This window comes from Elephas maximus, chromosome 10 (genome assembly GCF_024166365.1).
Source record: "Elephas maximus indicus isolate mEleMax1 chromosome 10, mEleMax1 primary haplotype, whole genome shotgun sequence".
Classification (NCBI taxonomy): Eukaryota; Metazoa; Chordata; class Mammalia; order Proboscidea; family Elephantidae; genus Elephas; species Elephas maximus.
Genome location: NC_064828.1, coordinates 76,969,381 through 77,245,387, shown reverse-complemented (window position 1 = coordinate 77,245,387; position 276,007 = coordinate 76,969,381). Strand labels below are relative to the sequence as shown.

At 45.5% G+C, this 276,007-nt stretch overlaps 3 protein-coding genes across 12 annotated transcripts; 1 reads left to right on the top strand and 2 right to left on the bottom strand.

Moving 5' to 3' along the window:
• Positions 1 to 1,298: 1,298 nt before the first annotated feature.
• CHURC1 (churchill domain containing 1) lies at positions 1,299 to 25,241 on the bottom strand. Its single transcript, XM_049898253.1, has 4 exons — positions 25,103 to 25,241; positions 9,579 to 9,714; positions 7,505 to 7,575; positions 1,299 to 3,030 (listed from the first exon to the last, which is right to left on the bottom strand). The coding sequence occupies exons 1-4, from the start codon at positions 25,220 to 25,222 to the stop codon at positions 2,938 to 2,940; spliced, it is 420 nt and encodes a 139-aa protein (XP_049754210.1). The 5' UTR covers positions 25,223 to 25,241; the 3' UTR covers positions 1,299 to 2,937.
• Positions 25,242 to 59,913: 34,672 nt separating this feature from the next.
• SPTB (spectrin beta, erythrocytic) lies at positions 59,914 to 196,611 on the top strand. The gene is made up of 36 exons (XM_049898202.1): positions 59,914 to 60,065; positions 118,962 to 119,151; positions 138,048 to 138,199; positions 139,414 to 139,587; positions 140,588 to 140,679; positions 141,111 to 141,191; positions 141,528 to 141,643; positions 142,075 to 142,187; positions 142,974 to 143,161; positions 145,258 to 145,375; positions 146,230 to 146,388; positions 147,312 to 147,614; positions 148,286 to 148,436; positions 149,066 to 149,936; positions 151,595 to 151,732; positions 156,291 to 157,047; positions 157,591 to 157,793; positions 157,883 to 157,973; positions 159,230 to 159,376; positions 160,830 to 161,093; positions 161,485 to 161,691; positions 162,171 to 162,260; positions 166,280 to 166,561; positions 167,201 to 167,331; positions 168,341 to 168,545; positions 169,030 to 169,404; positions 170,939 to 171,183; positions 173,005 to 173,143; positions 173,615 to 173,699; positions 174,418 to 174,614; positions 174,918 to 174,967; positions 175,532 to 175,610; positions 189,391 to 189,653; positions 194,394 to 194,567; positions 195,180 to 195,222; positions 195,402 to 196,611. The coding sequence occupies exons 2-36, from the start codon at positions 119,013 to 119,015 to the stop codon at positions 195,567 to 195,569; spliced, it is 6,990 nt and encodes a 2,329-aa protein (XP_049754159.1). The 5' UTR covers positions 59,914 to 60,065; positions 118,962 to 119,012; the 3' UTR covers positions 195,570 to 196,611.
• PLEKHG3 (pleckstrin homology and RhoGEF domain containing G3) lies at positions 196,224 to 247,571 on the bottom strand. 10 transcript variants are annotated; one of them, XM_049898211.1, is made up of 19 exons: positions 247,306 to 247,571; positions 222,283 to 222,390; positions 216,924 to 217,304; positions 216,026 to 216,123; positions 214,732 to 214,801; positions 214,338 to 214,384; positions 214,084 to 214,234; positions 213,838 to 213,969; positions 213,406 to 213,588; positions 213,137 to 213,229; positions 212,747 to 212,833; positions 212,463 to 212,496; positions 212,004 to 212,102; positions 207,556 to 207,594; positions 207,167 to 207,189; positions 206,331 to 206,681; positions 205,716 to 205,829; positions 202,444 to 203,860; positions 196,224 to 201,950 (listed from the first exon to the last, which is right to left on the bottom strand). In XM_049898211.1, the coding sequence occupies exons 3-19, from the start codon at positions 217,263 to 217,265 to the stop codon at positions 201,226 to 201,228; spliced, it is 4,005 nt and encodes a 1,334-aa protein (XP_049754168.1). In that variant the 5' UTR covers positions 217,266 to 217,304; positions 222,283 to 222,390; positions 247,306 to 247,571; the 3' UTR covers positions 196,224 to 201,225. The 10 variants fall into 10 exon arrangements, with proteins under 10 accessions (XP_049754168.1, XP_049754162.1, XP_049754164.1 ...); XM_049898205.1 differs by lacking the exon at positions 247,306 to 247,571 and adding an exon at positions 231,179 to 231,836; XM_049898207.1 differs by lacking the exon at positions 247,306 to 247,571 and adding an exon at positions 231,179 to 231,836 and having other exon boundaries at positions 206,418 to 206,681.
• Positions 247,572 to 276,007: the final 28,436 nt, after the last annotated feature.

Below are 276,007 nucleotides of genomic sequence, written 5' to 3'. Positions count from 1 at the left end.
TGCCAGGTTCCTCTATATTTGAACAATAAGGATTAAGTGGAACTGGGTTCAACAAGTTTTTCTTCTATTAGATCCACAGAAGAATTCTACAAGATGGCAAAGCATCACAACACACAGTATGATGCTGGCTTAATAGTAATGAAATATGAATGTAACACCGTATGTTAAAAATTTCTGAAATACATGGTCCTACACAAATAGATCATCATTATATATTCTGCAGTAGACGAGGATGTCAGTAGGGGCATATAAACGGATACTCTTGAGCTCCAAATGGCTAAGTTGGCAGCATTAGCAAACTCTAAGAAGGGACAATTCAGAGGCTATAATGGGCTTAGTACTGCTATTTAAAGTAATGAAGCATTTTCTCTGCTTTCTGGATTCATTTTGCCAAATGATTTCCTCAGCAGGTCAGATATAGATTTGCAACAGAGTGGAAAACATTTTCCAGGAATAAAACATCTGATCCCTAAGAAGCAGCTGACTTAACTTTCCTGAATAAATCTTGGTCTCACGCACCTAGATTCCTCTGTGTTGTCACTGATATTCTCAATCTCTTCCTAACCTTGCCACACCCTTATACTTAATGTTTACCAAACACTATTGAGAGGGAGTCACTGTACTAGCTGTGTGACCTTGAGAAAGTTACTTAACTTCAGGCCTTAGTTTCTTTGGCTCTAAAATCGGTAACAATAGTACTACCTGCCTCACGGAGTTGTTAATGAGGATTAAACGCACAAAGTGCTTAAAAAGGCCTAGGCACAGAGGAAGCACTCAAACCTCAGCTATGACTATAATCACTGCTGTTATAAAACAAAGTTTCTCCCTGGGCAATGAACACTTTGCTCACTTTTTCTTCTTATAAGTAAACTGTTAGTTCAGAAAAAATTTCTTTGGGTATGAATAGGAAACAAACATGTTTCTAATGCCTGGCCCTTTAAGATTTGGTTTCGGACGGAGAACTAAGTCAAACAATGGCACTGTATCTAGTACTTTATATGCTTTCCAAAGCACTTTACATTTAATTCATTTGTATCTCCTAACAATACTGTGAAAAAAGCACAGTATCAATTTTTACTAACCAAGTATTACAAAAATGTAACAAAGAAGTCCAGAGTAATGCATTCCTAATGATTATATTGCTACCAAATGGCAGAGGCCCAAATGCTAGGGTTTGTGGGCCCCAAGCCAGTGGTCTTTCAAGTATGCAAAGTAAGATATTCTAAGATCTCTTTGGAGTAACTGAGACCATTTTTATAATTAATTATCAACTAAAATACACACTTTATTGAGATTGCCTTAATTTTTTTCTTTTTTTTTTAACCCAATGTCCTTTTTCTGGTCCAGGATCACTAAGGATACCACATTACATTTAGTTGTCACGTCTCCTTAGGGTCCTCTTGGCTGTGACTGCTTCTTGGACTTTGTTTTTGATAACTTTGACAGTTTTAAAGAGTGCTGGTTGGCCTTTTTTTAAATTGTGCTTTAAGTGAAAGTTTAAAATTTAAGTCAGTTCTCATACAAAAACATTGTTATATGATCCTAGCTGCTCTCCCCACAATGTGATAGCACACTCCTTCTCTCCACCCTATATGTCCTGTGTCCATTCTGTCAGCTCCTGTCCCCCTCTGCCTTCTCATCTCGCCTCCAGAAGGGAGCTGCCCACAGTCTCATGTGTCTACTTGAGCTAAGATGCATTCTCCTCACCACTGTCATTTTATGTCTTATAGTCCAGTCTAATCTTTGTCTGAAGAGTTGGCCTCAGGAATGGTTTTAGTTTGGGGCTAATTGAGAGTCCGGGGGCCATTACCTCTGGGGTCCCTCCAGTCTCCGTCAGACCACCAAGTCTGGTCTTTTTACTGGAATTTGAGGTCTGCACCCCACTTTTCTCCTGCTCCATCTGGGATCCTCTGTTGTATGCCCTGTCAGGGCAGTCATTGGTGGTAGCTGGGCACCATCTAGTTCTTCCAGTCTCAGGCTGATGGAGTCTCTGGTTTATGTGGCCCTTTCATGGTTGGCCATTTTGCAGACTGTCCCTCAGTTGAGATTTGGGTGGTGTTATTCTCATGATTAGACGGGGACTATGAGTTTTTGGAAGACTGCTGAGGTAAAGTGCCATTGTCATCACATCATACATACTAGTATCACACATACATATCACACACACTATCAACATGACTTACTGCTGATGCTATTAATCTTGATCACCTGGCTGAGGTAGTGTTTGTCAGGTTCCCACTGTACAGTTACTCTCCCCACTCCCCTTCCATGCTCTTTGGAAGGAATACTAGGTGCAACCCACACTTAAGGGTTGAGGAGTTATGCTCTACTTCCTTTAGCACAGTTTCTACACAAATTTTGAATTTTTCTGTCCAGGAGATGTCTCTTCTCCACTTATTTATTTATTCTATCATTTATTTATATCAGTATGGTCTCTGGATATTTATACTTTGGGTTACAATCCAACACTACTTTACTTATTTTGCTATATACATTGTTCCATCTATTGCTATTGGGAGCTTTAGTTGTTTAGCTGATCCTCTGTCTCTTTGACATACCTCCAGTCATTGTGACTTTTTTTTTTTTTTGAGCACTTCATTACTTTATGCTCCATGCTCACCTTGTATATTTCAGCCCCAGTCCTAGAATCTGGGCACTACATCTGTTCCCATACTAGTCATTTTTCGCCATCTAACTGCTAATAATGATGCTTCACTCTGGTTGCACTGATGTGAACTGGGAACTCGAGCAGAAGAACTCAGTTCTGGAGAGCAGCAACTCCCTAAATTACTTTTTCTTTCAAAGAATAGATAAATCTAAACTGATAAAATATGCAAAGAATTTTCACTACAAACTAAGTCTGCCGTATTATAAACCAACTGTTTGCTGTATTATAAACCAATTTTACGTGGTTACAACAGAACTGCAGGAGCCTTCTTAGAACAACAGAGTCATCTGTCGGGGGTCATCAGGAAGAATACTGATAGTATCTTCGGCTTTGCCACACAACAGACACAGCATGGTATACTCCTGGAACAAGATAAAGTGTATAATTACGTTGAGGAACAGGGAGAAAGGTATTTCATAATTTATTGTTTGGTAAAGCTGTTTTCTGCAAATGGCCACGGACATTCTTTCTGTGCATTAGACCAATTTCTTCAACACCTATCACAAGGTCTTAGGTTTATTCTGTGTATCCTAGAGCCTTTTGTTTATATAAACTGAATGCACACTGATGCTCTGTTTACCATGAATATAAGAATGTCATCATCTTGGAAATGGACGGCTATCTCTTGGATTTAAAAAAAACACATATTTGACTTAGAGCTGCTATTTAGAGTAACAAAGTTATTTGGGTGTGGGCTCATGAGGATAAATTCCTGTTCTTAAAGCTGTTACTTTTTAGGGTGTTTAACACTAATATGCAATAGAAATAATTTTAAAAACAAAACACAGGGAAAATTCTCAAGCCCAAAAGGCTATTCTTATCTACTCTAGGAAAAGAAACAGTTTTGTTAAATCCACTATGTCATGTCTCATATTTAGATTTAAGCAGCTGGTTGTCTGGAATTTGATCCATTTAAGGAGTTTTGTATTTCTTGGGATTAACAAATATCCAGACTAGTGATAGAAGAAATTTTAATTTAGGCAAAGAACCCTGGGGCAAAGTCCTGTTCTTACAGAATATGTAATGTAGTCATAAACTATACAGACATATTTCTTTTAAACCCTTTGTTTAAAAGTGGGTTATCTTCTTTAGGAAAACAAAAATCTATGCGAAGTCTATTAGTATTTCATAAGTAAACTGACATTCAGATTGCTTGCTGTCTGATAGTTTGTGTTTCTCAGGTCTGGGCAGTCACTGGAGGGGTCATGGAGGTAAACAATGACTATGGTACAGACTCACAACCAGGTAACTGCCTTTCCACCTCCCGCTAGTGACTTCAGCAGGGGAGCTTAATTGAGGCAGTGGAAAGACAGCTTCTTAAAGCCCACACTTAATTTTAAAGTCTGCTCTATATACACAGTAGAAGTAAATGAAGGCTAGAGCTCAGAGAACAAATATCAGCCTCATGAATTAAAAAATAAAATAAAAATCTAGCCTTTCCAAGATCTTTTACTGCTGTTAAATACTTCTACTGCCTTCACCCGTCACACATTTCTAGCAGAACAGAAAGGAAGAAGAAAAAGTACAGTAGTCAAGAGGGAAAATGTGTGAAGCTAGACAAATGCCTGATTTCAACAAATTCTATCAATTGACAAGATTTTACTGAGTGCCTACATGCTCTGCAATGTGCTAGGCGCAGTGGAAGAAAAGGACAGGTCCCTGACTTTTATGAAATTTAAAATCTAACTTGAGAGGGGGAAAAATAATCAGAAAAGAATATTAAATCAGTGAAACTGATTATACCTGTAATCTTATATTTATAGGTGGGTGTCTAGGCTGGGTTCCCTAGAGAAGCAAATTTCATTGTAAATCAATTATCTGGAATTCAAAAGTCGCTCCCCACAGAAGCAATGTTATACAGGGCAGTGAGGTTCCCAGGCAAATCCACAAAGCCTTTAAATTCATATTGTACAAGTACTGCAGAATCTAACCATACATAGCAGTGTTTCTGTGGGAAAGTATGTCTGGAATTCTAAATTGAGATGCCAAGGACACATCTCCCTGTGCTGCCAAAGCCCACCAAGTAGGGATAAGTATTCTGCCCCTCCCCTATCACTCATGGGGACCCTCAAGGACTAGCTGGCCAAGGACTAGGGATAGAGATTTAAGAAAGGGATGAAGAACTCCTAGGGTACAGTGGGTAGAATCACCTTTGGGGAAGACCAGGTACTTTGTTTTATTCTGAGGGCCCCTCAGAATTTCCTCTATTAACCAAAAACCAAACCAAACCCAGGGCCGTCGAGTTGATTCTGACTCATAGTGACCCTACAGGACAGAGTAGAACTGCTCCATAGGGTTTCCAAGGAACAGCTGGTAGATTTGAACTGCTTGAAGGTACAGAAAGGGGGCAATTTAAGTCAAGGAAAAAGCACGAAGTAGAAAACAGTAAACATATCACATTTGAGTCAGGGAAATACAGTTGCACTTGGAGGCTTTTTAGCAGGGGAGTGATAGGATGGAGTATTTTAGGAAGATGAATTCAATGCCAATGTATAAAAGCATAGTTTGGGGGTTGCTGCCATGATTTAGACTTGAGTAGGTAAGGGCCTAGACATGAGTTGTGGCAACCAAACCCAGTGCCGTTGAGTCGATTCCGACTCATAGCGACCCTATAGGACAGAGTAGAACTGCCCCATAGAGTTTCCAAGGAGCGCACGGCGGATGTGAACTGCTGACCTCTTGGTTAGCAGCCGTAGCACTTAACCACTAAGCCACCAGGGTTTCCGTAGTGGCAACAGAGCTAAAAAACAGCAAGAGAAACAGAGGAAGAAACGAAGGCAGGTGGGGTGTCAGAGTTGGAGAACAAGAGTTGGAAGATATTTAACAGGTTTCAGGTGAGATTCTGAGTGTGCATTTGCTCACTTAATAAGGGAGTACAGAGAAGGTTCCAGACCAGAGATAAAGCCTCAGGGGGAAAATGAGGGAAAAACAACAAAGGAAACCAGACAGAGAAAAAGAAGCTGTGCCAGCCCATGAAGAACCCTGGAATGAGGAGCTTGGATATTATGTATGTAGCTAAAGGTGAGCTATGGAAAGGCCAAAGTGGTGGCCTGAAAGCATCATTTTAAGAAAAATAACCTGATGACAGAATATAGAATTGAAGGGGGAGGGGGTGGGTGGATGTTGGGGGTGAGAAGACAGCAGGTAAGAGAATTTCACACTCTCTGGGCATGCCACTTTGCTCTACCTTCCTCCTCCAACTGCAGAGTAATTTCTGGGGCAACTTTGAAAATGGCTATGCTTAGTCACGATGGAACATCTTTGGTCTCATGGCAGTGATTTACAATGGCTCAGTTAGGCCATAAACAGGCAATCCAATATCCAGTCAATGGCTCTAAAAAGTCCACAGGAGCTTCAGGAGCTTCTCGAAAATGGCTTTAAGACCTCCTTTCCTGCCATTAAATGAGAGAGCTGCTCCTTTAAGCCTCTGAATTGCTCACTCCCCTGTTTGGTCACTACTTATTCATTGAGACCTTGAGTTTGCCCTAGATTTTATATTTATATATACATATATCGTATTCTTATTGCTGCATAACTTTTGAATGTTGAGGAGATATGGCCAAGGTGTTGTTCAGAAGATTAACCACAACATATTAGACCAGATTCTCACAGGTGACTAAGTGTTTTGTCCCATGCTAAACTAAGAATGAATGTGAGTGGTTATACCACTTTATAAGATTCTATAATGGAAGATTATCTTTTTTTTTCCTAATTAAAGTACTGGCTATGTTTGAAGGGCTTAAAAAGAATCCCCTTGCCTGTTAAAGCTGTAGCCTGATATTTATATCCTATGGCTGAATATGCAGTTCACACTAAACAAGTAACTCAACTGTGAGACAGATGCAGATTCTAGTTGGTCCTTGTGGGTTCCAGTTTGTCCTTGGCGCTCTCCTACTGTCTAGCTTTTCTTCCTGACCATCAGACTTGTAAACCTTCAACTTCAGAGCTACACAAGCCTTCCAGAAAATTCTTCACATGCTTTCACAATTAAGTACCAATCCTTCGAATAAATCCCTTATCCTCTATCCTCATAGTAGTTCAAGTTCCTTCCTCCAACCTCAACACATCCATCTTGTCATTTTACTTAACAAGTAACATTACCACAATTGAGACTCCAGAGTTGCTCAACTCTACATGCCTACTAGGGAAAACAAAGATAACCTCCTTCTCACAATTTTGATGTCTAGCAAGTATGGTATTAGTGGACAGGCCAACACTTAATGCCAACAATTATGCAATCTCGTAACTGGGCAGAGAAAAAAGAGGCACAATAGGAACCTCATAAGAAGTCATACTGTGCTGTTCTTTACAAAGAAAAATGACAGGACTGAGATCTCATTTGTGAGGCATGCACTTTGATTTGTGACTCTTAGAAAGGATAACAAGCATCCACAGGATAACAGAGATCCACACAAATTAAAAATTTCTCTCTTGACTTACATAGGCAGAAGAGGGACAGTTTCCTTTAATATTTGCTAGTACCTCATTTATGAAAGCTATACATAGGTTTTCAAGGCTACTTTTATTACCATCCCAATCACACACCCATTTTTTTTTTAATATATATTTTATTGTGCTTTAGGTGAAAGTTTACAGATTGTTAATTTCTCATTCAAAAATTTATATACATATTGTTTTGTGACATTAGCTGCAATCCCCACAATGTGACAGCACACTCCCCCTTTCTGTCCCAGGTTCCTGTGGCCATTTGACCTGTCCCCATCCCTTCCTGCTTTCTCCTCCTGCCTCTAGACAGGAGCTGCCCATTTGGTCTCATACATCTGATTGAACTATGAAGCACGCTTCTCATGCACACACCCATATTTATACATTTACCTGAAATTCATCCATGATACTGAATGTATACTCATGCCTGGCAACTACATGATGACAATTCTTACACAGATCTGCCAAAACAAAGAGAGACTTACATAATCAAGTTTTGAAAGGTCTCTTAGAACAGTAAAGTTTCTGTTCTCAGCATGGTAGTATTTAAAAAGAATCTTAACTCTATTTGTCATATTTAACACAGCAGGAAATCTATTATAATATCTACCTTGATAAGAAATCCAGAATCTGTCACATAGCAACATTACATAACTAAGGGGCTGAGCTCAGAGACTTAGTATGCATATAATTCACATTGAAAGCTCTCTAAGGTAATTAATTAACATATACTTAAGGGTGTTTTTTAAACTAGCTGGACCTATCTAACTATGAAAAGTTTCTAGTCTCAGAAAAGAAAGGAAAAAAATCTTTTAATTTAGAACATTTTTTCAATTGTTTGGAGCCCTGGTGGCACAGTATTTAAGAGCTATGGCTACTAACCAAAAGGTCAACAGTTTGAATCCACTTGCTACTCCTTGCAAACCCTTTGGGGTAGTTCTACTCTGTCCTGTAGGGTTGCTATGAATAGGAATCAACCAAATGGCAAAGGGGTTTTTTTGTTGTTGTTAAATTGTTTGACTCTTGTAAAGGCTTGGTGTCTTTCATGTCTCTCTTTCAAAATATCATTATATTTATTCCTCATATATTCAGAATATACCTAAGAACAAGGAGACATGCAAAAAGGGGATATGGACAGTCTAAAGACTTGTCACAGTATCTGGGCACAGAAATTTTTGGTGCCAGCCTTTGAATGGGTTTATTTTTATTATACATGTAATTCTAACTTGTTTATGTATTTGGTTTCCCATTACTGAGGATGAGTAGCAGCATAAAAACAGTAGTATTGCTGGAATTAAGCATATTTACAGCAGTAAATTTAAGAGACAATAGACTGACAGGAAGATAGGAGACAAAAAAGTTATAAAAGCAGAAACAACTAAATATATGTGTGTGTGTGTGTTTTGTTGTTATCATGTGCTGTCAAGTTGATTTCAATGCATAGCACCCTATGTGACAGAGTAGAACTACCCCATAGGATTCCCAGGCTGTAATCTTTAAGGAAGTAGATCACTAGGTCTTTTCTTCCTTGGAGTGGCTGGTGGGTTCAAACCAGGCCTTTGAATGGGTTTGCTCCAGTTTGAACCCCTGCAGAGAATTTGCATTTCCACCCTAGACATACTGAATCAGAATCTGCAGTTGAACAAAATCCCCAGGTGATTCTTACGTATAAATATTTTGAGAACCACTGCTCTACTAGTGGTTCTCAGAACTGGTCCCTAACCAGCAGCATTAGCATCACCTGGGAACTTGTTAGAACTGCACATTCTCAGCTGGGGTTCGAACCAGACCAAGCATGTCAGAACTACTGACCTTTGGATAACAGCCAAGTGCTTAACTATTGTACCACCAGGGCTCCTTTTATATACATAAATATAAATATATATATGGCATTCTGGGGTCATCTAGTATAGAAGCAAGAATCCCTAATGGACCATAAACCAAAACCAAACAAAACCCATTGCCACTGAGTCGATACCAACTCACAGTGACACTGTAAGGACAGAGTATAACTGCCTTGTAGGGTTTCCAAGCCTGTAAACCTTACAGAAGCAAACTGCCACATCTTGCTCCTGAGAAGTGGCTAATGGGTTTGAACCACCGACCTTTTTTAGCAAATGAGCACTTTAACCACTATCCCACCAGGGCTCCTTTAATGGACCCTAAGGTCACCTAAAGACAGTCTCTACATTTTGTTTAAGAAGGCATAAAGGCCTAAAAAAATTTCCCTGAAAAATAATGTAATACAAAATTGGTGCTGGAAGCATTAAACTTTAGTTATGTGCAAGTCATTTAGCAATATCTGATGATGCTAGATAAAATGTGGCATTAACTCTTAAAAATATAATTAGTAACTAAATGTTGCAAATATGTTGAAATAGGCCTCAGAATACTTTGTATAATGTATCTACTTTCAGAAGATGATACCTACTAACAGACTGTCATAAAAAAAAAACCTACTTACGATCATAGGTAACTATTTCTTCTCCATCTTCCTCTTTGAAGGATTTGTTTGTGATCAGCATAAAATCTCGTTTACTGCACACTGCACAACCTGTAAAGTTCAGCAAGAAAGATCCATTCTCCAAGCAGGTGTTACCCTAAAATATTAGAAATAGGAATTTTATTTTCTTATATCTCAAATAAACCAAAACCAAACCAAACCCAGTGCTGTGGAGTCAATTCCGACTCGTAGCAACCCTATGGGACACAGTAGAACTGCCCCACAGAGTTTCCAAGGAGCGCCTGGCAGATTCGAACTGTCAACCCTTATGGTTGGCAGCTTTGGCACTTAACTGCTAGGCCACCAGGGTTTCCTATAACTCAAATACTAATCTATAATTCAAGATCTTTGGTGAAAATGATTAATAAATTTCTAAAGACAAAAATATGGCCAGAATTTACATATTTGAAGGCTATACCAACTAATTTTTGGAATTACTGACTTTCCTAAAGAAGTATTATTTGTAACAAATAAAACTGAAGCCCAGTGTTAGATCTTCAAGTCTCTGAGGACTGCAACTATGTTTGAGAACCAAATGCAAACAGATATTTAGAAATAACTTAGTAAAATCTTAATAACATAAAATGTGAAAAGGAAAAACTAAGAGAAATTGAACAGCCAACAATATTAAGTGGGGAATCATAAAAAACTAGAATTAAAATTCAATCAAAACGGAATCACTAAGCCAAATGATAAAGACGATCGTACACACTGATGCTCAGCTGTTGGAAGTTTTCTTCCAAGCCTTAATAAGCCACAAAATACAGAAACTTAAAAAAAAAATCTCAGTTCTAAAGACGTCAGTCCTCAAGGATGTGTGATTCAGGCAGAGAAGGCGAGTTCCATAATTCATCAGACTGACACCCCAGACATTCAAGAAAGGATTTCACTTCATCTCTAAGAAACTGTAACCAACATAGGCACTTGGCTAAAAGGAAGTCTTTGGCAAAGGCTTACTAATAATTAAAAGTACACACCGAGAACCAGAAGTCATAAATAATCCAACCCCATTTTCTGGCCAACAAACTTAGGTCTTTTAAAATAGTTAACTTGACTGAAAATCATTGAAATCAACATTTCTCCAATTATGTATGTGACACTGCACGAGGCAGAGTGAAGGCTCCAAGGATGAACAAAATATATTTCTATCTTCAAGGAGCTTATGTAGCACAGGGGAATCAGGACCTACCACAAATGATCCCACAGTGGAGCCTTCCTGGCACCACAATTAATCTCCCCCTTTTGAGTTACTCTTTTGTGCTCTGCATTACGGAAGAGATTAACTCTGGTTGGTGGGATGGGGGCACAGGATATTACTGTACAGTCTGTAGAAATTTAATCACAGGCACAGTGACTTACCTACTAAAAGAAAAAAAAGTCCCCAAAGTATAAATTTCCAGCTATTAATAGGAACTGCTTTGATTATAAAAAAAAGAACAAAAAAAACTTTACTTAGGCATAATTTACATACTATAAAATCCAGATTTTAAGTGTACAGGTCAATGACTTTTAACTAAAGTATGTCCATGTCACTGCTACTCCAATCAAGATACAGAATGTTTCTACCTCCCAAAAGTTCCAGCACGTTTTGCAGTCTATCTCCACCCCCCACTGCACCCCAAGCAACCATGATCTGATTTCTACCTCTATAGTTTTGCCTGTTTGAGAATTTCATACAAATATAATTATACAGTATTCTCTTTTGTGTTTGACTTCTTTTGCTCAATATGCCTGTGTTAGTCATCCATGTTGTCATGTGTACGGGTAGTTTGTTGATTTTTATTGCCAAGCAGTATTCCATTGTATCAACACTCTACAGTTTATATATTCATCTATTGATGGACATTTGACTTGTTTTCAGTTTTTGGCTATTACGAATAAAGCTGCTATGAAGATTCATGTGCAAGTCTGTGTGGACATATATTTTCATTTTTCTCAGGTAAATACCTAGAAGTGGAATTGCTGAGCAATATGATAAATGTATATTTAGCATCACTACCAAATGGTTTTCCCAACTCTTTCACTCTACATTTCCACATGCTCTGTATAAGTTCCAGTTGCTCCACGTCCTCACAAACACAAGGCATCATAAGTCTTTTTATTTTAGCCATTCTATTTAGCACATTGCATTAGCCATTCTTATGGTTTTAATTTGCTTTTCTCTGATGACTAATGATGTCGAGCATATTTTCATGAAACTTACTGGCCATTCACATGTATCTTCTTTTATAAAGTGTCTATTGTAAGAGTTCTTTATATATCTGGATAGAAGTCCTTTGTCAGACATATGTGTTAGGAATATTTTCTTCTAGTTGGTGGTTTGCCTTTGAGGGTGTCTTTTGAAGAGCAAACAGTTTTAGTTTTTATAAAGTGTAATTTATGTACTTTTTCTTTTACAGTTTGTGCGTTTTGTGTCTTAGGACATCGCTTCCTACCCTAAGGTTGCAAAGATTTTCTCCTAGAAGTTTTATAGTTTTAGCTTACATGTTTACATCTATGATCCATGTTGAATTAATTTTTATATATTGTATGAGTTAAGGATTAGCATTCATTTATTTACAGATATCCAGTTATTCCAGCAACATTTGCTGAAAAGATTATCTTTCTCCATTGAATTACATCAGTAGTAGGAAATCAAATAATTTCTTTGCAGGAAATCAAAATGCTATATACATAAATACATACATATAGTCATTTGAAGTATATATGTCATGGATTGAATTCTGTCCCCCAAAAATGTCTGTCAACTTGGCTAGGCCATGATTCCCAGTATTGTGATTGTCCACCATTTTGTCATTTGATGTGTGTCCGTAAATCCTATCTCTATGATGTTGATGAGGTGGGATTAGCGGCAGTTATGTTAATGAAGGCAGACTCAATCTATAAGATTAGCGTATGTCTTAATCTCTTTTGAGATTTAAAAGAGAGAAGTGAGCAGAGAGACAGGGGGACCTCATACCACCAAGAAAGTAGTGCCAGGAGTGGAGCGTGTCCTTCGGACCCAGGGTCCCTGCACTGAGAAGCTCCTCAACTGGAGAAATCGATGACAAGGACCTTCTTCCAGAGTGACAGAGAAAGAAAGCCTTCCCCTGCAGCTGGTGCCCTGAATTTGGACTTCTAGCCTATAGGCTGAAAGAGAATAAACTTCTGTTTGTTAAAGCCATCCACCATGGTATTTCTGTTACAGCAGCATTAGGTAACTAAGACAATATATACAGGCATACTTCTGGACTATTCTATTCCCTTGATGTATATGTCAACCTTTGTACTAATACATTTTTCTTTATTACTGCACTTCTACAGTAAGTCTTGAAACCAGGTAGTTTAAGTCCTATAAATTGTTCTTTTTCAAAATTGTTTTGCCTAGTGTAGGTCCTTTGAATTTCCATATAAATTTTAGAATCAACCTGCAAGCTTTTACAAAAAAGCCTACTGGGATTTTGATTGGGACTCCCTTGATCTATAGATCAATTTGAGGAGAATGGACATCTTAATACCACCAAATCTGCCAATCTATGAACATGGCATGTGTCCACATTTACTCAAATATTCACTTTCTCTCAGTGATGTTTTACAGTTTTCAGTGAAGCTGTCTTGCAAATCTTTTGTTAACTTTATTCATAAGCATTTGTTTTATGCTACAGGAACTCATTGCCACTGAGCTGACTGACTCATAGTGACCCTACAGGACAGAGTAGAACTGCCCCATAGGGTTTCCAAGGAGTGGCTGATGGATTTGAACTGCTGACCTTTCAGTTAGCAGCTAAGCTCTTCACCACTGTGCCCTCAGGGCTTCATTTTATGCTACAAATGGTATTTTTTTTTTTTTAATTTCATTTTTTGTTTGTTGCCTACACTTTAATTTTGATTAAATTTAATACTGGATGTCTTGGTCATCTAGTGGTGCTATAACAGAAATACCATGAGTGGATGGCTTTAACAAAGAGAAGTTTATTCTCTTACAGTCTAGTAGGCCATCAGTCCTCCTTTGGTCTGGGAGCATCTCAGCACAGGAACCTCAAGTCCAAAGGACACACTCTGCTCCCAGCACTGCTTTCTTAGTGGTATGAGGTCCCCATGTCTCTCTCCTCACTTCTCCCTTTTATGTCTCAAAAGAGATTGGCTTATGATACTAATCTTATAGAGCTCATCAACATAACTGCCACTAATCCATCTTATTACATCATAGCGATAGGATTTACAACATATACGGAAATCACAGCAGATGATAAAACAATAGACAATCATAAAATACTGGCAATCATGACCAAGCCAAGTCGACAGGTATTTTTTGGGGGATACAATTCAATCCATGACACTGGCCTAAAACAAAAAGGTAAAAAGTAGAAAATAATGATATATCAGAAAGAATAATTCTAGAGTCATAAAATAATTTAAAGCCAAGGACTCCAGAAAATTAAGGAACACAAAACAGTCTCAAAAGAATAAAGGTCTAAATACCAATTGCAATAACCAAAACTCTTAGCTGGACTGCACCCATAAATACAGGCACCTTATACAACATGGCCTATCTTCTGTAATCTGACCTTGTAAGTAGATGAAATGTAAACTCTAAGAAAACAAGAGATCAAAAAGATCTACAGTCTATCTGTTTTGTGGTAAGAAAGAAAATACTTGCAACGGCAGAATGCAAGTACCACATATAAGAAACTGATGTAGTTCTTTATAACAGTCTTGGTCATTTGAATGTAGGGAGGGTAACCTTCATCAGTGAGGCATGGCTATTTTATCAGAGACAGCCTGACTATTAACAACCAAATTTGGGAAAGTAAGTTAAAGCATACAATATTAAAAGAAGCCTTGGGGTTCTTCCCTAGTGCGAGAAAAAAGAATGCTATTCAAATCAGTTTGTTGTACTGTGGGGGCTTGCATGTTGCTGTGATGCTGGAAGCTATGCCACTGATATTCAAATACCAGCAGGGTCACCCATGACAGACAGGTTTCAGCTGAGCTTCCAGACTAAAACAGACTAGAAAGAAGGACTTGGCGGTTTACTTCAGGAAAGAATTAGCCAGTGAAAACCTTATGAAGAGCAGAGGAACGCTGTCAGATATATGCTGGAAGATGAGACCCTCAGGTTGGAATGTACTCAAAAGACGACTGGGAAAGGGCTGCCTCCTCAAAGTAGAGTCGACCTTAATGACATGGATGGAGTCATTTTCGGGACCTTCATTTGCTAATGTGGCACAACTCAAATGAGAAGAAATGGCTGCAAATATCCATTAATAATTGGAACCCAGAATGTATGAAGTATGAGTCTAGGAAAATAGGAAATTGTCAAAAATGAAATGGAATGCATCAACATCGATATGGTAGGCATTAGTAGGCTGAGATGGACTGGTATTGGCCATTCTGAATGGGACAATCATATGGTCTACTATGCTGGGAATGACAACTTGAAGACGAAAGGCATTGCATTCATCATCAAAAAGAACATTTCAAAGTCCATCCTGAAGTACAACGCTGTCAGTGATAGGATACTATCCACACGCCTACGAGGAAGACCAGTTAATTCAGCTGTCATTCAAATTTATGCACCAACCACTAAGGCCAAAGATGAAGAAATTGAAGATTTTTACCAACTTCTACAGTCTGAAACTGATTAAACATACAGTCAGGATGCACTGATGATAGGAATGTAAAAGTTAACAAAGAAGAAGGACTGGTAGTTGGAAAATACAGCACTCGTCGTAGAAACGATGCGGAGTTTGCATGATAGAATTTTGCAAGACCAACGACTTCTTCACTGCAAATACTTTTTCAATAACATAAACGGCGACTATACACGTGGACCTCCCTGGATAGAATACACAGGAATCAAATAGACCACATCTGCGGAAAGACACAATGGAAAAGCTGAATACTATTAGTCAGAACAAGGCCAGGGGCCAACTATGGAACAGAGCATCAATTGCTCATATACAAGTTCAAGCTGAAGCTGAAGAAAATTAGAACAAGTCAACGAGAGCCAAAGTACAACCTTGAGTATATCCCCCTCGAATTTGGAGACTATCTCAAGAACAGATTTGATGCGTTGAACACTAATGACTGAAGACCAGATGAGTTGTGGAATGATATCCAGGGCATTATACATGAAGAAAGCAAGAAGTCATTAAAAAGACAGGAAAGAAAGAAAAGACCAAAATGGATTGTCAGGAGACTCTGAAACTCGCTTTTGAATGTTGAGTAGCTAAAGCAAATGGGAGAAATGATGATGTAAAAGAGGTGAACAGAAGATTTCAAAAGGCAGCTCAAGAAGACAAAGTAAAGTATTATAATGAAATGTGAAAACACCTAGAGTTAGGAAACTAAAAGGGAAGAACACTCCCAGCATTTCTAAAGCTGAAAGAACTGAAGAAAAAATTCAAACCTCGAGCTTCAATACTGAAGGATTCTACAGGGAAAATACTGAATGATGCAGGAAGCATCAAAAGAAGATGGAAGGAACACCGAGTCATTATACCAAAAAGAACTGGTTGATGTTCAACCATTTCCGGAGGTAGCTTATGATCAGGAACCGATGGTACTGAAGGAAGAGGTCCAAGCTGCACTGAAGGCACTGGCAAAAAACAAGGCTTCAGGAACTGATGGAATACCAAACGAGATGTTTCAACAAATGAATGCAGTGCTGGATGTACTTACTTGTCTATGCCAAGAAATGTGGAAGACAGTAACCTGGACAACTGACTGGAAGAGATCCGTATTCATGCTTATTCCAAAGAAAGGCGATCCAACAGAACAAGGAAACCGTGGAACAATATCGTTAGTATTATATGCAAATAAAATTTTGCTGAAGATCATTGAAAAGTGGCTGCAGCAGTACAGGGAACTGCCAGAAATTCAAGCCAGCTTCAGAAGAGGACGTGGAATGAGGGATATCACTGCTTATGTCAGATGGATCTAGGCTGAAAGCAGAGAACACCAGAAAGATGTTTACCTGTGTTTTATTGACTATGCAAAGGCATTCAACTGTGTGGATCATAACAAATTATGGATAACATTGCAAAGAATGCAAAGTCTAGAACACATGATTGTGCTCATGAGGAACCTGTACATACATCAGGTATTCCCTTGAAAAGAACAAGGGAATACTGTGTGGTTAAAGGTTAGGAAAAGTGTGCATCAGGGTTGTATCATTTCACCATACTTATCCAATCTGTGTACTGAACAAATAATCCGAGAAGCTTGACTATATGAAGATGAATGGGACATCAGGATTAGAGGAAGACTCATTAACAACTTGAGTTACGCAGGTGACACAACCTTGCTTGCTCAAAGTGAATAGGACTTGAAGCACTTACTGATGAAGACCAAAGACTACAGCCTTCAGTATGGATTACATTTCAACATAAAGAAAACAAAAATCCTCACAATTGGACCAATAAGCAACATCATGATAAACGAAGAAATGGTCAAAGTTGTCAAGGATTTCATTTTACTTGGATCCACTATCAACACCCATGGAAGCAGCAGTCAAGAAATCAAATGAATCCTCCAGAAAACTACTGAAACTAATAGAAAAGTTTGGAAGAGTCTCAGGTTATAAAATAAACATACAAAAATCACTTGGATTCCTCTACATCAACAAAAAGAACACCGAAGAGGAAATAACCAAATCGATACCATTCACAGTAGCCCCCAAGAAGATAAAATACTTAGGAATAAATCTTACCAAGGATGTAAAAGACCTATACAAAGAAAACTATAAAACTCTGCTACAAGAAATTCAAAAGGACATACTTAAGTGGAAGAACATACTCTGCTCATGGATAGGAAGACTTAACATAGTAAAAATATCTATTCTACCAAAAGCCATCTATACATATAACGCACTTCCAATCCAAATACCAATGTCATATTTTAAGGGGATAGAGAAACAAATCACTAATTTCATATGGAAGGGAAAGAACCCCCGGATAAGCAAAGCATTACTAAAAAAGAAGAAGAAAGTGGGAGGCCTCACTCTACCTCATTTCAGAACCTATTATACAGCTACAGTAGTCAAAACAGCCTGGTACTGGTACAACAACAGGCACATAGACTAATGGAACAGAATTGAGAACCCAGATATAAATCCATCCATGTATGAGCAGCTGATATTTGACAAAGGACCAGTGTCAGTCAATTGGGGAAATGATAGTCTTTTTAACAAATGGTGCTGGCATAACTGGATATCCATTTGCAAAAGAATGAAACAGGACCCATACCTCACACCATGCACAAAAACTAACTCCAAGTGGATCAAAGACATAAACATAAAGACTAAAACGATAAAGATCATGGAAGAAAAAATAGGGACAACCCTAGGAGCCCTAATACAGGGCATAAACAGAATACAAAACATTACCAAAAATGATGAAGAGAAACCCAATAACTGGGAGCTCCTAAAAATCAAACACCTATGCTCATCTAAAGACTTCACCAAGAGTAAAAAGACCACCTACAGACTGGGAAAGAATATTCAGCTATGACATCTCAGACCAGCACCTGATCTCTAAAATCTACATGATTCTGTCAAAACTCAACCACAAAAAGACAAGCAACCCAATCAAGAAGTGGGCAAAGGATATGAACACACATTTCACTAAAGAAGATATTCAGGCAGCCAACAGATACATGAGAAAATGCTCTCGATCATTAGCCATTAGAGAAATGCAAATTAAAACTACGATGAGATTCCATCTCACACCAACTAGACTGGCATTAATCCAAAAAACACAAAATAATAAATGTTGGAGAGGCTGCGGAGAGATTGGAACTCTCATACACTGCTGGTGGGAATGTAAAATGGTACAACCACTTTGGAAATCCATCTGGCGTTATCTTAAACAGTTAGAAATAGAACTACCATACAACCCAGAAATCCCACTCCTCAGAATATACCCTAGAGATACAAGAGCCTTCACACAAACAGACATATGCACACCCATGTTTATTGCAGCTCTGTTTACAATAGGAAAAAGCTGGAAGCAACCAAGATGTCCGTCAACGGATGAATGGGTAAATAAATTGTGGTATATTCACAAAATGGAATACTACGCATCGATAAAGAACAGTGACGAATCTCTGAGACATTTCATAACATGGAGGAATCTGGAAGACGTTATGCTGAGCAAAATGAGTCAGAGGCAAAAGGACAAATATTGTTTAAGACCACTATTATAAGATCTTGAGAAATAGAAAAAACGGAGAAGAACACATACTTTTGTGGTTACAAAGGGGGGAGGGAGGGAGGGAGGGAGGGAAAGGGTTTTTTATTGATCAATCAGTAGATAAGAACTGCTTTGGGTGAAGGGAAAGACAACACACAATACAAGGAAGGTCAGCCTAATTGGACTGGACTAAAAGCAAAGAGGTTTCCGGGATAAAATGAAAGCTTCAAAGGTCAGCGGAGCAGGGGCTGGGGTCTGGGGAACATGGTTTGAGGAGACTTCTAAGTCAATGGGCAAAATAATTCTATTATGAAAACATTCTGCATCCCACTTTGAATTGTGGCGCCTGGGGTCCTAAATGCCAACAAGTGGCCATCTAAGATACATCAATTGGTCTCAACCCACCTGGAGTAAAGGCAAAGGAAGAACACCAAGGTCACACGACAACTAAGAACCCAAGAGACAGAAAGGGCCACATGAACCAGAGACCTACATTATCCTGAGACCAGAAGAACTAGCTGGTGCCTGGCCACAATCGATGTCTGCCCTGCTAGGGAGCACAACAGACAACTCCTGAGGGAGCAGGAGGCCAATGGGATACAGACCCCAAATTCTCATAAAAAGACCATACCTAATGATATGAATGCGACTAAAGGAATCCCAGAGACAATGCTCCCCAGAACTTCTGATGGCACAGGACAGGAACAATCCCCGAAGACAACTCATCAGGCAGGAAAAGGACTGGTCAGCGGGGGGGAGAGAGATGCTGATGAAGAGTGAGCCAATTAAATTAGGTGGACACTGGAGAGTGTGTTGGCAACTCTTGACTGGAGGGGGGATGGGAAGATAGAGAGAGAGGGAAGATGGCAAAATTGGCACGAAACGAGAGACTGAAAGGGCTGACTCAATAGGGGGAGAGCAAGTGGGAGAAGGGAGTATGATGTATGTAAACCTACATGTGACAGACTGATTGGAATGGTAAATGTTCACTTGAAGCTTAATAAAAATTAATTAAAAAAAAAAAGAAATCAAATGAAACACCAAAGACACCAGGTAATTGTGAGCCCAAGAGAGAAAGGGCCACATAAATCAATGACTACATCAGCCTGAGACCAGAAGAAAGAGATGGTGCCCAGCTACAACCGATGAATGCCCTGACAGTGAACACAACAGAGAATCCCTCATGGAGCAGGAAAGCAGTGGGATGCAGACCTCAAATTCTCATTAAAAGACCAGACTTAATGGTCTGACTGAGGCTAGAGGGACCCCAGGTGTCATGGTCCCCAGACCTTCTGTTGGCCCAAGACTGGAACCATTCCCAAAGCCAACTCTGCAGACAGGGATTGGACTGGACTATGGGATAGAAAATGATGCTGGTGGGGAGTAAGCTACTTGGCTCAAGTGGACGCATGAGACTATGTGGGCAGCTCCTGTCTGGAGGGGAGATGAGAAGGTAGAGGGGGAGAGAAACTGGCTAAATGGACACAGGGAGAGCAACTAGGAGTACCTAGGAAGGTGTATATCAATTTTTGTATGAAAGACTTCATTTGTAAACTTCTACTTAAAGCACACACACACACACAAAAATCAAGACACACTGTATTGGGCAAATCTGCTGCAAAAGACCTCTTTAAAGCATTAAAAAGCAAAGACGTTACCTTGAAGACTAAGGTACACCTGACCCAAGCCTTGGTGTTTTCAATCACCTCATATGCAGGCGAAAGCTGGACAATGAATAAGGAAGGCTGAAGAAGAATTGATGCCTTTGAATTATGGTGTTGGTGAAGATTACTGAATATACTATGAACTGCCAAAAGAACAAACAAATCTGTCTTGGAAGATGTACACTCAGAACGCTCCCTAGAATCAAGAATTGAGAGACTTTCTCTCACATACTTTGAACATGCTATCTGGAGGGACGAGTCTCTGGAAAAGGATATCATGTTTGGTAAAGTAGAGGGTCAGCAAAAAAGGGTAAGGCTGTCAATGAGATGGACTGACACAGTGGCCACAACAATCGGCTCAAGCCTAACAACTGTGAGGATGGCACAGGACCAGGGCAGTGTTTCGTTCTGTTGTATACAGGATCACTATGGATGGGAATGGATTCGACAGCACCTGATAACAGCAATTCAAATTAATAATTACAATAATAATAAAAAAACAAAAGCTTAGAAAATGTGATTCAGATAAATCCTGGTTGAGGAGCTATAAAGGCAAGCAAGAAGTATGCAAGAAGTGGCCGAATACCATGATGAAAATTAGAATATATAACAGTACGTTATGATACAATCTTAGAAAATGGCAATTATTTTGACAAGGATTGGACTAAAAAATTTTTCACAGAAAACTATTATTTCAGACAGTACAAGTTAATAGTATATATGTTTTATCTGGGAATGTCTAAAATAAAAAATGGAGAATACAGTTTTAAAGCACCCATTTATACATAACTGTTTTACTAGCTATACAGCAGAATCAGCATTTAATTAAATATAGTGTAATGCTACCTACCAGGCAACAATTCAAGTACATGAACTTTGGTAGCCTAGTTTTAAATGATGTAAAGTATTTAATTTTTAATGTAAACTTATCACTAATTCATACTGATCTTTTCCCCTCTGATTAAATTAATGATGTACTTCTGCATTGCTGTCGTATTACTGAGAAGTTTAAAGCCAAAACTTGAAATATAGGTTTCATTTCCAGGTTTGGTTTGAAAGATATTTTATTACAATTTGGGGCCTGTTCAGCAATTTTAGAAAATGCAACAGAGTTCTAATTCCAACTGGCTTGTTAAACACCTTTCTGAAAGAAAGAAATTTGTTCAAAGTTCAGTTAAAAAAAAAAAAAGAAGGAAGGAAAAAATTAGTTTGGTTCATTTCCAACTTGATTCGCACTTGAGTTCAAGTCCTCAGTGTAACATTATAAGTAGCCCAGAGTCCCGTTACAAATTCCACACTGTGTATTTCTAGTCTGTAAAAAGCATTTTCCACGAATCTTTAGATAATTTTCTATAACTAAAAGATAAACAGTTAAATATTACCTACTTATTTTGTACTTGCAGAGCCCTGGTAGCTCAGTGGTTAAGCATTAGGCTGCTAAACAAAAGGTTGGCAGTCCTTGAATCCACCAGGTACTCCTTGGAAACCCTATGGGGCAATTCTACTCTGTCCTATAGGGTCGCTATGAGTTGGAATCGACTCAGCAGCAGTGGGTTTTTGGATTCTGCACTTGCAGCTTCCCAATAAGCTAACCCATTATTTTTCTCGGTCAAGTTTTTTGAATGTGTGGATACTTACTGCCTCCATCTTATTATCCTTTACCTTGCTAAACTTGGCCAAACTGGCTTCTGCTCTAACTGCTCTTACAAATATCTCATGACTTCAAAGAATCCCAGATTTGGAAGGACACTTGAGATTCTAAGTGGTCAGTTAATTTCTTCCGAACAACAACAGGAAGATAGCTCAGTTTTTTTCAGTGGGACTGCCCCACAGAGTTTCCAAGGGGCACCTGGTGGATTCAAACTGCCGATCTTTTGGTTTGCAGCTGTAGCACTTAACCACTATGCCCCCAGGGTTTCCTTAGTTCCTTTAAGGGTCACCTATCCCATTTCTGAATACCTTTTAGAAAGTTCTTTATCCTGACTCAAAATGTACAATAACATAACATCCACCCACTAATTACTTCTAAATCCACCTTCTGAATTTCCAAAGAAAAGTTTAATTCTTCTTCGTGACAACCCTTTAATTATTTTACAACATAATAAAATCTGAGAAAAGTGTGCTTCTAGGCACTTTCCTGGTTTTCCAATCACCTCAATATGTTTTTCTACTCTTTAGTTCTTACAGTTTCCTTTATTTTCTTTCCTAAATTAATTCATTCTTAGAAACACAATTCTTAATTCTGGCTGGTTCTCTACTTCCCCAGCGGGCAAATCCTTTCAATTTTGACATTTTTATTTGACAGACTCATTTGTTAACACCAGTCTGAATCTCACATCCAAACTGCAATTTAGTATCTTAATTTGACTTCTTAGATGCTATATTCTGTACCTCAAATGAAACACTATGAAAACAATCTGAAAACTTGGGCCCAAATTTTGATTCTTTCTCCCATATGCCTCCAATTTCTATAATGATACTTCCAATTTTCCAGTTGCCTAAATTGAAAACCTTAAGATCATCTAAAGTTTTTCCTTATTGTTTTCCTCCTACATTAAATTGGTTGAGTCATTTTAATTCTTTCTTTGAAGTGAGGTCTTCATTACCTTATGTCTACACTACTGTTACCATGGCTTCCCTAAATGTTCAGTGTGTTTCTAGGCTCTCCTTTTTATAATTGCCCCTATCCCCAGTGTCTATAGCATAAAATTTAAAAGTCTCAATCTCATTTTTAAGTCTTTGAACTAGCTCCACTCTCAAGAATCTAATCTGCTCTCTTCAAAACTTCTTCCTCACGGTCCCTGAATTGTGCAATGTTCATTATCAGATTCACAAAAATACCTTTTTAATTAAAAAAAAAAAAAAAAAGAATACAGAAAGGTGCATGAAACATAAATGCACAGCATATTATAAACTCAACACCTGTGGATTACTGCCTGCACCACAGAAGCCCTCCCCCCATGTGAGCCTTCTCGATCATTCCCTTGATCATTATTGCCCCTTAGCAGTAACCACGATTACTTTATAACTGTTTGCTTTCTTTAGAGTTTTACCACCTAGTTATCAGAAAGCAAGTTGCCATCAATTTTGACTCACGGTGACTCCATGTGTATATATCCTTAAATAATGTATTTTAGTTTTGCCTGCTTTGAATTATACTTTATGTATTCTTTCATCAACATTGTATTTCTACAGCTTATTCAGGTTGTTGTGTAACTTTAGGTTGTTCATTTTCATTGTTCTAATTCAGGGTTTCTCAACCTTGGCACTGTTGACATTTTGAGTTGGATAATTCTTTGTTGTAGGGGGCTGTCCTGTACACTGTAGGATCTTTAGCAACATCCCTAACCTCTAGTCGCTAGATGCCAGCAGTACTCCACCCCCAAAATGTGACAACCAAAAATGTCTCCAGACATTGCTAAATGTCCCCTGGAAGGCAAAAGCACCCCCAGTTGAGAGCCATGGTCTAATTCACTTTCATTGCTCATTCATTCAGTGTTCTATTCTATAAACATATCGCTGTTATTTCTCCAGTCTACTACAACTAATGCCTTTTGAACACTTATACATGTCTCCCGGGGCAGATGTCCATGAATTTCTTTAGAAGGGGAACTGCTGGGTCACTCAATATGCACATCTTTAACTTCATTTGATAATGCTAAACCTTTTTCCAAAGTGGCTGGACTATATGAGAGTTCCTGCTGTTGTATCGTTCTGAAAAGACTTTGGTATTACTCACAAAAATCTAAGATACAGAAGCAACTAGGTATTTTCTACCTCCCAACCAATGCAAGAATCCTCGTTATTATTTTCCACAGCCTCGACACATCCTTTCCTTCTCTTCTACCCTAATCACAACTATTAAGTCTTAATCGAAGTCCACCTTCAATTAGGTGGATAAAAGCGCTACCTCCGACTGCTCTCCCCTTTCTCTAAACTTGATGAGCATTTATGTGGCACTCATTTTTTGATTAATCACACGCTTTCCCCCAACTCTTACACAGGGCAGGTCTTGCCTTTCTTTTATCTCCTTTGGTGTCCCTTTCTGGCCTAACAAAGAAATCTAGCTACAGACATATAAATGCTGGATAAGTATACACTGAATGAATGAGAAAGACAAGTTTTGCAACCTCCTGAGTCTAAAAGGAATAAAAAAGTTACAAGGTGGACTGCTGGGTGAAGTAACAGCTGGAAATCTTAATTCTCGTCCTGCCTTCAGACTAACTAGAATGTGAACTAAAGTCATTTCTGCTCCTCTGAGCGTTTCTTCATCTACAAAATTAGATTAGAACAGATTTTAACTCAGAGGTCCCTTCCAGGACTAGAATTCGGTAAGAAAACTGAACTTCGTCAAACCGAGCTCGAGAATGAGCCCAGGATGGGTGAGCGTCCCTCTGTTGTCCGCTAGAGCTCAAAAGAAGGGGGTGTCAGCTAAAATCAATCACCAATGCGGGGACCAGAGAGAAGAGACGGCCACAGGCCGTCCCGTGTCACGGGCCTGAAGAAAGCTACCGGGTCACTGGCCCGGGCACTGCGGCTCAGTGTGCCCCGCGCCTGCCTTTCAGGGAAGGCTGGCGGGGGTACGAGAAGCCTCAAGGGCCAGCCATGGGCCGCGGGGGCGGGAAGTTCTCGACGTCCACTCGCTCACCCGGTTGGGATACTCCTTCTCCACACAGTCGCCACACATCGCGACGCCGCTAACACGGAAGGTCCTCCAGCGTCTCCGTGAAGACGAAACCTCGCGAGAGCTAGGAGAAGATTGTCGCATGCGCTCCAAGCAGTCGACCTTGAGGGGGTTGGTCCCGGGAACGGAGTCGAAGTCTCCGCCCTTAGCAACTGTTGTTAGGGCAGGGCCTGGTCTCCCGGGCAACAACGGTGGGCTCAGGGTACCAAAACCAAGCCAAACCCTTTGCCGTAGAGTCGATTCCGATTCATAGTAGGATGTCGGATATTTGGGAGAGCCGACTAGCTGAGGGGACGGGAAGGGGACGTGATCTTGGACTGAGCAAAGTTCTAATAGGTGCCTTTCTGGTCTTAGGTTGACAGACAAATCACAATACACAGGAAAGAGAATTGTCTTTTTCTGCCTCGGCTTACTCCATATATCACACTGACCTAATAATTTAAATACTTTCCTGCACCATTTCTTAGGGAAGCGAGAGTGGTAAGAGATGAATAAGCAACAACTGAAGTGTTTGGGAAAGAGGCATTTAGAGATCTGCTGAAAATCTCAAAAGAACACTTAAAATGTTAATAATAAATGACCATCTCAGAGTCATTTGGAGAAAGAACATAGCTTTGGAAAACATGTTTCTATCTCCGTGACACAGAAGCACCTCAGAGGCAGGCAGGCACTATAACAAAACAAAACAAAACTGTCGTCGAGTTGATTTTGACTCGTAGCAACCCCATAGTATTTCCAAGGCTGTAAATCTCTTCTTTTGCGAGCCGCTGGTGGTTACGAACAGCCAAACCTTCGGTTAGCAGTCCATCGCTTTAATCAATGTGCCACTATGTAAACAGAAAACGTCCAGGTCAATTATCCCGGCATCACTTCTCAATGATTGATTTCAAAGAGAGCAGCGGTGCTTCAATGATAGAATTCTTGCCTTCCATGATGGGAGACTTGATTTGATTCCCTGTCAATGCACCTCAAGAGCAGCCACTACCTGTTTGTCAGTAGGGGCTTGCGTGTTGCTATGATGCTGAACAAGGTTTCAGCGGAGCTTCCAGACTAAGATGGACTAGGAAGAAAGTCCTGGCAATCTACTTCTGAAAATTAGCCAATGAAAGTCCCACGAATCACAGCCATGGTGGGGATAGTGCAGGACTGGGCAGCATTTTGTTCCGTTGGGCATGGGGTCCCCATGAGTCGGGGCAAATCCCATGGCAGCTAACAGCAACAATACCAATTTCGAGATTTTAAAATACTTTCCATTGGTACCTTGGCTCTTCTTTTCCCTCTTTATTATTCACAATGACATAATTAACCTGAATACTAATCTCCAAAATCCACTTTGCACTTCTGAACAACCTGTCCTCATCATATCCAGCTATTCCAACAGAGATATTTAATGAGAATAGCAGTATCCTTCCTTAACCCTGCTTTATTGCAGTCAGGTCAGTGAAGATATGGGGGAGCATATGAAACTCTGGCATCCAGATTCTTTAAAGAAGAGATTAATAACCATTTCAAAGCAAACTAGTTTAATTGGGTTTGCTAATATGGTGATTATATCTCCACTGTCAGATTGGAATTGTAACATTTAGCATTTTGGTCTCTGGGAATGGTCTGCAGCTGTTACTAGAAATCAGAGGCATGCTAAGAGCATGAGCTAGTGCCCTCAGAGTTCATTTTACTTGGAATAATCATAACACTTCCCATACCTATGACATTTTCAAGCTTTCAAAGTGTCCTCATTTCAGTTTCTAATTTTATCCTTATTATAACCCTAAACAATGAGAAAGAAAAGTGTGTCTTCTCTTTTCAGATGAGACAATCAAGGAAATAAGGTTAGCAGCTGAGCACATTAACCATGTGCACCATCCAGGAACACCAGTGTAGCTACTAGAAAATTTTAAATTACATATATGGCTCAGATTATATTTCTATTGGATATTGCATGTCTGTACAATTCTCCCTTGTGATCCATTTTTAAATACTTCCTCTCTTTTTAAAGTCTAATGCCAAGTTTTATTTTTCTTAACCATGGTATCTATTTTACTCAATTCTGTAGACATTTGTTGAGTACCTTCAGTGCTTAGGGAACTGCGGGCAACAGGAAGATGAAAAAGACATTTTCCTTCCTTTCCTACCTTACATTAGCTCACAGTAGAGCCCGAGAGATAAAATGAGCACAAACTCCTAAAATTACTGACAATTTGTGGTATTAAAGCACAAAATGGAGAGAATACTTCCAGGTGAGGGGTTGGGAAAGGGAAATTTGGACCTGGAAAGATGTAGAGGAATTAAAAAATCAGAGATTTTTAGTATGGGAATTTCAAGTGGACCATGCCAAGGAGTTTGGATTTTATTCTGTAGGTTCTAGGAAGTCAGTGAAGGTTTGAGCAGGAGAGTGGTATCAGAGTTGTGGTTTAGGAGGATCATTTATCAGCCTTTTGTTGGGACTGATCAGAGCCAGTCAACTCATGGGATCAGAGCAAGAAGAAATTGAAGATGTAAAAGGCAGACACTAACAGGTACCACAAGGGGGAGATGTATAGCTTTCTGCCTCACAACTAATACAGACCATGTATAACAAAAAAATTTAAAATAAAATAAAAATTACAGTGCAGTCTCAAATCTCAAACAGCATGTCCTTTTGTACATCTATTTTATGTTCTGAGGCATGAAAGGCAATCTACATATTTGTGAGGGTCTTTTTTTTTTAACTTTCCCAGAGTGATATCATATTTTTTTTTATTAAAATAAGCAAGTAAATAAAAAATTCCTCTTATTCATAGGCATAAGAGTTCACAACTACCACAAAAGTTCAACAGCTACTGGTTATCTATCCAGTGAAGTCCACCATTCAAATCTGGCCACACAGAGGGGAGAAAGCAAGTGAGCCTGGAGAAAGGGAGTGAACAACACTAGAAATTAGTGTGATTGTAGTAACAGAAATATGAAAGTATCTCAGGTTGAAAGATGGAAGAAGGGGAAATAGATGTTACTATTAGCACTCAGAAGGAATGAACATAAAATAATTTTTAAGAACCTAAAATACTACTACTACTAATTCTCTTTGCTTTTATAAGGAATTATATAAAATAAAAAATGCAAAAAACTAATGCTAATAATAATTCTCATTTCTTTTCTCTTATAAGGAATTATATAAAGTTTCCAGATACCATTTTAGGATTACCTTCTAACAGAATTTTCATCGTGTGATGTCAACGACGTGTATCAAATATAGCCATATGTTGCAGTTCATGCATGAGATTGCCTCTTGGTAAAAAGAATCAATTGAGGAAAATCTAAACGTTAAATGGCCCTACTTGTTGCCTCAATTACATGCTCTAAACTACATTCCTTTAAAAGTGCCATTTGAATCCCCTTTTAACACCCTCTTTCTTTTATACCTTTTCTCTTTTATGATGCCTAGTCATGGGCTAGTCCTTTGTTTAAAGGGATGAGGAAGCACCCAGAAGCCTTTATGGTGCCACTGTCAGGCCAATTTCACTGGTGGAGGAAAGCTCATCTCTAAGTAGGCTTGGTGAAGGTGTGTGTTATTCTTTCCATTGTCTCAAGGAAAGTGTGAAATAAGAGTCTTTGGTTGTCTTTACCTGGTATCACCTGCCTGTGTTGAATGAGTTAGCATGATTCTAGGTGAACACAGTGAACAGAGGCTAGCCTGGCCTGAGGGCAGTTACCAGAGCATCGAAAGTTTCAGGGTCAGCAGCTTTTATTAGTTTGGTGGCTGAGTTGGACTTTCTTCCCTTTTAGGGAGGGCAATTAACAACAGCAAGGACAATAACGACAGAGTTTCCCTAGCCCACTTTGGGCTACTTCCCTTCTTCAGATTATAACCTAAGAAAGTTTCCTCTTCAGATTATAAGCATCAGCTTTTCAAACACATGGCATTTAAAAGCAAGGGACTGAGATATCCTTTAAATTTTGAACTGAAACCATTCCCAGAGGTCACCTTTCAGCTCAATAACAGATTGGCTCATAAAATAAACAATATCACCCATAAGTACAGTGTCCCTTAAAAAAAAAAAATGAGGTCAAACACTCAAAACGTACCCTAAAGCAAAGATGAGAAGATCAGGGAGGGCAGAGAAGCTAGATTAATGGAAACGGAACAACCAGAACAGAAATAAGGAGAACGTGGACACAGTGTGGAAAATGTAACCAACATCACTGACCAATATGTGCAGAAATTGTTAAGTGGGAGCCTAATTTGCTGTGTAAACTTTCACCAAAAACACAATAAAATATTTAGAAATAAATAAATAAAAGCAAGGGAATCGCCACTGTTTCCCTTTCAATCCTTTTCCTCAGCGCTCCTCACTTTCTTCTCAGATACAGATGATTTGTTCCATATAAAAACTTCGCAATATATGCCAAAATCTGATGTAGCAGCCTTTGGAGGAGTATTATCTCGCAAATTTTACATAGATTGAATGGATTTACTAATGAAAATATAACTGGGTTTTAGGTATGCTTTCATTTTATTGTGTGTATGTTTGTTCTTTTCTAATACATACCCCAAGGATATAGTCAGACTCAGAGCAGACTTTTGTTTTATACTCTGTGTATTGACTTTGAGAGATTAAGGCATTTGGAATTTTTAGAGGAACTGAGGGAGAGAGGAAAAGGAAGTCAAGAGGCTCCTGTTTTGTCTTGCAGAATGGCCCAGCAGAGGGAGGGTTTACTTTAAGGTTATTCAGGTACAAAATTCATAGGAATCAAGAAGCTTGGGTAATTTTTTTTTTTAATAATTTTTATTGAGCTTTCAGTGAACGTTTACAAATCAAGTCAGTCTGTCACATACAAGCTTATATACACCTTACTCCATACTCCCACTTAATCTCCCCCTAATGAGTCAACCCTTCCAGTCTCTCCTTTCTTGACAATTTCGCCAGTTTCTAACCCTCTCTACCCTCCTATCTCCCCTCCAGACAGGAGATGCCAACACAGTTTCAAGTGTCCACCTGATACACTCTTCATCACCTTCTCTCTCCAACCCATTGTCCAGTCCCTTCCATGTCTGATGAGTTGTCTCTGGGAATGGTTCCTGTCCTGGGCCAACAGAAGGTTTGGGGACCATGACCACCGGGATTCCTCTAGTCTCAGTCAGACCATTAAGTCTGGTCTTTTTATGAGAATTTGGGGTCTGCATCCCACTGCTCTCCTGCTCCCTCAAGGGTTCTCTGTTGTGCTCCCTGTCAGGGCAGTCATCGGTTGTGGCCGGGCATCATCTAGTTCTTCTGGTCTCAGGATGATGTAAGTCTCTGGTTCATGTGGCCCTTTCTGTCTCTTGGGCTCATAGTTATTGTGTGACCTTGGTGTTCTTCATTCTCCTTTGATCCAGGTGGGTTGAGACCAATTGATGCATCTTAGATGGCTGCATGTTAGCATTTAAGACCCCAGATGCCTCATTTCAAAGTGGGATGCAGAATGTTTTCATAATAGAATTATTTTGCCAATTGACTTAGAAGTCCCCTTAAGCCATAGTCCCCAAATCGAAGCTTGGGTAATTTTGAAAAGACTAATTTTGACTTGGAATGGGAAAAGGCTGCATGGAAGCTGCAAGCAGTATTGGGGAAATAATATGGTGATTTAAAGTTAAATTTTTTTATTCCTATCCTAGCTGCATCTTAATAACAGTAGGACCATGAACAAGTCTCTTGTTGGCTGAGCTTCTATCTCTTCATTTGTAAAGTGACATTAAATAATAAATATACTTACCTCACAAGGTAGTTATGGAGATCAAATGAGATAATCCATTTGGAACTGTTTTCTAAAATGACATATAAATGTTTTAGATGTATGAATTTATATATATGACTCAAGAGTGTTCAGAAAAATAACTTGTACCTTTAGCCTGAGGTGGTGGAAGGGAGGATAAGAAGTTAGGAAAAGGGACTGGTAATGACTAAAGCCTGCCTTTTGTGTGAATCCATGTCTAGCCAAGTTGGGTAATATGGGACTGTATTGTCGTTAGGTGCCATCTAGTCGATTCCCACTCATAGTGACCGTATATGTACAACAGAAGGAAATTCTGCCTGGTTCTGTGCCGTCCTCACAATCATTGCTATGTTTGAGCCCATTGCTACAGCCGCTGTGTCAGTCTATCTCATTGAAGATCTTCCTCTTTTTTGTTGAGTCTCTACTTGAGACTGTATACTTTTAACTGATTTGTACACTGTGGTTTTGTGCACTTGAAAAAACCAAGGGAGCGTGTTGGGTTGAAGAGGACGCTGTGGGGAAAGAATTGTGTTAGGGAGGGAAATCACAGAAGACAGAGTAAACAGTCAGGCTCCTTCAGGAAACAGACCTGGAAAGTTATCTAAAGGTACAGAAGGGCTGGGAGTTTTCTGTGTAAACGCTACCTTGAGCTCATACCTAATGACAGATTCCCAACCCTACTTGTGGCTCCTTGTACTTCTTTCTGTTTTAACATCTTTTTTGAGAACTAATGAGAAAGAAGATAGAACTAATGAGAAAGAAGGTTTGAGAGAAGTGAGGTATATTTATTTATTTTGTTGTCGTTATTGTCGAAAATATACACAGTAAAACATATACCAACTCAACAGTTTCTACACGTACAATTCAGTGACATTGATTACATTCTTTGAGTTGTGCGATCGTTCTCATCCACCTTGTCTGAATTGTTCCTCCCCCATTAACATAAACTTAAGGGCCCTTAAGCTTCCTATCTAATTTTCGAGTTGCTATTATCAATTTGATTCCATATAGATAGTTCTTAAAAAAGCACAACGTTCAATTTGATTCCATATAGATAGTTCTTAAAAAAGCACAACGTTCAAGGCAGAATTTTTTTTTTTTTTTACTATTAAGCTAAAATTTTGTTTGGTTTTAAGAAGACTTCAGGGGATATTTTTATGATTTAAGGTTTAAAGATTACCTCAGGGCAATAGCTTCAAGAGTTCCTCTAGCTTCCATGGCTCCAGAAAGTCTGGAGATGAAATTCTGTTCTGCATTTTCTCCCTTCTGATCAGGATTCTTCTATAGAATCTTTAATCAAAATGTTCATGATGGTGGCTGGGCACCATCCAGTTCTTTTGGTCTCATGGCAAAGGAGGGAGTTGTTCGTGGAGGCAATTAGCCATACATTTGAGGTGTATTTTTAAGCAGCTAGGGGCATGGTGGTTCAGTGGTAGAATTTTCGCCTTCCAGGTCGGAGAACTGGGATTCCTGGCTGGTGCACTTCATGCACAGCCACCACCTATCAGTCAGTGGAGGCTTGCGTGTTGCTCTGATGCTGAACAGACTAAGATGCACTAGAAAGAAAGTCCTGGCGATCTACTTCAGAAAATCAACCAATGAAAACCTTTTTATCACAATGAAGCAATCTGCAATTGATCATGGGGATGGCACAGGACCAGACAGTGTTTTGTTCTTTTTGCATGGAGTCGCCATGAGTCAGAAGCCTACTCATTGACAACTAACAACAACATGGTAGACAGTGACAAGAATGTAACTCCACAGTTATGATAAATGACATCATGTCACTACTTTAAAACATTCATATTTCCCTATACCTTCAGGATAAATACCAAATCTTATTACAACTGTCAAACCTTTTAAAATTGGGTCTTATTCTACTTCTTTAGCCTCAGTTCCTGCTACTCCACACCTCCTGCCATCCTTTCCTTATCACCACACAATTGCTATTTCTAGTTTCACCAACTTCACACAGCCCTGTTGTTGTTAGGTGCCGTCTAGTCCCTAAGTACAACAGAACGAAACACTGCCGGGTCCTGCACCATCCTCACAATCATTGTAGAGCTTAATCCCATTGTCGCAGCCACTGTGTCAATCCATCTCATTGAGAGTCTTCCTCTTTTTCGCTAACCCTCTACTTTGCCAAGCATAATGTCCTTCTCCAGGGACTGGTCCCTCCTGATTACATGTCCAAAGTATATGAGATGTAGTCTCACCATATTTGCTTCTAAGAAGCATTCTGGCTGTACTTCTTCCAAGACAGATTTGTTCTTTCTTTTGGCAGTCCGTGGTACATTCAATATTATTCACCAACACCGTAATTCAAAGGCACCAATTCTTCAGTCTTCCTTATTCATTGTCCAGCTTTCACATGCATATGAGGCACTTGAAAACACTGAGGTGTGGGTCAGATGCACCTTAGTCCTCAAGGTGACATCTTTGCTCTTAACACTTTAAAGAGTTCTTTTGCAGCTGATTTGCCCAATGCAATGCGTTGTTTGATTTCTTGACTCCTGTTTCCATGGGCATTGATTGTGGATCCAAGTAAAATGAAATCCTTGACAACTTCAATCTTTTCTTCATCTGTCATGATGTTGCTTACTGGTCCAGTTGTGAGGATTTTGGTTCTCTTTATGCTGAGGTGTAATCCACACTGAAGGCTGTGTTCTTTGATCTTCACCAGTAAGCGCTTCAAATCCTCTTCATTTTCAGCAAGCAAGCTTGTGTCATCTGCATAACACAGGTTGTTAATGAGTCTTCCTCCAATCCCGATGCTCCATTCATCTTCGTATAGTCCAGCTTCTTGGATTATTAACTCAGTTTACAGATGGAATAAGTATGGTGAAAGGATATAACCCTAACGCACACCTTTCCTGACTTTTAACCACGCACTATCCCCTTGTTCTGTTTGAATGACTGCCTCTTGACCTATGTAAAGGTTCCTCATGAGCACAATTAAGTGTTCGGAAATTTCTATTCTTTGCAATGTTATCCATAATTTGTTATGATCCACACAGTCAAATGCCTTTGCACAGTCAATAAAACACAAGTGAACATCTTTCTGTCATTCTCTGCTTTCAGCCATGATCCATCGGACATCAGCAATGATATCCCTCATTCCATGTCCTCATCTGAATCTGGTTTAAATTTCTGGCAGTTCCCTGTTGATGTACTGCTGAGGCTGCTTTTGGATGGTCTTCAGCAAAATTTTGTTTGCATGTAATATTTATGATATTGTTAGATAATTTGTGCATTCTGTCAGTTCACCTTTCTTTGGAATAGGCATTAATATGAATCTCTTTTGGGCAGTTGGCCAGGTACCTGTCTTCTAAATTTCTTGGCATAGATGACTGAGCACTTTCAGTGCTGTATCCATTTATTGAAACATTTCAACTGATATTTCGTCAATTCCTGGAGCCTCGTTTTTCACCAATGCCTTCAGGGCAGCTTGGACCTCTTCTTTCAGTACCATTGGTTCCTGATTATACGCTACCTCCTGAAATGATTGAACGTCAACCAATTCTTTTTGGTATAGTGACTCTGTGTATTCCTTCCATCTTCTTTTGATGCTTCCTGTGTCATTTAATATTTTCCCCGTGGAATCCTTCACTATTGCAACTCTAGGCTTGAATTTTTTCTTCAGTTCTTTCAGCTTGAGAAATGCAGAGGATGTTCTTCCCTTTTGGTTTTCTAAGTCTAGATCTTTGAATATGTCATTATAATACTTTACTTTGTCTTCTTGAGCCACCCTTTGAAACCTTCTGTGAGCTCTTTCCTTCATTATTTCTTCCATTTGCTTTCGCTACTTGACATTCAAGATCGAGTTTCAGAGTCTCTTCTGACACCCGTTTTGGTCTTTTTTTTCTTTCCTGTCTTTTTAATGACTTCTTGCTTTGTTCATGTATGGTGTCCTTGATATCATTCCACAACTCATCTGGTTTTTGGTCTTTAGTGTAAAATGTGTCAAATTTATTCTTGAGATGGTCTCTACATTCAGGTGGAATATAGTCAAGGTCATACTTTGACTCTCATGGACTTTTTCTAATTTTCTTCAGTTTCAACTTGAACTTGCTTATGAGCAATTGATGGTCTGTTCCACAGTTGGCCCCTGGCCTTGTTCTGACTGATGCTATTGAGCTTTTCCACCATCTCTTTCCACAGATGTAGTTGATTCGATTCCTGTGTATTCCATCTGGCGAAGTCCACATGTACAGTCAAAATTTATGTTGTTGAAAAAAGGTATTTGCAATGAAGAAGTCATTAGTCTTGCAAAATTCTATCCTGTGATCTGATCTCAGGCATTGTTTCTATCACCAAGGCCATGTTTTCCAACTACTGATCCTTCTTTGTTTCCAACTTCTGCATTCCAATCACCAGTTATTATCAATGCATCCTGATTGCATGTTCAATCAATTTCAGACTGCAGCAGCTGATAAAAATCTTCTATTTCTTCATCTTTGGCCTTACTGGTTGGTGTGAAAATTTGAATAATAATCGTATTAACTAGTCTTCCTTTTGGCATATGGATATTATCCTATCACTGACAGCACTGTATTTCAGTATAGATCTTGAAATGTTCTTTTTGAGGATGAATGCAACGCCGCTCCTCTTCAAGCTTTCATTCCCAGCATAGTAGACCTAAGCACACCAAATCCTTCCAAGTCTTCTACTTTGCTTTGTGTGTGCTGTTTCCTCTGCCCAGAGCTGCCCTTTCTCTGCCTGTTGAGCTCATAGTCTGCCTTTCAGACAACGCTCAAACATCACCTCCTCCATGAAGGCCTGAAATTGGTTTCCCGTTCCAAGCACTTTATTCATTCCCCTATTACGCTATGCACAGGCGCTACTTGACTGTGTACTCCTTGAGAATGGTGCTTGTTTTCCAGCTCTTAGTATCGAACCTGACACACAGTGGGTGCTGAGTAAATGTTTTCTGACTGATTATAAAAGTTGAACACACTGTTTCACCCATCCCCCCTCCTTACCCCTAAATCCACGGTCAAAAGCAGCCTCCATTCCTCCTGTTCTCCATTAGACATTTGTCTGAAGACAGTCCTTCACCCAGTTCACTCCAAGTCATTGCTTTCAAAGATTTTAAAATTTGAGAAGTGTTGGTTAAGATATAATCCCTGCTAATCAAAAGGTCACTGGGCTGAGTTAATCAAAAGGTCAGCGGTCCAAACCCACCAGCCGCTCTGCAGAAGAAAGATGTGACAGTCTACTTCTGTGAAGATTTACAGCCTTGGAAACCCTATGGGGCAGTTCTAGTCTATTCTATAGGGTCACTATGAATCAGAATCAACTCAGCAGTGGGTTTAACGGATTGCTTAAGAAAATATTTTTAGATCCAATATAACCCTGGTGGCATAGTGGTTAAGAGCTACAGCTGCTAACCAAAAGGTCAGCAGTTCAAACCCACCAAGCGCTCCTTGGGAACCTTATGGGGCAGTCTACTCTGTCCTTTAGGGTCGTTAGGAGTCGCAATCAACTCCACAACAGGTTTTTTTTTTTTTTGGTATCCTTTTCTACATAACTCACCCAGAATTTATTGCTCTGTCATATCTTTCCGTGGTGGCCACCAGAAGGAATATTCTGCTGAAGACATGTATGACTCAACAAGGAGAGCTTCGCTCCCTAATATCACTTGATTTAACACTTCATTGTTTTCCAGGAAATGATCTGTAAACTTAGAGGTTAGTTTGTCACCTCATTCCTGAAAGTTTAGCAACACCTTCCTGACTTCACTTGGTTCTATATACTATCTTGTGTTTTTCTTTTACAGATAATTGGATCTATAATGGTTTATTGATTTGGGCTGAAGCAGGGTTGGTGACCTTCTATCAATGTAGTTCCTTAGTTCTTCCTAACTAGTTCAGCTAAAAATGGAAATGTTTACATCAGAAAACATGGAAATAAAAATAGAAATATACCTGAAAGAAGTATATTCAATTCACTATATGATTCAATTCACTTCATGTTTAGAGTACCTGCTCCGTGCCTGCCTTCAAGTAGCTCACAGTCTGGTGTGAAGGAAAAGCCAGTGATTACATTATAGTGTAATAACTGCTCTTAGGGATGTTATGAGGAACCCTGCTGCCACAGTGGTTAAGCGCTCAGCTGCTAACCTAAGAGTTCAAACCTTCTACCCACTCTGTGGGAGAAAGATGCGACAGTCTGCCTCCATAAAGATTTATGGCCTTGAAAACCCTATGGGGCAGTTCTACTCTGTCCTATAGGATTGCTATGAATCAGAATTGACTTGATCACAATGAGAATGGGAGGGCTGCTATTGGGGGCCAAAGAAAGGGCAGGTATCTCAGTCTGAGAGAAGTTAGAGAAAGAAGGGGGACCCAACGTTAGCAAAGATTTTCTGAAAGAGTTGATACTCTAACAGATTCTTAAGAATGGGCAGACATCAGGGGATATTGGGCAGGATGTCCCCCAGACAGGGGGAACAGCATGTGCAAAAGTACAAAGACGTGGGAAAACAAATTTGGCTGGTACATAGGGTATGTATTATAGATCTAAGTAATATCAGGTTCTTTCATAAGGATAAAATTTTGACTCCCAAGTCAGGGGAGGCTTACTTCATAATTATGCCTAGGCCCAACCCTAGTGTACATTATCATGTAATGAATTTTAAAACTGCTTAGGCTTCTTCCTTCTATATATCAGTATCACAGTTTCCTCTAAAGTGTTTGTGTGGAGACATACCTATGTAAGTGCACATACCAACTCCATCACTTACGAGCTCTGAAATATCGGGCAAGGTATTTCATTTCTCTGTGCCTTTTTTCCTCATTTGCAAAATGGGAATTGTTGTTAGTTGCCTTTAAGTCGATTTTGACTCCTGGCGATCCAATGTGTGCAGAGTACAACTGCTCCACAGAGTTTTCAAGGCTGAGAACTTTTGGAAGCAGATCACCAGGCCTACCTTCCAAGGCACTTTTGGGTGGGTTTAAACCACCAACCTTTTGACTATTAGTAATTTAACTGTTTGTACCACCCATGGGCCCCTGAAAATGGGAATATACCTGTCTTATGGAGTTGCCGTGAGAGTTAAAAGAGATAATCCACATAGCCCCAGGTCTGATATATGCTAAGTGTTCCATAAATGTTAGATATGATGACGAAGATAATGCTGCTGTTGCTGCTGATGATGATGATGATGAAGATGATTCCAGAGCCTAGTGAAGATATAAGAATAAGTGGGTGGTAATCAAGGTGTGGTAATCAATCACAGCCCCAGAGAATCCCAGAGCTAGAAGTACTCTCAAGAAATTATCAAATGTACTTCTGTAAAAATGGTATTGGTCAGTAGAGTCTGACCTTCTAACTTTACAAGGGGTAAGGAGACTCAGGATCAACAGCCCAATGTTGACTCCTATGAGGTAGAAGTTAAACATGCCTTCTCTCTCCACCTAGCTTATCAGCCAGGAAAGACCAATTGCTAGAAAAAGACATTATGTTTGGTCAGAGAATACAAGGGAAACTCTCAATGAGATTGGATTCACAAAATAGTCACAACAATGGCCTCAAATATATCAACTATCATGAGGATGGTACAGGACCTGGAAATGTTTCATTCTATTATACGTAAGGGCATCATGAGTCGGAGTCAATTTGACAGCAACTAACAACAACGACCTATCAGTACATTGAACAAAATGGTTTTCCTTACAGGAGCTTTTCAACATCCTCTCACATCTCCATTTGATTTTGACTCGATGCTCTTTTGTGGCGTTGTTATCTTGATTATTTACTCCCAAGAGATGATTCTGTCCTAATTATCTTGTTCCCACATGTCTTTCATTTTTTTCAGTTTGTGTTTTAGTTTATTTTCAGAGCCTAAGCTATTATGACTGCCTGGTATCTTTTTCTGTTCTTAAGCCTTCTTCCTTCTCCTCCTATGGTTACAAGTTACTTAGCAGGATAATGCCGAACTAGGCCTAGATGTTAATTAAGCAAAATAAGTCAAGCAAATCAAAACTTTCAAATATTTGGTTTCAGGTTAGCTAGCCACAGCAGCAATTTCTTAGATGCGGTTTTATTTTTATGTGAGTTACATAAGTCCTCTGTTTAGGGAATGTCAGCTTTCTTCAGTATGGTATTGAAATAGAGCAATGGAAGGTGGGTGCTGTGAAGATAGAGATCAAGAACACTAACAGGTAACAAGGCAGAATCATGTGCCAGGGGTCACAATCCAGCTATCCTCCAAAACTTGAGGCAATCTTTTTTTTTGTTGTTGTTGTTTTGTCCTTTAGATGAAGGTTTACAGAACAAACTAGCTTCTCATTAAACAGTATACATACAGTTTTATGACATTGGTTAACAACCTCACGACACGTCAACACTCTCCATTCTTGACCTTGGGTTCTCTATTACCAGCTTTCCTGTCCCCTCCTGCTTTCTAGTCCTTGCCCCTGGGGTGTTGTGCCCCTTTAGTCTTGTTTTGTTTTATGGGCCTGTCTAATCTTTGAATGAAGGGTAAATTGAGGAAATCTTTTGATGTCTTATCTGTTTATAGGGACACAGAGATTTTTGTCTTCCTGCCAGAAGAATAATTTGGGAGGAGTTTACTGCTTTTTGAAACTTCATGATCTTAAATGAGAAGACTTTTTCATTTCATTATCAACTCTCCACAGAATTCCTAAATCTACATTTCTAGCCACAACCTCCTACTGAGCTCCAGTCTAAAATTTCCTGCTGGACATTTCCAAATGGATGTCTCAAACTCATCATGCCTGGAGCAGGGCTCACCTTTTCCCCAAGAAGCTAACCCCTCCCTCAATACACCCACATTTATCAATGATACCATCATTTTCTCAGTTACTCAGGTTCAAAATCTTGAGTCATTCTTGACTGTTCCCTCTCTCAATCTTGCCTTTGCAAACTCTCTCAGGTCCATCTCCTCACATCCCTTTCTACTGCCATTACTATAGCTCAGAATCTTTTTGTTTTTATTGTGCTTTAAGTGAAAGTTTACAAATCAAGTCAATCTCTCATACAAAAATTTATATACACCTTGCTATGTACTCCTAGTTGCTCTCCCTCTAATGAGACAGCACACTCCTTCCTTCTACCCTGTATTCCCCATGTCTATTTAGCTAGCTTCTGTCCCCTGCGGTCTTCTCATCTTTCCTCCAGACAGGAGCTGTCCACATAGTCTCATGTGTCTGCTTCAGCCAAGCATCTCACTCCTCACCAGTATCATTTTCTATCTTATAGTCCAGTCTAGTCTCTGTCTGAAGAGTTGGCTTTGGGAATGGTGCCTTTCTTGGGCTAACAGAAGGTCTGGGAACCATGACCTCTAGAGTCCTTCTAGTCTCAGTCAGACCATCAAGTCTGGTCTTTTTATGAGAATTTGATGTCTGCATCCCACTATTCTCCTGCTCCATCAAGGATTCTCTGTTGTGTTCCCTGTCAGAGCAGTCATCGGTTGTAGCCAGGCACCATCTAGTTCTTCTGGTCTCAGGCTGATGGGGTCTCTGATTTATGTGGCCCTTTCTGTCTCTTGGGCTTGTAATTAGCTTCTGTCCTTGGTTTTCTTCATTCTCCTTTCATCCAGGTGGGTTGAGACCAATTGATGCATCTCAGATGGCCACTTCCTAGAGTTTAAGACCCCAGACACCACTCACCAAAGTGGGATGCAGAATGTTTTCTTAATAGATTTTATTATGCCAATTGACCTACATGTCCCCTGAAACCATGGTCCCCAGACCCCCGCCCCTGCTACTGTGGCCTTCAAAGTGTTCTGTTTATTCAGAAAACTTCTTTGCTTTTGGTTTAGTCCAATTATGTATAGCTCAGAATCATATCTTCTCTCTCCTGGGCATTTCCAACACTTTTGTAACTAGTTTGTCTCCTTACTCTTTCTTCTCCTTTCAACACATGCAACACTTTAGTAGGAATATTAATCTTCCCAAATAATTTTGTTGTAGGTATCATTTCCCACTCAAAACTCTTCAATTAGATTCCTATAACCCAAAAGATAAATTAAAATTTCTTAATCTGGCATTTAATATCCTCCATTATCTGGTCTTTGCTTTCTTCCATTCCTATCTCACACAAATCCTCTACACTAATTCTCTTCTCCTGTTACAGTTGTATTCTGACTGCTCCACAAATATAACACATCCTTAGGGCCAACGGAAACACTGGTGGCACAGTGGTTAAGAGCTACAGCTGCTAACCAAAAGGTTGGTAGTTCGAATCCAACAGGTGCTCCTTGGAAACCCTGTGGGGCAGTTCTACTCTGTCCTATAGGGTTGCTATGAGTTGAAATCAACCTGATGGCAATGGGTTTGGTATGGTTTTGGTTTTAGAGCCAACAGTAACAAATCCAGAGGGCACTGTTCACAGAGAATGTAATGTGAGTGGTGACCCCTGAAGTAGCTCAATGGCTGTACTTTATTCCTGTTTCCATTTCAATGCTTTTGTTTTTGTAACCTATAGGGTCACTATGAGTTGGAATTGACTAGACAGCAATGGGTTTTTTTTTTTTTTTTGCTTCTTGATAATCCCCTGGAGAATGCTCTCCTTTTGCCTATGACCTTATTCTTCCTTCAAGGCCCAACTCAAGTTCTACCAGCTCCCTGAGCTCCCCACCAACTGCCCGAGCCCATTGATAATCCCTTCCTTAATTTCTAGACCGTGGGTTTGCATATAGGGTGACCATAAAATTTATCCTCCAAATCGTGTCTTTTGAGAGTTAAAGGGGACACTATTACTTTGGAATGACAGGCATAAACTAGGACTGCCCAGAAGAAGCTGGGGCAAGTAGTCACCTTGCTTATATATTATTCATTTAGCACTCAGTATGTGTTATCTGGTAGTTTTGTTTGTTTATTTGTTTAGAGGTACATATATATTTCAATGTACATGTCTTATCTCCCCAACATAAAGTGAGTCCTCTATGTACAAATCATGTGTGCTCCCTCTTTGTTCACCTGGTTCCTGGCAAGTGTCTTACATATAATATGTAATGGTGATGTCTTTATTGTTTGGGAATGAAACTTAGACTGGGAATGAAATTTCAAAAAGCCGTAAATTCCTAATTATCTTGTTCCCACGTGTCTTTCATTTTTCGGTTTTTAGTTGTAAGACCTCTCAAGTCTTGACAACAGTACATGTTCATTAATCTTTGATTGTGTTCTGAAAGAATAAGTTTCGAGTGTTTCAATAAGGCTGATCACCTAAATACAATTATGTGAAATAACACAAGCTGCTTCTAAAGGTTAATTACAGTTGAAGGCATAACTATAAGCTCTAAGAATTACATGTATATGTGGTTATAAAGCACATAGTTTTCTAATGTTTAATCAGATGCTGACTCTATCTGTTTACATAAAATGAAACGTATTTTACTTCCCAGAGTGAATCATAAATTTTCAAATTACTCAAAGTACTCTCCTTCTGCTGAATTATAAGCAAGAAGCTTAGTAGGGCAAGGGAGGAAGAAAATTCAGATAGGAAAAGAACTGATAAAGACTGAACAGTTAGTCACCAATAGGTGATTAAAATGAACCTAATCTCTTTGTGTAGTTGGGACTCTTTTCTGTCCAGACAGAAGTCATATGTATCTATAGCCTGGGCAGACATTTTGGTTAGGAGAAGACATCTCTAAAATACAGATGAATTTTCTTTTTAAGAATTTTCTAAAGTTTCCGATAAACCACAGATACAATCATTTAAGGTAGTTCCTGATGCTGCTTCCAAACCTCTACCTTGTCCCCACTTACCCTAAGAGTCTTGCTTTGGGCTGAATTGAAGAACCAAATAATGCAATCATAGATACTGTGTATAAGGAACTCACCATCAGTCCCACACACCTTCCTCTCCCCTCCTCCTTTCAGTATTAAGAGGCCTTTGCTGTTTTCATAGGGGATTTTTACTCAGATGCTCATGATCATATTTCCCAAGTGACCCCTTCTTTCTCATGTTAACACTTCTGGGTGATGCCACAGTTTTGTTTAAGAGTTCATTTTTAAGAGGAATGATATCTCTTCTAACAAAGTCAATCTCATGGACACTAGATACATTAGCTTTTCCTGGTGAACTTTGGAAAAAGGAAATGGAATGTAAACTTTTGGTTTATTATTAAAAACCTGCTTCTTGGTTGGTTTTCTGCAAAAGCTGTCTCTTCCTTGCTGATTATTAATGATTTTTCTCTTTCTCCTTTCCTTTCTATTCCCTTTGGGATTCATTTTCCCCCAGTAACTTAATTTAGTTAATGTTCTAATTAGTGCAACTTCCACTCCAGCAGATTTCCTGGGCTTTCACATCAGTGCTTTTCCATATAATAAACCCCATTAACAAGGCTTTGATCATTCACCGAAAAAGGAAGCAGTTGTTTAATGCAATGGGCTCTACCTCATTTGCGCCCTATCTTTTGGTCCAACTTTCTTGGCTATACTGGAAGACAACGCCATCAGCAGAGAATTGGAGCTGAACTGTGGCATCAAAGCTGATGGCTGAATGGACTCATTTCTGGAAGATGAGGCCCCCTCAGATTGGAAGGCACTGAAAATGCAACTGGGGAAGAGGTGCCTCCTCAAACTAGAGTCGACTTTGATGACGTGGATGGAGTTAAGCTTTTGAGACCTTCATTTGCTGATATGGCATGACTCAAAATGAGAAGAAACAGCTGCAAACATTCATTAATAATTGGAACATGGAATGTATAAAGTGTGAATCTAGGAAAATTGGAAGTCATCAAAAATGAAATGAAATGCGTAGAGATCAATATCCTAGGAACTAGTGAGCTGAAATGGACTGGTACTGGCCATTATGAATTGGAAAATCATATGGTCTACTATGCTGGGAATAACAACTTGAAAAGGAATGGCATTGCATTCATCGTCAAAAGGAACGTTTCAAGATCTACCCTGAAGTACAATGCTGTCAGTGATAGGATGATATCCATATGCCAATAAGGAAGACCAGTTAATGCGACTATTATTCCAATTTATGAATCAATCACTAGTGCCAAATATGAAGAAAATGAAGATTTTTTTCAACTTCTGGAATATGAAATCGATGAAACATACAATCAAGATGCATTGATAATTATTGCTAATTGGAATTTGAAAGCTGGAAACAAAGAAGGATCAGTAGTTGGAATATATGGTCTTGATGATAGAAACAACACCAGAGATTGCACAGCAGGATTTTGCAAGGCCAATGACTTATTCATTGGAAATACCTTTTTTTCAACAACACAAACAGCAGCTATACAAGTGAACCTCACCAAATGGAATACACAGGATTCAAAATGACTACACCTGTGGAAAGAGGCAATGGAAAAGCTCAATATTATCAGTCAAAACAAGGTCAGGGCCAACTGCAGAACAGACCGTGAGTTGCTCACATGCAAGTTCAAGTTGAAGCTGAAGAAAAGTAAAATAAATCCACAGGAGCCGAAATATGACCTTGGATATATCCCATCTGAATTTAGAGAACACCTCAAGAATAAATTTGACACATTGAACACTAACAACCAAAGACCGGATGAGTTGTGAAATGACATCCAGAACATCATACATGAAGAAAGCAAGAGGTCATTAAAAAGACAGGAAAGAAAGAAAAGACCAAAATGGATGTCAGAAGAGACTCTGAAACTTGCTCTTGAACATCGAGTAGCTGAAGCAAATGGAAGAAATGATGAAGTAAAAGGGTCAAACAGAAGATTTCAAAGGGTGGCTTGAGAACACAAAGTAAAGTGTTGTAATGACACATGCAAAGATCTGGAGTTAGAAAACCGAAAGGGAAGAACACTCTCAGCATTTATCAAGCTGAAAGAACTGAAGAAAAAATTCAAACCTTGAGTTGAAATATTGAAGGATTCCATGGGCGAAAAACTCAAGAAGCATCAAAAAAGATAGAAGGAATACCGAGTCACCATACCAAAAAGAATTGGTTGACATTCAGTCATTTCAGGAGGTAGCATATGATCAAAAACCTATGGTACTGAAGCAAGAGGTCCAAGCTGCACTGAAGGCATTGGGGAAAAAGAAGGCTCCAGAAATTGATGGAATACCAACTGAGACGTTTTAACAAAGGGATGCAACACTGGAGGTGCTCACGACTATGTCAAGACATTTGGAAGACAGCTACCTGGTCATCCAATGGGAAAAGATCCATATTTGTGCCCATTCCAAAAAAAGGTATCCAACAGAAGGCAGAAATAATCAAAAAGAATATCGTTAATATTACACACAAGTAAAATTTTGCTGAAGATAATTCCAAAGCAGCTGTAGCACTACATAAACAGGGAACTGCCAGAAATCCAAGCTAGATTTAGAAGAGGAGGCAGAACAAGGAATATCATTGCTGATGTCAGATGGATCTTGGCTGAAAGCAGAGAATACCAGTTTTATTGACTACAAAGGCATTTGACTGTGTGGATCATAACAAATTATGGATAACCATTGTGAAGAATGGGAATTTCAGAACATTTAATTATGCTCATGAGGAAGTTGTACATAGATCAAATTCAAACAGAACAAGGGGATACAGAGTGGTTTAAAGTCAGGAAAGGTGTGCATCAGGGTTTAATCTTTCACCATACTTATTCAATCTATATGCTGAGCAAATAATCTGAGAAGCTGGATTACATAAAGAAGAACGGGGCATCAGGATTGGAGGAAGACTCATTAACAACCTACATTATGCAGATGACACAACCTTGCTTGCTGAAAGTGAAGAGGACTTGAAGCACTTACTAATGAAGATCAAAGACCACAGCCTTCAGTATGAATTACACCTCAACATAAAGAAAACAAAATCCTCACAACTGAACCAATGAGCAACATCTTGGTAAACGGAGTGTCTTAGTTATCTAGCGCTGCTATAACAGAAATACCACAAGTGGATGGCTTCAAACAGAAGTTTATTCTCTCACAGCCTAGGAGGCTACAAGTCCAAATTCAGGCTGTCAGCTCCAGGGGAAGGCTTTCTCTGTCAGCTCTGGAGGAAGGCCTTTGTCTTCGTAGAGAAGTTTCTCCAAGCAGGAACTTGCGGTCCAAAGGACATGCTCTACTCCTGGCACTGTTTTCTTGGTGGTAAGAGGTCCCCCCCGTCTCTCTGCTTGCTTCTCTCTTTTATATCTCAAAAGAGAGTGGCTTAAGACACAGTCTAATCTTGTAGATCTCATCAATATAACTGCCACTAATCCATCTCATTAACGTTACAGTGATAGGATTTACAACACATAAGAAAATCACATCAGATGACAAAATGGTGGACAATTATACAATACTGGGAATCATGATCTAGCCAAGTTTACAGATATTTTTGAGGGGCAAAATTCAATCCATAACATGGAGAAAAGATGGAATTTGTCAATGATTTCATTTTACTGGGATCCACAATCAACATCCATGGAAGCAGGAGTCAAGAAATCAAATGACAAATGGCACTCGGGAAATATGCTGCAAAAGAACTCTTTAAAATGATAAAAAGCAAAGACGTCACCTTGAAGACTAAGGTCCTCCTGACCTAAGCCATGGTATTTTCAATTGCCTCGTCTGCATGCGAAAGCTGGACAATGAATAAGGAAAACCGAAAAAGAATTGATGCATTTGGATTATGGTGTTGGCAAAGAATATTGAATATACCATGGACTGCCAGAAGAACGAACAAATCTGTCTTGGAAGAAGTACAGCCAGAATGCTCCTTAGAAGCAAGAATGGCGAAACTTTGTTTCACGTACTTTATTTTTTATAATATAAAGTTTGTTTTTTAATTTTTTTTATTGTACTTTAGATAAAGGTTTGCAGAGCAAATTAGTTTCTCATTAAACAATACACATATTGCTTTGTGACATTGGTTGCCAACTGAATGACATGTCAACACTCTCCCCTTCTCCACCTCAGGTTCCCCATTACAAACTTTCCTGTCCCCTCCTACCTTCTGGTGCTTATGCCTGGGCTGGTGTGCCAGTTTGGTCTTGTTTTGTTTTATGGGCCTGTGTAATCTTTGGCTGAAGGGTGAACCTCAGAAGTAACTTCATTACTGAGCTATAAGTGTCTCCAGGGGCCATATTCTCAGGGTTTTTCCAGGCTCTGTCAGACCAGCAAGTCTGGTCTTTTTGTGTGCGTGTGAGTGAGTTAAAATTTTGTTGTACATTTTTCTCCAGCTCTGTCTGGGACCCTCTATTGTGATCCCTGTCAGAGCAGTCAGTGGTAGTAATTGAGCTCCATCTAGTTATGCTAAACTCAGTCTGGTGGAGGCCATGGTAGTTGCGGTCCATTAGTCCTTTGGACTAATCTTTTCGTTGTGTTTTTGGTATTCTTCATTCTTCCTTGCTCCAGATGGGGTGAGACCAGTGGAGTATCTTAGATGGCCATGTTTTGTCCTTTGAACATGTTATCAGGAAGGACCCGTCCCTGGAGAAGGACATTATGTGTGGTAAAGTAGAGGGTCAGCAAAAAAGAGGAAGACCCTCAACAAGATGTATTGACACAGTGGCTACAACAATGGGATCAAGCACAGCAATGATTGTGAGGATGGTGCAGGACCAGGTGGTGTTTTGTTCTGTTGTACATACGGTCACTATGAGTCGAAATCTACTTGACGGCACCAAACAACAACACTGTCTATACCATCACTGTAGATAAAAAAGTATTTTAATTCCTGTCGTGGATTGAATTGTGTTCTCCAAGAACTTGGCTAGACCGTGATTCCCAATATTGTATGGTTGTCCTCCATTTTGTGATGTGATGTAATTTTCCTAGGTATTGTAAATCCTAATCTCTGCCTTCAGTTAATGAGGAAAATTAGGTTTTGTTAAAGAGTATTAGGGTAGGATGCAACACCCTTACATAGGTCACAACCCCGATCCATGTAAAGGGACTTTCCTCGGGCTGTGGTCTACACTACCTTTTATCTTATAAGAGATAAAAGGAGAGAGAAGTGAGCTAAGAGACAGAGACCTCAGACCACCAAGAAACAAGAGCTGGGAGCAGAGTACGTTCTTTGGACCTGGGGTCCTTGCACTGAGAAAATCCTAGACCGGGGAAGATCAATGACAAGGACCTTCCCTTAGAGCTGTCAGAGAGAGAAAGCATTCCCCTGGAGCTGGCACCCTGAATTCAGACTTCTAGCCTCCTAGACTATGAGACAATAAAATTTTGTTTGTTAAAGCCATCCACTTGTGGTATTTCTATCACAGAAGCACTATATAACTAGGCCAATATCCAAAGAAGACACCATTCCTTAGAATTTTTTTTAGCGTCATTTCTCCAGTAGGGATGTAGTTTTGTTCTGATGCACTCATTCTTTCCCTTCCAATCCCCCAATGCTTCCCCAGGCATGACTAGGAGTTTAGTATAATCTAGGCTATCAAAAAGTAAGTAAACCACAACAGACTATTTGATCTAATATTCTAAGCAGTAGTTCTCAACCTTGACTTCATATTGGTACCAACTGGGGAGCTTTAAAAAAATTAGCCCTTAGGTCTCATCCCCAGAGATGTTGATTTAATTGATCTGGGATGCAGTACAGGCAGTGGGGATTTCTGAAAGCTCAACCTCAGCCAACGTTGAGGACCACCACTTTAATTAACAGGACTAACTAATGCAATCAGCTTCAATCAATAAAGCTGAAAGAAACAGTGCTCTCTTCATGGAGTCATAATACTGTCATAAGACAGTAGAGGGCAGAGTTGACTTAAATTTATATAGAGATAACCTGTTTTAGATAGGAAATGGCAAGTAGTTAAAAATGTAACCTTAACTTTGCACTTTGTGGTTGTCTTTTGCCTCAAAGCATTCATTTACTGCTAAAGCCAAATTACTTTTTGTATATTGGAAACTACTGGGAAGTCTCTTGGTTGTGCCTGATCAATAGGGTGGTTATATAATTTATTGTCTAAACCAGCACATTTTTGAGAGTGCAAGGGAACACTAGTAATGATTATGACAGGAAAACAGGTGTAAATCAGGATCGTTTTAGGCAAACAAGGACATATAGCTGCCCTATGATCACGATACCTTCTTGTGGGATCCAGGAGAAGGGATAGAATGTGTAACATGGCTGTATTAATTAAAGCAACGAGTAGTTACTATGTACTTATGCTGATTATTAGAATATTCTGTATTGTTTTTGTGTATATATTGTTCAACATCATACCAGGCACTGCAGGAGATAGGAAAGAAACTTAGACATGCTTTTAAGTATCAAGCATTATACAATCTAGTTGGGAATAGAAGACTAATAAATGAAGCTGCTGTGGTAAATAAAATACAAAGCCTCCACAAAAATCCTTTCAGGAAACAGAGTATAATGAATACAACAAACAATAATAAGTCAATTAATAAAAAATGCTGCCGTAAATATATATAGGCTGACCTTGACTTTCCACCATTGTCCTTACATACTTCTAGTACATCCAGTAGGCAAAGAACAGTTGACTTCTTGAGTGGTTCTGGGTCTGAACCTTGGAAATTCTCTTCCTTGTAAGCACAGCTCCTTTCACAGATGTCCTGTCTATCTCCTGGATAGTTAACCTATTCCCTACAACCCCTAAATCGAATAAAAGAATTTTAGTGTGGGAGCCATGGCAGCAATTGGTGAAAAACAAACAATATGGAACTAACAATTTAAGTCAGCAACAGATCTCTCAAGTAGAGTGTATCAGAAGCTCAGCCAGTGTAGACTCAGATCTCTTCATCCACCTTGAGGTCTTCCTGCTGCAACTGTGCTCCAAGCTCTTGGAATGACAACAATTGTAGAGCGGACCTATGTTTAATTTACAGTCTCCCACAAGATTTTTTTCTTTCCTGCCAATTTTCAACTTTGGCCAAAATTGTCATTCATCATTTTGTACTTAGGAAGCTTTCCCCTCCCCGCTTTGCTGACTTATCTTGCATATTCCTACGTGATTTAATCTATCTTCTGGTAATTGGTTCTACGTTTTTCTTACATTTGTTTTGAGTGATAAGGAATTATCACGATTGAATGGGTAACTTTGTTGTTGTTGTTAGGTTCCAGTCAGTTTCAAATTACAGCAACCTCATGTAACAGAGTAGAACGGCCACATTGGTTTTCTTGGCTGTAGTCTTTATGGAAGCAGGTCCAGGTCTTTCTCCCCTGGAGCAGCTAAGTGGGTTTGAACTACCAACCTTTTGGTTAGCAGCTGACTGCTTAACGATTTGTACAACCAGGCAACTCAAATAACTAAAGCACGGTAATAAAAAAAGTTAAGTTATGAGATAAATCCTGTCATTAGGTGGTGGTAGTCGTTGTTAGGCACCACCAAGTTGGTTCTGACTCATAGCCACCCTATGTACAACAGAACGAAACACTGCCCAGCCCTGAGCCATCCTCACAATCGTTGTTATGCTTGAGTCCATTGTTGCAGCCACTGTGTCAGTCCATCCCATTAACAGTCTTCCTCGTTTTCACTGATCCTCTACCAAGCATGATGCCCTTCTCCAGGGAAGAGTTCTTCCTGATAACATATCCAAAGTATGTGAGACAAAGTCTCTCCACCCTTGCTTCTAAGGAGCATTCTGGCTGTACTTCTTCCAAGACAGATTTGTTTGTTCTTCTAGCAGTCCATTATATATTCAATATTCTCTGCCAACCCTGTAATTCAAAGGCATCAATTCTTCTTCGGTCTTCCTTACTCACTGTCCAGCTTTCGCATGCATATGAAACAATTGAAAATGCTATGGATTGGGTCAGTCTCACCTTAGTCCTCATAGTGACATCTTTGCTTTTTAACACTTCAAAGAGGTCTTCTGCAGCAGATTTGCCCAACGCGATGCTTCGTTTGATTTCTTGACTGGTACTTCTATGGGTGTTGATTGTAGATCCAAGTAAAATGAAATCCTTGACAACTTCAATCTTTTGTTCATTTATCATGATGTTGCTTATTGATCCAGTTGCGAGGATTTTTGTTGAGGTGCAATCCATACTGAAGACTATAGTCTTTGATCTTCATCAGTAAGTGCTTCAAGTTCTTTTCGATTTCAGCAATAAAGGTTGTATCATCTGTGTATCACAGGTTGTTAACAAGTCTTCCTCTAATCCTGATGCTGTATTCTTCTTCATATAGCTCAGCTTCTCAGATTATTTGCTCAGCATACAAACTGAATAAGTATGTATTCCTAATTTTAAACCACTCAGCATCCCCTTGTTTTGTTTGAATGACTGCTTCTTGATCTATGTACAGGTTCCTCATGAACACAATTAAGTGTTCTGGAATTCCCATTCTTCACAGTGTTGTTTATAATTTGTTATGATCCACACTGTCGAATGCCTTTGCATAGCCAATAAAACACAGGTAAACATCTTTCTGGTATTCTCTGCTTTCAGCCAAGTACCACTAAGTAGTACTGACATTTTCTTGCTTCCAATAGCCAAAAGACTATGCCTTAAAAGCTAAGTCCTCCAGAGTCACTTGCATTTTAAGATTTGTTGTTAGTTATGAAATGAGTTAACAGATTCCTTAATAGTCCTTGGAATGAGGGCAAGGATATCTCAAGTACCTTTAATCATACTGGACAAGCTCCTACTTATCTATTTCTGGAGGTATTTGGTGGAGATGAGGGGTGGGGATGCAGAAATAGGTTTAGGCATTAGTCAGGGTCAACAATAGAATACTGATGCTCACACATAACTTTGAAACTCTCCCAAAAGAAGGGTCTATAGCTTTCACTTGGTTCATTTTCTACTATGGAAGGTCCAGAACTGGATGCTTAATTAAATGTATTTTAATGATTAAAATGATGAACAAGCAGCACAGAGCTGTTACTCTGCACATGCTCAGCATAATTTGGGGCTAAATTCTTCTTAATCATTGACGTAAAGTATTAAGCTACAATATAGGTCATCTACATTAAATATCATGGAATCTATTAATTTAAAAATCATAAGCTATGGCTTCCTAAATAAACAACTCTTTAATAAGCAAGGGGTTTTGAGTTTTATGTAATTTTGGGAAAATTATTTAAACTGTATGCTTCTTAGTTTCTTAATCTAATAATAAGGACGATGATAGCAATTTACTTCAAAAATTGAATAAAAATGATTACAAGGCATTTGGCAAACAGATCTTTTTAATTTTAATTTTACTGTGATAAAGACACATGTAACAAAAATCTGTCATTTTAACCATTAAGAGTATAGTTCAGTGACATAAATTAGTTTCACCATGATGTGCTACCATGACCACTATCCATTTCCAGAAGTTTCACACCCCAAACAGAAACTCGGTACCGCTTCAGCAATAATCCCCATTCCCGTCTCCCTCCAGCTCTCGGAACCTCTAGTAAATTTATGCCTCTACGCATTTGCCTATTCTGGATATTTTACGCAAGTGGGATCATAAAACTTGTCTTTTTGTGTCTGACTTATTGCACTTGGCACAGTTTCCAAGGCTTAGCCATGTCCTAGCGCGTATTAGAACTTCATTTCTCTTTATGGATGAATAATATTCCATTGTATGCATATACCACATTTTGTTTATCCATTCTTCTGCTGATGGACACTTGGGTTTTTTCCTAAATAACCTTCTAAAAGTAGAATTTGATTCTAACTCAAAAAGAAAGACCAGACTTGCTGGCCTGAAAGAGATTGGAGAAACCCTGAGAGTATGCCCCCTGGACACCCTTTCAGCTCAGTAATGAGGTCATTCCTGAGGTTTGCCCTGCAGCCAAAGATTGAACAAGCCCATGGAACAAAACAAGACTAATGGGGCACACCAGTCCTGGGGCAGGGACTGGAAGGCACCAGCCCTGGGGCAGGGACAGGTGGAAACAGGAAAGCTGGTAATAGGGAATCCAGGGCTGAGAAGAGAGAGTGTTGACATGTCGTGGGGTTGTTAACCAAAGTCATAGAACAACGTGTGTAGTAACTAATGAGAAACTAGTTTGTTTTGTAAACCTTCATTTAAAATACAATTTTAAAAAATTGAAAAAAAAAGTAGAATTTGACATACATGAAAGAAAATGAGGAAAAATGATGTTTCTGATAAGAACTGGCTATCTTATAAAATACATTATGTTTGAATTGAACCATGGTTTTTTGTATACTTTAAAGCATTGAAAAAATATTCAAACAGAAGTCAGGCAGCTGCAGAAATATCCTACAGAACAGAAAATGAAACGAATTTGCAGAAGTAATGGAGTCTTTTATTGCAATATCTTTCCAAACTTTATTGAACAATTCCCAAAGGTCTTGGTTAATATTATGAAAAAAATTTTTTGTGAGTTTGGAAACTGCTCATCAACAATAAAAGCAATTAACAAGGTAATTTATGCTGGCAATAATTATCATATATATACTAACTGTTGCTCTGGTTGAATTGTTAGAACTCTAGATGTCATTGCTGATTCACAATCTTGATTTTTAAATGGTCTTTTCTCCCCTTGATTTGAGTTCCTGGCTTGATAAATACAAATCAAGGTAGAGAACAAAAGCTTTGTGTTTAGCTGCTCTCGATTATCATTATACAAAACATCCACTTTGTGGAGGACTCAAAATAGAGTGTTAATCCCCAAACAATGTCAACCTACTACTTGTAGTGCTTTTTGATCCACCTTTCTATGTGCTTAATTTTACCTGCTTAAGGTTGTGGCATAACGGAAGTAGGAACAGGAACAAGGTCACTGCTCAAAGATAAGATCTGAAAACGGCAGCAAGAGGGAAGGTGGAGTAGAGCAAACAGGGACAAAGACCCCTGTATCTGTATCATCACTATTGTGTCTAGTGTATCTTGCTGTAGGAGATATTGGCAGATGGCAGGCTCCTATCCTTGGAGGTGAACTGGGGGTGGGTATGGGCATAAACCAAAATCAAACCCATTGCTGTTGAGTTAATGCCGACTCATGGTGGCTCGCTGAGTTACAGAGTAGAACTGAGCTCTGTAGCATTTTCTTGGCTGTAATCTTTACAGAAGCAGATCACCAGGCCTTTCTTCCTCAGCACTACTGGGGAGATTTGAACCACCAACCTTAAGATTAGTAGCTGAGCACAAACTGTTCTACCCAAAGACCTGGTGTGAACTTAAAACCTACTTCATTGGCTCTATCTCCCACTCATCAACTCATCTATTTCATACAATCAATGCCCATGGAAGCAGCAGTCAAAGGAATCAAATGATGCGTTGGATTGAGTAAATCTGCTGCAAAAAAACCTCTTTAAAGTGTCAAAAAGCAGAGATGTCACTTTGAAGACTAAGGCGCGCCTGACCTAAGCCATGGTATTTTTGATTGCCTCATACGCATGCAAAAGCTGGACAATGAATAAGGAAGACTGAATAGGAATTGACGCACTTAAATTGTGGTGTTGGCAAAGAATATTGAATATACCATGCACTGCCAGGAGAATGAACAAATCTGACTTGGACGAAGTACAGCCAGAATGCTCCTTAGAAGCAAGGATGGCGGGAGTTTGTCTCACGTACTTTGGACATGCTATCAGGAAGGACCAGTCCCTGGAGAAGGACATCATGCTTGGTAAAGTCGAGGGTTAGTGAAAAAGAGGAAGACTGTCAATGCGATGGATTGACACAGATGCTGCATCAGTGGGCTCAAGCAGAACAACAACTGCGAGGACGGTGCAGAGCCGAGCAGTTTTGTTCTCTTGTACATTGGGTTGCTTTGAGTTGGAACTGACTGGACGGCACCAAACAACAACAGTGATGTGTTTCAGGGAATGTGAATTCATTTAAATAACCTTATTGGAACATAAATAGAAAAGTGAATCTTCTGAAAAAAAATCACAAATATGTATTTCTAAGCCAAATAGAAATGACTTTGAATTACCTACTATTTTGATTTATCTCCAAGATTGCAACACTCTTTTAATCTCCATGATCTATTTATTCCTTCATTCACTATTCACTCATTCATTCACCAGGCATTTATTGAGTTCATCTTATGTGTCAAGTCCTGTGCTAAGTGCTAGGAAACTAAAAACTACATTCTGAAAGCAATGGGGAGCCAATACCAAAACAAAAACAAAACAAAAAACAAACCCAGGTGAGTTCAGCATTATTTGGTTTGATATTTCTCTTTTTAAGAGGCTTTTCTCATACATTACTTTCATTTTTAATTCCAAATGATTTATTTCAAACAAATAACTTCAGCTCTGTGATTCAGTAAAAAAAGTTTTCAGGATTAATTTAACTCAAGGCACAGCCAGTTAGTGTATTTCAGTTTTGTGTTTATGATTTATTCCACTCAAATTCTGGGCTTTTATAAATAAATCATGGATTCTAAACCACATGTAAAATTATAAACTATATTTTAAAACCTTCATCCTGCTCTATACTTTGTAGGCTTTTATAATCAGAAGACTCATGTTTTTCTTCAACTCTGATTTCTTTGTATTATTATTTCCTTCCATTCTCTCTTCCTCTTTTTTTTTTCTTCCTTTTGTAACTTCTATTAGATATTGGACCTTGAGGATTGCATCTCCTTGGCTCTCAACTGTTTTCACAGACTTCCCATCTCTTTGTCTTTTGTCCTGTGTTCACGCAGAATTTCTTTGGTTCCTGCTTCTGCTAAGCTGCTCTCCAACTTTGTTCTCCTCATCAGCTAATGGATTTTCAGTTTCAGAAATCAATTTTTAATTTCAAAGTTTTCTCATTGATCATTTTGTCATGGACATAATATCTTGCTGAATAAAATTAATTAAATTTATTTTAAATTTATCTTCTCTTTCATTGATTAACTTAGTTTCCTCTGATGTTACTTCTTTCTGTTAGCTGAGCTTGATGCTTCTCTTTCATGGTACTGATTCCTCTCAAAATGTTTGGGTCTGTTGATTGTCTGCTTATCTTTTTTTTTTTTTTTTAATTGTACTTTACAGGAAGGTTTACAGAGCGAATTAGTTTCTCATTAAACAATACACATATTGTTTTGTGACATTGGTTGCCAATCTGATGACATGTCAACACTCTCCCTTTCTCCATCTTGGGTTCCCCAGTACCAGCTTTCCTGTCCCCTCCTGCCTTCTGGTTCTTGCCCCTGGGCTGGTGTGCCCATTTAGTCTCGTTCTGTTTTATGGGCCTGTCTAATCTTTGGATGAAGGGTGAACCTCAGGAGTGACTTGAGTACTGAGTTAAAAAAGTGTCCAGGGGCCATACTCTCAGGGTTTCCCCAGTCTCTGTCAGATCCGTAAGTCTGTTATTGTTTTGTTTTTTTCGGTGAATCAGAATTTTGTTCTGCAATTTTCTCCAGCTCTGTCTGGGACCCTCTATTGTGATCCCTGTCAGAGCAGTTGGTAGTGGCAGCTGGGCACCATCTGGTTGTGCTGGACTCAGTCTGGTGGAGGCTGTGATAGTTGTGATCCATTAGTCCTTTGGACTAATCTTTCCCTTATGTCTTTGGTTTTCTTCATTCCTCCTTGCTCCAGATGGGGTGAGACCAGTGGAGTACTCAGATGGCTGCTCACAATCTTTAAGATGCCAGACTCTACTTACCAAAGTAGGATGTAGGAAATTTTCTTTATAAACTGTGTTATGCCAGTTGAGCTAGATGTCTGCTCATCTTTTATTTGTGAATGCATTTGCCTGCCTGTCCTGTTTATCATACGTTGCCTGTCTTCAGGGACTGTGAAGAAGGAGCAGAACATGCTGTCTGGAGAGACTGGAGGTTCCCTGTCATTTCTGGGGGTAAGTAGATACTGTGTTCTGCTCTGTTCCTTTGGTCCCAGGATCCCCACTAACTTTTTTTATCCCACAGGCAAATACCACAGCTGCCTGATATGTAATGCAAGCAGGGAAGGGGACACTCCTCATTGAATTATCCTGTCCTAGGGCCTCCTCCTCTTGTATTCTTTGACCCCGGCTTGGAACAACCCTAAACCATTCCTTCTCCTGGACTTGTTTTGGGATGTAATCACCTCTGATTTTTTATCTCTCTAGATTAGATCCTGCTTCTTTTCTATATTTCAGGATCTCCTAAAAATTCCTAAAACACTAATCGTCCTTTTCTTAGTGCCCTGTTTGTTGGGTTTCTCTTCCTTTTAAGATATGTCTTATGAGATTTGAGGTAGAAGAGAAGGTAAATGCATGTGCTTAATCTATCATCTTGATCCAATTTCTGTTGCTTTCTTTATTGTCTCGGCCGATTACCAAATAATACATGCTCATGAAAATTTCAGAGAATATAGAGATAGAAAGTGTAAGTTTGCGGGTGTGTGTGTCAGATGCCTCTAGTATCCCGATTTATATCCTCTTGGTCTTGCTTGTGATTTAGCTGGAGCTGCACAGACAGTTCTGTGAAGACTCCACTCACTTCCTGGCTGAGAGCATCCAGTCTCAAGCGCACACCTTCCCTTCTGGCCCCAGAACTATTCCAAAGCTTCAGGCTGTCTACTGGGAGCACTCTGAACAGCTTGGAAGTGTGGCGAGTCAACATGGATGAGATCAATGGGGGGGCAACCCTTTGACTAATGGGATGGGGGCCAGTTTCCCATCCTTCAGATAGAGAATTCCAGGAGGCATTCTGTGCTCTTCTCAGGAGCTCTCTGCAGAATTGATTCGTATTGCCCTTAAGGATGACTCTATAATGAACCCTTTTATTAACTCTAAGGAGCATTGGTGGTGCAACAATTAAGCACTCTACTGTTAACAGAAAGGTTAGAGGTTCAAACCCACCCAGCATCTCCACAGGACAAAGACCTGGCAATCTGCTCCTGCAAAGATTATAGCATAGAAAACCCTGTGGGGCAATTCTACTCTGTCACATGGGGTCACTACGAGTCGAAAATCAACTCAATGGCACCTGACAACAACATATCAGCTTTGCTTTTTTCCCTGCCTGACTCTACCTAATTCCTCTTTCCTGCTCCTTGCAATCTGCCATGTTTTTATTTTTCTTTTTGACAATGCCCTTTTCCTCTGTACTTTTAAACTTCCTTTCTCTCTCAGTTCTGATTTATCATTTTACTGTAACTCTATTAACTGTAAAGCATTTGGGAATGCTGTCAGGATAACATGCTCTGTAGCAAATGAGGTTTATTGAATTATTTAGCTTTTAGCTGAAGTGGAGATAACTAAAGCAGCTGAGCTGGTTTGCAAAATCTTGGAGTAATCCGTCCACTGATTTGGAGCTTTTTCATTGTATTGATTTTTTTTCTTATGGTTGCAAATTATAAATTTTCAGGCTACAAAGAAAAAAATGCATGTAACTATTCAGTTCAGTGCCACAAACCTATAGCTAAAGAATTATCTGCTTCATGTAGTATGTAATTATGTAGTTGCAGAGCTGAAATTCTAGGGAGCCATGAATTTATTTAATGTTTATTCACACAAGGTTTTTAAAAAGCATAAATACATTATTTCCCTCCATTTTTTTTTCTTTCAAAAATAGATCAAGGATTCGTACTTGAGGTACGTGATAGTCTCAGCTTTTGAAGTTGGCTTGTTTTTTTGAGATTTCCTTGTCATAATTAGGTTCTTAAATTAATATTTTTTTAATGAAAAAGATCTTTCTGTTTCTAACTCAGTAATAGACAAATGAATTCTTAGATGTTACCAGAAGTGGGTGGGAGGGAATCACTGCTAATCCAGTGATGTTCATGAACATTCTTATATCATTTTCCCGGTATTACCAATGTCATTTGGGAAATGAAACCATAATAAGGGCCCAAACAAGAGCAGGGTAAGTGGTGAGTCCTGTGGCTTTGTAATACCTATAGAGTTTGCCCCACTTAGCACATTTCAGTGTTTAAATGCCCACTCTTAAGAGGTGTGACTGCAGCAGGAAGTGAAAAGTCTTTACATATGTTCAATATATAAACTAAGCACGCACATCTGGCAATGAAACACCCTTTTCCTGGTGAATCCTGGAAAACAGCATAATTATACTCCCAAGCAAATAACTCAAGAATAAGACTGTTTCATTGTTAAGAATACCAAGCAGCCTCAGTCCAAGTTAAAACTCCTTTCTGCAGCCACGCGCTTTTAATCTCCACAGCCATCGCCATAATACCTGAGGTTATCTGGACTGAAGACTAGTGAGAAACCGTCCCAGGCGCGACGGGTGGAGAAAAATGATGAAAGCTACAGCAAGGAGTACCACCAAGCCTTGTTGAGCAATGACCTTGTATCGAAAGAGTCAAGAAAATGGACTGCCTCACAAGTTGCCCATGATCCTTCTGTGAGTCTCTCCCGAGGTGACTCGGAGATGCCTTGCCTTTCCTCTTTGACAGTCTCGGTTCTAGTGTTTCCTCTGGCCTGTTGCAGTTTATGCTGAGAAAGCCCCGAGTCTCTCGGAGACCCCGGCCGGCGAGGAGGTGCCCGTGGGCCGGTGTGGCAGCTTGCCTGTTGATTACCATCCCTGCAATATGCGAGCGTCGTGGGACTGCAGGCTGCGCGCCGCCAGCGTTGCCCTGTCGGCTCCGACTACACCAGGTTTGCAGACAGAAACAGCAACGCCAAATAGGCGGGCTGGGGGCGGGGGCCTCCGGGCCAGCGCCTACCCCGCCGCGCTCTCCGCGTTCGCTCTCACCAGCCCCGGAGCGAGCTCTCCAACACCTTTGCCCCCAGAGAAATCTGTCCCTCCGAAACCCGCTGCGGCGGAGGCGCACTGCCCGAACGCCGGCCTCGCCCACCCTACGAACTAAGCGTGTGTTCTAATATATTTAAAAAATCGGACTGTATACAGTGGGGACGCAGGGAGCAAAAGGCCGGAGGGCTCATTTGGGGGCAAGGCTTGCCGCTTCGGGTGCACGAATTAGGCCCCAAGCTGCAGTCAAAACCCTTTTCCCGCCGCAGGGGGCTCCGGGCGGCGAGGGGTTGGGGTGGGGGCGGTCAGGCGACAGGGCACTGCGGGCGGCCCGGGCTTCTAGCTCCCAGGGCCCAGACGGCGGGTGGTGAGGTGCAGCCGGGCGTCGGGACCCGGGCGGAGGCCGGGCAGGTGCCCTGAGCGCGCGGAGGCTGATTGGCAGGTGCGGGAGTGGGTGGGGGAGGCGGGGGCTGGGCCTCCACGCTGCGGGAGGCTGCAGCCCCGCCTCCCCGCCCCCGCCGCGGGACTATCTGGTCCCGGCAGCAGCGATGTCCCCCGGCAGGAATGTCCCTCCTCAGATAATGTTATTTATATCTCTGGGCGGGTCCGCGGCTCGGCAGCACCAGGCGCCCGGCGGCTGCTGTGCCAGGAGCCCCGCGCTGCCCTGCTCCCCCTGCGCCGCCGCCGCCTCCGCCCCCGGGGTCGGGGTGGCAGCCGCTTCAGCCCCAGGGCAGGTGAGTCCCGAGAGGGCCTGGCGGTCGGAGGGGGCTGGGTGTGGGTGCGCGGGGCTGGGGCGCGCGGCGCGAGCGCAGAGCAGGCGCTGGGCCCAGGGGGCGCGTGACGCGCGGGGCCCTGGGGACGGGTGGGGGCTGAGCCCGGAGTGCCGGGCGTATGGGGATGCGGGGCTCGGGAGGCCCTGGCGGCTGCGGCAAGCGGCAGCGATCACGACGGGGCGCGGGAAGCCGCGCGGGTTTCGGAGGCACCTGGCGAGCTGGGCGCTAGCTTTGGAGAGCTGGATCCTGGAGAGACGCCCAGGGGAGCGGAGAGGGAGGGGTCTGGGTCTGGTTCTGGGCCGCCTTTTCCAGGACTTCGGCTTGGGGGCAGAAGGGGTTCTTCCTCGAGCCTGCCAGACCTCCGCGCTGCCTTCTCTGCCTCCCGCTGCCGGGCTTCTCAGTCCTGGGGCCGCTGAGATCCTCTTCTGGAGAACTTGGCTGCGCTCTCTCTGAGCCGCCCAGTGCCCAGGCAGGGGGAGGACAGAGCAGCGGAGGGGGCCCAGCCCCCGGGCGTCGGGAACCACGCGGGGAGAGTGGCCTGGTGCAGTCGCAGGGAGGAAAGATCGCAGTGCCCCAAGCCGAAGAGTTATGCTCCTCCTCCAAGTTGCTACTGTCCACTCCACCCTCAAACGCTTCACAGTTCCTCCTCCTGCAAGCAACTTGACCCTGAGAAATAGCAGAAAAGTGGGAGAAATAGCAGAAGCTTTAAAACCCTAAGTTCGACCAACTCACACAGACTTCCGAGGGTGGGGAGGTAGCTGGGTGTATTGTTTCTGTGACCACGAGCCTCAGGTAGGGCCTTGATTTATAGCCTATTAATATCCAAACCACTGTTCTCAGTGAGCAATTAGAGGCCCCAGGAGTTAATAACACACTTTAGTTAATTCGCTGAAAAGAAGCCAGTGTTTTTGTAAATTTAAATTTTAGATGCATCAGGTTTTATGTTGGGAGGGGGATATAGTGGCTGTCACCTCAGGTACAGGCAGCCAGGCAAACCCATGCCTTCAGGTAGTCATGATCTGTTCTTTGATTTCTGAGGAAGGTGACTCAGGTGGCTCCTGAATGAGAGGAGTCTACAAAGTGCATTGGTTAAACATTGGGCTGCTAACCAAAAGGTGGGCAGTTCAAATCCACCAGCTGCTCCTTGGAAACCCTATGGGACAGTTCTCCTCTGTCCCATAGGGTCACTGTGAATCAGAATCTACTTGACAGCAACAGGTTTGGTTTTTTGGTTTTTAAACTGTCCACTAAGATCCCAACCCTAGTTTCGGATGGTTCTGAATTTTTATCCTAGAATTTCCTCCTTGACCACCACTCACCCTATGACCCAGAACAGGTAATTTCCTATTTAGGATTCTAATTTTACTCTTTTGCTGTAAGCCCTGGGTTCCAGAAGGCCTTTGAAAACTCTTCTTTGCAAATGCAAAATGTTTGTTAATGTGTGCTGAATGCCCATCCTTGGCTAGCTAGGAAAACAATATTAAGCTGACATTGAAGAAAAACCCACCAGCCTTGAAACCAAGTGGCTCCCCAGAGGTGGGTCATTTTATACCGGATTCTATCAAATTCTAGAGTAAAACACAATTGAATGACATAAACCCTTAGCTTTTGGTCTTAGCATTATCTATCAGTGGCTCAGTCGCAATGATTAGGGGATGAGCCAGTTTTATTATCCCGAGTTCTAAAAAGACTCGGAGTACGCACGAGGAATTGAAAGCACCCCAAAACTCCCAGGCATCCAGGACGGGTCTTGTAGCACAGGCATATCAAGTTTTCCTGACTGGCTTGCCCAGAAGAGAGCTAGGATACCACCTTTTGCTCCAGTGGTTGCTTCTTCCAAGTGTTCTGAAGGTGTCCTCTAAGCAGAGTGGCTGCTAGTTTAAAGGCATGACAGGAGGAAGATTCCCACCTGGGACCTTATTCCACAAACTGAAGATCGCTATTTTAGGCCAAGTAGGTGTATGTGAAACAAAGTTTTAAACTGAAGTCAAAGACTGAGAGTTGGCCACAGTCCTAGAAACTGACTGGTTTTGGTAAATAACAATAACTTTTATTTATTCTATCTTTTATGTACCAATGCCTAGCTTAGTGCCTGACTAGTAGTGGACACTCCGTTAATCTTTGTTGAATGAATAAGGGAATGACTGAATGAATGGTCAGAATTTTCTTTGTATTATGCTATGTAATTATCACAGTAACTCTGCACAACAAAAACAAACAACCCATTGTGGTCCAGTCAATTCCAACTCTTAGCAACCCTATAGGACAGAGTAGAACTGCCGCACAGGGTTTCCAAAGAGCAGCTGGTAGATTCAAACTGCTAACCTTGTTGTTAGCAGCCAAACGCTTAACCATTGGGCCTCCAGGGCTCCAACTCTGCATAGTAGCTCATATTATCTGCATTTTACAGGTGAGGAAACAGGCAAGTTATTTTAATCTCCCTGAACCTAACATCACACAGCTAATGAGAGGTGGGGGCCAGGATTCAAACTCAGTGGTTTGGTTCCAGCCTCTCAAAAGCTAGGTAAATGGAAGTTTGACATTCAGTGGGGGTTACTGAAGTATGGGTTAGAAAAATTTGGTTATAGGATTGTCTATTGACTTCATAATCTTGCACTCCCAAAACTGGATAATAATTCTGGTTATATCAGAGAAGCTTAAAAAATATTGACCGAAGATGAAACTGGACATTTATTTGCTCAGAGGTTTTTAGTCTTGCCCCTTATGTTCAGGTTATTGTTTCAAGGACAGAACTATAGTTTTGGCAGTAGTCAAAGCATGGATTTTTTTTTTTTTTAAAACAGATTTTCCTTTCAGTCCTGGAAGCGACCAGGAGGGCTTGATGATGCATAGGGACAGTGTGATAGGATAGAGGATGACTATAAAAAATTCATGAGGCAAAGGCTGTTGGAGTGGGAAGGGACCTTGGAGGTCACTGAGTCCAGGCTTCCTTTTATGTAGTTAGTTGCTTAAAGGTAAGACCTAACTGTACTTTGCCTGGTCATTTATGTGCAGCTAGCCTATTTCTTTCCTGTCTGTCTCTCAAGGCTGATCTTGGGTTTGTTTCCTGAAGTTTTGCCTAATCAAACCACTGAGGTTTTCTTTCCTTTGGGGGAAATTGTGAGAAGACATATTTTAATGTCAAATACTTTCATCTTAGTAAATATTTTTTTTTTTAAAGGTGTTGGAGATAAGCAGGAGAGAAGACATTAATGAGTATTAACCTCTAAACTGTGCCATAATCTCTTTGTTGCTGATTGGGTGTACAGATGAATGTATGTTTTTCTATGATATACACACAAATGTATACATTTTTACACAATAGATATGCACATTACTTCTTGAAATAGTACAGACCTTAAGACACATAATTACGTAGCGTTTCTGAAGCAGTGGGGAAAGACTTTAGAGAATTACTGGGACTGCTAGATGCCTGTCCTGATCTAAACCCAGTCACTAAATTGCTCTTGAAGTTTGTTGCTTCAAATTTCAAAATCCAACACAAAATTTTACCCTGTGTCCAAGACCGAAAAGGGGGTTTAAAGTGATATAAAATACATTTCTTCATTGTTCATAATGTTTCCTTGTAGCCTGAGTTCTGCAGATCAACATCTATCAATTGACTTACTTGGATCAAAAGTGAAAATAACTGTGTTGTGTAGGTTGATGAGAAATTTGATTTTTCTAGTGAGGACTGCCAGGGAAGTTCAGGATATTGGGTTCTGACCCATACAATTATTTCATGAATTTAATGGGATTGCTATCGTTACTAGCTGCCACTGAGTTGTCCCTTGACTACGGCAACCCCATGTGTTTCAGAGTAGAATTGCTCCAAAAGGTTTTCTTGGCTGTAATCTTTATGGAAGCAATTAGCCAGGCCTTTCTTCAGCAGAGCTACTGGGTGGGTTTGAACCACCAACTTTTAAATTAGCCACTGACTGCAAACTGCTTGCATCACCCAGGCCGTGAAACCATACGAGTATTTTCTAAAAACCCATTGCCAGCTAGTTGATTCTGCCTCATGGTGACCCAAGCGTTCCAGAGTAGAGCTACTCTGTATGGTTCTTGGCTGTAATCTTCATGGGAGCAGATTGCCAGGCCTTTCTATCGTGGTGCCACTGGGTGGGTTTGAACTGCCAACCTCTAGGGAATAGTCAAGTGCAAACCCTTCACACCACCCATTTACAAGCTGAAAGTTACTGGAGAAAGGAATATTTTATCTTAAAAGATGTTTTTATTGACTCGGTTGTTTTTTGCAGGCAGATCTTTGGTTACTTTTCTATTTTAGATAAGAAATCTGAGGAGAAAGAATAAATGCAGTGGTCTGTGCCAGACTGATCACATAAGATTTAATGGGTTTATCACAGAGATGCTTCTTTTTTCTGACAACCCCAAGAGGTGAAGTTCGCTTGGTTTTAAAGATGGAGATGGTGGTGGAGGGAGGGTGTAGGAGGCTGTCAGAAGAATTGCCTGTCAGATCTGGCTGCACTCACTGAATAGTCAACTCCCCTTGGTAAATATTTAGAAAATGTCATAGCGTGTTTCCCTTTGTTGCTGTGCTTATTTCTTAATTCACAGACAAGCAATCCAAGTTCCTTCCATTTTCAGCCAGCCTTTGTTGAATATCAAACCACCAGGGGACTCCTATCCTTCCAGCTCACACAGTCTTAGAGGTGGTCATATACTGAAAATGTTTCCTCAGTGAATTGTCTGGCTGGCTTATGACATTCCCAGACCACCTTGCATTTTTTTCTTTCCTTCTCCTGGTTGCAGGAAATATCATGAAGTCGCCATCTTTTCCTACCTCCGCGAGGCCTTCTCAGGCTTTGCCGTAATGTTTTATTTCCACACTACACCTGTGCGGACCTGGCCTAGGGTATAATTACAAGGGCAATTAAAACTCAGACATATATCATGTTAGCAGTGGGAGCAAAAGCAGGACTTCCTTTTTTTCCTTTCATTTGAACGCCGTAAATTTAGTAAGTGAAAAGGCACAGGGCTAGAAAAAATAGACTTTGCGTTGAACTGGGCTCAGATCATCCAGGATATTTATGAAAAGAATGACAGGGCACCTTGACAGCTAAAGAATAATAATTGCTTTGAATGATGGTCAATTCAGGATTTTCTACCATTGTGAAAAGGAACAGGATCTTGGATAATTCAGAAAATGAATAAGTTGAAAATCATTCCCATGTGTGCCAGACTTACATATGTGTGTGTTGAATTTAGGAATTCATAGCACTTCAACTAAAACAAAGCATACTTTAAAGACATAGCATATGAGGGCTGAAAAGATGTTCATAGCTTTGTCCTGTCTCTCTGCTCAGTTCCTGCCTGTCTCCAGAAGACTGGTAGGAAGAATGGTCAGTCAGCTTCACCTTCCAACATATCTCTTCAGGTGCAAAAGTAAGAAAAGGCCTTTCATAATAGCTGATTCTGAGTCCTAAGTCATGGACATTTAGAGCTAGAAAGGCCTGAGAGAGTCATTTAAGAAATACTCAAAGAGAGCAAATATCAGGCACCTCTAATGCATGTCTGACACTGTTATATGCTGAGGACACAAAAAGGGATCACACGGAGCCCCTCTGATCTGGTGAGAGAAATGGACTTGCAAGCCAGCCACAACTCAATGGATACATGTTACAGAGGTTTGTACAACGTGCTCTGAGAGAAGGGCCATGGGAGGGAGCACCTGATTCAGACCAGGGAATCCCAGAAGGCCTGTGAGGGTGCCTATGATTCCTCTAATGGAAAAAGAGGCAATGGTGGGACCAGAGGAGACAGTCCGGGCATGCGTCCTGGTACAGGTGTGTAATAGAGTGTGATTAGATTAGGGACTGGTGAATAGCTCCATGTGGCTAGAGTTCAGGACACTGCCCAGGAGTGAGTTGGAAATGAGATTGGAAAGAGGTTTGGGTTAAGTCTGTGAAGAAATTCAAGTGATTGGAGGTTCAAGTTGAACTCAATAAAGGTTTTTAAGCAAGGGAGGGACCTGATCAGATCTGTGTTTAGACAAAGCTCACCGATGGCAATAAAGATAAGGTAATGTGAATTAGAGAGCAGATAATAAAGGATGATGGTCATTCTGTTGGTATGGTGTGCACTGTTTTCAGAATGCCTTTGCATATATATATATATATATATGTATATATATATATATACCTGTATGTATGTGTGTATCATCTCATTTTATCTTAAAGTGACCACATGAAGAAACAGGGAAGATTTCATTATTCCTGTATTATAGCTGAGGAAAGAGCATTAGAAATGTAAAATGATTTGTCCAAGGTCTTTCCAGGAGCTAATGGTGAAAACTGGTTCTGACCCAGTCTACTAGTTCCAAGGCTGGGACTTTACCCAGCTCCTCCGCTATCGAGGAGTAATTGAATATTCTGGGCTTTCTGGTTGAAAGAGTGATTTTCTTTCTTCAACAGAGCTTTCAACCTAAGTTCACTTGTTCTGGAGAGATGGGAAGGGGTAATCATGAAAATTCAAGAGTGACCCCTCCAGAGTGTCCACATCTGGTGTCACACTGCGTGAATTAACGTTGAGAATGTACATGGACTCCAGCTTCATGTCCTAGACAAATGAGTGATTTATGTGCCCATCAGTTGATATTTTGACTTTCTTTTTAACCCCAAACTTAAGGAACCCTGTTGGCGCAGTGGTTAAAGTGCTCCGCTGTTATCCAAAAGGTCAGCAGTTTGAACCCCTTAGCCTCTCTGCTGGAGAAAAATGTGGCAGTCTGCTCCTGTAAAGATCTACAGCCTTGGAAACCCCATAGAGCAGTTCTGCTCTGTCCTATAGGGTCACTTTGAGTTGGCATTGACTTGACGGCAATGGATTTGGTTTTGGTTTGATTTTTCTGAAGAAAAATAAAGCAGTATAAACGGAAAGAGTAGGGGTAGGCAGGTGGGTAGGGATTCGGGTGGGGCACTACTATTTGAGGTAGGATGGCCGGAAAAGGGCTCTCTGATAACATTTCATTTGTGCAGAGACCACATGAAGTTAGATGTTTGGGGAAAGAGAGTTCAGGCAGTGTGAAAGCCCTGCTGGGAGCCCCTGCTGTGTCCAGGGAATGGCAAGGGGGCCAGTGTGACTGGAGAGGAGGGAGCAACAAGAGTGCAGGAGGTGACGCTGGAGAGGAGTGGGGTCTGGGGCATGCCTGGCTTGTCAGCCATGTAAGAAACTTGGATTTTATCCCAAGTGTGATAGGAAGAAAATCACTAGAAGCTCGTTCAAATTTGTGTTTTAAGAGAATCTTTCTGGCTGCTCTGTGGAGAACTGATTGTGGGCAGCAAGACTGGGGTCAGGGAATCTAATGCAAGCTGCTGTAATCGTCCAGGAAAGAAGTGGTAGATCAAAACGGTGGAGGAGGATGTGAGACACAGTTGGACTCTAAATATATTTTGAAGGTAGAGTTGATGGATTTGGATATAAATGACAGGAAAAGAGTAAGTCAGGGATGACTCAGTTGTTTTTGGCCTGAGCAATTGGAAGAATGAAAAAGCCGTTTACTGATATGGGAACATATTTGGTCAAATGTGTTATGGGTTATTATTTTTATTTCTGTTTTCACTGAGGAGTTGATTTGGAGTAGACTCAAACAGACTTTTCATTTAAGTACACCAAAAAGGAGGTGTTTTATTATAGGTGATTCGTGACATCTGTTTTGAAGCCTTAGGTGTGTGCAGTCAGTTCTGTGTACTTTGTACTATTACTTTTATCTAAGTCTCACAGCTACCCACTATGTAGTAGAGATTAAGATATAGCAGAAACAAGATCGGAATATATTTCACCTTATAACTAGAAATATTTTGAATTTGCTGGTTAGAACCCAAACATTTTTTGACACTTTCTGGGTGTTATAATCGACTCGACAGCCCTGGGTTGGGGTCTGGGTGTTATAGTTTAAATTTTTTTTCAACTAGAAAATGAGTGAATACATGTGGTTTATAAGAATATCTATATTATACAAAGATATGCAATGAAAAGTAAGTCTTCCTTCCCTTCCCCCCCAGTCCTGTTCCTAAGAAATTACCACCGTGAAGTTTCCTCTGTGTCTTTCAAAAAATATTCTATGCATATATAAACATATGGACTGACATATTTTAAAGTCATAGCTTTAACCTAGCTTGGCTTCATTTTTTGTGATTTAACAGCCCTCAGGTATATACTTAAATGGCCCTGAGTCTCGCTTTCTGTCAATTAAGGGTCTGTCTCTCCAAAGCATCCTATGTGGAAACAGTGTGTTCATCATATAATGCCTCTTCTCAAACTTCCAAAGGTTTCCCTCCAGGGTAGGGGTGGAAATCCAAACTCATTAGGATGATTTTTAAGAGCCATTGTCATCTGACTCCAGACTCTTTTTCTACCCTTAGCTCTCAGTACTTGCCATTGCAAGCCCTCTGCTTCAACCAGGTATGTCTACTTCTACTTATCGAGTCCTGAATATTGCTCCCAGATTTGGAGTGATTTCCATCAGAACCCAGGTTCAGAGCTGTGAAATCTTCCTGGAATACTCCAGTCCACAGTAATCTCTCCCTTCTCAAAATTTGTTAAAGGGCTAGTTACATATACTACTTATTTGAATACAGTCTCAGACTTCTTTTATTATTGTTTAACTTTTCTTGTGTCCATATATTACTTGCTCAACTAGACAGCACACTCTTAAGGGCAAGAACTCATTTAGGAATTGCAGTCTTGAGTCCTACATAAAGCCCTGCCTAATGCTTTAGCAGAGCCCTGGTGGCACAGTGGTTAAGTGCTTGGCTGCTAATCAAAAGGTTGGCAGTTCGAATCTACCAGCTGCTCCTTGGAAACCCTATTCGGCAGTACCACTCTGTCCTGTAGGGTTGCTATGAGTCAGAATTGACTGGACGGCAACAAGTTTTTTTCTTTTTTTAATACTCTAGCACATAGAAGTTTAATTAGTAGTTTTTGGAATGTGCACTTTGATAATCATCCCCTAATGGGGAGGTGGCTGATGCATGGTGATTATATTTATTAAAAAATGTCAGGAGATAGCTTCCAGCAAAGCCTTCTTCTTAGCAGGATACAAAGGTGTCCATTCCCAGGGAATGTTAACTGGGCACGGCTCCTTTGGATAAGGAGCTTTCTGAAGTGCCTGGTCTCGTGCTTCCATCTCCTCTTCAAATGGCATTGCCTCTAGATGTCAGAAATGAGTGTTTTCATTTGCCCCTAAATATCGAAGAATGATTATTTCATGGGCATGGCAACCATGTGATTTAAATATTTTCCCTGGTATTTAATGTCTCCAAAGGGAAAGGCAAACATTTATTAAAATCCTAACCTTTGGGGCCAAACTGAACTTGTTATTTGAGAACACTGTCTTTAGGGGATAGTTTGTCATCCAAGTTCTTTAACTTGTCTGCATATTAGTCTGCCTGGTTTTAGACTGTAGACTTTTAGAGGACAGACAAGAGATGTTTAATTTGCTTTGTAGAGTATATGGCCCAGACTCAGGTAGGGAAAGGTGTAAACATTACGTGATGGTGTATTTCAGCCAAAAAATCTCCTTGAGTTGGATAACAAGAATCTTGGTTGCTTCCAGCTTCTTTTCTCTTGCTGTTTGCCCCGGGGCAAAGAACTTCTTTCTCTCATTTTTTTATTCAGGGCATGTGTGTGATGTGGTGTGGTGTGTGTGTGTGTGTGTGTGTGTGTGTGAGACACGGTGCCTTAATATTTATTATTATCCCTAAAATTTTCCTGGCATATTTCCCTATAATTTCTAAGTGTTGCCTCATTTTCAAAGCCTGGACTGGCAGTCCCTCTCCCCGACCAGGTCCTGGGGTTGTATTGATTGTTTATTCCCTCCTATACCTTTCTCATTCTTTTGTGTATAGGTATCTGTATGGGAGCCCTGGTGGCACAGTGGTTAAGAGCTTGGCTGCTAACCAAAAAGGTCGGCAGTTCAGATCCACCAGCTGCTTCTTGGAAACCCTATGGGGCAATTCTGCTCTGTCCTATAGGGTTGCTATGAGTTGGAATTGACTCAAGAGCAATGGGTTTTTAAATATATATATATATTTAATTTTTATTTATTTTGTTTTGTTGTTGAGAGTATATAAAGCAAAATATATACCAGTTCAACAGTTTCTTTACGTACAATTCAGCAACACTGATTACATTCTTCGAGTTGTGCAACCATTCTCACCCTTCTTCTCTGAGTTGTTCCTCTCCCATTAACATAAACTCACTGCCCCCTAAGGTTCCTTTCTAATCTTTCTAGTTGCTGTTGTCAGTGTGATTCCATATAGATAGTTCTTAAAAGAGCACGATGCTCAAGGCAGACAGTTTTACTATTAAGCTTAAACTATTGTGTTTGGTTTTAAGAAGACTTCAAGAGATATTTTTGATTTGTGGTTTAAAGATTATCTCAGGGCAGTAGTTTCGGGGATTCAACCTTCATGGCTCTAGAAAGTCTGGAGCCCATGAGAATTTGAAATTCTGTTCTGTGTTTTCCCCCTTTTAATCAGAATTCTTCTATACAATATTTGATCAAAATGTTCAGTAATTATAGCCGGGCACCATCCAGGAGTTTATATATATTTTAACTTGGAAGTGAAGCACTATTATAATAATAAGTTAACATTTATTGAGAACTTCAGTGTCAAGTACTATGCTGAGAGATTTAATGTCTATTTGTTATTTAATATACCCATATTATTATTATCCTAATTTTACAGATAAAATAATTGGGCTCAGAGAAGTTAATTTACTCAAAATTATTGTTGTAAGTTAGTTGCTGTTGAGTCAGCTGTGACTCAGAGTGACCCCATGTACAACAGAATGAAGTGTTGCTAGGTCCTGAACCATCTTCATGATCGTAGGTATGCTTGAGTCTGTTGTTGCGGCCATTGTGTATTTCGAGTGCCTTCCAACCTAGGGGGCTCACCTTCCAGCACTATATTGGACGCAATTTTGTTGTGATCCACAGGGTTTTCACTGGCTAATTTTTGGAAGTAGAGTGCCAGGCCTTTCTTCCTAGTCTGTCTTAGTTTGGAAGCTCTGCTGATACCTGTCCACCATGAGTTACCCTGTTGGTATTTGAAATACTGGTGGCATAGCTTCCAGTATCATAACAACATGCAAGCCACCACAGTACAACAAACTGACAGGTGAGTGATTGTACCCATGATTGTACACCTAGTAAGGTCCTGGTGTTGCAGTGGTTAAAGCACTTGGCTGCTGACTGAAAGATCAGCAGTTAAATCTACCAGCCACTCTGCAGGGGAAAGATGTGGGAGTTTGCTTCCATAAAGATTTACAGCCTTGGAAACCCTATGGGGCAGTTCTGCTCTGTCCTGTAGGGTTGCCATGAGTCGGAATTGACTCAGCACCAGTAAGTTTGTTTTGTTTTTTTTCCTGGAAGGTCAAAGCTGGACTTGAACCTACCTACATGTATTATGGAGCCCTGGTGGCGTAGTGATTAAGAGCTCAGCTGCTAGCCGAAAGGTCAGCAGTTTGAATCCACCAGCTGCTCCTTGGAAACCCTAAGGGTTCTACATTGTCCTTGAGGGTCACTATGAGTTGAATGGACCCGACAGTGTTGGGTTTGGTTTTTTTTTTTTTTTTTGGTACCTGAAATAATAAAAAAAGAAAAAATTTTTTAAATTATTACAGAGTGCCACGAACCACTGTGCCTGCCCATATTTGGGTGAAGGTCAACATTCCATGCCTCTTAATTTTAAGAGTTTTTTTTGTTTTGTTTTAGATCTGTATCTACAATGGTCTGAAATTAGAGATAATTAGTTGTATACCTTTATGTGTTGTTTTATATTCACAGCGATTTAATCCAATAACTGAATCCCCTTATTAGCTTTTAAAAAATGAAATAGTGTTCTGAATGCTACTTCCGATGTAGTTCTTTGACATCTGAGGATGACGATGGTAATTACGACCAGACAGCATACCCGCTGTCTCTGTACCACGGTATTAAAACTGCTTTAAAAGAGGTCTGAGTTGTTGTCAAATCCAATAGCCTCCTCACGCCTGGCTCTTCCTGACCTCTCTAAAATATTTGACACTGTTAACCACTCCCACTTTGAGCTACACCCTTCCTTGGCTTCTGTGACCTGGGCTCTGCTTTTTTTTTTCTCCGAGCTTGCTTTCTAGTGCTTCTTACCACTTTTTTTTTGTCCCTTCGTCTCTTTCCTGCTGCTGTCAAGTCGATTCCAGCTCATAGCGACTCTATATGACACAATAGAACTGCCCTGTAAAATTTCCAAGGCTGTAAATCTTTACGGAAACAGACAGCCATATCTTTCTCTGGCAAAGTGGCTGGTGGGTTTAAACTGCCGACCTTTTGGTTAGCCGCCAAGTGCTTAACCACTGCTCCACCAGGACTCCTTTTCTTCCCTCTCTACCTGCTTTTAATTGTTGGGGTTGCCAATGCATCTAAATCTTTATTTCTAGCCCCAATCTCTCTCTATTCAGTTTCAGATCTGCTTTATGTCAGTCCACTGGCTGTCTTCATGTGGTTGTCCCAAGGCGTCTGAAACGCACCACGTCTCAATGGGACCTCTCTCCTTTACCCCAAACCCACTCTTCTGCCATTTTTTCTTAGCTAGGCTACTGTTGTCACCATCCTCCAAGTAAGAACCTCGGCAACTTTTTCACTTTTACTTCTTTTCACACTTCTACATCCAGCTGGCTCCTAACTCCTGCTCATTTTTCCTTTATAATTTTCAAATTAGTTCTCTTCTTTCAGTTTCCACGGGTCACTATTCTTATCTTTTGTTTGGATAATTGGCCTTCCGACCTTCAGTCTCCACCTTTCTAATCCATCCTACTCCCTGAGCTCAGAATTATTTAAGTCTGACTGAATCATTCCACTGCTTTAAAACCCTCAGTGGTTCCCCATTGCCAAAAAATAAAATTTAAATAGGCAGGCAGGGACCTTCACAATCTGTTCTGACTTTCCTTCCCAGCCTCATGCCCTCTCCCTTTGCTCCACATTGGATGCTCATGGCTTTCTAAACTTGAGGTGCGTTGTCATGCTTCTGTGACTTTGCTTCTACTCTTTTCCCTGCCTGGAATGTCTTTCTCCGTTTCCTCAACTGTGAACTCTTACACATATATCCCTTGATATATGTGTAGGCCTCACTCAAACATAACCTCTCTTTGAAGCTTTCCCGAAACCTCTTTCTCCTAACCCAAGAAGGCACTCACTCTTTTCTCTGAATTCCTAAGCTGTTGCTTTTCACATTGTAGTCTGTTTGGTCCCATGCAGGTCTGACTCTCCTCTAGATTATAAGCTCCTTAAAGAAGGGATGGTGTTTGGTGCCCACAAGGACATTAGTTCCCAACTCAGATCTTGGTGCTTGAATTGGGTGATTGAGAAAGCTCCCAAGAATATTCAGCACTGCAAATAATCCAAAATTTTTTGACCTATCAAAGATTATGAAAATGGGTTAATGGAAGACACTCACTGTAGAAGAAGTGGGATGCGTGTGAAGAGGTATTCTTTAGACCTGTATCGAGGCTACCTTCCTATGTCTGTGTTTCCCAACTGCTTTCCATTTCTTGGAGGGTGATATGGATTGAATTGTGTCCCTCCAAAATGTGTGTCAACTTGGCCAGGCCATGATTACCAGTATGGTGTGATTGTCTGCCATTTTGCCATCTGATGTGATTTTCCTATATTTTGGATTAGAGGCAGTTATGTTAATGAGGCAGGAGTCAATCTACAAAATTAGATAGTATCTTGAATCAGTCTCTCTTGGGATATAAAAGAAAGAAGTGAGCAGAGAGAAAGGGAACCTCATTACCACCAAGCAAGAAGAGCCAGGACCGTAGTTGTCCTTTGGACCTGGGGTCCCTATGCCGAGAAGCTCCTAGACCAGGGGAAGATTGATGACAAAGACCTTCCCCCACAGCTGACAGAGAGAGTAAGCCTTCCCTTGGCGCTGAAACCCTGAGTTCAGACTTCTGACCTTCTAAGCTGTGAGAGAATGAGCTTGTGTTCGTTAAAGACATCTGCTTGTGGTATTTGTATTACAGCAGGACTAGATAACTAAGACAGAGGGAACAGTAACAATTGGATTTAACTTACATCTTCAGAATATGTCTGTTGCTAGAAAATTTTAGTTATTCAGCCAGAATACATTCACTCCCACCTCATTTTTCAGTGAATGTTTGAGGCTGACCCTCAGAATGCAGCTATGAAAGGCTCTTTGAGTGGGTGTTTCAACTGATACACACAAGATTTGTTTTATAATGGTAAAGAGTTAAGAAAAGTATTTCAGAAAAAAGATTTTAAAATTCCTGTGTAGAAGTCTTGATTTTCTGGGTATATTTAACCTTTTTTTGTTATTCGTTTGTCCTTAAGGCATGTCAAAGTAGAAGCTACCTCATAAAAATATTATGGAATTTATTGGTTTATTTGTTCTGCCCTCATTTCTGCCTTACCCAGACAAAAAGTAAGTTTCTCCAGGGGCTGGACTCACCAGATTACTGCTTGCTCAGGCCTTTGCATGTGTTTTGTTTCTTCCAACAAAATTCTCTATCATGGACACACTCCCACTGCAATCTAACTGCTCTCGACTTTTGCTTCATTCTGTGCTTGATAGGAGCTGGTGTTTAGCTGCCAGAGGTGCTGAGTGGAGATACTAGGCCTTTATATGTATGCAGAGGGGATCTGAGATGATCTGATGAACAAAAGGACCTTAAAAGACCTTGGAAAACTGTGCCCAGGATAAAGAAGGGCAGAGGACAAAGTTAGGCCTGGTGAGGGGGACCTACAGTGGAGAGGCAAATGAAGGCTCACCAGGACAAGTGAAGCCGTCAGTGAGTCCTAGCAGGCATAGCAAGGCCAGTGATAAGTGGACAGCAGTCAGCAAACTTGATCCAGACATGACAGTGACAGTGGGGTCAACTAATAGCAGCTCCTAGAAGCTCTAGAATGAGGTGTTGATGGTTTAATGGTAGAATTCTCGCTTTCCATGCAGGAGACCTGGGTTTGATTCCTGGCCAATGCACCTCTTGCATAGCCACCATTTGTCTATCAGTGGAGACTTGTGTGTTTGTTATGATGCTAAACAAGTTATAGCAGAGCTTCTAGGCTAAGACTAGGAAGAAAGGGCTGGCAACCTACTTCCAAGCATCAGCTAATGAGAACCCTATGGATCACAGTGCTCTGATCTGCAGCTGATCATGGGTTGGCATGGGACTGTTCTCTTGCGTTCGTGTTGCCATGAGTTGGGGCCGACTCCAAGGCAGCTAACAACAACGACAGAAGTCTAGAATGCCATGGATGGACCCTAGTGACCCTCATCCTGTCTCAAGCATTACTAGGCACATAGCAGAGGTCGTCAGTGGGCTGACTACTGTTAGTGGTCTGTCTCCATGCTTTTCAAAATTTTTATTGTGCTTTAAGTGAAAGTTTACAAATAAAGTCAGTCTCTCATACAAAAATTTATATACACCTTGCTATATATTCCTAGTTGCTCTCCCCCTAATGAGACAGCACACTCCGTCTCTCCACTGTCTATTTTCGTGACCATTCAGCCAGCTTCTGTCCTCCTCTGCCTTCTCATCTCCACTCCAGACAGGAGCTGCCCACATAGTCTCATCTGTCTACTTGATCCAAGAATCTCCCTCCTCACCAGTATCATTTTCTATCTTATAGTCCAGTCTAGTCCCTGTCTGAAGAGTTGGCTTTGGGAATGGTTCCTGTCTTGGGCTAACAGAAGGTCTGGGGACCATGACCTCCAGGGCCCTTCTCGTCTCAGTCAGGCCATTAAGTCTGGTCTTTTTTTGAGAATTTAAGGTCTGTATCCCACTGGTGTCCTGCTCCCTCAGGGGTTCTCTCTTGTGTTCCCTGTCAGGGCAGTCATCGGTTGTAGCCAGGCACCATCTAGCTCTTCTGGTCTCAGACTGATGTAGTTTCTGGTTCATGTGGCCCTTACTCTCTCGGGCTCATAATTACCTTGTGTCCTTGGTGTCCTTCATTCTCCTTTGCTCCAGGTGGGTTGAGACCAATTGATGCATCTTAGATGGCTGCTTGCTAGCGTTTAAGACCCCAGATGCCACCTCCAAAGTGGGATGCAGAATGTTTTCTAAATATATTTTATTGTCTCCATGGTTTTGAGCAAACAACTCTTTTTGTTTTCAGGCATGGTTCATTTTTAGTGTTTTAGCTGTGCTATGTTCTCCTCATTTAAAATCTAGGCTACTGCTTATGGGGTCCCTGGATGGGGTTCTGCCTTTCTTCATGGGGTGGATACATGCCTGCTGTATGTGCCTCCTGCAACTGTTGGGAAATCTTTATGCCCAAACGTTCGACTTAAAATCTGCAACAGGACAGTCCCTCCCAGTGTGAAATTATGAGGAGATTGGAGGTGTTTACAGGCATAGAGCTGAAGGTGCGATGGTAAATTCAGGGTGAACTGCTCAGGAGTGACAGTCAGTATCCTCTGCAAGACAGACACCCGTACCTGTGAGGACAAGCCAGGGTGTTTGCATTTCAAAGCTGTGAAGCCACTTTGCCCAGGATTGGAAAAACACTCCATTGACTGGTCCGGCTCGGCTCTTGTCACTGAGGTCGCAGGCTGAGCTCGGTGTGTAGTAGAGCCGGTAACTCAGTACTGTGCCCTCAATGTAGCAACTCAGTCCGCAGCCTCAGCTTAGCTGCTGTCACTGCTTCTGACCCAGAAAACGCTCAGAAAATGACTGCAGTGATACGCATCTTCAAGGTGAACCTTTCAGCCCAGGTGGGGGAGGGACGCAGAGTGGATCCCAAGGGTTCATTCAATTCCTGCCTCTCAAATGTGCTGGAAGTGAGCTTTGTTTATGCTCTGACCCAGAGAAAGGCAGGCACTTCACTTCGCACCCAGCAAAGAATGCCTTCTGTTTGTTTTGCATAAGCCTTGTGTGTCTTTTACAGAAGAGGTCCGCGATAATTGGGAGCTATAAAACTCTTGGCAGTCGTAATTCTTTGCAAAACAGCAGAGTCTAGTGAGCAGCGCATTTGGTTGGCAAGTGATCTTTACAGTTTTTACTTGGTTTCCTGGTCTGTAAAATGGTGGGAATGCTTTCTCATTGAAGTATGAGGAGGGCCAAAATGAAATAGTGTATGTTTTTTTCTCTTTTTAAAAATCTGATGCTTAAAGCATCGGAACTCCTCAAAGAGAGATATTACAGGATGAAGTGTACTCAAAGACATCATCTAGGAGCCTATTGAAATCTTCCCCGAAGAGTGTCTGGTTCAGTTCCCTTATTTTACCAGTAAGGAAGATCCTCAGAGGGGAGGCTCTTTGCCCATACTTGCAAAGCTAGTCAGTTGCAAGACTACAAGTGGAACCCGGATTTCCTGACCCATGGTTTAGTCCTTCATCTCTCCCTCCCTTTTTATCCCCCTCCTTCTCCTTCTTGTAGAATACAACGTTTTTTATTTATTATTTTTATCTCAGAAGCCTTGTACAGCTTTTCAAAAACCAGCTTTTAAAAATTATAAAATGAATATATATACATGGTAAAAGTAAATAATATAGAAGATTATGAACGGTACTCTTAGACCCATTAACTGGTGATAACCACTGTTAACAGCTTCTTGGATATCCCTCTAGGTATTTTCTAGGCATACATAAAAATATATACATAGAGATATAGACATAAATGTTTGTGTATGTGAAACCCAGTAGTTGTCAAGTCAGTTCTGACTCATGGTGACCCCGTGTGTGTTAGAGTAGAACTGTGCTCCACAGGATTTTCAGTGGCTGATTTTTCAGGAATAGATTGCCAGGACTTTCTTCCAAGATACCTCTGGGTGGACTCAAACCTCTAACCTAGCATGCTAGCCATTTGCACCACCCGGGGACTCCTTGTGTATGTATATATGTATGTGTGTGTGCGTTGTAGTTGTTTATTTTTTAGTACTGTAGTACAACTTGCCCTTTTCACTTAATGACAAAACACCTTTGACATCTTTGTATATCGGGACATAGAGATTGAATTCTTTCATTTTTAACAGCTGCATAGTATCTTGTGCTCCTATTCCTCCACAATGGCTTTCAGAATTATAAGCAGTACTGTGGAATTTGAGTCCTAAATTCACGACAGCAATGTAAGAATCTCTATTTTACGCGAGCATCTAGGAAGGGGAGTGACTTCTGACAAGGTCCCATAGCCCAGATGGTTTGAGAAATCTGGGACTGTGCTTCTGTTTGCTGCTGCCACTTACTTATGGGCCCTTGTCATATGCCATGTGCCATGCTGGGGCTTTAAATGCCTTAACTCATTTAATTCTCACAACAATCTATTGATTTAGATATTACCGTTCCCATTTTACTGATGAGGAGGTTGAGGCTGCTTAAGCCAAGTTCGCTCAAGGTTACAAAATTAAGTGCCAGACTTCAGATTTGAACCCCGATCTTGCTTGATCTTAAAACCTATGCTTTTTTCTCACCATCTCACATCTAGGACACTAGGAAAAATGGTTATGATGAGTTCAAAGCAAAGTGTTCTTCACAGCTTTCAACTTTTGCTGGTTTAGACCTAGATTAAGAGTCCACCTGGGTTGCAGTGGTTAAAGCTACAGCTCTTAACCAAAAGGTTAGCAGTTTGAATCCACCAGCCACTCCTTAGAAACCCTATGGAGTGGCTCTACCCTGTCCCATAGGGTCACTATGAGTTGGAATCAACTCGACGGCAATAAGGTTTTGATTTAAGAGTCTACCACCCACACAGCAATGAAATGGAGGACCAAGTGGACACTGGAGCAGAGACAGAAATGATCAGGGAGGCAGGGACAAAAGTGGCTGCTCCTGCGCATTGCTGTCTGTCACGTGCTAGGCTGTGTGGGAAACACAGAAGTGGTTGACTGAAACAGCTCTCTGCCCTGGAGAGGCTGATGGTCTCACAGGAGGAAGAAACACACGTGAGACCAGCTGCAAAGAGGCGGAGTGATGATGCAAATGACATTGTGCCAAACACACAATGCTCCAGGGTCCCCAGGAAGGCAAGATTGGCTTAGGCTGGGGATCCAGGGAAGGCAGCCTTCACTGAGGGGCTGCCATTTGAACTGGCCTTTGGAGCAAGTGCAAGGTTTCCATTGGCCTAGCGGGGCAGGGGGCATTTGAATGGGGGCAGGTAGGAGATGATGAGTTTGATGTGGCTGGAGAAGAGGATGAGTGGAAAGATATAGTAAAGGTAGGGCCCAAAAGGTAGGCTGGGGCTAGACTACAGCAGGCCTTGAATGCCATGTAAAGAGCTTGTAGTTTATTGTGCAGGTTCTGGGAGAACCACCAAAAGTTTTGAACAGGGGAGCGATGTGCTATGAGCTGTGTTTTAGGACATCCTGCTGAAATATAGAGGGTCTAAAGCAGGACAGTGAGAATAAAATGGGGGAAATGAATCCAAGAGAGTTTGAGAAATCAAAGTATCTGGACTTTCTGTGTAAGACAGGACCATTATAAATCTTTGTAGGCTCCACCACATATAGGATCAAATGTATTAATATTTACCAGTATTTCATATTTAATATAATGTCTCTACTGCCAAAAGCATTTGATTTTGGAATTATTCTTAATTTAGGTTTTATAGTCTTAATTTTGTACTTTGGAGCCAGTCAATTTTTTTCAAGTCTTAAAACATTTTTGCAGATCCTTAAAAAAACGTGTAGGTGAATAGTGTCTGGTGGTTCTCAAGTGAAGGGGAGAGGACTGTTGAATATGACTGAAGAGTTTTCTAGCCCAGGTATTTGGGGGGTTGGTGTTGCAAGTAACTTCCTGGAATTTAGGTCTTAAAAGAAGGAGCATCTCTGGGGTGGGGAGGAGGCCCAAATAAAGAGTTTAGTGTTGACAGTGTTAAATGGGGAAATATTAGCAGCATGCTTCTATGGAGCTGCTGTAATGGTCTGGAGTGGAGGAGGGATCGAAGCTAGAGGTATTGATTAGACAGTCCTCAGTCAGCACAGAAAGGAGAGAGGATCAATGAAGAAAGAAAACAAAGGTCTTAGCTTTGGGTAATGCCTACATTTAAAGGATGGATGGAGGGAGAGGATCTAGGGAATGTGATTATGATGTAACATACTGAGGAGGAAGAACCAGGAGACTCCCAAGCCATGGAAATCCAATTTCAAGAAAAGGATGGTTAATAGCATCTAAAGCAGAAGAGGAATCACATCGGAAGGGGACAAGAAGAGGCCATTAGCTTTGTAAGAGGCTCAAGTGATCCTCAAGAAAGCAGTTCTAATGGAGGATCGACCTTGATTATCAGGAACTAGAATGAAGCTGTGGTGAGGAGAGAAGGCAGTGAATGCAGAGTGTTTTTCTGAGAGTTTGATGGAAAAAGGATAGTTTGATGTAGGTCAAGGGAAGTTTTGTGTGGTGGAGAACATGATTTTTAAGCTGAGAGGTCAGGAGCCCTTGGAAAGGAAGTCTGAGTGATAAGGCAGCTAAGGATGGAGAAAGCTTTGGTGAATGGTGGAAGACTCGGAAGCATCAAGTGGCAGGATAGCCAATCAGCTCATCACTCTAACATAGTGAATATGTTTTGAGCCCCTACCACATACAAAGTACCATGGGAGGTGGTACAGTGGTGTTCTACATCTGTCTGAGGCTGTAAATCGACTCTTCCCTCATCCAGGGCATGGACTTCTGTTCAGTGCTTATTCTCAAGTGTCTAAAGTAGTGCCTGTCACAGATGATGCATTAGTATGTATTTGTCAGCCATCTAACTGACTTATTGCATTTGTTCTACAAGATACTGAGGTAGGCTCCATTCTTTTCTTTTTTAGTGTTCTGTTGTGGGGTATAGGAACCCTGGTGTGCAATGGTTAAGCTCCCAGCTGCTAACCGAAAGGTCTGCAGGTTCAAATCCAGCAGGTGATCTGTGAGAGAAAGATGCTGGATCTGCTTCCCTGAAGATTACAGCCTTGGAAACCCTATGGGGCAGTTCTACTGTGTCCTGTAGGGTCACTAGGAGTCAGAATGAACTTGATGGCCACAGGTTTATTATTGTGGGATATATATGAAAAAGAATACATGTGCCATATATTTAAGCATTGTTGTAGAGTGAACATTCTTTGCATTCATACTTTTGCACCTGCCTGTGCTCCTCCCTTTTCTCAGGGACCTGCCTCTCTCAGGTTCTGTTTCTCCCGAAAGTGTGGGCAAGTTTTTATTGGGACAACTCCTCCTGTGCCTCTGAGTGCTGAATTCTGGGACACCTGGGCAATCTGTAGAAACAGGGAAAGAATATATGATGATCCTTTAGGAGAAACAAAGGGGCTCATTCAGTGAGTTGGTGAAAGATGATTCTCCCTGTTGATGGTGATAAGAGAGAATCTCATTTCCTTACAGCTCCCTGGGTGTGAATGCACTTTGTTTGCTTGGTCCGTGTCACTGGGGGATTTCCTTCTTGCCCAACAATATTAATGAACAAGAGGGCTCTTTGCTAGGAAGTCCAGCTCCTGCCATCCCAAAGTCTAGTTTTGGGAAAGGCAGAAGTCCACAGGTAGGGCCCATATGTACTGTAATTCTCTTAGATTCTAGGAGTATAAAATAGCTTATCCAGTGAGAAGTGTCTGGCTTCTTTATGCTTTAGGCAATTTTACATTTTCTCCTTGACGTGAGGTGGGAGACTAAATATTTTACTCTTGGTCTTTGCAGGGATACTTAATTTTTTTTTTTTAATTACAAATGTAAGACAGTTTTACTAAAATAAAATATGGTGGAAATACAGACCATAGGAGATGAAAGTTCTTCATCATCTACCTTCCTTACTCTCTAGATAATCCACCATTGACTGCAATTTGATGCATATTCTTCCAACTTTATGTTTTATATCCTGGTGGATTTGAACTACTGACCTTTTGGTTAGCAGCTGAGCTCTTACCCACTACCCCACCAGAGTTTCCAATAAAATATATCATTGCTATTTTTTTTTCAAAAAAGGTTTGTGTTATGCATACAATTTAATGGTTTACATCGTTTTGCTTCTATTTAAATGCGTAAAGGCTATCCTTCCACGTATACGTGCCCATAGATCTGCCTCATTCTAAATTGTTTCATTGTGTTCCATTGTATGGAAATGCCATACTTTTTAAAATTAATCTCTTAATGATGCCTAATTGGGTCTTTTCCCTCTAAGAAACAACGTGGAGCTAGTTTTAAATTGCTAGGTGTGATCTGTTCAAGCTGAGAGGCTAGTACTATGAGACCAAGCATGTTGGGGAGGTGGTGGGCTGGTCTCCATGACTCCCCCCATTCTCTCCTGACTGACAGAATAGGGAAAGACCTTTCCTACAGCTTAGGAGAGTCTGGTGGTATAGTGGTTAAGAACTCAACTGCTAACCAGAGGGTCTGGTGGTGCAGTGGTGAAGAACTCAACTGCTAATCAAAAGATCAGCAGTTCAAGTCCACCGGCTGCTCCTTGGAAACCTCATGGGCAGTTCTACTCTGTCCTCTAGGGTCACTATAGCAACAGGTTTGGTTTTTTTAAAGGACAGAGTAGAACCACCTTATAGGGTTTCCAAGGAGCACTTGGTGGATTTGAACTGCCGATCTTTTAGATCTTTTAGTTAACAGGTGTGTCACTTAACCACTGTGCCACTAGGGCTCCCTCAGTCCTATAAAAAAGGGTCAGCTTATTGGCAGTGGGTTCGTTTTTTTTTTTTTGGAGGCCTATAGCCCCTCCTCCTGGGCAGGGCCCAGGTACCAACATTTTGTTATGCAACATACTTAGACCAAATTTTATTGCCATTTTGTTTTGCTTTTCCCCTTTCCTCCCTTCTTTCTTTCCTTCCTTCCTCTGTTCTTTCCTCTTTCCCTCCCTCCTTCCGTCCTTCCTATTAACTGATAGGGTGTCCAGTTGCAGCTTCCCCTCTAGCTCTGCTCTCTCCTTCAGTCACCTGTGGGTGTCCAGGCTCTGCATGCCTTCCCCTCCTCCAGCACGGCCTCCTGCTGCTCCTGATATCATTTCACCCCCTGCTTCTGTTTCCAGTTTCTCTAGGTGGTGCCCTTTAGTCTCACCTGCAAAATACATTAAAATACAGCTTCCCCAGGTCACTCACCCCACCCTTTCTTTCCTTTAAAAGGTCTAAATAAAAACAAAGCTTAACACTGCTCTGCTAGGAGCCTCTTTGCCCCAAGTCACCTGGTACTTATCTTCGCCCTCTATTTACTGTACGGTCTATAGTAAATTTCCATTCCTTGGGAGATGTCTTGGTTATCTAATGCTGCTGTAACAGAAATACCACAAGTGAGTGGCTTTAACAAATAGAAGTTTATTTTCTCGCAGTTTAGAAAGGTAGAAGTCCGAATTCAGGGTGCCGGTTCTAGGGAAAGGTTTTCTCTAGAGGAAGGCCCTTGTCTCTCTGAGCTTCCGCTTCTGGGCAGTCTTCTTGTGGCTTGGCATCTCTCTTCCCCCATCTCTTCTCTGCTTGCTTGCTTGTCCTAATCTGCTTTTTTTATATTTTGTAAAAGATTGATTCAAATCACACTCTATACTAACCCTGCCTCATTAACATAACAAAGACAACCCATTCCCATACGGGATTATAACCACAAACCTAGAGATTAAGATTTACAACACATATTTTGGGAGGACACAATTAATCCATAACAGGAGGTTACCTCATTTCTAGGAGAAACTCCTCTCCTGTGGTATGGCAGAGAGAGTACAGGCTTTGGCTGCAGTCTTACCTGGCTCCGAACACTTATTGGTTCCAACACTTACTGGCTTTGTGACCTTAGCAGGTAATTTAATCTTTTTTATCTTCATTTTCCTCCTTAGTAAAATGAGGAGCAATGATACCCACCTGGCAAATAGGATTGTGCTCTTTACTGGATGAGAATATGTGTCAGATGCCTGGCACATAATACCAAAACCAAACCCGTTACCATCGAGTCGATTTCAGCTCATATCGACCCTATAGGACAGAGTAGAATTGCCCCACAGGGTTTCGAAGGAACGGCTGGTGGATCTGAACTGCCAAACCTTTTGGTTAGCAGCCGAGCTATTAATCACTGTGCTAACAGGGCTCTGGCACATAGGTGAACAAAAATGATAATGCCTGTTGTCTTTATGGAAACCCTGGTGGCGTAGTGGTTAAGTGCAACCAAGAGGTTGGCAGTTTGAATCCTCCAGGTGCTCCTTGGAAACTCTGTGGGGCAGTTCTGCTCTGTCCTATAGGGTCACTATAAGTCGGAATCAACTCGACGGCAGTGGGTTTGGTTTTCGGTTTATTGTCTTTATAACTGGCTTCTCTTTAGCAAATCTGTTAATTTTTAGCTGATCTAAGTGATCAGCTATAAGTGAGCAAAGAATCAATGCATCCAAGGTCCTATTAGAAATACAGCCTATAAAAATTTAGAATCTTGAACATAAATATTTTTGCCAATTAATGGTTCTCCTATTCCAGGCAATAAGAAACAAAATAGTTAATAACTAAAGAATTTAGGGCAAATTCCTCAAAAAGGTGAACATAGAATATGTTCATTGTAGTATTATTCACAATAGCCAAAAGGTGAAAACAACCCAAGTGTTCATCAACAGATGAATGGATGAACAATGCATACAATGGCATATTATTCAGCCATAAAAAGGGATGAAGCTCTAGTGCATTCTACAACATGGATGAACCTGGAAAAAATTATGCTAAGCGAAATTAGCCAGACATGGGAAGGACAGATTTTGTATGATTCCTCTTATATGCAATACCTAGAATAGACAAATGCACAGAGACCAAAATTTGTTAGAGGTTACCAGGGACTGAGAAGGAGAGGGAAATGGAGCTATTGCTTAGTAGGTACAGAGTTTCTGTTTAGGGTGAAGAAAAAATTTTTGAAATAGATAGTGCCGATGGTTGCACAGCATTGTGAATGTCATTGAATCGCACACTTAAAAATGGCTGGAACAGCAAAATTTAAGTTATGTATATTAAACCCAATACCATAATAAAAACTGGTTTCTAAATTTAGGGCAAGAATTTAGATATCTCCTTGAAGTCCCTTGTGCTAGAATTATTTTATATTTCCTAGAAACTCAATGTTCAGTTTATTCCAGATGGTTCCCAGAATCTGGGTATTTTTCTGAGGACTAGCAATTGAGTTGGGGGGTGCTTTTTGACTCTTGCCACAAATATCCACTGTCTTAGTCATCTAGTGCTGCTAGAACAGAAATACCACAAGTGGATGGCTTTAACAAAGAGAAATTTATTCTCTCACTGTCTAGTATGCTGCAAGTCCAAATTCAGGGCGTTGGCTCCAGGAGAAGGTTTTCTCTCTCTGTTGGCTCTGGAGGAAGGTCCTTGTCATCAGTCTTTCCTTGGACTGGGAGCATCTCAGTGCAGGAACCTCAGGTCCAAAGGACGTGTGCTGTGCTCCCAGCGCTGGTTTCTTGGTGGTATGAGGTTCCCATGTCTCTCTGCTTGGTTCTCTCTTTGTATCTCAAAAGAGATTGGCTTGAGACACCTACCTAATCTTGTAGACTTCATCAGTATAACTGCCGTAATCCATCTTATTACATCATAGTGAAAGGATTTACAATGCCTAGGGAAATCACATAAAATGGTGGACAATCACAGAATACTGGGACTCATGGCTGAGCTAAGTTGACAGATATTTTAGGGGGACACGGTTCAATCCATGACATGCACTGAAGGGTTTCTAAGCAAAGACTTTCCTAGTTCATTTAAGGGTTTGTCATAGATTCATATGGTGGTGGTTTTCTGGTACCTTCACTGTCAAATCTGTGTCCCCTTGTTGATTGCAGAAGGCATTTTGGGATTTCGTACTCAGTGGTCTGAACTTACTTGCTTTGGAGTCCAGACTCCATTTACTGGTTTCTCTGCTGACCCCTCAGGGGACTTATGGACAAATGATAAGGAAATTTAAACATGGACTCAAATTTTCTTTGAGTCCCAAAAGAAAATGAAACACTTTTGTCCCTGCGCACAGAGGTAATGAACTTGTCCAAGGCCTTACAGCATATCAACAAGAACTACAGTTTGCATTTTATCTCCTCTGCCAGCTATCCTTGTGGCCTTCTACAACAGCTCCTCCCGCCCCACCTGCCCCCATGAAGCTGAGTTATCCTTCTCTAATGCCAACCAGGAAACTCATGCTTGCGGACTCCTGCCCTCTAGACAAAGCCTATGTCCCTGGAGGTATTTTGAACTCCAGTATTAACAGGTGTTCCATAAACCCTGGGGATCCTGGCTGGAGGATACGTTCTGCCTGGGAGGGATTAGTAAAGTCATGGCATTCAGTTTGTAAAATTCGCTCCTGCTAATCCTGCTGAGGCAGGTTGGGTAGTGTGGTCACCTTTTGAAGTGGAAGAAGGCTTTATGAGCAAGAGGAATGACTTGTCCAGGGTATCCCAAAGTTATTAGCAGCACTGAACTTTCCTTTCAAAACCCTGCAACTCTTGCTCCCTTGCTGAACCTGACCAGCCCCTTGAGGGGCGTCACGCTAAGCTTACCTAGCAGTTGGGTCAGAGGTAAGTTAGGGATGCTGAGAAAGTTGGAGGTCTGATGCCAGAGGGAAAGAACTTGGCCATGGACTCCTTCCTCCCTCCAGGCTGGCCGGATGTTCCCTCTCAGGTGACAGCAGTGAAGAGTCCTGTTGAGGGAGGTTCAGGAAGAGCTTGTGGCCTGACCTTGAAACATGAGTGTCAGGAAGCTACTCTTTCAGGAGATGAGCTGCGTTATAAGACAACAGCTGTCCTATCTGCTCCAGAAGGAAGATGCCTAGCAGTATAGTCTCTTGGGCTTTACTGCCTCTTGCTTTCTTAAGCCAGATGGGAACTGCAAACTTGAGCAGTAGTTCTCTTTCTCTCCCATCTCTTCTCTCCTTTCAACCAGGCATTGGAGGATCTGAGGCCAGCTGAGCTATGTGTGTCCTTGCCATCTGCCAGGCCTCCACTAGTCAGGCTCTGGCCTGGACTTTGGCCATGGCTTCCTTAGCTCTGCCCTGTGTCCCAACCCTGTGAGCCTTTCAGCGGCGTGAGCAGGTGTCCTACGCTTCGCCTGGTGCCATGACACCAGCCTCCTGCTCCAGCCCTGTGTGGCAGTGCTGCTGAAAGAGGACTGGAAGGCGTCGGGGGCTCGAGGGAGTTCCCTCTGAGGCAGTCTTGGTAGTGAATGTACATATCATGTTTCCCGCCCTGCTGGCGTGCAGGCAGTCTTGCCACAGCCCCCTGGTTTTATTCTTTGTTGTGTGTTTCTTTTTCATGGGGTTCGTGGTCCCAGTGGCTGTGAGAAGAATTGTGTGGAAAACCACAAAATCCAAGTTTGGAGGCTGTTTACTAAGAAGAGTTCACATTTCTCTTCAGTCATGTATGTTGTGAGTGTAAGAACACGAAGGACAACGACGTTAGATACCATGTGATAGAAATACTTTATCTCATATAATTTCTCTCTCTTTGGACATCTCCCCAAACTATATTTTAGAATGACTTGTTTTTAAAAGGAATTGCTCTCTAATGATGGGCCAGGATCTGTACATTGGAACCCCCTATTGAGCCATGAAATCATTCTTGCTAGACTTTTTTCTTTTCACAGGCACCTGGTACACCATCTCTCTCTCTCTCTTTGCTCTTTCCAAGCTGTTGCTGCTGCAGTTTTTTTTTTATTTGTTCATCATTCCTTAAAACCTTTTACTGGTTGGGAAACTCTTTGCCTGGTTATTGGAGCATCGAGGCTGCCCTTCTCTTCCATGGGGCCAGCCGATTCCAGGCGTCCCTGCTGTCATTTGACCATAGAGTGGCTGCGAAAGGAACGCGCTTTCTGGCAAAGTGCTGTAAATTAAAGGATGATCTCATTCAAGCACCACTTCCTGAAAGGGGTGATGGAGTCAGGCCCATCTTGAGGGGGCATCAGCAGCCCTTCCCAGTCAGCCTATCTAAGGACAGAGAACTCATTCGTGGGAAAGTTTCTGGGGTGAGGTAGCACTGCTATTTTGTTCACCAGGAAATAATACCTAGTTTCTCAGTTTTCCCGTAATGAAGGCGGGCAGGACCTTGGCCTGCTGCAAGTGTTGAGGTTCCCAGCATTCTAGAGGATGAGACTGGTGTAATTTGAGGAGCCTTTTGCTTACCCATGTGGCTTTCTGGTTCCAGCCCAGCTAGTGGAAATTCTACAAGACCAGCTGAGGCATACCTGATATAGGGAGTCCAGAGTTGAACCCTCTGGTAGAGGGAGGAAGAACCATCTCCAGTTAAAGCTCTAGGAAGCTATTAGAATGTTTTTGCCCATTGATAAGTTCCCACTGGGTATGAGATTCAAGGCCAGTATACGTGAGGAACACCCCAAAGTCTTGCTAATCTTCAAGCCTTCCCTCTTTCTTGTTGTTTTCCACCATCTTCAGGTTCTGCCATGCACAGAGTGGTCCAAAGAGCCCAGGTTGTACTAAACTTTCATCTTTGAATACTAGAGCCCCTATGACATGAGGTAGGGTAAGGTTCTAGACTAGGGGTAGCAAACTATGGCCCACGGGCCAACTCTAGAACTCAGTTACAGGCTTCCTGTTATTGCTTAAGGTGAGCAGGCATTATTAGCCACATAGCCGCTCTTCTAGGCCTCCTAAATACAATTGCAACAAAGGTGAATTATGGTTAATGAAAATAGATAATGCCCTGATTGACTCTGAGTGTGACTTCATACTAGGGATGGCCCTCATCTTAGTGACTAAGATGGGAATCATTGACATTGGAGTTGGAGAAAGGATCTGAAATGAGGACAATTCTAATCAGGGGAAAATGCAAAGCCCTGCTCTCAAGTAGGAGATGTACAAATAATGCTTGGTCTAGATTGGGTTAGATTCTAGTCTTGATAAAATGGAGCCAGAATTTCCAATTACATTTTTTCTCATTGACTGTATCATTTTTTTTCCTCCAAAAGGATTAGGTTGTTTTAAATATTGCTGTGATATTTGGCCCTTATAGACTAGATTTTGAGTAGTATGGAGAACTAGGAGCCCTGGTGGCGCACAGTGGTTAAGTGATATGGTTGCTAAACAAAAGGTCAGCAGGTCAAATTCACCAGCTGCTCCTTGGAAACCCTATAGGGCAGTTCTGCTCTGTCCTCTAGGGTCTCTATGGGCCCAAATCAACTCAAAGGCAATGGTTTTTTGTTTTTTTTTTTTAATTGAGAACTAAGACAGTCACAGAGCTAACCCACTTTTTGCCTAACCCTTCCCATCCCCACTCAATAGATGAGGAGGAAACTTTGGTTTATGTTGTTTCTTTCCTTTTTCAGTGTTCAAGTCCATGGTTCCATATGTGAGGCCTTTGGGACGTGTATGCAAGTCCATGGTTCCGTATGTGAAGCCTTTGGGACGTGTATGTTTTGAAGTTCAGAATTTTTCAGATTTAGAAATGTTACATGGTTTTCAGGTCAGCATCCCATAATCAAACACATTAACATTTCTGTAGCAAAACTTATGAATTTTACAGGAAGGAAGATAAAAACTATAAATTAACCTTACCTTAGTCCAGGGCATATTTTGTCATCAAATGAATTACAAGTTAATTCTGCTTTCAGAGCTTTTTTTTTTTAATTTCAGAATCGTTGCAGATAAGGATTATCTGTGTCATCCATATGATGTCTCTTAAATTAGAGTGGATGCCACACAAGCGCTGGGGATGTAGCCCTCACAATATCCAGCATGGTGCATGCCCATAGTGCTCATTATAAGTTCATTGATCTTTTAGATTTTTATGGGTAAGACCTTGAAATGGCATGCTTCACTTCCACTCAGATGGCCACACCTCACCACAAGGCCAACTGGAAAATGTGCTCAGAATAAGTAGAATTTGTATAGTGCCTGCATATAGTAGGCATTCATTAAAAGTCAATTGATTTTTATTAGCATAAACATGAAGATATAAGTCAAGTATTATGTAGCTATTGAACAACTAGCCCTTATTTATTTTTCCATTTTCCTAATTTCAAAATGTATTTCCTGAAATGTTGGAACTCTCCAATAGGCTATAAGTAAATCAAAAGCTACTTGATGGATCATAAGTTAAAAAAAAAAAAAAAACCAAACCTGTTGCTGTCAAGTCAATTCCAACTCATAGCGATCCTGTAGGACAGAGTAGAACTGCCTGTAGAAGTTCCAAGGAGCGCTTGGTGGATTCATACTGCCAGCCTTTTGGTTAGCAGCCGTATCGCTTAACCACTACGCCACCAGGGTTTCTGATCACAAGTTAGAAAGTAGAAAATAAGGTAAAAACAGTCGGACTCTGTGTATGTGTTGACAGGTGAGTGGGTGATGGGCTAGCTAACTTGGGGAAGCTTCTTGCAGTTTTGTAATTGGGTGACTGTAGTATGTACAATAATTGACTTATTAACAATATTGATGAAAATCGTATATCAGAATATTTACTGTGCTCTAGCCATATAGGGTTGCTGTGAGTCAAAACTGACTTGACAGCAATGAGTTTTTTGGTTTTTAGTCATGGCTACTTATTTAAACCATGAACTGAAAATGACTAAGTGATGTAATAACCATATTGAAAATGTTGCCATCAGCAGGAGACACGAGACTCAGCGTACCCAGAGCTGTGTTTCTTTTGCAAGTTCTTAGTCTGAGAGAAATGAAAGGAATTTGGAACGTGTGTTATAAAGAGCAAAGAAAATGAATAAGTTTTAAAGGGGGACCCACAATAAAAAGGCCAACAGGATTTGGATCATGATATCAGCAAACATGAAAAGTGAGAGTGACCTCTTTAAGTCAGCTTTCTACTGTTGTATTGAAGGTAACATAGGAGGAACCATTATTGGATTGTTATAGAAAATGAACTTTAAAAGGCAGTAAAAGAATTAAAGCGAGACATAAAACTTGTAAATGTGATAATTATGAATCATTAGAAGAGATTATTAAAGCGGGTCACGGACTCCCCTCTTCTCAAAAGATATTTGCGTGTGGCCTTGGCTGAGTGATCAGTATAAATATGAGGGCACAAACGAGAGGGATAAAAGCACTTTGAAAAGTTAAAGGATTTGGAGGAAGTGGAGGTAGAGGTTGATGATGTGAAGGGCCTCCCTTTGCCTCACCCATGGAGAGTTTTTGCTGTGAGGGCACGTGGAGCATCCAGGGAAACAGGACACACTTCTTTTCAAGAACTAGACTGCTGGCTATCACAACAGCAAAGAGTAGGATGCTCCATTTGGCATGAATTCTTCAGTGAGTTAAGTGGCTTATTTAGAATCTGGCTGGAAAAGGAAGAGAATATAACAGGTCAGCATTTCCCACCAGTTGGCTTGGTGTCTCATGGCGATATATGCTCTCATTTCAGGCTCTCTTGAGTCCTGCTTGCTGTTTTGGCTTTGGAGTTTGGTGGTTCTTCCCGGCCCCTGGATTTCCACTTCTGAGTTGATGTTCTGATACAAAGCTAGGGTGGCTTGAAAGAGGCTATAGCCATTCCTGGGGAGGTGCCTGAAAAATAGGTAATAGTCTTTTCTCTACTTATCCAACCATCCCCTGATTCCAACTGGACACCAAACTTGGAAAGCCCTCTCCTAGGTGTCCATGTTTCAGTCTTCTTCACCTGAGACCCGATACTGTACTTGGAAGAACGCAGTCTGCGGATATCCTCTGCTCATTCTTCTTCGTGTGACTGGAACACACATTTTCATGCCCAGGATCTTGGCCTTCAATCTTTTTTTTTAGGAGAGAAGTCAAATTGGACTGTCTTCACAGGCCTGTTGGATCACTGTTTCCTAGGGAAATTCTGTTTTAATTTTCTGGGGCTTTGAGGTCTGGATGCCTGTCCAAGAACTAGGCAAGCTTGAGACTGCTAAGCTTGTGAAAAACTGGAGAAATCAAACCCAAGGTGTCTCTATACATAGGCAAGTGGCCTTTATGAGTGCTAATAAATATGAGGATAGTGGCTGTCTTAGTCAAGGTTCTCTAGAGAAACAGGACTAATGAGATATATATATATATAGAGAGAGAGATTTACTTCAAAGAATTGGCTCATGTGATGGTAGGGACTGTCAAGTCCAAAATTCATAGGTCAGGCAGCAGACTGGAGACTTCTGCAGGCTTGCATACCAAGATCCATAGGTCAGGCAATGGAGAAAGTGCAGAGTAAAGAGAGAGAGCTCTGCCAAAATATCTATTTATAGTCTGGAGGCAGAACATACTCTAAAAAAACTCCCTTTTCAACTGATTGATTACATTACATTAGATTAAATTATAGAAAGTGATTACATTCCATTACATTAGATCTCATTGTGAAACAGCAGCTAGACTAGTGTTTGGCCAAACCACTGAGAACCATAACCTAGCCAAGTTGACACCTAAAATTAGCCATCACAGTGATGCTGCGGGTGGGTGATTGGCTCCCACTAGTGTGGAGGAAGGTGCAGTAGGCTGGCTGCAGACCACCCTGGATGATGACATCCACGCTGCCGGTAAGTGCTTTCTTCTCTATACACAGTGCCTCTCTGCTCTGAGGCTGTGGCAGGAGCTCCCGAAGTTCCCTTTAACCCTTGTCATTAAAACCCTGAATAGATTTGAATTTGATTGTTGAGTTGACTTCTTTCTACTGTCAACATCCAAGAATGTGAAGAATCATTGAGACAAAGACTATTTCTGACATATGTTTAGCCCTGATTTAAACAAGCCATGCATGTATATGGTTCATACCAAACCAAAAGACCAAAACCATTACCATCGACTTGATTCCGATTTATAGCGACCCTGTTGGAAAGCCTGGTGGCACAGTAGTTAAGAGCTAGGGCTGCTAACCAAAAGGTCGGCTGTTCAAAACCACCAGGCACTCCTTGGAAACCCTATGGGACAGTTCTACCCTATACTAAAGGGTCGCTATGATTCGGAATCGACTGGACGGTAATGGGTGTATGGGTATAGCGACCCTGTAGGAAAGAGTAGAACTGTCCGATAGATAGGGTTTCCATGGCTGTAAATCTTTATAGGAGCAGACTGCTACGTCTTTCTCCAGCAGAGCAGCTCATGGATTCAAACTGCCAACCTTTTGGTCAGTGTCTGAGTGCTTAACCATTATACCACCAGGGCTCCTCTATGGTTCATACAGTATCTGAATATACTCAGTTTTATCATCCCCATCATTATCTCATTGGAATGATATCATGAGTTCCTTCAAGGCAAGAGATACTGTCTTTCTTTACCCACAGTATGCTGCCATGAGCCCTGCAGGTGCTCAATAAATATTAATGGAATTAATCAACTGTTACAACACAAATGCACACAACTATCTGCCTTGTGCTTTCATCCAGCTACAAATACTGACAACCTGTGCATCCAGCTGTCCTTGCAAGGAACTTGGGTCTCCTCTCTCTGTACTTGGACTAGCTTTCTACAGCTGTATGTCTCCTCAACCCCTGTAGCCATACATACTCTGCAAAGTATGAGACCCCTTTAGCCCTTGTACACACAGCACGCATGACACATGCACCCAGCCGTGAGGGTCTTTACAAATCACCCTCCCTTCTCTCTCCCCTCTGGAATTTCCAGAGTCTCTCAAAGGGTTTAAGAAGAATGAGGTCCACTCCCCACTCCACTTCTTGGGCAGGGTTTTTAATTACCGTGCAGCCTTTGTTCTGTTGCTGAGATCAGGCTTCTCTGTGTAGGGAGAAGGGAATTCCAGTTATCCTGATGCATTATAATCAAGTTACTTACCACGAGTCAGGAGTAAACAGTTCTCTGCTTTCACTCTGATCACGGGGGTGATACAGGGATGTTAGCATCTAGTGTTTCCCTAGGTGCTTTAGGTTGTGGTTGCAACAGTGCTTTACGGTGGTGGTTTTCAGTTGTTTCAAAACCATGAAACCATTAAAAAATTTGTCTGAACTCCTTGGTCTGCCTACTTCAAGCATAAACTGTAGAGTGTGCTTTTTTAAAATCAATATTGGTCCAGAATGCCCGACCACAGAATATATTTAACAAATAACATGCACACGTTAAAAACCAAAAAGATACATTTATTAAGAATAATTTTGACTAAAAAATGAATAGTGTATGGTTGTACAGCATCGTGAATGTAATTCATGTCACTGAATTGAACATTTAAAAATGGTTAAAATAGAAAATGAATACAATAGATGAGCCTATTGCAGAACTTGTCATTGCATAATGTTGGGACACAAGCAGGAACTTCTGGTCCCTAAAACGTAATGATTTTATATTGTCAAAGGCTGTTAAATTTATAAACTGGATGCTTTTGCTGTCTCCTAATGCTAGTGTTGGAAACACTGGTGGCATAGTGGTTGAGAGCTATCACTGCTAACCAAAAGGTTGGCAGTTCAAATCCACTAGGCGCTCCATGGAAACTCTGTGGGGCAGTTCTGCTCTGTCCTATAGGGTCGCTACGAGTCAGAATCGACTCAACAGCAGTGGGTTGATAGAGGTGAGGAGATTGGCAGGAATTTTAGTCAGGGGACTAAGACTCCAGCTTTTAAGTAGGTTTGCAGTTTCTAAAGCCACGCAGCCACTTGTGCCATGCGTTGGTATATGAGCCATATTCATGAGCCATATGTGTGAGTTTGTAATATACATACCAATTGTAGGCATACAAAGAGTTATGAACCTTTTGGAGGGCTAAACAGCTGCTTTCTGTTCAAAGGCAGAACTTGGTATGTGGATATTTTCTGATAAGGATGTGCATATGCAGTGGGTGTAGCAAACTGTGGTGGGTACAAAGAGATAAGTGAGGGGAGCGGGCCAGCTCTGCCCTGCCCAGATAGTGGGGTGGGGGGTTAGGAGGAGTTCATTACATACAGACAGTGCCAGCCTGACTTGGTTATGGATTATGTTGGAGCTTTCATGTCCCAGTGTTTGGCTTGTTTTCTAGGACTCTTTTTCTTTTCAACAAAGGGAGTATTATTATATGTAATGAAAGCAATGGCTCAAGGACTCGGGCCCTCTTGGTCTTATTTCTGGTTAGGTCTCTGACAAATGTGACCATGAAATGCTCAGACCTTTTAAGAAAGCAGCTTCCTCTTCATCTCCAAAATAACATGCTCTGGGAGTCCTGGTGGTGCAGTGGTTAAGAGCTCAGGCTGGCAACCAAAAGGGCAGCAGTTCAAATCCACCAGCCGCTTCTTGGAAACCCTATGGGGGTGGTTCTACTTTGTCCTATAGGGTTCCTATGAGTTGGAATTGACGGCAATGGGGTTTTGGGTTTGGGGTCACAAAGGGGACAGGAGCCAGACAGCTTAGTAAACATCAAGGTCTTAGATCAGGTGGGACCACTGGAATGTGGTTTAGACATATTTTGGGACTGTTTGGGTATTTTTGGTAAAATGGGGTGAGGATGATGAGTGGAGAATAGTAAATTTGACTTTTACAAATAGAAGGCGTTTATGGGAAAGCCTACCATCTTCTTCACTTCTCTTTTCACTTAAAGCCCTGCTAAATGTTAATGTGAATTATCAGACTGTTAACAAAGTTGAAATTTATTATCAGAGATAATTCATCCAAAAGTGATGCTGTCAGACCAGTATTAGGCAGGCTGGGGCTCACTTCACCCTCTACTTCTCATGTGTTGTGTGACCTTGCCTTGGGCAAGTTCCTTCACTTCTGTGAGCTTCAGTTTCTTCATTTATAAAATGGAGAAAGTGAAATTCAGTCATAGGAGTGTACTGATAATGAAACGAGATATGCATATTAGACAGTATAGTGCCTCACAGGTACTAAGAACTCACTGATAGAATCATTATTATTTATTATTGTTATTGCTTTCTTTGATGGTGTTCTTCATATGTGTGTGGTTGGAGGGACAGGTCCTGCTGTGAGCTGGGACCTGATCCCTTCGCATATGAGTAGTCTTGGCTGCCTGAAATGTGGGGAGAAGGTTTGAATGGGAATAAAACCAGTTGCCATTGAGTTGATTCCAACTCATGGCAACCCCATGTATGTCACAGTAGAACTGTGCTTCGTAGGGTTTTCAACGGCCGATTTTTTTGAAAGTAGATCGCCAGGTCTATCTGCTGAGGTGCCGCTGAGTAGACGCGAACCTTTAACCTTTCGGTTATCAGCTGAGTGCATTAACCGTTTGCAACACCCAGGGACTCCTCGAATGGGAATAGCTGTAGACCATTCACGACTGAGGACATTCACTCACTGGTAACAGAGGATAACAGTAAAAATAAAGAAAGGTTGGGTTTTACAGCCCATTGTTTTTACATCGTGATTCCTACTAAGCAACTCTTGGAGAATGTGTAACATATTAATCATAACCATTCTCAGCTCCATTTTGAAGATGGTACTCTTACACTGTTAGATCTCAACTGTTGCTTTTTTGTTTGGATTTCCTAAGGGACTGGTATATATCACTTTGGTCATTAAAAACAATCTAATAAACATATTGATACGATCCAACAGATATGCATTGATGCTAAAGCAAATCATGTACTCATTTGAAGCTGCTGTTTCACAGCTGTAAAATGGAGATGACAGTTTCTACCGCATAAGGCAGGTAGGATAGCTTCTATCACATACGGAGAACAATCAATAAATGAGATCTCTTGTTAATTTTTTTTTTTATTCTAGTTTTTTGCCATTTCGCATATTTTTAGAATAAGCTTGTCAATTTCTAAAAAAAAGAACTCTTCTGGATTTTTATTTGTATTGTGTTGAGTCTATAGGTAATCTAGAAAATAATTGACATCATAACACTATTGGGTCTCCCAATCCATGATTCTACTATCTCTTCATATATTTAGGTCTTTTGCATTTCTCATCTATGCTTTATAGCTTTCAGCATGCAAATCTTGTACACATTTTTATAGATTTCTGTCTAAATATTTTATGTTTTTTGAGCTGTTGCAATGTTACTTTAAAATTTTTAATTTCCAATTGTTCCTTGTTAGTATGTGGAAATACAGCTGATTTTTATATATTTACCTTATATCCTGTGACCTTGCTAAACTTGCTTCTTTGTTCAAGTTGGCTTTTTGTAGATTCATTGAGATTTTATGCCCACTGCAAATGTAAGCTTTTTACTTTTTCTTTTCTAAAACAAACAAATAAAACATGTTGGTTGGAAGGAAATACACCAGAATAATAACGGTCTTATCTAGATTAAAACATGGTCCTGTTCTGAGGATGGGAGGCTGTTGGTGATGGCAGCTGCCCAGGGGGTCCACCCAGGAGAATGGGCGAATAGTAATTGAGCGTGAAACGGTTGGAGTCAAGATGCACGAGATGATAAGAGCAGAGTTTAGTGTTGATATTCTCCACGCCTGCCTGCTGACTCTGGTGGAGTAAGTTGCTGAGGCTAACCAGCCAGCACCCCCTTTATGCAAACCCACTGTGCTCCCAGAACCCACTTCCTCAGGTTGGCTTGACAGCTGATGGCCTTTATCCAGAGCCAGGCAGCCAACACAGCAAGCCTGAAACCTGTAGTAATCCCGGCAAATGTCACTTGATGCCTTGTTTTCTAGCACCAGCAGCTCAGGGTTGTGATGGAAAAAGGCGGGTGTGATGAAACTGTGACCAGGTGGAAATGAGAATGTAAGAAAGGTTACTGCTTTGTTAGTTGTGAAGAACTGTGGTGGCAAACATGCCAACATTGATTTTTTTTCCCCCCAGTGGAGTAAAAACATCTTTCTCCTTTTGTTGGAAGAAGCCCTGGCGGCACCCTGGTTAAGTGCTTGCCTGCTAACTGAAAGGTCAGCAGTTCGAACCCACCAGCCACTCCGCAGGAGAAAGAGGGGAGGAGGGGTGGTGACATGACTAACCTTGAGTAGTAACAGCATGACTCCCCGAGCATCTTGCCTGTAGACGTGTCTCAGACATTGTGTAGAAAGATGGTTCCTCTTCACGTCTGCTCCTGGCACCATGGAAGCCTCAAAAAGTGCGAAAGATTTCATGTTTTAATCAGAAATCTGGCATCCAACATGTAGAAGATCTGCACATGTACTCAGGAAGGGCAAAGCGGCCGGTACGTTGTACCTGTGTAAGTCCCATGTAAGCATTGGGTAATATATTTCTAATGATAAAAAACTTCACTTCTCTACATGTCCAGGTTTTTTTTTTTTTTTCTTTCCTTTTTTGTTGTACTTTAGATGAAGGTTTACAGAACAAACTAGTTCCTCATCAAACAGTACACATGTTCCATGACATTGGTTAACAACCCCACAACATGTCAACACTCTCCCTTCTAAACCCTGGGTTCCCTATTAGCAGCTTTCCTGTTCCCTCCTGCCTTCCAGTCCCTGCCCCAGGGCTGGTGCACCCCTTTAGTCTTGTTTTGTTTCATGGGGCTGTTCAATCTTTGGCTGAAGGGTGAACCTCAGGAGTGACCTCATTACTGAGCTGAAGGGGTGTGTGGGGGCCATACTCTCAGGGTTTCTCCAATCTCTGTCAGGCCAAGTCTGGTCTTTCTTTTTGAGTTAGAATTTTGTTCTACATTTTTCTCCAGCTCTGCCCGGGATCCTGTATTGTGATCCCTTTTAGAGCAGTCCGTGGTGGTAGCCGGGCACCGTCTAGTTGTACCGGACTCAGTCTGGTGGAGGCCGTGGTAGATATGGTCCATTAGTCCTTCAGACTAATCTTTCCCTTGTATTTTTAGTTTTCTTTATTCTTCCTTGCTCCCAAAGGGGTGAGACCAGTGGAGTATCCTAGGTGGCCGCTTACAAGCTTTTTAAGACCCCAGACACTACTCACCAAAGTAGAATGTAGAACATATTCTTTATAATCTATGTTATGCCAATTGAGCTAGATGTTCCCCATACATCTCCAGTTTTAAGTGCCACAAGCAGAGGGGAAAATAGTTGCCGTTTTATAATTGGAGAAACTGAGACATAAAGAGAGGCTCCCAGTTAGTTTTTCCTAGCTATGGAAGCAGCAATTGACTTTGAGCAGTGGTAGAGCCCACAAGTATTCAGGCCTATACTTCACACCAGGCATTCTGTTAGAACTTTATTTAAAAAAAATTTCTATTGTACATTAGGTGAAAGTCTACAGAGCAAATTAGCTTCCCGTTCGATAGTTTGTACATAAAGTGTTCTGTGACATTGGTTTCATGCCCCACAATGTGTCAGCACTCTCCCCATTTCAGTCCTAGTTTCTCTGTTTCCTTTCATCCTGATTTTCTACTCCTTCCTGCCTTCTTAGCTTTGCTTTTGGGCAAATGTTACCCTTTTGATCTCATAAAATTGATTGTTCTATGGAGCACATTCCTCTCAGGTGTTACTGTTTATTTGATGGACTTGTCTATGGTTTGGCTGAAAGGTGATCTCTGGGAATGCCTTCAGCTCCAGTTCACAAGCGTGTCTTAGGGCCATAGTCTTATGGGTTCCTCCAGTCTCTGTCAGACCAGTAAGTCTGGTCTTTTTTGTGAGTTTGATTTTTTGTTTTACGATTTTTCTCCCGCTCTGTCTAGGACCCTTTGTTGTGATCCCAGTCAGAGCGGTTGGTAGTGGTAGTCGGGCACCATCTAGTTCTTCTGGTCTTGGGGTCATGTAGGCTGTGGTTCATATGGTTCATTAGTCCTTTGGACTAATTGCTCCCTTGAGTCTTTGGTTTTCCTCACTGTCCTTTGCTCTGGACAGTAAGAGCTAATAGTTGCATCTTAGATGGCCGCTCTGTTAGAACTTTAAATGTATTATTTCATCCAAATAGCTGTGCTGTGAAGTGACAATGATTATGACTCCACTTTACACATGAAAAAAGAGGCTTAAAGAATTTAAGTAAATGGTTTAAGGTGACATAGCTAGTAAGTGGCTAAATCTGGAGTCATTCCCGGTAGTCCAACTCCAGATGCTTCTTAACCACTGTGCTCTACTGCCTTGTTCACTTGCCCAAATCAAAGTCACCTTAGTCTACTATTTCTGGCACTAAGTTCCCTGCTTGCTGCCCTCTGGTCCTTTCTGAAAGCTGGCCCAAGCCCTTGCTGAATAGAGGAGTATTCCTCTCGTATACAAGGGAACACTGAGGCATGGCAAGCCTTTGGAGTTGCTTGCAGACTATTTTAGCAATGACCACTCACTCTTCTGCACCTTTCAAATGACCTACCGGCTTATGTGTCCACCACGATGGCCACACATGCACCAGCCTTCCTAAGAATGTCAGGCACTTGGCAGCTCTTGCAGTACCCAAGCTATTCGGAGTCTGGCCTGTTTAAAAGAGAGGAATGTGGTAGCGGTTACTTCGCAAGCAGCTCAGCCTGATTACAGTGTGAGGCGCTGATGCTACCCAGGAGGTACTTCTGGGTAGCCCATTTACAGTACTCAGAACTTGGGGTACCCTTGTCCCGTGTGCTTTCAGATGATAACATTTGCCGCGCTCTTTAACAGATGTGGGGAGCATATTATCAAAGTGTGGCATGCTGGAAACCCTCCGGCAAGAAACCCTCTTCTAGTTCCACACACTGCGGTTTTCCTTTTCTGCGAGTAGGTAGACATGTGCTGTTTGAAAGAGAAAACCCAAAGCCATGCCAGTTACCATGATTCTGACTCATGGTGACCCCATGTGTGTCAGTAGAACTGTGCTCCGTAGGGTTTTCAATGGCTGATTTTTCAGAAGTAGATTGCCAGGCCTTTCTTCCAAGGTGCCTCTGGGTGGACTCAGATTTGAATCTCCAACCTTTCAGATAGCAGCAAGCATGTTAGTGTTAAAGAGAGAATTTCAAAAATAGAGAGGTGGGACTTAAGAGGGGGTTTATGGGATTAGACATAAGACATTTCCCTTCTGATTCTGTCACTTGTCCTAAGAAGGTTACCCCACTTTGCTTTCATATCTTCTCTATTCTTTGTCGATTTGGGGAAAAAATGCTTCATTATCCTCAGAGGAAATATGGGTCCAATACAGGCTAGAGACCTGGTGTGTTTGTATTTTCAAATCTCAGAGGGGGGATTAGCCGTGATTCTGAAGGGCTCCTTTGGCCTCACAACGTGTAGATCATCTTTCTTTCCTGTTGCCTTTCTTGATGCTCTTGTTCCCGGTGTGGACCTGGATATAGAGGAGCTTGTCTCAGATGATGTAAAAGTGTTTACGAGCACCCGGCTCCTTTGATCTCCACATTCTTTCCTGCAAAGACACTTGGGTCAGGCAGGCTGACGGACAGGGGCTCTGAGCTAGACTGCCTGGATTTGAATCCTGGCTTCACTTACTGGCTGAGGGACTGGGACAAGTCACTGAACTCTCTCAGCCTCAGTTTCCACACCTACAAAATGGGGATTGTAAGAGTGGCTGCCTCACAAGGTTGTTATGAGGATTCAGTGGTGTCTTTAAGTCCAGCGCCTGGGCAGAGTACGGTCTCAATAAATGTTTGATGACAACAGCTTAGTAGCTGGAGAAATTCACTCCCTGTTATCCAGGTGAGAAAAATAGAACGCAGTAAGGAGGAAGCAGTTTCTTCAGGTGTGCCAGTGAAGAATGTTTAAATTACAGGTATGTGCCTTGGAAACCCTGGTGGCGTAGTGGTTAAGAGCCCAGGCTGCTAACCAAAAGGTCGGCAGTTCAGATCCACTAAGCGCTCCTTGGCAGACCCTATGGGGCAGTTCTACTCTGTCCTATAGGGTCACTATGAGTTGGAATTGTCTCAACGGCAATGGGTTTGGGTTTTTTGGTTTGCCTCACAGTAAGCTCCTAGAGGACAGGGACCATCTTGGTATGCATTTTAGTGTTTCTTTTTGGCCCTTAAACAGTGATCTGCACATACACAGCATGCCTTCAGGAAATATTTGATTAATTAAATCCATGTTCATAAAGGTACTGGCTCAAGTCTATTCCGACTCAAGGCGACCCGATAGGACAGAGTAGAACTGCCCCATAGGGTTTCCAAGGCTATAATCTTTATGGCAGCAGACTGCCAAATCTTTCTTCCATGGAGTGGTTGGTGGGTTTGAACTGCTGACCTTTTGGTTAGGAGAACACTTAACCACTATGCCACCAGGGCTGCACTTAGAGTTATGTATAAAAACCCGTTGCTGTCAAGTCGATTCCGACTCATAGCGACTCTAAAGAACACAGTAGAACTGCCCCATAGAGTTTCCAAGGAACGCCTGGTGGATTCGAACTGCCAACCTTATGGTTAGCAGCTGTAACTCTTAACCACTATGGCACAAGAGTTTCCAGAGTTATGTATAGGACCATGTTTTTGAGGCAGTCAGTATTATCTTGGTAACTTTCAAGGCTTTTTTTTTTTTTTTTTAAGTATTTATAACAAATACTTTGAGAGCTTTAAACCTAGAATCTAAACAAATGCCACTAAAATCACTCTGCTGGCTTTCACGTTCATATGAAGAAAAGACTCAAATAAGCGTGTTAACTTTATAGGATATACTCAATGGCCCAAAGTAGGCAATTCACTTGGTGGGACCCTAAGGTGAAAATGGACCACTAGTAGTCTCGCTGTCTTATGAGAAGGAAAAGCTTTTTTCCAGACAGGTGCTCCTTGCAGCAGAGGACAGAACAAACTCTCAGAAGACCTGGGCTCAAACCCTGCCTCTGCTACCCAAGTCTTGGGCAAGGAATTGCTCTCTAAATCTTAGTTTGTTTAACTGAAACTGAGATTAATATTATGTCTCCCACCAGACTTACAGGGTCATTAAAAAAAAAAACCAAACCAAACCTGTTGCCATCGAGGCAATTCCAACTCATAGCAACTCCGTAGGACAGAGTAGAACTGCCCCATAGGGTTTCCAAGGAGTGGTTGGCGGATTCAAACTGCTGTCCTTTTGGTTAGCAGCCTGAGCTCTTAACCACTTTGCCACCAGGACTCCATAAGGGTCATTAACCAAAAACCAAACCCAGTGCCGTCGAGTCGATTCCGACTCATAGTGACCCTATAGGACAGAGTAGAACTGCCCCATAGAGTTTCCAAGGAGCGCCTGGCGGGTTCAAACTGCCGACTGTTTGGTTAGCAGCCGTAGCACTTAACCACTGCGCCACCAGGGTTTCCACAGGGTCATTAGGAGTATCAAAAAGAAATTGCATGCGTAAACTTTCTGATAAGCATCGTTTATGTGGACAATAAAAATCATCAATCCCTGTCGTCAACATTCAACTCAAATGCCATCTCTTCTACCAAGATTTCTCCAGCTTTAAATATTATCTCTTGCCTCTGAAATCCCGTGGCACTTTACTTACACTCTCCTTTGACCCTTAAATAATTCTATCTTGGATTATTTTTTATACCCATGTCTTAGGCAGCCTGAGGGTAGAAACCATGTCTATGCCATACTTACATTCCCCATTATAGTACCGCTCTTGAGAAAATCCTCTGTCATTATTTTAAAGTAAATTGTAATAATTATTCACCATTATTATTATCAGAACAGCTCATAACAGTGGGCTTGTAAGTGCTTAATAAATAATTATTTTTATTCAGGTTTATTGAGATATACTTTGCATAGAGTAAAATTCACTCTTTTCAAGTGTATATTCTGTAGATTTTGACAAATACACACAGTTGTATAACCGCCACCACAGCCATGCTCTAAAATTCTCTTGTGCCCTTTTGCTGTCAACCCCTTCCCCCACTTCTAACCCCTGGCAACCACTGATTTGTTTTCTGTCTCTGTAGTTTTGCCTTTTCTAGAATGTCATATAAATGGAACCATGGAGCATGTAGTCTTTTGAGCCTAGCTTCTTTTACTTAGCATAATATGTTTGAGATTCATCCATGTTTTTATTACTGAGTAGTATTCCATTGTATGGATGGACTACAGTTGGTTTATCCATTCACAAGTTGGTGGACGTTAGGTTGTTTCTGATTTTTGGTGATGATGAATAAAGCTGCCATAAGCATTTGCGTAGAGGTTTTTGTGTGAACATAAGTTTTCATTTCGCTTGAGTAAATACCTATTAGTGGGATTGCTGTGTCCTGTGGTAAGTATTTAATTTTAGAAGAAACTGCCAGACTGTTTTCCAAAGTGACTGTTCCATTTTGCATTCTCATCAGCAGTGTATGAGAGTTCTGGTATCAACACTTGCTATCGTCAGTTGTTTGTTTTTTAAGTCATTCTAGTAGATGTGTAGTGGTATCTTATTGTCGTTTTAATTTGCACTATGCTAATGACAAAGGTCGCAATGAGTCGCAATCAACTCGATGGCACTGGGTTAATGACAAATGACCGAGTAGAACTGCCCCAGAGAGTTTCCAAGGCTATAATCTTTACAGAAGCCAACTGCTCCATCTTTCTCCTGTGGTGTGGCCGGTGGGTTCAAACTACCAACCTCTTGGTTTGTAGCTGAACGCTTAACCACTGTGCCACCAGGGATCACTACAAGTAGGCATTGACTCGACAGCAATGGATTTTTTAGTTGTTGCTAATGACAAATGAAATCGAACATCTTTTTTACGTGCTTATTTACCACCCATATGGCTTCTTTGATGAAGCCTCAAATCTTTTGCTAATTTTTAATCAAGTTGATTGAGAGCTCTTTGCTTATTCTGCATACAGATCCTTTATTAGATAAGTGTTTCGCAAAGATTTTCTACCAGTCTATGGCTTGTCTTTTTATTCTCTTAAATAATGCCTCTTAAAGAGCAGCCGTTTTAAATTTTAATGATCGAATTTGTCCATTTTTTCTTTTGTGGTACCTGATCTTTTATGGATTGTACTTTTGGTGTCAAATCTAAAACATTTTGCTTAGATCAAGGTCACAAAGATTTTCTCTTCTGTTTTCTTCTAAAAGTTTTATAGTCCTAGGTTTTACATTTAGATAGATGCTTTATTTTGAATTAATTTCTGTATATGAAGTGAGGTACAGGTCAGGGTTCATTTTTTTGCATATGGCTGACAGCTGTTCCAGCAGCATTTGGTTAAAATACTATCCTTTCTCCATTAAATTGTTTTTGCACCTTTATAAAAAATCAGTTGACCATATATGTGTCAGTATATTTATGGACTCTCTTCTGTCCCATTGATCTATGTGCCTATTCTTTTGATATCCTATGCTATCTTGATTACTGTAGCTTTCTAGTAAGTCTTGAAATAAAGTAATATGAGTCCTCCAGCTTTGTTCTTCTTTTCAAAATGGTTTTGATTATTCTAATTTCTTTGCCTTTCCATAGAAATTTTAGAATCAGCTTGTTAAGATCTACAAAAAAAAAAAATTCTGCTGGGATTTTGATTAGCATTGCCTTGAATTTAGAGATCACTTTGGGGGAGAATTAACATCTTAACAAAAGAGAACTTTTCAATCCATGAACATGATGTGTCTCTTTGTTTAGATTTTCCATTTGTTTTATCAGTGTTTTGTAGTTTTTAGCTTACAGATCTTGCGAGTACTTTGTTATATTTATATCTAAGTATACTATGTGTTTTGAGGGGCTATTATTCAATAAATATTCATTGAATTAGTGAATAAACAGTGCCAACCTTCTTTTGAACATTTGTGTTGATGCTGTAATCAAATACAAGATGCTAGAGTAGGATTGGCAAATTCATCAAAGCCTTTGGTTATGGACAGTATAACTCTATACCAGTTGCTGTTCAGTCGACCCCATCCCATGGTGACCCATGTGTGTCAGAGTAAAACCGTGGTCCACAGGGTTTTCAGTGGCTGATTTTTCTATAGTAGATCGCCAGCCCTGTCTTCCAGTGTGCTTCTGGGTACATCCAAACCTCCAACCTTTCAGTTAGAAGGCAAGTGCGTTAACCATTCGCACTCACCCAGGGATTCTGAATATAACTCTAGGAGGCAGAAAATCTAGCCTTCATTCTAACACCCTCCCTGCCAGGTTCTTTAACCTCAGACAGCTCCTCTTCCCTGACAAGGGTCTGGTTGCTAGCACAAGTTATATGTTAAGCCTCTGCCTTTCTGGAGAGTCTGGGAAGAGCTGGCTTTCTGTGTGGATGCAATCCGTGGTTGCCTCCCTTGCATGATTTGAAGGTTTTGAGTAGCCTGTTTGAATACCCATTTCTCTCCCATTGGCCTCCCGTGGCTCTTAAATGGCTTCTTTCACACCCTTCCTTTGGGTAAGGCACTATATTTCCCAAGATCCTTATTCATATGTCTTCCCTGGGAGGGATACTCTGACCACTTAGGAAGGAAGATACTAGCATCCATTCTGCCCAGTGAGCATGCACTTTTGAGCACCTACCATGTGCAAATTACTTTGGGGACCTCCAAGGTGAAAATGGCATCCCTGCCTTTACAGGGTTTACAATAATAGGAAATTAGGTTGTCAGAGTCAATTTTATTTGGATGTAGGGATTTGAAGGTAGGTCTGAAGAAGGAGCACTGCTTGGGTCATTCAATTCAGTGGAGGAACTTGGCATCAAGGGAGGATGGGAGGGTATGGATGCCTGAGGCAGGTATGAAAGGGAAGGAGAGCTGCAGAAGGTGCAATAGCATGATGGTAATAAACTTCGCCTACTATACATCTCTCTTTTTGTCTTGAAAGGATAATGAATGGGCTCACAAACTTGACACTGAGAGATTCTGCATATTATTTATAAATAACAATACCTTGGGGCTACAGTAAGTACTATGCAGCTAATGCATCTTGAGTGCATGTTCGATCAATTTCAGATTGCAGCAGCTGATAAAAATCTTCTGTTTCTTCATCTTTGGCCCTAGTGGTTGGTGCGTAAATTTGAATAATAGTTGTATTAACTGGTCTTCCTTCTAGGTGTATGGATATTATCCTATCACTGACAGCATTGTACTTCAGGATAGATCTTGAAACGTTCTTTTTGACGATGAATGCAACACCATTCCTCTTCAAGTTGTCATTCCCAGCATAGTAGACTATATGATTGTCCAATTAAAAATGGCCAATACCAGTGCATTTCAGCTCACTAATGCCTAGGATACTGATGTTTATGCGTTCCACTTCATTTTTGATGATCTCCAATTTTACAAGATTCATACTTTGTACATTCCAGGTTCTGATTATTAATGGATGTTTGCAGCTGTTTTTTCTCACTTTGAGTTGTGCCACATCAGCAAATGAAAGTCCTGAAAGCTTTACTCCATCCATGTCATTAAGGTTGACTCTACTTTGAGGAGGCAGCTCTTCCCCAGTCATCTTTTGAGTGCCTTCCAACCTGGGGACTCATCTTCCAGCACTATATTAGAAAGTGTTCCACTGCTATTCATAAGGTTTTCACTGGCTAATGCGTTTCAGAAGTAGACTGCCGGGTCCTTCTTCCTAGTCTATCTTAGTCTGGAAGCTCAGCTGAAACCTGTCCTCCATGGGTGACCCTGCTGGTATCTGAATACCGGTGGCATAGCTTCCAGCATCACAGCAACATGCAAGCCCCCACAGTACAACAAACAGGTGGACACCTCAGCATAAAGAAAACAAAAATCCTCACAACTGGACCATTGAGCAACATCATGATAAATGGAGAAAAGTTTGAAGTTGTCAAGGATTTAATTTTACTTGGATCCACAATCAACAGCCATGGAAGCAGCAGTCAAGAAATCAAAAGACACTTTGCATTGGGCAAATCTACTGCAAAGGACTTCTTCAAAGTGTCGAAGAGCAAAGATGTCACCCTGAAGACTAAGGTGAGCCTGACCCAGGCCATGGTATTTTCAATTATATCATATGCATGTGAAAGCTGGACAATGAATAAGGAGGACCAAAGAAGAATTGACACCTTTGAATTGCAGTGTTGGTGAAGAATATTGAATATACCATGGACTGCCAAAAGAACAAACAAATCTGTCTTAGAAGAAGTACAACCAGAATGCTCCTTAGAGGCAAGGATGGCGAGACTGTGTCTTACATACTTTGGACGTGTCAGGAGGGATCAGTCCCTGGAGAAGGACATCATGCTTGGCAAAGTACAGGGTCAGCGGAAAAGAGGAAGACCCTCAACGAAGTGGGTTGACACAGTGGCTGCAACAGTGAGCTCAAGCGTAACAACGATTGTAAGGATGGCGCAGGACCAGGCAGTGTTTCCTTCTGTTGTGCATAGGGTCGCTATGAGTCGGAACCGACTCGATGGCACCTAACAGCAACATACAGTTTATACGTCATTTTTATATGAAATCATTTAATCTGTGCAGCAGCTTTACTTTACGTGGTAACCCATTGCCATTGAGTTGATTCTGACTCATAGCAGCCTTAAAGGACAGAGCAAGAACTGCCGCATAGGGTTTTCAAGGCCATAAATCTTTATGGAAGCAGACTGCTACATCTTTCTCCCCTGGAGCAGCTGGTGAGTTCGAACCACCGACCTTTTGATTAGCAGCCAAGTGCTTAACCACTGCACCACCAGGGCTCCTTGCTTTATGTAGTAAAACCAGTTTAAAAAAAAAAAAAACCCCATTGCCATCGAGTCAATTCCGACTCATGGTGAGCCTATAGAACAGAGTAGAACTGCCCTCCAGGGTTTCCAAGGAGCAGCTGGTGAATTCCAACTGCCGACCTTTTCGTTAGCAGCTGAGCTCTTAACCACTACACCACTAGGGCTCCATTTTATGTGGTACGTGGTATTAATTAGGGTGACCTGGTGGTACATACAGTGGTTAAGAGCTCAGCTGCCAACCAAAAGGTCAGCAGTTCAAATCTACCAGCTGCTCCTTAGAAACTCCATGGGGCAGCTCTTCTCTGTCCTATAGGGTCGTATGAGTCAGAATCAACTCAACAGCAATGAGTGCAGTTTTTGGTAACTGCTATAATTGGAGGGGTGGTGGCACAGTGGTTAAGTGCTCAGCTGCCAACCCAGAGGTTGATGGTTTGAACCCACCACCCACTCTGCAGGAGACAAATGTGGCAGTCTGCTTCTGTAAAGATTTACAGCTTTGGAAATCCTTTGGAGAAGTTCTACCCTATAGGGTTGCTATGAGTTGCAATCAACTCGATGGGAATGGGTTTTTCAAATTGCTCTAATAAAGAACTCCAGAATATGGTTTTGTTTCTCACATCACAGATGAGTGAGTGAGTGTCAATTGGTGGGGAAGAGGGCAGGTTTATGCTTCACATAGTCACTCAGGAACTCAAGTTTCTTCCATCATGTAGTCCCATTTTCCTCTTGGTTTTAGGAAATCAGGGGGAAAAAATGAGGGAATTATGGGGAAGGTCCTATGGCTAAGGCCTTGCTGTAGTGCACACACTTTACTCATTCAGTCACACGGCCACACCTAACCACAAGGGCAACTGGGAAATATTGACAAGCAGCCTGCACAGGAAGAGCTGAATTGGATATTGGTAGGTACTGGCAGTGTCTACCATAGTAGCCCAAGTATTTCCTTCATTTTACACGTGGAAACAGTGAGGTACAGAGTGGTTAAATGACTTATAGAAATGACACACAGCCACTAAGTATAAGAGTTAGGATTTCAGTTCATGTCTTCTGTTTGGATAAACCAAAAACCAAACCTGTTGCCGTCGAGTCAATTCTGACTCATAGCGACCCTATAGGACAGAGTAGAACCGCCCCATGGGGTTTCCAAGGAGTGTCTGATGGATGTGAATTGCTGACCTTTTGGTTAGCAGCCATAGCACTTAACCACTACGCCACCAGGGGTTGCCTCTCTTTGAATAGAATGAGAAAAATGATGATAATAATTTAAAAAACCAAACTGGTTGCCATTGGGTCAATTCCAACTCATGGTGACCCTATAGGACAGAGTAGAACTGCCCCATACGGTTTCCAAGGGGCGCGTGGTAGATTTGAACTGCCGACCTATTGTTTAGCAGCCGTAGCTCTTAACCACCATGCCACCAGGGTTTCCAATGATAATAATAGTAGTATCTGGCAGTTGTGTGTGGGGATGTATATTAAATAGGGCAGTGTACATAAAGGTCTTAGTAAATTCCAGGTTCCCTTCCTAGCCCTGGGCTCTACTACACAGCCCTATAAAAAGCCAAGTATCTTTCCTGGGGACTGTGGGCAGCAGAGAGACTGCATAAGCCAGTGGCCAGGGTTCCCCATCAGCAGAGTCTGGGGAAGGGAACTGAATAGACTCTAGTGGCCGAGTGGTGTGTCCTCAGCAGACATAGGAGATTGTGCACAGCCAGGGCTGAACAGGCTGCACTCTTTCTATCCACTGCCTTCTGAACATCCACAGCTCTTAAAATAGCTCTTTTCCGGGAGACAGGCGCTGTCTCTTGCATGCCACTTCCATCTGTCTCCAGAGATGGTCCCCTGAGTCAGGCTCAGCGCCCTGGCCAAGAATGGGAGAGTTCTCTAGCCAGTACCTGTTCCCTCAGGAGTCTTTGTGGGCCCAAGCAACTTTTAAAGGATTAATTTTAATTTAACTGTTTTAAAAGCTCTAACGTGAATGAATAAGTAAATTGGCACCCATATCTTATATATAATTTATAGGTTAGACTTTTAAAATAGCTCTTTTCGTCTGCGTGGTAGAGTTGTGTGGACAGAAACCATACTATGACTGACATTTCTGTGACATGACAAAAAATATGAAAGACTTCTCAGCTGAGTGGGGTTAGGCTTCCCTGTCTAGAAGAGTTCTGTGTGAGAAGCTGCTGCTTTCATCAATTTCTCGAGTGAGGAAATTGAGGCAGGGGTTGAGTTAGAGCTTTCTTAAGAGGTTTTAAGATTTATAGAGATTTGTGGGAGCTTGGACCCTATTGCCACTGCCCATCCCTTCTCCCACCGCAGCCCAGCAAAAGAGGAAGAGGTGGCTCAGATGTGTGGTTGAGGCAGCAGGAGCACAAGTGACAAAGTCAGGACCTTGGTGCCCAGATGGAATCCATGGCATTTACTGCCACGTGCCAAGTTGCCAACCCCTTCGCCATCTTGACTTCCAGACTGACCTCCAAATAGTGTGTCTTATGTAGGGACCACTCTTATCCTTTTAAGAAGCAGCACTCTGCATTTCTCAGAATAAATGCCTCATTCATTTATTCAATGGAAATTTTTTTGGCTCCATTTCACGCACCAGGCATTATGCTGGGTAATTTGGATAAAAAGGATAAATAAGGATATCCCTGACCTCTAGTGACTAACAGCCTATTGGGAGATTTAAAGAAATAATTATTATTGCACAGTAATAGTAATTGTATATATTATTATCTATACAATAATTTTTTATACAATAATTGTATAGATTATTATATGATGAAGATAAGCACTGAGTGTTATGGAAACATGAAAGAACCCCTCTCCTCGGGATGTGGGTGGAGGTGGGGCAATGTCTTAAAAGAAGTGAAGGCTAAGCTGAGTTCTGAAGAATATTAAATTATCCAGAAAAAGAAGAAGGGTTTTCTGGGCTTAGGGGACAGCGTGTACAAAGGTCTTGGGTCCAGAGAGACACCAAGACTTGAATGGAGTTCATTATGGATAGAATGTAGAATTGGGAAAGTTGGGGGGAAGAGTTAGAGATAGTGCTCAGGTAAGGTATAGATCATGAAGGGCTTTGCCTATGATTCATTATGAATTTTAAACTTCCTTCTGAAAGTGACGTTTTCATATTTGTATTTTACGACGATCTTACTGACAGCAGTATAGAGTTGGCGTGGTAGGCAAAAGAGCAAATACGAATGCAAAGAAACCAGGAGGAAACTACTAAACTTGATATGGTGGTGGCCAGAAGTTTGGGGAAACAGTGGAGATGGAGAAGAGCAGAGATCTGAGAGACGCTGAATTGAGGAGATACTAGGAAGGAAGATAGGGCTAGATCATGACCCCAGGTAGTGGGAGTTTTACTTTTTTTAAGTCTTGAGCCTGTAAAAATGATGGGAGGGAGAAAAAGTCAAAGTTTATCTTCCTCCCAGGATTCGAGGGCTGGCCAGAAGGAAGGACTGTGAGGAGCTGGTCTCAGTTGGTAATTGCAGTGAGACTGCGGGGAGGGAACGGGGCTGAGGAGGGGACCCTGTGCTTGGGTCATCACTGGCTGTCCCCAAGCGCCTCTTGACTCCTCCGACCACTGGGCATAGAGGCAGTGGACAATCCATGGGGTAGAAAAGAAGGAAACGGTGACCTTACTCAGATTCTAAGAAAATGCTATGTTTTCTAAGTGCTTGAAAATTTTAATTGTTTTAAATTGCAGGAGGAGGTAGAGATGTCTAAATTTCAAAGTATGGGATGTGGCACAAATAAAGTTGTAGAGGCATTTAACCTGACAGTGGAGGTGGAAGAGGGAACATGTGGACCCTCTTGGTTAGAGCAGAGAGTTAGCTTAAGGGAGAACACCAAATTGTGTAGGACTTGGATTCTAGACTGTGCAATGGAGAGAGTCGTTGAAAGCATACAGAGCAGGGATGTGTTATCATGGGAGGGGTTGTGTAGGACAGATTGAAGAGACTGAGCATGAATAGAGATGGACCATTATTCAAGTCCAAGTAGGAAGTGGTAAGGGCCTGAAATGAAGTGGAAGCTTTAGAACAGAAAGGAATAGCTAAAGAAAGAGACATTACAGAGGTGTAATTGACCGGCCTTGGTGATGAATAAATGTTGAATAAGTGCTCAATGCATGTAAGTGGGACAACTGAATGAGTGAAAGCATAGGTCAAGGACTATGGTGGGATAGATGTGTTTAAAGAGGCTCCAGAGTTTGAGCTTACGTCTCTAGGAGAATGGTAATATTTATCAAGCACCTACTATATCCCAGGCGTAGTACTGGGCACTGGAATACAATGAAGAATTAGACAGAATTGGGTGCCTGCAGGGAGCCTATAGTTTAGGCAGGAAGTGGGAAAAAAAGAGAAGTAAATGGAGGTTCATCTTTTTTGGCAAGGACATCGTAGATGGAGCTGTGTCCTTCACATTGCATCATATCAGGAGGCACATAAAATCTTGGTGATACTAAGATTCGTCACTGAATTCAGGTGCTGAGAACTTGACCCCTCCATTGTAAAATACCCTCTCAATCTATTATCTAGAGGTTTTGTTATTTGACAGCCTTTTTTTCTGAACAATTATTTCATTAGAAATACCATTTCAGTGACTATTTCAAAACATTTATTTCAACCTATGCTTGACCACCTCCATTGTCGAAGCCTGACCACCTCCCTAGGCAGTTCTGATCAGAGAAGAGAAAGATCACTATGGGTATTCTAGAAAAGCCCTCCAGGAAGGAGAGAAATTGGGCATTTTTTTTTTTCATTCAAATACCATAGAATTGCTTATTCTGAGAGAGGAGGCCAGCGGCTATCTCAAAAGTGATGAATTGGGAGAGATAAGAAGAAGTGGGACTGGAGAACAGTAGCTTTTTGTAAATGTAGATATTGAGCCCAAAAATCCCGATAGAGGATACTCTTCGAAAAGCATGTTTATTAAGGGCATCATCCCTCCTCTCTGCTTAAATCATTCCAGTGGCTGGTTGCCTCTGTGCTGGACATGAGGTGCTGACAGATTGTGGTTAAGTTAGTGGGCTGATGGGCCAATCCCTGTATCAGAGCTGAGCAGCACCTGTTCCCCAACAAAATCCCTCTAAGAGCTGTCAGAGCCGTGAACCCACCCTGCCCCTCCCCAACTCCAGCAGCTGCAGCATAACTGGAGCTAGTTCTTAGTAGGAGATTTTTCCATGATGAGGGTGGACAAGTTGTGACATGTGGGCCTGAATTCCCTGCCTGGTGACATAAACTGGAACAGGAGGGTCTGGGCAAGGCCTCACCAAATGGCAGTGACCTAGGCTGACCAGGATATTGCAAACGCATGGGGATCCTTGAGGGTAGCAACCACAGATAGGAACTGGAGGACTTTCAGAACCAGGAACCATACCCTGACACTGATTTAGTAGTTTGGGCAGGTCAAAAATGACGCTGCAGAGCGTGGGAAAGAAGAGTGTGCTGTGGGGAGGGGGAAACAGCTTGGGTCAGGCACTACCTGTGGTATCTACGTGGTAGAAGGGTCACTCGCAAGCTGCATGCTTAACTGGGCCTCCCCATTTCCCCATGGTCCTGACATTTCCCTGCTCTGCTGGCATGGGAGCCATGTGGTCAGTCTTAGCCATATGGAGTCTCAGCTGTACTGTACTGTGTAGGTGAAGACCTCTGGTAGGCAGAGGGGAGCGCCAGGCTAGAGCCTGGGGGTGGGAAGAAGCGATAGATTTAGAGTAATCGGCACCGGGCATTTCTTTAGTTCTCACTATGTTTTAGTGAGCGTGTGTGTGTGTGTGTGTGTATGTGCGATGTGTGTGTATTTATATATTCAACTGTTCTTTAAGGGGTCTGTGAATATGCAGTGAGACTGCTCAGAGGGAGTGGAGGGATGTTCCCTTTTTGGTAAACGCACTGGCAGCAAAGCTACCAGGAAACTCCCAGATTTAGTCTCCTGACCTAGGCGACCATACTACCAAACTGTTAAAAGCAGGCGAGCCGTAGTGTAAGGGAACAGGACACACCAGGAAGCAGATAACGGTTCAAACCTTACAGCTAGTGTAAACAAAAATAGTGGGCCTAAATTCCCTGTCTGAGGGAGACAGTGCCCAAGCTGCTGTAACAGCCTGCACCTGTGGCCTGGCTAAGGCAAAGGACGACATTGCCCTGTTTTTCGCTGTTTCCCACTCCTGAAGTAGACCTTTGTGCTTTGTCACGACTCACATTCATGTGGCCTGGGAAAGAGGAGATGGCACTGTTTACTCTGTTAGATGGATGTGGGTTGGAAGGGAGGAAGAGAAGCGTGGTCTTCTGCTCACGCACCATGACTGCGCAGAGAGGAAACGTGTGAGGAGAGCTGATGTGTCCTAGCAGGGCTCCTACTGCACCCTGCAGCAGGGAGAGGGCGCCACTTCCTTAGTTTCTCACTGCCCTGAATTAACTGGGCACAACACGTGAGCTTGAGATTCCAAGGCCTAACACCTGATCTCAGGAGGGATGGGTTCCTGGGCACGCTGTGAAGGGTGGAGACGGAGTTGCGTCAGTGATACTACGAAATCCATTTACTGGGCAGGCGTTCCTTCTGAGAGTCAGTGCTTTGTGGGATCAGATGAGCTTTTCAGTACTGAGCTATGGGCAGGTCTCCTAGGGAACCACCCTACTCAGAATGTAACCTGTGGTCAGGGAGAGACAGAAGCTCCCTGGGTGAGGGAGTGAGAGAAACTTGTACTGGCAGCAGCTGCCTCTGGACCATGTATTTGGAGACAGGACTGTCCAGCTGGTAGAAAAGATGGATGGGGAAGTCACACAAACTAGGGAAGACCCATCTACACTTTGATAAGAGTCTGGTGGGTTAAGAGAAGAATTTCTTGGGAGCTTGAGAGTGAAATGGGGAGCAGGGGGATGGGAGCTTCGATGTGGAAGATGGACAAGGAACTATTTCTTATGCCTTTTTTCTGGGGATAGGTTTGCTGGCAGGGGAGGAGGGTGGCAGTTTAGAGTCTAATTTTAGCCATGTACTTGCAGCCCTCCATGATTCGTGGAGGGTCACTCAAATGCACAGATGATGTATATCACTGAGTATGTGACCAGACTACCTCATCTCCAATTTCCCTTCAGGTACTGACTTAAATGTTATTTCCATCACCCCCCACTTGGTTAGGTGCACCCACCATGAGCCCCAACATATGTTATTGATTTAGTCATGGTAGTTTCTCTATGGAGTCTCTGTGATTAACACACACAGCTGCTAATAAAAAGATTGGCGCTTCGAGTCCACCCAGAGGCATCTCAGAAGAAGGGCCTGGCAATCTACTTCTGAAAAATCAGCCATTGAAAAGCCTATGGACCACAGCTCTACTCGGACGCACACAAGGTCACCGTGATTCGGAATTGACTCAACAGCAATTGCTTTACTGGTTTAGTTTCGTTGTAGCCAGGCCTTCGAAGGGCCATTATAACAGTAATGGACATAGAAGTAGGTGACGCTGGGAAAGCACTGGATTGAATTTGGTGTCAGCCACATCTTTTTTTCCCTGAAATAATCGTTTGTAGCTTTCCTGTTTTCTTTTCTTTGCCTTTAAGGCCTTATTTTCCAAGAGCTTTCTTGCTGCTAAGCACAGCTGGCCCATTCCCCTTCCCCCATCAGATAGAGCATCATCTGGGTGAGATGCTGGGTGGACCTGGCTGGGGAGCAGGACACAGGAGTCTCACCCTAACCGCTAAATTTTGTTTCCTTGGTGTTTCTTTTCAGGGACCAAACCCTTCTGACAAATCTAGAGTTGTGTAGACACACATAGATACAATTTCTCATTCCCAACAGAACCGCTGCCTGGCTGCTGCCTTCTCTGAGCCATGGTCGCAGGAGGGATGGCATTTTTAAGCACAATGAATTGCTGTCAGCCACTGCTGGGTTGCGCGTCTGCACCCGGGGCCATCAATCTTGTCTTGCGCGCTGGGCCCGCCGGTTCGCCTGCTCAGGCTCTTCTTTCTAGGGCAGGCTTATTTACGGAGCCGCAGCAAAAGTAATCTCACTCCCCCAGCCCCGTGCCCTGGGCCTCCCGCGGCCACTCTTAAAAATAGCCCAGGACGCAGAGGGAGAGCCAGGGTCCTATTACCTCCCTTTCTGGGTCTGATCTCACCTCACTGCCTGTGTCTGGCAGCTCTGCCCTTCTCGGGGGATGCTGGACAAGCGTGCGGCCGGCTGGAGGTGGTCAGCCTATCAAACTCTCTCTGGCTCAGAGCTCTGAGTGAGGAGTGGTTTCCCTTAAGGGAAGGAGGACAAAGGTATGGCAGGTGGGAGGTCCTTCCCAGCTATCTTTGCCCAGCCAGCTGAGTGCGAAATCTCAGCCCTGGAAGTAGTGTGTCCATTTGTGGAAGAGGACAGGCTGTCCAGAGGGAGAAGGGTGTTCCTGGGCACCGCCCTGGCATTGTGGGGCATGCCATGTTCAGGGTGACAGCTGGCTTCCCCACCTAACCCCCACCTCTTCCCCCAAGTGGCAAACGCCTTTGCAAAGCCTGAGCAGCTGGGCATTGCCCTCTGTTTCCATGTACCATGTTCTCTCCCCACCTGCTTCCCTAAAATCCATCCAGTCAAGGGGGTTAAGCTGGGCAATAGTTTGGCCTTTGGTCCCAGCTGCAGCAGTAATTCCCTAGATGACCTTGGGGAGGCCTCATCCTGTATTAGGCTTTGGTTTTTTTCCCTTGTGCAATTGGGGTGGATAATTCTGGCACCTTTTTACCTCAGAGGGATGTGGTGGGATTGATTGATTCATCAGATTGAGGAAAAAGTCTAAAGTGATTCTGTGTCCAAAAACAAGGGCTGTAGCAGTACAGTTACACTTGAACTGGTGTGTGCGTACTTGGGAGTGTGTGCATTTGGGTGCGTGTGGGGTGGGGGTGGGGTTGCATGTTTTAGATGGGTAGGTTGGAGCATGTTTCTGTGTGTTGATGTGTGTCTGGTGTAAATGAATATTATTGAAAGCTTGTGTGTGTGGTGTATATGTGTGTGTGCATTAGAGCCATGTGCATGTGTGTGAGGATGTTGCATGTGTAATGTATGTGCACTCACATGTAGATAGGGTGGTTTACCTCACATCTCACCTGTTGCTGACACTCTTGTCATGTGTCTGACTTACTGTTCCCCCCCATTGAAATAAAGACTCCTTACTCTCGTTGATATAAAGCTCTGGGCTCCTTGTTCTATCTTACAGACTTGATCTTTGGGTCGTTTAAGCTCCCTGGGGAGATGACTGAATGGCAGGTACAGATGAGTAAATTAAGGCTAAAGGAAAGCTAGTCATTTTCCAAAGGCCCAAGGTATCCAAGGCCTAGCTTGGCCTCTCTAACTTTTCTCCCCTGATACCCCCGCCGCAACTCTGGTTACCTTGTACATCTTCTGTTTTCTGTTACCTTGCCTGTCTTAACGTTCCTAACTCTTGCCATGTTCTTTCTCACCTTCAGAACTTTGCCCCATTCACTTTGTTTGGATTCTTTTCCCTTTCCATCTGTCTCTTTGTGGGATGCCTTAAACCTTCTTTTAGGTACCAGCTTAAATGTCCCTTCTCCTGACACCCAGTCCCCACCATGAGTTCTTACCTTGTTCCTTACCTTGTTCTTTCCCAGTGGTGGCACACGTCACACCTTATTGTAATTGCTAGTTTAACTGTCTGTCTCCCCTGCCAGAGTATAACCTCCATGAGGTCAGGGCCCTTCCTCACCTGCTCATAATTGATTAGCACAATGCCTCCCACCTAGTTGGGAGTGGATACATATTTGAATTAATCCTGAATGAATGAATGAACGAGCAAAAATGATAAATGACTGGCCGAGGGAGGACTCTGTGCTCCCGATGCCCATGTTCATGGCAGAGATACCTGTGGCATAGCGCCGTTGTCTCTGGGATCCTGTCACTGCCATTGTCATCGTGCTGTCATTGTGCTGATGGTCTTGATTGGGGCAACAGGCTGCTCTGGACTTCTTGGTCTGTCTGGGGATTCAACAGGAGATGTTGTCTGAGAACCTGGCTGCACTTTAGAAAAGGCTAAAACAAGAGCTCAGCTTTCTGGATGTTTGTTGCTGGGAAAGAACTCGGAGGGGTCTTGGGCAGCCTCTGTGAGGTGTGAGCTTCCCAGGCAGAGTCCCGGGGCTGGTAACATCAGTGGCTTCTCTAAGCTTGCATTCATTTCTCCCCACTGATTCTTGTTGGAGTCGCTGATTCCTGACTCACAGCTTCTCCTTCTCTTTCCCTGTCCACAGTGTCCCCCTCCAGTTAAGTCTTGTCCCCCTTCTGCTGGGCAGGGGGCTGCTTTTCCCAGCACACACCCCCACAGCCTTTAACTCCCAGGAGAGCCACCCCCGCCCCGTTCTCCCTGGGTGGTGGCAGCAGGTTTGGAGAAAGCGGCTCACAGCGACTGACGTCTCCACCTGCTGGCCGTCCTGACCCTCGCTGCATGCAGCTCTCTGTCCCCACTGCCGCCGCCGCCGCCGCCACTGCCGTTACTGTTGCTGCTACTGCTGCTGCTGCAATATTTTATAACACATGGCCCAGAGACCCCGGGTGGGAAGCATGCCCAGGCAGACGACACAGTGTGCAGCTTCCGGAAAGATCTACGTCTGTCAGATGCTCCGAATAAGTTTCCCCTGAGAAAAAGTCTGAGGGGCTGGGGAGCTAACCCTCTGACTGTGTTGCTCTCCCCCCAGGGACCCTTCCATGAAGACTGAGGCAGGCAGAGCTGCTGAGAGCCTGCTGACATGACATCAGCCACGGAGTTTGAAAGCGTGCCACCGTACAGCCGGATCAATGCCCGCTGGGATGCCCCGGACAGTGAGCTGGATAATGACAACAGCTCAGCCAGGCTCTTTGAGAGGTCCCGGATCAAGGCCTTGGCAGGTACCGTTTGGGGTGAAGACATAGCATCGGGGTTAGGGGCGCCGTTCTTACAATCCCGAGGTCCACTCCACTCCCCCTATGGCAAGTCCTGTGTGTCGGGTTAAGCCCTAGCGGGGCTCTGATGCAAATGTATTTGTGTGGCTCAGAGAGGCCGGGCCCCTCGGGAATGCAGGCTCAGGCAGCCTTTGCTCCTGGCATCCCCCAGTTCCTCCCAGGGACCACTGAGAGCCAACGTGCCAGGTGGCCCCCACCCTCTGCCTCTGTCCTAAATGACCTGTGGCCAAAGTCAGAAGTAAGGGAAAGTCTGGGTGAAGGAGTGGCTGAGAGGGCCGATCAGCATGGCAGAGGTGCATGGGACCTCTCTATGTGCCCCCATTCCTGCTTGGTCCCGAATGGAGGAAGCACCGTCCTGTCTGTGATCCCAAAAGAGAAGAATGATTCGAGATAAGAATAGATAACATAATAGATAACATTCTACCTGCAATGCCTCAGGAAGGAGGATTTTCTGGACTAAACCTCTCATCCTTGAACTGGAATTAGATTTTTACTTAGCAGGTTCATAATGGATTTCAGGGTCTCTCTCTCTGTGTGTCTGTCTGTCTGTGTGTCTGTGTGTCTGTGTGTGTGTGTGTGTGTGTGTGTGTGAGAGAGACAGAGAAGAAAGAGAGAGAGAGAGATCTTAAATCTCCAGTAGAAATGGCTTTTCCTCCCCCTACTGGCTGAGTTCTGACTTTGATTCTTGGAATTTTTTTCCGCAGCCCCTGTGGCCATTGCCGCCCTGGAGTCTGACCTGGGGTAGTAGAGCTTGACCCTAACCTAGTCCTTATTCAATAAAGAAAGTTTGAGTTACATGGGGTGGTATGGGGCAGGGCAGCGGGGAGTGCCTTCACCTTATCCACCTGTCATTGGCCCAAATCACACTTGCTTCTTCCTCATTGATTGTTCCCATATTCTGCCCTGTAAGAAAGGTGCACCCTTCCCTATAAGGACTTTCTGGAGTGACTCTCTCATTGCCCACCGCCCCCCCGCCCCCGGCCCTGTCAGAAGGTTATGGTAGGTTTCTTCCACCTTCCCTTCAACCTCTCTTCCCTCCACTCTTTTCCCAGATGCCTTGGTCCCCCGCTGACCTTGAGGCATGATCAGGTGTCTCAGTCTACCTGGGTCATATTGACCTTTCACCTGGAGGTATCTGGGTTTCTCATCTTCCTAAAAAGGGTGTGGTGTCTCTTGTCATGATGGAGAATCCAGTTTGGTCCCAGTAATCACACTGCATGCCCTTGCTCTTTGCAGATAACTCCCTTGTTTTCTTCCTTCACCTCCTCCTAAGGACTCCCTACCTCTCATACTCTTTCCTAGTTTTCCTTGGGGGCAGATCATAGCATCAACCCTGTGCTTTTGCTTATGTAATTTAACCTCTTTAAATAATCGGACTGGGAAATTTTGGCTTTGTCAGTCCAGCTGTACCCTTTTGTATGTCTGTGCTGGGTAGATTTGGCTGTAATGACCCTGGTGGTGCAGGTGGAGGGAGGAGTAAACCATATTCCTCAAGGTTTGCCAAAGGACAGTGGGAGGAGAGAGATGGTCTTTTGTGCAGGACTCCTTTGACCTGTTTCTCTGTACTATTTTTTTTTTTAAACCAAAGCAAATTCAATTTTGACAATTATTTATTGCACTCCTACTATGTCTAAAGTTAAACCTCTGTGCTAGGCATGAAGGTGGAGAGGGAAGCCATAGAGCAATCAACCCAATATCTATCTCTAAGGAGTTTATAATCTATTAGGGAAAATGAACTCTGTTCACAATTAATTAGCATGAATAGAATCAGAGAAGAATTGTAGGAGACGCATCAATTAAATAGCAATGAGAGAATAAAGGAGGGGATGCAGGGGAATTAGGGAATAGCTTGTGGAGGAGGTGGCCCTGGAGCTGGGTATTGAAAGGTGCCTGACAGGCAGATGACCTAAGGGTGTCTCTGATTGGCCTGTACAGTAGCCAGGTCTGAAGAACAGCTTGGGAAACTGGTGGAGGTAGGATAAAGATGGCAAGCACAAGTGAGCATCCACACGGGAAACTTCATGGTCAGTACTAGGTTGATCAGAAAAGAGCCTTTGCTAGTCTTGGCAGTACCTTTGTTGTTGTTGTTGTTGGCTGCGGTCAAGAAACCAAAGGATAACGGGGCCTCATCAGTTGCACTTCCTGGGTCAGCATCTCCTCCAGGTTCTTGCCTTCTCCCCTTAGTGACCCATGGTTAGAAGACCTGCATTTGCTTAACTTGTTGTTCTTGTTAGCTGCCATCGAGTTGGCCCCAACTCATGGCAATCCCATGCACAATGGGATCAGATTATTGTGATCCACAGGGTTTTCACTGGCTGATTTTTTTGGTAGTAGTTAGTACATGGCTGGGAATCAAACCTGTCCCTCATGGGAGGCAAGAATTCTGTCACTGAAGGACTGCTTTATTTGATTGATTGAACCTGATATTTTCTACGTCTAAGTCAACTACCTCTGAGCTTCGAAGGACTCAATTCTGCCTTTCATATTATTCCCAGCTCCTCCTCCCTGACCCCAGATAAACAATCCATCTGGTTATTCTACCTGGGGACCACCACTCTGGTATACAAGTATCCGACCTCTCTCCAGAATGAATAACCTTTGATTTGAAGCTACGTATCAGCCTGACCAAAGGGAAGGGGGTGGGGGAGAGTTAAGAAAATGCTACAAAAGGCTTCTATGAGGAGATGGGTTTGATCTTGTCAGTGCCAAGGGGAGGGCCATAGGCGCAATAGCAATATTTTCCCCACAGATCCCTGGGCAGATTTTAACTTCTTAACATCAGCCTCTAAGCTGGCAGCACTTCATGAGGTTAAGATGGGAGTAGTCCTGAGGTTTCTTTCTGAACATGGGGCTGGTTGTCTCTGCTTTGATGGCTATTTCTGGCACTTTTCTGCTTTTGGGACCTGCTTTGAGGGATTAGAGAAGAGGGACTAGCGGAAAGGCCTAAGTTCCTATCCCTCTATGAGGCTCCAGCCTTCATGTTTGCATAGGAAGTCTCCCAGTGTCTCCTAGAGCCACCCTCATTGTCACTCACACCCCATGTCCTCTTTCTTTTTATACTGGGAGCCATCTAAATGGGGATGAAGTAGTGCAGGCTGCAGAGAATCTACCAGCCAGGCTGCCCGCCCTCTAGACTCCCTCTCCCCATCCCACAGGAGGTCTGCCTGCCTGTGCACTGCTCCCCTGCCCTTGGGTATACATCCCAGTGACCCTGGGCTGAGGATGCTGCCTCAGGGCATATGTGGCCCAGCTAGAAGAGGAGGGAGTAAAGGAATGCCACAGAAAGACGATCCAGAAGAGAAGCTGTATGCATTAACCACCCTCCTGCTTCCTCTTTTCCCTCCCCTTCCGCTTTCCTCCTCCCCCTGCATCTTCCCCACTCCCCCTGCTGTACCTGTGCACACAGCTCGCATGGCATCCCAGCATCCCATGTACCACCCACTGCGTGATTTATGGCCCCTCAGTGCACAGAGGCATCTTGAAGGTTGCAGTGCAGAGAGCAGCCCATAGCCTCCTGAGAAGGGCCTGTGCGGAAGAGACTGACGTGTTCTTTCTCAGCCTCTCTCCAGTTCTTTGACCTGTCAAGCAATTTTTAAGAAAGAGACTAAACAGAGCCCCTCCTTTTAAAGCAAAGTGCACAAAATTGTGCTGCCAACTCTGGTTTTGCCTTTAAATTGGAACCCAAGTGATGTTTCAAACTATAGGTGACCTTCTTTTCTGCATTATCTCTTTGTAGTTGTCTTCCTAGAAGTGAGATGAGGCGGAGCAGTGAGGTTGGTTGAGGGCAAGTCAGAGAACGCAGTGGGGCAGCAGGTGCATGGAAGGCCACATCTCTGTCCTGCTCTGAAGCACATAGTTGCTGCCACTTTTAACCTTGAATGTCTCCCTGATCCAACAGTGACCAGTGGATGTTCCATCAGAGCCTTGGGATGGTGGCCCTCAGACCCTGCTGCTCCCTGCCCACCCTCCTTGCTCTCCACGGAGGGTAGGGTGTAGCATGGACACCTCCCTGACTTTGCTGGCCAAAGGCCCCAGGGTCTCCTGAAGGAACACTTGGCCTCTGCTTCTGGCCCTTTCCCCCTCTGCACTGGGGTAATGCTGATGCCAGGTGCCCCAGTTGCCTGGGAAGGGCTTTGTGTCCAGAGGAGAGCAGGATTTCCCCACCAGGAACAGGGCAGCAGCTTCTTGGCACCTGGTTAGGTCGGCAGATGCAAAAGCAACTGCGGAGACCAGGGTATTAGCATTAATGGTTGGATCACCTCTCTCCAGCTACCTGTGAGAACAGAAGAATTAATGATACCTGCAAGATGGTATATTAATGGGAGGGTTTTTTTTCCCCCACACCAGATTTCGAAACATAAAATAGAGTTTATTTAGAGACTCCAAACATTTTGGGAAAATATGCTATTCATGGAAATACCTATAATCATTTTAATGTACAGTCAGAGGAAAAAATAATTGGATCAGCAGCTTTCTCTTGGAAGTCAGTCATTGTGAGATGCCCCTCCCCTGTCCCTCAGGCAGGCCACTGTGTAGATACCTCTGCAGATAAACCTGCTAGGGCCTTGCCCTCAGGGAGAGGCCAGTGTGCCACCTGCACTCCATGCTCCAGGGCAGGTTTCCCCTGCCCAGGATATAACACCTTCTTCTATTGTCCCCTCTTCCCTCCTGATACAAGCTGTTCTTCCACTCTGATAACTCTTTGCAGAACCACGGCTCTTCTCCTTCTGCGGGTGACTGCTATCTATCATCGCGAAGATGCCTTATCAAATATTAATACATGGAGGTTAATAATAAGACTGTCCCCTCCCCATGTGGTGCAGTCTGAGAGAGCCGTGTTAATAGCCTCTTCCATCTTTGGGACACTCCCGTGGGCTGTCAGCTCCACTTCCAAGGGTAGGCTGACACCAGGCCTTAGCCATGCTTATGGCTCCAGGGCACAGCAGCACCCACCTCCATCCCCCCATGGGACCCTGCAGGCTGCTTGGCTGAGGAGGTACCAAGGGTGTTGTTTTCAGAGCATCTGTAGCAATAGTTCATTTTCCCTTTTTTATCATGTCATTTGGGAGAAAAATGTGGCAATCTGCGCCTGTAAAGAGTACAGCCTTGGAAACCCTATGGGGCAGTTCTGCTCTGTCCTGTAGGGTTGCTGTGAGTCAGAATCGACTTGATGGCAATGGGTGTTGTATTATTGAGAGAGAATGACAGGGAGTGTGGGAGCAGCTGAATGTCTGGGAGCATTTTCCTTCCACACCCTTCAGCTTCTAGACTCTGGAAACTAGACCATCCAGAGCATCTCACTTTACAGTCTGGTGAGAGAGAGCGGTAGATCGAATAATCACACGTGTGTCTCTATATACAAGTGCATGTGTGTGCATAATGACAAGTTAGGATAAATGCTATGAAGAAGACTTGCTGGGAACTCTGAGTGTATCACATAACCTATGGCTTATAACGCCTACTCAGCTAGGATAAGTAGGGCCCTATTGGAGCCAGAGTATAAGGGGAATGGTGGAGAGAGCAAGAAAGGGAGGCAGGAGCCAGATTGTGGAGGGCCTTGTGGGCCTTGGCTGTCAGTCAGGGTCCTGTCAGGACATAGTGGGACTCTCAAAAGATCTGGCTGAGGAGTTTAATGAGGGAGTTGTTTGCGAAGGAGTGGCAGAGCTGAAGGGACAAAAGAAGGGAGCTGTTACTAGGGAGAGCTATGGGGGTCTTAGGGCAGGAGCTGTCACCTTGGAGGAGGGCCAGATGGCTGCAGCCACTGCCAACTCATTGAAGTGCATTTAGCAGGGGAGCAACATGGTTAGATTTGGGTTTGTAAAGATTACTCTGACTTCAATAGGAAGAGCAGGTGGTGGGAAGACTGTGCAGAAGTCCGGAAAAGAAAACATGGCTGCTTGTCTCAGCTTAGTGACCATCGATGAGGAGAAAAGCGGTATGTCCCACTGATGTCATTCTTTTGGCCTCCTGCTGCTATAATGGGCTTTCCCTAGGTAGGTGACCTTGGCCAAGTCATTTTTCCACTCTGGACCTCAGTTTCCTCACCTGTGACATGAGGGACTTGAAACAGGTGATGGCCAAGGCCCTTCCAGCTCCAACAGCCTGAGAAGAAGCCACCTGTATAGTAGCACTGACAGTGTGTTACTTGATCCCGAACTGCACAGCCTTGGTTCCTGGCTTGGGGGAAGGGCATCGACCCTTTATAGCAGATCGGTGGATTCTCCAAGTTCCCTGAGTTCATCCGAGGCATCTGCTAAGCCGAGGCTGGGGGTGAGTCCTGGCTCATCTTGCCTTCTGTGGCCTCATGTTCTCAGTGAGTGCAATCTCTGTGCAGCCACCACCTGCGTGCTTGATAACAGCGCCTGGTATTTGTACAGCTGCTTAGTGTTCTGGATGCTTTTTACCTAAATTGTCTCATTCAGCCCTTTCAACCAGCCCGTGAAGTAGGCAGGGAATAGCTACTACCATCCCCCTTTAGAGGTGAGGAAACCCTGGTGGCGTAGTGGTTAAGAGCTACGGCTGCTAACCATAAAACTGGGCAGGTTGAATCCATCAGGCACTCCTTGGAAACCCTTTGGGCCAATTCTACTCTGTCCTATGGGGCCGCTATGTGTCGGAATCGACTCGACAGCAACAGGTTTGGTTTTTTTTGGTTTTAAAGGTGAGGAAGTTCATATGGCCAGGAAATGCTGGGCCAGGACTAACATCACCAGGTTTTAAAATCATCATAGCATTGTTTGGGCCACAGCACTTCACTTAGCAATATGCTGTGAATATCTGTTCACGTCAGTAAACATGCAAATTAATCACTGTCATGGCTGTATGTTCTTCCTTTGTATGAATGTGCACTAGTGTAAGTTAGCCAGCTTCCTAGTATTGGACTCTGATCACTTTTCAAGTCAGTCTTCACCTCTTATGTGCTTTATTCTTGCATTTGTATTTGCAGATATGTAGTGAGCATTTAAGATTCTGTCTTAGAATCAGCCCTAGCTAGATTATAAATCTTTAGAGGCAGGGGAATTATGTCTCAATACCAGTGTGATAAAAGTGTGATTGGCTGAAAGAGAAATTCCTCCCCAAACTAGTTAGCACAGGAAGAGTAGAATTCACGCCGCCAACATCATTTACGGCTGTCCCCAGAGGGGTCTGCTTCTATGCTAGGCTTTACAGTGGATCAGCATCTGTGTCATCGAGGTTTGTCACAAGTTCTTGCCTTCCTGGCATGAGGGGGAAAGAAATCTCAAGTTGTAAACCCACAGAGGGCTTCACATTAAATTATTTTTTCAGGCCCTGGCCAATGCTAGTTGTCCATGGGCCTCCCATGGTACCCTGTCTCTCACTTGTTTCTCTAACCTCCTGACTTTACCTGTAGGAGGCCTGGTGGTGTACTGGTTATCACTCAGCTGATAACCGAAAGGTCAACAGTTTGAACTCACCAGCCACTCTGTAGGAGAAAGATGTGGTGGTCTGCTTCGTAAAGATTACAGCCTTGGAAACTCTATCGGGGCAGTTCTGCTCTGTCCTACAAGGTCACTATGAGTTGGAATGGACTTGACAGCAGTGGGTTTGGTTTGGTGACTTTACATAGTTAAGACTATGAGCTGGTAAAAAGGCGAATGGCTTCCAGAAGAATACCTTTGTGACTTTTCATCAGTTGTTTATTCCCCAGGATCTATGAGCTTTGTATCCTGTTTTTCTTAATGGCTTTTATTGTTTTATTATAAAAGAAATAATATTCACTGCAGAAATTTTAGAAGAACATAAACAAGCAAACATCACCCACAGCCTTACCACCCAGCTCTAATAACACTCAGCTTTAGTGTTTTACTATGCATGTAGGTGGTTTACAAAACTAGGATCATGGTATATAACCTGGATTTTCCCTTACGATGTATTATATTATCTTTCCTTGTTGTTCAAATGTTACTAATATCCTCATTATTGCTGTTGAGTCCATTTCAACTCATAGTGACCCCACATGACAGAGTAGATCTGCCCCAGAGGGTTTTCTAGGCTGTAATTTTTATGGGAGCAGATTTCCAGGTCTTTCTTCCATGGCCTTCTGGGTGGGTTTGAATCCCCAGCCCTTCAGTTAGCAGCTTAGTTCTTAAACTTTGAGCCACCAGGGCTCCTTAATAGCTTTGTAAAGGTACCAAATTTGTTAAATAATTTCCTCTTGTTGAATATTAGATTGCTCTTGAGAGCTTTTTTTTTTTTTTTTTGAGAGCATATTTTTAACAGAGAAAAGGAGAGGTATTAAGCACTCAAGGAATTTTATGGGAAGCCATGCCAGTAATAAATAGATGGGCTCGAAAGAGAAATTATTTCTCCTTTACCATTTGGCTTAAGAATAGCTAGTGGGAAACAGGCTCTTATTTTTTAAAACAGCCCCACAGAGGACTTTTGATGACAAATTTTCTGGATGCCCATGACATCAAGAAGGAAGTTAGTACCAGGATGGGCAGGGCCAGGGACCCTGTGCAACTTGCCAAAAGGGAGGAGGAAAGTTGAAGGAAGAGCCAAGAGGAAGACTGGAGAGGGAAGGAAATGAAAAGCCTTGATCCTGAGGGGAGAAATTCAGATTTCAGAACCCCTGTAGGAAGATCATATATGATTCCATTTATATTAATCTCCATAATAGGCAAAACTATAGAGACAGAAATAGATTAATGGTTTCTTAGAGCTTAAAATGTTAAAAAGCACAGATGTCACTTTGAGGACTAAAGTACACCTGACCCAGGCCATGGTATTTTCAATCGCCTCACATGCATGTGAATGCTGGACAATGAATAAGGAAAACTGAACAAGAATCCATGCCTTAAAATTATGACTCTGGCGTCATAATATACCATGGACTGCCAGAAGAACGAACAAATCTGTCTTGGAAGAAGTACAGCCAGGATGCTCCTTGAAGCGAGATGGCAAGACTTTGTCTCACATTCTTTGGACACATTATCAGGAGGGACCAGTTCCTGGAGAAGGACATTGTCTTAGCTGTCTAGTGGTGCTGTAACAGAAATACCACAAGTGAGTGGCTTTAACAAATGGAAATTTATTTGCTCACAGTTAGGAAGCTGGAAGTCTGAATTCAAGGTGCTGGCTCTAGGGGAAGGCTTTCTCTCTCTGTGGGCTCTGGAGGAAGTTCCTGGTCTCTTCTGAGCTTTTGCACTTGGGCAGTCTTCATGTCGCTTGGCATCTCTCTTCCCCCATCTCTGCTTGCTAGCTTGCTTGTATTAATCCTGCCTCACTAACATAACAAAGACAAGCCATTCCCAAGGGGGATTATAACCACAGGCATAGACATTAGGATTTACGACACATATTTTTGGGGGACACAATTCAGTCTATAACAGACATCATGCTTGATAAAGTAGAGGGTGAGCGAAAAAGAGGAAGACCCTCAGTGAGATGGATTGACGCAGTGACTGCAACAGTGGACTCAAACGTATCAACAACTGAAGATGGCGCAAGACCGGCATTTTGGTCCTGTTGTACACAGACTCCACAGAGTAACAACAGAACTGGGGAGTGGAGGCAGGAGGTGAGGGTATAAAGAAGGGAGTGCTAAAGGATATTTGGGGAAGAGGCTTCTCTTTGTGGTGATGAAAATGTTCTGAAATTGACTGTGGGTGTGGTTTCACGTATCTATAAATATACTAAAAAACCTTTGAATTCTGTACTTATGGGTGAATTGTATGGTATGTAAATGATATCTTAATAACACTGTTTAAAAAACAAAAACAACCCTGTGTAGGGAACATTCAGAAGGTAAAACCTCAGGGAGAGGAGTGGACCTTGCTGTCCTCAGGACCCAGCTTGCTGCCCTGGGTGACTGGGTGGTGCTTCTCACCTCATAAACCTTCTCTCTTTCCCCTCTACCTTGCCTGTGGGCTCGGATGGTTAAAGATGCTTCTGATTTTTGCCTGGTGAAAAATCCCTGAGGCAAGGACACACAAAAGGAACTAGAATTCTAGAAAGAAAAGGAAGGAAACATGGTTTAATATTTTCTTTAGAAAAAGAAAAATGTGTTTGTTCTGTATTGGATAAGTTATGAGTACACTCAATGGGTAAAACTCAAAAAGACATAAAAGGGCAAATAGTAACAAGTTTTTTTCTCACCTTGGTCTTCCAGACACCCAGTTCGTTTCCCGAAGACAACCAGTATTATCAGTTTCTTTTATGTATCTCCAGTAATATTTTATGCATATGCAAACAAATGGTGTATATTGTTTTTTCTCAGCTTAAAAAAAAACAACTATGTACTATTCTGTAATGTGCTTATGTAAAACCCATTCCCGTCGAGTTGATTCCGACGCATAGCAACCCTGTAGGTCAGAGTAGAGCTGCCCCGTAGGACTTCCAAGGCTGTCATCTTTATGGAAGTGACTGCCACCTCTTTCTCCCATGGAGTGGCTGGTGGGTTCAAACCGCCAACCTTTTGGTTAGCAGCCAAGCCCCTGCTCTTCTTTTCACTCAATATATTATGTAGATTGTTTCGTATTAGTACATAAACGAGCCACCTCCTATTCTTTTACAGCTGCGAAATAGTCCATTGAATGGATATCATACTCAGTTAAATCAGCCTCCTATTGGTGAATACTTAGGTTGTTTCCAATCTTTTGCTGTTTCAAAAATATCCAATGAATAGTCTCGTATGTGGGCTATTTTGTAAACATACAAGTGTATCTACAGGATAAATTCTTAGAAGTGGAATTACTGGGTCAAAAAGCACGTGCATTTGTAGTTCTGACTGGCATTGCCCAATTGCCTTTCGTAGAGGTTGCCCCAATTTACACCCTCGGCAGCAATACACGAGTGCTTTTTACCTCACATCCTTGCCAGTAAGGTATTTTATTTTTGATCTTTGCCCATCTGATAAGTGAAACATGGTATCTTAGTGTACTTGCATTTTATTTTTTGACTTTTAGTATAAAAAATTTCAAATGTACAAAAAAGTAGAGAGAAGCTATAGTGAACCCATCACCTAAACTTAACAGTTCTTAACATTTTACCGGAAACCCTGGTGGTGTAGTGGTTAAGTGCTACGGCTGCTAACCAAAGGGTCGGCAGTTTGAATCTGCCACGTTTTACTGTATTTGCTTCATCTATTTGAGGATGTGAAGTATTTTAGGGTAAATTGATGACCTCATGACCTTTTATCCCTAATTACTTCAGTATAAGGAACCCTGATGGCGCAATGGTTAAGCACTCAGCTGTTAACCGAAAAGTTGGCAGTTCGAACCCACCAGCTGCTGTACGGGAGAAAAGACCTGGTAATCTGCTCCTGTAGATATTTCAGCCAAGGAAACCCTATGGAACAGTTCTGCTCTGCCCTATAGGGTTGCTAGGAGTCAAAATTGACTCAGTAGCACCTAATAACAATATCTACTACTACTACTTCAGTATGCATCTCAGAAAAATAAGACCATCCTACCTAATGCCATTATTACCTCTAATAAGATTAACAGTATTCCCCTAATATCATCTAATACCCAGTCAGTATTCAAAATTTCCCAGTTGTCTCAAAATGTCTTTTATGGTTAGTTTGTTCAAACTAATTCAGTCAAGGACCATGCATTGGATTTAGTTTTTGTTTATTTACTTTTTTAAGTATACTTTTACTAGGAGTAAGGCTGAGCAACTTTTTATATATTTAAGAGCCTTTTATAGTTTTTCTGTTAACTCTTTGTTCACATTCCTATGCCCATTTGCTATTGGATTTTTGGTCTTTTTCTCATTAATTTGTAGGTGTTGTTTATATGTATCCCTGGGTGGCACAGTTTGTGCCTGACTGCTAACCTAAAGGCTGGTGGTTCAAACCCACCCAGTGATGCCGTGGACAAAAGGCCTGGCAATCTGCTTCCATAAAGATGATAGCCAAGAAAACTGTATGAAGCAGCTCTACTCTCTAACACATGGATTCACTTGATGGTCCTGGGTTTTGGTTCTTTTTATATTAGGTAAATCAGCCCTTTGCGATATGAGTTACAGATTTTTTTTTTTTCTCATTTGTTTCTTTGCCTATTGTGTTCTTTCCCACGCATTTCTTTTTAATATAGGTGAATTTTCAGTCATTTATTTTCTGGTTTTTGGATTTTGTGTCATATTTAAAAGGGCCTTCCCCACACTAACATTATTTTAAAAAATTCTACTGTGATTGATTTTGGCATGTTTATGGTTTCCATTTTTACGTTTCAATTTTTGACCCGGATGAAATTTATCCTTGAGTATGAACTGTGAATTCAACTTAATCTTTTCTGGATGGTCATCCAGGTTTGCCAACACCCTTTAATGAATAATCCTTCTTTCCCTTTCATATTTGAAATGTTGTCTTTATCAGATATTAAATTTCTATACATGCTTGGGAGCATTCTGTTGATGTATCCATCTACTCCTATGCTACTACTATACAGTTTTATTATTATAACTTTATACTATGCTTTAATATTTGACAGAAAAAAATTTGGCAAGGTCAGTTTCCTTATATTACTCTTCTTTTTTAGAATTGTTTAAACTATTTTTGTTCACTTATTTTTCCAATGAATTTTTGAATCTTTTGTCTAGTTCCCACCAAAAGTTCTGTTGGAATTATGTAATTTAAATATGTTTAAGATAGTATTAAATATATAGATTAATATAGAGAAAACTGACATCTCTTTATATTTTCTTATCTAAGAACATGTGCCTCTCCATCAGTTTAAATCTTTAGTATACTTCAGAAGCCATTTAAGGTTTTCTTCATATAGAGTTTGCACATTTCTTTTGAAATTTAGAATATTTGTCTTTTTATTATCATTGAGTGTCTTACAAATTAATATTTCAGAAAATGACCCTCACACACCTTCAGTGGTTCCTTTTGCTTCTCAGATAAAATCTAAACTACTTAGCCCATCATTCCTGGCTTTCTACATCCAGTTTAAAACCTACTTTCCACATGTTTTCTTTTTACCTGTAGCTATTCAATGACCCCTGAACAAGGCTTATTCTTTTATGCCTCTCTGCTTGGGCTCATTCTGCCTCCCTGGCTGCAACGTGCATTCCCCTTCCTTGCCTGACCACTCACTTTCTTCATGAGGCCCCACTTGACTACTCTAATTGAAAATTACTTTTCTCCTTTTTGAGCCCTTGAGCGTGTATTGTATGAATCCTTTATCTAGTAACTAATCCAATATTACCTTACAACAGCTGTCATATTATTAAAATGAGCCTCCCTTTATCTCTTATGTGGTTGCAAAATTAACTGTGAATTTGTGCCTTGTCTCCAGTCTTAGTTTCTTAGTGCTGTCATAACACAAATATTACAAGTGGGTGGCTTTAAAGAATAGGAACTTATTTTTTCACAGTTCAGGAGGCTGGAAGTCTGAATTTAGGGCATGGCTATAGGGGGAAGTCCATCCCTGTCGGTGGCCCTGTGAGGTCCTTGGCATTTCTTGGTGTTCTTTGACATCTGCCTTTTCCCTGTGTGTGTGCCTCTGTGTCTGTTCTGCAATTTTTAGAACTCAGTAGTGCAGTAGTGATTAGGTTTAGCACCCCACCTATGATGTCACTAATGTAACAAAAGAAATCTTCTGTTTCCAAATAGGGTTATATTTACAGGTACGGGAGTTAGAATTTCAGCACATATTTTTGAGGGACACAATTCAATCCATGACATTTCCTCAACTAGGCTTTGAGGCTCTTGGGAAGAAGGAGCCTGCCTTGTGCTCCCCCACAGTATCTAGAACAGGGCCTTGCACATAATAATAGCAGTAGTAGTAATAGTAATGCTGGCAATGATAGTTAACATTATGGCAATCTTTCTGTGTGCCAGTTACTGTTTTAAGCACTTTCCACTCATTCGTTGTTGTTAGGTGCCATCGAGTCGGTTCCAACTCATAGTGACCCAGTGTACAACAGAACAAAACACTACCACATCCTGTGCCATCCTCACAGTCATTACTGTGTTTGAGCTCATTGTTGCAGACACTGTGTCAGTTCATTTCATTGAGGGTCTTCCTCTTTTTTGCCAGCCCCCTACTTTACCAAGCATGATGTCCTTCTCCAGGGACTGATCCCTCCTGATAAAATGTCCAAAGAGTTTGAGACAAAGTCTCGCCATTCTTACCTCTAAGGAGCATCCTGGCTGTACTTCTTCCAGGGCAGATTTGTTTGTTCTTCTGGAAGTTCATGGTATATTCAGTATTCTTCACCAATACCATAATTCAAAGGCATCAATTCTTCTTCGGTCTTCCTTACTCATTGTCCAGCTTTTGAATGCCCATGAGGCGATTGAAAATACCATGACTTGGGTCAGGTGCACCTTAGTCCTCAAAGTGTTTTTTAACACTTTAAAGAGGCCTTTTGCAGCATATTTGCCCAATGCAATACTGGCCAAATTTTTTAGAAGTAGATTTCCAGGTCCTTCTTTCTAGTCTGCCTTAGTCTGGAAGCTCTGCTGAAACCTGTCTACCATGGATGATCCTGCTGGTATTTGAAATACTGGTGGCATAGCTTCCAGCATCAGAGCAACACACAAGCTATCACAGTACACAAACTGACAGACAAGCAGTAGTCCACTCACTTATTAAAAACCGTTGCTGTCAAGTCAATTCCAACTCATAGCGACCCTATAGGACAGAGTAGAACTGCCCCATAGGGTTTCCAAGGAGCAGCTGGTGGATTTGAAGTGCCGACCTTTTGGTTAGCAGCCAAGCTCTTAGCCACTATGTCACCAGGGCTCTACTCACTTATTAGTAGATAAATATTTGAGGATTTTGTTGTTGTGGGGTTCTTTGACCTCAGACTAAACTTTTGAAGGGGGTTATAAAAGAAAGTCCAGTCATGATACATAGACAATAATTCTAGCTTGCCGATCAAAGAGGAAGATGAGTTTTCTTGGGGATGTCTAACACGTAGGGAGGAATGAGAATCCATAGCCTGGGAAAGGAAGGGAAAAGAAGAGAAATGGAGAGCCCTGGGTTTGCTGGCAGCAGAGTTGCGAGTGTCTTCTGAGGCTCTAGTGGCTTTAAGACAGGCCATGATGGTGGAATCACCCTTTTTTCTGCACTGACAGGGTTGTTGTTGTTAGTTGCAGTTGAGTCAGTCCCTGCTCATGGCAAGTCCACGTACCATGGAAGGAAACACTGCCCGGTCCTGTGCCATCCCCATGATCAGTTGGGGATCGAACCGTTGAGATCCATAAGGTTTTCGCTGGCTGATTTTTGAAAGTAGATCACCAGGCCTTCCTTTCTAGTCCTTCTTAGTCTGGAAGCTCCACTGAAACCTGTTCAGCATCATAGCAACTCGCAAGCCTCCACTGACAGACAGGTGATGGCTGCGCATAGGTGTGTTAGCCAGAAATCGAACCTGGGTCTCCCTCATGGAAGATGAGAATTCTGCCACTGAACCACCAATGCCTCATACTGGCAGGATTAAAACCCATTGCCATCAAGTCCATTCTGACTCATAGTGACCCTGTAGGTCACAGTAGAACTGCCCCATAGGGTTTGTTGTTGTTAGGTGATGTCAAATGAGTTCTGATTTATAGCAACCATATGGGACAGAATAGAACTGCTCCATAAGGTTTCCAAGGAGAAGTTGGTGGATTTGAACTGCTGACCTTTTGGTTAGCAGCCAAGCTTTTAACCACTAAGCCACCAGGGCTCCTCTGGCAGGGTTAGGGCTCTGAAAATAAAGTCTGGGCCCTGGCAGGGCCTCTGAGGCCTCCTTCTCGCAGTAGGTCCCTGCAGGATAGCTCAGGTCCGCCAGGGACAGCGGGCTTAGTGTGCAGCCGCTTCTCCTGCCTGACCACACCACCAGGGCTCCCAGCTCAGCTGGCTTTGGGCCACATGCCTCTCCTCCGGATGAGCGCCTGGGCCATTCTGGGAGGGAATGTGCTGAGCGGTGGTTGTAGAGCAGTCAGAGCGAGCGAGCTAATGGAAATGAATCCCCACCCCTGGGCCTTTTCTTGCCTTATGATCATCATGAGCCTCTCAGAATCTTTCCTGTGTCTCAGTACTGCACAGTGTTTCAGGTGCCAGGAATTCTGGGCAATTCCACTTCAGCCTAAAATCAAAGGCAGCCAGGAGGCTGCCTGTGTGCTCTAAACTTAAGGCTTTAACATTTTGGGGTCTGAGGGCATCTAAGGGTGACTTAAGATACTTCTACACCAATATATGTGCCAGCCCAGTGACCTAAGATTAAATTCTGAGCCTCCAGCTAGAGCTTTAGAGGCTCTTTATTAACCTTTTGCCAAGCAGACATACATAGGTAACGAAGGTTTTAGATTCTTAAAGACAGGAAAAGGAGGAAAGAAGAAAGCTTTTTGAGATCCCTCTAAAGGGGCTAAAATTTCCAACTCCTTGATCAAAGGATACACAAATGGATAGAGGGGCTAGGTGCTTAAAGAGAAGACTTGGTTTCTAGGAAACGCATTGTGGGACTGTTGCTAGCTCCGGTGAATCTAAACACGCCCCAGAATAAACACTTCTGCTTTGCATCCAGTATATCGGCAAACTGAAACTTTGCCCAGAGACTCAGGATGAATGCCATTTTAATTTTATCTTTAAAAGAATTGTATTGTCAGTAGTAGTATTTTTCCTCTTTCTGGGCTTCCTATTTGGCTGGTTCCCATAGCATTTTCTGTATACACCTCAAGCGCCTACCATATTTGTAACAGAATATACATGTCTCAAGCATCGTTGTTGTTAGGTGCAGTCAATTTCAACTAACAACAACTCCATGTGGCAGAGTAGAACTGCCCCATAGGGTTTTCTAGACTATAATCTTTATGAAAGCAGATTGCCACGTCTTTCTGCCAGGGAGCTGTTGGGTGGGTTTGAACTGCCAACGTTAGCCATTGCACCACCAGGGCTCCTTTTTGCCCCACGCGTAGGGACTGTCTTTCTTGTCCTTGAATTCCCCACCTCCACCCAGAGCCTGGCATCTAATGGTCCCGCAGTAAACATTTGCTGAATGAATGAACAAATGAATATAAAGGTCTGAGTTCCTAACACTAAAATAGCCGTGAAGTCAGAAGGAATTTGATGCTACGAGCTTTAGGAGCTGCCAAGATTATACCCTTGAGGCAGAGCTGGCTGAGCTTTTTTTGTTGTTGTTAAAGTCAGAGAGTTAATAATTTAAAAAGCCGACCTTGCCCAGGTTTGGGCTCAGTTGAGCACACAATCGCCTGCTTCTACAGCACTGATGTTTCTTCCTTTCACGGCTGGGCCACTTTGACCTACCCCCACACACCACGCTGCCCAGGGAGCCTTGATGGCTCCCAGGCCCAGCCACACTGCCAGGTCACCTCCTGCCCTGAAATCTTCTAACCAAAGTGCCCAGAAGCCGGTGGCCACAGACTGTTCACAAATCCAAACAAGAGTTCACTCCCCACTTTTCTCTCCTTTTATCTCTGTCCTGTTTTTTTTCTTCTTTGCTGCCACTCTTCTCTCTCTTTTTCTCTTTCTCCCTTCCCCACTCTTTCCCCTTTCTCTGTATTATCCCCATCTTCTGTCCTCTTCCCAGCATTTTGTAAGCTTCTCCAGCCCTAACCCATTGCCGTTGAGTCGATTCTGACTCATAACGACCCCATGGGGTTTCCAAGGCTGTAAATCCCTACAGAAGCAGATCACCACATCTTTCTCCCTTGGAACTGCTGGTGGTTTCGAACCACCAACATTTCAGTTAGCAGTTGATATCTTTAACCATTGCACCACCAGCATTTATTTGCACAGAGGTGCTATGAGGTACTCCACCTGAGCCAGAAGAACATGGGGCCAGAAGCCTGGGTTAGGGTTCTGACCTGACATTGATTCAGGGTGTGGGTGTCATGCCAGCTTCCCAAGCCTGAAGATTGGGATGCCCTGCCTGCCATTCTGGGGGTGAGGATAGCAGACATTTTTTATGATTTAAGCTCAACTGTCATTTGGTTTTATCCATAGGGTTTTCAGTGGCTAATTTTTCTAAAGTAGATCCCTATGCCTTTCCTCTGAGGCCCCTCGGTATGGTCTTGAAACTCTATTCTTTTGGTTAGCAGCTGAGTGTATTAGCCATTTCTATCACCCAGGGACTTTGCCTCATAATAGGAGCTGAATAAATGTTTCTGCAGTCAGCCAAAACACAGCTTTGAAGTGCCTACTATGTGCCAAGCTCCAGTCCTGGGATACAGAGGTGAATGAGACAGACAGGCTTCCTTGGGCACAATAAACCTATAGCCTTGCAGGAGAGACAGACCTTCAACTAATACAAGTGTGAAGACACATGTAACTGAGGAGAGTAAGGAAAGCAAACTTGGGGGTCAGGGCACACAATGGGAGGCCTAACCTAGGAGAGAGAGTCAGGAAAAGCTTTGCTAAGAAGTGCTGTTTACACTGACTCTTGAAGGATGAATAGGAATTAGATGAAGGGAGTAAGGTGGAGGTGAAAAGGCCAAGAGAGAGCATTGTTGAATGGATGAGTGGATGGATGGATGGATGGACAGACGGACAGACGGACGGACGGGCGGGAGGGCGGGCGGATGGATGGATAAACCTGGAATTGATGTCTGAGCTCAATGGCACAACGTACGGAACGTTCTGACTGGCACAGAAAAATACATAGCTGAATCAGTGGTGTCTTGATATTGTGTATATAACTGGTGGTGGTGGTAGAAGTTATCTCTTCATTGCCCTAGTGTGATCGCATGTGGACCCGAGTTGCCAATGAACTGATCTTTGATCATAGATGCTTCCAAGAAGGGGGTGGAATGTATACATCAACCTCCTCTGCCAGAAATGCGGAGATCCTAGGATTGAGGTAAAACCCCTCTGCCCCACGTCAGATTTACCTCAGGCACCTTACCCAAGATCCTTTTCCCCAACCAGATGAGCGAGAAGTTGTTCAGAAGAAGACCTTCACAAAATGGGTGAACTCGAATCTGGCTCAGGTGTCCTGCCACATCATTGACCTCTACAGAGACCTGCGGGATGGGCGGATGCTGATTAAGCTGCTGGAGGTGCTCTCTGGAGAGATGCTGGTAAAGTTCCCTCTGTGCCCCAGTCCGTTTCCCTGGGTCCTGTGGCTGGTGTGGTTGGCCTTTCTTTGGGAAAGACATGGTCTGGGATACGTTGAGTTCTCATGGCCTTCCAAGATTACTCCCTGCTCCTTTGGGAGGTTCCAACACCAGGAGGTGAATACTTAAGTTGCCAAGTGTCCACGCAGCCAACTGGGTTCCCTCACATCCTCCCAGAACTACCAGTCTCCTTCTGGCCACCCCCACCCCGTGTGCTTCTCCCAGAAGTCATGTAGAGCTCATGCCTTTCTCACTTGGAGTCTGGGTATCTGGGGCTGGCCTGCAGTGACCCTGCCCTCATCCTCCTCACACAGGCTAAGATATATGGATTTAGGGATTCTCATTACAAAGCTGGAGAAATTTTTACCCCTCTTGGAACTAAGAGGAAAATGTGGAAGATATTTTTGCTGTGTGTTTTATCACTCTTGCAAGAGGAAATTTATTTGAAGCCCTGTCAGTCATAACCTACCAGGCAGTCATGTTGTTCTTGAAGGAGAACTAGACCAAAGTTTATATTTTGTTCAGTTACTTCCTTTGTGACCTTGGGCCTGTCAGGTAGGACCAACTTTGCCTCTGTTTCCCCCATGTGTAAAATGGGTGAAATACCTGTACCTGAGGAAGTACTCTGAGATACCATAAAAGGCACCATGTTCTTCTTTCACCTTTTCAACTCCAGGCTGAAGTTTTCCTCTTATCCTGCATTAAAAGCTGTCCAGAGAGAGTTATCACTGGGAACCCTTCAAATTATACAATTACTCATCAGTGAGGGGGCATTCAGAAAAGGGGAGGAAGGTAGTTGGCAATCACTGAGCTAAAAGCCACTCTTAACACCAACCAGCAGCAAATAATTCTTAGAACTATGCTTGGCACATAGTCAGTGCTCAATTAACTATCTGTTGTGTTATTATTATTATTTTTTTAACGCTATTTAGTAGCCACTCAGAAGATACAGAAGCAGCCCAGTAGCAGACCTCTGGGTGCTCTAAGAGGCAAACCTCTGAACTTCACTGAACGGACAGGGTTGGAAATGTCAAGGAGTGACTGTGGGAGTAGGAGATTGACCAGGAGGGTGGTGGGTGGATGCTCATGACAGAAGTCGATCTAGGCTGCAGCCACTCTGAGGCAACCTCTGTGGTGTGAGTTCCCTCCATGCCCACGGGGCCACTGCTGTCCCCCAGCCAAAGCCCACGAAGGGCAGGATGCGCATCCACTGCCTGGAGAATGTGGACAAGGCCCTGCAGTTCCTCAAGGAGCAGCGTGTGCACCTGGAGAACATGGGCTCCCACGACATTGTGGACGGCAACCACCGCCTGGTCCTGGGTCTCATCTGGACCATCATCCTTCGCTTTCAGGTGGGTTTCCTGGTGGCAGAGAAAGCTGAGGGGCCTCTCTGGATTGGGCAGGGCTTCGGAAATCTTACAAAATCGTGAGTGAAGTGCAAGCGTTCGTGACATCCTGGCAGGCTAGAAACTGTCTTCTGTGTCACACAAAGTCACAGAAGCTGGGGGAGCTGTTGAGTCAGTCAATAGTGTCATCTTCTGAGGGAGAAGGTAGAAATTAGTAGCTGGGTTGAGATCTGGCTGGAAGACCTGCTTTTGAGCTCCCCCCTCCACATGTGTAACTTTCTGTTTTTTGAAATATTTGATGATGCACAAGAAATTGCAAAAATACCACTGAAGATCTGATTTTACATTTTTCAATCACAAGCTTTTCTCACCCTAAAATTCGAGTTCCGTGTTATTTGTAAGGAAATTTAGAAACGGTGAGGGAAGGAAAACAGGGCTTTTTACCTGCTGGTTTTGCTCCTAACGTGATAGTTCGAGGGGCAGAAAGAACCTAGCCCGAGAAAGTAAGAGCAGGAAGGAGATAGGCTGCAACTTGCAGACTAAAAACCTTATCCAACTGGAAGATTAGAGGCTGAATCTGCTCACTCTCTATGGGTGCATGAGATTAAAAAATAATAGCAGTGGAATTGGGAAGAATGAAAAGCCAAGAGGAGCAGCTAATCAAAATACAATACCTTCCAAAGTTCATGTTGTTCCACAGCCTTGTGGGGCATTACACCTCCCTAGACGGAATCAGGGTGTCATGCCATGTATTCGCGGCATCCTGTTAGAGTTATCAAATTAGAGCTGTCTCGTCTGACATGAAGAAGTCAGCCCTGTGCTGTTCAGGCTGACTCAGACAGGGAAACGGGCCACTGGGACCCAGGCCTCAGGGTGTGGTTGCTGCAGGGCTAGTGATATAGATGGATGGCTACAGAGGGAGAAAAAGGAGCAGGCACCCCAGGGGTAGTGAGGTGCAGATCCAGACTCAAATCTAATTCTCCTCTCTCATTCCTGCCACCCTCAGATTCAGGACATTGTAGTCCAAACTCTGGAAGGCCGTGAGACACGCTCAGCCAAGGATGCGTTGCTGTTATGGTGTCAGATGAAGACGGCAGGGTATGGCCTGGGAACCAGCCACTACCACATTCCCCACTACTCCCTGGTGACCCCCAAGCACTGCCACTCTGGGGCACTAGACATCATCACCCAGGACTATAGCAGTCTGTCCTGCCTGATTCTCTGAGGTCTGGAATGCAGGATGCTTTTCCAAAGCTGTCTGGGGTCAAATCATGGGGTCTGTTGGTTGTATGAGTCTTTGGACTTCATGGGGTCTTTTGGGGCCCTTTACGGGAATTAACTGCTGCCCGCCCGGGCTGAAGCAGCTTAAGAATGGCCAAGTTCATTTCTCTCCTAATGTAATGGCCCTTAGATCACATTTTGGGGGGATGCCAAAAGAACCTATTTCTCAGGTCTTATTTTATTTTTTGGCATCCCTGGGTGGGCTCAAATCAGGTCTTATTAGGCCTTGATGTTTCTCTTGGATGCAGCTACCCCAAAGTCAATGTCACCAACTTCACCTCCAGCTGGAAGGATGGTCTGGCCTTCAATGCCCTGATCCATAAGCACCGGTAAGAGGCAGGAGAGGGCTGTGGGAACTGACTGAGACAGAGCCACTTAGGGTATTTGGACACATTGCATTTTACATAGAGGTTATGTTGTTTCTGTCATTCTTTTCCCTTTCACCCTTAACATCCCCTAGCACCCTGCTTTCCTTAACTCTGTCCCACCCACTGCCTGTTTCCTGCTGCTCACGGCTGCTCCCTCTCCCCTGGTCTGCATCCTCCTCCCACTCCTGCTGGGCCCCCTCCCTGAGGCCACCCAGGGTCTTAGCTGCATATTGGGGCTGCCCTGCTGGTGGGGGGTGCCATATCCACTCCCCTTTAACAGTTTGGCTTTGTCACCAGGCCTGAGCTGATCAACTTTGAAAAGCTGAAGGACTCCAATGCCCGGCACAACCTGGAGAATGCGTTTGATGTGGCCGAGCGTCACCTGGGCATCATCCGGCTCCTGGACCCTGAAGGTGAGCCTCAGCCACCCCAACCAGGCCCTTGACTGTAGTGTGGGAGATGGCACTCGCTGTGCTAGAGGGAGGATACTTGGAAGCTGGCCGGGGCTAGTCCAGGTGCCTGCCGGGCAAGCTGTGGGCACAGCGTGGGGTCAGCAGCTGGGCCAGAGCTCTACTCCGGGCCTGCTGTTCACTCCAGATTGGTTTCCGACACCTCAGCTGGCCCCATTTGGGGATCCATTGCGAAATCAGCATCTTGCCTCTTTCTTTTTTCATAGTGTCTCTAAAGAAGATGGAAGAGCTCTAACTCTTCCATCATGCCCTTCGGTTGTCATTTGGTTGTTGTAGTTGAACTTGGTGCTGGAGGAACAGGAACCCCTATGATCTTAACTTTTATGGCTTCCAGTTTGGTCTGAGAATGTACTCTCCCTCCCACCTCCTTGCAGATGTCTTCACAGAAAACCCTGACGAGAGATCCATCATGACCTACGTGGTATCATATTACCACTACTTCTCTAAGATGAAGGTGCTGGCGGTGGAGGGCAAGCGTGTCGGCAAGGTAACCAGAGCCCCGCTTGCTTCCATTTACCACACCATGCTCTGACTGAGGTACTCCCTTTCCATGCTGAGAGCCTGTGTCTGGGCGCCAGCTGCAGTGGGCCGGCAGGGCAGTACAGGTCAACCCCAGCTCCCACTGAAGCCACCCACTGCCATGTCAGCTCCACAGCAGGTAATGGCCTGTCTTGAAGGATGCCACAGCCTGCAGCCCTGAGCCCCTGTATTCTCAAGAACACTGATGTCTCATTCTCATGTGAACAAATACAGGGTTTAGCTTGGTTGGTGTATTGTTGTTTCAGGCCTCTTGGGCTCCCACGGTATACCAGGAACCCATGGCACTACACAGCCCCTCATACCAGATTCCTTTGCCATGCTGGGCTGTAAGCTCCTTGAGAGTGGGGGCTGTTTCTCATTCATCTTCATGTACTTGGTGGTTAGCAAAGGCAGTACCTGGAGGCCCTTGATCCCTAAGAAATATTTCAAAATAAAAGAACCTCTGGCCGCTCTAGTGGCTGGTATCCTGGCAGAGTGAACTTACCAATATTTTATAGGGTTAGAGTTCACAGGGCCAACTCCCTACTGATTTTGCCAGTGCAAGAGGAGGGCCTTGCCCACTTCCAGTACACTCCTTTAGCTTTAGTATCAGTCTTGGGCTTGGGGGACAAACCCAACATAAAATGCTCTGGGCCTTGAGAGGTAGGAGCCTCATTTCAAGGGCACCTCAATTGCGGTCCCCCTTGGTGTCATTGCACCTCTGATGATAATGAGTAATGGGGTGATTTATTAGGTGATCGACCATGCCATTGAGACCGAGAAGATGATTGAGAAGTATGGTTGGCTGGCCTCGGACTTGCTCACCTGGATCGAGCAGACCATCACTGTCTTGAACAACCGCAAGTTTGCCAACTCCCTGACAGGCGTCCAACAACAGCTGCAGGCTTTCAGCACTTACCGCACTGTAGAGAAGCCGCCCAAGTAAGGGCCCATCGATAGGGCGCACTCAGGGGGGTGGTCATCTGTGCCTGAGAAACCATGGGCAAGAAGGTAAAGCCAAGCACTGAGCCTTGTGAAGTGTATCCACAAGGTGTATTGTAGGGGCTTAAAAGCTTTATGTCTGTCACCTGCTTCATCCCTCTTTGCCATCTTGCTCCCAAGCAACTCATAAACCCAATGTCATTGTGTCGATTCCAACTCATTGCAACCCTAAGGGACAGAGCAGAACTTTCCAAGTACAGATTCCAAGGCTGTAATCTTTACGGAAGCAGACTGCCACGTCTTTCTCCTGCAGAGTGGCTGGTGGGTTCAAACCACTGACCTTTTGGTTAGTAGCTGAGTGCTTAACTACTGTGCCACCAGGGCTCCTTTCCCAAGCAACACCTTAGAGGAAACAGGCATTTATAAGTAACTCCTGACTCATAGCCAAAGAAAGTAAAATGTGACTTGCCCAGATCTCTTAGGGTGAGCTGGGGTGAAATCTCAGTCCTCTGAGTCCCTGAAGAACCTGTTCTGGAAAGCTCCTCTCTGTGTGTGCACTGAGCTATGGTTTGTTTTCTGGTAATGACCTCTGTAATCTCAGCCCCAAAGCTCTCTGGGTGGGGCCTTAGTGATCATCAGATACATCTTTCTGGTTCTCTCCTGTCTGTCACTGCTCATTAGCAGAGTACTTCGCCTGCCTTTCAGGGCTCCTGCTCACATGTGTGCAGGCAGGGCCTGCGCCCATGTGCATGAGTACACACACACACACACTCACATATGCACATATATACACGCACAAACATGTACAAATGCACGCACATACCTGCACTGTACTGATGCACACATGCAAAAACATGCACATGTGTAAATGTACACACATGCATACTCGCAGGGCGCATTCCAGCTCCTCTGCCGTTAGCCTGTTCAGTTCTTCTGAAGCAGTTTCTAGCCTGTTGTTGGTGCTTCATTCCCTCCTCTCCCATCTCCCATACACTCCATTCATGGCTATCAAATGGGGAAAGGTGAGACATGAAGTCTAGAGTGTACCTAAACAAGTATCTGGTTTCTGGTCTGACACTAACCCACTTTTAAAATGGTGGTGTAGTAGTTAAGTGCTGTGGCTGCTAACCAAAGGGTCGGCAGTTCAAATCCACCGGGTGCTCCTTGGAAACTCTATAGGGCAGTTCTACCCTGACCCATAGGATCGCTGTGAGTCGGACTTTTTTTGTTGTTGTTAAATTCAATACAGATAACAACCTTTGTGAGCCCATCAGGTTCTGCACCTGGGGGTGTTATCTCTTGGCTGTGTGGACAGTGCTTCAGGGCATAGCTCTTTTGAAATGCCTGTGAGCCCTGAGGTCAATTTTACTGGGTTCAGGGTGGGACCTGGCTTACAGCCAATCCTTGACTGCCATATTGAGGATGTAGAAGTGGGTAGATACTTAGATACTTGCAGAAATATGGAAGTACCCAGTTACCTGGATTCCAGACATCTGTCCTTCTGCCAATTCTCGTCTCCTGCACCTAAAATCCTCCTGGTGCTCAGCCTTTTCTCCTCTTTCTGAAGCATCTGGCCTTTAGGGCTTGTCAGTAGATGCAGCTCATTAGGACTCAGGTGAAAGTTGCTTTCAGTGCAATATGTTCGTATATGGATAATGCCGCTTCTAAGAAGATTTTTTTTATTGACTCAGTAAAGAACAGACTAAAGAGCTAGTCAGAAACCTTCATCATTTGCAAAACAGGGAAGAATTTCTTTGTATCAACTGGCAAAACTTGATATTTATAGGAGTTACCAGAAATTCCAGTTAGTCATTCCCATATAGAAGCAAATGTTAGGCAAATGCTGTGGTAGCTGCTGAGTTTTCCCTGATTTGTACTGTAAACACCCAATCCCCTATTAGCTCTCAGTCGGTGAGTATTACAGACGTTTCAACAGGTAAATAGACCCATAGAGCCTCTTTACTTTTCCTTTGTTTTTAAGTGAAGTATGTTTTATTATCCATGCTCCCATATACCAGGGCCCCATGTTGATTTCCGGAAAAAATTTGGTTATGGGGATCTGGACACTAATCTCCCTAACTCTGTTTTCTTAACAGGTTTCAGGAGAAGGGGAATCTGGAAGTCCTACTTTTTACCATCCAGTCCCGAATGAGAGCCAACAATCAGAAAGTGTACACACCACATGAAGGGAAACTGGTGTCTGACATCAACCGGGTATAGCCGTGTTTTCCATTACTCTTTGCCAGTGGGTTGGAGTTCCTGATAAGGGCACAAGGAAATGGTCACTGGACAGGGTAAACCAAGCCATTTTCTCTGGTGTTGTTAATTACACATGCTGGCTATTTTGGTCAGGTATCTGAACTTAGTTCTGAAAGGTCAAACTCTGCCTAAAACACTGATCGCTGTCAGGTCAATTCCAACTCATAGCAACCCGGTAGGACAGAGTACAGCTGCCCCATAGAGTTTCTAAGGAGCATTTGGTAGATTCAAACTGCCGACCTTTTGGTTAGCAGCCAAGCTCTTAACCACCACACCACCTTGGAAGTCTAAACTCTGCCTACCATCCATCAATTCAGCCCACTGTACAGACACCCGGAGTCCATTTTTTGGGACCACTTTCATAACCTACCTTCTATAGGACCTTAAGCTCATCTTTAAATCTGGAATATTAACTGCTTATAACAGAAGGGGCATGTCATTTCAGAGGTTTGGCGGTTTAACACCACCCAGACATTCTAATAGAATGAAAGGTAACCATTTATTTGGTCAATAAGAATTTACTGAGTACTCACAGAGGTGAATAACATTGTATTGGGCCAATATTCTGAGGCAGGTTTAAGGATAAGAGGGACCTGAGAGGTTAAGACCAGTGCTTCTAGAATCTTTGGTTGGCCCAGACATGGACACCAAAAGGCTGTCACTGAACTTTAATCCTCCTCCACCCACTCGAGAGCCTCAGGCTCTGCCTGGATTCCAGAAATCACTGTGTCAGGTGAAAGAGAAACCCAGGTGTTTCTCCTGTGCCCCAAAATGTCTAGACCTGACTTTGCGTTCTGTCCCTTGTGCAGGCCTGGGAAAGCCTAGAGGAAGCTGAGTATCAGCGGGAGCTGGCCCTGAGAAATGAGCTCATCCGGCAGGAGAAGCTGGAGCAGCTGGCCCGGCGCTTTGACCGAAAGGCTGCAATGAGGGAGACATGGCTCAATGAAAACCAGCGCCTTGTGACCCAGGTAAAGGATGCACGCTTGAGGATGGCAGGAGACAGGAAGTTTTCCTGAGCCCCCAGCAGTCGCCTGGGCTGGAGCCTAGCTGGCCTCTTGTTGGCAGCTGGATAAGTCTCTCCATGGATAAGCCTCTCTTGCAGCTCAGCTCTCTGGGGTTGGATGGATCAAGATTTGCATCAAAGTAGAACGCTCCAGGATTTAAGTCTCAATTTTAGGAAAGAGCCTCACTGTCTATAAGTGGCCCCAAAAGTTGCCTTATGTGGACCAGTAGCATCAGCTAAGGCCAGGGTGTTGGTTGGCATTAAATGACAGTTCTTTGGGAATATGGTGAAAACACAGAGCACCTTGTGTGTGTCAGACTGTCTCCCGGACTCTGGCCTCCAGCACTGCGACATATTTCACTAGCTAAAAATTGACCACAGAGCTGATTGACCATGAGAGCATCTGTTCCCTGCCATTTGGAGCCTGAAATCAAATTAAATTCTTTCCAGAAAGGGGAAAGAAAGCAAGTGTTCGGAGAGAACTGGAGAGTGTGTGTGCCTCATAGGTCACATGTGGGTAAACCGTCTGTTTACAGCTGTGCCGTTTCTGAGGGCGAGGAAGCCCTTCCTGCCCAGGACTGGATGGTCCCCTCGGGCAGGGTGTTGAGTGCCAGAGAGCCTCAGAAGCTCTGTTAGTCGTAGCCATGCAGCATCACCCACACTTAGGGCACAGCAAGTAAAGCCATGGGCTGCTTTTGAAGGTACTTGTAAGACACTGAATCTTTGGAACTTGGCTCTGATTAGTTAGACTGAAAAGGACAGCAGCACTCACTCCTTCTTGGTAATGGGTTTCCCACCCAGCAGGAAGGACCCGGTGTTCCTCTGTGTTTGGGCAGGTGAGCCAAGGGGAGTCTGACTGGGCTGCCCATTTCTCTCCTTGTGGGGCAGGATAACTTCGGTTATGACCTGGGAGCTGTGGAGGCTGCCAAGAAGAAGCACGAGGCCCTTGAGACCGACACGGCTGCCTACGAGGGGCGCGTGAAGGCCCTGGAGGACCTGGCCCAGGAGCTGGAGAAGGAGGATTACCATGACCAGAAGCGCATCACGGCCCGAAAGGACAACATCCTGCGCCTGTGGCGCTACCTGCTGGAGCTGCTGGATGCCCGGCGCCAGAGGCTGCAGAAGACCCTGGAGCTGCAGAAACTCTTCCAGGACATGCTACACAGCATCGACTGGATGGACGAGATCAAGGTGGGCCCAGGAAACTACCTTCCCCACACCCAGCAGCATCCACTCTGGGACTCAGTGCTGGCCCTACGGTTAGGGTATGCTTCCTTAGAAGCCTCCCAGCCAATCACATCCCTGAGTCAGAATGGAGCAACTGAGGCAGCACAGGGTCTGTGCTCCCAGGTAGATGACACCAGCACAGTCCATTGTATCTCCAATGATGGAGAAATCTTGGGTTCATACAAGCAAAGGTGAAAGCTAGCAGGCCTCAGAAGGAATGGGCATTCATCAGGAGCCAGAGTCAGACTCTGAGAACCACAAGTTGACTCTAGTTAGAATCTAAGACCTCCCAGGGTCAGGGCAACCAAGGAGTCTTAATTCCCTTTTCCTTCCATTGCAATGGGTCTCAAGTGAGGATACACGTCAGACTATGGAGCTTTTTAAAAACGTACGTGCCTGGCCCCAAACCTTGAGACAGATCAAGTGTGGGACGTTCCATGAATGACTCTGATGGGCAGCCCCAGTAGGAAGTCTTGCTCTGTAGCTTCTTCCATCCCAACCAGCAGCCGTTCTCCAGCTGCGTTGGACTCATCCTGAGTCAGATACCACAGACCCTCCCTTTGGAAGGGCCTCTTCACCTAGTGTGTAGTTCTCTTCACTTTGCCTTGTTCCCTTCACCCTGTCTTCTTTGCCAGGCTTACCTCTTGTCTGCTGAATTTGGGAAGCACTTGTTGGAGGTAGAGGACTTGCTACAGAAGCACAAGTTGATGGAGGCCGACATTGCCATCCAAGGGGACAAAGTGAAGGCCATCACTGCAGCCACCCTGCAGTTCACGGAAGAGCAAGGTGAGGCCAAGGGTGTCTCCCCTACTGAGGTCTCTAATGCCAGAGCCACATGCTGTCCCTAGCACCCTAGCCTGGAAAAATCCACTGGAACTAGCTTTAGAATTCTGCTTCTTTCATCAACTAATGGCCCAAGAAAGAAGCTTGAGGACAGCAAAACTCTCCAGAGAGTAGGCAACTGCTTTGATAACCCATGATCAGAAAGTCGTTTCCAAGCACCAGTAAGGTATTGTCTGTCCTCCATTCTCTCTGATAGTTCAAGTCATGGCTGAGACAATTTAGGTTTCTGGTTTCTGGTCTTAAAATACAGACTTCGCTGCCTTTTTTGAAGAATCACTTTGAAATTTGTAACTGGGCATTTTTACTTTATTTTTAAAAATAATTTCATGTTGTGCATTTCTACCAATAACTGGCCAAACTTTTAACCTCCCTCCATTCCTGTAGTTTTAGTGGGAACCAATTATAAAGACCTGGGTCTGCCTGATAATAACTGGGACCCCAGCATCCAATCCAGAAGGTCCAATGTGATGGCAGGTTCTGAATCGTGTGGTTCCAGCCTGGTAGCTGATTGAAGTTTGTCCATAAATGAGGTTCTTCCTTCCTTTTTCCTCCCTCCTTCCCATTCTTCCCAGGATATCAGCCTTGCGACCCCCAAGTCATCAAGGATCGTGTCAGCCACCTGGAGCAGTGCTTTGAGGAGCTGAGCAACATGGCAGCTGGACGAAAGGCCCAGCTGGAGCAGTCCAAGAGGCTCTGGAAGTTCTTTTGGGAGATGGATGAAGCCGAGAGCTGGGTCAAGGAGAAGGAGCAAATCTACTCCTCCCTGGACTATGGCAAGGACCTGACCAGCGTGCTCATCTTGCGGCGCAAGCATAAGGCCTTTGAGGATGAGCTCCGCGGTTTGGACACCCACCTGAAGCAGATCTTCCAGGAGGCTGAGGACATGGTTGAACGCAAGCAGTTTGGGCACCCACAGATCGAGGCCCGTATCAAGGAGGTGTCGGCCCAGTGGGAACAGCTGAAGGAGCTGGCTGCCTTTCGCAAGAAGAACCTCCAGGATGCTGAGGCCTTCTTCCAGTTCCAGGGTGATGCGGATGACCTGAAAGCCTGGCTTCAAGATGCCCTCCGGCTCCTCTCAGGCAAAGATGTGGGGCAGGATGAAGGGGCCACACGGGCCCTGGAGAAGAAGCACAAAGACTTCCTGGAGGAGCTGGAGGAGAGCCGTGGGGTGATGGAGCATCTGGAACAGCAGGCCCAGGAATTTCCTCAAGAGTTTCGGGATTCCCCAGATGTGACCAACCGGCTGCAGGCCCTCCGCGAGCTCTACCAGCAGGTGATGGCCCAGGCGGACCTGCGTCGGCAGAGGCTGCAGGATGCCCTGGGCCTCTACACGGTGTTTGGGGAGACAGAAGCCTGTGAGCTGTGGATGGGCGAGAAGGAGAAGTGGCTGTCCGAGATGGATATCCCGGATACTCTGGAGGACCTGGAGGTCGTGCAGCACAGGTTAGAGCCGGTGCAGCTTTTCCTCGCCTTCCTTTCCCAAGGCCTGCACTCCACCTCCCGCCTAGTTTGGTTTTAAAAAAAGTTTCAGTTGAGTCAATTCCAATTCATGGTAGCCCTATGTGTTAAAGACTAGAACCCCATCAAGGTTTTTTAAAAAAAAATTTTATTTTTGGTGGATGTGTACACAGTAAAATAGGTCCCCATTCAACAATTTGTGTATGTGCAGTGATATTTGTATATGTTCAGTGGATTGGTTACATTCTTCACATTGTGTCAACATTCTCTTTATTTCCATTCTAGTTTTTCCATTCCCATTGACCTAGTCTCACAGCCCCTCAACCCTCTCATCTATGCTTCAGCATATTTGTTGACCATTTGGTCTCACACAGATGGTTTTTTAAAAGAACACAGTATTCAAAGGTGATATTCATTACTTTATGAGCTAACCTGCTAGTCAGCTAAAAGGTAACTTGAGGGGGTAGTTTTGGTTTCCATAGGGTTTTATTGGCTGTAATCTTTATGGAGGCAGATTGCCAGGCCTTTCTTTCATGGCACCTCTGGGTGAGTTGGAACCGCCAACCTTTAGGTTAGCAGCTGATCACAAACCAATTGCGCCAGTTGGCAAGGGTGTCTTTGAGAGGCCATGAGATGCCCTTTCTTGGAAGGTGCAGGCATCAGGAGATACAAGTTCTAATTTGGCTCTGTGGCCTTGGCTACTTAACCTCCCATCCCCCGAGGGCATCGGTTTCCTCAGATTAAAATGAAAGAGATATTTCTAGTCCAGTTATTCAATTACTTTTTAACTACAGTAGCATTTGCTCAGATGAGTTGATTATATGGACTCCCCAACATAGAACATAGGGGATAGTGGAGCCCCTCTAGATGTGGGAGTGAGATGCTGGACCCTACCAGCACTAGCTTTCTGTGCAGTCTCTAAGCTGCAGAACCCCTAGGGGCCACAGAAACCAGTTTGTAAACCACTGGTCTGCAAGGCCATTCTCATTTCCAGTATTCCAATTCCATCAGCACTCTGGTGTGGGAGTCATGCCTGCAGTCTGTGTGGCATCTCAGCACCCTAAGCACAGAATCCAGGGAGTTGAAGAGGAGATGCTGCTCCCTGGAGCAGTTCTGAGATGGTCCTGTGCTGATGCTCGAAGAACCTGGGTTCTTACCCCAGAATGTTAACCACTCAATCCTCCTCCCAACCCACCTTGAGCAGCTCTCCCTTCTCCCACCAGGGAGCACTTGGCTGGGAAGGGTATCCTTTGGGTCAAGGTGTCAGGGTAAGTCGAATCAGAATTCAAGAGCATCAACTAGGGCAATGCAGTCCATAGCAGGTGGTCCCTGTGGCTGTTGACACCCCACCCCACTGTAACCTCTTTGCAGCCCTCCCCTCTTTTCACACCTCTCTGTGAGCCATTGGCCTGTGTAGTAAGTAACCAGCTGGCCCAGGGAGTGCTAAACCATGAAATTGGACCTGTGAATCAGAAAAATCAGGTGTGTCAGCATATCTTGTCTCCTTTAGCCCCCTTACCTGAATAAACATGTCCAGGAGGTAGAAGGAAAAGGCAAGTGCTTAAGGTTCCAGAGACTGGTAGCCATCGTGATGGCATGTCTACTTCTGCCTCATAAAACCTCATTTTCTCTGTTCATACCAGGTTCGATACCTTGGACCAGGAGATGAAGACTCTGATGGTTCAGATTGATGATGTGAACCATGCTGCCAACAGCCTGGTTGAGAGTGGCCACCCACGCAGTGGAGAAGTGAAGAAGTACCAGGACCAGCTGAACACCAGGTGGAGTGTGGGTAGGGTTTGGGGCTGGGATATTTTCCCCTGCACCTGGCATATCCCTGGGGTGGCCCAGAAGTCAGGCCACCTGCTTTGTACATCCTGCTCCCATTACTTGCCAGGTTCGTCCACTCAAAGCTCTTGTTTCTCTTAGCCACAGTCTCCTTCCCAGCACTGGAGCTATAGCAGCAAGGAGGAAGGAAGTGTGTGGTGAACTGAGGGGGAAGAGCCCAGGGAGGAAGAGAGATGTGCTTACAGGGTGGGAGTGCTATGCCTGGAGCGGGGGAGAGGTACGGGTGTGCATATGTAATGGAGGGAACCTTCTGAGCGAGTCTGTGGTTAGAATCAGGCCATGAGGCACTTATGCCCCATTTCCCCGGACATTCTTGAGCAGGCAAAATTGCTTTCTGAGAGCTCTTAAGTACTGTCCATAAAAAAGTCCTCCTGGCCTGGGCCAAAATGCAGCACCAATAATGAGGCTGGCTTGAATGAAGAAGAGAATTAGCAGGCAGCCTTGAGCAAGCTATGTGGCTGGAACAAAACACAGGCCCAGAGGAGTCTTTTAGAGAAGGGGTGCTTTTTGAATGGGTGGCGTTGCCCGTTAGTTCCTCAGGGATCTTGGAGGACAGAGCAAATGCCTGTGTTCCCTGGGTCCTGGGCACACAGAGTGTCACATGTTCACCACCGCCCCATTACCTGACCCCTTCCCCACATTCAGGGGTGAGCCTTGCCCTGCCTGAGGCAATCTAGGAGATGGGGTCAGGAAAGACTCTGAAGAAAAGGGTCAGCACGGTAGAGACTGGGGGGGCCTAAGGGGAGGCAGGGGTGACCAAGATACTTTGAAGCCATTAGAATGGGACCAATTGTCTCAGCATCCAAATGTGGGGAGTATAGTTCAGGAGATTCCTTTGTGGCTCTTCTCTTCTTTAGGCTTGTGGGTAAAGGGTGTGTATATGAGAGAGAGAGAATATGATTGATTATTACAACTGCGTCTTAACGGAGGAAAGCTCTAGAGCAGGTCCAAATCAGAGCAACTCCCAAAGACAGGAAGGACTCATCAGCTATACGTCTGTTGTCTTAATAGCTGTAGTCAGAAAATGTGGATCTTTGCAGGCCCCTCAGCCATGCATCATCTCAAGTAAAATATGTTACGGCACTTGCCACTCTTAGGTGAAAGAAAACCTGAGGCATGAAACACTAAGCTGGTTTTCCATTAAATCTGAGAGCTGAAAGTCCCCTGAGAAATCATCAGGTCTACCCATGCACCCCAGACCGCTTTGCCATGCTCAGATACTTCCAGGACTGAGAAGCCCATCCCATTTTTAGATGAGTAGAAATCTGCCTCCCTGAAATTTCTTCTTTTTGATTTGGCTTTGCCTTTACAGATATCAAAAATTATTCTGATTCCTCTTCCATGTGCAAGCTCTTCAAATATTTTTTAAAAACCTTTGTAATTTCTTCACCTTCACCTCCAGTCCTGCCTCCATGCCTCTGCTGTTCTCTCTCCTAGCATCTGTTCTCCTCCAACTACATTTTCCAATTTTGTCTGTCCTGTGCACCAGTCCAGGTCTATCTCCTTCCCAGTTTCCCAAATGAAAAATGATCTTTTCCTCCTTTATGCTGGTTTATTTCACATGTTACTGTGTATTATAATTACTTTTGTGCGAAAGAACTTTTCAACTAGACTATTAGCAAATGAAGGGCTATATTTTTATACATTGCCCACAGTGCTTTATACACCAAGCACGTTCTTGTCTGAGGTTCCCTGTTACCTCTGCCTGGAATATTCTTTCCCAAATACCCACTTGACTCACTCCCTTATTTTATTCAAATCTCAACTCACATGTCAGCTTATCAGAGCAGTCCTCACTGACCACCCCTTCACAAGTCTCACACCCTTCCCACCCACCAACCCCCTCACCCTCTCTCCCTTTACCTTGCTGTATTTTTTCATCGCAGTTGTCACCACTTGCTGTATTATGCTGCCCAGTGCTGCCCAGTTGTTGTCAAGTCAATCCCATGTGTGTCGGAGTAGAACTGTGCTCCATCGGATTTTCATAGCTGTGACATTTTGGGAGCAAATCACCAGGCCTTTCTTCTGAGGTGCCCCTGGGTGGGTTTGAACAGCCAACCATTCAGGTAGTAGCCAAGCGCTTTACGATTTGTGTCACTCAAGGACTCCGGATGAGTTATAGACTTACTTGTCTCCGCTCACTCAAGTGAGAGCAAGGACTTTGCTCTGTTCGTTGCTGTATTGCCAGTGCCTAGAACGGTCACCAGTGATCATTGCAGGAGAAATGCTTAGTGAATGAATGAACAAGGGTAAACTGAAATAGCTTCTGCCAAACTTGGCACATGTGCGTTATCCAAACACTTTTTGAATAAGTAATCATCTTGCACTACACACCCTCCAGTTGGCCAGTACTTTTCTAAAACTGTTGGAACCAAGACCAGACCTGTACTTTCCATGTGGCCAGAACAGTACTACTGACTAGAGTGGCTCTATCAACTCTCTCCATCTTGGAGACAGTCATGTTGTTGTTGTTGTTAGGTCCTGTTGACTCGGTTCCCACTCATAGCGATCCTATGTACAATGGAACAAAACACTACCCGGTCGTGTGCCATCCTCACAAATGTTGCTATGCTTGAGCCCATTGTTGCAGCCACTGTGTCAATCCATCCCACTGAGGGTCTTCCTCTTTTTCACTGACCCTCTACTGTACCAAGCATGATGTCCTTCTTCAGGGACTGATGCCTCCTGACAACATGTCCAAAGTATGTGAGACATAGTCTCACCATCCTTGCTGCTAAGGAGTGCCATAGAAAGGAAAAATGTTGGTTTGGAACTCAGACGTAGCTCCAAACCCCAGCCCATCCCCTGTGGCCTCACTGTGCCTGCAGTGAGGCCATACCAGGAAAGGCCTGAAAAGTTGCTATGGGGCCTCGTGCCTGGGGCACAGCCAGCCTCTCTCCTTTGGCTTCTGAATGGGTTCAAGAGATCTCACAGCCCTGGAGTGCTTCACCTTTTGTCATTTCAAGTGTTTTCAGGCTTCAGCTCCTTTCGCCTGCGTTTCTCAGCCTCAGAGCACTCTCTGAGTGCCCAGTGAAGAATTCACCAGAAGCTGGGAATTCACAGTCTAAGAGGGGAGCCAACGTGTCTTAGGGCTGTCTCTCTTTTCTCTCCTGGTATTCCTGATCTCTCTCGACCTCATCACCCATTTCTCTTTGCAGACCTGTCTTTCAAACCAGACTGGCTGCTATTGTCACACATTGGGGTTGCTCACAGTGCACTCTGCCCAGTCCATCTGCCTGGTGTATCAACTTTCATCCCTTGGGCGCTGGGGATACAAAGATGAACCAGATAATCATGGTTTCCATCCTTAGATAAATCACTGCATTGGACGCCCTGGGATCTGTTATATTGAGGTACAGCTAAGATGACCTTCATGAAATCTGCCATCATCACCCCCATTGCTCCTCTCAACTCCATTAGTCCTCTGTACCTGTAACATGCTGTGTTCATGTTACTTAATACTGTAGTTGTTTTATGAGCTCCTCTTAATTTCTTTCTAAATCATACGCTCCATAAAGGCCAGGCTTGGCTATAGCTGTATTCTCCCAAATTCTAACATAATGTCTTACGCCTGGTGAATATTCAAGAAAGATACGTTCAATTGGTGAATAAGCATTCTGCCTACTCTAGGGTGCATGTATGGTGTAATGACGCAGTCAATCTAGGCCCATGGGAGGTGTCCCTGGTGGTCTGAGCCTCGGCTAATAGAACCTTCCAACCAAGCAGCAGGTCAGCCACTTGCCACTGGGTTGATTTGATTCATGGTGACCCCATGTGTTTCATAGTAGAACTACCCTCCTAGGTTTTTCATGGCTGTGAGTTTTGAAGGCAGATCTCCAGAAGAGGCTTATTGTGTGCTGCAAACCTCCTAGACCCGCAGAACATCCACCAGACCTTTGCACATTTCCTGGGTTCAGAGCCACACTGCACTTGAAGATTAAGATTGTTATTCATTTTGATTATAATTCCAGCTTCTTCCTCATCTCTCTACTCCTTCCCTTCCTTCTCTTCACCAAGCCACTTTTCTTTTAGACCCAAAGTGATTTTTTGAGGCCCTAGGACACTTGTAATGTGACTTTGGGCATTTGCATGGCTCCTCTATGTCTTGAAGCAGTCCTGAAGTTAATAATGTGAGCTTTCTAACTATTTTCAGTATTTCAGAAAAATCTGGGGAAATTGTGTGCTTACCTGAAATCTAGCCATGTACACAAGCTACCTAAATGTCCTTTTCCTTTGCTTATGTTTAGACTCACATCATTGATAGCCTCCTGCTGATTGAAAGGTCTGATTGGCATATATATGTCTTTGGTAAAAATTAAATAAATGAATTTTACTCACCCACAGTTTGTTGGGTAGATAATTGTTTCTCAACAAGGTCTGTGGGGAAGACTCTGGTGGGAAATCTGAGAAGGAATGCCCTTTGAGAAGAGTTAAATACCCTGTTTTCCCTGGGCCCCCTCACTGACTGTGGGCTGTGTCCCTGCTGTGCAGGTGGCAGGCATTCAAGACCATGGTGGCGGAGCGGAGGAAGGCAGTGGACTCGGCCCTCCGGGTGCACAACTACTGTGTGGACTGTGAGGAGACCAGCAAGTGGATCAAGGACAAGACGGAGGTAGTAGAGTCCACAAAGGACCTGGGCAAGGACCTGGCAGGGGTCATCGCCATCCAGCGGAAGTTGTCAGGGCTGGAGCGCGATGTGGCTGCCATCCAGGATCGTGTGAGTACCCTGGAGCGTGAGTCACAGGAGCTGATGGAGTTACACCCCGAGCAGAAGGAGGACATTAGACAGAGGCAAGAAGGTGTAGAGTTGCTGTGGCAGGGTCTGCAGCAAGCCCTGCAGGGCCAGGAGGCCTCCCTGGGGGAAGCCAGCCAGCTGCAGGCCTTCCTACAGAAACTGGATAAATTCCAGGCCTGGCTTTCCATGGCCCAGAAGGCTGTGGCCTCTGAGGACACGCCTGAGTCACTCCCAGAGGCTGAGAAGCTCCTGCAGGATCATACAAAGATCAAGGATGATATCGATGGGCACCAGGAGCCCTATCAAGATGTCAAAGCATCCGGGGAGAAGGTGATCCGCGACCAGACAGACCCCGAGTACCAGCTCCTGAGCCAGCGGCTGGCGGGCCTGGACACTGGCTGGGACGCCCTGCACCGGATGTGGGAAAGCCGTGGCCGCACACTCAACCAGTGCCTTGGCTTCCAGGAGTTCCAGAGGGATGCCAAGCAGGCTGAAGCCATCCTCAGCAGCCAGGTAGAGAGAGAGGTCTTCAGGGCTGGGGCGTGGGGGAGGGTCTCTCCAGGCAACGAATGGCACTAGAGGTGAGTCTACAGATGTGCTGTTGGGCTCAGTGACCAAATGGTGCTTTTTTTAGGCTTTCTTTGGCAATGAATTATGGGGAAAATTCTCTTTGTTTTTTATCATGTGCTTTTCCAGCCCTGTGTCCCAAATTATATCCTGTTTCCAGGTCAGTTTGAGGTAGACATGCTTGCCTTCCATGTGGCTTTAAAAAACAAAACTCGTTGCTGTCGAGTCAATTCTGACTCATAGCAACCCTATAGGACAGAGTAGAACTGCCCCACAGGGTTTCCAAGGAACACCTGGTAGATTGGAACTGCCGACCTTTTGGCTATCAGCTGTAGCTCTTAAGCACTATGCCACCAGGGTTTCCTGCACAGATTCACGGGGCCCCTGGGGGGCACCATTCACACTGTAGTCCGCATGACTGCACGTGCAGCTCCTCCTGGTGGTGCCTTCACCGCCTCCTCAGCGTGTCGCGGAATCTTGCTTCAACAGGAATATACTCTGGCTCACTTGGAGTCCCCAGACTCCCCTGAAGCTGCAGAGGCTGGGATCCAGAAGTTTGAAGATTTCTTGGTGTCTATGGAGAACAACCGAAATAAAGTCTTAAGTCCTGTGGATTCTGGAAACAAGCTGGTAGCCGAGGGAAACCTCTACTCAGAAAAGATCAAAGAGAAGGTGCAGCTGATTGAGGACAGGTACTCCTTTGCCCCCAGAGCCACAGGGATGTTGGTGTCATGCAAGGATGCCAGGCTCAGCATTGTTGTGACTGTGACTTCCCTTTCAGGCACAGAAAGAATGACGAGAAGGCCCAGGAGTCCTTGGTTCTTCTGAGAGACAACCTGGGGTTGCAGCACTTCCTCCAGAACTGCCAGGAGGTGAGGGGCCATGTTTCAGGAGACTCCTTTCAGGGGCAAAGTGCCCTAGAGGTGCCCATAGGGGGCCTTTCTGACTCTGGAGTTGTGTGATTCCATGAGTGGGAACTCTGGGCACTTGACAACTCCTAGAATCTTTAATTCCACAATTCTTTTTTTTTTTTTTTCATATCTGAAAACTCAGCTTTTAATTTGCAAAGTCTAGGACATTTTTTTAGGACAGGGTCCTCAAAGAATGGTCTGAGGACTATCTGTATGAGGTTCACCTATGGTCTGGTCAGGGCTGGCTTCATGGGTGGGGAACCGGTGAAGACACAGGGTCCTGCACTTAGAAGTGTCTGCTCTTGTTTCAATGCTCTGCTGTTGTCATCTTGAAATTTTTAATCATTTTGAACATTTGCGGTTTGTATTGGTCCTTGCAAATTATGTAGCCAGGCCTGGCCCTAGTTAAATGCAAATTCCTCAGCCCCATTCAGGCCCAGATGAATCAGAACCTTAAGGGTTGAGAGAGAGAAAGCAGCACTTTAAACAGGCCTTCTAGTTGGAGAGCTGCTGGCTTAGACGGTTCTTGCTCAATCTGGGGCTGGCTGTGTAGGGAAAGTGTTTAACCTGCAGTCCTAGGTCCCTCCACCAATAATATTTCCTGTGTGGAATGGGCCTTTCCCTGACTGCTTTCTTGGTCTCATCTTCCTACCCCTTTCCTCTCAGCTCAAGCAACTCTGTTTCCATCTCCCTCTGCCCTTGGCACAAACAAGGCTTGGCAGTGTGCCAAGACATCTTGAAAATATTGGATGCTCATCACAGTCTTCCTTCATTGTTAATTACAGGATCTGTCCTTGGCTTTTTTCTCAGATAACATTTTCTCTGTGTTTGTTAATGACTTCTCACCCTACTGCCAAAGAACAGATTTATTTACCCACCCAATAAACATTTATTGAGTTACTGCACTACGTCAGGCCCTGACCTAAGTCCTGGATATATGGAGAGAAGAATAAAATATCCCTGATCTCACACTGCACACACTGTAACGGGGAAGACACACCAGTGCCCATAGTTTAGCCCTGGAACAACAAGGGTTAAGTTGCCTGTGCTGGGAGTTGGGGATTAGTATTCTCTTGTGCTCACACTTCCTCCTGTCGGCTCACTAACTCATGAAGCCTTCTCCTTCTGCAGCCAGGGGTGGACAGCAGGTCCTGCCCTGAGCCTCTGGTCAAGGAGATACACTCAAGGACTATTGGACCCACTCTTTCTGCCCACAGCTCACTCTCTGGATCAATGATAAGCTGCTGACATCTCAGGATGTTTCCTATGATGAATCGCGAAACCTTCACAACAGATGGCTGAAGCACCAGGCATTTGTGGCAGAGTTGGCTTCCCACCAAGGGTGGCTAGAGAGCATTGACGCAGTAAGTAAAGAAAGTGGCGATGGGCTCTCTGCTCAGATATGGTGTCTGAATGGGGCTTCACCCAGGGTGTAGACACTGTGCTGAAGCTTGCTGGAGAGTCTAGAATGCCTCTAAATAGTCATTAAAGTTTCAAAGCTCCTATATATCCACTTTTGTTAAGCCTGGTCAGAATTGGCAGTCCAGGATGGTGAGGACGCCTAGCTAGAGCTTCAGGGTTCAGGGCCAAGACAGCAATTATCTCAGTTTGCCTTTCATTGTCCTCATCAGACTCCCATCATTGTCCTGCCCAGGGGCAGAGGAATATGTGAGACAACCTGAGTGATCCTGGGGGATCACTGACCCTCGCCATTTGGATGGGCAGAATCACGAGGGAATGGTCATGCATACCCCTCATAGAGGGGGAACTAAGAACCCCTTCTTTAGTAAACTTTCCCAGTGGCGCAAGTCAAAATGTGACTGGAGTTAGACCTGGGAATCATGCACCTGTGTCCCTTCTCGCCATGGTTGTCCATGAAGAAGCAGGCACAGTGTCCATACGAGGCCATGTCACATAGTTGTTAAAGGTGCAGGCTCTTGACCCAGGCTATGTGGCTCCTTATCCTCTTTGTGTCTCAGTTTCTTCATCTATAAAATGGGGGGAGGGAATAATAGTACCTACTTGATGGAGTTGTGAGCATTAAGTACTTTAAAACATATAGAACACTTAGAATAGTACTTGGCAATTACTAGGCACTCAATAAGTATTAACTCTTATTATTAACATACATTTCTAGGCCCAGCCCATATCATACTTTACCAAAACCAAACCAAATTGGTTGCCTTCGAGTCGATTTCAACTCATAGCGACCCTGTAGGACAGGGTAGAACTGTCCCATAGGGTTTCCAAGGCTGAAATCTTTATGGAAGCAGATCAACATATCTTTCTGCTGCAGAGCACCTCGTGGGTTCGAACTGCTGACCTTTAGGTTAGCAGCCGATTGCTTTAACCACTGCGCCTCCAGGGCTCCTCTTATCACATTTTACTCACTCCAAAAGATACATTACACAGGTGAAAACCAGATAAGGAAACCTCGGAGATCCCCAGAATTTAGTGCACAACCTGTAGGAAGATGAGCAAGAGCGGATGGAGCCAAAAGGGAGTTTCCATGCTGGGTACAACTGGGTGGATTTTTTAATACCCGCTGACCCTTGTCTCATATTGACTCGATGCAGTGGGTTTGCTTTGGTTGGGAACCCTCATCTGCCAGCTCCTTATACAGCTCTCCCTACCTGCCTTTCTAATGCAAATAACTCTAGGGTTCCTAGGGTCTTTCATTTGAGCCTCACCCAAGTTCTAACAGATTCTTTGCCTTAGTGACCTCCTTTCAGGGTAGCCCCTTACAGCCACCTGGAGCAGAGCTGAGCAAGGGTGCCTTGGCCCTCAGAGGGTGAGCACTCCTCCTTGCCCACACAGGAAGGAAAGCACCTGATAGAAGAGAAGCCCCAGTTTGCAAGCATTGTGACCCAGAGGCTGAAAGACTTGCACCAGCTCTGGGATGAGCTGCAGGCCACCACACAGAAGAAGACCCAACAACTCTCAGCTGCCCGGAGCTCTGACCTGCGCTCACAGACGCGTGCCGACCTCAACAAGTGGATCAGCGCCATGGAGGACCAGCTGCGGTCGGATGACCCGGGCAAGGACCTGACCAGTGTCAACCGGATGTTGGCGAAACTGAAGGCATGTGAGAGGGTTGTAAACGCAGAGTGTTAGAGCTAGAATGGCTCTTGGGAAGCAAATCCACAGCCCAGAAGTAAGTGCTCTTTCCGTTCCTCTCGCTGGATTTGCTTTTATTTCATGCAAAAAAATGTCTCTCTGCTCATAACTCATCTCCAACTCCTTTGCAGTGGGTAGGAGAGGGGTCCTAAATGGGTTGATAAAAGGATGCATGAGAAATGCAGGACAGTCAGCAGAGGAGAGGATGATGAGTGCGGGCATCTAGAGAGACTTTCTGGAGGAGGCTGAGCTCAAACTGGGCCTTAGAGAATGGGTGAGATACAGGAAGTGAAGAGGAGGGAGGAGCTGCCCAGTTGCCAAGGCTGGTGCTGACACCGTTGTCCTTGTGTCCCAGCGAGTGGAGGACCAATTGATTGTGCGGAAGGAGGAGCTGGGGGAGTTATTTGCCCAGGCACCCTCACCTGAAGAGGAGGTGGGGGATGCAGACGTGAGCATCGAGAAGCGGTTCCTGAACCTCCTGGAGCCCCTGGAAAGGAGGAAGAAGCAGCTGGAATCATCTAGAGCCAAGCTGCAGATCAGCCGGGACTTAGAGGATGAGACGGTGCGTGTGCTGCAGCCTCCTCTTAGTCCCCATGGCTGTCCTGGCAGCTGCCATCAGGGGTAGCTGGCTGACACCCAGAGCAGTTCTTGGCAGCAGATGTCTGGTCAACTCCCTTCCTTCTTATAGGGTTGTCTTGTGATGATTACATTAAATATAAGCATAAAAACCATGCTTTTTGAATGGTAAATCACTGTACACGTACTAGCATCAACGGTTAACAGCATGGACTTTGGGGCCAGACAGACCGTTTGAGATCCAATTCCATTACCCTCCCCTGGGTGATCAGGAGTAACTTATTTGACTCCATGGGTCAAAGTACCAAAATATCCGCATTTGTAAAATAGGAACAAAACCCTGAAGGGGTGTTGGGAGGAACCAGGGAGATAATGCAGGCAAAGCTATGTCTGGCCCCTAGTGAGTGCTTGGGAAAGGGTGGCCATCAGCCATCACCCTACCTTCTGGTCTCCTGGTCTCTGCAGCTCTGGGTGGAGGAGAGGCTGCCTCTGGCCCTGTCGGATGACTATGGTATTAATCTGCAAACCGTTCAGCTATTCATGAAGAAGAACCAGGTGAGTCCTGCCTCACCTCTGCAGGCCTCCTTACTGCCCCAGGGAGGAAAGCCCAGCGCTGACCTGCAGAAGGCCAGCAACATCAGACCCCCCCGCTCCCCGATTCCTGCCCTTGTTGGTAGTGGGAAGCCCCAAACTGTGTTCATAGTCTCACAGTAGAAAGAGCAGACTTTGGTGATTGCAGAGAGGATCACGGGGCGGGGGACAGTCAGACTCCTTAGGGCACAGGTGAGTGTAGGACCTGGGAGGCCTGCCTGGAGATTAATGTGCTTTCACAGCTTCTGTGCTCACTGGCCTTGCTGAGAGGTGGCAAATAACCCCTGGTTTCTCTCCCACAACATGGCCTTGCCACTCTTCTAGGGCTGAGCTTGGCATGCCAGGTGCCCTCAGGGTAAATAGGACCCATTTCTCTGGACATGTGAGGATCCTTGTGAGCGGAAACCCTATTAGGAAGCCATTAAATGTGGACTCTGAACCCAAGGAGCAGACATCCTTCTGCTGCTCTGCTCTCTTGTAGGCTCGACTGGAAACTTCCGTGGCCTCGCTCAGAATCTGGGAAATGTGTTAGGGTTGCAGCAGGAGCCAGCATCCTCAAAGCAGGCCAGCTGTGTGGGGTCGCAGCACCTCCATGATCAGCTGGGGGGTGGTGAAGACCCTTCTCTTGGGCCTAGAGTTCCTCCTTCCTGGTCTTCTCTCTGGGCTAGGAAGTGCGGGCAGCCCAAGCCGTGAGCAAGGAGTTCCTGGGGACTGAGAGCCCAAAGGAGACCGGTGTGTGCCAGTTGGTACTGCAGCTCCTGAGGGAAGAAAGGTCACGGCAGACAGCACCTCCATCCCTGACACCTGCTCACAGGACCTTTTGAGCCCAGCAGAGGGCCTGAATTTTTTCTCAAAGAGGTTTAATTAAAAGCTCCCTCAGACCCTTTGCTTCCAATTGACGTGATCTAGTCAGGGACCATGATCAATGGCGTAATAGACAAGGACCTGGGCTAGAAGGTGATAGAGGTAGGGGTTCAGTTAATGCCACAACCTTCAGTTAAAGGAGGGAGCCATGTCAAAGATAGTATTCTCAGAGCCTCAGCTTCCTCCGCTGTAAAATGAGTCACACAGACCTTTCCAACACTAAAGACTTCTGACTGTCCAGCTTCATTCGTGTTATTGCCAAAAGGTTTTTAACATCCCTGGCTGGAGGTGGCTATTTCAGGAACAGACCAAAACAAATATAGATGTGATTGCCATAGCCAAGCAGGGAAAGGCAATCAGGGGAGAGCGTGGCTACCCCAGAAAAGACTATTTTAGACTAGCCTGGCTAAAACATAAGTCAGCTGATGAAATTCTTCACTTAAAACCCCCTCTTGCAGTGGTTCTCAAACTTCAGTGAGCATCAGACTCATCAGAGGGCTTGGTAAAACACACCTGGCCAGACTTCACCTGAGATATACTGAACCATGGGTGGTGCCTAAGAACTTGCATTTCTAACAAGATCCCAGGTGATGCTGATGTTGCTGGTGGGGGACCATACTTGGAGAACCACTACTCTAATGGATCTCCGTTGCAATTAGAATCAAATCTTGCAAGGTGCTGTAGCAGTGCTTTTCAACACTGGCTACAATGAAGAACTACCTGGGGAACTTTTAGACATATTAATGCCTAGGTCCCACCTCAGAGCAATTAAATTAGGATCTGGGGGTGAGGCCTTGGCTCTGTGTGTTTGTTTGTGTGTGCATACTTGAAAGATTCACAAATTATTCAATATGCAACCAGGGCTAAGAACTGCTTTCCTGCCTGATCTGACCCCTACTACCACTAAATTTCATCTCTTATCACTTTCACCCTCCTTCAGGGTATCCCAGCTCTTCTGGTCGTCAGACAGGCCAGGCGAGTTTCTACACCAAGGCCTTTGCACTTGCTCTTCCCTCTTTCCTGGAATACTCATCTCCCAGATCTTTGTGCAGTTGGCTCCCTCTCATCATCCGTGTCTCACTCAAATATTATCTTCTCAGAAAGGCCTGACTCCTCCAGCTAGGAGAGGCAGACATTCTCCATCCCATTGTTGTGTTTTCTCATAGCACTGCATTTATTCATTTATTTACATGCTTATCATCTATTTCCTCTACTAGAGCATAAGCTTCATGAGGGCAGGGATTTTTGCTTATCTTGTTTCCATATTGTTCCCAGCACCCAGAACAGGGTCTGGCACATAGAAAGGAACTTAGTAAATATTTTTTGAATGAATAAATTCCGGGAAGAAGAAATCCTGAATAAGAACATATCACGGCAGACTAGGAAATAATTGCTTAAAAAGAGAGAGAGGAACCAAGGCTTTGAACTAGTTTGGTCCAGTTCAAACCCATGCTGAGAATTTGCATTTCCACTCCAGATATACTGAATCAGAATCTACACTTTAACAAGATCCCCAGGATTTTGAGAATCACTGCTCCACTAGGGGTTCTCAGAATTGGTCCCTGTCTTAGTTTTCTAGTGCTGCTATAACAGAAATACCACAAGTGGATGGCTTTAACGAACAAATTTATTCTCTCACAGTTTAGGATGCTAGAAGTCCAAAATCAGGGTGTCAGCTCTAGGGAAAGGCTTTCTCTCTCTGTCAGCTCAGTCTTCCGCTGGGTCTAGGAGTTTCTCAGCACGGGGACCCCAGGTCCAAAGGACACACTCCACTCCCAGCTCTTCTTTCTTGGTGGTAGAAAGTCCCCCACTCTCTGCTCACCTCTCTCTCTTTTTATCTCTTGTAAGATAAAAAGTAATAAAGGCCACACTCCAGGGAAACTCCTCTTACATCAGATCAGGGCTGTGACCTGGGTAAGGGTGTTGCATCCCACCCTAATCCCCTTACAACTGATTGGTTGATCACATCAAATCACATCATGGGGATATGACATCATTACATAACTGCCAAACCACTGAGAATCATGGCCCAGGTAAGTTCACACGTTTTGGGGGGACACATTTCAATTCATGACAGTCCCTAACAACATTAGCATTGCCTGGAGACTTATTTGAAATGCAAATTCTCAGCAGGGGTGTGAACTGGAATGAACCAGTTCAAGCCCTCAAAGAAACACATTTTTAGGGTACCCTGCAGAGGTCATAAGATCTCAGGGAAAGTAAAGAGGCAGATGGAGGTGACAACATGGATTGTTTGACTACAATTACAGAGACCACAGGAAACCATCAAAATCAAGATTCAGAGCAGAAAGTGTAAAAATGCGTGTTAGGCGAATTGTGGAGATTGCTATTTAATATGTATTTTAAGTGCTGGCAGTCTACCCATGTGTACTGCCCTTGCCCTGCCCTCCAGACAGTTTGAAAACCCATGGGCAAAACTATAAAAAAAGGAGGACAAAGGGCATAAGGAGTCCACACGTAAGAAGCGACTGGCCTTGGGCCTCTAGAATCAAGAAAGTATCACGTGTGTCAGGGCCTCCTGAAGAAAGAGGTGACCCACTCACCAGAGTGGGAGGAAAATGCCATTTGGTGACCACAGGCTCAAACAAGAAATAATACATCACGGCAAGATGTGAGAAATGGGGGCAAAACCCACAAAACCTAACTCTCAATATGAGGCAATTTTCTACTCTTATATGGAGCAAAAGCTGCTAAAATAAGATCTCAAAAGCCCATTTTAAAATTATTTCTCCTTTCCTCTCACACATACACATAAAAAATCAAGCTGTGCTGGAGTAGAGGAAGAGCAGGTAGCAAACCAGAGCACAGGCTTTGGAATCTGGTAGAGCTGTGTTCAAGTCCCAGCTCTGCCACTCACAGCCACCTTGACTTCTGCAAGCAACTTTGTAACTGTTCTGTGCAGTTTCCACCTACTTGTGAGGCTAAATGAAGGTTAAAGCAGATGATTCTTGTGAAGTGCTTCCCACGGTACCTGGCCATGGTCATCATTACCTGCTCTGGCCTTGCTTCTGTGACGGGGGAGGGTGGCCTCCCTGCAGAGTGAGGAGGGCCGGTAGGTAGGAAGGCCCTGCCTCTGAACCCTTCCTCTCCGGCTGCAGACGCTGCAGAACGAGATCCAGGGCCACATGCCACGGATCGAGGACGTGCTGCACAGAGGCCACGAGCTGGTGAATGCGGGTGAGATCGATGACTGCCAGGACATCAGGGAGCGCCTAGAACACCTGGAGGGCTCATGGGACAGGCTGCAGGAGGCAGCATCCAAGCGGCTGCAGCGCCTGCAGGATGCCAATGAGGCCCAGCAGTACTATCTGGATGCAGGCGAGGCCGAGGCCTGGATCACCGAGCAGGGAGTCTACGTCATCTCCCACGAGATACCCAAGGTCTGCTACACAGGGTGCCAGCAGGGACGCTGGCTAGAGGGAGAGCTGTGGGTGGGCAGTCAGTGGAACTCTTGTAAGTCCAGGAGGGTGGGTCTGAGGGCTGGGGGAGAGGCGTGTATGGGGAACTCAAAAAGTCTCCCAGCTCCGTCTCAGTTCAGCCTTATTATGATGCCCCACCTCCTTGAGAACATCCCCACAACACACATACTGCAGGTGGGTGCTCCATGAATGTGCCAGCTTCGATTTGCTCTATCCCAAGGGTTCTTCCCTTTTTTGGGCGGTGGAGTGTGTACCAGTGTACTGTTGTGGAGGGCATGAGAGGTGAGGCGAGGGGGTCTCTAAAAGCTGGGATAGCATAGGAAACGTTCATGGGGGAAGGAAGGTTGGAGCTGGGGCTGGAAGGAAGGGTAGACATCGGGTGGGCATTGGGAATGTTGAGAGAGAGATGTAGGTTACAGGCATTGCTGGGAAAGAAGGGAAGAGGCAGGAAGGGAACCCGCATGACGCTCCTGTGGGGAGCCCCCAAGCCTGGCTCTCCTTCCACCTCGGGCACCTCCAGGAGCTGAACTATAACTCCCTCCAGGAGGGAGCCTGGGCCAGGCTGAGCTTGCACCCCCTGACATGTCTGCTGCCTCCTAGGATGAAGAGAACGCCATTGTGATGCTTAAGCGGCATTTGCGACAGCAGCGTGCGGTGGAGGAGTATGGCAGGAACATCAAGCAGCTGGCAGGCCGCGCCCAGCGTCTGCTGTCTGCAGGCCACCCTGAGGGGTGCGTGCCTCCTCCGGGGGCGATTTGTCCCAGGTCGTGGGTATCCGGCCAGAGGCCCCATCAACCAATGTCCATTCAGGTCAACGTGGGGAAAATGGAACCATTTTCCAAAAGAAGAGGTGTTTGAGAAGACTGCTTTCTGGACTATTGATTGGCATGATTCTATTTTATACCTTGGTTTTGTGCAAGTAACCTCAAGCTGGGCAGACTAAGGCCTGGTTTGCAACAAGCTCGCAGAATGGGACAGCAAATAACCGAGAACTCCAGTCTCTTGAAAAGTTAGAATATGTTAAAGAGACAATGAAATTTGCTTTTCTTTTTATGGTCCAGAAGGTACTTCAGGTCTCATAGTGTCTCAGCAGAATCATTATGTGGTAGAAATCATAAGGTGGAAATCCTAAGGTGGAAAACATACTCACCTAAACTTTTCAGTTGGTTGAATTCTGCATAAATGGGAGCCCACCAGGCCAGACAGCTCAGGCTGTCTCCAGGTCACTCCCCTGCCATCAGCTGCCATTAGGGCATGCACAGCTATGGGTACTTAGTAGCCACCCCAAATGTATCCCAGGAATGGCAAGGACTGAACCCCCTGGCACTGCTTGTCCTTCCCCAAAATGCTAAGCAGGGCCCCTGCTTCCAGAGTCCTGTCCTTAGACGACGCTGCTCCATCGACCTCCTTGGAAGAATAATGAAGCAGTTTATACTTGCTTTTGTCTCTGTGGGCTGCCTAGAGTGAGGGGAGAGGCAGAAGGCACGAACTCCAAGAGGGACACATTTCTCTCATGCCCTGAGGCATCACGGTCTAAGTGATGAATTTGAACAGAATGAGGAACACCAGCCTTCTCTCCCCAACTCTTCCCCAGGGAAAGTCACTCCCATTTCTCCTATGCTTCACCCTCCACCTGTCCCTGCCACAGGCTGGGGAGAGGAGCATGCTGGTGTCTCTGAGCTGTCTGCTTTGGGCTCTCAATTCCATCACTAATGACTTTTTTCTTGGTTTGAATTCCAGGGAACAGATCATCAGACTTCAGGGGCAAGTGGACAAGAAGTATGCAGGGCTAAAGGACATGGCAGAGGAACGCAGGCGGGACCTGGAGAACAAGTATCACCTGTACCAGCTGAAGAGGGAGAAAGACGACTTGGAGCAGTGGATTTTAGAAAAGGAGAAGGTTGCATCTTCCACAGAAATAGGTCAAGACTTTGACCAGATTACTGTGAGTAGTCACAGCTACAGCCTTATTTTTTTTTCCTTTAATGTAGTAGATGGAGTCCTGGGTGCCGCAAACAGTTAAGCACTTGACTACTAACCAAAAGGGTAGTGTGATTCAAACCCACTCAGAGGCACCTCAAAAGAAAGGTCACAGCCTTGAAAACCCTATGGAGCGCAGTTCTACCCTGCAACACATGGGGTCACCATGAGTCGGAATCGACTTGACAGCAACTGGTTTGGTTTTTTCAGTGCAATAGATACAAGCCAGCTGTTGTTCGAGATGCACACAACACCCCTGCCAGTTGCAAAATGTGGCACAGAGATGCAGTCACACCCCAGTGTGAGTGTGACCATTGCATTTTAGGCCTGCCCTGAGAGTACCTCGTGAGGCCGTGGCCGCCACCCAGGAAAGTCTGCAGCTAGAGTGGGACAACCTCAAGTCCGCTCCTAGGCCCTGGTAACCACATTTTTGTCTACCCTATGTCCAGCTGCTCCGGGACAAGTTCCGGGACTTTGCTCGGGAGACTGGGACAATCGGGCAGGAGCGGGTGGACTACGTGAATGGCTATATCGATCGGCTTATCGACATGGGCCACAACGAAGCGGCCACTATCGCTGAGTGGAAGGATGAGCTGAATGAGATGTGGGCGGACCTGCTGGAACTCATCGACACACACATGCAGCTGCTGGCTGCCTCCTATGACCAGCACCGCTACTTCTACACCGGCACCGAGATCCTGGGCCTCATAGACGAGAAGCACCGCGAGCTACCTGAGGACGTGGGGCTGGATGCCAGCACCGCAGAGTCCTTCCACCGGGTGCACACTGCCTTCGAGCGGGAGCTCCAACTGCTGGGCGAGCAGGTGCCTGTCCCCATCACCGCCTCCCACAGGCTCCAGGCCACGTGCTTCCATAGCTCCCACATGGCCAACATCCTAGGGGGCCCCAGGGTGTTGGGGGCCCACCAGGCTTCAGCCTTTCCCCTCTAGAGTGGCTACCAGCACATTCCACCACCTCAGAGAGGCGCCAGCTCAGGGTATCAAGGCAGGGGGCAGAGCAGTGGTTTTCAGACATTCTTTAGCTTCAGAAGTAGTTCTTCAAACTGAGTCATCACAAAAACCCAAAGCGTTTAATATATCAAAATTCAGTTTCTCTGGTTGTACAGCAATATTATCAGCTAACACTTACATAGAACTTCTCTGGTGTTAGGTGCTGTCATAAACAATATACATAGTCACTGAGTACTCCTAGCCATCCTCTGAAGTAGGTACTAATATCATCTGTACTTTATAAAGGAGGAAAGTGAGGCAGAGGTTAAGTAGGTCTCCCAGATCACACAGATAATAAATGGTGGAGCCGGGATTCAAACCCTGACAGCCTGGCTATATAGACTCCATGCTTTTAACCACCAGGCTACTCGCCTTTCCACATCAAAGCTAGAGGACCCCAAGAGCTGCTGCTTAGATCCCCTCCCCTATCACTAGGGTGCCCCGTAAGGCACCTCTACAAATCTCTAGGGATCCACAGGGCTTGGTGTGTTAGAAAATGCACAGGTGAGGGGTTCCAGCTGCTGAGGGGCCCGAGCTGTCAAGAGCTCACCAGGCTTTCATGGAGTAGGGACTGGTGAGCTGGGGTTCAGGAATCAAGCACCAAGGTAAGTTGGGCCCCTGATTCACCCAGAAGGGGGACATCCTGGGGATCTGTCCTCCTGGTGTGCAGCTATTGTGTCGTGGAGTGGGGGGTGGTGGCGGTGGAAGGGCGCAGCACTTGGTTTGAGGTGGGGGTGGTGCCTGAGACAGGTTTGGCCCCACTGAGGTCTCATACCTCCGGAGCCTGGCTCAGGAGTAGGGTTTCATTGCCCTGGTGCCAGCCTCAAACAGGGGAATTGGCCAAGCGCCTTTCTTGGAGAGGTGGCATGCATAGTGGTTAAGAACATGGACTCAGGAGCGTAGTCAAACCCAGCTGTTCCCTTCGCTAGTGTGAGTGACCATGGGCAAGTCATTGAACCTTCCTGTGCCTCATTTTCCTCATCTGAAAAACAGGGGTAATAATAGTATCTCTTTTATGGAGTTGTTTTAAAGATGAAGAGCTAATAAATATAAAGTGCTTAGAATGGTGACTGGTACATAGTTGTTTTGTTATTATCTCTTCTGAGATCCAAGAGCATAGAGTCCTTCTGTCTTCCAAATCCTCATCAAAGCTCAGACACCAGATTAGGTAGGCAGGGATGCCAAGGCAAGGAGCCCTGCCCCACAGCAGCCACTGGTGTGATGCTGAAGAGCTGGCCTTTCAGGCGTGCCTTGGAGAGGGAGGCCAAGAGGAGACAGATGCCCTTGCCCATCCTGGGCCCGAGGTGTCTCTGTTTGGGGAACGATGTCCAGTTTTGCCCAACCACAGGTACAGCAGTTCCAGAACGTGGCCACTCAACTGCAGGCAGCGTACGCTGGGGAACGGGCCGAACCTCTCCAGAAAAAAGAGCAGGAGGTGTCTGCTGCATGGCAGGTACTGCTCGATGCCTGTGCTGGGCGCCGGACCCAGCTGGTGGACACGGCTGACAAATTCCGCTTCTTCAACATGGCCCATGACCTCCTCTCTTGGATGGAGAGCATCATCCGGCAGATCGAGACCCAGGAGAAGCCCAGGTGAGGGGGTGTCCTCCAGGCAGCTTCGTTCCTTGGCTACGTCGTCCCAGAATGACTGGGACAGACTAGGGCTCTACACTGAAACACCTCCATGGAGGAACAGTGTGGACAGTTGGGTGCATGGGAAGCACCGGGGGGGGGCTTCTGAGGCCTGCGGCTGGGTCCAGGCAGAAAGTGGCTTTTTCCAGGCTTCTCCTGGAGGATCTGCCTTTTCAGAGTAAGGGGAATCCTGAGTGTGGTGAGAAGGACATGTGTCGTTCCGATCCTACAATGGGGGCAGTGACTGCTGTTGCCAGTGACAATAAGTGACTCACACATCCAAAGTTGGCAGATCCAAGACTGTCTACCTCTTCCCCAGTGCTAGGGTGTGGGGGACCATTCCCCAAAACTCAGGAAGAAGACTCACTGTCCATGGGAGGTGGAGATAGTCACAAGGGCAGTGAGAGGCCCAACGGGGACCACAGCTTTCTTCCCTGTGGTTCCCAATTCAGTTTGTGTCATTTCAGCAATTATTGCTGGTCCGTCTCCATCCTCTGTCGTAGGGTGGCCTGTTTTCTTAGTCATCTAGTGCTGCTATAACAGAAATACCACAAGTGGATGGCTTTAACAAAGAGAAATTTATTTCCTCACAGTGAAGTAGGCTAAAAGTCCAGATTCAGGGCGTCAGCTCCAGGGGAAGGCCTTCCCTCTCTGCAGACTCTGAAGGAAGGCCCTTATTCTCAATCTTCCCCTGGTCGAGGAGCTTCTCAGGCACAGGGACCCCGGGTCCAAAGGACATGCTCTGCTCCTGGTGCTGCTTTTTTGGTGCTATGAGGTCCCCACTCTCTGCTTGCTTCCCTTTCCTTTTATCTCTTGAGAAATAAAAGGTGGCGCAGGCCACATCCCAGGGAAACTCCCTCCACATTGAATCAGGGAGGTGACCCGAGTAAGGGTGATGTTACAATCCCACCCTAATCCTCTTAACATGAAACTGCAATCACAAAATGGAGGATAACCACACAATACTGGGAATCATGGCCCAACCAAGTTGACACACATTTTTTGGGGTACATAATTCAATCCATGACACCCGTCCTGATGGCCAGACCTTTTTAAAATGCCTTTATTGAATATAATTCTACTCTAACACACTTGGGGTTGCCATGAGTCAGAATTGGCTTGATAGCAACTGGTTAGTCTTGCTTCTGTTAAAAAAAAAAAAAAAAGTATTTATTGAGATATAATTCACATACTCTAAAATTCACTCATTTAAAGTATGTCATTCAATGGTTTTTAGTATATTCACAGATTTGTGCAACCATCACCACAATCGAAGTTTCAGAGATTTTCATCACCCCGAACAGAAACCCCATACTCATTAGCTGTCCTCATTCCCTTCTACCCCCAGCCTCTGGGCAACCACCAGTCCACTTTCTGTCTCTGTGAACTTTCCTGTTCTGGACATTTCATATAAATGGAATTATACAAGATGTAAAATCTTGTTCTGTTTTTTTTCACTTAGCGTAATGTTTTCTAAGTTCATCCATGCTATAGCATATATGAGAACTTTTTATGGTTGAATAATATCCCAAGACTTCTCTTGGGAACCCTGTACCCTGATCATGGAAGACACCAGGGTATCAGTGTTCCCACTGGGAGGAGAGGGAGTGGGGCCAGACTCCCAGAGGCAGGTGGGAGGCAGCCCAGGTGGGAGGCAGCCCAGGTGGGAGGCAGCTGCCAGCGCCCTCTGATCAGAACTTGGCCTCAGACAAGCCAGAGTGACTCTGGCTCAGAGTTTTCGTCCCCAACTGTCTCCCCCGCTGTTGTCCGCCTGCCCCCCAGGGACGTCTCCTCTGTGGAGCTGCTCATGAAGTACCACCAGGGCATCTCAGCAGAGATCGAAACCCGGAGCAAGAACTTCAGCGCCTGCCTGGACCTCGGCAAGTCCCTGATGCAGCGGCAGCACCAGGCCTCAGAGGAGGTGAGAGGGCTGTGATGGAGCCCCCGTCTCTTGGCCTCCACACATGATGGGCCAGGCAGCTTCCTGGGAGGGAGCTACAGGACATGGTTTCTCTGAGAAGACTTGTCTTTCTTCTACTTACGGAGCATCCGGGCTGTGCGCAGGCCCAGGAGTTAGAGCCATGCAAAATCCATCCCTGCCTCAAGGAGCTGGCCACTTAGTAGGGGAGGGTGGGCTCATAACCTATCAAACGCCCACTTTGTGTGCATGCTTTGGACTTGGCACATGCATTTCATAGGAGGGGCATATGTGCCTCAGAGAGGTTAAGTAGCTTGCCCAAGGCTGCACAGCTGGCAAGTGGCAGGGCCCAGACTTAAACTAGGCCTGTGTGAGCAAGTCCAGCATCCTTTCTAGCACCCATCTACATACACCCTGCCTCAGCAGGGGAAAAGAGTAACCAAGGCTCAGCTTTTCTCCCTTCCCTCCCCACAGATCACTGAGAAACTGCAGCAGTTGGTGTCCAGGTCGAAGGAGATGAAGGAGAAGTGGGAGACTCGCTGGGAGCGGCTCAGCATGTGTGAGTACAGCCCTGGAGCAGGAAACTGTGGGGCAGGGTAAGGGAGGGTGATGTGGCCTGCTGTGGATTTTCACCACAGCCTAGAGAAGGGCTCCTACAGCCCTCATCTTCACAAAGCTCTGAGGCAGGGGCCTCTGGTGTCCACATAGAAGACCAGAGTGATGCGGGGCTGGAAGCCCACCAGCCAGCGAGCTCTGCTCCCTGCCCCTACCTCACCCCACATGTTTGGACTGGTTTCCCTACAGAGCTGTGGGCTGGGCAAGGGTCAGGGAAGACTGGAGTGCATCTCAGATGTTTGATCTGAGGAGTGTCAGGTGCAGGAAGGAGCTCTGTCCTCTTGCAGCTGGAGGCTAAAGAGAGGTGGAAAAAATCCCACCACACAGGTAGGCGCTAGGAGTTTGGAGGGCTTAGGCTGGCCCCATGGTGGCTTGTACACAATTATGAGAGACAAACAAGGTCTGGGAAGACCATACTCAGGATCATCGAAGGGCTCTTGATGGAGACAGGGTAGGGGCCAGTGTGGGGATGGAGTGGCCTCAGCATCAGGTCACCTCTGAGCAGGGAGTCCACATGGTTTAGGGCCACCTGTGCAGGCCTTCTGCCTGACCACTGGCTCCGTGTCTGTGGACCCACCCTGAGCTCCCAGCAGGAGCTGATGTTGAGTGCTAACAGGCCCTTTGGCCTTCTGGCTGGGTCTGGGCCTTGTTCTCCATGGCAGTGCTGGAGGTGTGCCAGTTCTCTCGGGATGCCTCTGTGGCCGAAGCGTGGCTGATTGCCCAGGAGCCCTACCTGGCCAGCCAGGACTTTGGCAGCACAGTGGACGGCGTGGAGAAACTCATCAGGAGGCATGAGGCATTTGAGAAATCCACAGCCACCTGGGCGGAGCGCTTTGCTGCCCTGGAGAAGCCCACCATGGTGAGCAGGACAGCCTCGGGAAGCTTGAGATGGAGGGCAGCCATACCTTGGGGGAAGGGGACTTCAAGTCAAGTACCCTTAGTGGGCTATTTATTAGGCATCTACAGACAGTATATAAGGCTTGGCCAGTGGGGAAGGTGGAGTAGTAATGGAAGGTACTGACCTTTGCAAAAGACGGAAAAAAAAAAAAAAGGGACAAACACAGGGTGTGTTGGGGTACGGGGAGCCATCTTAGAGAGGGGTTGTCTGAGAACACAGCTCTTTCTTGTGGCGGCTCTGACCCTCAGCCTTTTTCCCACCTAGCTTGAGCTAAAGGAACGCCCGGCCCCAGAGGGACCCACAGAGGAGACAGAGTAAGTGTGGGGCAGGCCGGGGCTGTGGGCTCTGTGTTCTCAGAGCTTGGAGCACTCTGTGAAGGGGGATGGGTAGGGAGGAGGTGGCAGGTATTTTTAATAAGCAATAGCTGCCCCCTGATGCTTTAACAATACACATTTGACCTCTCACACCTGGGCCACTTGTCACAGAAATCTGTAATGTTTGGAGCTTGAAGTTAGAGAGGAGCACTTATTTCCCCCAAATCTTGAAGGGCTGGAAAACCTGGTACGGGAACAAATGAGAAAGCAGTGGCTGCTGCAGAATTGGGCTCCCTCCGTGCCTCCCCCTCCCTTGGGGAACCACCTTAACACAGGCCCTGGAGGCTGCTTTGCATGAAACGTTGTCCATTTCTGAAGTTTTTGCGTTAACTTCTGATGCAGCTGCTGCGGCTTCTTGCTAAGCACTTTCCAGGCTGCTGGGAGGCCTGGACAGGGAGATATTTGGCACGTGTTCCCTGGGTGAGGGTAGGAATTCGGGCCTCGGAGGTAGGTGCTGGCCTCAGAGTGGTGCTTGTTTTTAAAGAGGGTCTGTGTCTTCTTTAGGGCTCAAGAGGAGGAAGGCGAGACAGCAGGGGAGGCTCCCCAAGGTCCCCATCGCACAACCACCGAGAGAACGTCCCCGGTCAGTTTCTTCTCCTATTTGTCTAGTTCCTTGGAGTCGCTGCTGCCAGATCTCACTCATCCTTAGTAGGCTCAGCCAGGGTGGAAGACAAGGACGGGGCACATGCCACCCCCACCATCCGGCCCCCACCCCCTTCAGGCTCAGTTCAGGCTTCCTTTTTTACTTAGGTTTTCTTAATTCTTAGAATAATTCCCCTCCTCCCTTCAACCCAGAAGAAACTGACATGCCAGCCCAGAGACATGACTCTTAGTTTGGTTTTATCGAGTCTAATAAATTTTATTGTAAAAATATGTCACCATCTACATCAGGGAAAACAGTTTGTACAGGGATGATTCATTTTTATACACTGTTCTTTTCCCGATTTTACTTCTAACTCCACCCTAACACAGTCCTCTCCCCATGCACACACACACTCTCCCACAGTCACACAGATACATAAAAAGAGACTGTCCAGGCCTGCCTGCCCCATCAAGGGCATTGTGGGCAGTGAAGAGTCCATTTTTGGGCACACCCTACCAGCCCTCCAGCAGGTCTCTCCCGCCATGCAAAGCCCCCTCCCCTGCTCTCACCGTGGTGACCTGATGCCTGCGGTTGAGTGGGTTTGGAGAATGGAGCTGGTTCTGAGGCAAGAACAGACTTGAGGGAGACTTGCAGATGTGAGGAAGAACCCTAGATCTCCTAGGCTGCTGGGACCAGTCCCTCAATTTGTAGGAAAGAAAAGTGTGTCAGAGTCCTGCCTGATGGGAGAAATGGAAGGGGCCCAAGGGAGACCAGCTGCCCAGAGTCCTGGAGCGTGTATGCCTCAGGCCTTTGCCTGGAGTAGGCTCCTTAGCTAAAAGGTGAAGAGGAGCCACCAGGAGGAGGGAGGGAGTGGGACTCAACAACCCAGAGCCCCATGAGGGGTCTAGGTCTGTGCAGGGAGTCTGGAAGGCTGTAACCCAGTTTGGGGAAAAACACCCTGGGAAGAGGCTGCCTGGGAAGAAAGCAAGAACTCAGCAAGTGCCTTGCCTGGCATCACCACTGCATGTACCCCCTGTTGCATGTGGCTCTGGGCTCTTCAGGTAAAAGGTCCTTCAGGTACCCTACCTCTCCAGGGGCCAGGGTGAGCTTGCTTAGTCCTGTGAGTGGGGGTTTAGGGAGGCTGGTATTTTACATGGAAATAGCTGGTACACTGACCACCCTAGAAAAATACTTACAGAGTTACACACACACACACACACACACACACAGAGTGAGAGGCCTCTGAGAGGCCTCTCTCTCTGAGTTGCACTGGCCCATCATGCCCAGCAGAGGGCACTGCTGGGCTCCCGCTGGAGGGTCTCTCCCAGACGTTCCTGTTGAAGCTCTCATCGTTGCACGTGGGGGTCGCAACTCCCTGTCTGTGGTTGACTGCGTCCGAGCGTCAGTCCCTGCCAGAAGGACCGTGAACCCTGGGGGCTGACGCGGACTGCGGACACGGACACGAGCCGGGCTGCTCCCCAGAGCCTCCCTGCCTCCTGCCCCGCCTGCGCTTCTGCTGTGCACCCTGTGTGTCTGTGTGCAGTGGTGTCCTGGGTCTGCAGTCCTCTTGTGGTCACCTGAGCAACTCCATCTGTTCTTTGTGTCGTGTATGTTTGTGCAAATGTAACTACATGTGCATCAGAGCCGCCTGAATGTCACTGGTTTGGGGGCAATAAAACCTGCTTGGACCTGAATGTCTCTCTGGGCATCAGAGGGCGTGAACCCACATTTGAGACCCTTCCCAGAGAGCCAGCCACTGGACCAGATGGGAAAACTGGCCTGTGCCCAGTACCAGAAAGAAACCAGATGGCGAATCAAATGAGCACCATGCCCCAGGGCTCATGGAAACTGGTTTCCTGCTGCTTCCCCTTCCGAGCCCTTTGTTGCATTTTCTTGAGGATCCATGAAACTCCAAAGGAGGGCCTGAAACTACTCTGTCATTGATATGAGAAAGGGAGGAGGCCGGGGCCCACAAAGGTCACAGGTCGCAGGCTGGGAAGGCCCAGTGGAGCCTGGCAACCTCCCCACAAAGCCAGTTGCTGACCCCCAAGCCTGCCCATCACTGCTCCTTCACTGAACCCACAGGCCCTCCCCAGCTGAAGCTGGCTGTCAGCTGTGCCTTCTCTCTGGGACAAGCCTGGGCTATGGCTGGCTCTCCCGCTGTCCCATGTGTGTAATCTGGTGTTGGTACCCCGTAGAATAGATACACGTGGCGTTGCTTCATGTAAAAACCATCACTGGTGCATGCCGGCTTCCTGCTTGGGGGAACCAATGGGAGTGGACAAGGCACCCGAGCCCCAGCCTGGACAGCTGCACACACGGCAGGCAGGCACACACCCAGCCCTCCCCTTCCTGTGTGAGCATGCACATGTGTGTGTACACACAGTGACTGAGCTACCATTCCATGGAGCCGGTTATCTTTTCCTCAGGACATCATTGTGTAGTCAGTTCAGTTGTCTCCCTCACCTTTTACCTTTCCACATTAGAGTATATTCTGAGAAAAAGTCAGTCTGTTTGTATAGGTAAGTGCACATGAGGCCAAGCAGAAGTTATCCCTCACAAAAGGCAAACCTCCTGGAGTGGAAGTCAGGACATCTGGGTTCTAGTCCTTAATTCTTCGGGAACCTTCCTGCACGATCTTAGATAAACTACCTAATACCCCTGGGCCTCCTCCTCAATTAAAAGCCCTCTCTGCGAGTATAGAGAAAGCCCAGGATATTGCTGTATGTCGGCAATGTGTTGAGTTAAAGGGAGGGACCCCTTTCCTCTCTCCTCGTTCTTAGCTCTAAGGTACCTACCTCTCTGGCCTGCCAGGTGCCCACTGGCGTGAGGCTGGAGATGGTAAGGAGGAGGTTCAGGGCTAGGTGTTTGCCCATTGCCCTGTTCAGGAAGACGCAGAGTTGGACCTCTGCTCAGCCCCTCTGAGGCCAGTGCCCTCAAGGCAGCCCCAGGTATGGAGGGGCTGGCAGCAGGCTGAGCCGGCAGTGGGCAGCGAGACCTGCCCGGAGCCCACTGCTTGAGGATGTTCCAGCCTGGGGCACCCTCACCTCAGTACCCTCCACCTTTGTGTCTTCCCTTCATCCTGGGTGTGTCGCTCTGGGAGGGGCTTGCTGGTCCTGCAAAGCATTCCTCACCTCTAGGCCCTGGGAGCCTCAGAATTCCCAGTGTCACTTGGGTGGTGAGATTATGTCTTCCCCAGGAGGGAGGAGATTGCTTTCACAGAGAAGAAAAGGTATCGAAGATAATCTGGGTCACCCCAGGCTAAAGGGCCCCCGGCCAAAAGCCCTGGGTCATCTTCCTACACACTGTGCCCCTTTCCTGGCTTTGGGGTCAGAAGCGGGATCTGCTCTGTGAACTCACCCGGGACAGGGCTGCTGTGACAACGTGAGTGACAGCCCTGAAGGGGGTTAATGCTCCTAAAGGCTATAACAACAATAGTCTCCATCAGACTCATGGTTTGGGGCAAGCATATCTTGTCCTGCCTTCAAGCCCCCGAGACCAGATCCAGCCTCATGCAGAGGGGGACCTTGGGACTCAAGGCCACTCCAGGAATCCTTCGTTATCAGTCCCCTCATCAGGTTGTCAGGGAAAACTCTCACCCAGGGGCAGCCCACAGATGCCACCCCTACCTACATCCAGCCCTCCAAGACTGCCTGCAGCTGGTGTCCCCAGAGAAGGGGACCAGGTATGTCTTTAGAGAAATGGAGATCCTGGGTCCCTTGTCTCTGTCTCACCTTTCCATCGTCTTAGAGGCTTATGTAGTTTCAGGCAAGTAATCAGTGCTTGCAAGTGTGGGGGGCCATGCCAGGGCTGAACAGGCTCTGAGGCTCGCAGCCAGGACCACCTTTCAGTCCATGCCTGGCTGGCTCCAGCTGCTGTCACCCCCTGGCAGCTCCTCCAGCAGCATCCTGCCTCCCTGGCAGGCAGCCAAGACCTTTAATCAGTGGCTTTGACGTCCTTGGGCAGAAGAGCTGTGGGTGTGGAGGCAGCAGCTGTGTTTCTTCTTGCCTGAACAAGCTTCCCCAGTCCTTTTCCCCTCCCCCTGTAAAGCCAGGCTCAGCTGCTGTTTCAGGCATTTTGCAGTGAATGCAAATCGCTTGGTCGGGAAGGGCAGACCCAACCTGGAAAGAACGTCAGTTTTCCCCAAACCTGGGTGTGTCCCTGTCTCCCCAGGATGCCTGAGTCAGGGTGGCAGGGGTGTGTCTGCCTGCAGTTTGGCCTGAGCCTGGGGTTCCAGGCTCCCCAGAGAAATCACTCTAGGGTCTTTCTGGACATCTGCCCACAGCTGGGTGTGCCCAGCTCTCTGCTCTCTCAGACATGATCCTCCTGGCCCCTCTGCTTCAAAGACTCTTCCTGTGTTCTTTCTTTCAAGCTGTGTTTCAGGCATTCCCAGATGTTGGCAGACACAGGACAGTACTCAGTTAACACTGGAGGTATCAGAAATGGGGCTTGAAGCTGACTACTTGTCCTTTGGGTGGACACATCTGAATGGGGGAGTGGGTGTCTCCTAACTCCCATTAAGTCTTCCTAATGTGGAGTGGCTGGCTCAGGTCACTGAGCAGTCAAGCAGCTGTCAGCTCCTCCAGGGCAGAGGACCCAAGAAGCCACTCAGGTGTGCGAATGGAGACGATGGCTCCTGAAGACGTGTCTGCTCCCTCTCACCCTGCCATGGAGGTGGACCACGTTTCCTCCTCCCTGCACACTTCCTTCCTCCTTTTCTTCTCACTCTTGACCTCGTGATCTTCTGCTCTGCGTCCCCTCTCATCATCTTCCCCCGGCTCTCCAATCATCATCCCAGGTGGACTGCTGGACACTGAGACGCGGGGTTGAACCTCTCTGCCACCCTGTCCCACTTCTCATGAGAGCCCCTTACCCACATCCGGCCCCCAATCCAGGTGATTCCTCACTGTCCATTCAAACCTCCGCTCCTCCCTTGCTTTTTCCTCCTGTTCAGCAGGAGTTTCTCTATCCTGGTGTTAGGCATTTGTCTCTGCTTATTATTATTATTATTTTTACCCTGAGTTGCCATCTTTCATCTCTGGCTGCTCTCAACTCAAAAAACCATCTCCTTTTTTTCTTCTCTTCCACCCAACTAAACAGCCTTCCCAGTCATCTGCCATGCCAGTCCTTCTCACCCAGCAGAGAAGGTCCCGGGGACAAGAGCCGAGACATCAGATATTGGGGGAGGGTTGAAGTTCCTGGTCACAAGAGAAGCCAGCTTCTCCCACCCCAGAACCCCTCAGCAGTATGTGGTTGCCTAAGGCATCTAGCAATAGGCCTTATCTGACCCCTTCCAGTGTGGCTGTGACGTGACCATGGTGCTTTGGCTGTTCAGCTACATGTTTTACATAAGCCAGAGTCATCTTTAGACTATGAACCCCTTGAAAAGAGCTTTTCTCTGGAGTAATGGTACCAGGCCCCTTACTTGCAGCAGGACTTAGCAGGATGAACACAGAGTTTGGGGCCAGACCTGCACGCTCAGCCTTCCACTCAACTAGGTGCGTGACTGTGGGCAAGTTACTTAAATTCCCTGGCCCTCAGTTTCCTTCATCTGTAAAATAGGGGTAGTAACAGTACCTGCCTTATAGAGGCAGGGTGAGGACTGGAAAAGATAATGTACTTAAAGCATCTGACATCTAGTAGGTGATCATTTAAGTCTTGGTTCCCTCCATTTTTTCTCCATCCCCCACGTTAGTTCATCTCTTAAGAGAAGCATCCTCCATGTGAACCCTAACGTCTGTGGACAAAGCCCTCCCAAACCACCCTTCCTGGAGTCCCCCTACCTCGAGACCCCCAACACACTTGGCTCAGGCCTTGCTGTGTTGTGACATGTGGGGAAGACCATCACATTGCTCTGCTTGGGGGATGCATCCTAGTGCTCTGGCTCTCTCTTACCAGCGCTGCCTTTAGAGAGGGGCTCCTGCTGCTTGTGTTTCATTGCTTGTAAATGTATCTGGGCCCACTGAGCATCTTCTCAAGCCTCCAAAAGACCCCATAGTCCCACACCAGGTTATTTTTCTCCCGGGAGCTTGTTAGTTGTCCGTATGCTGTCCCCTGCGCCACCTGCTGGCTGAGTGTGCAAATACATCTTCAATTCCCTTATTCCAGAGAAGAAATTTACCCACCCTGCCCACATCTTTCTCCTCTTGAGTTCCCTCCGTGGAGGATACCTCCACCCAAAAAACCCTCTGGGTGTTTTTCCCATCCAAGCCAGCAAGGCAGGACCCTAAAAAGTTAAGGTTACAAGTCCCCTCTACAAGACTTTGAGGCAGCCGTCCCCTGCCTTTCAGGAGCCTGGGATCTCTCCCTGTTTGACCTCTGTCCTGTGAGGTCCTAAAGGGCTCCCCTGTCTGTGTCCTGTCTTCCTCTGCTGACCCCCAACCTGTAGCCAGTGCCATCTGTCCCCTGCCCTCCTCTGACATGATCCCAGTAGCAAGTGCACAAGCCCTCCTCCCAGACACCTCCCTGCCCAGAAACCAAAAACACCAGACCCACTGTACTGAGTTGATTCCAACTCTTAGTGACCCTATAGGACAGGGTAGAACTGCTCTATAGGGTTTCCAAGAAGTGGCTGGTGGACTCAAACTGCTGACCTTTTGGTTAGCAGCCTGAGCTCTTAACCACTGTACCACCAGGACACCTCCCCAAACCAGAGAACCAGGCAGACAGTGCCTCTCTCATCCCAGGCCCCCTGCCGGGGCAATTTCCCTCATGTTGTCACTCACACTGTGGTCCAGGCTCGCCTTGCCACCCCAACCTGACTCCCGTAATTCCTTCCAGTCATTGGACGTTCTTCCTTCAGTGTGTGCCCCAGCTCCTCTGAGTGACATTTGTGCACTGGGTACCCGTCAGTGCTGTAGGTGTAATCTGTGCACCTTCTTAATGACCTGAGGCTAAAGCAGCAGGGAACCCCAGATCATCTCATCTACACAGTGCCTTTTGGCAGAACCTGCCTGTCCCTACACCCACAGCTCAGCCACATGAGTAGCCGGCATCCCCCCTTTTGGCGCTCTGCTGTCTGCAGATCTCTCTGCCTGCTGGGAAGGCAGATTCTCCATATCAGATGATGGCACAGTTCCAGGGGCTGCAGGACAGTCACCTCTTCCCCTCTGGTCCCCAGCTCCCCCTTAGATGACAACACACAGCCATATCTACCCTAGGTGGGCCCTCTGCCCTACCCCTGCTGCCAGCTTGACCTGGACTGTGGTTCATCCACTTAGCTGCTCAGCTGGGATGAATCTGGCCTAGAAAGAGGCCAGGATGAATTCAACAGCAAAGGCCTTGAGCTCACTCTGTCAGTAGGTTCAAGTCAGGGCCCCAAGCAACCCAGGTCATGGGCTGATTTCTGTCAAGGCCACTTAGCGGCCTCTTTTCCTTCACCACACTGGGTGTCCACCCCCAGCCAGCTGCCTTGTGATGCATGGATTTCAAACTTGAAAGGCATTCTATGGACAGGGATGCGAAAGTCTTGGGTCCTTGCTCCAGCTCGACTACTAACTTCCTGTGTGATTCCAGCTGGACACCATGATTTTTGGAACTTAGTTTTTCCATCAGTAACAGCAGAGATCAAACCTGATGACCCCAAGGCCCCTTCCCAGCTCCAGAATTCCAACAGCCTGTTTTTCCCCATCAGCTTCCCCTGCCCCCCACCTACCTAATCACTGGCCACCTTACCCCAGCCCCTATGGGGCTTGTTTCCCTAATAAGGACCCCATTGCTGACTCTATTTACATTATTCTCCCAGTGGTCTGGTTAGAAATACAAGGCCCCAAAAAATTTTTCAGGAGGAACCTTCTTCCAAAACCAAAAACCAAACCCATTGCTGTCAAGTCAATTCTGACTCATACTGACCCCATAGGGTTTCCAAGTCTATAAATCTTTATGGAAGCAGACTGTCACATTTTTCTCCTGCTGAGCAGCCGGTGGGTTTGAACCACCAGCCTTTGGGTTAAGAGCCAATGGCTTTACCCACTGTGCCACCAGGGCTCCTTGGACCCTTCTTATCTCCTATGAATTGCAAGATAAACAGAGCTCTACTCAAGTCTCACATGCTCACCTGAGGCTATCACAGGGTTTACACCAAGAGACTAAAACCCAAAAAAGCCCACTGCTGTGGAGTCGCTATGAGTTGTCACTGGGTTTTTTTCGGATGGAGTCGTTTCTGACTTATAGTGACACTATAGGACACAGTAGAACTGCCCCATAGAGTTTCCAAGGAGCACCTGGTGGATTCAAACTGCCAACCTTTTGGTTAGCAGCCATAGCTCTTAACCACTATGCCACCAGAGTTTCCCGAGGGAGTAAAGCTGCTGCGAAATCTGGCTCCCCTTTCAATCCACTGTCCACTGCCTTGTGCACTTGCCCTGTGCAGACTGGAACACCAAGAGTAATATTTTTAAAAAATGTTTTCCTTCAGAAAAAGATTTGGCCACCTTGATGTATATCCAGATGCAGTCTTCTGTGGAGTCTTGACTTTACAAAGTTCTGAACTTTTTATAAAAAATCCGATTGTGTATTATCAGAACCTTCCATTAAGTAGCACAGTGTTTTTCCTCGTCCTATCTGATGACTTCAGCCTTTGTTTTCTGGGCCCCTCACCTCAGTTCCCCCTCCAGCCTTTGTAGGGGGTGCTCAGGTCACTTGTGCACTGCCATGAAGAGTGTGCCAGCCCACATGGTTCCTCATTCCCGGGTCAAGCCTCAGAGTGTTCCAACTGAAAATGGCTGAGGAAGGCGGGGGTGAGGCCCTGCCTGCCCGTGGCTGAGGTCCCCACTCCCCCAGGTCTCAGTCCTGAGTGTCCCCTACTCCAGGGAGAAAGGGGTGTTTGAAATTGTCACACTAGCCATGTAGGACACTAGCCACAATAATTGCTCAGCAAAGCCCCCAGGAGGGAGGTGGTGGGTGTGGAGGAAGTGAAGGATCATAATAGAGCTGACATTTACTGGCGCTGTCTCAATTTAAAATGCTCCAAATCACCTGTGAAGTAGGTACTGGGATTATTCCCACTAAATGTTGATGGAAATAGACTCCCAAAGTTTTTGTGACTTCCCCAAGCCCCCCGGCACCCAAATAGAGGACCAGAGACTTCATGCCATGCATGTCTGACCCAATACCTGGGTTTTGAATCCTGGACAGGGTTATGTCTGAAGTCCAAAGGAGCACAATGGGGAAGGGTTGAGAGGGGCCCAAAGAAGGGTTCCGCTTCTGCCCGAGAGCCCAGTCTGGTGTCTTGGAGAAATCCCTTGTCATGCCCCTCCCCACATTGCTCCCCCTCCTTCTCCCCAGAGAGTTGACTTACCTCCCTCAGGAGCTGAGGGGAGGATGAAAGGATTGGTCCCAAAAGCCCCTTCCCTCTTGTCCTGTTCCCCACCCTCATTCCACCCCCACCATTCTCATCTGTGCCCCCTCCCCAGCCCAGGGAAGAAGGAAACCCTGCCAGCCCTGGGCCTGGGTGGGGGCAGCTGCGCCAAGCACTCCATCTCCCACGCTTATTCTTGGTTCCTTCTCCTCAGGCGTTGGCCTACAGGGTGGAGGGGACAGGATACATTTTAAATGTCTCTGCGTGAACAGTCAGGAGCACAGAAGAAATCTTTGCATATGTTGGAAACCCCTCATTTTCCAAAGGCAACTTATAACCCAGGCATATAACTTTTGATCACACTGGTCATGGCCTCTGAATGTGCCGGCACCCATTAAGAGAAAACAGAAGGAAGGTGGGATTAAGGTCCTGGCGAAAACCAAAAAAAACCAAACCCATTGCTGTTGAGTCAATTCTGACTCATAGCAACCCTATAGGACAGAGTAAAACTGCCCCATAGGGTTCCCAAGAAGCGCCTAGTGGATTCGAACTGCTGACCTTTGGTTCGTAGCTATAGCACTGCTGACCTTTGGTTCGTAGCTATAGCACTTAACCGCTACTGCTGTGCCACAAGGGTTTCCAAAATCCGCCTTTATTTTGGGGGGACAATTTCAGAAAGGAAGAAAAATGGAATGAAAATAACATGCAGGTCTCCAGCAAAGCCAGGCTCAGGAGGGCAGAGGCCAGATGAGAGCTGTACACCTGGCTGAGGGCCTGGTGGGTGTCCCTCCCCTCTGGGCTCCAGCATCTTCCCTGAGACCCCAGGGCAGGGTAGGGAGGACCCTGGCCTGTCACCAGAAGGAGCAGCATAGCCATGCCCAGTTCTCTGAAACTGCCCCCCTCCACCTCCCGTCTCCTGGAGGAAGAGCAGGCCCAACTTTGGGCTTGAGGCTAGAGCTGGTGGGGGGACGGGGGAGGGGAGGGGCAGGTGGGTGGAACGTGAAAAGAGGCTTCAATCTCTGCATTAATCCATCTCCCTGAGCTATTCACCCAAGTCAAAGGGTTGGCCTGATCAGGTCCACAGAAAGACCCTTAACCCAGGCTTCCAGCCCCATGCCTCCCACTCTTACTTGCCATCTGTGCTGGAGGTTGATCCAGGCAGAGCTCTGGGGCTTCCAGATCCTTGTGGCCAATGCAGGCTCACTGCAGACACTTTAAGAAGCAAATACTGTAAGATGCACAAAGATGAGGATGGTCCAGCCACAACCCACAAGCAGGTCTAAGGTAGAAAAAGAAAACCCTAAAGATGTGATAAAAACTCAGGCCTGACCAATTCTGGAGTGCATGCTTATAATTGCATCCCATACCTATTAGCTGTGTGACCTTGGGCAAGTCACTGAACCTCTCTGAGCATCGGTTTTCTCATTGTAGATTGAAGACATTAGACTAAGTGGTTTTCACTTTTCCAGCCACATGACCCTTTCTTTAAATGAAATCTTACTTATAACCTCTTTATTGAACAGTCCTAATTCAATAGAGTACAAAAATAACCATCTTTATCTTTCTTCCATCCACTGCTGTCTTAGTCATCTAGTACTGCTATAACAGAAATACCACAAGTGGATGGCTTTAACAAAGAGAAATTTATTCTCTCAGTCTGGGAGCCTAGAAATTCGAATTCAGGGTGCCAGCTCTGGAAGGCTTCTCTCTCTGTTGGTTCTGTAGGAAAGTCTTTGTCATCAATCTTCCCCTGGTTTAGGAGCTTCTCAGCTCAGGAACCCCAGGTCCAAAGGATGCGCTCTGCTCTTGTTGCTTTCTAGGTGGTATGAGGTCCTCCTGTTTCTCTACTCTCTTCTCTGTTTTATATCTGAAAAGAGATTGACTCAAGGTGCAATCTAATCTGGTAGATTGAGTCCTGCCTCATTAACATAACTGCCTCTGATCCTGCCTCATTAACATCACAGGATTTATAACACAGAAGAAAATCAGATCAGATGACAAAATGGTGGAAAACCATGCCATACTGGGAATCATGGCCTAGCCTTCAAGAATCTCCATTGAATCGCCCCTTCTCTTTCCTTAATGCCATCTCCGGCAGACCCTGATCACATTCAGGTGTTATGAAGCCTACCTGTTGCAGTTTAAAGTTTCAACTATGGCACCCAGATCCTCCCCTCCTGTCGTTCAGTTTGACGCATAGGCTGAAGGACCCCCAACAGGGAGGAGAGCATGGTCTGCTCTTTCCTGGCTCCTTCCCTCTCCTCCCCCGTGTTGTTCTGGGCCTCCATCTTCAGTTGCTGGGGTTAGGAAGGAGGCACTGCCTGTGGCTGCCCTGAGCCTCCTGGGCTGCTGATTCTCTTGGTCCTTTGGAAGTCCAAACATGGTTAACTCACGGGGCCTGCGGGACCCTTCCGACCTTGTGCTGCTGAGCTGTCTCCTCCAGCAGTCAGGCCTTTGGAGAAGGTTTCTGGCCAGATGGCTCAAGCCAGGCTGCCTTTCTGGATGCTCGTTTGGCCTACAGGAGATCCACCCATTCTTGCCCCACCTGGCAGTGGGAGGCTGGCTGCCCCATGCTGCCTAACCTGTCCCACCCTTCCTTCTGCTGCAGTAGGCACAGAGGCAGGCCAGCAAGGCCTCTGCATAAGCGATGCCCAGCAGGGAATGAGGAGCCTGCCGCTCCTTCTTGCAGGATTCTGTAGAAACACTGAGTGGCTCCCTTGCCTTGAGCAGCAGCATCATTAGAGTTGCCAGTGGTGTCATTCCCCCCATGGACCTCCTCCCATACCAGACCACACAGAATCCTTAGTGATGCTTTTTGTACCAATGTTACCAGTAAATCTTAACTCCCGTATATCATTCCCTCTTTCCCTTTAATTACGACTTCATTCTCAAAAATCTTACTGATATAGATTCACAAATACTAATTACCACAATACTGTAGCTAAAACACCAGAAAATTTGACAAAATCAATGACTATAAAAACACCAAAAAGAAAACACCAGCAGCAACAAAAACAACATCACCTGTTTGTAGCATTTGCAGATGAAACCACAGGATTCGAAGCATCATTGTAGTTGGATAACAATGACAGGTTTGACTGGAGCACATTTAGAAGGTCCAAAAAGTAAATCAGCATAGAATTTTAGCCTTATAAGTATATCGATACATGTAAGCTGGGCTTATGAAAAATATTTTTGTTGTAACTAACTGCAGGGATATTTTTATAGACAGTCATTTTGGTGTCACCCCCTCTGACAGTGTCACTCGGTGCAATCTGCATCCCCTACACTCCCTGCATGATGCCACTGCCTTGGAGGCTCCTCACTTAGCTTAGGCAGGGGGTCACCCCACTCTCCTCCTACATGAAGGTGCAGGGAGGTAAAAGCTATAGCATTTCCCCGGGGCAATGACTCCTTACGCCGGTGAGCCTCAGCCTTTGCTGCACATTAGAGCCACATGGAATGCTTATAAGCAAATACCAATGTGCTGACCCCACTCCAGACCTGTTAACTCGGTATCTTGGGGGTGGGGCCTGGGAATATTTTTTTAAGCTCCCGAGGTGACTGTAAAAGGCAGCAAGGGGTTTGGGAACCACTACCCTACTCCAACAAATTCTTGTCAAATGATGGGGGCAGGACTAGTTAGTCCTGCATGCTAGCCAGGGAATGGGGGGGGGGGACAGTGGCACTTATGGCTTAGTGCCTTAGGGTTAGGGCTTTAGCCACAGTTTGAAGGTAACAAAAAAATTCCCCTTCAACACCTTAGTACAAGTGGTTTCCAAACTGCCTTGGCATCAGAACCCTGTCTTCATACGAAGTCTTGCCAGAGCCCCAACTATAATTCAGTTGAAAGTAGAATACATGGCTGAAGCAGGGATAAGGGCTGGGAGCCAAGCAGTGGGCCATTGGAAACCTCCCTAGATGAGGTAATCTGAGTCCCGGGGTGCTGCAAAAGGTTAATTCACCAAGCTGCTAACTGAAAGGTTGGTAGTTCACGTCCGTTCAGAGGCACTTTGGAACAAAGACCAAACAATCACGTCCCCAAAATCAGGCACTGAAAACCCTATGGAGCACAGTTCTACCCTGACACACATGGGGTCATCCTGAGTTGGAATCAACTCGACAGCAACTGGTAACTGGTAATGAGATAATCACTCAGGCCCCTTCAGCTCTAAGATCCTACTATTGTGTATAGGTGGACAAAGAGAGGGGGCCACCTCCCCGCTCTCTGAAGAGGGGGTTGGGTACAAATGGAGTCAGAGGCATGGGCAGTGTCTAGGGAAGCAAGCCAGAGTGGGTACCCATAGCAGGCCCTGGCAGAGCCAAGCTGGGGCAGGGGCGCATAGCAGTAAGGTACCAGGATGAGGTAGGGGCCAGGGTGAGGCCTCCAGAAGCCGGCTGACTCCTCAGCTTTGCTCAGAACACCCATCTCTGGGCCTGAGCCCCCATCAAGGCGTGCTCCTCCCCTGTGCCTCTGAGCAGGGGGAAGAAGAGAGGCTTCAGCCTCAGGACCTGCAGCCGCCACCACCACCAGGGCAGCAGACAGAATGCCAGGAGGAGAAGTCCAGCAGGGATGAGAGGCCAGCCACGGAGCCTCTCTTTAAGGTCCTGGACACACCTCTGAGCGAGGGCGAGGAGCCCACGACATTGCCGGCCCAGCGGGACCACGGGCACAGTGTGCAGATGGAGGGCTACCTGGGCCGCAAGCACGACCTGGAGGGGCCCAACAAGAAGGCATCCAACAGGTGTGTGGGCGAGGGATGGGGATGTTGGAGAGAGGGTGTCCTCTGCCTCTGATCTCTGAAACCTCCTGGGTACCCCTCTGGGCCAGCCCGGTGGGTGGCTTGGCAGGATGGGAAAAGGCCATCTTCAGCTCCAGGCCTAAATTCAAATCCTGTGACCCGTACAAGTTGCTCAGCCTCTCTAAGTTAGTTTCCCCATTTATAAAATGGGGATGATGAAAATATGGCTCTTTGGTAGAGATACCGGGCTGGGCACAGAGTACGCACCCAGTGAATATTGTTATTCTTATCATCCCAGAACTGGGATAACAGGTAGGATTGGGGTAACAGGCAGGTGCTTCCTGATAGTCTTGGCATTAACAACATATTATTGACCAAGTCCCATTTTTCACTAATCTGGGCCTCAATTTCCTCAGCTGTATAATAGGAGCTGAGATAGGGAGACTGGCCTAGGTGCCTCCTGGAGGGTCCTCCTGGTGCCATCATCCAGACACTACGACTCTTTGGAATGAGTTCAATGGCTATGTCCTTTCCTGATTCTTGTGGCAATCATGCCATTGGGTTCAGTCTATCCAGGGCTGCCTCTTCTCGGGGTTCCTAAGGGCCTCTTGCAGGCAGCAGCTAAGGGTCCCAGGGAAGCAGGGCAGCTTCAAGAGGTTAAAGCCAGCCATACTCTCAGGGCCACCTCGTAGGACAGAACATACCACAGCAGACTCACCAAAGCTATTTCAAATTCCTTGAACAATTTGGGAACCCAACCACCATAAAGAGGTTTATTGCCATATGGAGAGTTTGCTAGGAAAGAGGAAACTAACATTTGTTGAGCACCTACTATATGCCGGGTGTTATGTTAGGGGCTTCCCGTATATGCTGACTGATAAAATCTTCACAACAACCCTGTGATATTGAGGTTTCCATTTTCCAGATTGCAAAACAGAGTCCTAGAGAAGTGAAGTCATTTGTTTGAGGGCAGCATTTCATTCCAAAGTCCCAGCTTCTTAGCAACCGCCTCGCTTGAACTACAAGCCCAAAGAAGGTAGTGAGCAGTAGAGGGAAGATGATCCCTGAGCTGGGAGTGAGAAATTGGGACTTCAGATGGCTCAGCAGCCAGCTTTATACGGGTCAGGTTCTCTCTTTGACTCTCCAGTACTTCCTCCCTATGTACCCTACGAGTTCTCCACCTTCTTGCCCTCAAAAAGGAGGAGGAAGAGGAGGAGACAAAAAGCTTAATGTTTCTCAGTGTCTGTTACTGTAAAAATGTAACAACATGGTTCCCCTTTGTCAGTGAAGAAGCTCAGAGTTAGCCCACGCGTTAGTTCATGAGCGTGGTGTTCCCACCAAATAGGCTGAGTGAGACAAGCATTGATTTGCACAAATATGTTTCTTTAAAAGGTGCCTAGTATACTGGGTGTATGGAAACCCTGGTGGCGTAGTGGTTAAGTGCTACCACTACTAACCAAAAGATCGGCAGTTCGAATCCGCCAGGCTCTCCCTGGAAACCCCACGGGGCAGTTCTACTCTATCTTATAGGGTCGCTATGAGTCAGAATTGATTCGACGGCAGCGGGTTTATACTGGGTGTATATTATCAAAATAAACAACAACAAACAAAACCCTGCTCAATTCACAGCTCTGCAATAGGAAGCAAATATGCTAATGATGTGAAAATGCTTTAAAAAATTAGATTTATACAGTTGGTCTTACAGTCAATTGCCTTACTTCTAGGTAAGAGAGTTATATGCAAAAATTTATGCACAAGAATGTTCATCACATCACCATTTAAATTGTGGGTAATTTTTGTAGTATTGTAAGGTCCAACAATAAAAGGATTGATTTATATATATAATGGGGTATCATACGGTTGTTTAGGATTATTTTTAAGAAATACTTGAGGATATGGGGAAATATTCATGGTATAGTGTTAAGCTTAAAAGCAGGATTAAATTGAATATACAGTATGATCCAATTTAGCTGTATATGTGAATAGAAAAAAGACTGGAAGGAAATACATAAAACGTTAATAAGTTATCTTTTTTTTAACATTTTATTGTTTAGGTGAAAGTTTACAGAGCAAATTAGTTTCCTGTTCAACAGTTTATACACAGCTTGTTTCCTGACATTGCAAATCACAGAGTGTATCAGCACTCTTCCCCCTTCTTCCCTGGGTTCCCCGTGTCCATTCATCCAGCTTTCCTGTCCCTACCTGCCTTCTGAACTGTGCTTTTGGGCAAATGCTGCCCTGTAGGTCTCATATAATTGATTGTTCTGAGGTGTACATTCCTCACTGATGTTTTTGTTCATTTTATAGGACTGTCTATTGTATGGCTATAATAGGATCTCCGGGAGTGATTTCAGTTCCAAGTTTGAAGGGTGTCTAAGGGCCATAGTCTCAAGGGTTTCACCAGTCTCTATCAGACCAGTAAGTCTGGTCTTATTTATGAGTTTGAAGTTTGTTCTCCATTTCTCTCCCACTCTGTCCATGATCTACTATTGTGGTCCCCATCAGAGCAGTCAGTGGTGATAGCTGGGCACCATCTAGTTCTTCTGGTCTCAGGCTAGTGGAGGCCCTGGTTCATGGGGTTTATTAGTCCTTTGGACTAATTGTTTCCTTGAGTCTTTGGTTTTCTTCTTTGCTCTAGATGGGAAGAGACCAGTTGTTGTATCTTACATGGCCATTTGCAAGCTTTAAAGACCCCAGTCTCTACTCACCAAGGTAGGATGTAGAACATTGTCTGTATGGATTATGATATGCCAGTTAACCTTGATGTCCCCTGAGACTATGGTCGCTAGCCTTCAAGCCCAGTACCTTAGTCCTGGGAGGTGTACGGTTATGGCTATGAATTTTTCATGACTATGTTGCCTGTATGCACTTTTGCATACATGGGTATATTTGAGCATGTACACATACATATGTACTTGAGTGTTCTTCCATATGCCCTCCCACCCCATTCAGCTTACCTATCTACCTATGTATCTGTTCACATATTATTTGTTGTTATTGTTGTTGCAGGATTGTATATGTATTAGTATTTACTGTTGTTACCTTTTACTCTTGTACACCTTTCAGTGTCTTCCTTTACCTCGATTATGTGGGGCTGACTTCTCCCATATTGTGTATTATCTCTCCCCTCACCAAAATTAGTACAAGTCTACTATCTAGTTAGTGGTTTCCGCTCCTCCCCTCCCCAATCCTGGTAATCATCAAAGAATGTTTCTGTGTGAAAACCTTTTCTTGACTTTTTATAGTAGTAGACTCACACAATATTTGTCCTTTTGGGACTGACTTATTTCACTTAGCATAACATCCTCCTGGTTCATCCATGTTGTGAAATGTTTCAAGGATTCATTATTATTCTTTGACTTTTCTTAGTATTCCATTGTGTGTATGTATCACAGTTTGTTTATCATTCATCCGTTGATGGGCACTTAGGTTGTTTCCATGTTTTTGCTATTATAAATAATGCTGCAGTGAACATGGGTGTGCATATGTCTATTCATGTCACGGCTTTTATTTCTGCAGGATTTATACCTAGGAGTGGGATTGCTGGATCATATGGTATTTCTATTTCTAGCTTTTTGAGGAAGTGCCATGTCATTTTCCATAGTGGTTGTACCATTTTACATTCCCACCAGCAGTGTATGAGAGTTCCAGCCTCCCCACAGGCTCTCCAGCATTTGTTGTTTTCTGGGGGTTTTGTTGTTGTTGTTTTTAGGGTGTGTGATGGTATCTCATTGTAGTTTTGATTTGCATCTCTCTAATGGCTAACGATCAAAAGCATCTCTTCAAGAATTTGTTGTCTGCCTGACTACCTTCTTTGGTGATGTGTCTGTTCATGTCTTTTGCCTATTTTTCTTAATCTTTTTGTTGTTGAGTTGAAGTTTTCTATAAATTTTAGAGATTAGACCCTCAACAGACATGTTGTAGACAAATTTTTTACCCTGTCTGTGGGTTCTCTTTTTACTCTTTTAGGAAAGTCTTCTGATGAGTATAAGTATTTAATTTTCAGGAAGTTCCAATCGTCTAGTTTATCTTCTGCTGTTTGTGCTTTTTTAGTAATGTTTGATAGTTTATTTGTACCATAAAGTCGGGCTCCTAGGTTTGCCCCTATTTTTTCTCCTATGATTTTTATGGTTTTAGGTTTTATATTTAGGTCTTTTGATCCATCTTGAGTTAGTTTTTGTGTGTGGTGTGAGGTACGGATCCTGTTTCATTTTTCCGCAAATGGATATCCAGTTTTGCCAGCTCCATTTGTTAAAGAGACTATCTCTTTCCCATTTACTGGATTTCGACCCTTTGTTGAAGATTAACTGTAATAATAGTTAACTTTTGGTGGTGTAATTACATGCAGATAATTTTTCTTTTTTTTCCTGTATTTAAAAAAAATTTTTTTTTACAGTAAAATGTGTTATTATTTATCAGGATGGAAATTATGTAATAAAAAAAGAAATGGTAAAGCAACAGAAATTGATTATAGAGATGCTGTACCAGGGTAGAGTCCCGGGGTGGTACAAACAGTCAACATGCTGGCTGATAATCAAAAGGTTGGAGGTTCAAGTCTACCCCATGGTACCTCAGGAGAAAGGCCTGGCAATCTACTTCCAAAAAATCAGCCATTGAAAACCCTATGAAGCACAGTTCTGCTGTGACAATCATGAGGTCACCATGAGTTGGAATTGACTGGATGACAACTAATGATTTTTGGTATCAGGGATGGGGGTAACCTGCGCATCTACTTTTTCCCAGGTCCTGGAACAACCTGTACTGTGTGCTCAGGAATAGTGAGTTGACCTTCTACAAAGATGCCAAGAATCTGGCCCTGGGAGTACCCTACCATGGGGAGGAACCCCTGGCCCTGAGACATGCCATCTGTGAGATTGCTGCCAACTACAAGAAGAAGAAACATGTCTTCAAGCTGAGGTAAGGCCCTTCTTGTCCACTGCCCCTTCCCTGGGCCTTGAACCCTCTCAGAGCTGGTAGCTGGATTTGGCATTAGTGGCCTGACAGGGGCCCACTGTATGGAACCAGCTCCAGGTCTGAGCTGGCCCTCAGGAGATGGTCCAGGTTGTTGCCTCTCTCAGAAGGTACTGTGCTGGGTAACAGAAGATAACCAGCACCCAGGGGCGATCTCTAAATTGGGCATCCTTCCCCGTTCGTGCGTCCGGGGGCCATTTCTAAGTTGCATCCCATTCCCCCACCCCGATTTGAATAGATGTAGATAGCAGCAACGATGATCTTAGAGGTACCTCTGGACCGTGTGGTGTCACCCCCACTGACAGTGTCAACCAGTGCTGTCCGTACCCCCCCCAACCCCTTACTGATGCCACTGGTGCCCCCTTGGACTTGCACCAGGGGGCAGGTGCCCTCTCTGCCTCCCCCGCCCCCCCCCCACCCCCGTCCTGTCCCTGCTGCCTGGGAGGGTTCTGGTTAGTGGACAAGCTCAGGGGACTGAGATGGAGCCAGCTCTCTACACAGGCCTCAGGCAGAGGCCTGCAGAGATGGCACGTGACAGAAAACTCTTTGTCCTCCTAGGTTGAGTAACGGCAGCGAGTGGCTCTTCCACGGCAAGGATGAGGTAAGTGCAGGGCCTGCCAACACCAGACGTAGCTAACAGTGGGGCAGGAACAAGAAACCCAAGCCACGTCCCTCAGAAAGGGCAGTCCTACGAGCACACCCCCCAGTCTTGGCGGCGCCCTCGGGCAGTGTGGGCTGTGGCGCGCGTCCCGGCTGGGCCCTGACCCTCCCGCCCCACAGGAGGAGATGCTGTCCTGGCTGCAGGGCGTGAGCACCGCCATCAACGAGTCCCAGAGCATCCGCGTCAAGGCGCAGAGCCTGCCGCTGCCCTCCATCGCCAGCACCGACGCCAGCCTCGGCAAGAAAGACAAAGAGAAGAGATTCAGCTTCTTCCCCAAAAAGAAGTAGCAGGCCGCGGCGGCCCGCGGACAGGGCCGGGCGAGCGCCGCGGGGCGCCCGGAAGCGCAGGGCCGAGCCGGGGACGCTCCGGGCCCGGGCACCTGCGGGCTTGACCTCCGCCCTGGCCTGCCGCCTCCGTCTTCTTCCCGCCCTCCGCCCGGGCGGCTGCTGCCTGCCGCCTGCCTGCTGAGTCGCCAGGCCGGCCCGGGCCCCGGGCCCCCGCTGCCCTGCAATAGCTGCCTTCGCCCGCCCGGTCGGGGCCCCCGCCCCCAAAGCCTGCCTCCACCCCTTGCCCACCCGCCGCAGCTCTGGCCCCCAGCTGCTCCGAGCCCCCGGCACCTCCGGGTCTGGGGGCAGGAAACGGTTCTCTGAGGCATAGGTCCCCTCTCCTCAACCCTCCTCCAGAGCTGAGGGCGCCAGTCCCCCGGCCCCCTAAAAGCTGGAGAAGGCTGATGGGGTTCCTCAAACGCTGCCCACTCCCAAAACAAGTCTTGTTGGGGCCACCTCCCCCTGGTCGCAGCCAGGGAAAGAGAGGAAAGAGGACTCTGGAAATGCCTGTCCCGCCCCTCGGGGATGGGGTAAAGAGTCTTGAGGTGGGCCCACAGAGCACTAGTTCTAGACCAGGGGCTACGGGGGGGCTTGAGGGGGCTAGACTAAGGGCAGGGTCTTGGGTACCGCCAGCTTCTTTCCCACGGGACTTTCTCAGAACAGGGTTTCTCACCTCAGGAGCCACCACATCCCTACCACCCACCGAAAAAAAAAAGGGCACCCTCCAAGGTCTGTGGGTCCAGATTGCAAGGAGCAACCTGCTGCCTCGGCACCCTTTGCTACCACCACACGTGACGGGAGGATCAGAAAGTGCTCAAACCATCCCTCTTTTAAAACACTATGGTTAGAGCTTAGGGCTTAGGGTTCTCAGACCTGAAGGAGGGACAGATAAGTCTAGACACTGCCTAAGGCTCTGCCTCTCAACTCTGGGACCCTCCCCCAACTCCTAGTAGCTGCCAAACTAGCAACATATGACTCAGACCTAAGGCCTCTTAGGGAGACAGTGCAGGCCCCCAGATACAAGATGGGAAACCCCACTATCTGGAGTTGTTGGTTGCTGATTGCAACTCATGGTGAACCCCACGTGTGCAGCACAGAACTGCTCCACAGGGTTTTCAAAGCTGTGACCTTTCTGTAGCAGATTGCCAGGCCTGTCTTCCAAGCACCTGGAGTAAAGTACCCCAAAGTCAAATGCCCACTTGTGTCCTGTCTGCAGCTGTACCATCTTAGGGTATTGGCTAGACAGAAAAAAAAAAAAAGCTTATTACCCATCACCCTGGGGTGGCAAACATGGCCATGCCTGGGCAGATGGCATCACCATCTGTGTGACACAACTACCCCTGGAGAAATGCTGGGGCCAGAGCCATTAAGGTGTGACACTTCCTGATCAGCTTCTCCTGAAGGTCCTGGCCTTGGATCTTGGGCACCACGTGGGTGCAGAGGTCACCAACCATTTATCCCCCCCACCAATCCCCAAAGCCAAAACTCATTGCCGTTTAGTTGATTCTGACTCACAGTGGCTCTAAGTAGAACTGCCCCATAGGGTTTCCCCACGCAGAGCTAAAAGTGGCTCTGCAAACTATAGCACCAGGAATAACCTTTTTTTATGCTGCTAAGGAGAGACTACTGGAGAGTACTCGTTCCACGATTTTCCCTCCACTCCACTTGAGAGCAAGAGTTCCAGCCCAGCATTACCTGGTCAAGTTGGGGACAGTAGGCATCTTGACCACAGACCATAAAGGTCCCTGGGGCTGGGAGCCTGAAAGGGCTACAGTTGCAGTTTCCATCACCTTCCCCATGGGAAGGAGCCTTATACACCCTGAGATGATTGGTTGGGAACAGGGTGGGGCTCAGGTAGAAGCCACAGGGACAGACATCCAATGTTACAAGGCCAGCTAGCCCAAGAACCCTTAGCTAGTGCAGATCAGCATAGGCACAGCTAGGAGATCAATACCACCCTGTGGCCTGACACCATGTCAGGGTGAAGCCAACTTCAGCAGGCAGGGACCACAGGAGGGAAGACATTATCTGATGGAGGTTGATTTTCCCAGATCAGACGCTCCCACCTCTGTAACCAGGGTCTCCATTGGCCTCAACACATCTAACCCTGCAGCCCTCTTCAGGTCAACATGGAAGCTAGTGTGTGCCATGCACCAGCCTCTTTCTACACCTGGGGAAACCAAAGCATGGGGCAATAAGGAAGGCCTTTGGTACAGTGAAGGGCATGTCCTACTCTGGGGCAGAGAGTATGTTCCTTGCTGAAGGGCAGATGATGGCAAGCACTTCCCTTGACTGTTTACCTGGGCTAGTCTTTGGGGAACCAAGAGACAAGGAGCCACCCTCCCCACTCCATGTGAGCTAAAGTAGCACCTGAAGTGAGAAATTTCCAGCAGGAAACTCCACAGACCCAAGAATGAAAAAGTCCCAACAGAAGAGCCAGGATTTCACCACCCCAGGTCCCAGATGGGCAAGGGCAGCCAGCTGCATGTGACCCACCATCCAGCTCCCCATGCATCCCTCTGGCATCACACAGGTCCTAAGACACGCAACCAGCTGGACTGAAACAGCAGGTGGCCCTGCTGTTGGAGCTAAGCTCCTCATACCCTGGCAAGGTTTCTTTTTCCCCGTACATTTTCTACTTTGCAGTCTTTTAACAGTATTTCCAAACTAGGTTGACACACTCCAATCTGCACCAGCATAACAGGCTTCCTCCCCAGGGCAGTTTTTGAGGAAGCTCCTTCTGGGCATGGTCAGGCGGTCCTCCTTCCCTCTGTCCTTCCCTTTGTACCCTGGCCTTGATTCACTCTGGCTGAGAGGTAGAGCGTCCTAGGGCTTCCCTCCTTGGCCCCATCTCCACTAGCACCCAAAAGAGGAGGAATGTGAAAGGCTCAGTCTCCCCTCCATGTCATTCCTCCTTCCTACCAGAGGGCAACTGGGTCCCCTGAGCTGGTCCTGGACCTCCCTCTTCCCTTCAGTGGGAGGGGGTGGAAATCCAGAGAAAGAAGAGGCCAGCAGACCACATGGCTTGGTTCTTGGACAAGCAAGCTCAGGGAGGATGTGAGGGAGGAGGTGGCTGAAGAGGAGTGCAGCCCCATTAGGCACTGGTCATGTATTCTGGGCTGGCCCTGGGGCCAGCTAGGCCTTGTCCTCCACCTGCTCAAATGTGCTTCCACCAACCAGAGGAAACCCATTTACTAGTTTTTCTAATAAATCAATAATGCTACAAATTTTTCTTGTGATTTCTTATTTGACTAGCCCTTGTTTTCCTTTGGAGTCTCTGGGCGATGAAAATGGTTAAGACTGGAGGTTTGACTCCATCCACAGCCTCCTTGGTGTGGGGGTGGGGGGAGGGAAGCCTGGCAATCTACTTCTGAAAGATCACAGCCATTGAAAACCATACAGAGCAGTTCCACTCTAACATATATAGTTGGAATCACTCATGGTTTGGGGCTTTTTGTTTCCCTTTGAACTGATCAAGGGCTGGTTGAACACAGGGAAGGGATGAATGAGCAAAGAAGGTCCTGTGTCGACAGAGGGACAGTCAGACTCTCTGGCTTGTCCCTGGGGGTCTTATGGGATGACTCCATTGGTACCCAGGCCCTGTGCCTTACCTGGTAAAAGTTCACTTATTCATGTATGCAACTAACCTGAGGGCTTACTGCAAGGCAAAAACTTTGCTAGGCAAAGATCAGACCATTCCTTTCCTCACAGAGTTCAGAAAGAGATCATCTAGGCCAGTGGTCTCAGCCCTCGCTGGCCATCGGAATGTCCATGCCTGGGTCTCATCTCCAGAGGGACGGGGGTTCCTTTGGTCTGGGTGGAGCCTGGGCATTGTCACTTTTTAAAGCTCCCCTGATGATTCTAATGGGCAACCAATGAGAACCACTGACTGGTGCAGCACTCCCAGATACAACTGGATGGTTGTATAAGGGTCACCTGGGGAAGGCGTTAGCTATAATTCCCCAGGCCCCACCTCCTGAAGAGTCTGAGTCAGACTCAGGGAACCTGAGAAGGAGGGACTCATCTATCCCCTTCGATTTAGAGATAAGGAAAGAGTAGAGCTTAGGTGACCCAGCTACTTGATGAGAACCTGGGTCTCCGACTCTCGCGCCAGCACTATTGTTCAGTGTTGTATCCAGTCACTCCCCTCAGTGACCACAGAACATTCAGGCCAGCTGGCTCTGCCCTGCTCAGCCTCTGATGGAGGGAGGCCTCCACTCTCCTCAGATCTTTCCTTGACCTCATGAGACTGTGGATCCATCTTCAGATTGAGACTCACAGAGCCCTGACCCAGTGGGTCTGTGGGAACACCCATGGGGCAGCTCTACTTCCTGAGCCTTGCAGTCCACCCCACCCCCCACCTCCAAAAAGAAAAGGGGCAAAAGAAGACTGGTGCACCATGGAAAATGGCAGGAAACCCAATAAGAAATAGTGAGGAATTCCTCATCCTTTTGAATGAAAGACCCCTTAGAGAATTGGATGAACACTGAGGATCCATTCAGAAAACCACATGTGTACCTCTCACCCAATGTTGCATGCCACCTTAAGACATTTTTAGGCTGCAAGTTCAGAATCCTTGTCTGCTAGGATGTCTCCTGGGAATTGGGAAGGAAGACTAGAAGGTACCCAACATTGTGAACTTCTGCCTATTAGAAAAATGTTCTTCATACCCTCCCCCCTTTTTTTTAAGTCCAACTTTGGCCCTGGGAAGAGTTGAAGGCCCTCCACCCCCAAAGAAGACTTCAGGGCTGTGGAGAGACAGAATTCCACATGAGTGGGAGCAGCAGAAAACAAGTTCCTTCCCGCACACCCACCTCCCACATGAGCACCCTAGTGCCTTCTGTATGCTTTGGAGCAAGGATGACAAATGAGTGCTCACATGTCCCAGCCCTGACCCGTGGACGTCGCCCCCCCGCCAGGCCCCAGTAAGGAGGCCACACACAGGTCAGTTGGTCAGCAGTGGTTATTGCACCATCAGCAAATAATGAAATGTGTATACATTAGAAACTACCACAGGGTCAGCCAGACAACCCTCAAAAGTACCTGAACTGAGTCAATTACATTCTTAACAGGAGAGGAATAAACAAGAGAAGCAGCACATGCTCACACACACACGCACATGGGTGCACAAACATACCACAGAATAGAAAGCAATAAATTATTGGCCTCGTTCCTGCCTGGATCCTAAGAAAAGGCACAGATAAAGAGCAAAGCCTCCCCTGGGTGGGCCACTCTGTCTGGCAGTGGCCGGCCAACACTGGAGGCCTGAGCTGTGCTTTTCTCTTCCTGGGAAGAGGCGAGCTTAAATATTTGGCTTCTTACCGAAGAACTATATACAAGGGCAACAGCCACACTGGCCTTGGAGGGGAAAAGCGGCTCATGGGGCCTGTGGAAAGTTGTCCCAAGCCCCAGGAAAGCGCCAACCCATAGCACAGGCAGCAGGTGAGGACAGACACCTGCAGAGGACACCTGGACACAGATGCGTTCTTCAGGAGAGAGTACAGGGGATAGTCTTTCCGAGGGCCCTGCGTGGGGACTCATGTGAGCCAAGAAGACCCTGGCTTGTGAGGAAGTACGTGGGGGTTCTTCCCCATTTCCTTCCCCCGAAGAGTCATAGTCAACCTATGGAGTTCAAGGCCTGGAATTTCTCCCTCAGGTTTCTCACTCTGCCCTGCTGGCTTGAGTCCGCAGGGTCCCTGGGCCCCTCTTCCTTTGGCAGATACTCTGCAGACTCCTGCAAATTCTGGCCCTGTCCCAACCCAGCCGCCAGCAAGCTCAGTCCCTGCCCACCGCCCTCCTCTAGCCCCTCAGGCTGGGGCCCCTTCTCCATGACAATCACCCGCAGGTTGTTCTCCAGGATGAGATCCGCAGTGACGTGCAAGGCCTCGCCTCCATCCAGCCCATCTCGGAGCGGCGACCCAGGAGGCTGGGGCTGGGCAGCCGCCTCATCTCCCCGGCCCCTCTTGGTGTTCAGGCTCCAGCAGCGGCTCACCCTGCCACGCAGGGGTGGCTCCACCATGTTCTCGGGCACTGAGTGGCTCCGGTTGACAGGCACAACGCGGGGCCGGCTGCTCTCAGCCGGGAGTGCCTCGCTGTGGGAGGCATACTTGGAGCGTAGCTCTCGGACATCAGGCCAGTTGAAGGTCTCGGTGTCTAAGGGGCTGAGAGGGCTTCGACCTGAGGGTCGGATCCCAGGCGAGGTGGTCCTGGGGCTGGCAGCAGAGGGGCTAAAGGATAAACGCCGTGGTGAAGTCTCCCTGGCAGAGTAGGGCTTAGGAGGGCTGTGCTCCTGGGCCATCATCTGCTCGTAGCTGAGAAAGGACAGCAAGGGCTTTCTCTTACCTGTGGCAGAAAGAGAGCTGCCTGAGTCACTGGGCAGGAAGGGAAAGGGAGGCAAGTGAGGGCTATGGACTTCATGGGCAAGGCTGGCCATTGGGGTTTTCGGTGTGATGGGAGAAAAATCTCATTTACCATCCAGGGCCCCTTGATCAAAGCAAAATAGGAAGAATAGAGAAAAGGCAGTGAAAACGGGGCCAAGAGTCAAAGGAGAAGATGAAAGTTAAAGAGGGGACCACGGCCACATTTCCTCCAGAGGCCTCTGCTCCATGGGAAGGGCTGGGGGAGGGCAGTGAAAGGGCTCAATCAGGGTTCAGGCCTCACATGGTCAGGCCAACTGCCGTGGCACGAGGGCTCACCTCACCCCCTCGGTGGCTCAGGGTCCAGCTCCATGTTTGGCGTAGATTCCTTAGAGGTAACCCAGGTGTCAGCTAACTCCCAATTGGCTCCTCTGCCCCCGGACACAAGGGAAGAGCCCACTCCCCAACCCAAGTAATACCTTTGTCACCCAACGGCTCTCCAGCCCCCTCCTGCAGGTGGGGAATGGTGGAGCTCTTCCCATTCCTCTCAGGAACTGTCTTCTCCCACTGCAGTGGTGGCCTGGCCATTGTTGACTTGTTGCCCTTGATCCGAAGGCTGTACTGACGGGCCAGCTGGTAGACCTTGTTCTTGACACGCTCACTCATGTGGCTGTCCATCACATGGGAGAGCTGCACAATGCGGGGATGCAAGGGGGCAACCAGCTCCCCCTGACCACTGCTGCTCAGCTCCTTCACCAGCTCCTTCAGCTCCCGGGCCAGGTGGGCTGAGCTGGGCCGCTCGGTGGGAGAGGCGCTCTCTGGGGAAGCAGTGGTGGATTCCTCTGTGATGGCACCCAGTTCATGCTCCTCCAGGATGAAGAGCGGCTCATGTAGGTCAAAGCCGTTTGCCTGGCCCTGGCCGGGCCCCTTTTGAGGGCTCCCAGCAGAAGACTCCATGCCCTCCCACATCTTCACAATTTCCGAAGATGGACGAAACTCAGCATCTGTGAGGGGGGCTGGGTCCCCAGTGCGTGCCTGGCCTGGTCCTGGGAGGTCAAACAGTGCCCATGAAGCCGGTCGGGACCCCGCCTGTCTCTTGTGTCCCAGCGGAGCCACGGGCTCTGGGTCTGGCCTGGGAAGGTTATTGAATCTGGAGACCGAGTTTCTCACCAGCCCTTTGGGAATGTAGGAGAGGCTCTCCCGGCGCCGGATGCTAAAACCTGCATCATGGTGCTCCGCGTTTTCATAGTAGCTCTTGATTTTGTCCAGCAATAGCCGGTCTCGGGTGGAGAGCAGCGATTCCTTCTTCTTGCAGGAGGACCGGTCAGGCTCAGCTGGGCAGCCTGGGCTTGGAGGCTGTGTCCCGTTGATGGACGGGCTACTCTCTGCAGCCACCCCCAAACTGGTGTCCACTTCTGAGGGGAGCTGGGAGGTGAGCGAGTCGGTGATGCTGCCATGCTGGGCCGGGCCCTTCTCACTGCCCTCAAGGCTGAGCATGCTGCTGCTGCGGCTGACCAGTTGCGGAGTTGTGAAGCCGCTGGATTTGCCATCCTCCAGAGCCACGCTGCTCTGCCGAGAGAAGCTACTGACGAAGCGCTCAGCAATGACGCTGGCCTGGTCCAGCACAGAAGGCGGCAAGAGGCTCTCAGGCTGCTGGATGGCCCCCATGTCGTCCTCCTCCTCACTGCTCAGGGCCTTAAGGTCCTCAGAGCTCTCGGCTACCACAAAGTCCACCATGTCACCCACGTGGTCCATCTCCAGCAGCTCCTGGTGGGCATCAAACTGTGTTTCCAGCACTTCTGGAGACTCTGTGTCAGAGGGCATCTCCTCGGTGCTGGGACCTTCCACAGCAGCAAATACCTCCCGTTCTGCCTCAGGCTCAGGGTCTAGCTCAACCTGGGACACAACACAGGGAGCTTACATGAGCAGAAAACTTTCCTCATGGGAGCTGGGGCATGAGGGAACAGCATGGCCTTCTCAAAGCCCAGTGAGGGGGCCTTCAGTTTAGGAGTAAAGCAACCAGAATGATTGTGGCTCAAAACTGGGCAACAGGTCCTTGGAGAAGAACATGATCATGTCCCTTTGTCACCCTGCAGCTGGGGTGCTGGGCCATGTCCTCAAACCCAAGGAAAATTCAAGGAGCCTGGATGGGGTAGGATAGCAGCCACTCTCAGGGGCAGCCTGCCTGGCAACTATAGGGACAAGGTGGGGACACACACAGGGTCAGGCACTGCCCTGGTCTCCCAGAGGCCTCCCTTGCAGGCACCTCACAAAGCCAAGGCACAAGAACCCTCTGCCTGATGCTGAGGCAGCTCCTTAAAGCCCTGGGGGCTCCCACACGAGGGCTCTGAGTTAGAACACAGGCCTGAGCAACATGAGAAGTGGAGTTCCAAGTGCCCTGCAGGGCCAGGTCCTCCCGTGTGGATCAGGGTCCTGAAGGTAACACAAGCATATTATGCAATCCTATCAGAGGGTGAGGCTGGGAATCTGGCTCCCACCAGGCAGCTTCAGGGTTGGTGGGTACAGCCCAACTCTGCACAGGCACAGCCAGATGGGCAGGGAAGGAAGCAAGTTTGAGGACTCCCTCTTGATCACCTTGAAGGTAATTTGAACCATAAAAGTGGCCGGCACAGGCAGGGTTTGAGAAAGGTCTTTGGAGAAAAGATGAAAGCAAGGACTCTGCATCCTGAGGAATCAGCCCGGATCTCATTTTTTCTCATCCAGGAGCTGGGTCTGCTAAGCACAAGACAGCAGCCACCAGCTGCCTGGCTTCTGAGCACTTGGAATGTGGCTAGTCCAAAATGAGACCTGCTGAGGCAGTAAAATGCACATCAGGTTTCAAAGATTTCCTACCAAAAAAAGAGTATAACATGCATCATCAATAGCTTTTTATATTGATTGCATGTTGATAATATTTTGGATTAATCAGGATAAACAAAATACACTGTAACAATCTCACCTATTTCTTCTGACATTTTTAATGTGGCTACTGGAAAATTAAAATCACACAGGGGGTTCACATTCTATGATTATTGGAGAGAGAACACTGCTCTGGACTCTCATCCAATGTCACCCAGGTTTCTCAATCTCGTCCTGGCTGAGAGGCCCACCTGGGGTCTAGCCTTAGCCTCATGGTTTTTCCTTGTAAATCGAAAGGCTCAGCTCCTCACAAGCCACAGGCAGTGTGGGGTTGTGGGAGGAGAGGGGGCTTTGAGTCATAAACCCAACTCTGACCTCGGTTTACCCCTCAGAAGCCACCAAACATCAGGCAAATCACTTAAGTTCTCTGAGCCTCTTTTTCCTTCCAGGGCTGTGGCAGAGAAGGGAAGGGAGGAATAAAACATGACACATAGGAAGCTTCCAGTAGATAGCAATACCCTACCTCTGTCCAGGTGGGCACAGGCGTGTTTTAAATGTCTGACATGTTGGTGGGGGCAGGGTCTTGTGTCCTGCACAAGGCGTCCAGCTGAGGGGGCCTGAAATCTAGCTCACTTCCGCTAGCTGTGCCCTTTAGCACAGGGCAGCATCTACCCAGAGGAAGGGTACCCTTTTCTAACTTATAGAAAGAGGCTGATAGGCTAGACAGGCTGTCTAAAGGAGTGAGAGTCCTGGGGGCCGGGAAATTCCTGTTCCCAGGGGCCCAACAGGAGAACCTGTGCCTGAAGGTCCCACCTGCAGACCTGGAGGTCTGGGTTCCAGGTACCTTGGCACCATCCCCCTCCCACCTACTGGCTGTCCTGCAGCCACTCACCTCTGGCAGAGAAGAGACTGACTCAAAGCTCATGCGCTTCTCAGCATTGGTCGGAGACTGGCTGCTGGGCCTTCTGCAGCCCTTGGGGTCTTCAGACTCGCTGCGCCCCTTCCCCTGCAGCAAACAGAGGCAGTCATCAGCTCCTAGGATGGTCAGGAGCTGGTCCCTTCTGCATCCAACACACACAGCCCCTCCCCAGCCCCAAGGAGGGCCCTGGGCTTCGGTTAGAGTGAGCCTCAGATCTGAGCCATTCCAGAGTCAAACTAGACAGCGAGGCCTGGGAATGCAAAAATTTCTGCATCAGGCATGCAGTCTCCAGCTACGCCTTCAGAGAAGCCCAGCCCACCTTCCCTTCCAGGCCAAGTGGACTTGATCCTTCCATTTCCCACTCCGTTAGTCATGCTCATTGGGTAGTACACTTGTTAGCACCCAGTTCTGGGGCAGCGCATGCCAGGAGCTCACCAGGGCATGACAGCGAGCGAGGAGGTTAAGACTGCTGATGGCAGGAATAAAGGAACCAGGCAGAGGGGTGGGGGGCAGGCGAGGAGACTCTGGACAGGCATGCACGTGCCAGGGAACATGCAAGGAGGAGGGTAGATCAAATAGACACCTCACCATAGCGCCCCGGGAGAAAAGTAAAGCGTTGGCTCGATAGTGCCAGCAGTGGAGGGCGGCCAGCAGGGAGCTGGCAAAGTCGGCTACCTGCTCCGCCACTGCCAGGCTTTCCTCCTCCTCCTCCTCTGAGCCTGGGGGCTCCGGCCCGGCCCCCTTCTCCATATCTTCATGCCTAGCCAGGTCCTCCAGAGAGATCTGAAAGGCCTGCTCTTCCTCCTCCTCCTCCTCTTCCTCCACCACTTCCTCCTCCTCCTCTTGCTCCTCCTGGGCAGCCCCTTCAGCCTCTGGCTGCAGGCCCCGAGTACGGGGGAGCTGCCCAAAGTCCAGGAGAGTGTTGGCACTGCCCGCATGCTGTTCAGAGCACAAGACCCCCTCGTGACTGGCCTCTGGGCAACCTCCCCTCTTCCTGCCTATGGCAGGGGCAAGGAAGCTTCTTGCCGAAGGCCACATCTAGACACCTAACCCTTGGTCTCCACTGGGAGTCAGTGAGGAGCAGAGGTTCTCAGGATGGGAGGGCTGGGGCCTGGGAACACTGTGGGGCCTGGTGAGGAACTCAGGTCCCTAAGAGTCCTGCCTGCCCCAGAGGGAGGGGCAGATGAGACAGGATCCAGGCTGGGAGGCCACCACCAGGGTACTGTTCAGGAAAAGGGTACAGAAGGGTCAACAGGGGCAGGAGCCAAGTCTTATTCATCTCTAGAGCCTGGTGTACAGCAGGTGCTTGATAGGCATGTGCTGAACGAATGACAACAATGAGCACTGAAGGGACCAAGGGAAGTCCCTCCCGCCCTCCCTCCACTAATCCCCTCCTCCCTGGTCCTGGATGCCACTGGCCTTACCTTCATTCCTCCTGCTCTGGCTGCTGATACCACCATTGAGTCCCCAGCACATGAGGAGAGAGCCCAGGGAGAAGAAACCAATAAGCAGGAGGAAGAGCCCCTCTACAGAAGCCAGAGGCCCAGAGCCTTTACCCAGTCTCCTGGGCTTTCGAGGGAAGGACTGAGAACAGGGTGTAAGGTATGGGTGTGTGTGTGTGCAGAGGGGGCTGGCTCAAGGTGCCCCAGACATAGGAAATACGGGGGTGGGACCCCCTGCTGGCTCTTTTCTCCTCAAAGGAGGAAAGAGAAATGAATAGAGGTAGAGTCTCTCTAAAATGTTCTTTACAATCCCCCACCCAGCTCTCAGATCTCACTGGAAATGGCTGGCCGGCCCCCGTACACACACTCACCTTTCTCGTTGAGTTGCCTGAGCAGGTGTCTGGTTGGTTCTGAGAAAAAAACAAGTTGGCAGAGTCAGCAGTGGCCAGGAAACAGCTGTGCTGGCCCTGGTCCCAAGCTCACAGCCCCACCAGCCCAAAGTCCACTCTGGCTTGGCCCCCAGCAGCCCTGGGGCCTGAGGGGGGCTGCCCTCCACTACGCCACCAAGTCCCCTCACACCTGCCTGACAGAGCCAGGCGAGGCCACTCTCATCCACCTCTACTCTCACCCAGCCCTGAGGAGCACTGCCCACAGCACACCTAGCCCAGGAGAACCTGCCCCATGCTGCCCCCTTTAGACCAATCAGCCTCTGGTCCAGAGGTCCCTGGCTCCTCCTCAAGCCCCACCTCCCTCCTGCAATAAGCACATCAGCTCGCTAGCCACGCCCATCACCAAGCCCCCTCACAGCACCCTAGCTGGAAAGCAGAGGTTGCAGACTTTTTTTTTTTTAAGGCCTGGTACCATGAAGCCTTGCTGCCCGCTGGGGAGTGTTGCCTGGCTGTATGGGGGCTGACCAGGCTCCAGGGACAGGATACAAAACACATCTATTAGGCTGATGGCATCAACTTTTACCTCAGCCTTTCTAGGGACAGACCTGAGATAGGACGCAGGGATAAGAGGACAATGTCTTGGGGACCTCCCTCTACAGAGCCCTCACCTAGCCCACCTGGCATTAGGAGGGAGGCCTAGGGCTAGCCACTATGTTCTATGAACTTGGAGCCAGAAGGGACATCTACCGATGTTAGATGTTTCTGGGCAGGGGACCGTAAGGAAAAGTTTTTTTTCTACTGAGAAATGTATGCATACATATACACACATACACACACACAAATTTGCACCAATACAAGTAAACATCCAAACATTTTTAAAGTAAGAAAAATAGAAAATGTTCTATTCTTCACTTTAAAACTTGAAGCTAAGCCCAATAAAAGTGAACTCTTTACAGTGTTAGGGAAGAACTGTAAAGACAGGCACACACCTCAAATGCAAGCTATCTCTATGGTAACCCACAGCTCCCTGTTGGGGCCCTGGAGAACCCAGCCAGCAAACGCCATGAATGATGCCGGAATACCGACTCCAGGAAAGAGAAAGTTCAACTGTTGAAAACATCGTGGAAATAAAAGGCTTAACAGTATCAACCATATTTTAGAAATATGCCTATTTCATAATGGTTAAAACTAAAAAATGATGACACCAACGCCTGTAGTGTTCAGAAAGTAAAACTTCAGCCACATGTAAGTTTCATCTCTCAAAAATGGCTCACTTCCCAAAGGCTTGGATAGCTAGTTTTGATACTGGCGCTATGACAGACATTACTATTATTACCACTACCATCGTCACTTCATATATGAAAAAAGCAAGAGGTCACTGAAAAGACAGGAAAGAAAGAAAAGACTAAGATGGATGTCAGAAGAGACTCTGAAACTTGCTCTCAAGTGTCGAGCAGCTAAAGAAAAAGGAAGAAATGATGAAGTAAAAACTGAATAGAAGATTTCAAAGGGCAGCTCAGGAAGACAAAGTAAAGCACTATAACGACACGTGCAAAGAGCTGGAAATAGAAAACCAAAAGGGAAAAACATGCTCGGCGTTTCTCGAACTAAAAGAACTGAAGAAAAAATTCAAGCCTCGAGTTGCCATAGTGAAGGATTCTATGGGGAAAATGCTAAACGATGCAGGAAGCATAAAAAGAAGGAAGGAATACACAGAGTCATTATACCAAAAAGAATTAGTCAACATTTAACCATCTCAAGAGGTAGCATATGATCAGGAACCAATGGTACTGAAGGAAGAAATCCAAGCTGCTCTGAAGGCATCGGTGAAAAACAAAGCTCCAGGAATTGATGGAATATCAATTGAGATGTTTCAACAAATGGATGCAGTGCTGGAAGAGCTTACTCATCTACACCAAGAAAATATGGAAGACAGCTTCCTGGCCAACCGACTAGAAGAGATCCATATTTATGCCTATTCCCAAGAAAGGTGATCCAACCGAATGTGGAAATTATTGAACGATACCATTAATACCACACACAAGCAAAATTTTGATGAAGATCATTCAGAAGTGGCTGCAGCAGTATATCGACATGGAACTGCCAGAAATTCAGGCTGGATTCAGAAGAGGACGTGGAAACAGGGATATCATTGCTGATGTCAGATGGATCCTGGCTGAAAGCAGAGAATACCAGAAAGATGTTTACCTGTGTTTTATTGGCTGTCCAAAGGCATTCGACTGTGTGGATCATAAATTATGGATAGCATTGCAAAGAATGGGAATTCCAGAACACTTAATAGTGCTCATGAGGAAACTTTACATGGATCAAGAGGCAGTTGTCCGGACAGAACAAGGGAATACTGAGTGGTTTAAAGTCAGGAAAGGTGTGTGTCAGGGTTGTATCCTTTCACCATACCTATTTAGTCTGTATGCTGGGCAAATAATCCAAGAAGCTGGACTATATGAAGAAGAATGGGGCATCAGGGTTGGAAGAAGACTAGTTAATAACCTGCAATAAGCAGATGACACAACCTTGCTTGCTGAAAGTGAAGAGGACTTGGAGCACTTACTGATAAAGATCAAAGACCACAGCCTTCAGTATGGATTACACTTCAACATAAAGATAACAAAAATCCTCGCAACTGGACCAATAAGCAGTGTCATGATAAATGGAGAAAAGTCTGAAGTTATTAAGGTTTTCATTTTACTTGGATCCACCATCAACAACCATGGAAGTGCCAGTCAAGAAATCAAAGGACGAATTGCATTAGGCAAATCCGCTGCAAAGGACCTCTTTAAAGTGTTGAAAAGCAAAGATGTCACCTTGAAGACTAAGGTACGTCTGACCCAAGCCATGGTATTTTCAATCGCATCATATGCATGTGAAAGCTGGGCAACGAATAAGGAAGACTGAAGAAGAACGGGCCCCTCTGAATTGTGGCGTTGGCGAAGAATATTGAGTATACCATGGACTGCCAAAAGAACAAATAAATCTGTCTTGAAAGAAGTACAACGAATGCTCCTTAGAAGCAAGGATGGCAAGACTGTGTCTTACATACTTTGGACATGTTGTCAGGAGGGATCAGTCCCTGGAGAAGGATACCATGCTTGGTAAAGTACAGGGTCAGCGGAAAAGAGGAAGACCCTCAATGAGGTGGATTGCCACAGTGGTGAAACAACGGGCTCAAGCATAACATCGACTGTAAGGATTGTGCCGGACGAGGCAGTGTTTCGTTCTGCTGTGCATAAAGGCACTATGAGTCGGAACCGACTTGACGGCACCTAACAACATCATCACTTACTGAACACTTCTATGTGCAAGAAGCTTCCAGTTCTAAGCTATGGAAAGTAAAAGATGTTGGATGAGATAGGAAGAGAATGTTAAAGAGATAAGATGAGAATCACAGAAGAAAAAACAGGGGCAGAGACTTACAAAATAACACCTCCAATCTCAAGCTTTTAGCATACAGTACCAAAAGACTTTTGCAACCATAGCAAACTTGCCCAGCGTTCAAGATCCACCCTGAGCAATACCAAACAAAACCAAACCACAAAGCCTTTCTAGGCTGCTCAGCTCCAATTTCTAGAAGACCAAATCCCAAAACCACACAAGTACTCAGGGGATATGCAGGTTATGGCCAATCAAAGCCCAACACACTTGTGAAGAACCAAGCCTGAACATGGTTCTCAATTACTCCAAAATTTTTCTCTCCAGGTGTCTTTAAGACAGTCCTCACCCCAAATCTCACCTTGTGTACACATTTGGCAGGGACACAGCTTAGGCCAAGTCTGCCCCTGGACCTTAGACTGAATGGGCGAGTAAAAGCAGAAAACACACACATTCCTCACTAAGAGCTAAGAATAAAAGCAAGGTTTCCTCTTTCTAAATAGACGATCATTCCAACATATCCAAGCACACAGCAGCAAGTTCAGTAACAGAAGAAAACCCAGGAGAGGAAAATGGCACTTTGTCCTGAGACCCAAAGTAAATATTTCCTGTCTGGATTTGGTGCCACCTTGAAATCTAACTTGTTTTCTTTTCCCCAAGACCTGTGTCTGCTCTGTTGTTCCAGAATTGGGCTGAGGACCATTCAAGATGTCCGAACAGTTACTCCCAGCTGACCGAGTATTCCAGGTGGTAAAAAGAAGGAGATTTACTTTGCAGGGGAGTCAAACAGAGGTCCCAACACCTAAGTAAACAAGCATCTCAAGGCTTGAAAAAGGTGGGCTGTCTAACCTCAATGGAAAAGAAAGGCCCAGAGGTGCCTACCAGGAGGACAGCACACGTGCAGGGAGAGGATGCTCCACAGGTGTCCGCTGATCCTCCCTCCTGCCCTTTCCCAGGACTTCCGGAGAGGTGAGAACAGCAGCCCCGCCTGGTCATGGGTCCTATGAAGACGTCTCTGCCCACACCAGCCCTTCTCTTACCAGATTGCCGGCGCCCTTGGTGCACGTGGGTGGACACTTCATCCTGAGAGGACCAAGCCTTCTTCAACCGCTCTGGGCTGTAGCGGTACCGGTTGGGATCTGCACATAGGAGAGACAATTGGCTCTTTGGCTTCCTATCAATGGCCTTGCCCAGACTCTGCCCATTCCCCACCACGCCTCTGCCGGCCACTCCAGCTCCACATGCCAGAAGCCTCCAGAGCCCGCTTCCTTTTCATCTTACATCAGTGCTGTCTGCGGGCTTCCGGCGGTGAAAACCCCACCCCTCGGTGACAAACATGCCACCAGCCTTGCAAAGTAACCCTAGCTCTTGGCAAAAGGAGCCTCCCTGTCTTCTCTGCTCCCTGGAAAATAAGTATCAGGCAAAGCATCCCCTGGATGCACCCTGACTTATAAATGTGCGCAATCAGGGACAAAACAGGCAGAAAAGGGTACACTTACAATAGGAATCCATTTCCAAGATGGCTTCTTTGGCCTAGAAGGAAAGGAAACCCACCTAGTTACCACTGTACTCTGTGCTGTGCCTCCTTTAGTCCACAGTACTTACTCTTGCTGCTCTAGGATACCCACTGTGCCCCAAGGCACCCACTGTACTGACCTCTGCTGCCCAGTAGAACCAGCACCCAGATGCTGAGCACCACCAGGCCCTTCAGAGCCGGATCTGAGGGGAACCCTCTCCCTGCACTCCCATCAGGAGCCAGGGAGGGGACTACCTGGGAACTCACCTTCTGGGGGATGGTGGCATGGTGGTTCTCCAGGATGAGCCTCTTGATGTGATGGGTCCAGGTCCGTTTCTCCTCCACTGTTTTGGCCTGAGAGGACACAAAGCAAAGGAACCAGGGAGTCATCATTACAAGGCCTGAAGCCATCAGCACGGACTGTGTTTCTGCCGAGGCAGGCAGAGGTGAAGGAAGGGTTGTGCTGGGCCCTCGGTGAGGTTGTCTTGACTCCTTATCATGCCCTGAGGAGCATACACAATCATCTCTATTTTACAGACGGAGATGCTGAGGTTAGTGCAGCTCAGTGATGGGGGAGCTGGGATTCACTCACAGGCATATTTGGTTCCAAAGTCCCTGTTGTGGCCCTGCAAAGACAACGCCAGGCCTGCCCCTCACCTGGATGCTGTACTGCTGCTTGCTGTGCTTGTAGTGGGTGACGGTGAAGCACAGGGAGTCTCTGGTACTTTCGATCAGCATCAGGGAGGAGCACTGGGGGCAGAGGGAGAGGGCAGGCAAGCACATGAGGGAGGCGCTCAGCTGAGCTGGAGCGTGGGGCCCATCCCCACGAGACCACCAGGGGAAAGCAGGGAGCGTGCTCTGAGAACACTGCAGGCTGGGGAAACAGGACGAGAAGATGACCCCAGGCCCACCAGGGGCTTGGTTACCGGGATATGCCCCTTGTAGACAAAATGGTCGCCCCGCTTCTTAGTGATGAGCAGTGCTTTGTCAAATAGGAAGAAGGTCCTCTCATTGCGTACACGGTGCACACGGAACGTGCCCTCCAGGACAAGCTCCCCATAGATGGTCAGGTCTGGGCCCTTCCAGTTGATGAGCAGCGACTGAATCTCCTGTACAGAGAATGCCCCAACCCCAGGGTCAGCTGCTAATGACCCTGCTGGGGACCACACAGGGCTCCAAGAGACTCACAAAGAGCCAGCTGCAGCCTGGGTCCTCCAAAGACATTCTGCCCAAGGGCTCCCACCAGAGAAACCTGCCCCACACAGGACCACCACCCCTCAGCTCGCCCTCCCCCAAAAGCAGCCTTGCCCTGCCCACCAGCCTCTGGGTCTCCTTCCAGCCGCCCAGCCCAGCAGCACCTGGAGCCTGACTGCATGCTCATGCCTCCTCTTCATGTCATTGATGTACCAGGCCACACATGTCATGGTGTCAATGGCATCCTCCACTACCTCAAAGCCATCCCTTTCTTCATCAAAATGCTTGGCGATTTCCTATGCAGGCGACAGGGGCTCAGGCAACCCAGATTCGAGGGCCCAGCCTGCCACCCCCCACCAGAGCCCTTTTGCACCCTGCCCCCATCTCCCCAGGAGGACTCCTCGGGCTACCTGGAGCAGCAGGTGGTACTTGAGGATGCGCTGGACTGGCTTCAGCAAGTAGGAGCCCAAGGGCAGTGAGTGTTGTAGCAGTTCCTGCCGGTCCCGGAAGAACTTGGCCTGCTGCTTGTCCCGCATGCATTCCGTTAGGGCGGCCACGGAGCTGGGGGCAGAAGGGGGTTGTCACCACTGGGGCAGGCGGGGGAGCAGGGCTATAACGGACTCACCAAATAGCTCCGCCTCCCCTCCCCACCCCGATTACTCACTTGGGGTAGTTATTGCAATACTGGGTGTAGATATCAAACTCTTGGCTCTAGGAGAGACCAAAAATATTGATTTCAGGGAAGCTCCCATTTAGCTGTAAATCTGACTGTACCAAAGAAAGACCCCTGGCCCCCAGGGCATACTCTGCCCTCCCTGCCCCACCTCCTGGTGTCTGCAGGCCCACCTTTGTACCCATTTGTCTAGGACATCCCTTCCACCCAAGAGCTCCTGGTTCTACCCCAGAACACACTTCCCATACCAAGCAGAGCACCTGGCACTTCCCCTGGAGAGGGGCCCTCAGGACTAGATATCCTCTTAAGCATACTGTATGGGAGTTCCTGTCCCTCTGAGCTCCCAGGGAGATGGGACAAGGGGCAAGGACCCAGCCCTTCTTACCCTTTCCACAAAGCAGCTGGCCACAGCCACCGGGTCACTATTGCAGCTGTCCAGGTCTCTGAGTAGCTGGCTGGGTGAGGGGAAAGAAGCCAACAGACCCTGACCGGCTGCAGCTTCTCGGCCAGCCACCTGCCCTCTCCCCACCTCCTTGTGCTGAGACACATGGCCAGCCTTGCTGTCATGCTCAAGAGTTGGGGCTTCCACCCTCAGAGCAAGCCCTGCCCCATGGCAGCCACCGCAGAAAACAACGAGCACCACCACAAAGTCAGAGAGGGAGGGAGAGCCACGTGCTCACAAGTTGGGGAGAAAGAGGAGACACCAGTACCCACCTTGGGAGGGGATACAGCTCCTCTGCAGGCAAGAGTCAAACATACAAAAGCAAAGATTAAAGGTGAAGAAAAGAGAAGAGGCTTGCAAAGGAACCAAGACCCCCAGTTCAGAAAGATGCAGGAAAGGATGAGAGACGGAGTGAGTCCGTGTCACCTTTTCTTAGATGGAGAAACCGGAGGAAGCCCTATAAGCAGTACTCCCCTGCCTCTTCCCCCTGCGCTCCTCTTTTCTCAACCTTCCCTGACCCCCAATCTGGCCTTGCCCTCTAAGACTTGCATAGCAGGAGGTCTCTCTGGTCATCTTCAGGTGCCTAGGGTAAGGTTCACCTGGCCTATCATCGCTCTCCCCTCAAGCTCTGCTCCTCCTGACCCAGCTCCCTGTCCCTGGGGAGACTGTGGTCTGAGGTGGTACACTCAAGCCTAGAGAAGCCCCTCTGCCTGATGCCAGCCTTCGCCAATCTGTACTCAGTGTTCCCTATCACATCCTGCTTGTGCAGTACATTCCACTAGTGGGTCAGATCATCTCCAGGGAACCCTGACTTCGCAGGGGGCAGTGAGCAAATGGGGAAGAAATTAAGAGATGCACAAGTAGGGATGGAAGGTGAGGAAGATAAAGGAGCCACTTGCGGGGAACAGCACCAGCATGCAAGAGTCCAGCAGTCCCCCGAATGGGCGCTGGCCGAGCTGGACCCACAGACACATGCCCTCGAATTATGTCCGCCCTCCACCCCACCCCATCTGGCAGGAAGCACCTCAGCTCATGGGCCCAGTTGGTGCCCTCTTTTCTTCCAGGGAACTAACTATACCGCTGGACAGGGACTGACCACCCTTTGTCATTTCCTCAGAGGCCAGCCTCGCCCACACGCCACAGTATTAGTCCAGGGACATCCAGGCTCCTCCCTAGGCCCTACAGTGGGCCTCACAGGCAGAACCTGGCACATTTCAGTCCCACTCACATAACATACCTGTTCAGTGCGTAGATGTTCTCTATGTTCCCAAAAAGCGCACTGACTTGTTCTGGTTTTAGCAGCCCGGGTGTGTCAATGATCTTCAAGAGGTAGTCCTGTGTGGAGAACAGAGGTCAGCACCTCAGAGTCCAGCCCCTCCTGGCTCCATCCTGTCCCCATCCCCCAACCAGCCACATCTTTTGTCTCTGACTACATTTTACAGCTAACAGTGTAATTTCACAGACATATTCACCTCCCAAGAGAGGCCAAGGGCCTTCCCTCAGAGGTAGCCCCACAGCCGCCTTTTCCTGTGTGCCTAGTAGTGTGAAGGACTTCATTTACATTAACCCATTTAATCCTCACAGCAGCCCTGCAAGGTAGGTGTGTCTTCATTTTACAGATGAGGAAACTGAGGCTCAGGGGTTACACAATGACCCCAAGACCCAGAGCCGAGAAACAACAGAGCAGGGATTTGGATGCCAAAGAGGCTGGTCCAGAGCCAGTTTCTTCACTGTGTCCATTCTTTTCTGAGCCCAACCTCTCTAGTGGTCATCCTCCTCCCAGTCAGGCTGGAGACCCTCTCCCTCCCTATCAAATGTAATCACACCCTGGGGCTCTGCAGGAAGTTCTCTTGGCTCAAGCTACTGATCTGACACCCAAAGTCTTACAGAAGTGTGATGAGTTAACTATCGAGGGCAGGTAAATAAGACCTGAGGCCTCCATACTACTCCATGCAAAGCACATCTTCCAAGACAAATGTGTCAAGGAGAACTTTGCTTCCCAGGATGAAAACAGGTTTCTATAAGAGAGCTGGGCCACCAGAGGCTGGAATCCCTGAGCTCTGTGAGGAGAGATGGGTAATCCCCCTCCCACTCTCAACCCTGAAGCCCCGGGCGAGCAGATGATGGATACTTACCTCGACGATGCTGCGAAGGTCCTGCACATACATCCGCTCGGTCTCCACAATCTCCCGCACCACTCGGCCCAGGTAGCTGAGCTTGTGCCCTGCCGTGGCCCGGCTGTTGAATGGGGAGAGAGGCACCTTCCTGTTCAGCCAGCTGCTGGAGTTGTTGTTGCTGTTGGGGGCTTGCCGGCTGCGCGGGGATCCTGCCCCATTCTCGGCGGAAGCCTCAGTGCCATTAGGCTCCTCCATGACACCACGGCTGTCCCGGGAGGAGCCTGAGGAGGAGGTGGTCGAGGTCAGGCTCACCGGTCGCTCTTGGCTGCCACCTTGGCGGAGGGAGGCAGAGACAGGCATCCTGGCATCGCTGCCTACAGCAGGCACCCCAGGGAGATTCTGGAGCAAAACACACAGGCAAAAGGTCAAAACTCTGAATCCTAAGACCTGCCTCTCCGACTCTGTGAACATCTCCAGCGATACCCAAATCACATTCATTCCTAACTCCAACTACTCCATCTTTATCCCCTCCCAGAATGGAGGAAAGGTGAGCCACACCCAGGGAAAATAAAGGGCTCAGGTTCGAGGTCTCCAGAGAACAGAGAGGACATCTCTGCCAACACGGTGGTCAGGGTGCCTTCAGACGGAATTCAAAGCCCAGCCCCACTACTCAGACAAAGTACTTAGGCTCTTGGAGCTTCCTCACTTGCAAAATGAGGAGAGGTAGCACATCCTCCCAAGGCTATGAGAGGATGAAGTGACCTGGTGCATAGAACACCCTGAGACTGGTGCTCAGCATAGATAAGCGCTCCATAAACAATCATCACGGTAATGGTAACGGTAATTGTCAAAAAGCATTTCCCAAGTGCCCACCTCTCGAGGCCACCACCCAGGGACAGCAAAGGCCTGGCTTTTACAGTCTGAGTCAACGCACATTCCAGGCAATAATATCCTCTTTGGAAACCCTGGTGACATGGTGGTTAAGAGTCACAGCTGCTAACCAAAAAGTCGGCAGTTCAAATCCACCAGGAGCTCCCTGGAAACTCTGTGGAGCAGTTCAACTCTGTCCTATAGGGTCACTATGAGTCTAAATGAACTCGATGGCAATGGGGGTCTAGGAGTGCAAAATCTGTGGGGTATCAGTGGCTTCACTAAAAATGTGAAACCTTCTGGATACTGAAGCGAGGATGCAGGGGTGATGGTGGCAAGGCTGAGTCAGGCATTACCCTTGCCCCCATCCCCGGCACTTATAAGCATCCGGGCTCAGGCCCCTGACTCATCCCAGGCTCCTGAGACGGGGTGGGGCCCAGGCACAGGAAATTAATTCCCCAGGGCTGAGCCACCAGTGAGTCTGGCAAACTCCCCTCAGCACAGCTGAGCCAGGGCAGTACAGAAGGCCAGAAGCTGCTCCCAGGTGAGGCAAACTGCCTCAAGGTGGACTTTATTCCCTGAACAGATGGGGCGGCTCACAGGCAGACCTACTTAGAGCAGCAAGTGGGGGAGGGTCAGAGCCAGCCCCACCCCAAAGGAATAGAGCTCACCAATATCACTTTCTAGAATGTACATATTTGTTCACTATTCCCACAAAAGAAAAAAATTCCTGGGCACTGCTCTCACCCCACCGCCCCACAGCTTTCCACCCCTAGCTCTGGGGTTCAGAAGCTACTCAGCCATAGACTTGGTCAGAGGGCTGAAGCTGAAGCTACTAGAAGGATCTAGAAGGCGCAATCACTCCAGTAGGCTTGGCATTGCCCCTCCACAGTTTTTCTGTGCCTCTGTCCCAACCTGGAATCCAGTACCTCTTGGCCTCAGGCTTTTGCAAATATCATTCCCTTTGCGTGAACATAGTTTCCTCCCCACTCACCCCATGCCGTACCATCCCCCAACAGGTGTAACTTCTACCCATCCTTCAGGTCTTGAATTAGAAGCTACCCCCTCTAGGAACCTGTCTGTATCCTCCAAACCTGTGGTCCCCTTCTATGTACTTTTACAGAATTCAGGGTTACCTGTATTGTGGCACTAACTGTAGACACTGTGACCAGTCTGAGATCCTCTGCCTTAGGCTGTAAGTTACTGAAGGGCAAGGACCCATGTATCAACAGTCTATCTCCAGGGCATAACGGTCCCTAACACAATTTAGCAAATGAATAACGATAGTAAACTGATGTTGCTACTGAGCTAAAAGTCAGACCTACTTAACCCTTTGTCATCAAGGACCCTCTCAAGCATAGCGCTTTGTCACTCCAGCTGTCAGCTGGAAGGCGGTCACCTCTGAGGTGCTGTATACAAGCCTCTCGTTTCACAGAGGAGCCCTGGTGGTGCAATGGTTAAGAGTTCAGCTGCTAACCAAAAGGTCAGCAGTTCAAATCCACCAGCTGCTCCTTGAAAACCCTATGGGGCTGTTCTACTCTGCCCTGTAGGTTTGCTATGAGTCAGAATCAACTTGACAGCAACGGGTTTGGTTTTTGGTTTGCCATTTTGCAGGGAAGGGCACAGTGGCCTGCAGCACCCACAGCCCCTGGCTGGAAGGTGGTGGCCCAGTACAATGTCCCTCCACAGCCCAAGGCAAGGAGGATTGACAGGACGATTGGTGAAGCTCTGAGCATTTCTGAGGACAGCCTGGGGAGATGTAGCACCTCGGCCTTTTCCTCACTCCTCAAGAGGGCCTTTAAAATTAATCAGCTGTGCCTTTCTAGAGACTCTGTAGGCAGGGTAAACTCCACATCATGACAGCACAAGCTCCACCCCAGCCCTTAACCCCCAGCCCTGTGGGACTCTTTGATGCCCTTCAAAGCCCCTTGCACAGTTGGACACCTCTTCCTTCTCATTCCCCCTGTCAGTCCCAGCTGGAATAATGAGGCAGGGACTTATGGCCTAAGACATTTCCCAAATCAGACCTGAGGGCAGTCAGCTCCTTTGGGGAGGCTAAATGGAAAAGGCTCAAGTCCCAAATGGATTTCACAGCCAGCCAGGCCACAGTCATTGAATCCTTAAAGCAAAGAATTAGTCACAGCCCTCACTCACCTCACCCCCACACCATTAGGGTGATTTATCTCTAAAGGGTACCTTCCAAGGGTCACTCTTAAGAGAGGGTAGCAATATAAGCACAACCTGAGCCCAGAAGCTAGAATGCCTTTCCTACTTGGAGACGTTTTCTCTGGTTGAATATAGCTGCCTTCTTCAGGAGGCTGCCTGCCAAACCAAGCTCACATTTTCATAGTGTCCCTGCCCACATCTTCCCAGCACTAAACAGAATAGACAACACCTAAAATGTCACACTTGCCAGGCACTGTTCTAAGTACTTTATGCATACTAAATCACATATCTCTTGAAACAATTCTATGAGATAGGGACTATTACTGTCCCCATTTAACAGATGCAGAAACTGAGGCACAGAATGGTGGAATAACTCGGCCAAGGCCACAGAAATAGTAAGTGGTGGAGCCTGGATTTGAACTCAGGCACTCTGGCTTCAGGGTCCATGCTCTCCCGCCACCTTGCTCCTCCCTAATGGATTTCCCACCAGCTGGGGACACACAAGCAAAGGATTAGTCAGGGCCCACGGAGGTTATGGTTTTGCCTCAGCATAAACGGTGGGGGGCATATTAAGACTTGAAAGATCAAGGCTGATAGCATGACACTTCATCTACCCACAAGGGCTGAGGGAAGCATGAAGGCAAAGGACTGAGAGTTAAGATTCCTACGGCTATTTCTGGACCTGCACTATGTGACCTTCGGTCATTCACTCTCCCCACGGAACAACATGATAAATTAAAAGATTCCAGGACAAATGATCCCAGCCCATGGGAAGCAGAAAGAAGGGAAAAAGCATGGGGTCACCAGGATGGGACTGCAAACTCCTCTGATGATGAGAGACAAGCCCTACAGTAAACAAGAGACCCAGATCACAAGGCTCTCTCAACTGGGGCAGAAGGACTCCCTGGAAAAGGACCTAGAAGCCAAAAAAGGGGAGGTATGAGAGCAAATGGGGCAGGGAACGCAAACAAGCAGGGACTGTTAATAGACACAATTTGATGGCAACTGAAAAAACACATCACATTCAATTTCAGACCACTCTGGCCCTAAAAGGCTCATTCAAACCATTAGTGTATGTATAACTCAGACTCTCACAGAGATGCTAAAGTAGCTGCCCACAGGCTCCCTGGGCAGGGGCAACCTTTCCTTCCTATCCAGTGAGCATCACCCATAGTATAAGATTTATCCCAAAGTCAGGATTAGAACTCAGGTTCTACTCCTGGGTTCTTGCTTCTCCAGCAGTGTCTTCCGAGATGAGTTTCATCTCGGAAGACACTGTGCGCTGGAGAAGCAGGAGCCCAGAAAAGGAGGTGACAAGGAGTGATGAGGCAGACTGTCCGGCCAGATACCCACGCCCATCCTTTCCTACCTCAGTTTCCCTAAATATTCCCCAGCCATGACCTTTTTCATCTTTCAACATGAAAGAAATCAATCCAACCAATCATTAATTAACAAAAAAAACAAAAAACTCAGTGCCATCAAGTCAATTCCAACTCATGATGACCCTATAGGACAGAGTAGAACTGCCCCATAGAGTTTCCAAGGAGAGCCTGGCAGATTCGAACTGCTGACCCTTTGGTTAGCAGCTGTAGCACTTAACCACTATGCCACCAGGGTTCCCATCATTAATTAGTGCTCTGGAAAACTCTACATCCTCAAGTCCCACCCCTGTGAAGCCCTCTTTGGCAAGACCCCATATCATCTTTTTTTGGATGAGCCTAAGAACCAGCTAGAGCCCTAGTGGCACAACGGTTAGGCATTCAACTGCCAACTAAAAGGTTGGTGGCTCAAATCCACCTGCAGCTCTACAGGAGAAAAGACCTGGCAACCTGCTCACATAAAGATTACAGCATAGAAAACCTGATGGGGCAGTCCTACTCTCTCCTATTGGTCACTATGAGTCGGAATCAACAGCACCCAACAACAAGAAGCAGCTCAGACAGAACCTTTAAAGGCCCTGGGGGTATGGAAGGAAGAGATCTTTTTTTTTTTTTAATCTTCTTTTAAGTTTAAACATAATCCACACCCTTCCCTCCACCCATACCTCTCCAGGTTATGAGACCCTACCTCCCCAGGACCTTCCCTGAATATCAAGAAGCAGACAGGCAGGCAGGTGCAGCTTGGATTGCCAGCACAGCTAACTAGGCCCAAGTCGCCATCCTTTCTCTCTGCCTGCCTCAGCACCTTGCACTCAGTCTGACCCTGCTCCTGCCTCCAACAGAAAAAAATGGCAGCCCAAATCTACAATAGCTAGTGTATTCTGCCCCCAGGCCTCTTGTCATTGAGGGTCCCTCTCCTCCCACCTTTCCTTCAGAAAGGAGCATTCCACGGGGGCACTTACCCCCAGCCAGCTCGAAGGCCAAGAGGGAATTGGCCTCCTGAAGCACCTCTGCCTCTCTGGTCCTAGGAATCGGCAATACTCCCTTCTGGCCCTCCCAAGCCAAAGAGCCTAGGAGAACAAAGAAGGACATCTGTTGGTCAATCCTCTGTGTAGGCTGGTGCTCTGGAGACACCAAACAAAGCATTTTGGTTCAGAGAGGCTGGGTCCAGGTGTGGAGGAGGCTGACATCATCCTTTCACCTACTTCCCTTCAGTCCACACCCAAGAAGCGGAAGCCCAGCAGCACCACACCTGCCTCAGAGGTGGCAGGAGAGAAGTGACAGGTTCCCCCAGCCGCAACTGTTCCAAGATCCACCGGCCCCAGGGGAAAAGTAAGTCACCGGGTGTCCGGGTATCTACACACTCGGGCAAAGTCCTTTCTCAAGGATTCCAGGCAATGTGCCTGTCTTTGTCAACTGCAAATGCCATCTCCTAGACATTCCCAAGTTTCTCAAAATCAGCGCAGCCAATAGCCTGCCCCAGAACGATACTTCCAACTCCACTTTCAGAATTTCTCAGGGAGGGTACCAGAAGGATGCATTAGAGAAATGCTACTATTTTTCCAGACAAAGAGGGTGGAGAGGAACATGAACTTCAACAGAGACTCCAACTCAGCTCTATTCCACACTGCTCTGTTCCCCAAGCTCTGTCCCTGCAGCAGCCCAGCACTTGTTTGTCCATTCCTACTGCTCTTCCTCCCTCCTTTCTTCAGCAAGCTTTTACCTGTCCAGAAAGCAGAGGGTGGGCAGAGCTGACCCTGGGCCAGACAGAACTGAATGAGGTTATTTCAATAGGCAGACACCTTTCTCCATAACCCCAGAGGCTTTCCCAAGGGAAGGGGCAGGATCCCTCAGAGGGTCTGGCTCTTCACGTCCCCCTGAGCACCCCCCACCCCCAAGCAGTTTCATTGCTCTGACCTTTGCCATCTCTCCCTGGTGATTCAAGTGCCTGAGCACCCTCAGAAAGGATAAGGGAAGGCTCCCTGGGGAAGTGACTTTGTGTTGGGTTTCTGGGCCACCCAAAACCAGCCCAGCTAGCTCAGAGGCACTAAATGGCCACATGGATTTGTTTTCCCACCACCCAAGAACAGCAAGCGCTGGCCAAGGTTGGCTGGGAAGGAAAGGGATTGTGGTTGCCATGCCAATGAGCCCTCCCACTTGAATTCTGGGAGGAAGTCTAGGCCTATAGACTGAAGTCCAGAAAACTCCCTTGGCCTGGCCTGGCCTTGGAAGGGAAGGAAAGCCCCTGGCACACAGTTTCAGAGGGAGGACAGCCTGCCCATACCCAATGTTCCTGCCTCCTCATGCCTCACCATTCACTCAGGTTGTTTCTCAAACCTGGAATGTGTCTCCAGACCTGTCCCTCTACAAATTTAGCCAAATCATCTCCTTCAGAAAGGCCTCCTCGGCCATTTCCAACTCGTCCCAACAAACACATTGTTGGAGCTGGGTAAAGGTCTTCAAAGATACTCATATCCTAACCCCGACAACACTTAATTGTGCTCTTGCGGAACCTGTACATAGACCAAGAAGCAGTCATTCGAACAGAACAAGAGGATACTGCTCACCTTAAAATCAGGAAAGGTCTGCGTCAGGGTTGTATCCTTTTGCCATACTTATTCATTCTGTACCCTGGGTGAATAATCTGAGAAGTTGGACTTTAAGAAGAAGAGCGCAGCATCAGGATTGAAGGAAGACTAATTAACAACCTGCGATATGCAGATGACACAACCTTGCTTGGTGAAGGTGAAGAGGACTTGAAGCACTTACTGATGAAGATCAAAGGCCACAGCCTTCAGTATGGATTGCACCTCAACATAAAGATTGCAAAAATCTTCACAACTAGACCAATAAGCAACATCACGAAAAATGGAGAAAAGACTGAAGTTATTAAGGTTTTCATTTTACTTGGATCCGCAATCAATGCCCATGGAAGCAGCAGTCAAAAAATCAAATGATGTATTGCATTGGGCAAATCTGCTGCAAAAGACCTCTTAACAGTGTTAAAAAGCAAAGATGTCACTTTGAGGACTAAGGTGCACCTGACCCAAGCCATTGCATCTTCAATCACCTCATATAGATGGAAATGGTGGACAATGAATAACAAGACCAATGAAGAATTGATACCTTTGAATCATGATTTTGGTGAAGAATACTGAATATATCATGGACTGCCAGAAGAATGAACAAACCTGTCTTGGAGAAGTACAGCCACCGTGCTCCTTAGAAGTGAGGCTAGCGACACTTTGTCTCACTTACTTTAAACATGTTATCAGGAAGAACCAGTCCCTGGAGATGGACATCATGCTTGGTAAAATAGAGGGTTGGAGAAAAAGAAGACCCCTCAGCAAGATGGATTGACAAAGTGGCTGCAATAATGGGCTCAAACATAGTAATGGTTGTGAGGATAGCGCAGTACCAGCCGGTGTTTCCTTGTGTTGTACACAGGGCCACTATGAATCAGAACCAACTCGATGGCACCTAACAACAACAGCAACCCCCAGCACCTATGAATATTATCTAACTTGCCAAAAGAGACTTTGTAGATGTGATGAAATTAAGGGGCTTGGTATGGGGATATTATCCTGGATTATCCGGGTGGACCTGATGTAATCACAAGCATCCTTATAAGAGGGATGCAGTAGGAGTCTGAGTCAGAGAGAAATCAATGCGACGACAAAAGCAGAGGAACAGAGACTGGAAGATGCTATGCTGCTGGCCTTGGAAACGGAGGATACAGGCCTCAATCCAAAAGACTTTTGCAGCCTCTGGAAGATGGAAAGGGCAAGAAAAGAGATTCTCTTCTAGAGACTCCAGAAGGAACAGTCCTGTGGACCCATTTTAGACTCTGACCTCCAGAACTGCAGAGACAATGCACTAGTGTTATTTTAAGTCACTAAGTTTGTGGTAATTTGTTACAGCAGCAATAGGAAACTTACACATACACACTTCTTTGAACTCTAATAGTCCTGAGTATCACTTACGGCACTGGTTCTTGGCAGTTCATATTGATAAGTTTTTCTTTCAGACTAGACTGAAAAAGCCAGTAGGCTGGCTCTTTCCCACACCCTTCCCTCAGCCCCTGGAGTTTCTGGGTGGTACTAACGGTTAATGCATTTGGCTACTAACAGAAAAGTCAGAGGTTTGAGCCCACACAGAGGCACCTTGGAAGAAAGGTCTGGCAATTTACTTCCCCAAAATCAACCACTGAAAACCTTATGGAGCAGTCCTACTCTGACACACATGGGGTCACCATGCATCGGACTCAACCGCAACTGGTACTGGTTTCCCTCACCCCTAGAGGGCAGCACACATACTAAAAAAACAAACAAACAAACAGTAAATACCTGCTGGAAGGACTCAAGAATCATGACCAGAGCACCTCTCATCACTACCACAGTCAGGAGAAAGATAAACGGGGCAAGGATGAAGCCAGCTCACCCTAACTCCTAATGAGTTTCCGCATGAGTCACTCCCAGCAAATTTCCAACCAGCCAAGAAGCACCCAGAAGCAGTGGCTGCTCCTTCACCCCTGCAGTGCCGCCCTACTTGGCTCTGGACAAAGAGGTTAGAGCTGGGGTGTAGCTGCCCTGCCATACCACATATTAAGTGAGCAGCCACAAGACGGGGAAGGAAGAGAAAGTGGCCAAGTTTGGAAAAGGAAGCTCAATAATATTCTTCTACAAATATCCCAGGAAAAGCACTCCACCAAGAGGTTTTACATATACTCATATTAAAGCCAATTAACTGATTACTGTTGATTAGAAATTATTATTGCTCACAGGCCAACTTGGCTCCCAGCAAAACTTGTCACGGATGCAGGAAAAGGACACAATGTCCCCGGAAGACAGAGCAGCCAAAGAAAGCCCCAAAAGACAGGACTAGAAATTACCCCCCAGAAACCACAGATAGATCCAAAGTTCCCAGAGGCCCCATCTCTCTCATCTCTAGGTCAAAAAGGCTCAAAGGACTGCCATTCTTAGTCAGCAAAATTCAGTCCCCCTCTCTACTGAGGACTGGGCACAAGGGCAGGGAATACCTCTGCAAGTTAGCCATTCTCTCCCCCCTACATACACACACACACACACACACACACAGACTTCAAGGGCTGCTTGTTTTGAGGCCTCCAGGCTGGGAGGGAAGCTTCAAAAAGGAAAAAACAAGAGCCACCTTCAGATCTACAGCTGCATTTGGTTCAAAGGCACTGGAGAATCTTAGTGGGAACTAAGAGACCCCATTAGGCCCCTCAGAGTTCTCACAGAGAAGGAGAGAATATGCAAGCATGTGTGTGCACTGGAACCCACAGAGCACAGTGGTTTAATACACTAAATGCATACATAGGCTTTGGAGTCAGGCAGACCTGGTTTGAATCCCAGTTCCTCCACTTTACTGGCTGAGTGTAGCCTCGGGCAAGTTAGTTGACCTCACCAAGCCTTAAGTCCCTCATCTGCAAATGGGCACAGTGATAGTATCAAGGAGCCCTGGTGGTGCAGTGGTTAAGAGCTCAGCTGTTAATCAAAAGGTTGGCAGTTTGAATCTACCAGCCACTCCATGGAAACCCTATGGGGCAGTTCTACTCCATCCTATAGGGTTGCTATGAATTGGAATCAATTCAACAGCAACAGGTTTTCTTTTAATAGTACCAACTTCACTAAGTTGTCTCCAGGATGGAGATGATACATGTAAAGCAATCTGTACAACATCTGACACAGAGTAAGCCCACCTTAAATGGTAGTTACAATGATGATGATGATGATGATGAAGGATAAGTCACTTATTTGTTCCACAAGCATCAGGACGAGAGTGGGCTTTTTGTTTTGTTTTTGGCTAATGATTTTGAAACCACATCTCAAATTAATAATAAAGGCGTGTATGAAACTTGGTGAAGCAGTGTGACCTAACCCTCCCCAACTGACCCTGCATTTTTATCCATCATCTATGATCCCAACGTCGATTAGGACCAGGGTCTTCAAAGAGCAAATACAAAGCAATTCAGCTGGAAAGGAAAAGCAACTCAGTGCTATTTCCAACAGAAGGTCAAACAGAAAGTGAAGTATAAATGAGTCAGAGTCCAGTTTCTGTAGCAGGCAGGCACATTCCTCAGGGCTCCACAGAGAAGAGATGGCAGTGCACGTACTGCTAGGAGCTGGAGAGAACAAAGCCACAGAAGGCAACAAGCCTGAGCAGGAACAGAATTTAAGGCAACTTGGGGTATTAAAAGCACAAATAAGCAACCAGTAAAAACCACCCTTGACACTGGTCCTTGGGTCTTAAAGAAAAAACAAAATCCAGCTTCAGAGTGGGTATCTGAGAGAACCAGAACATAAAACAAAGTAGCAACGTACTGGAAAAAACCCTGGTGCTCACTCATTCCCTAAATTGTATGGAATATCAAGCAGGGGCAAAGAAAATACGTAGGGAAGAACCTGGGACAACCAGCACACCTCAAAACAAGCCCTACCTCTGCTCCTAACTAGGCAAGATGACATGGAGCAGGTCAGTGAACTCTGTGTGCCTCAGTTTCTACTCTCTCATTTGAGGGTGACAGTACTTGTCATTTCTACACGATGAAGTTTTGAGCTTCAGAATCTACCTGCCAAGTATTTAGCAAGCACCTAGTTTGTATGAAAAACATTTTGGTAGCCTTATGAGATATACAAAGATAAATCACACACAGATTCTGCTATCAGGATAATCACATAGAGATTAGGGGGAACAAGACAAGTAAATCAATAGCAAAAGAGAGTGGTGTCAGGAGTATTATGGGAGTTCAAAGACTGCCTCCAGTTTGGGAATTCATTCAACACTTCTGAGCATATGTACGCTAGGCCCTGGGGATACTGAAATGAATGCAACATTGTCCCTTGTCCTCGAGGAAGCTGAATTCTAGAAAGAAAAACAGCCACATAAACAAATTACTCACAAAACTATGCCTTGAGTCCTGTTATAGAAGTATGAAAAAATAAATTGTGTGGAACAAAAGAGGGAGTATCTAGTTTTACCTGGGGGAACCAGGGAGAGCTTAAGGAAGGAGGTGCCATCGTAGCTGTCTTGAATGATGAGTAAGCTTTTGCTAGGTCAAGAAGAGATCTGAAGTAGATGGGGCAATATACGGCAAAGTTGAGCCCAAAAGGGCCTAGACCACTCAAAGACCTGATGGAATCTGGCAGCAGGAGGCCAGACTGTGACGGAATTGGCGATGGTTTTGTGGGAAAGGACACATTGGAGCCAGGCCTGGAAGAACAACTATCAAGACACATGGAGAGGGTGTTCTTTCGGTCCGGGTGGGAAAATGTGCCCTATACCCGTACAAACAGAATGTGAGGCTGTGGTCACAGGTATCCATATAGCCAAGGAATGTTCAAGAAGAATCCAGAGGCCCAAGAAGGTGCTGACTGTTCATAGGGATCCTCAAAGGGGAGAGAAACTAAGTGAGAGTCTGTTAGAAAAAGCAATAACACCTATCCCAACCCACAAGAAGGGGGAAGAAATGAGGTCCAAAACGAATCCAAAGATATATGAAGTTACGCTGGTAAATTAAGGTGGAAAATTTAAATACCTCTAAACCTGGCGGCATGGTGGATAAGTGCTGCAGCTGCTAACCAAAACATAGGCAGTTCGAATCCACCAGGCGCTCCCTGGAAACTATGGGACAGTTCTACTCTGTCCTATAGGGTCGCTATGAGTCAGAATCAACTCTAAAAGCGGGAAGAGACAGTCACATAACACTGTAGAAAACTGAGTTCTTATCTGGAAGAGACTCTCCCACAGGAATTCCAGGCCTGTAGCTTTCACCTGGGCTGGGAGAGGGGTCAGTACACATCTTATCACCTGGTGGGGTTTTTCCTTCCCCAAATTCTCACTTTCCCTCTCTAAGCATGTCAGAATTGTGGGGTGGGGGTGAGACAGGAGTAGGTCCATGGATATCTGAAATGCACCCTCTACATCCTCAGCACTGGAATGCTGCTGCTGTCTATCTTTCTGAGGAGGGGAACCCACCTTCCTAGGAACTGGGGAGCCATCCATCTAGTATGTAGGAAGGAGTCCCCAGTATTACCTCATGGAAAGAGGGAATTCTGCCTTAGCGCCACTGGAATGCCTTGGTCAAATAAAATCTTTCTACATATCTATAAAACTAGTAAGGAGGAAGTGGTTCTGGTTGAAGAGAGGGGACCGAGTTTGGGGTACCTGAGGCCCAAAAGCCCAGGGGCTTGGCAGACCCAAAGACATCTCCGTAGAACCCAGGTCCCTGCAGAACCGTCAGAAAACTACTATTGTAGAACGATTTGTTCTACTCCCTGTGCTTCCCGCCCCTTCACCAGGATGCAATTGAGGATTGTGTTCCTGAGGGTTGGTTAAGTCTCAGGGCTGAGAGGGAGAGGCTGCCAACAAGGCAGCTCCTTAAAACACAACTCTTTCCCCCAATTCCATGCAGAAGGGCCCCAGACCCCTTTCCTGAACTGCTGAAGTCGGTTAAACCACTTTGACCTTCCCCCTCCCTCAGGCCTCTTCAGAGGCACTACAAGTGAAGAGCTCAAACAAATACCCATTCTTTGCCCCAGGCTCTGTCCTCGGGCCTCTGTCCCTTGTCCAGGGAACTTAGGAAAGTGGATTTTCCAAGGCAGACCTTATAGACTCACACCCAACAAGTATAAATTCTCAACAGCAGCCAGTCCTTCCGGTAATAGGCCTCACACACTGCCCCTCACAGATCCCCAACCCACAGATCCCAGGGGGACCCCTCCACCCCATAGCACCAACCCCCATCCTGTGGGTCCCTCACCTTCCCTTCTTCTAAGAGGCCTCTACCAGAGAGGCCTAAGAAACTCATCCAACCAGCTCCCGGGTGGGAGGAGAGGAGCTTTCTCCCTTAACTGAGGGGTTACAGACCAGAATTCCGACAGAAAGGGCCAAAACCAAACCAAACCCATTGCCGTCGAGTCGATTCCGACTCATAGCGACCTTATAGGACAGAGTAGAACCGCCCCATAGAGTTTCCAAAGAGCGCCTGGCGGATTGGAACTGCCGACCCTTCGGTTAGCAGCCGTAGCACTTAACCACCACGCCACCAAGGATTCTGACAGAAGGGGCAGCTGTCACCAAACCCCAGATTCTGGGATAGGGGTGGGGTGAGGGTGCACATGGCATGGGTGACACAGCCCAGGCAGCAAAGTCCTGCCCTTGGAAAAGCAAGACCCTTGATTCAGGGTTGGAAGAAACAGCCACGTCAGTGCGGCAATCTGCTCCCTGACCTCCGTGCCTCCGCGGCCCAGCCTCGCCGGGTGTCCATCATGGATGAGACAGGGTGGAGAGAATCGCCTTCCACCTGCCCCACCTGCTACCACTTGATTTTATACAAAACAACTGCACTGTGTGGGTTCTGAGGAAAAAAAGAAACAACTTCAGGAAGAAGTGAGAGGTTAACTCTGCTTTTCCCAGTGTGTATATACATACAGGTATGGGTGAGTGTAGGGGCTCTCCAGGAACAGCCCCCTTTTCTAACCACCTAACTCTGAATGTTGCGATCCGAAGACCCTCCAAAGCCCCTAACAGAACCATCTGCTGTCACCTCCCGAAAGGAACACAAGATTATCTTGCTATTCCCAGCCACAATAGATAAATCCACTGGAAGAAGCCAGGGCAGGATAAAAAAAAAAAAGGCAGTAGCTCCCTACACCCGCGCTGGTTTCGTCCTGTTTCTAAACCCCCAAGGGAGAAATATGCCCTTTGTCCCAAAGGCTGTGGCTGGCCAGGGTTCTTGGGGGAGTTGCTAGTAGACAAGTTGGCAAGGCTTGGAGGCCCAGAGTTGAATAGCCACAGTGGTTGCAGCCCCTGCCCTGATCCCAGCCTGGTACCTACCGCTTTCCTCAAAAGGGCTCCCATCTGAGCACTGAGAGGGCTGCGGGGGGCCAGGGAGGTGCATCCTCCCCCGCACGGCAGGGCAGCCGGCAGCCGAGCAGTTAACAGACTCGGGGAGAGCAGCGGGCTGCCACCAACAGCCTCGGGAGTTAAAGCGCCCGCAGCCTCCTGCAAACCCGCTTCAATAAACGTCCTATTCAGAACCAGTTCCGCGTGTGGGTCATACTTTCTGCATTTCTCTCATTCCTGATTCCTTGGGGGAGTAGGGAAATGCAGCTTCTCACTCCAACTCAACGGATCCCGGCTGGGTGAGGACCCAGGACACAGGTGAGCTCCACACTGCTGTGGACATGCAAATACTTCCAGCAGTTAAACACATAGCAAGCTAAATGCAGGAAGTTAAATACTGAAGACACTTGAACAAAGCCAGATCCTTCACCAGCACAACAATACTCTATTTATGCCGCACCTCCCCCTTCCAGGCTCTCAAAGCCTTGAGGGTATTAACCCTTTTGTCCTCACAACAGCCAGAGGTAGAGGGGAGAGACAGGTAGGTATCAAGTATTATAACCCATTTTACAGATGAGGGAACTAAGGCACGAGTGGTTCCCAAGATCCCTGCCTGGAATAATATCAGCTAACATTTATCAGGAGGAGCCTTGGTGGCCAGTGGTTAAGCATTCCGCTGCTAACCGAAAGGTCGGCCGTTTGAACCTAACCAGCTGCTCCACAGAACAAAGATTGGTAGTCTGCGTCCGTGAAGATTACAGACTTGGAAGCCCTATGGGGCAGTTCTACTCTGTCCTATAGGATCAATATGAGTCGGAATCAACTCACGGCAACAGGTCCCAGGCACTGTGCTAAACACATAATGGAATTTCCTCACAACACCCCTATGATACAGAGCTATTTACTCACCCAGGGCCATACAATTAGGTAAGATGGAAAGCCAGGGTTTGCTGGAATCCATGCTTCACAGAGCTCTTCATCACTTCACAAAACCACCTCCCACAGTGATCAAGAGATGGGGCCAAATACAGAATGGAAAAAAGCCACCTCAGCGCCCCCTCATGGGAAGGCTCTCAGTTTTTGCCTTTTGGTAAGCAACACTTTGCTCAGAACGAGTTCAACTCAGTGAGGTCACCTTCAGAAAGAATCCAAAATGGAGTCATGAGGGAATTCCTAACTCTCCTGTAAAGGCCTTCATAACTCTCCTGCCTATGTGGCCACAGAAGGTAGCCCAGGGTCAAGTACACAGGTTGCCCTTCTCCACCTGCACATTCTTACAGCCGCAGCTATTAATCTTCACAGCTGCTATGTGAGTGGCAACTATCTTAAACTGTTTTCTTATGGTTGCTCTGTCTTAATTACAACCGTGGCAGTGGTGGTTCAGAGTAGAAGTCCCACCTTCCATGAGGGAGACCCGGGTTCGATTTACAGCCAATGCACCTCATGTGCAGCCGCCACCCATCTGTTAGTGGAAGCTTGTGTGTTGCTACGATGCTGAACTGGTTTCAGCAGAGCTTTCAGACTAAGACAGACTAGGAGGAAAGTCCTGCTGATCTACCTCCAAAATCAAAATCCGCCAATGAAAATCCTATGGATCGCAATGGTCTGATCTGCAACCAAAAATGGGGATGACACAGAACTAGGCAGTGTTTCATTCCGGTGTGCACAGGTAGCCATGAGTTAGGGGCAAACTTGACAGCAGCTAACAACAACAACAGAGGTAAGAACCATGTTTTTTGTGTCCCTTCCTACCCCAGATTTCCAAATCCCCACTACTGATTTTGACAGCTGTGTAAAGAGGTCCCTGAAAAAGGCTGAAGCATACAGGATGGATGCACAGAAAAAAGCTTGTGACGAGGTAGCCACACTGCTCATCTCCTCTCTGCTGCCTGGTCAAAACCAGGCCAGCTGATAGCTGCAGAATCGGGGCTGAGAAGACTTCCTGCCAGAAGGGAGGTCTACTCAAACTCACTCATAATTATTGATAGAATCCCTTATGCCAGGTGCTAGGAATGTAGCAGAGAATAAGGCAATCCCTGCTTCCACAGAGCTTACAATCCAGTGGGAGAAAGCCAAAAAAGGTAGACAAATATTTTTGGATGGTGATAACTGTTGAAGAAGATAAAGCAGAGAAAAGAGACAGAGTGTGGCTGGAAGGGAGGATTTCCTTAGATAGGAGGGCCTGGAAAGGTCTGAGGAGAAGACTTTTGGGCAGAGGCCTATATAATAAGAAGCAGCCAGACAAGCTTTAGGGAAGAGCATTCCAATCTTTTCTTACTACCTACCATAGCCACCCATTCACACATCTGCTATACCCTAGACCTCATCACCATCAATAGCTGCACGCTTTCCTAAATATCTTGACTTTAAGCACCCAAGTCTGAACTCATTGAAGAGGAGCTATTAAAAAAAAAAAAATCACAAACCATGCAAGAAAACAAATCACCTGGAAAGTCAGAAGATGGAACAAGTTGATAATCTAAGAATTAGGGGGAAACAAAAAACTGAAAAGATTTTTAAAAATGAATGTTTAAAATGACTGGAAAAAGAAAAGAAACAATAAACATAATGAATGAAAAAGACAATGTATATAAAAAAGTCAATTTGAAAAAGTACTAAGTGGAAACAAAATATATAAATATTGATATTAAAAACTCAACAGTTACATTAAATGGAAAATTAAGTACAGCCAAAGAGAGAATTGGTGATCTGAAAGATGGGCTTAGAAAATCATCCTGAAAGCAACACAAAAAGATAAGATGGAAAGTATGAACGTTAAGAGACACAGAGTATGGGATAAGAAAGTTCCTAAAGGTCCACAAGAAAAGAGAGAATGGGGAAGAGCCAATATTCAGAGATAATGCACATGAATTTTCCAGAACTGAAGACAGACATTAGTCCTCAGATTGAAGGCACATACCAAATTAAACAAAAACAAATCCACATTTAGACACATCGCAATGTAAACACAGAATACCAAAGGAATAAAAAGAATATTGTAAAGAATTACACAGGATTAGAAAACTTAGATAAAGTCACAAACTATCAAAACTGACCCCCCAAAAAATTTTAAATCTTAATAGACTTATACCAAGAGGCTGAATAAGTAATTTTAAAACTTCTAAAACAGAAAAGCCCAAACCCAGATGATGTCACTTGCAAATTCTACTACTAAACATTTAAAAAAGAATTAATACCAATACTTCACCAAATCTTTCCAAAAACAGAAGAGAACACTTCCCAATTCATTCTATGAGACCAATATTATCCTGATATTGGTGCTAGATAAAGACATCACAAGAAAACTATAGACCAATATCTCCTGGAAATTCAGATGTGAAAATCCTTACCAAAATACTAAAAATTAAATCCAGCAACATATAAAAAGGATCACATACCTGACGAGGTAGATTTTATCCCAGGAATGAAAGGTTGGTTTAACATCCAAAATCAATGCACTATACCATATTAACAGAACAAAGTACAAAAACAACATGATCATCTCAAAAGACAGAAAAAAACATGACAAAATTCAATAGACTTTCCTGATAAAAACACTCAACAAACTGGGAATAGAAAGAAACGTCACCAATCTGATGAGCATCTATGAAAACTCACAGCTAACACCATACTTAATGGAGAAAGAATGCTTTCCCCATAAAATCATGAACAAGACAAGGATGTCCACTGGCACCCCTTCTATTCAAACTGTATTGGAAATTCTAGCCAGAGCAATTAGGCAAGAAAAAGAAATAAAAGACATCTAGAATAGAAAGGAAGAAGTAAAATATCTCTTCACAGATGACATGAGCTTGTATACAGAAAATCCCAGTGAATCCACAAAAAATAAAAATAAAATAAATGGAATTAATAAAATTTCAGCAATGTTGCATGATACAAGATCAATATACAAAAATCAGTTGTATTTTATACACTAGCAATGAACAATCCAAAATGAAATGAAGAAAACAATTTATAATATCAGCAAAAACAATAAAATACTTGTAATACTCCACAAATTGATCTACAGATTCATCACAATCCTTATCAAAATTCCAGCTGGTTTATTGCAAAAATTGTCAAGCTGATCCTAAAATTCATATGGAAATGCAGGGAACCCAAAGTAGCCAGAAAAGAACAGAGTTGGAGAAATCACACTTCCCAATTTCAAAACTTACTACAAAACTACAGTAATCAAGAATGGTGTGGTACTGGCATAAGGACAGACATATAGATCAATGAAACAGAACTGAGAGAATGGAAATAAACCCTCACATTTACAGTCAACTGATTTTCCACAAGGGTGCCAAGACAATTCAATGGGTAAAGAATAGTCCTTTCAACAAATAATGCTGGAGCAACTGGATAGCCAACTGCAAAAGAATGAAGTTGGAGCCCTACCACACACCATTATAAAAATCCTCTTAAAATGAATCACAGATTCACAAAATGTTTTACAACCACACTGCACTAGGAATCATGGCCTAGCCACATTGTGTGGTTGTTCACCATTTTGTGATCTGACACGCATTTTGGGGGGATACAATTCAATCCATGATAGTATCTATCGATCTATCTATCGAAGAAAGTTTATTTTAAGAGATTCGCTCACATGATTACAGGGCTGCAAGTCCCAAATCCATAGGCCAGGCAATGAACTGGAAATTCCAGCAGGAGATCTGGAACAAGTCAAAAGAACGAACAAACACTGGGCAGTGTTTCGTTCCGTTGTACATAGGGTCCCTATGAGTCGGAACCTACTCGATGGCACCTAACAACAACAACAACATGGAACTCCAAAAATTACTGAACACTTGGCTAAATAAAGTAAAATGGCTGATTCACAGTCTGGTCTCGTACCCCATCTTAACTTCTGCTTCTTTCGGACAGGCTGGTGATCTTTTACACAGATCCAACCCTATCGCTAAGGAACCAACCCTGTTACCAAGGAACCAATCTTTTGACTAAGGAAATGGTTTTCTTTGCAGTTAAGCTAAACCATGTGGGGGGGGTGTATATGGGCAGGGGTCCTTGACACAAATGGTAATATAAAACCATCATGTAAAATATCCTCAATTAAAAAACATAAGAGAATATTAAAAAAAGGATCACAGATGTAAGAGCTAAAACTATAAAACTTGCAGGAAAAAAAAACCATAGGAGTAAATCTTTATAATCTTAAGTTAGGGAATGGTTTCTTAGATAAAACGCCAAAAGCACAAACAACGAAAGAAAAAAATAAGTTGAACTTCATCAGAATGGAAAACTTTAGTGTTTCAAAGGGCACTATCAAGAAAGTGAAAAGACAAGCCACAGAACGCAGAAAATATTTGTAAATCATATATTTGACAAGTGACTAACATCCAAAATATATAAAGAACACTTAAAACAACTTTAAAAAGACAAATAACCCAGTTAAAGAATTTGAATAGACATTTATCCAAAGATATACAAATGGCCAATAAATACATGAAAGATGCTCAACATTATTAGTAATATCACAATGAAATATCACCTCATACCCACTACCCAAAAAACCAAACTGACTGCAGTTGAGTCAGTTCCAATACATAGCAACTCTACAGGACAGAGATGAATTGCCTCATAGGGTTTCCAAGGCTACAAATCTTTATGGAAGCAGACTGCCACAGCTTTCTCACGCAGAGCAGCTGGTGGGTTCATACTGCTGACCTTTCTGTTAGCAGCCAAGCGCTTTAACCACTGCACCACCAGGGCTCCTTTCATACCCACTAAAAAACAAAAAACCAAACCTGTTGCCATAGAGTCCATTCTGACTCATAGCGACCCTATAGGACAGAGTAGAGCATACCCACTAAGATGGTTAAAATAAAAAAACAAGTGTTGACAAGAATTTGGAGAAAGTAGAACTCTTGTACATGGCTGGTGGAAATGTAAAACGGTATAGCTGCTTTGGAAAACAGTTTGGCAGTTCCTCAAAAAGTTAAACATAGAGTTACCATTGCTGTTAGTTGCTGCCAAGTCGATTCCGACTTATGGCAACCCAGTATGTGCAGAGCAGAATTGCTCCATAGGGCTTCCAATGCTATGACTTTTCAGAAGCTGGTCGCCAGGCCTGTCTTCAGAAGTGTCTCTGGGTTGGTTCGAACCACTAACCTTTCGGCTAGTAGTCAAGCGCTTAACTGTTTGCGCCACCCAGGACTACAGTTACCATATCACCAGGCAATTCTACATATATGTGTGTATGTACCCAAAAGAACTGAAAACATATTTCCACATAAAAACTTGTACACAAATGTTCATAGCATTACTCATAATAACCAAAAGATGGAAAAATACAAATGTCCATTAACTGATGAATGGATAAACAGAACGTGATATATCTGTACAATGGCATATTATCCAGCAATAATAAAAGAATGAAGTAATGACACATGCTACAAACAACATAAATAAACCTTGAAAACATTATGCTAAGTAAAAAAAGCCAGTCAACAAAGGATCACACATTGCAGTCACACATTTATGTGAAATGTCCTGATGAGGCAAATCCACAGAGACAGAAAGTGCATTAGCGGTTGCCTACGGCTGGTGGGGGAAGGGGAATGGGGAATGATCGCTAAGGGACATGGGGTTTCTTCCTGAGGGTGATGAATATTTAAAAGCATACTGTGGTACTGGTTGTGTAACTCTGTGAATACACTAAAAATTATTCAAATACACACTCAAAAAGGTGAATTTTAAGGTATGTGGAAATATATCTCAACAAAAGTATAAAAAATATCTTATAAGCCAACAAGTCAGCAGGAAAAGTATGGATTATTCAATAACTGGTGCTGGGAAAATCACCTATTGCTCTAGAAAAAATAAAATCAGCTTCATCTTCCAAGGCTGAGTGGTTCTCAACCTTAGCTGTACATAAAAGTCACCTGGAGCACTTCAGTAAAAACTACTAGGCCTGGGCACCACCACAAGATATTTTTGTTTTACTGAACCAATCTAGGGTAGGGCCCAGGCATTGTTTTTTTTTTAACTCCTCAGGAGATTTTAAGTATAGCCAGGGTTGAGAACAAGTGCCATATAAAAAATACACTCCAAAAGATTTTTAAATGTAAGTGTGGAAAGCAAAACTTGAAATTTTAGAAGAAAATATATATTAAGCTATATATTTTGTAAGAACCAGAGTAGGAAAAGATGTCTTGAACAAGACACAGAAAGTACAAACAAGACTGTTAAATCTGACATTAAATTTAAAATGCCTCTATGAAAAATTACACCCTTAACAAAGTCAAGACAATCCACAGATATTTGTAATGCATATAACCTACAAAAGACTATTTAACACACAAACATACATATTAAAAACTCCTACAAATTAACAAGAAAAAGACAACCCAATTACAAATAAGTATGGGATTGAATTACCTCTAAAAAAGTACATAAAAACCACTAACATTGGATGCCATAAGGCGGAGAGCTGGGTGGCTAGGGGACAGAGGTGGGAGACTTTTAGATTTTGAATCATATGAGTGCATTACCCAGTTTAAAAAAAAAAAAAAATTTTTTTTTTTTTTTTTTTAATGAAAAGGGCAAAACTTCACAGAATAGTAAACGTGATTGGCCAATAAATATCAAAGGCACTCAACTCCACCTGCAATCAAAACAAAAAACCAAACCCACTGCACTGCCCTGGACTCATAATGACCCTGTAGAACAGAGGAGAACTGCCCCATAGGGTTTCCAAGGAGCGGCTGGTAGATTTAAACCGCCGACCTTTTGCTTAGCAGCCTTAGCTCTTAACCACTGCGCCACCCGGGCTCCCCTGTAATCAAAAGATGTGCAAATTTTAGAAACTGGTTTTTAAAATAATTTTAAAATACCATTTCATATCCACCAGATTAGAAGAGATAATACCAAATTTTAGTGAAATAGGAGCTGTCTATTTCTGTTACAAATATTTAAAAAATGGTTACAAACCATTTGGGAGCATTACTTGGCAGTATCTTGATGACTCAGTAATCCCACTGCTGGTATATAGCTAGGGAAGACTGGCAAATGGATGTTCAATTCAGTGTTCCTTATAGTAGTGAAAAAAATGGAAACACTTAAATGACCATCAATAGGAGACTTTCGATAAAAATCATACAATAGATACCATGTATCAGTTAAAATGTGTAAACTGGATTTAAATATATCAACAAAGATAAAGCTAGAAAAAAATGTTAAATAAAAAATGCCAAGTTCAAGAACGACACCTTCCACATACTTAAAAAAAAAAATTCTACGTAAAATTTAAAATAACAAAATACTGTAAATTACTTATTAAAAAAAAATAGATAAAAGTAAAAAGAACTAAAACATGCATAGGAATGATAAACACCATATTCAGAAGAATGGATATTTCTGCGGAAGGAGGGAAGAGAAAAGGAGAAAAACAAAGATACTTTCAGTGTATCTGTAACATTTTATCTCTATAAGAAATGAAAGAACATGGTAAAATTAGTATTTGCCAGATCTGGATGGAAGGAACACGGGATAGGGGTTCCCATACAGGGTTGAGCCCCAGCCACCCTGGGGACCAACTGGAACCAACCAGCACCAAGACTGCACAGCACAGCATCTTTCCCCAGCATCCAGAACCGAAACAAAGGAACAAAGCTCCTGTTGGAAAAAAGCCTGGGATTTTTGAAATTGCAGCTCCTCCCCATCCTTTTCTGGACTCAGGAAGCGCTGTGTGGCAACCAGGTAGCTGCTGAAAATGTAAACGCATCTAAAGCATTCTTGTTCCCACTGAGGCAAGTACCCTATACTGGCAATGCCCTTGAGTGAAAGTGAATTAAGATTGTACTGCAACACGCTAAAGCCTTGGCTAGCTGGACCCCTGGGTAGAGAGCTGTTCAAAAAGCCATGTTTTCAAGACAGTACAGAGTTCAGAAACAGTCTGGGGTATAGCTAAGAACTTGTGCTACAGAGTCATTCAGAAGTTAAAACCTCATCCCTGCCCAATATTAGCTGAGTGATCCTGGACAGGTTACCCAGACTTGTGGGGACTCGGTTTCCTTATCTATAAGATGGGAACAGCAACACCTCTTTTGCCTTGCCTCAGGATTAGTGATATTATTACCTAAGTACCAACACTTTAAAATTTTAGTCAACCTGAATGGAAATCTTTTTAAAAAGTATTATACACTCCCCTGTCGTCCTAAACAGAGTCAAGAGAACATAATTTGATCTTTTCTTAATGACTTAGGGTTACCATTACAGCAGAGCATCAATTATCAAACATATGATTCGCCCTACGGCCAAGGCATGCCAAGCTATCACCTCTAAATAAATGACCTCCGGCTGATACACTAGTACCTGCTTTTCATGATGTTTTCATCTCCGTGCTTATTGTCATCTCTCGTTCACACTGTGGTCATTTTTCCTCTCTATGCTGATCTTTTTACACTCTGATTTGCTGTATTGTGGACTTGGAAATAAGATCACAGCTTATATGTAAGAGTTAAACAGGGTCTGAGGGGTCTAATATGAAGAAAGTACAGGAATTTGAATCTTTGGCTGATCTAGGGCCTCCTTAGCTATGTACAGATAGCAGTTCAGGACAGGAAAGGTGTTATGGGATAGTATTTATAATTGTAATTGGACACCCCACTGTCCAATTTGGGCCCAATCTCCATGGGGGAAAACTCTACAGCAGGCCCAGGAAATGTCTGCCCCAATGTCAGAGCTGCTGACCAGAGGTTAATTTCCTAGAATCTTACATCCTGGACACTTTCAGACAGAAATAGAATGCTTGTGAAGAGTACGAAAATGTCTTTAAACCCTCAAGTTTCAACACACAGTAGGGCTTTACTTTTTTGACAAATATTTATCGGAATCCTACTATGCAGCAGGTACTGGGGGTTGTGGCAATGAGCAGGATATAGAGGCTGCATGAATATTGGTTCCCTTTTCCTTTAAATGGAAACCCTGGTGGCGTAGTGGTTAAGATCTACAGCTGCTAAGCAAGAGGTGGGCTGTTCAAACCTACCAGGTGCTCCTTAGAAACAGAATGGGGCAGTTCTACTCTGTCTTATAGGGTCACCATGAGTCGGAATCAACTCGACGGCACTGGATTTTTGTTCCTTGGTTTTTCCTTTAAATAAATACTTGCCCATCTATTGCTCAAGAACCTCTGATACAAGTGTGCACACATACATACACATGCATGCACGCACGAGTACACACACACGCACACACACACAGTCTCACAGCCTGGGATGTAAAGGATAGATATGAGTTTTCAAGAGCTTCTACTACTTATGAAACTTATCTCTCCTCTTGGGTCCTTCCCTTCAGTTCTCAACCCAGACCCCAGCAATGATCACAGCAAATTCTAGGACCTTCAAACTGTGTTTCCAAAAGGCTGTCACAGCCGCCACTGCGCTCACGAGAACCTTGCCGAGGTCCTGACCTTAAGTCCAGAGTCTGCTCAACATGAAATAGAGTAAAAGTCCTTCAAAATGCATACCTTGAGCTTAAATCAGCACTCCCTCCCCAATGGTCAGCAAGAGAACTCTAACAAGCCCACCTCTCCCTTCTGTTTGCATCCCCCAAGGGGCAGCAGCCCACCCACAGCTGGGCTTGACCTCCACCATGCCTCATCCCCCAACCCCATGGAACAAACTCTTGATCACTTGATCAAGCCCAGATTACTGTCAGGATGGGACTCCAGCTCATACCCTGCTGATCACACCCTGCACTGTTCCTTCTCGATGCTACAGTAGGCACAAAGCTCCTGCATAGCTCCTGCTCTCAGAGCACTTCTAATCAAAATAATAATAGAGCAAAGACCAAGATGGCAAGACCAGCCTTTGTCCCCAGACAGCTAATCCCAGAGGGACCACCAGTATCTCTGGATGGGCTTTCTTCTGATCACAGGCCAGTCCACCCACCACTTGAGGCCACCTAAACCTTCTCATCACAGAAATGATTGGGGTTGTTCAGACCCTCTTTTTGCAACTTCCTCTGAGGCCCTGATAAGGCCCTCAGGGGAAGTGGTCTGGCTGATGAGCACTTCCCTCAGCCTTGTTCTCCACTGTCCATCTCTCACTTCCTGAACCAGGGCAGGGCCCCCAGGAAACCGTTCACTATGTTTCACAGCAGGGTTTTAGATCAGGCCCCTCCCTCTGAAGGCTGGCTTCAGCTGTGAGAGGAAGAGATACCTGATAGGCTGGCTGGGAGCAGCCCAGAGCTGGGCAGTGGGAGTGGAGTGAGGCCTGACTCTAAACTCTCATTGTGTCTGTCATTCTGTATCTGTCTGTCTGAAGATTCTAGTCCATGGTGAACCCTTATTGAATCTCTTTGCAGGGCTGCCTAAGAGCCTCCATGAGAATCCCCTTGCCACCTGTGCGGGCTCTCCGAGAACAGCTCCACCCACCATCTGCCAAGCTCCCTCCCCAGAACCTAACATGTGCACGAGATGGGAGGTGGTGGGAAGGAAGCTGCCTTCCAAGCTGTGAGGCAAGTTGGAGGCCAGGGAAGAAGATGTGATTCATAAGGGCTGGTTGCAAGCAGGGGGAATTCCAGGGCAAGGAAGGTCAGGCTGCCCACAGGTCACCAATCACCAGGGAGGGCAGCACACATCTGGGAGCCCTGATCCTCAGCCATCAGGAATCTATGGTAGAAAAGTCTCATTGGGGGTACTCTCGCTGAAGGTTTTCACTAACTGGTTTTCTGTTTTCACTTCCTTCTAATTTCTCTTGGTTAAAATGAAGCCCTGTGGCACAGTGCTTAAGCGCTCGGCTGTAACCGAAAGGTCAGCAGTTCGGAACTCACCAGCCGCTCCGTGGGAGAAAGATGTGGCACCCTGCTTCCATAAGGATTATAGCCTCGGAGACCCTATAAGGCAGTTCTGCCCTATTCTATAGGGTCCCTATGTGTCAGAATCGACTTGATGGCAACGGGTTTGGTGTTTTGGGTTCTAATTACCCCACTTCCTCCATGAGTTGGGGGCCAGCTCATTGGCAGCTAACAGCAACAACCTATTATTTAAAATGGAAAGATTTTCATCTATAGTCCTTAGCAATGGCATTAAATATCTTAGAAGTTGGCTGGAGAAATAATAATAAAAGACTACCATTTATCAAACACATCTATAGGCTCTGCTAAGCATTAGAACACATTATCTCACTGTCTGCTCTCACAATACCACAGGTGGTAGGTATGATGATTAACTCTGCTTTACTGGTGAGAAACTCCAACTCTAAGTTTATCACCACGTCAAAGGCTACAAGGGCTACAGAAACTGTCTAGCTGGGATTTGAGCTCAGGTATGTCCAACTCCAAACCTGGCTCCTCAAGCCACTGACTGTGCTTCCAGGACTGAAGATGAGAGCACAGTAGAACTAAGGAGCCCTGGTGGCACAACAGTAAAGTGCTCGGCTGCTAACCAAAAGGTTGGTAGTTTGAACACACCCAGTGGCTCTTCAGGACAAAGACCTGGTGATCTGCTCTCGTAAAGTTTACAGCCTAGAAAATCTATGGAGCTGTTCCACTGTCGCATGCAGTCACATGGGGTCAGCACCGACTTGAGGGTACCTTTTTATCTAAAGGAGAACCAAAATAAAGGCCTTGGTAAGGAAGCCAAGGAGCGGCCTCTCCGGAACACAGATTAGGCAGGCCTCTGTGTTGCTTGAAATGACTTTCAAGGAAGGGAAGTCAGAGAGGAAGAAAATACCTCCTTCAAGCATTTCCTCAGGAAGCTTCTCTGGCCGCCCCATCTACCATGTCACCTCACCCCCTCCAATGACAGTCACATCCACCTTCGCTATCATACGTTCCTGGTTATCACTAATATGCTCTTGTCGTTTTCCTTCACTGGAACCAACGTGAGCTCCATGAGGGCCAGGCTTGCTGTTCGTCCCGTGCACTGTGTATCCCAGCACCCAGCATTCGTATAAAAACCCGCTGCCCTCGAGCCGATTCTGACTCATGGTGACCCCATGTGTGTCAGAGTAGAACTGTGCTTCATAGGGTTTTCAATGGCTGGTTTTTCAGAAGTGGATTGCCAGGCCTTTCTTCTGGTATACCTCAGGGTAGACTTCAACCTTCAACCTTTCAGAGTGCTAACCATATGCACCATTCAAGTGACTGCGCGTTCATATATAGTAGGTGCTAAATAAATCGCTGTTGAATGAATGAATACTTTAACACAGAACTAAGAGATGTGAGTGTAAGAAGGAAATGAGGATGATCCATCCATTCAGGGGAAGAGAGAAAAGAAAAAGACAGTGAGAGGAACTGGCTGGGGGTTAGACGGTTGCCCCTAGATGAGCCTAACAAGAACCAATGAGGGTCTGCCAGGTCCCCCAGGGGTTCTAGTAGAGCCTTCCTGCTGGCAGTAGTGCTTTTCAGCTGCCAAGACTCAGCTGAGGTCATCTGCTGGGGAGGGGGGCGGAGTGGGTTGGGCCTGGAACAATGGCCTATGGACATGCAACTGGCCAGAGAGGCGGCCTGGGGTGCGGGGGGCGGGGGGCGGGGGTGGTGGTACACATATGAAGAGCTGAAGACAGTCTTCAGTGCAGCTGCAAAGGCAACACCCTCCTGACACGCAGAGTCCCCTCAACCCCCAACACAACAGAGAATAGCCAGATGGCTTCACTTTTAACCCTCTAAAGCTAGGGCCCAGCCTGTGCTTGTGGCAACCCCCCTGGCATGGGGCCAGAAGCGTCAGGAGGTTCTGAAGGGAGTGCGGGACAAGCTATACATCTGAAATTCATCCCTTTCTCCCTCTGCTCAGGTTATCCTCTCAGGCCATGACCTTTGGCCTCCTCCTGTGTAAACACAGCCACTCTGGGACGGCTGTTGATTTGGTAAGGCAAATGTTTACTCAGGAGCTGGGATATTACAGGCCAGGGGTATAAACTCCCACCATTGGCTCCTGGTATCTACTATCTCCTTCTTGTACACAGGGACACATCCAGTAAACTGTAAAGACCCAGAAGGTCCCGTCCTAGCCAGTATGCCCTTTATCTTGTAAAGGAGTCTGTGGGACACTTTCCACTTACGTGGCTTCATTTGATCCTTACCACAACCCTTACATGAAAGAGCAGGCAAGTAACCCCACTTTATGTATGTGGAAACTAAGTCAGAAAAAATAAGCTACCAGCCCCGGACATGTTGGAAAAAGTATAGATTAGACAGGCAGTAAGGAAATCTGACTTCTGGTCCCTATTTGACCAATAGGGTGCAGGCTGAAATCACCTCACTTCTCTGGGCTCTGCGGTCTTCATGTGCAAACTGAGTAGGCTAAGTTGAGGTGCCTTCCACCCCAAGTGACTCCATCAATCTTTAATGCCGTGCAGTAGAGCTGGGACTAAAACTCAGACAAAAACCTGTGCTGGGCTCCAAGTCCAGTGCTCTTTCCACTCTCCCTGATATGCCATTTCTGATAAAAGGCAGTAGAAAGGGCCCCAAAGTAGCTCTTAAACAAGCCACTCCCTCTGCTCCTAGAACTTGACTTCAGTTTACCCCATCCCAAACTCACTGCCCCATCCCTGGAGCAAGATATCCCGGGAGCCCAGAGGTTACCCAACCTTCCAGGGAGTAGGAGGCAGCAGAGGCAGCAGGAGAGCTAGCAGCTGGTCTACAAGGGTGGAAGGGACACCCAGGTGGGACAAATGGTTTGTGCCTGACTACTAACCTAACGGCTGGTGGTTCAAACCTATCCAGCAGCACTGCAGAAGAAAGGCCTGGCAATCTACTTCATAAAGATTGTTGTTTCCTGGCATCAAGTCAGTCCCAGACAGCTAAGAAAACCCTATGGACCAGTTCTACCCTGTAGCACATGGGGTCACCAGGAGTCACATCGACTCACCGCAAAGGGTTTGGTATTTTGGTACGGGGCGGGGGGGTGGGGAGATGGAGTCTTCCTAGTCAGGAATCAGGGAGCCAGCCCAGAACCACAGGAGAGAAGGGGGTTCTTGTATACTCGTTCTTCTGGTTCTTACTCCTGAGGTTTCCTGCTGGGGATGGCTGGGGTGGAGTCACTCTGGACCACCCTCCCAGCACAGCAGAGGGGCTGGAAAGTCATTTTCCCAAAGACTGGGCAGCTAGTACGCTGAGCCGGAAGCCCACTCCCCCTGTCTGGGCTGTCATATTACTCTCTATGCTTATTATTTCTTGAGCAAGAGCCCTGTACTTGGGCTGCATACAGAAGCACGGCTGCGGAGGTTCTGGGAGCCCCCTTCCCACCCCAAGATTCCCAGTAGAGTAACGCAGTCTGGGGCCTCCTGGGGGCTCCAGGGCAGGGGATGGGCCTCTCATTGGCCAACAGCTTAGTGAGTGACCTCAGGAATGAAACTTTTTCCCAGCCTCTAACACCACTCTCCCCACCTCTCCGGCCCCCAACCGTGACATTTCCTACTCCCTTCTTTTTTTGTTTCAAAAGTAGCTCCCAAAGAGTAAAAGTAGCTACGTATAAATGTCTTGAAAATTTCAAGTTTAATCGCCTTCTTCTGGCTTTCCAAATCCAAGGGCTGAGGGGATGGGGTGCAAATAACCAAAAGGAGTCCAGGAGGCGGGGCAGACAGTGGCACCCAGTGGCCTCTGTGCTTTCTGCTCCCCGGCACCCGTTTCTGACATCCACTCTAATCTCTGCAGGACATGGTGCGGAGGTTCCCGGGAGAGAGCGCCGTATGGCACCAACCCGGAACAAGCTACTGGTCTCTCTTAAGATTCCAGGACCAGAGGCCCCGGTCCTTTCCCAGAAGGGCCCACCCTACGGGCCCACAGTCCCAGCCAAGGACCAGCCCTCGGCAGTCGAGCGCGCAGGGAGAGGGACTGGGCTCAGCCTCGCGGATTTCCCTGGTTTCAAACTGAGGCTCGGAGCCACCCAGCGCATTCGCTCCTTTTGTTTCCGGGATGGGGGCCAAAGGACATAAAATGTCTCCTCTCATAACCCTCCCGCGCTCCAGTCCTCCACCGGAGGGTCGCCCTGGGAGAAGCCAACACAGCCCCGGGCCCTCCTCGGTCCCCGCCCCCCCCGCCCCAGTCCTCACGCCGCAGGAGGCTGGAGCGGGTGCCACGACTGAGGGCACTGCCAATTCGTCCAAAAGCACCGGCAGAGGGAAAGGGGAGAGCCGAGGGACACTCACCGAACGACGCTGCCCCGCGGGGTTCGGGCACTCACGGCGCGTGGGGCTTCCAGGTGCCGACGCAACGCGGGCGCGAGTTTGAAAGTCGCACTCGGAGGAAGCTGAGGCGGCCGGCTGCTCCCGCCCACTGCCACCCCCTCCGCGGCCGGGGACGCGGCCAGCTGCGAGCGCGGCCCCCGGGGACCCCAGCCCGCGCACGGCTTCCCAGCGTACCCGGCAGGAAATCGGGGCCGAGCGGAGCCCGGGCTGCTGCGGCAGGGAGGGAGGGGCGGACCAGGAATTTTTCCAGTGGGTGGAGACTCGGCCCCGCGGCTGGAATCCAGCAATTGGCGGCTCCGCGGGGGCCCGGGGAAATTTCGCTGCGCTGCTAGCTGGAGCGGAGGTAAAGGCTCCGGCGGCTGCAGGGCCCGGGCGCAAATAATGATTAACGTGCGCAGGTAGAGGACCACGCGGCAGGGCGACGCAAGCCCCTCCGCGCAGGCTAGAGACTCAAAGATACAAAGACGCCCGTGGTGGGGGCACCCTAGTGTCCCAGACCTGATCCGGAAGCAGCCAAAACATCCCCATTTTCTGGACAGGGAACATCAGGCCCAGGAAAGGGGCTTTCTCAAGTGAGTCACCTATAGGGATAGGATTTGGGGGTCCTGCGCCTTACCAAAGCAAGTCACCTCGGCTTTTCTGAGTCATAAAGTTACGTCCTGAATTCCTTACCGAAACTCGGTCCCCGTGACCCTTCACAGATGTAAATCCAAACCTCAGAGAAACTGTCAGGAAGGAGATGAAGAAGCTGATAACTTGGAAAGAGCGCCACCACGGAACTGTTAAGTGAGAAAAACAAGGTGCTGAAACCTACGTGATAGAGGATCTCATTCTTATAAAACAAGGACGGAAAACCTGGCTTTGTAATATGACGATACGAGCATGGAAACGCACACACCTGGAAATGGGGGGGGGAGCAGGGACACTGAATACAGACAGAATGGATTTTGAGGAAGAGCGTAAATTTTTAAAACCCGTAATACTTCGTCAGAAAAGGTACTGGGGAAAAAAAAATTGACGCAGTCCCAGCACGAAAGGAGAGGGAAGTCCAGGTTGGGACCTCCAGAAAAGGAATGATTTCCACTAGTTAGGGGTTATCACCAGCTCCTTGCGAGCAGGAATGGGACACAGATGTCAGAACCACCGGATGTCCTTGACACACAGTTGTAGACAAAAGTGTATATATAGTGAAAGGTTTACAGAGTTCTCATTAAAAACAAACAATGCCAAAAAAAAAAAAAAAGTTGCTCAAGGCTAACACAAGCTCCAGGTGATTTACAGGGAGGGGAGGGACGGGCGCGCAGAGGAAATGGCTTTCAGGTGACTTTGAAACAGGCTCCCCGCGGAGGGTGGGGCAAAGACAGCGGAGGTGCCCTCGCGGCTGACCGCGGGAGAAGAAGTAGGCGCTCCGCCTGGCCGGCGCGGGAAGCAGGGCCCACATTCCTTAGGGAGGGAGGGCAGCTCAGCGCCCGAGCCCCAGACTCGTCGACCCGGAAGGTGAGAGCCGAGATTGCGGGAGCGGGTCTGAGGTAAACAGCCGCTGCTCCTCTACCAGATGCAGGCGGCCAGGCTCGGTGCTGGAGAAAAGGTGAGAAGAGGCTGTCCAGCCTTGGCTTCCGCCTTTTTTTATTCCTGCTTTCTACTCTGATCACCCAAATCCTACCAGTCCCTCCAGCCCACCTCGAATTCCAGCTCCAAAACAGCCCCCTGGTTTAACTAAGCCACTAGTGAACTCGCCTCTCACTCCTCAGCCAGGGAACCTGTCTTATTTAGTGAATGCTGGTCCTAAACAGAGGCTGTGAAACAAACATTGTCTCTCTTGACCCTCACAGCCACCACACACTGAGGTTAATAGATATCTTTATCCCCATTTTACAGACAGGGTACTGAGGAGCAAAGAGGTTGAGAAACTTGGTCAAAATTGCCTAACCTGCAAAAGCAGAAACAAGATTGACCCAACATTTGAGTGCTTACTGTGTGCCAGCCATTAGTCTAAGCCCTTTACTTGGGCAATTGCTGTTACAAAGAAGAAACTGAGGCAAGGTCACATAGGCAGTGGCTGGCAGAGTTGGGATTCCTAACAGGAGTACCTTGCCCTTAACCACTCCTATACTGTTTCCCTTTTGATCCTGGTTATATTCAATTCAAGCACATGATTATGTCTTGCATTGCTTCTAATTGTGCTAATGTATATAGCTTGTTTCCTAAAAAGACTGCAATCTCTTTATGGCGGGAATGATATAGGAAGTACACCGAATTCAAATGAAACAACCCAGTTAGTGAGAAACCACACAAAACATCCCCCAGATACAGCTTGCAAGAATAAAATTCTATGTCCTGGTCCAGGGCCTCTAGGCTGCAGCCCCTCCACAGCTCGAAGGCTCTGTCCTTCCTACCCCTACCAATTCTTGCTCAGTGGCCTCACCCTGCTATTAAATCATCTCTTACTATAATAATACCCTGTGCCTCAATAATGCCTTTAATCCCAGATCTTTAAAGTGTCCTAACAAATACAGATTAATTTATCTTCACAGTACCCCCACTGAGATGTGGAGATGGACATATTCTCCCCATTTTATGGGCGAGAAAACCAAGTCAACACAGAGATGAGATGACTCACTATGGAAATCAGTGGCAGGGTTTAACTTCCCATCCCTTACCCCTCCCCCTTCCTAGCTCTTGGCTGCCATCAAAATTTCAAATCTGAGAGGCAAAGGCCACTGAGTTTTCACAATAAAGGACATTTCCAAACTGTCATTTCAGGTGCTCTGAGGTGGTAGACCTCAGGAGAGGGAGGGAATGTAAGTACAGAGACGGTCCCCTGGCGGCCCTGTGCTCCCAGCTTAGAGAAAGGAGCCATGACTGGCTGGGGTAGAGAAATGAAGCCAAAAACATGAAGGAAATCCTGCTCAAAGGTGATTGAAAAGTTTAGCCAAGCTCTGAGGTCTCAAAGCCTCCATTTTAGCAATGTTTTCTCAAAGTTAAGCCACAAGCAATGAAAGAAAAAATAAATTCAACATCATCAAAATTAAAAGCTTTTGTGCTTCAAAGGACACCATTAAGAAAGTGAAATGATAATCCAAGTAATGGGAGAAAAATTTTGCAATTCATATAGCTGATAAGGGACTTAGATTTAAAATATGTAACAAACTCCTACAACTCAAAAACAACCCAACTGAAAAAATGGGCAAAGGAGATCTGAATAGACGTTTCTTCAAAGATATGCAAGTGGCCAATAAAAAAAAAAAAATTTTTTTTTTTTTTTTTTATGAAAAGATGCTCAACTTCATTGACCATCAGGGAAACGGAAATCAAAACCACAATGAAATACCAGTTCACCTTCACTAGATTGGTTATAGTCAAAAACACAGATAATAACAAGCAGTGGCAAAGATTTGGAGAAATCAGAGCCCTTATACATGGCTGGTGGGAATGTAAATTGTGCAGCTACTTTAGGAAACAGGCTGACAGTTCTTCAAAAGGTTAAACATAGTTATACCATCTTGTTGTGGTGTTAGGTGCCATCGAGTTGGTTCCAACTCGTAGCTACCCTATGTACAACAGAATGAAACACTGTCTGGTCTTGCTCCATCCTCAAAAACATTGCTATGTTTAAGGCCATTATTGCAGCTACTGTGTCAGTCCATCTTGTTGGGGGTCTTCCTCTTTTTCACTGACCCTCTGCTTTATCAAGCATGATGTCCTTCTCCAGGGACTGGTTACCACCTGACAACATGTCCAAAGTACATGAGATGAAGTCTCACTGTCCTCGCTTCTAAAAAGCATTCTGGCTGTACTTCGTTTTGGCAGTCCGTGGTATATTCAATATTCTTCACCAACACTGTAATTCAGTTATACCATATGGCCCAGCAATTCCACTTCTGTTTATATACATACCCAAGAGAAATGAAAACCTATGTCCCCACAAAAACTGGTAGACATACAATGGACTGTATTATTCAGCCATAAAAAAGGAATGAAGTACTGATACATGGGCTACAACACAGATCAATCTTGAAAACATTGTACTAAGAGAAGCCAGTCACAAAGGACTGCAGACTGTATGATTCCATTTACATGAAATATCCAGAATAGGCAAATCTATTCTGTAAAAATAGAAAGTAGATTAGTGGTTACCTAGGGCAACAGTGGGCTCAAACATACTAAAGATTGTGAGGAGGGCACAGAATCCAACAATGTTTCATTTTGTTATATATAAGATTGCCATGAGTCTAAGCCTACCCAGTGACAACAACAGCAACAGGGCTTGGGAATGACTGCTAAGGGGTCTAAGGTTTCTTTCGGGTTAATGAAATCGTCTAAAATTGACTGTGTTGATGGTTGCACAATTCATGGAGTATACCAAAAATCATTGAATGGTACACTTTAAATGGGTGATTGAATGGTACACTTTAAATGGGTGAGTTGTATGACATGTGAAATATATCACAATAAAGTTATTAATGAAAAAGTTGAGCCACCAACGCCTGCTTCAGAATTACCTAGTCTTCCTGTTCATCACAATCCTGGGTGGGCAGGATCCAGCACTCTGCCTTTCATCAGATCACACTGAAGTTTGAGAACCACGGTAATGCAATGCAAAACAATACAAATGCCTTGCAAGACCCAGAGCCTTGTGGCCTCCAGGCTTCCTGAAGGCAGAGTAAAAAGGAAGGTTTGTAACTAGCTCAGAGAGGGCAATGGCCTCTGTAGGGAGGGCCCCTCTACCCAGAGTTCTTAATCAATAGCTTCTTTTCCCCAATCTGAACTTCTTAGCATCAGAGGAAAATCTGACAGCAGAAGGGGGAAGAGGCTGTGGGGGAAGGGAATAGAAGCCTTTTCCCCTCACTCACTATGACCAAGCTTGCAGTCACTGCTGTGGGGAGCTCTTGAAGGAAATGAGCTATTTGTTTGAGTTTGTCTGCAACAGAAACATTTGCCAATCACTTGTGGTTTTTCAAGAACCTGGGAGCCCTGTGTGAACCATTTCCGAAGATCACTTATGTTCACCTTCCTTATCAGTAGATAAAGGGCCTGTAAGAGCTCTGCTGCTAACCAAAAGTTTGGCAGTTCGAATCAGGCAGCCGGTTCTTGGAAACCCTACAGGGGCGGTTCTATTAGTTGGAATCAACTCAATGGCAATGCGTTTTTATTTAGTCAGCATTTATAACACCTGAGATCAGAGAGTTGGGGCTAAGACATCAACATTCGATGATGCAGGGGTTGAGTTAGACAGAAGTATGTTGTTCCTTCTCTCTCAGACCTCTGGCCTTTGGGCCATTTTTCTATTTGCATTTTCACCCCTGGGTGAATGAAGCTTTACACTGCTTAATGCTACAACCAGTTGCACTCCAGTCAATTCCAATTCATGGTGGCCCCCAAGTGTGTCAGAGTCGAACTGTGTTCCACAGGGTTTTCAATGACTGATTTTTCAGAAGTAGATCACCAGGCCTTACTTCTGAGGGACCTCTGGGTAGACTCGAACTTCCAACCTTTCTTTTAAACCACACAGAGGCTCTACTTAATGGTAAAATGAAAGGTTTTCTAGGGCGGGTATACAAACTATTGATTGAACTGGTGTTTTGAATTGCCTTTGTCAATATCCCCAGATGACTTTCCACCTCTACCTGAGGTTTTCAAATCTGGATGTGCTTAAGAATCACTTGGGAAGTTTCTGCCTTGGGACTGGCACAGACCCCAGGAATCTGTACTTTTAATACTTTTAATGCGCACAATATGCAGATGACACAACATTGCTTGCTGAAAGTGAAGAGGACTTGAAGCACTAAGAAGATCAAAGACCACAGCCTGCAGACCCCAAATTCTCATAAAAAGACCAGACTTAATGGTCTGACTGAGACTAGAAGAATCCCGGCGGTCATGGTTCCCAAACCTTCTGTTGGCCCAGGACAGGAACCATTCCCGAAGACAACTCATCAGACATAGGAGGGACTGGACAATGGGTTAGAGAGAGATGCTGATGAAGAGTGAACTACTTGTATCAGGTGGACACTTGAAACTGTGATGGCATCTCCTGTCTGGAGGGGAGATAGGAGGGTAGAGAGGGTTAGAAACTGGCAAAACCGTCACGAAAGGTGAGACTGGAAGGAGGGAGCTGGCTGACTCAGAGAGTACGGAGTAAGGTGTATATAAGCTTATATGTGACAGACTGACTTGATTTGTAAACTTTCACTTTAAAGCACAATAAAAATTATTTATATATAAAAAAAAAAAGACCACAGCCTTCAGCATGGATTGCACCTCAACATAAAGAAAACAAAAATCCTCACAATAGAACCAATAAGCAACATCATGATAAATGGAGAAAACATTAAAGTTGTCAAGGTTTTCATTTTCCTTGGATCCATAATCAATGCCCATGGAAGCAGCAGTCAAAAAATTGAATGATGTATTGCAGTGGGCAAACCTGCTACAAGAGAAAAAAAAAAAGAGAGAGACCTCTTTAAAGTGTTAAAAAGCAAAAATGCCACTCAGTACTAAGGTGCACCTGATCCAAGCCATGGTGTCATATGCATGCAAAAGCTGGACAATGAATAAGGAAGACTGAAGAAGAATTGACACCTTTGAATTATGGTGTTGGTGGAGAATATTGAATATATCACGGACTGCCAGAAGAACGAACAAATCTGTCTTGGAAGAAGTACAGCCAGAGTGCTCCTTAGAAGTGAGGATGGCGAGGCTTCCTCTTACATATTGGATGTGTTATCAGAGGGACCAGCCCCTGGAGAAGGACATCATGCTTGGTAGAGGGTCAACGAAAAAGAAGAAGACCTTCAACAAGATGGATTCACACAGTGGCTGCGACAATAAGCTCAAGCTTAACAATGGTTATGAGGACGGTGCAGGACCAGGCAGTGTTTTGTTCTGTTGTACTTAGGGTCACTATGAGTCAAAACCGACTCGATGGCACCAACAACAACAACAATACACAGGTAATTCAGATGCAAGAGAGGCCCATAGACCACACTTTGAAAACCACTGATCTATGTTCTGCCTTGTGTCTTTCCTTCTGGGGCTTCCTTACCCTCCCCTAAGACACATCTGACCCAAAATAAATACCCTGCAATGCCTCCCCATGTTCTAAAGATAAAAGGGCTTTGCTTTTAAGACCTCATGATGCTGGAATAAATCAGCCTATTATATTTAATCAGATAGAAGAGTATCTACCTTGATTCATGTGAAATGCTTAATCTTCAACACCTTGGTGACAAGCAGGGCAGGGCACACCTACCAAGTATTATACTATAACCCTCAGAAAACAAATTACTGAGAGCTTAATTAGGAGGTAATTGCCCAGTTATCTGCAGATGGAGGCAGTTCTTCCCAACTATAATTTTGGTTGTTGATGTTTTTCTCTTAGGGCCTGTGAGTTCCCAGCCTTGGCTTCTCTGTCTTGTCCACGGAAGATGGAGCAGCTGTGTCAAGAGCCAACAAACCCCAGATCGGACACCCTTCTTTCGGTTTCCATGCCAACTCATGCAGGCAACATGGTTTGGTATAACCAGATTAGGACAACTGGAACCCATTCCATCTACTTTCCTAAATCAGCAGCAATTCCTCCAGGGGAAATGAAGGATTAGCCCAAGGGTTGATGAGATAACTTTGTACCTCCACGTAAGTACTGACAGAGCTCACAAGCCCCATCCCATCCAGCCCCATCTTATTGGAGGCTGCCAGGTGCTCCTATCAGAGCCTCAAATCCCTTCATCCACAGTGCTTTGTGGAAGCTGTCTGGCCCACTTCCTTTTTCACTCTCCTGCTACTTAGCTGCCTTCTTCTCAGCCTAAGAGGATTTGCAGAGTCTTTTCCAATCCTGAAAATCTTGGATTCTACCATCTTAAGAAACCCCAAACTGGATCTTTGAGCTACAATGGCTCTCTACTCCCTTTATCCCCAAGCTTGTCTAGGGAGAAAAGCATGGCTTCGTAACTATAATCCCAAAACTCTTAACCCAGATCTGTAGTTGCCCTAGCAGGCAGGCCTGCGAGGAATATTATGGGGATAACATTTGTGCCAGGAACAGTACTAAGTGCTTCCTAACCATTCTCTTTCTATCTTCTGAACAATCCTTTGAGGCAGGTAACAATTCTGTCCCATTTTGTAGATGAGAACATCAAGGCTCAGAGAGGTCAAGTCATATGTTCCAGATCGTATAGCCCTTAATAGCAAAGCTAGGACATGAACCTAGGTCCCTCTGCAGCCTAAACCTGTGTTTTTAATCACCAACCTGCTACCAAAATATCCCACCCCAGCTCCCAAGGAGCCACTAGATCAGGAGAAAAGGTAGGAGCAACTTAAGCAAATTAAACTCAAGAAATGAAATGCTCCCTCATCACCCTGCCTAACCAAACCGGTTTGAATTACCTTAAAACTCACCAGAAAGCCTTGTAGGCTCAGAAGTGAGTTATGAACTTATTCCAGGGCCTGGTAAATGAGTGATGGGGAGAGAAGGAAGAATGTGTTCTGGGTTATAAGGCTGATGAGAGGGAAGAAAAAGCCAAAGTCTGTAAATACTAGTGACATCTCAAGCTAGATGGCTATAAAAAGGCAAGGCAGGGCCTACGCCTGGCGACCACAGACTTAAGTCTTAATCACAGCCCTGCTGCCTGCTCCCAAATAGTCCTGCTGCTGAAACTCAGAGAATATCCTGTCCTGCCCTCCCAGGGGTGAGGCAGAGGGAGCAAAGCTGAGGTTCACCTAGTCCTGCTGAATGGACTGGGGAGTCAGCTTTCTGCTGAGCTCAAAGACTCCAGCAGACCTAGAGACACAGGGCAGGCCCTTGGAATAGTCTCTAGAAACTTCCTCAGCCCCAGGTGCCCCCTGTGCCACATCGGATCTTCCTATGTCCCCATGACAATGGTCTCCCCTTCCCCACAGCTCACCTGCACCCCTGTGGCCCCATGAAGATGCACTTTCTCTCTCGGGCATCCAGACCAGATATAGATGGCTTTGTAATCTCTCTGCAAACACGGTGGTTAAGAGCCAAGTTTAGAGTAGACTGATGGGAATGCTAGCTCTGCTTCTTGGGGAGCCATCTAATTCCTTGGTGCCTCAGTTTCCTCATCTGAAAATGAAGTTTGCTGTAGTGCCTATCTCATAGGGTTCTTGATCAGGAACAAATGAAAAAATAAGGCACTTAACACAGTTTCTAGCCCTCAGAAAGTACATAGCAAAAGGTAGTTAATAATGTCATTTTTATTTCTGTTTTAAGTGTTAGGTTCCCAAGCCCCACCTCAATATCCTAGTTTCCCCAATGTCATATCAAGTCAAAGAGTCTTATAACTGGAAGATGCCTTAGAATTTACCTCATAGAATTATTTTTTCCCTATGTAATTTTCATAGTTATATACATCTCTACTGGAACCCTGGCAGTGCCGTGGTAAAAGGCCTGCCACTAACCAAAACGTTGGCAGTTCGAACCCACCAGCTGCTCCCCGGAAAGAAACCCTATGAGGCAGTTCTACTCTGTCCTATCGGGTTGCTGTGAGTCGGAATCGACTCGGCAGCAACGAGTTTGCTTTGGTTATTAATAGAAATTCAGTGACACCTAAGCAATTACATCCCTTTTGGAGCCCTGATGGCGAAGTGATGAAGAGCTTGGCTGCTAACCAAAAGGTTGGCAGTTCAAATCCACCATTTGCTCCTTGGAAACCCTATGAGGCAGTTCCACTCTATCGTATAGGGTCTCTATGAGTCAGAACTGATTCTAGGGCACATAGCAACAACAACATACGTCTCTAAGAATGAAATAATATCAGTAAAGTACTTAACAAGTACCTGGGATATAATAAATTCTTCATCAATGTTAGGAGCTTTCATTGTTTGTTTGTTTAGGTAGGTACTTAGTGAGTAGGTATCCATCCGTCAGTCACTTATTGCACGTTCTGGTTGCTGGGAGCTGTAGAGGCTTAGTATAAGACTTGGTATTGCCCTACTAGGGAAATAGATAACCAAATCAAAAACAGAAGAGCCAGAAAACAATTAGAGAAGAGTCGAGGGCCTAACTGTCCAGTATTTTCTATACTCTCAGGTGTGTTACAGCTAAAGGAAGAGATTCTCTCATCTGCCTTTTAGCAGTGACTCAGCATGCATACATTCTTTCAGATAGCGTTGTCTTTCAAAGAATGACGGTATGTGCTTATCTCAAAGATCCTGACATCACTCAAAAGCTTTAAATTCTTTTTTAATAGCTTCCATGTAGGCAAATCTTGGGCTTTTAAAGGTTGGGATAGGATGTTTGGGAAATAGCCAAATGCCATTCGGACTCAAGTCTAAAGGAAAATGTAAATCTTCAGCTGCTATAAAATGGGTCTAAAATGAGCAGTGACAGAAAAGTGAGGATACTAGCGTCTTGAAGGTGGCTCCTCAGCCAGCTCTGAAGGCTTTCCCAAAAGAAGAGCTGACTCAGATATGTGTTTTTCCCCTCACCACCTCTCCCCACCTTCCCAGCCCTCCTCCCCTGAGGAGTTATGAGAAGTCTGAGGCACAGTCACTTCTCTTTCTCTCCACTATCCCATGAAACCTAGGAAACCTGTATTAGTTTCCTAAAACCCACTGCCCTCTGTTGATTCCAACTTACAAAGACCCTATAGGATAGAGTGGTGGTGTAGTGGTTAAGAGCTTGGCTGTTAACCAGAAGGTTGGAAGTTCGAATCCACCAGCTGCTCCTTGGAAACACTACGGGGCAGTTCTACTCTGTCCTATAGGGTTGCTATGAGTCAGAATTGACTCTACGGCGATAGGTTTGGGTATTTTGGGTTATAGGACAGAGAAGGGAAACCCTGGTGGTATAGTGGTTAAGTGCTATGGCTGCTAACCAAGAGGTCGGCAGTTCGAATCTACCAGGCACTCCTTGGAAACTCTATGGGGCGGTTCTACTCTTTCCTATAGGGTAGCTATGAGTTGGAATCTACTGGACAGCAATGGGGTGGGGTAGGACAGAGAAGAACTGCCCCATAGGGTTTTCAAGGGTGTAAATCTTTATGGAAGCAGACTGCCACATCTTTCTACCGAAAGAGCAGCTTGTGGGTTTGAACTGCAGACCTTTTGGTTAGCAGCCAAGTGGTGTAATCACTGTACCACCAGGGCTCCTATTAGTTTCCTAGGGCTGCCATAACAAACCATCACAAACTGCACATAACTTATAAGAACAGAAATTTATTGTCTCACAGTTCTGGAGGCTAGGAATCCAAATAAAGAGTTGGCAGTGCCCTGCGCCCTCAGAAGGCTCTAGGGGAAGTTCCTGTCCTGTTTCTCCCAGCTTCTGGTAGTTCCAGGTATACCTTGGTGTGCAGCTCCTTGTTACACGGCAGTTTTCCCTCTAAGTCTCCTCCTTTATAAAGGCACCACTCAGACTGGATTAAGACCCAGCCTACTCCAGTATGACATCATGTTAATTGCACTGATAATATCTTCAAAGACCGTATTTTCAAAGGAAGCTACATTCACCAATACCAGGGGTCAGTGACGTCACTAGAGGGTGCAGGGGTGCAGATCGCCACTCCTGACACCATCAGAGGAAGTGACACCAAAATGACCCCAGGGCCTGTGGCAGCGACGATGGTCAGGCCGGTGCTGCTGGAAGAGGAGCCGCCAAGACAGTGGTGTCACTAGGTTTGGTGTCACCCATCATCCAGTGTGGTAACTTGTCACACATGCCCCCCCACCCCACCCCCCCGCTGGTAGTCAGGGTGCCATGCCCGCCATTGGTCGGAGAGTCTCCACCTTGGCCAATGGGAGAGTGGAGGACCTGGGGAGGGGGGGAGCGGGGCGGGGGCGGGGTGGGGGGAGCGGGGCGGGGAATGGGGGGTGACACCAGCCAATGATGCCGTTGGTGGGGGTTAGAACTTTAACCTATCAGTCGAGGGGGTAGTGAAACAATTCAGTTTACAACACTTTTCCTCAAATGTCTTAGCCATCAAGCAAAGATCTACTTTCTCCTCTTCGTTTTGAAGATATTCCTTTCTCTACTGCGATCTGCTTTATAGGCTGACTATCTTTGCGAGGCAAGCAAGATGGCTACCGGCAATCAACCTCAGTGGAAGGAGAGGACGTTTCTCTCCTAGCATCTATGTATCAATCCTAGGAGAAAAATCTCTGTTGACATTTCCACTGTGGCCAGAGAGATGGAAGGCTCTGTCCTGGCTGGGTACCTGCCCATACCAGGAGAAATGGTGATGGCAGCGGCAGATTATCCAAAAGTTAAGCACAGTGCTTACCTTGCTTACCAGATGATCTGCAGTGAACAATTTCACATTTTTTCACCACATCAGAGATTCTGCTTCTAGGTATGGCTGGCATCTGTCTGTCTCCCAACCGCACAGCACAAAACCTCTTTTCAAATTTACAATCCCTGACAGGGGTGGATGACCCAGTAAGGAAGGCAAGCACAGGCTTACTTGTGTTTACTTACAAATCTGTAGTGAAACTGTTCACTACAGGTGATCTGGTAAGCAAGGTAAACACTGTGCTTACCTTGCCTATTGAATAATTTGCCCTTGGGTGCTGAACAGACTAAAACTACCTACCTCAGTCCATGGTATTTCCCCATCCCTGACAAAACTTGATAGATCCACACAACTACAGTGACCCACCTGTTGGCCACTGATCCAGTTGTTCTGTCCACCTCAGTGAGCCTCCTACTTCTCCTTCCTCCTCTTAGCCCTTTGTCAGGATCCCAGACAAGGCAGGTAAAATTGGTTCACTGATGGACTCCAACAAGTTGGCTATGATGTGGGGAACATCTGATTCTGTGAATAAAAGAACAACCCCGGGTTGTCCTGGGGAAGGAGGCAAGGATGGGCTGTGTTATTCTGGAAAAACTCATTTCTGGTACAGATGTCCCAGATAGTAGACACATGTCCCTGCTTTCTCCTAACCCTAATGGCCTAACTCTATTCACGGGGAGCCAAATAATAAAGTACAAAACAGCCACCTATCACAGAGCACCCCCAGTAGGGTTAGTAACAGGATGAACATCCAAGGACAAGTGGTGGTGTAGGAAAGGGATCTTGATCAGAACAAGTTAGGCTAGCAAATGCTTACACCCTGGAAAATTCATGAAATGCATTTGGTGGGTGAACAGAATCCCTGCTGCAGGTCCCAACTCAGTTAAAGGCTTGGGTGGTGGCAGCAGGACTGCAGGTGTCACCCAGGAAGTACAAGATTTTAGAGCCCTAGACTATCCTAGACTGAATATTGAGTGGGGACAGAAGGCATTTTCCACCCTGCTAATTCTCTGCTTTTGAATTCTCGACGGGGAGCAATCTGTGGAGGCCCCAGCCTAAGGGAGCAGCAGCTTCTGATCACTCCAAATCAGAGTGCTAGAGCCGAAGAGGGAGAGGAGGCAGCTAAGGCTCAGCTATCCAGTAAAAAAAAAAAAAAAATCCAGTAGAACTTTCTAAATGATGGAAATACTTTTTATTGGCAGTGTCTACTACTGTACCCACTGGCCACATGGGGCTATTGAGCGCTTGGAGTGTGGCTAGTACAACTGAGGAACTGAATTTTGAATTTAATTTTATTTAAAAATTGACATTTTAATAGCTACATGCAGCTGGTGACTACACGTTAGACAGCTAAGCTTTAGTGACCAAACATCCTCCGTCCACCCACCTCAGGGCCTGGCAGGGAAAAAAGGCAGGATAAATTGGACTGGCACATCCCAATTAGTGATCCACATCAGGAAAGGCAGATGGCATAGGATGGGAAACAGGCAAGAGCCCTGGTGTCGACCTCCTTCCTAGACACAGACATCAGCTGCCTGAACTCTGGCAACTGTCACCCAGCCTCTCCCTCTGAGAGACACTGCCTCTGAAGAGAAACTTCACCAAGGGTCATCTGAGGCTACCAGGTGGCCCCAGAGCCACCATCCAGTGAGGAAGGAAATAACTTCCACACCTCCTGTAGGGACTTCCTCCCCCACCTTGGTGATTTTGGAGCCGCCACATCCCATCCTCTTCCTCCACTATGGAAACTATCTCATGCTGAGCCTGAGGACCCCAGCTCACACGTCATTAACAGCCAGGCTCCTGTGGGATTTCAGTTCCACATGTGCTGACTGAGTGTCCACCAGATCATCAGAGGAAAAGCCAGACTTAAATAATTTCCTGTCCGAGAACAAGCTGTCACCTAACACAGTGGGAAACCTTCCAAGCTAGACAGCACAAGTGAAGCTGGGCTCCACCCACAGCCTTCTGTCTAGAAAGGGAACTGCTCTGTCAGAACACTTCAGGGCCTAGGTGAATGGGCCCTTATAACCCACACCTGCAAATTAGCTCCAAGGCATCAGCCTAAGACTAAAAAAAAGAAAAGAAAAGTGAGCCGATGGGAAAATAAGATGGTTAATGGAATGGATACACTTATTCCCTCTGAACACAGATCACAGGGACTCAAAGTCACCAGAAGCAAGGCCAGAGCACTGTGTAGATATGAGCAGGGCTAGAAGAGCACTGACAGGAATAATTCAAGAGGCCAATGGATGGCAAAGATGGCAAAGACTGTATGCCAGGCCGATGTCAACATGGCTCTTTTCTATGCAACTTCCATGCTATTGTTACTCCTGCCTCATCTTCCTTGGGCTTACAGGGCTGGCAGGAGGACTGAGGGCAGGAGCCCTAGAGTCATGCCCAGGACTTGCTCTGGCCCAAAATCAAAACAGCAAACCCACTGCCTTCAAGTCTATTCCAACTCATGGTTACCCCTTGTGTTACAGAGTAGAACTGCTCCATAGGGTTTTCTTGGTTGTAATCTTGAAGCAGATTGCCAGGCCTCTTCTTCCTTGGTATCATTGGGTAGGTTCAAACTGCCAACCTTTAAGTTAGTAGTCAAAGGCAAACCATTTGCACCAAAGGACTTAAACAAGTTTTTGGCCTCCACTTACCATAGTTTCCTCATCTATTCGCGATGTCTTTTTTAAAAAAATTAAGCTTTTCATATATTCTTCTGTCATAAAAATTATGCATGCTCCTTATGGAAAAATGTGAGAAATTGAGAAAACATTTCTTGTAAATGTTATGGAAGTAAAACCTGTCCATAATTTAAAAGTGATATAATTGGGGTTATAGAGAAAAGCAACAGTCCCCTACCCTTCCTCGGCCTCCTCTCCAGAGACAACCATTTTAAACTTCCCTGTTTTCCGATGATTATCATCCTGTGCTTAGGTGTCACTGAGTGGATTGTGACTCATAGCAACCCTATTTACAACAGAACAAAACACTGCCTGGTCCTGCGCCATCCTCACAATTGTTATGCTTGAGCCCATTGTTGCAGCCACTGTGTCAATCCATCTCATTGAAGATCTTCCTCTCTTTTGCTGACCCCCTATTTCACCAAGCCTGATGTCCTTCTCCAGAGACCGATTCCTCCTGATAACATGTCCAAATTATGTGATATGTTTTGCCATGCCTGCTTCTAAGAAGCATTCTGGCTGTACTTCTTCTGAGAGATTTGTTCGTTCTTCTGGCAGTCCATGGTATGTTCAATATTCTTTGCCAACACCATAATTCAAAGGCATCAATTCTACTTCGGTCTTCCTTATTCATTGTCCAGCTTTCACATGCATATGGGGTGATTGAAAACACCAGGGCTTGGGTCAGGTATACTTTAGTCCTCAATGTGACATTTTTGCTTTTTAACACTTTAAAGAGGTTTTTTGCAGCAGATTTGCCCAATGCAACATGTCCTTTGATTTCTTGACTGCTGCTTCCATGGGCATTGATTGTTGAATCAAGTAAAATGAAATCCTCGACAACTTCAATATTTTCTCCATTTACCATGATGTTGCTTATTGGTTCAGTTGTGAGGATTTCTGTTTTCTTTATGTCGAGGTGTAATCCATACTAAAGGCTGTGGTCTTTCATCTTCATCAGTAAGTGCTTCGGCTCCTCTTCACTTTCAGCATGCAAGGTTGTTTCATCTGCATATCGCAGGCTGTTAATGAGTCTTTCTCCAATCCTGATGCCTTGCTCTTCTTCATATAGTCCAGCTTCTCAGATTATTTGCTCAGTATACAGATTGAATAAATATGATGAAAGCATACAACCCTGACACACACCTCTCTCAACTCTAAACCGTGCAGCATCCCCTTGTGTTCTATTCGAATAACTCCTTCTTTGTCTATGTACAGGTTCTGCGTGAGCACAAGTAAGCATTCTGGGATTCCATTCTTCATAATGTTATGCATAATTTGTTATGATCCACACAGTTGAATGCCTTTGCATAGTCAATAAAACACAGGTAAATATCTTTCTAGTATTCTCTGCTTTCAGCCATGATCCGTCTGAAATCAGCAATGATAGCCTTTGCTACATGTCCTCTTCTGAATCGGGGTTGAATTCCTGACAGTTCCCTGTCAATACACTGCTGCAGCCACTTTTGAATGATCTTCAGCAAAATTTTACTTGCGTATGATATTAACGATATTTTTCTATAATTTCCACATTCTGTTGAATGATTTTTCTTTGGAATGGTACAAATATGAATCTCTTCCAGACAGTTGGCCTGGTAACTGTCTTCCAAATTTCTTGGCATAGGTGACTGAGCTCTTCCAGCACTGTATCTGTTTGATACAATTGGTATTCCATCAATTCCTGGAGCCTTGTTTTTCGCCAGTGCCTTCGGTGCAGCTTGGACCTCTTCATTCAGTACCATCGGTTCCCAATCATATGCTACCTTCTGAAATGGTTGAACGTCAACCAATTCTTTTTGGTACAGTTACTGTATATTCCTTCCATCTTCTTTTGATGCTTCCTGCGTTGTTTAATCTTTTCCCTGTAGAATCCTTCAATGTTGCATTTCGAGGCTTGATTTTTTTTCTTCAGTTCTTTCAACTTAAGAAATGTCGAGTGTGTCCTTCCCTTTTGGTTTTCTGTCTCCAGGTCTTCGCACATTTCGTTATAAAACTTTACTCTGTCTTCTTGAGCTATCCTTTGAAATCTCCTGTTCAGCTCTTTTACTTCATCATTTCTTTCTTTCGCTTTAGCTACTCTACGTTCAAGAGCAACTTTCAGGGTCTCTTCTGACATCCATTTTTGTCTTTTCTTTCTTTCCTGTCTTTTTAATTGCCTCTTGATTTCTTCATGTATGATGTCCTTGCACAACTCATGGAATTGGCTGCTAAATTTTTATTTATCAACTACAGATATCTATTGACCCCTGCCTAAGAAAGATGAGAATTTATCTCACTAACCCCACTGCTATCTTTCTCCCCAATCCTCTTACTTTTAGTAATTAAAATTTTCAGTTATTTTATTGGTTATTTTTTATAACTTTAAACAATATATTTAAAGCACACTTGATTTCTGTTTGGATCAATTTTCAATTGTCTCCCCAGCTACTAAATGAGTTTATTAGGACCCTTACCTCTCCTTCCATGGAGACTTCCCCTCCCAGCTTCTGTCAGTTGTACTTCTACACTGATATTGTTATGGTTGATGGCATTTATATTTTTTCAGCAACCATAATTCAATTTTTTCTTAATTTACAATAGATTGATTCTAGAAGTTGAAAATGTTATGCTGACATTGTCAGTATTGTTCACTCAGAGCCAAGCAATGTGACTGATTTTCTCCTCTAGGGGTCCACTGTCACGAAGGAGATGACCTTATAAAAAGCATGGTGAACACCTTGCTATAAAGGTGTTTGACGAATACCAGATTACACAAATATTTAATTTCTACTGAGTCCTCACAATTAAAACAACAGTGAAATCAGGGCAGAGATTATGGAGAATACCACCCTAAATGAAGTAAGCTGTTGCCAGTATGGGGATACCCACTGTGATCCACCCAAATAAAATCTTCCCACTTGCCTGTGTAGCCTCTTTAGTTAGCAATCCACTCCTTGTGTTAAGTAAAGCCCTCAATATGATGTCATCTAATATGCAAATGTTCCTGGCACGGGCACAATGTTGAGTGGCTGACACCTTGATCAACCCATTTAATCAGATCTCTGCTTTCCTGTGTGTCAGGAAGGGTGAGCCAGCTCTGATAAGCACTGGGCCCCAGGCAGGTGGGGCTGCCACCTGGCCCAGAAAGGGAAGGTGAGCCCTTCACTGATTTCCTAGCTCCCCAGGGTATGCCTCACCTGGAAGGGGAGTGGGTGCCAGCTGAGCTTTCCTCATCTTGTGCTCCCACTACCATCAGTGACTAAAGTAGGTCTCCAAGGCCTGCCAAGTCTGGTGACAGCAGTAGCAGGGAAGCTTGAGTGGCCACCATGGCTCTAGCCCTGCCAGAGGTGGCAGCATCCACCCCCAACTCAGCCCCAAAGGAGGTGAGGAAGGTAGAAAGAAAACCAGGGAAGAAGGCTGAGACTCTGTGGGCAGCCCTAGGGAAAACCTGAAGGGGCTTCTGAAGGAAGCGTCAAGGGTGCCCCCTCCCACCTCAAAATGCTAGAATTGGCCTAAGCTGAGGAAGTTCTCATTACTCCTTGCTTTTCCATCCTAGCGCATATCATGTGTGAATTATTTGCTTTGTGTCTGTCTCTGCCACCACCCAACTGTCAGTTTTTCATACTGCGGTGACTTGCTTGTTGATATGATGCTGGAAGCTACACCACCAGTATTTCAAAAATACCAGTGGGATCACTCATGGTAGATAGGTTTTTGCAGAGCTTCCAGATTAGGAAGAAAGGCCTGCATGATCTACTCTGAAAACTAGCCAATGAAAACTCTGTGGAGCACAAAGAATACTGTCCTAGACTTCTACTCACTTACTTTGGACCCATCATTAGGAGGGACAAATTGCTGGAGAAGGACATGATGTCTGGTAAAGTGCAGTGACAGCAAAGGCAAGGGAAGTCCTCAGTGAGATGAATTGACACATGGCCACAACAATGGACTCAAACATACCAACAATCATGAAGATGACTAAGACCAAGCAACCTTTCATTTGGTTTTTTTGTTTTGTTTTATGTGTTTATTTGTTTTTGTAGAAAAGAATATTTTATTGAAACAATTTCTCAGTTAACAATGGAGCAAAGTATAATTTTGACTCAAACCTGTCCAACCAGCCTACACTGCTAATGAAAGAACTCAAACACATGAAAGAAGGGGTGGGGGTAGGACCTTTAGACCCCATTTTTGCCAATGTGGGGAATAAAACAGACACAACCAGTCCCCCCTTGCCCTGGTAGCTGGTATGGCAGCCATGGCTCCCGCCACAGATGGAATACTGGGAATAGACTCCCTGGGCATCAGTCCTGGTGGGTAAGGAGCCCACCATCCTAGCAGAGCAATGCAAACCAGAAGGCCTGCCCTCACTCTCTTCCTTCACCCACAAGGCCATGACCTCTTCTTCCCCCAGAGTCTTGGGATAGGGGTTCACAGTAGAAAGCACATTTTGGTCAGTCCATGGGGTTGAGGGAAAGGCTCTGTCTGAGAGGGGCAGAGGAGACCTGGTGGCATAGTGGTTAAGTGATATGATTGTTAACCAAAAGGTCGGCAGTTCAAATCCGCCAGCCACTCCTTGGAAACCTATGGGGCAGTATCTACTTTGTCCTCTAAGGTCGATATGGGTCAGAATTGACTTATCAGCAATGGGTTTTTTGGGTAGGACACTGCTGCCCCGTGCCAGCCAGCCATGCCACTTTCCTGGGCCCCACAGTCTGCAGGTGGCAGCTACAGGGCATTCCCACCTCTCACTTCCTGGCTGCAACAATGGACTCAAACATACCAACAATCATGAGGATGACTAAGAATCGGGCAACATTTCAAACTGTTATACATGAGGCCTGCCATGAGTCTGAGCTGACTAGATGGCAAGTAACAACAATAACAACAACAACCTCCATAAGGCTGCAGGCTCCATGAGGGCAGGACCCATCCTGTCTTTTTATACCGTCTCCTCATCCCCAGCACAGCATGTAGCAGGTTGTAGGTGTTCAGTGGTTGTACATATTCAGTGAAATGAAATGAAGCAGTAGGCAAATGCGTGCACCATGTGCTCTTTGGTTTGCAAATGCCCTTCTCCTGGGAAGGCCTACAGCTTATTCTTCTCTGGCCCTCCACATCCAGGCAGAATTAGCCCATTGTATGTGGATCAAATGGAATTAAAATGCTAAGAATCAAAAGGAAGGGCCTGCCTCTTCAGCCAAAATGGGGGTCTTTTAGATGGGTTTATGCTCTATAGTAATTATTCTGCTGGTTATCTTTGTAACTTTAAACAACATACTTAAACTCTGAAGAGTTAGTCCTGCCCCTCAGACTTGAAGCTCGCTGTTGTAGAAGTGAGTGCCTATGAATAAGGAAGCCTGGCCCAGGCGCCAGGAAAAGGGGCTTTGGGTGTCCATTTTACAGCTGTGGGAAACAACATTTATACAAGGTTTCTTACTACAGCTTTATTTGAAATAACAAAAGGTTGGATACAACCTAAATGTCTCATCCATTGAGAACAGGTTAAATAAATGACGATCCATATAATGGAATTCAATGTAGCCGTAAAAAATGAGGAAGCCCTTTATGTACGGATCTGGAATATTCTCCAAGATATATTATTAAGTGAGAAAATAAGACACAGGACAGTGTGTATAATACTGTTTGTGGAATAAGGGAAAAAAATAATATAGACATATCAAGTTACTTTTATATGTAAAGATCTTTGGAAAGAAACAATCTGGTAACACTGGTTGTAGGGAGGGGAGCTAGGTTTTTTGGGAACAGGGTGGGAGACTTCACTGTATATACTTTTTCTGCCATTTGAATTCTGAATCATGTGGCTGTGTTACTTTTTAAAAAATGTAAATGAAACTGAATTTTGAAATAAATAACAATTGCCTCTTTTATGCTAGGCTATATCTTTCAAATCCATTTTCTAATTTTACCACAATTCTATGAAATGGGTAACATCCATCCCCCTTTTCCAACTAAGAAAACTGAGACTCAGCAAAATAAGGCAAATACCTAAGTTCACACAGCAATAATGTGGTGGAGCTAGGATTTAACCCCAGGTCTTCTGACTACGAATCCAGGCTTCCAGACCCCCATGGTTTTTGGTCTGAGGGTCAAGCCCCTTTCTGCCACAGTTTTTACTCTCCCAACAAGACTGATGGGTGCTTTATCCCAAGGGACCCATTAACAAGCTGCTTTTAAGGAGCCAAGTTGAAGGAAGGCCTGGCTCAGGCACAGCACAGCCCTAAGCAGGGAGGTTCCTGGAGTCTGCATGAAGCTGTTTGAGTCTCTGAATGTGTGTGAGCACATGTGTGTGTAAGAGTGTGTGGGTCTGTGTGAATGTGAATTGTGTAAGCATATAAATCTGTCTTGGAAGAAGTGCATCCAGAGGGCTCCTTAGAAGCAAGGATGGCAAGACTTTGTCTCACATACTTTGGCCATGTTGTCAGGAAGGACCAGTCCCTGGAGAAGGACATCATGTGTGGTAAAGTAGAAGGTCAGTGAAAAAGAGGAAGACCCTCACGAGATGGATTGACACAGTGGCTACAACAATGGGCTCAAGCATAACAACAATTGTGAGGATGGCGCAGGACCAGGCAGTGTTTTATTCTGTTTTACATAGGGTTGCCATGAGTTGGAACTGACTCTACAACAGCTAACAACAACAATAATTATGTGAGAATGTGTGCAAGCTTGAGTGACTGTGTAAAATGTAAGTAGTGTGTGTGAGCATATGAGTGTGTGTGTGTTCTAAAGCCCAGAAGACCTGACATGGAGGAAACCAATCATGGAGATGGGCAAGAAGCTGAGGAGACAGAAAGTTCAACGGGAGCCTCTGAGGCGGGGAGGAGCAGGCAGAGTCCAGGGTATGCCTGGGTGGAGCTGAGTTCAGGAGCTTTGAGAGAAGTATCCTGGAAAGGGGCTTATCTTGCTCTTGGAAGTGAGGGTAGCACCATCTCCTCTAATTGCACCTAAGAAAGCCTGAGCCACCAGGGTCTGGAGCAGGAAAGGATGATATAACACAGTGGTCAAGAACTTGGAACTTGAACTTGAAGTTAGTCGGAACTGAGTCTGGATCCCAGCTATCCCACTTCTTAGCTTTGCCACATTGGGCAAGTCACTCAAGTTCTCTGAAAGACTATTTCTTAAACTCCAAATGGGACTAGCAAGAGTCCCACCCTCACTGGACTGTTGTGAGGATCCCATGGGGTTTGCCTGGTGCCTGACACATGCTAAGGGCTTAGTAAACTGTACCCGTTCTTGTTATTAAGAACGCAACTGTTTTCAGGGTCTCTGTCCAAATTCCTGAATACAAAATTACCTCCAACCTGCACAGAGTTCAAAAATGAGAAACCAAAAGAGGGCAATAGAAGAGAAAGTAACATTTGGGGAGAGTCTGTTGTGCCAGGGACAGTGTTACAAGCTTTCTCATAATTTAAATTAATAAAAAATAATTATTTAAATCTAATAATTTAAATTAATAATAAATACTTCAGAAGGGTTTGGAGTGTGAACCGTGACCCAGAGAGAAAGACTCCCGGCGGGGTGGGGGATGGAGGATTAGAAAACAAGTCCTATATGGGAGGCAAGGCAGGAACCTCCAGGGGAAGGGACACCCAGGCCTTGAGTCAGTGTATCTTCCCTGCCCAGCCCCTGGCCTTGTCCCCAGTGTGGGGAGGTGCCTCGTGGGGGATGTGCAGACCACAGAACATCACCACCAGCACAGCCGGAGTCACCCGACTCACAATAATACTGTCTTTCTGCCCTGGTGGAGACAGAGGCCATTGTGTGCTAGGCCGAGATCCCGGGACTTGCTGCACAGCTCACCCCCAGAAAGGCATGATTGTCTTGAGCAACCCCGAGGTCCGGGGCTGCCGTGCAGCGTGCCACAACAAACCTGGAGTAGGCAAAGGAATAGTCATTCTCTGGGGACAGAGCACCTTAGAGATCCCAAGGAGCCAGGGTAGAGAAGAGAAGCATCAGGACGAGCCAAATAATCTAGAGCAGAGGGTCCATTTCAAAAGCCCTGGGATAGAGCCTCACAAAACCTACATCCAGAACATCCCTGGAAAATTGATGGTTGGGAGAAGGGGATATGGAGTCAGAGTGGAAAAAAATGGTTGCTGACAAGTCAGTTCCAACACGTGGCGACTCACGTGTGTCAGGGCAGAACTGTGCTCCAAAGGGTTTTCAACGGCTGATTTTTCAAAAGTAAATTGCCAGACTGTTCTTCCGAGTAGCCTTTTGGTGGATTCAAATTTTCAAACCTTCAGTTAGCTACCGAGTGCTTCAACCATTTGCATCATCCAGGGACTTCAGAATCAGAGGGACTTAGGAATCAGAGCACCTGGGTTCAAATCCTGGCTAGGACACTTACTGGCTAAGTAATTTGGGGCAAAATTACAGATAAAACATAGTTTCCTTCACCCCATAGATAAGGAGGCTTGTGAGGATTAAATGAATTGATGTCTGGTCCCCAAATAGGCACTCAAGAAATATTAGCTATTATTTTTTTTTTTACAATGATTTATCTTGTCTTTATCGCTCCTTCTGCAGATTAAAGGAGATTAAAAATGTAAAATACTTAGTACAGAGCCCAGAACCTAGTAGTTGCTGAATAAATGTTAGCCTGTGCTCTGCACCCTGGCTTCTGTCTGAGGAGCCTCAGTTTTCTGTAATTAGCGGGGAGCCCTCTTTTCTTCAGAGGTATCCTTCTTCGCAGAGGACCATGTGTTTGGTGAACTGCCTTGAGGCAAATGATTCTGTTCAGTTTTTCCCTCTGGCAGCTTCCGTTTTACAGATGGAGCCAATAGCCAAGTGCACACAAGGAGGACCTCGTTTGCCTGCCTCTGCTTTGCCTCCCAGTGAATTCACATCCTGTGTTCAGCCTGAGCCTCACCAGCCCAGCTCTGGGGAGATTCTCTTTCCTCTACCTCACATAGTCCAGGAGTCTGGAAGAGCCAACACCCTGACCCCAATCAGCAACCAACCAAATGAGCTTCCAAACCCTTTGGCAGCAGCTTTTTTTTTTCTCCCACTCCACGCTGAGGACCCTGCAGGAATCAGGAGGGAATGTGCCAGCCGAGCCCCCACCCAGTTCTGACAGGCTGGGCCTCTCTCCTCATCTCTCCCCACAGACACACAGGGTTTTATAGTCAGATTATCCCATGGAAACTATGCACTGCCCTGTTCACATGGCCTCGGAGAAAAAAATAACAGAGCCCTTCTCTCTCTGCCAAGACCCACAGTCCTTCCTAGCAGGCCTGAACTACCAAAGCAGGCCCGTTATGTGAAACAGGTTCCTGTGAAAATCTCAGGACAGCTTGTTTGGGGGGCACCCTCAAATCGCCCCCCTCCCCCAGGCCACAGCCATCTGTCTCTGTCTCCTCAGAGATCTGGAGTATTTGGCTGGCTAAGAACATGCTGCCTTATATGGCAATTTTCTTTCTGAGAACAAATCTTGTTTCCCTCTCCAGTATCTTCCGTAGACCCAAGAGCCCCACTCTGATCCTCCTCCGGCTTCACCCCTCCCCATGAGGCAAAGCAGCAGAGCCAACAGGGCGTACCCACTCTGGGCCCACTCCCCCACACCATTCCCCCTTCTAGATCTGTGCTATCTGATATGATAGACACTAGTCACACTTGTCAATTTAAATCTGTGTTATTCAAAACAAAAACAAATTATTTAAAACTTTAAAAATTAAAAATCCAGTTCTTCAGTTGCACTAGCCGCATGCCACGTGTGCAATTTCCGCCTGAGGCCAGCGGCTACCATACTGACGGCACAGGTGTAAATATTTCCAGTATCACAGGCTATATCATTGGCTAGTGCTGCTCTGGATCATGATCCAGAATTCCCTGGTCAGTAGGCCCATAGATCAGTTGGGCCTTCAAGGGCATCTTCTCTGGGTCTGATCTCCTAAGGGCAGTACATCTGGCCCCAAGGGTGGTCAACAGGTTCTGTTTGTAAGGCGCGTGGATGGAGCTGGAACGTGTGAACTATGGAGCCCACAGGAACAAGCCTGAGGCCTCTCAGTGTATAAGACAATGGGAATACAGTGGACCAGATTGGGAAGAGGAGGTGCAGAACCAGACCAGCTCTCCCTCACGGCCGCCGCATTCCCCTACAGGGCTCCAAGAGCTCTACCTTCAAACCTTCCAACTCCAAGTCATTACGAAGGAATATTTTTCAAGGTAGGTGGTTAGAATGTATTGTATTTAACTGTTAAACTTTTAATATCTAGGCATACAACACGTGGCCTCCATTTGTACTCTTGTAGGCTCTGCAAATCTAAGGCTGAGTCTGCCTCTCTGTCACCTTTATGGTCAGATCCTGAGGACCGAGCCTAGGCCTGATACCTGTGTGCTCCCCACACCCACTGCACCTGGTATGATACCCACCACACAGTGGGTACTCCCTAAATATTTGCTGGCTTTATTGCTGCTATAGGTGCTTTTCTGTGGACATGAGTGAAGTCCAGCAATCATGGGCAGAATGGGGAGGGATCTTGGAATGATGTTATGTGAAGAACCATGAGGATGTTTAGCCTGGAGAAGCCTGGGGGATGAGTGGGTAGAACACCTGCACTCCGATGGGCCATTACACAGCAAAGGGACTGGGAGCACTGGGTCAGAGTCCCAGGAGCTGTATTTCTAGTCATACAAGGGCAGAGCATGGCATGGGCAGAACAGAAAGGCGGTGAGTTCTCTGTTACAGGGCACTCTCATGCAGGGCCTGGAGAACCACCTGTCTGGGATGCTATAGTGTAGCTTCTTCTAGAAAAGGAAAATGGGCCTAGGTGAGTTCTAAGTTCTCTTCTATTTCTGGGACTGCCACACAGCAGAGGAGTTTCTAAGACACACAGAGGCAGGACTTGCTGTCTTTGTTTTCGATTTCCCATCATCATCAGGATTTAGGCTCCCTTCCTTCTAAATTCAGAGTCTGGCCCCTGCCCCATCCCACCCCCTCCACCAGCTATGGTGGGTTCCAAGGCTGGGGCTTCGGGGTTAGGGCTAAGCTTCTCTTCTCAGAGGCTGTGGGTATGTCAGAATGGGGAAGGTGACTGAGGTTGGCACATAGAGTGGAGAGTCTCACAAGTGAGCCGAGAGTAATAAACCTCAGAAACAACAGGTCCAAACAGGCCTCAAGGAGGTTTCAGGAGCTGGGACCCAACCAGAGTGCTTAACAAAGCTTCCTGAGTCAAGCCAGGCAGGAGACCACACCGCCCTGGCCTTGAGAGCAGTGGCTGAAGCTCAAGGCTAGCTCTCTGTTCTGAAGGTGTGAAACATGGGGATGGGGATAGTCAGGCTGAGTTTAAAGGGTCAGGGGGATTTGACATGGGATTCCAGTAACCAAAAGAAAGAGTTTATTTGTCATTGGCTCAACAAAGAGGAAAGACATGGTTTTTCTAGATTAATCATGAGTTGCTACAGGGCTGGGCTAGGTGGATACACAGAACTGAGGGATCCCTCTGGGAGAAGAGGGAGAAAGGAATTCACATGAAAGAGCTCAGCACTTTCACTCACTTTATATGGTACTCGTATGTACCAAGCACTGTCCATATTTTAACAACAATACAAGGAAAGGAAATTGAGATGCACAGAGAATAAGTATTTAGCTCACACACCTTGTAAGGAACAGAACCAGAATTCAAATCCAGGGGCTCTGGCTCCAAGGCCAGGATTTCCCAGGGTCCCTAGTGCTTTATTTTAATTCCCATGATAACCCTGGGGGATAGGATCACAACTTCTATTTCTACAAACATAAAAGTTGAGGCTCAAAGTAGTTAAGTAAGCTGCCCCAAGTCATGCAGTTAGTAAGCAGCAGAATCAAGACTCAAGCCTGGGTCCCTGTGACCCCAAAGCCCAGACTCTGTCATCCCACACCAAGTCTCCAGGAGAGAACATGGTGAGGGTTTAAAAAATTTGTCTGCTTTTTAGATCACAAAAGAAGAATTTTTTTTTTTTAAAGAAGCGAAACAATAGAATTTCTGTGACAATGGCAGTGTAATCTGGCTAGATAAATTGGGTGGGCCTCAAACAAATCTGTGGTGAACAAGCCAGGCTTTTATCGAAAAGTTTCCACAGCACTGTTATTATAACTTCAGGTGCCAGCTGCTCCATGCTGACGTTGCAGACATCATTCCAATTGCACAGGTGAGAGTAACAAGGGATTTACAAAAAATGCTTTGTGGGATTGACCCATTTTTCAGCTTGAGAATAATTTATACCAGGCCCTAAATTATGTTTTTTCGTCTGGTCTCTTCTCACCACTTTCCACGCACAACTTGGGTCCCCACCCCGCCATGACCCTCCCCAATGGGCAGAGGCCCTGTGAAGTGGTAGAAAGAGCTCTGTACCAGGGGTCCAGGGACCAGGTCTACTTATGCCATTGATTGCTGTATGAGGTCAGCTGAATCGCTTCTCAGAGACTCATCTGGAAAATGCAAATAAATTCAGTTCTTCCAGCTCTGAACCTCCAAGGGCTGGTGCTTGCTGTTATTAATTCATTCACCTGGCTTGGTCCAGGCACTGTGCTGCATGCTGGGGATATAGAGATTACCACGGCCCCATCACTGGCCTCAGGGAGCTCACAGTCCAGCACTGTGATACAATTCTGTGTGGTAAGTGTCCTCATAAAGGCAAGTTGATACTATGATGTGTCAAAGCATGGAGTTCTTGCTTGGAAGAATCAGAAGGTCTTCAAGGGGAAGGAAATCCTTGAGCTGAGTGCTGAGTGAGTAAGGAAGGACATTCTAACCAGATGGAACAGCATGTGCAAAGGCAGAGAAGTATGGACTGGCACAGTAGAGCCAGGCCACTGCGAGTCATTTGGTGTGGCTGTAGCAGACACTGTGTACAAAGGGGAAGGGATGAGTCTTGAGAGATGGGCAGGGGCATATGATGTAGGCACAGGGACCACAGAAGGGTTTTAAGCAGAGGAATGATACAATCTAACATGTCTTCAGAAATATTATGGTAGTGACAAGAAGGATGGGTAGAATAAAGCCAGTCTTGGGGTAGAAAGACTTATCAGAAAACAATTCCAATGGTCCAGATGAAAAATACTGAGGGCATGAACTGAGGCTGCCACAATGGGGGTAGGAAGGAGAGCAGAGACAAGAATCCTTCAGATGAGCCCCAGTTTCTGACTTGGGTGCCTGGGTAGATTAGAGACACAGAGGAGGAACAGGCTTGGGGGAAAGGATGATGAGATGATGTTGGGAAAGATACTGAAGCACGTGATGTATATCCAAGTGAAAGAGAACTCCGTTATTCTAGAAAATTGGTATCATTGTAAAGACAGTCCCTTACCAGCCCAGCAAAAAAAAAAAAAAAAAAAAAAAAACCTCCCCCTTAGAAATAACTACCTTATTACTGAAATCCTACATTAATAGTGTCTTTGAAACACTTTCAGGGCTTTTTTTTTTTTTCATTATCAGTAAGCCATAGTGTCTCACTGCACCATGAGCTTACTGCCCTATAGGGAAGGAGAAACACAGGGTAAGGAAGAAGGGAACAAGAAAGACGTGATGGAAGGGAAGTCTCTGAATGACAGAAAGAAGTACAAACCCTTCTGGAGCTGGGAGGGAGATAGATCAGATGCCCGTGCTCTCCTGCCCACATCAGACCTTGATGGTGGTATAGAGAAGAGTAGAAAAACTCCCCAGAGGCTGACAGCATTTTGAAGACAAAAAATTCCTGCCTCATTCCTTGTTTGGAGCCCTGGCGCAGTTACCCTGGCAGCGTGTCCCTATG

Excerpts from the sequence above, each read along its gene's own strand:
- CHURC1 (XM_049898253.1), bottom strand. The coding sequence starts at position 25,222 with ATGCGACAATCTTCTCCTAGCTCTCGCGAGGTTTCGTCTTCACGGAGA. Across the intron at positions 7,576-9,578 it reads AGAAATAGTTACCTATGATC|ATCTGTGTAAGAATTGTCAT; the intron begins GTAAGTAGGTTT and ends TTGTTTTGGCAG. Across the intron at positions 3,031-7,504 it reads GTATCATGGATGAATTTCAG|GAGTATACCATGCTGTGTCT; the intron begins GTAAATGTATAA and ends ATCTTGTTCCAG.
- SPTB (XM_049898202.1), top strand. The coding sequence starts at position 119,013 with ATGACATCAGCCACGGAGTTTGAAAGCGTGCCACCGTACAGCCGGATC. Across the intron at positions 166,562-167,200 it reads TCTCCCACGAGATACCCAAG|GATGAAGAGAACGCCATTGT; the intron begins GTCTGCTACACA and ends GCTGCCTCCTAG. Across the intron at positions 189,654-194,393 it reads AACAAGAAGGCATCCAACAG|GTCCTGGAACAACCTGTACT; the intron begins GTGTGTGGGCGA and ends ACTTTTTCCCAG.
- PLEKHG3 (XM_049898205.1), bottom strand. The coding sequence starts at position 231,202 with ATGGGAGCCCTTTTGAGGAAAGCG. Across the intron at positions 222,391-231,178 it reads GAGCCCTTTTGAGGAAAGCG|GCTCTTTGGCTTGGGAGGGC; the intron begins GTAGGTACCAGG and ends TTGTTCTCCTAG. Across the intron at positions 205,830-206,330 it reads TTTTCTCCCGGGGCGCTATG|GGGAAGGGGCGCAGCGAGTC; the intron begins GTGAGGTGTCTA and ends TGTTTGCTGCAG.